This window comes from Schistocerca piceifrons, chromosome 3 (assembly GCF_021461385.2).
Source record: "Schistocerca piceifrons isolate TAMUIC-IGC-003096 chromosome 3, iqSchPice1.1, whole genome shotgun sequence".
Lineage (NCBI taxonomy): Eukaryota > Metazoa > Arthropoda > Insecta > Orthoptera > Acrididae > Schistocerca > Schistocerca piceifrons.
This window is the reverse complement of record NC_060140.1, coordinates 107,617,477-107,905,834: the sequence shown is the minus strand read 5'-3', so window position 1 is coordinate 107,905,834 and position 288,358 is coordinate 107,617,477. Positions and strand designations below refer to the sequence as shown.

The 288,358-nt window shown below is 43.3% G+C and overlaps 1 protein-coding gene across 2 annotated transcripts; it reads right to left on the bottom strand.

Moving 5' to 3' along the window:
- Nucleotides 1-106,245: 106,245 nt before the first annotated feature.
- LOC124789870 (15-hydroxyprostaglandin dehydrogenase [NAD(+)]-like) lies at nt 106,246-271,313 on the bottom strand. Of its 2 annotated transcripts, XM_047257383.1 has the most exons (8): nt 271,170-271,313; nt 188,427-188,560; nt 173,529-173,622; nt 159,952-160,075; nt 152,539-152,645; nt 143,207-143,365; nt 116,879-117,033; nt 106,246-106,905 (listed from the first exon to the last, which is right to left on the bottom strand). In XM_047257383.1, the coding sequence occupies exons 2-8, from the start codon at nt 188,519-188,521 to the stop codon at nt 106,791-106,793; spliced, it is 849 nt and encodes a 282-aa protein (XP_047113339.1). In that variant the 5' UTR covers nt 188,522-188,560; nt 271,170-271,313; the 3' UTR covers nt 106,246-106,790. The 2 variants fall into 2 exon arrangements, with proteins under 2 accessions (XP_047113339.1, XP_047113340.1); XM_047257384.1 differs by lacking the exon at nt 143,207-143,365.
- Between the last annotated feature and the right edge of the window lie 17,045 nt (nt 271,314-288,358).

The following is a 288,358-nucleotide window of genomic DNA, read 5'->3' as shown; positions in this document are numbered from 1 at the left end:
GACCACCAAAATCCCCAGATATGAACATTATTGAGCATATCTAGGGTGCCTAGCAACGTGCTGCTCCGAAGAGGTCCTCACCCCCTCTTACTCTTACGGATTTATGGGCAGCCCTGCAGGATTCATGGTGTCAGTTCCCTTTTGCACTACATCAGACATAAGTCGAGTCCACGCCACGTCGTGTTACAACACTTCTGCGTGTTCGCGGTGGCCTTACACGATATTAGGCAGGTGTACCAGTTTCTTTGGCTCTTCAGTGTAATTGTTTGGTTAACAAAGCTAATTAGCGATCGCAAATGTTGTAACAGTACTAGCTCTTTCTACTCCAATCTGCCTGATATCGGTGATTAATTAGCAAATGCCGAAAGTGGCAACGCCATAAGACACACTACAGACTTGGAAAAGTTTGAAACTGGGTCCACACATGCATACAATCAGGTAAAATGTAGTTATTACACTAACACATAACTTATAACATAAATAAAACAATTTAAATACAGCTGGAGGAATTTCATTTTAATAAAAATATATAACTAAGCTGATATCGGCCAATGATCCCTTGAGTGAAAATGCACACAAAACTGAGACTCTTACGGCAATCGGTGACATAACGTGTGCAATGGGCACTGGCAGCCCGCTGGCAGCGAATAACTTTAATTCTTTCGTCTCTTACAATGAATTCTATTCAGACGCTACTGTTTTAGAGAAGCTGAAACTCGTCAGATATTAGGACACTTGAGGAAATATTAACTGAATAATGTGATGTTTAAGCTGTCGCCTCGCTGGGCACAGGTGTGTTTCTTCCCAATCTGATGGCTGCTACTCGATTCCTGGCGGTATCGGTGACACAGCGCACTTGGTGACATCGACTACCGCATAGCGCAATCCCACAAACTCCTTGTATTCCGACGTCCATTTAATCTGCAAGCTGGAAAGGCACTTTAAGATGAGTTTGGAGGCAGATAACCAAAATAATCGAGAGCACATTGTTAATACTACTTATAAACAGTTCAAAAATTCAGTATTTCCCAGTCAACAATTGTATTAACTCATTTGGACACTCCACATGGATACATCAAATAATACGAGGGTAATCCCAAAAGTAACGTCTCCAATTTTTTTATAAGTACATAGACCTGTTTATTTCTACAATGATTTACATCAGTTTACAGCTTGAACATTTAGCTATTTATCGACATAATCACCATTTCTGTCGATGCATTTTTGCAGATGCTGTGGCAGTTTTTGTCTGCCCATGTCATACCAGCTAGTCGCCATGCTGTTCAGAAAGTTATGAACCCCTTCTTTCACCTCGTCGTCGGAGCTGAATCGCTTTCCGGTCAAATGTTTTTAACCTAGGGAACAGGTGATAGTCACATGCGCCAAGTCAGCAATATAGGGTGGGTGGGTGATTATGTTCCACTGAACCTGTTGCAGGAGAGCAACGGTTTGCCGAGCGATGTGTGGCCGAGCGTTGTCATGGAGAATGTGTACGCCCTTGCTCAACTTTCCTCTTCTCCGGTTCTGAATTGCCCGTTCGAGTTTTTTCACAGTCTTATAGTACCTGTCAGTGATAACTGTGGTCCCAGCGATTCAGCTCCGACGACGAGGTGAAAGAAGAGGTTCATAACTTTCTGAACAGCATAGCGTCGAGCTAGTATGACATGGGCATACAAAAACTGCCACAGCGTCTACAAAAATGCATCGACAGAAATGGTGATTATGTCGAAAAATAGCTATAAGTTCGAGCTGTAAACTGATGTAAGCCATTTTAGAAATAAACAGGTCTATGTACACTCTTTGACATAAAACTCGACCGGCGGCCGGCCGCTTCAGAGGCTAAGTCCGCGCCGATCGCGACATGGGACAAAAAAAGATATGCTCGGCTACCCAGTGCATACATTCGACTCTATTTTGTAATCACCGAAATAAAATCACGTAACTGCCACCTACACAGAACTGCCAACAGTGTAGGATGCAGGAGTTTAAATAGGAAGTGTTCCTTTCCACTTGAGCTATTCTATTGCGCTATCTGTTACTAGAAAACGTCGTTCAGTCCAAAAGAAAAGCTGTAACTGTTTGTCTCTCAGAAGTCAAGACCTGGCCATATGCATAATCTCACAGCGCTGTGGAATCCAAAAGTTCTGGAGGAATAGTTGTCGAGCTCTGGAGCTGTTGTAGCTACGTGTCAGCTTGTAGCATAGATAAGATGTCGCGAGATCGAATACATTCAGTGCTACATTTTTTTAAACGTAATTCTGCTGTCTGCTGAAGTTATCAATCTAATGGAACTTTGAGCATAATTCCCTTCACTTCTCAAACCAAAGTAGCCGCATGTGGAAAAAGGGCCAACTACTGTGACATTTTGTTCTGTTTAGGTTTAATAGACAGCAGGCAGCAGATGCATCTCGAAGATGTGAAGGGAGAGCGCATCGTGCCATAATATGTCAGAAAAATATTTCCTACATTAGCTGTCGTGTGGTAGTGAGATTTTATTCTTCTTCAAAGTTTGTTTGACAGCTTTAACTCAGAACAAGTTTTCTACATGCATGTAATCAATAAACTGCATGTGCATTGTCAGACTGTCATAGGTAACATCAAAGAATTCGCATATTTCGTTGATGATTACTTTCTCTCTCATGTTTACTATTGTTTTAACAACGCTAAAGGAAACCTTACGAAAATTGTGCACTGTATTATAAGAAATGAAATAAAACTAACCACGATAACCTTGCGACAAAAGTCTGTTTTAATAAAACCGAGTATCTGTACACAAGCATGCCTCTATCGACACGAATTAGTAAAATACTACTCACTTAGATTTTGATTGGGTCTGTGTTTAATTGGTATGCTGTGTCATACTCAAGAAGTAAGCAAATGTGGCATTTCATAAATTTAGTTACGTATTCCTAGAAACCCAAAATTCGCTTGTCAGCAACGGAAAGAGGCGTTACCTGTCGTGCAGCATTGTAAGTTTTTGAACATTGCACTATAAGCTGAAAGCATTTTCTTGCAATTTCCTTATTGATGTTTGATCCGACTGCTTGTGGCTCTTTCACAGAAGGGATAAAAACGTTGCAGTCACTGAGACTGGAGCTGCGAACCAAAACAGACGCTGTTTCACAGGTCAGCACGTTACCACAGAGCTAGCGAGGAGGTATAGGTCTCAGCTTCCTATTACGAGGACAATAGTAACTAGAACTCGTAAACCACTATTTCAAGGTCAAGATTAGTTGCGATTTCCACCTGCAACGACTTTCCTGGGCTGAAAACCGTAAATTTACAATCTTTTGTTACCCTTCAAGCGATAATAACTCAGATTATTCAATGGAAATGACAGGTAAAATCAAGTGAACTTTGAGGCTTAATTCCGTGCACACCAGGAAGTAACTCGTCGATCACAGCGTTGCCAAACATACGTTGCCTTGTTGCCAAATCTCAGTTACAGTACCAGCAGGAAGAAGACGAACCGATGTGATCCTACAGCGGGCTGGGAAGTGACCATAGCTGGTGTCTCCAAGTCGTGGCTGCTACGGTCTGGAATACGTAATGCGTCTGATTCGCTTTCTGTACCTAGGTTTAGGGACTGGAGCGTAGTAACTAATAATAATCAGAACTGACTACAAACTGATCATCATAAATCAGTAACTCTCATTGTTGTTTTTATATTTCTTTCGTAAGTGTACTCAAAACTAAGAAACTCATTCACAGGCGTTTTCGTGCCTCGCCGATAGTCGAGCACAACATACAAATAAAAATAAAAAAGAATGTGTATGTGTGTGTGTGTGTGTGTGTGTGAGAGAGAGAGAGAGAGAGAGAGAGAGAGAGAGAGAGAGAGAGAGAGAGAGAGAAATAAAAAGCAATGAGAGAGAGTGTAAAAAATTGTTGTAAAGAAATTGAATCATGGTATTTAAAGAAATCTTTCATTAAAATGACACGTTCCACATCATTACGAAATGTCGTATTCATGATCTATGGAACAAGAGTTAATCTAATGTAATCTAATCTAATCTAATCACATCATATTGATGATTAACCATGAAGAGTCATGAATTACCGAAATCTTTGCCAATACCAGTAACTAAATCTAAACTTGAAAATAAAAGACGACAATTTTTGTAATAACCCGTGACTCCTATCAAGACCCTTTTGTCCCTGTTATCTAACCACGAAAGATGTCTGATATACCTCCATTCTGAAGTAACAAAGTGTGCATGCATTTAAAGATGAAGTGCATGATGTGAAGTTCTGTGACGGAGATACGAACCCAACACGTAATCGGATTGTTAACTAAGAAAAATGAAATGTTACGTATCGGTTTTTCTTACGAGCCGCTAGGTGTCTGAATCTAAAATAAGGTTCAAATGACTCTGAGCGCTATGGGACCTAACATCTGAGGTCATCAGTCCCCTAGAACTTAGAACTAATTAAACCTAACTAACCTGAGGACATCACACACATCCATGCCCGAGGCAGGATTCGAACCTGCGACCGTAGCGGTCGCGTGGTTCCAGACTGAAGCGCCTTTAACCGCATGGCCACACTGGCCGGCCTAAAATAAGGATACAAACTTTTGTGCCTAAGCGACAATCGAACTGCACACCTACCGTGCATCCACGAATATAGCTTAAGTATCAGTTGCTTACTCATGAACAGTAAGATGTGTGCGTGTTTGACCAGAAATAACGACACATGTTGCGGTTGTTGGCAACACATGAACAGACATTGAAAATGCGTGTTAATTTTCACTAGCAGGTGGGTGTGCACTTGATAAAGCTTGAAATGAAATTATGAATATTTTTGTACTGGATCAGGTTTCAGACCCACATACTTACCTTTGGAGGAGACCTAGAGAAGATTGCAGTCTTGGGAAAAGGAACGAAATGACTGAACTATACTGTTCCGAGAGATTCAGATCCTCGAAAGAGGACATACGAATTCGAATCACAGTCCAGCACCAAATTTTTAAACGTCTCTAGTTCAATCAAGTACAAGTAAAATAAGAGCCCTGTCCCTTTAAATGGCTATCGGTTCATCAAATAAAATAAAATTTTCTAATGTAAGTAAGCTTACTGGCGACTGTATTTCTGTTTACCATGACTTCCGCTATGTCATTTCCCAACGTAAACCGGCTCTGCCCAGTTGGTAATAAAGGTACGTGATGTTTAATGCGGATTCTGGATTATAACGTCTTCCTCTTGAGGTTACCAGAGGTAAAATAGATCTGTTTGTGCCTCTTAAAAGTAAATGCCTGAACCCACGCATTGCACCCGTGATAGTTCGTTCCACCAGGCCATTGTGGCCACATTACCCAGCCCCAGGAGTGTGCTGTAACGGATGATGTGCTTAGCTTACAAAATTAGTCACGGTGGAAAAAATGCGAGTCTATTAAATGGTCAAGTAGAAGCAAGCTTCTGACGAAGAGATTATGCTATTCTCAAATCAGCAGGATGTAAAGACTCTTCTAGGCATCATAGGCTGGATGTGAAGCCATTTTGATTTTTCACAAATTCAGCAAATTTCTTAGTTCGAGAAAATCCACTGTGAAGTGTGAAGTTGCCGGATAATTCGATTATTACTGTCATTATTACTATCATTTTATTCATACCGCTGCTGGAACAAAAGTGCTTGAACATCATTTAATGCCTTTTGGTCACTATAGAACTAGTTTCCCAAGAACAGGTTCTTTCCCTGTCTACGGAATCCTTTTCATGATAATATCAAACATCAACAATTACTCGTAGATTACATTAAAGCTAAAGTAATTGACGAAGACGTTACTTGATAACAAAAACGCATTGCCTTTCTTCATTTACTTTCGCCTAGAAATGGCTATCGAGTACTGACAAACCAAAAGGCAAGAGATCTTACTGCCTTCCGATATACGTTGCTGTTAGTTCTTCCACATGATTTGGTCGACATGACCTGTATCAAGTTGTGTATGACAGACAATGTTTTAGAAAATCTATTGTTTCCCTTTGCACTGTGAGATTATGCATATGGCCCGGTCTTGACTTCTGAGAGACAAACAGTTACAGCTTTTCTTTTGGACTGAACGACGTTTTCTAGTAACAGATAGCGCAATAGAATAGCTCAAGTGGAAAGGAACACTTCCTATTTAAACTCCTGCATCCTACACTGTTGGCACTTCTGTGTAGGTGGCAGTTACGTGATTTTATTTCGGTGATTACAAAATAGAGTCGAATGTATGCACTGGGTAGCCGAGGCAGCTAGTTCATGGTGATTCGGTCAACCAATTAAATGAATTTACTGAACATGCTGCAAATTACTACAGGGAGCCTGTATGTCAGAATTCTCATCCAATGTGGCGCAACGGCGTTACGATAGAAAAATGAGTCACAGAGAAGAGGATTTCGTGGTCTGTAGGACGGATGGTATGTTGTTATACCTATGGTCTGGGTTCGATTCCGACTTCTGTCAATGATTTTAGATAGGGAGAGACAGATTCCATTCTCTCCTGGCTACACCAAGTGAAGAAGATATAATGGCAGCGTGGTCTGAAAATTCACATTAAAGATGATATTCCTTCTCTACCAAGTAGACGGTAGGTTGAACCACAATAAAGTCTGGAGTGGCGACATGTAGAAACTCTATCACCAGTAACCTTTCTTATACTAGTTATTTATTTCAAGTGACGAAACAAACGCTACGTATGGTCACGGGACACTTATTCCATCTTTTATCCGAGCTTCTGTATGTCGATAAAATTGGTTCTGAACTGGGAATGCAACTCAGACCGCCCTTAACACGGAATTTGATCCCTTCGTGGCAATACAGCTCGGCTACAATTTTTGTTTGTTCAAAACTGCAGATTACTCAACACCTTCACATATTACGCGTGAATGGGATCGAATCCTGGCACGGCACTAAAGATTTAATTATGTATTATCAAGCTCTAGCATGAGAACACCTCTCTGCTGGTGGATAGTAATTTTTATTTTTAATGTATTTTCAATCGTTGTCAACACTAACGATATCTGACGTTTTTAACTCCCAGTGAGACACAGAACTATTTGCGAGATGACTGTAAGTTCAAGATGCTATTCTGAGCAGCTGGTGGAGAAAAAGTCGGTAGCTGACGTCTCTGTGTGTAGTCAACAACGATATGTGTGGGACTCTATTCCCAGTGAGCGCTGAACTCTTCGTCATATTCTTTCTAGTTCAAACATGCTCACATGTCACTGCTGGTGCAACAAACCCATATTTAACGTTCGTTTTCTCTAGAATATAACAGCGATAGGTGCCGGGTTGGAGTCCTGGGAAGGAAAAAATTAATGTTTCGTCTCGTCATTTCAGTTAAAACATCTAGCTACTGCCGCGAAAATCCGATATGTCACATTTGACTGTGCTTCGATAGCAATCCGATTAGGTTCTGGGTTCGAATCCGTGTCCAACACAAAGCTTTACCTCACGGCATTTCAAGTAAGTTACTTGTGAAGAAGCAATATTTAACATCCCTCATAGTTCGTTAACAGGGACCTTAGATGCTGGGTAGGAATTCGCGTCTGTTAAAAATGTTTGCGTTATGCAATTTAAAGTTGATATTTGCTAACTGATACTGTCTAAAATCGAGGTATATCACTCTCTGTATGCCTAATCAGGAATGACTGTTAGTTTCCGTCAGTCACGAAATCTTTGCTTAGTCTGCATGAGCTGGGTTTGAATCCATATGCGGAACAAGACGGTTTGTCGTGTCATTTAAAGTTCATACACATTCTCAACTAGCTGCTCGTGAATAACTTAAATTTTTAATGTCATTTTGTGTTAAATAATAAGTACGGTATGTTACTTTGAAGAGGAAATCATGAATACGACGAACTTACTACGTGCATTACCAATCTGACGTAATAATGAGAGTGGTAACATTTCAGGTATGTCATTTATTGTAATAAATGTGAGCTTACAAGCCTTAAGGACAGTCTTATCTGTGATAAGGTGTTCCCTGATATTTGTAGTATCGTGGTATTACTTTACATCTTGAGTTATTGCGATACAGAGCAGTGTTTTCTAGTGGTGACTTATTGGAATCATTTTCAATAGTCAAACGACTGCACCAAGGAGCGATTAGAGGACCTGCTAGACAGCTGCGTTATGCCGGTTGCATGCGAATCAGGCGAAATGCAATTCAGGTCGTTCGGATACTTTTGAGCACGACTGTACATCTCGAGGTGAAAACGTACGAAAATGCACAACTGCACTTTTGCGAACTTCTGTTTTATTTTCGCATCAATACTGTTGTGAACCCACCATCTGGTTCAAATGGTTCAAATGGCTCTGAGCACTATGGGACTTAACATCTGTGGTCATCAGTCCCCTAGAACTTAGAACTACTTAAACCTAACTAACCTAAGGATATCACCCACATCCATGCCCGAGGCGGATTCGAACCTGCGACCGTAGCGGTCACGCGGTTCCAGACTGAAGCGCCTAGAACCGCACGGCCACACTGGCCGGCCCCCACCATCTGGTATCAATGCATTACATTATCATCCATTATATATAATCATTTTGATAGTACACTTGATATTATAGATGAGTAGGACACAAGACAGGACACAGATGATGTCCGTTTGACGTCAACAGTGTGTAACATTTTACTTTTTTTGAATAGGACAATGCTCCTCTGCAATAATTTTTAGATTAGTTACAATAAGCTTACGCTGCAAGAGAATTCGCTTGTATTTTTCAATATGTGGTCTGTTGTCGGTTTGAAGGCCTTCCATAACATCGGCAACGTAGTGCTACTCCACCGAGGGCTGTCTGGAGTAGGGTGGAGGTAGCAATATGAAAGTTGCGAGCTGTCGAAGACGATCTTCATATTCCTAATGCGATTAGGACATCGTATACTCTTGACGACGTTTAGCACCTGTGCGGTCAGTCACCCAATTTCAGAATTCATGTTGAGTAATCCTGCTAAATTCCCATAACATTGTCTTTTTATATTGATGAGTAATATGGATAGTCGTCACGTTTATGTGCCGTCTACAACGCAAATTTAATGTTACTATCCCAGGAACTAACCTGCAATACGTTTTGTATTTCATAATCGGAACTATCTGCATTAACCGTCATCAGAGCAATGTCAGGGAACAGAATGCAGCAGTGCCTTGGCACCTACTTGAGGACCTGCTTGAGTCGTGTTCTAAGGAAAGGGTAGTTGCTGGTTCACATTATATTACACTAGCGAGAAGTCCGACTTTTCCTTTTCTCTGCAAACATCCAGAACTAAATTCAGTAACTAAATGCTAAGAATATATTTGCATTGTGCCAACTCAAAGATCAATAGATATGGATATAGATACAGATTTTTATATTTAAAGCCATTCTCGTTCTGCGTTGGAAAAAACATCATTCATTATTTGCTTGTTCTTGTTACGATTGTTATTTTCATTCTCTCACTCGCAAGAGTTTTCACATTCCTATTTGGTATCGATGCACATGAAGAGTGGCTATGAAAGAAGGGAATACTGCATGTTACGTCATGCAGAATACACTCATTTACTTCGGCTCCTCGTGATCTACGCTACAGGAGAAGTGAGATACATAAAGTTGACAGTGTGAGGACAGACATGCTGGCACAACTCTGCAACTACACAGTGTTACCAGATAAAATGGTGCTGCGGAATCGAAAGTGTAGTACGGACTTTGCCACAGTAGCAGACAGCTGCTAATTTCGGACCATGACCGTGGATTACACTTCGGTCAGTGCTGGTTAGAGCGTTGCAACTGTAAATGGAAGGCTTTGTTGATAGTCTTGTGCTGATGCTGTCTGAATAAATTATGCCATTGGATAAAGAGCGGTTTAGTTTTGAGACCTAACCCACGAGGGGGGAAGGCACAGTGGTCTGCTTCAGGAATTCCAAGCAATAAAACACAAAAAACAACCCAGGAAGGGTTCGAACAGCTACTTTCATGCAGAGACATGCATTTGGAATCTGTTCATCGTTACGGGGTCAAACAAGAGGGTAACATTACTGAAACAATGATCGGGCTACTTAGTATATAATAGAGCATACAGATTTCAAGGAGGAAACGTATGAAGTCGCAGACTTCGTCGTTATCAATATGTGCGGCATATCTTTCGTGTTAACGAAATTAAATTCCCGCTTTACCTCTTCTTACGTCTCAAATGAAATGAATGCCATGAGGAATCGAATATTTGTTGACTGCGTCTCTTCTTGCTTCCATCCTTACCAACATATTTCTTCATTCTCGTGGTAATCATGACATTCTATGTGTATGCTGCAAAAGATTGCACGTGGACAAATTCGACATCGAGGTGCAAAGCGTTTGGTATCTTACATTATATTCAATTCGAATAAGCTTCCGATGTATTTTTACTTCGTTGTATTTTTAGATGATTATGAACGTTACGGAAAATTATCTCACATGCTTTATGTTGAATGAGAAACATTGAATGATCCGTTTTGCTTTCCGTACGTTGAAATGATATAATGTCGGCGTCAACAGCCTTCTTCCACGCCGGAAGCTGAAACTTGTATCATTCTGGATTAATGATAATTGAATGTCTCATATGTATACATAGCCCACAAGGCGACGTCAGAAACCATCAGGGGAGAACGGCGCATAAAAACCAAACGTGTGCGCGCGTCTCCACTCTGAAGAACCGTATCGGAGAATCACGTCACGCATTTCGCTGAAGAGCTGCCTCGTCAGAGAGCCGAGAAATGGCAGCGTCGTAGCAAGTATTTGTCAACACTCTGATAGTGCATTTACTTCCGGGTGTAGGTCGGCGTTACCTCGCTAAATTCACTTGACATTCGTTTTCCACATCGAAGACTCGTACGATATAATCCACTGCAAGATGACACAATTAGAAAGTATATTTAATTTCTGGACTCCAAGAACGACGTTCTTCACATAAGTAACACCTGTTTGTGTGTGCATTCGGGAGGACGACGGTGCAATCCCGCGCCCGGCCATCCTGATTTAGGTTTTCAATGATTTCCCTAAATCGCTTCAGGCAAATGCCGGGATGGTTCCTTAGGAAGGGCAAGGCCGATTTCCTTCCCCATCCTTCCCTAATCCGAGCTTGTGCTCCGTCTCTAATGACATCGTTGTCGACGGGACGTTAAAATCTCCTACTCCTCCTCTGTTTGTGTGTTTACGGTTGCGTTTTGAGGCTCAGGCAACATCGCAGTGACTATAGTCCGCCCCTTGCCCCCAGTGTGTCGTTAGCTCAGAGGTTCCCTTGTGCGTTGCAGTGCTCGTACTATATGACATAGCAGTTCGAATCACGGTAGAAGCCGCTGACTACAACCTTTTATTTTCCATTTTAATTAATGGAGTTGCAAACTGCTAGTAAAAATTCTTTATGCGAAATCTGAAGAATGCCTTTAAACATCAATCTTCGTCCGATTTCGACTTAGTAAATTAAGTTAATATCATGGATGTCTGCTTTGCAAATGCCAAGGTGCTTCACTGTAAAATAGGTCCTGAAAGGATTCAAACCGACTGTCAACGATATAAATTTGAGCTTTGTTCGTCATATAGGTCTAACATGTCAGAAGGTTGTTTATGAAGTGCACATGTTGATTAATATAGTTCCCTTCTTCTAAATTTTTGCAATAGCATTTAACTGTAGACGTTTTCTAACACCGGCGTTAGCAATCCCTTTCCGTTCTCTGAAACCTTCAAAACGACAAATTTTTCTGTTTTAAATATGATGACATTAACTATCACTTCCGATCAACAATAAATACTTCATGAACCCATACAAGGAACTCCAAATGTGCAGTGTTCCTGCACTGCTACAGAGCATGCATTGCAAGGTATTCACACAGTTTATCGCATAGACTTACCATAAGGAATGAAACAAGAACTGTAATACACTTTACACCACAGACGCTCACTCTGGCTTGACGAAAACATCCAAACAGTGACCAAAAGTTGCACAAATAATTGAGTTTGAAAGGAAAATAAACGAGGTATGAAGCATTTATAAATTCATGGAATGTAGTGAGGTGGTTTAATTTCGTCCCAGTCTATAAAATTAATTTCAGGCCATACTCAGCTCTTGCCGATTAATGTAATATAATACCAGCCTACTAATCAGGGCGTCTGTCTCCGTTTGCTTTTGAGCGTGAATGGAAATTGCACAAATTTTCTGTGGAGCAACATTTAATAATAAAGCGTTTTAAATCATCAAAAGCGATGAGCGGTAGCAGGCGCTTTCGATAAAGAACGGGGGAGTGCAGCGCCGCTGCTGTCACCACGGCCGCTGCCAGTAGCCAGCAAATGGATCCCGGAGCTTTGCCGCATACGGCGTCCAGAGCAGGACAGTCTGCAGGAAATCTGCCGCAAAATCGTTACTGGATAAAATTTTGATATCAGTGTGTCAGAAAGCGAAATAGGTTGAATCTGCGCTACCATTACATTCACGTCTTCAGCATTCAGACAGAAGAGGTTATAAAAATATTTTATGCCAGCTGCTCTCGATCCACTGACATTATGAACAGAAACAACGCACGCCACCGCTAGACCACAGGAGTAATCAGCCTAGGGTTTCTCTATCATGGGACAAGATTTCCTCCAGGAAGTGCCGCAGTCTACAGTGTTGCCAGATTGTGTAGATAACCGGACTTAGAGAATTAGCGAGTTGGCCAGTTTTTTTGTCCCATGTCACGAACGGCGCGGACTTAGCCTCTGAAGCGGCCGGCCGCCGGTCGAGTTTTATGTCAAAGAGTGTACTTATAAAGAAATAGGAGACCTTACTTTTGGGATCACCCTCGTACGTATTAAACGAGATGTTGAAGCCAACTGCGTGTACTTTTGATCGAGTTCCATAGCGTATTACAGTCTTCATACAATTGCCACGAGTTGGTTCACTGTGTTGTTTTACAAGTGCGTTAACAGCGTCCTTCACGTGAACGTCCCATCCGATGTATGAAGTCAGAAACTGATTTAGAAACTGCGCACAATTGAAACTCCGCTCTCACCCCTCAATCGAGACACGTACATCGTCTTGAATTGCTTAAAACGTTTGTCCTTCGACTCGCGCTCGTGACCCAACGCTTTTGCTGCCTAACACATCTTCCCCACATCCGGCATCCCAACGTGTGACGTTCTACCTGCCTTGCTAAGCCGTTGGTTGGTGGGTTTGGGAGAGGGGACCAAACAGCAAGGTCATCGGCCCCACCGGATTACGGAAGGATTGGGAAGGAATTCGGCCGTCCCCTTTTAAAGGAGCCATCCGTGCATTTGCCTGAAGCGATATATAGGGAAACCACGGAAAACTTAAATCAGGATGGCCGGACGCGGGTTTGAACCGCCGTCCTCCCGAATGCGAGTCCAGTGTGCTAACCACTCCGCCACACCGAAAGCCAGGTGTTGGCTGATTCATATACCTTGCCGGAATGGCTTCCACACATTTGCTTCCAACTGGTATTTTTCTGATAAACTATATAAATGTGATTTAGCTACAAGTCTTTACCGTCTTTTTATAATTTACCTTTTATATTCCTTAATTTTGTTCTCTTTTCATATATAACAGTAAGATAATTACTTCAGACAATCAAATGGCCTCCCTTTTCGTCTCCCCGAACCAGTGGGATCCCTGAAGCATTGTCTTATTAGGTCGTTTAGCCGAACGCTGTGACCGAACGGTTCTAGACGCTTCAGTCCGGAACCGCACGCCTGCTGCGGTCGCAGGTTAGAATCCTGCTTCGGGCATGGATGTGTGTGATGTCCTTAGGTTAGTAAGGTTTAAGTAGTTATAAGTCTAGGGGACTGATGACCTCAGATGTTAAGTCCCTTAGTGCTCAGAGCCATCTGTACCATTAGGTCGTTTCGCAGACAACACAGGACCGCCTGGCTTATGCACCACAATATTGCACAGCATATCACCGTCATAGATGAATCAGCTTCTTTCCTTCGTATAAAGAGACCACTGCTTGTCAGGAAATTCCATAATCACGATGAGATGATTTTCGAGGTGGAACGGTTTCTGTACAGTAAAATGCAGACTTCTAGAACCAAGGTCTCCGCCGAGTCACCTATCGTAGGGAATAACGAGTCCCAATGGAAGGTATAGCGTAGGACTGACACCTTCACCAACTTTCATAGTCGTAGTTTGGCTTTTAGAGTTGGTAACTGTAACTTTATGCCTGACTGTAGTACAGGAAGGTTCATAGAAGGGTGTTACCTTGACAATATTACGTAACACGAATTTATACGTTTGTTTCCCACTAACGTTGACAATTGTCACACCCTTTACACGCATGAAATACGGACTCATAAACATAAGATAAGGAGATGATGAAACGTAGCGCGAGAAATATGGCAGATGTTAAGAGCATTTGTTACAGACAACTATATGTGTTATCAACATCCAACAAACAGTATTAAAGTACTAGTGGCCCACCTGTTTAGAGACAGTCTCGTTATTGCCTTATCGGTTTAGACTGGTGACACTCTTTGCCCATTACACACGAGATAAGTGTCAGATAAGTACCGTGAAAGTGCAAATATACACATGATTTTCTGTCAGTAAAAACCTCTTTACAAGCGCTTCTAACGTTTCCTCTTCACTGTGAACTCGCATATATCTTGCGACAGTTGTAATGCCAACACATGTTTTTCTATGTCTTTCTTTCATTTCTCCAGGCAGAGAAGTGCAGTCACTATTTTCACATTTACTGTTGTTCAGTAGAGAATTATTACAAGCACAAAAGTTGACCTCAAAGTATGTAAAAGAAGAATAATTAAAAACAAACGCATTAGTTTAAAAATAGCTCTTGTCTGGTTCGTTGTTGCAACTGGTGTTCCAATCTGCTTTTTTGTCCTTGCTAACGTTGTGGTGAAGCACTTAGCAAATCTGCTAGAGAAAACCCATACACGGAGGTGACAAAAGTTATGGCATGTCTCCTAATGTCGTGTCGAGGCGCCTTCTGGCCGGCTCAGTGCAGCAACTCGACGTGGTGTGGTCTCGACAAGTCGTTGGAATACTGAACCGTACTGTTTCTATAGCCGCCCGTAATTCTGAATGTGCAGCCGTTGCAGAATTTCGTGCACGAACTGACCTCTCGATTACGTCCCATAAATGTTCGATGGGATTCGTGTTGAACGATCTGGGTGGCCGAATCATTCACTCGAATTGCCCAGAATGTTCTTCAAACCAATCGCAAACAAGTAGAGCCTTTTGATATGGCGCATTGTCATCCACAAAAAATACCATCGTTGTTTGGGAATACGAACCCCTTGAATGACTGAAAATTGCCTCCAAGTAACCGAACATAAGCATTTCCTGTCAATGATCGGTTCAGTTGGACCAGAGGACCCAGTCCATTTCATGTAAACACAGACGACCCCATTCTGGAGCGACCATCAGCTTTCACGGCGCCTTATTGACAAGTTGGGTCCATAGCGTCCTGGAGTCTGCGCCACATTCGAATCCTAACATCAGCCCACGAGAGGCGCTCCAAACGACGGCGTGCTATTTGCAAAGGAACTCGTCTACTGCCATAGCCCAATAACGTCAAATTTCGTCGTACTGTCCCAGTTGTAGGGCAACCATTAGCGGTCTGGCACAAAGCGCCCATTTCACTTCGATATAGCTGGTACTAAGACCAGCATACATGTCGCCAGGGCATCGCATTAATAACAGCGCTTTGCAGCAAACCTATACATTCAGTTAACAAATGAATATTGTTAACTTTTTCAAGATGTAAAAAGTGCTACAAAGTGTTACGATACAAGCAAGAGATTTCGGTTGCGCGCCAAGCATGTCAGTCACTGACAGGACGTACTCTGCGCCCGTTCAGATGCGAGAGTCGGCAATAGAATATATTGAGGTACTGTTCATATACACTGAAGAGCCAAATAAATTGATACATCTGCCTAATACCGTGTAGGGTTACCGCGAGCAAGCAGAAGTGCAGCACCATGACGTGGCATGAACTCGACTAATGTCTGAAGTAGTGCTAGAGGGAATTGACACTAGGAATGCTGCAGGGCTGTCCATAAATCCGTAAGAGTAAGAGGGGTTGGGGCTCTCTCCTGAACAGCACGTTGCAAGGCATCCCAGATGTGGTCAATAATGTTCATGCCTGGCGAGTTTGGTGGCCAGCGCAAGTGTTGAAACTGAGAAGAGTGTTCCTGGAACCAGTTTGCAGCAATTCTGGACGTGTGGAGTGTCGCATTGTCCTGCTGGAATTGCCCAAGTCCGTCGGAATGCACAATGGACATGAGTGGATGCAGGTGATCGGACAGGATGTTTACGTAAGTGTCACCTGTTAGGGTCGCATCTAGACGTATCAGGGGTTCCATATCGCTCCAGCTGCACACGCCCCACACCATTACAGAGCCTCCACCAGTTTGAACAGTCCCCTGCCGAAATGCAGGGTCCAAGGATTCATAAGGTTGTCTCCATACCCGTACACGTGCATCCGCCCGATACAGTTTGAAACGAAACTCGTCCGACCAGGCAACATGTTTCCAGTCAACAACTGTCCAATGTCGGTGTTAACTGGTCCAGGTGAGGCGTAAAGTTTGTGTAGTGCAGTCATCAGTGGTACACCTTTGGCTCCGAAAGCCCGTATCGCTGATGTTTCGTTGAATGGTTCGCACACAGAAACTTGCTGATGGCCCAGCATTGAAATCTGCAGCAAATTGCGGAAGATTTGCAGCTCTGTCACGTTGAATGATTCTCTTCCGTTGTCGTTGGCCCCGTTCTTGCAGGACCTTTTTCCGGTCGCAGTGGTGTCGGAGGCTTGATGTTTACCTGATTCCTGATATTCACGGTACACTCGTGAAATGGTCGTACGGGAAAATCCCCAATCCATCGCCACCTCGAAGTTGCTGTTGTAAGTGGGCTGTTTAGGTTTTTATGTTGGTAACGCCAAGTAGCGCTCTGTATGAAAATCACTGGCTGTGCTGTGTGCAATCTGTGGCTGGTTGGCATTGTTGGAATATTCACTTGTGTACTGTTGGACAGTTGGATGTGAACAGCGTGTAGCGTTGCGCAGTTGGAGGTGAGCCGCCAGCAGTGGGGAGAGAGATGCCAGAGTTTTGATAGCGGACGATCTGGATGTGTGTCCGTCAGAAAAAGGAAATTTGTAAGACCGGATGTCATGAACTGATATACATGTTCTGACTTTCGAACACTATTAAGGTAAATACATTGTTTGTTCTCCATCAAAATCTTTCATTTGCTAAGTATGCCTATCAGTAGTTAGTGCCTTCAGTAGTTAGAATCTTTTATTTAGCTGGCAGTATTGGCGCACGATGTATTGCAGTAGTTTGAGTAACGAAGATTTTTGTGAGGTAAGTGATTCATGAAAGATATAGGTTATTGTTAGTCAGGGCCATTCTTTTGTAGGGATTATTGAAAGTCAGATTGTGTTGCACTAAGAATATTGTGTGTCAGTTTAGTGATGATCAGAATACGTAAAGAGAAAACTGTTTGAGTACGGTGAGCTTCGCTCAGCTGTTCGAAAAACAAATAACGTAAGAGGTTTACCAGTACAGTCATTCATAATTTTTCTAAGGGGGCGTTTCACTGTGCCCCATCGCTCGTGCGCCGACTATAACATCACGTTCAAACTCACTCACATCTTGATAACCAGCCATTGTAGCAGCAGTAACCGGTCCAACAGATGCACAAGACGCTTGTTGTCTTATATAGGCATTGCCGATCGCAGCACCGTATTCTTCCTGTTTATGTATCCTCGTATTTGAATACCCATGCCTATACCAGTTTCTTTGGCACATCAGTGTACAATAGTTAGACCTACCATGCTCCAGAAACTTATTAATTTCGTGAAAGGAGTTATTTCACTATACTATACCAATCTGTTACTATTTTAGAGTTTTTGCAAATAAACACATTTTAATGGTATCACAGGTCTTATTTCATAGAAACTATTTACCTGCATCACTAATTATAATCACAGGTCACCTGCCACCATCTTCTGAAGAATCCAGTGCGATACCAAATCTTGTGAGGGGTCGTACATGGAGCCCGATTTTCTAATACACTACTGGCCATGAAAATTGCTACACCAAGAAGAAATGCAGATGATAAACGGGTATTCATTGGACAAATATATTATACTAGAACTGACATGTGATTACATTTTCACACAATTTGGGTCCATAGATCCTGCGCATTGAGTCAGACAGAGCTTGGATGGCGTGTACAGGTACAGCTGCCCATGCAGCTTCCAATAGTAGTGACTGGTGTATTGTGACGAGCCAGTTGCTCGGCCACCATTGACCAGACGTTTTCAATTGGTGAGAGATCTGGAGAACGTGCTGGCCAGGGTAGCAGTCGAACATTTCCTGTATCCAGAAAGGCCCTTACAGGACCTGCAATATGCGGTCGTGCATTATCCTGCTGAAATGTAGGGTTTCGCAGGGATCGAATGAAGGGTAGAGCCACGGCTCGTAACACATCTGAAATGTAACGTACACTGTTCAAAGTGCCGTCAATGCGAATAAGAGGTGACCGAGACGTGTAACCAATAGCACCCCATACCATCACGCCAGTATAGCGATGACGAATACACGCTTCCAATGTCCGTTCACCGCGACGTTGCCAAACACGGATGCGACCATCATGATGCTGTAAACAGAACCTGGATTCATCCGAAAAAATTACGTTTTGCCATTCGTGCACCCAGATTCGTCGCTGAGTACATCATCGCAGGCTCTTCCATCTGTGACTGAGTGTCAAGGGTAACGGCAGCCATGGTCTCCGAGCTGATAGTTCATGCTGCTGCAGAAGTCGTCGAATTGTTCATGCAGATGGTTGTTGTCTTGCGAACGTCCCCATCTGTTGACTCAGGGATCGAGACGTGGCTGCACGATCCGTTACAGCCACGCGGATAAGATACCTGTCATCTCGTCTGCTAGTGGTACGAGGCCGTTGGGATCCCGCACGGCGTTCCGTATTACCCTCCTGAACCCACAGACTCCATAGTCTGCTAACAGTCATTGGATTTCGACCAACGCGAGCAGCAAAGTCGCCATACGATAATCCGCAATCGCGATAGGCTACCATCCGACCTTTATCAAAGTCGGAAACGTTATGGTACACATTTTTCCTACTTATACGAGACATCACAACAACGTTTCACCAGGCAACGCCGGTCAACTGCTGTTTGTGGATGAGAAATCGGTTGGAAATTTTCCTCATGTCAGCCCGTTGTAGGTGTCGCCACCAGTGCCAACCATGTGTGAATGCTCTGAAAAGCTCATCATTTGCATATCACAGCATCTTCTTCCTGTCGGTCAAATTTCGCGTCTGTAGCACGTCATCTTCGTGGTGTAGCAATTTTAATGGACAGTAATGTATATTTGATGAAAAATGACATGTAATGATTATGACATGTAGAAGAGATTGTATCTTTGACGCTACTGAACCAAAGATGTTGCCCGAGGGGCAGAATTGATTGTAGGTAGGGGCACGCGGAGTGCAAAGTCAGTTACAGTTGCGTTCTGTTAAAGGTAGGATGTAAGACTTCAAGCTAGTGGGTAGCTACGAGAATTTAGCTGTTGCTGAATACACTAGTTGTCAAAATACTGTCTGTTGTTATCATGTCCATAAAATTCGTCTCGGAATCAAAAGTTTTATTTTTTTCGTTATGGAATGCGCGGGATTGCTCGTTGTAACAGAATGAGTTGTTACCCTGATTGCTCTTTTAAAGTTATTATTGACAAATGAGTAGTCCTATTGGTGAATTTCTAATAATTGTAATAAGTCCCCTGAAAGCTGAAATGCTTTCATTTTGCTGTCCAGTGAGAAGGGAAACTCGTAATGAGTGCGGAAGTTTTGAGATGCATAATTGTCTGAGTGCACATGGGCAATACGGTTCGGTCAGGTACTGGCTTTTTTGGACCATATACACAAAAAACTGGGTGATAGTGGGTGAAACGCCCGCTAAATGCGCTGGGCAGTACAGGTAATTAGGATCGTCGAAAGGGCCAAATAAGGTTGGGGTCAGTTTCAGCTTATAATTGTAATTTATTGTTATTTAATAACACATTTACAACCAAAGCGGCACATAGCTAAACCTTTACCAAATGTAACGCTTTCACGGCTGAAGGCCTCCAGACAAGAAATCTTAAAAATCAACAAGATAAAAATGCAGTTAAAATCCTAAATAAAATAATTAAAAGAAAATATATTACAGTTAGGTGGAAAGCCTCAAGGCAAAGTAGATAGAACAAACATATGCAAGGTGCAATACAAATGGCTCAAGGCCACAATTAAATTTCAAAAATTTAAATAGATTACCATGATCTTTTAAAGACAGAAGGCCGCAATGTTTAAGCTTGAAAGATAATTTTAAGAATAAGGTCGCAAAGCTGAAAGCCCACAATTAATTTTCAAAATTTTTTTTTGAAAAAATAACCATAAGGCTTAAAGTTTAAATCGCTGAAAACAGATAATTAAACATCGGTGGGAAAGACAATAAAGACAACTGCACTCAGAAGCCTCCAGGGAGGTCGGTCTGCCCTCGTTCACTCAGGTGAGACAGGTGGTGAGCCCAACTACACTATGATCAGTTGCAACCCAACCAGGGGACAGCCACGGACAGACCGACACAACGACTTGCTTGCCATCAGTCGGTACATTAGAACCCAAACACCAAAGGTTACGATCGTGATAATCCACAATGATGTATGTATTAGCTGTCAAAATTACACACCATGTTGGACAGCGACAACAGGTGCGGAAAGGACACTGCCTGAAATTACGTTAGTGGCCAGGGCAGGTAACCTAAATTTCAGCAATAGAAACACTCAGTGTTGCTCACTGCAAAACCTCCCCAACAGTGAACCACCGAAACGAACCACCACAACATGAATGGACGTGGCTTGGGTTGTTGAAACCACTACTCAACTTCGACGTTCTGGGTCGGTGAACCACGAAGCTCCTAGCGATTGAACAGCTCTACACACACACCGACACTGCGCAGGGACCTCCAGCGGACCCAGCCGACTGCACTGCATTGAGATAACTTCCCTGGTCCGCAGTAACCGACTGACTCCCTTCAGAATGCCGACAACATCTAAAATAGTCGTCAGAGGAAACAACGCCAACTACACCGAGGGAGATGGCGCAGTGGTTAGACACTGGACTCGCATTCGGGAGGACGACGGTTCAATCCCGCGTCCGGCCATCCTGATTTAGGTTTTCCGTGATTTCCCTAAATCGCTCCAGGCAAATGCCGGGATAGTTCCCTTCAAAGGGCACGGCCGACTTCCTTCCCCATCCTTCCCTAATCCGATGAGACCGATGACCTCGCTGTCTGGTCTCCTTCCCCAAAACAACCCAACCCAACTACACACACAACTTGACAAACACTTGCACGGAGACCTGACCAATACCCAACAGCAACTAAGCATGCACGAAGACAAGTCGGGAGTCGATGCACACACACACAGCCGACTCATGAACGATCTGCGAGCCCAAACGCGTCGTCCGGTTGGACGACCGACCGACGATCCACCAAGACCGTGGCTCAGTACAAGTGATGCGTGGCGGCAATGCTCAGGGGAGCCATGTCGACGCAGACCTCACTGCTCCAACCCGACTGCACCAGTGTCGCATTGCAACTCCCTGATTGGCAGGTCTGGACTGCGCTCCGGACGCGTTCTAACTGACTGGCAGAATCTCTTACGACAGACAACGACCAGGAAGTAATAGCAGTCAAGCAAAGATACTATGATAGGGGATATATCGATATGCGCTGCTAGCGCCACTGATGGTCAGCCAAAGCAGCAACTCAGTGACAGCAGTAATTTAAATTATCGTAGTGAGGTGGAAGTACGTTAAAAACAGGATGTAAAATACGTGATGGCGGGAATACGAGCTCTGCACGGATCAGTAGGAAAACTGGAGTGTTCCAAATTGGTTGAACTCATTAGCTGGTCTTTAATGAGTCGTATCTGATCAATACACAGATAGAAATGCATTTTGGAACTCTTCGACGGAGTGACATTGCCTTGCTATGGGTCTCATACGCATCGAAGGTTCTCCCTCAAAAAAGCTACAGTTGAGCTTGTGTGTCACTGGCCAGTTTGGTGGCAGCGAAAATGACAACTGGTGCACACTGTCAAGGGATGCAGATCTGTGAGGTTATTTCTAAATACCTTGAATTTCTTTACAGATAGGAAAGTGTTTATAGTTGAACCCTTTGGGTTGTAGATTTTGAGAGGGTTCAGTGGCATAGAAGAACTGATTGTGAGATGACTGGCTTGTATCAAATCACGCATTCTTTGTAGTTTGGTCATATTACTGTGAGGCTGAAAAGTAGGTGAGTGTTGCTGTTGCACGTTAGTTTGAAACATGGAGACAATTTTCTCATATTGTCTACTTCCTGACGTAAACTGTTGACTTTCCTATGCAGTGAACTGTTATGTGCACCAAGCTGGTTTAATGTTTGCTGCATGGACTGATTTAGTGAGCGGAATGGTAGCTGTGCTGTCAGATTTATTTTCGGTTTTATTTTCAAGTGTTTCTAATCTTGCTGATAGCTCATCACATCTTTCCGTGAATGTAAGCATGTTTTTGGAACTGTTTGAATCTAAAGCGTCTATTTGCTTCTGCAGTTTACATGTAGTTTTGTCAGGGTCCTGCACCAGCTCTAATTGTTCGAGACGGGAGTTTAATGACTTGATGTCATCTGTACACTATCCCTTAAAATTTCTGGATTCGTGTGTCAGCAGTGTTTTGAAATCAGTTACGTCTGCCTTTATTTGGTTCTGTGATTGTTTTACTCTGTTAACCTCGTCTGTAATGGAATTTATACTAGTGTCAACTAGTGTAAGACTAGTGAGCAACTGCTGTAGTTTTTTATTATTATTTATTGTTATTTCACTCCCCAAAATGGGGTGGGCTGGCAGTGGCACAATACGCCGCTCTTCAGCCAAGAGATTTACAGAAACAACATAGTCACATGAGAAAAGAACACATGGCAGAGAATGGTATAAAGTGATGAAAAAAAGCAAGAACAAAAAATAGAAAAGTATAAACTGTAGATTTAAAAACAACATAGACAAGAGCCACACATACATGCGAAGAATGAACAGTATGAGTCGACACACAAAACAAAGAAACACCAGTGGGAACAAAAACAAACGATGCTGGCGACACTGCTGGTGCTGGTGGAACGTAGCACTGCACACGGCACTGGAGTAACACTGACACCAAAACAAAATGTTAAAAATCACTAGACCGAAGGAAACCTACCACCGGTGAAGGGAGGAGGGGAGGAAGAAAAGGGAGGGGGGGAGAGAGACGGTAGGGGGAAAACCAGGAGGGGGTAGGAGGGTGTCACTGGAGGGGTGAAGCAAATGAGCTAGAAGCCGGGGGGGGGGGGGGGGGAGGTGAAAAGGAGAAAGAAGATGTTTGACAGGGGAGAAGGAGGAAGAAAGGAGATGGAGGGAGGCAACTGCTGTTCTACTTGCTGTATTTGTAGACCCTACTGCTAATTACTGTAACAACTGATTGTTTTCATCAGCGTGTTTACAGAGAAAGTCTTGGTATCGCTTTCCTGAGGTCTCAGTGTGAACTTTAAGACGTGCATCTAATCGAGTGTCTTGTTGATCTGTTCTTTCATTAACTGATTGGATTTCATCGATGCGTCGGGTGACACGTGTGTTTTGTGGTGTGGAGACTTAATCCACAACCATGGACGTCTCATTTGTTGCGTCATCTGCATAACTACCGTTTGCGGAATCTGCCGGATTTTTAAAAACAGTTTGAGTACTTTGCACTATTGTTTCCTCAGAGACGCTATTGGCAATCTCTAAATTGTGTGAAAAGTAGGTAAATCACTGGCGTCTTTCGGTAAGCAACCAAGCTTTGAATTGTGCACCTCAGCCATGCACATATCAGCGGCGTCCGCAATACCGGAATCTACCGTCTGATTGCTGGTCAAATTAGTGGGTGAAATTATAGTGTCAGGAATTTGTTCATTATTTGGAGAAGCGGAACTCACATTTCCTGTGGTGCTTTGCAGCTGTTCCCAATCCAATGAATATTTTTTAAAAGAAATTATTTTTGAATCTGAGCCGCGCCGAGCTGGCACCAGTGTTATTTTGTTCATGTATCATTGAGATCGATTGTGGTTGAGCTAAGCTATCTTTGCTTTTCGCATGTCTGATCTACCAGGTTGGCGGGCGAAGGGATTGAGTTATTAGCCTTCGACAGGTAACCCAGGAGATCTAGTGACATTCGCTGGAAGACGAGTGTCAACTGCTGCCGAACGAGCATGGTGTGAAATTTGTTGGGCGTTTTGGTGACTTGGGCAGCTCAGAGATACAAGTTCTGTGACTTCGCTGGGAACAAAATTTGAAGTGAAGCGGTGAAGCTGTGGAACCCGCTCTTTCATATTGTGTACGTGATATGAAGTAACTAGTAGTAATTGTGTTTTGTTGACTGACGCACTCAGAGGCACATAAATTTTATTATTATAGTGAGACTATCCCCCTCATGAACCATGGACTTTGCCATTGGTGGGGAGGCTTGCGTGCCTCAGCGATACAGATGGCCGTACCGTAGGTGCAACCACAACGGAGGGGTATCTGTTGAGAGGCGAGACAAACGTGTGGTACCTGCAGAGGGGCAGCAGCCTTTTCAGTAGTTGCAGGGGCAACAGTCTGGATGATTGACTGATCTGGCCTTGCAACACTAACCAAAACGGCCTTGCCGTGCTGGTACTGCAAACGGCTGAAGGCAAGGGGAAACTACAGCCGTAATTTTTCCTGAGGGCATGCAGCTTTACTATATGATTAAATGACGATGGCGTCCTCTTGGGTAAAATATTCCCGAAGTAAAATAGTCCCCCATTCGGATCTCCGGGTGGGGACTACTCAAGAGGACGTCGTTATCAAGAGAAAGAAAACTGGCGTTCTATGGATCGCAGCGTGGAATGTCAGACCCCTTAATCTATCAGGTAGGTTAGAAAATTTAAAAAGGGAAAACGGATCGCAGCGTGGAATGTCAGACCCCTTAATTTGGCAGGTAGGTTAGAAAATTTAAAAAAGGAAATGGAATGTCAGACCCCTTAATCTGGCAGGTAGGTTAGAAAATTTAAAAAGGGAAATAGGTTAAAGATATAGTGGGAGTTAGTGAAGTTCAGTGGCAGGAGGAACAAGACTTTTGGTCAGGCGAATACGGGGTTATAAATACAAAATCAAATAGGGGTAATGCAAGAGTAGGTTTCATAATGAATAAAAAAATAGGACTGCGGGTAAGCTACTACAAACAGCATAGTGAACGCATTATTGTGGCCAAAATAGACACGAAGCCCACACCTACTACTGTAGTACAAGTTTATATGCCAACTAGCTCTGCAGATGACGAAGAAATTGAAGAAATGTATAAGGAGATAAAAGAAATTATTCAGATAGTGAAGGGAGACGTAAATTTAATAGTCATAGGTGATTGGAATTCGATAGTAGGAAAAGGAAGAGATGGAAACGTAGTAGGTGAATATGGATTGGGGGGAAGAAATAAAAGAGGAAGCCCCCTGGTAGAATTTTGCACAGAGCATAACTTAATCATAGCTAACACTTGGTTTAAGAATCATAAAAGAAGGTTGTATACTTGGAAGAAGCGTGGAGATACTGACAGGTTTCAGATAGATTATATAATGGTAAGACAGAGATTTAGGAACCAGGTTTTAAATTGTAATATATTTCCAGGGGCAGATGTGGACTCTGACCACAATCTATTGGTTATGAACTGTAGATTAAAACTGAAGAAACTGCAAAAACGTGGGAATTTAAGGAGATGGGACCTGAATAAACTGACTAAACCAGAGGTTGTACAGAGTTTCAGGGAGACTATAAGGGCAAAATTGACAGGAATGGGGGAAAGAAATACAGTAGAAGAAGAATGGGTAGCTTTGAGGGATGAAGTAGTGAAGGTGGCAGAGGATCAAGTAGGTAAAAAGACGAGGGGTAGTAGAAACCCTTGGGTAATAGAAGAAATATTGAATTTAATTGATGAAAGAAAAAAAATGTATATAAATGCAATAAATGAAGCAGGCAAGAATGTGATGGACAGGAAGTGCAAAGGGGCTAAGCAGGGATGACTAGAGGACAAATGTAAGGATTTAGAGGCTTATCCCACTAAGTGTAAGATAGATACTGTCTACAGGAAAATTAAAGAGACCTTTGGAGAAAAGAGAACTACTTGCATGAGAATCAAGAGCTCAAATGGAAACACAGTTCTAAGCAAAGAAGGGAAAGCAGAAGGGTGGAAGGAGTATATAGAGGGTCTATAGCAGAGCGATGTACTTGAGGACAATATTATGGAAATGGAACAGGATGTAGATGAAGATGAAATGGGAGATACGATACTGCGTGAAGAGTTTGACAGAGCACTGAAAGACCTGAGTCGAAACAAGGCCCCGGGAGTAGATAACATTCCATTAGAACTACTGACAGCCTTGGGAGAGCCAGTCCTCACAAAACTCTACCATCTGGTGAACAAGATGTAAGAGACCGGCGAAATACCGCCAGACTTCAAGAAGAATATAATAATTCCAATCCCAAAGAAAGCAGGTGTTGACAGATGTGAAAATTACCGAACTATCAGTTTAATAAGTCACAGCTGCAAAATACTAACGTGAATTCTTTACAGACGAATGGAAAAACTGGTAGAAGCGGACCTCGGGGAAGATCAGTGTGAATTCCGTAGAACTATTGGAACACGTGAGGCAATATTGACCTTACGACTCACCTTAGAAGAAAGATTAAGGAAAGGCAAACCTACGTTCCTAACATTTGTAGACTTAGAGAAAGCTTTTGACAATGTTGACTGGAATACTCTCTTTGAAATTCTAAAGGTGGCAGGGGTAAAATACAGGGAGCGAAAGGCTATTTACAATTTGTACAGAAAGCAGATGGCAGTTATAAGAGTCGAGGGGCATGAAAGGCAAGCAGTGGTTGGGAAGGGAGTGAGACAGAGTTGTAGCCCCTCCCCGATGTTATTCAGTCTGTATATTGAGTAAGCAGTAAAGGGAACAAAAGAATAATTCGGAGTAGGTATTAAAATCCATGGAGAAGAATTAAAAACTTTGAGGTTCGCCGATGACATTGTAATTCTATCAGAGACAACAAAGGACTTGGAAGAGCGGTTGAACGGAATGGACAATGTCCTTGAAGGAGGATATAAGATGAACATCAACAAAAGCAAAACGAGGATAATGGAATGTAGTCGAATTAAGTCTGGTGTTGCTGAGGGAATTAGATTAGGAAATGAGACACTCAGAGTAGTAAAGGAGTTTTGCTATTTTGGGAGCAAAATAACTGATGATGGTCGAAGTAGAGAGGATGTAAAATGTAGACTGGCAATGGCAAGGAAAGCGTTTCTGAAGAAGAGGAATTTGTTAACATCGAGTACAGATTTAAGTGTCAGGAAGTCGTTTCTGAAAGTATTTGTATGGAGTGTAGCCATGTATGGAAGTGAAACGTGGACGATAAATAGTTTGGACAAGAAGAGAATAGGAGCTTTCGAAATGTGGTGCTACAGAAGAATGCTGAAGATTAGGTCGATAGATCACATAACTAATGTGGAGGTACTGAATAGGATTGGGGAGAAGAGGAGTTTGTGGCACAACTTGACTAGAAGAAGAGATCGGTTGGTAGGACATGTTCTGAGGCATCAAGGGATCACCAATTTAGTATAGGAGGCCAGCGTGGAGGGCAAAAATCGTAGAGGGAGACAAAGAGATGAATACACTAAGCAGATTCAGAAGGATGTAGGTTGCAGTAAGTACTGGGAGATGAAGAAGTTTGCACAGGATAGAGTAGCATGGAGAGCTGCATCAAACCAGTCTCAGGACTGAAGACCACAACAACAACAACAGTGAGCCTATTATTGTCGAACTTTAAGTTTGTGTGGAAGAGTTCAGTTGGCCTAGTTAAATGGTGGCCGTTGTTTGAAAGCTTTCTGAGAAGTTTTACTGGTGATCTGTGTTTCTTGTAATCAAATAATTTTATGCTGGCGTTTTCAAATCCTGCACTCTATTAATACAGTTTTCCATGTGTAAAATGCTGAAGGTTAAAGTTGCGAATTTGTCAGTAGTATAACGTGTTCTTTTACACTCTTACCCATATATCGAGTCAAAGGTTTTGCCGAGTGTTTCTATGTTTCAGAGTTCTTGGAATGTCTTTGTGATTCGCGCAAAAAACCTTGGCGGAGAGTGGAATGTCATCCGAGGTCTATGCCTGGCAGTGTTTAAGAACCTCGCCACTACCGGGAGTTGTTCACATACCGCCTTCCATAGTTTAGTATTTATCTTCCTTCCGCCAAGGCGGGTTAAGCTGATAGATATATAAATATATATTGTATGTAACCTGTTCTTATACGAACCTGTTTCCTTAAATATTAGCGACTCGCAACTGGCTAAACTTTAAATTGCATAGTACCTGCTGAGTCCCTTGCGCAGCTCTTTTCTTCTAGTAGTCTTTTATTAACACGTCTGAGCACGTGAACATTCATTTTTAAAGGTCAGTGTTTCTGCTATAGTTTTTTATGTAAGTGGTTCTATCATCTTATGTAATTGGATCTTAGCCTGGCACTAGTGTTGAAGTGTCATTAAGCCACCCTTTATTGGTAACTGTTATCATTATGCGTATTTTAAGGGAAATCCTATATGGGAGTTTGAATTTCTGAAGTTTGTCAGTAATTCTCTTTTCTTAATAAGGGAGAATAAAGTAAGAGGTATTAGCGCCATGCAACGTTAAGTTTGTAATTGACCTTTTAACGAATGCTTCTTTAACGGATTGAAATAGCTTAATTTTATAAGGGTATTTTAGTGAAGAATGTTAAGTGTGGCAATCCTAATGTAATAACTGGTTTTAAGGAGTTTGATGAAGTGTCTATGTGAAGTAATTGATAATTGCCATGCTTAAGGTTCCTATAAATTGAAAGGTGGCTACACTGAGCCACAGCGCCAGAGATTACGCCAAAGAGTATTACTCAGCCGCCTCCACTGGCAGTGCTTGCTGAGATGTCGTAGTGAAGAGTTCTTGTCGAGAAGTTGTGGTGGAGTGTGTTTGTTGAGATGTGGTAGTAGTGAGTCGGTGTTGAGATGTTGTAGTAGGGAGTGCTTGTTCCATGTTTTATGCAGTTGTTTGATGGGCTAGACAGCAGATGTTGTTCGAATGGAGATATTGTAATGATCAGAGCGCTTTTCATCAATATATATGAAGGTAAAAATATTCCCTTTTCTTTTTATTATTTCAATGTCTTCAATAATGCGTCATTACACGTTCAGTCAACAAAGCATCTGGCTTGTCTTCTTGTATTAGAGTGTAATTCTGGTTTTCTTGCGCAATTATAGAATTTCTATTTTTTTAATTACTTCAGTATAAATGGTATTTAAAATTTCTTGCCTTATTGAAAAAGAACCGTGCCAGATGTGTACGTTGAATCACACTTCCACACACAGAACAGTTACTCTTGTGCTTTGGTTTCGTACGTTTTATAGTTGCTGGGGACTTAATTAATTAATTGTGTTAACGGAAATTTTCTTTCATTCTTTGTTGTTATTCTATGCAGTCAGATTGCGTACTAAAACTAGTCAGGGCCATCCGCTTACGAGACTTCGTAATCGAACAGACAGCTACTAAATCAAAAAATTAAAATTATTTTCATAATAATAATTAAGCCCCCATGCACGCTACGGCACATATTCACTTAGTGTAGTGAATCCCCTGAGGATATTAATAGCGGCACATAATTTCCAGTTTGTGACTTAGTGGCCAATTTGGTGGAAGTGCGTACATAAATTGAACTAGCCATGAACTTGAATGTATGTCATTCTTAGAATTGCGAAAGATCTTAAATTTCCGAACAGTCAAAAAGTGTTTATAGTCAAAGTTTTCGCCTCGTGGCGACAAAGACCTACCGCGACTGTTCCAGTCCGAACGTCGATTATTGTCAAGTTCACGCGCCTGGCGCTCTCTTGTTGCATCCCGTAAATGAAACAAATTATTTTCTTCAAAGCCCTCTGCTATCCGTGATTCTAAATTTCTTCTGCTGTCTTTTCCTACGATTTCGCCTTCAGTTTGTTTGTCTTGCATTCGTAATGCCTCAAATTCCCTTTTGACGCGTTCATTAAATTTTCCCTGATTTTCAACATGCTTATTTATGTTCTGGTATTCTTCGGTTTCTGCAAATGGCAATGGTGCTGTATCATCTGAATCTCTGTCCCCATTTAAACTAAGACTTGTCAATTTATCTGAAATCTCCTCAACTCTTTCCGATAAGTCACCTAATTGTTCTTTCTGTTTATTTACGTCTTCCGTAAGTGTTGCGACTCGGGTTTCAGTATTGACACATTTGGTAGTTAACTGTTCATATTGTTGTGTTAGGTTATTTAATCTGTCATTTGGTATGGATTCCTCAATTCTCTCAAATATTTCTTCCTTATCGTGTGCACGTTGTAAATTTAACTCTGAAAATTTTTGTACTATCACACGATCTCTTTCTTCCTGTTCTCTATCCTGTTCCTTTTGTCTAATCTCTACTGCAATTAATCTATTATTGTGAGCATTCAAAATCGGTTGTACTTCTTCTCTGATTTCTTTCTTTAATTCAACATTCATATTTTTGAAACATGTCCTTATTTGTGAGCTTAACCGTGTTGCCATTGCTTCCATCTCAGTTTTTAATTCAGATCCTAAATTTAATATAGCACCCATCAACTGCTCCATATCTTCTGCCGTTAATCTCGTATTCTGAAAATTTTTTGATTGTGAAAAATTTTGAATCGGTTCCGGACTATTTTTCCGACTTATTCAATTGTTTTCAACTTCATTATTCATCATACTGTTGTCCTGTGTTGGCGAGTTCGCCATGTCAACAATTTCGTCATTCACACTAACCATCATTTCTGCCTTTTTCATCGATCGCGTAATCATTTACAAAACATACAAAACTCGTCACTAGACGAAAATTACACACAATGACTCTTTGTCTCCAACAATACCATTCACACGAAATGTTTCCCTCAAACATGATTAACGAACAATTGAAATCTTCATAATTGCACAAAATTGTCAAACGCATATACAAGACATCAAAAATTAAATTCTGCAAAAAAAAAAAAAAAAATACCATTAGAAGAATAACAATTACCAAATCTACACATGCAATATAGACTACAATTACTAAACTACAAATTACTACAACAATACTACTGTCTACTATTTTTACAATCAGAAGAATTCCAAGGGACGATCCGAAGCAGCGGTCGCCACGTGCATGGGGGCTTAATTAAATATATACGCAAATACTTTTAATTTTTTAGTAGTTGTGTGTCCGATTCCGAGGTCTCGTAAACGGTTGGCCCTGACTAGTTTTAGCACGCAATCTGACTGCATAGAATAACAACAAAGAATGAAAGAAAATTTCCGTTAACACAATTAATTAATTAATTCCCCAGCAACTATAAAACGTACGAAACCAAAGCACAAGTGTAACTGTTCTGTGTGTGGAGGTGTGATTCAACGTACACATCTGGCACGGTTCTTCTTCAATAAGACAAGAAATTTTAAATACCATTTATACTGAAGTAATTAAAAAAATAGAAATACTATAATTGCGCAAGAAAACCAGAATTACACTCTAATACAAGAAGACAAGCCAGATGCTTTGTTGACTGAACGTGTAATGACGCATTATTGAAGACATTGAAATAATAAAAAGAAAAGGGAATATTTTTACCTTCATATATATTGACGAAAAGCGCTCTGATCATTACAATATCTCCATTCGAACATCTGCTGTCTAGCCCATCAAACAACTGCATAAAACATGGAACAAGCACTCCCTACTACAACATCTCAACACCGACTCACTACTACCACATCTCAACAAGCACACTCCACCACGACTTCTCGACAAGAACTCTTCACTACGACATCTCAGCAAGCACTGCCAGTGGAGGCGGCTGAGTAATACTCTTTGGCGCAATCTCTGGTGCTGTGGCTCAGTGTAGCCACCTTTCAAAATGCCTGGCGCATTAAGTTTTTATAACTTTCTCTTAATGAGTACTGAGTACTTTGGGTTTCTAACTGTGTTTGCAAATCTTTATCTAGTGGTTCGTCCACAATTTGTAATTGCCAAATTCCCTAAAAGGCTTAATGTCAATAAACCGTCTTAATTATAAATTGCGACCATCAACCATGATTCCAACCCGCTTCCTCTTTTATGGTATCTAAGATAAGGTGGGTAAATGTGGAACGAAAAGGGATCCATGCACCACATTCAGAGTGAAAGAAGAATATTTAATGTGCCAGAATCAGAAAAGCATTAATGTTTGTAACAGCTTTAATGCAGGGAGCATTGCACAGCGCTGAGCCAATATCCAGTACATTCACTGAACATTTGCAGGGTTATTCATTTATCAACTAATCTACTAACATTATTTGTATGAAGCTATTTTACGGCCGGCATTGCACTTCGCTGTGCCAAGATTGAATATTTTGTATGCCTACTGTGGAGAAAACAGAATACCCAGATTACATCCGTTGCGACTCAAGAGCTAAGAAAAATGTATTTAATTGTTTATTTGTGTAGGGAATTTTATCAGTTTATTCTACAGGGCCATAGAACTCGGTGCTCACGAGACTGAGCAAACTTCAGAGGGACTGATTTCATTACAGGCATTACATACTGGTTTTCCAGATTAAGTTGTTTAAATTTTCTTTGCAGTAAAAGTGATCAAGCACACCATTTGCTCAACAACACATTACACAGTAACTTTCCGTAAGACAAACATTAAGCATTGTATACCCATTAACAAACACAAATAATATAACAAAAAAAGAACGTTACAGTCTGATTTTGAGGACATCATCTACGACAGCTTTACAGAGTACAGATATGAGGAAATTCACTAAGGTAATCCAAGAAAGGGTCATCTCCGGTGCAGTCTCCGGCTGTAAGCAACTATACCACTTTCTGAGGAATTGCTATCGAACTGAATAACTTGTATGGAACTTCAAACACGCAGAGGGGGTTTGCACCCTTTAAAGCGAAAAAAATTCAGAAAATGGTTGTAATTATGTTTGAAGATTGTTGAGAGTCGTTAACTGCTCTAATTGTCATGGATGACTGTAGTCTCTGTAACTGTGCTCTGTTTTAGGAAAAAATAATTCTTCACGCACCTCCTTGTCATATCACCTGAACTCTGTGTCGCACAACGATGTAATTTTACAGCTGCGTTCAGTTGGATATGTGGATACTGTCTGCAAAATGTTTTGCGAGGAGACTTAATAGTAAAGACGTAGTTAACTAAAACTTCATACCCGATTGCTGAAGATTTACAGCAAAAAGTAGCCAGCGATATTTTTTTCATCATTTTGTGGCAGGTGGTAGTGACAAATGTTTCGAAATGTTTGAAATTATGTGTAAATTTTGTTACAAGTCGCTAAGTACGCTCACTCTTAAATACTGGATGAATACACTCTGGGTAATTTGCGCGCTGCGAGGTACACTGCCTCAGGACGTATACGCAGTTTCTAGTATACTAGTATACATGACTTAACTGTGTAAAACCTTTAAAGTACTCATTATACTACACCTCTAAATGAGTGGGTTATGACAGCATATTAATTTTTTAAAATTCGGTCAATAATCGTATGACGGAATGAAAATCAAATTTTTAATGCCACTTGAAGCTCTTAGATAAGAAACCTTCATCTGAGACCAGGTTAGCTGGTGATTGTTCCAGCCATTTAGTAGCATAGCTATAGTGATTGTTAAATCGGTTTTCAAACGGTTATTATCAGCATATTTAAGAACATTGGTATTTGCGTCGACACGCCAGAGGGAAGATTGATTCAAAGACTGTCAGCAGATTACAAACTACATGTGCATTACTTCAAAAGGGAAACACCTGACCACGTGTGACAACGGATGTACAGGTCTGCTTGAAAGGGCGGGGGCCTAGAGTTGTTAAGAAGAGCATCAGCGTTCCTGGAAGGGATGACATCAGAATCAACTTTTCCTGGAATCGCTGACACTAGCATCTGGCGCTCAAGTGGTGACAAAATCTCTCCCCATCTCCCCTATTGCTGATTGTGTTAACGCTGAGACGTCCTCGGAGCATCAGTGACGTGGATGGCAGGCTTCCCATCCTTCGAGCAATTTTGATTTTTGTAGTTTGATCGCATGCATGCTGTCATTTACCAACTGTACGTCTGACCACCCTGTATGAAGTGACGCCAGCATCACAGCGTTCAGTTGGGAGGAAGAAGACTATCAGTAAGTATTCATCTGCCTCTAATTATTGTTATTATTTCTGAGAACGTGTTTCGCTAACTTAGGTCTTTGCTATTATTATTATTGTCATAGAAAAGGACCTGCAGATGTTCCTTCCTGAACCACAGTGACAGCAACAGTCATTGTTCACAGACAGGATGTCTACCCAATCTTACCGAGCGAGGTGGCGCAGTGGTTAGCACACTGGACGACGGTTCAATCCCGTCTCCAGCCATCCTGATTTAGGTTTTCCGTGATTTCCCTAAATCGTTTCAGGCAAATGCTGGGACGGTTCCTTTCAAAGGGCACGGCCGATTTCCTTCCCCATCCTTCCCTAACCCGAGCTAGCGCTCCGTCTCTAATGACCTCGTTGTCGACGGGACATTAAAAAACACTAACCTAACCTCTACCCAATCTTTCAAAGCTGGCGTCATTCGACTGTGTCTTAGCCCATCTATAGCCGGAACTTCAGTCTGATCTAAGCGCTGGCAGAATACTGCCATTCACCATTACGCATAGTTTGACTACAAGTGGAGCTAAGCATGTGGTCTAGGATGCCACAGAGAGTTCAGTGTGGTGACTGAGATAGAGAGCGTTCAGCGTCTTGGTTCTAGAGTGCAATATTCGTAGTGCCATTGGGACACTCTGTATAGTACGAGAGAGTTAATGTAGGTACGAAATGAGGGTTACTGTACCTTGGGCTACCAAGTCTCAACTACTTTTGAAGGCCACCCACCTACCAACTTCACATACATGTGGTTTTTGAAAACATCACTATTTGCGATTCACGTAAGAGTCTTGTTTCTGTTTTCTTTCTTGTTTTTTTTCTTTTTTTTTCTCGTAGTTGTACATGAATTTCTGGTCATATACGTAGCATAGTGTTTATTTTGTTCTGTAATGTAACGAGTAACTGTTTGTTGAAAATAATAATATGCAACTGATATTATTTTCCTTTTGGACATTAATAATTAGGTTTTCTTGTCTATTGAATATGTAAAATATTTTGATTCTTCGTTTAACATTTATTGCATTAGTTTTGATTGGAATGACTCTGCAAAGAAATATGTACTGAGATTTTGTACAAGCAGAGCGAGAGCGATCAGAATATCGATTGTGAGGTCGAACAGTGTGAGAAGGGCGTGCGTTGTTCTTATGTTTCGTACCGAGAAGGCGGAAGGAGGTTGACAGTGTGCTGACTATGTCGTGATGTGGAACAATGGGTGCGAACGAAACTGATTAACAATGAGATACATTTCTGCTCCTTCCTGTAATAGAATGTAAAAACGTTTAAAGTGGACAGAGAAGCTGGACTGTGTAAAACCGTCAAACGAAATGTGTCGCGTGACTACGACGATGTAGCTACTGTGTTCTGGAAAGTATTGTGCTCGCTGTGACTATGCCTTGTGCATTTTACAGACTTTATAATTTCAATGCATATTCGCGCCGTCGCTGATTACCGTGTGGATGAACCGTTAATTGTCTTACAGGCGTATAGTAACTGTTTATTATGAGTCAGCTCATTACCGCCAACAGTGACGAGGTAGCGGGCGCGTTATTCGCTTGGTAGACGAACACACCGTAATTACACGATCGAAATGAGTGGAAAGTAAAATTCCATGTGAGACAATTCATCTGCAGCATCTATACACGGCGGAACTGATTTCAACACGCCGTCTGCAACGATAACCTGCCGACGACATTGCACCTTACTGCCTGCATCGTAACAGATAAGGATAGCTGCACCGGCCGCTGTGGCTGAGCGGTTCTAGGCGCTTCAGTCTGGAACCGCGCGACCGCTACGGTCGCAGGTTCGAATCCTACCTCGGGCATAGATGTGCGTGATCTCCTTAGGTTAGTTAGGTTTAAGTAGTTCTAAGTTATAGGGGACTAATGACCTCAGATGTTAAGTCCCGTAGAGCTCAGAGCCATTTGAACCATTTGATAGCTGCTTTAGCTCTCGTCAAAGACTAAAACAACTATTCAAATTGTAAATTTTCTATTTGGAACTTCTTCAAAGAGACTAATCTTTAATTTGCTTCTTCTTTAAAATAAATGTTAGCGAAATTTCGTTGTTAATGCATACATTGTTGCCGGCCGCGGTGGAAGAGCGGTTCTAGGCGCTTCAGTCCGGAACCGCGCGACTGCTACGGTCGCAGGTTCGAATCCTGCCTCGGGCATGGATGTGTGTGATGTCCTTAGGTTGGTTACGTTTAAGTAGTTCTAAGTTCTAGGGGACTGATGACCTCAGATGTTAAGTCCCATAGCGCTCAGAGTCATTTGAACCATATAGATTGTTGACCTCCATTAATGTATTTATTTCCAATCTTATGCCTATTTCTTTCATTCATAATTTTAGCGCTGTTGTCATTGGCTGCTATTTTAAGTATCTTTTGAAAGTGTGAAACATGTGTGTACAATAATTTCTTATAGCGAATTTAATGTGCAATCATATAGGCATTGTATCTGTTCAGATTGTGGCGTCCGCCATTAAGCTGACTACGTCAGCCCACGACAACAAAGCTGCTTACACCTTACTGGTGCAATATACTCAGATGCGAGTGTCAGACTAAGCACTTTGTGTCACTTGGAAATAAATGCCTTTTGCCACATCATCATAGCCATATATCCATGCTGTTGTACCGTAGTTAACTGTGTGTGCAGAGATAAATATTAACAAAACGGTCAAACTTTTGTCAGTAGAAATCAGAGTGTGTTTCTTTTTGCACATCAGATTTGCAACGAGGATGGACTCAGTGTTTCATGGTAATTGGGCGAAAATTTACAAGTAGTGTTGAGTCACGATCACTACATATGGCTTGATTCATAACTGAACTAGATAACATAGCAGGTTAGATCTTAATTTTGTTAGCCGTGTCTAGCTGGATCACTACAAGTTTATCACAAATATGAGAATTTTCTTAGGCTTTTTGGCAGGTTAGAGAAAACAAAAACAAATATTTTTATACAAAATCTTTTTTTTCGAATGCCACACGCACTTTAACACACAGAAAACAAATTGGTTCAAATGGCTCTGAGCACTATGGGACTGAACATCTGTGGTCATCAGTCCCCTAGAACTTAGAACTAATTAAACCTAACTAACCTAAAGACATCAAACACATCCATGCCCGAGGCAGGATTCGAATCTGCGACCGTAGCGGTCACGCGGTTCCAGACTGAAGCGCCTAGAACCGCACGGACACCCCGGCCGGCCACACAGAAAACACTCCTTTCTTCATTTTTGCTGGGTATAGCTTGTTTTTTTAACTTGTCTGGACATTATTATATGTAAGCTGCAGTGCCGAAGCGCTATGTGGTATTTCACGAAGCAGAACACTACGTCACCAGCACATAAACGCAGGCATCTCGCCCTTCCTCGCGCTCCTAGCCTTGGTTAAGTGCGGTTACTTGCAAGTGATATATATTCGGAGAGAAGAAAAAACTGGCTCTGAGCACTATGGGACTTAACATCTGAGGTCATCAGTCCCCTAGAACTTAGATCAACTTAAACCTAACCAACCTAAGAACATCACACACATCCACGCCCGAGGCAGGATTCGAACCTGCGGCCGTAGCGGTCGCGTGGTTCCAAACTGAATTGGAGAGAAGACCACAGTATTTGGAATGCAGATTGGTATAGACGACTGTTACTTTTCGGATGTGAACATAACACTAGAGTTAGCTGGTATTTTTAATAAAATGATGATATGTGACTACCTAATATCAAGACACAGCTTCTGTATGCAAGGACACTGCCAGGGAAGCAGCAATGTGACTGTGGACCACAACCAGATCGTTGGGACTGGCTGCTTAATGTGGTTGACCTCCACCTGTCGAGTAAAGTATACAACTAATCTTGTACGTCACATGACAATCCTGACGGTGAACAAAGCTATTGGTAACTATCTTACAGATTTTCTAAAGTGTCCAAACATGTAACTATGAGAAACTTTCACGCCTTCCTTGGCTAAAGACCATTGTACGGAATGTGGTAACTACACAGGAATCAGCTTGTTGAATGTAACGTGGAAGGTGCTGTCCATCATTATCCTCAGAAAATTGCAACCATTCATAGAGAACAACACACAGGAGTACCAAGCTGGCTTTCAACCAAACCGATCGACAATTGATCACATTTTCACACTAAGACAATTGCTTGAAAAACACTGGGAATATGATAAAGATATCTACAGCCTGTTCGTCGATTTTCAACGTGCATATGACAGCATCCACAGGAATAGCCTATACAGTGCAATGTGTGACTTCAGAATCCCTAAGAAGGTAGTGAGAATGGTGCAAGCTTGTATGGAAGGGTCAAAGACAGCAGAAGTTTCCGAGGAGCCACATCAGAAACATTAGAGATTGAGGCAGGCCTCAGACAAGGGGATGATCTCTCACGTGTTCTGTTCTTAGAGAAAGTAATAAAAGAGTGTAGGCAGCAGGAGTGGGCTGGAGCAGAGATGGACAGTAACTTCTACTGTCTCGCATATGCAGATGGCGTAGTACTACTAAGTGAATCAAAGCATGAGTTGAAAGAAATGTACCAGAAAATGGACAATTATGCACAGAAGGTAGGGCTCAAAGTGAATCGAGACAAAACAGAGTTCATGCAATTAGGAAGAAGACAAGAGCAGGAAGAATTTCTTGAGATAGATGGCAAGAGGTTCAAGAGAGTACACCTGTTCAGATACTCAGGACCTTGGTTTAGCACGGAGAACAACATAAAAATGGACATCAAGGAAAGAATAGCAGTGGGAATGAAATGCATGCATTCCCTCAGAGAGACGCTCGCTGGCCGGTGTGGCTGACCTGTTCTTGGCGCTTCAGTCCGGAACTGCGCAACCGCTACGGTCGCAGGTTCGAATCCTGCCTCGCGCATGGATGTGTGTGATGTCCTTTGGTTAGTTAGGTTCAAGTAGTTCTAAGTTCTAGGGGACTGATGACCTCAGATGTTAACTCGCATAGTGCTCAGAGCCATTTGAACCATTTTTAGAGAGACGCTCGGCTCTACATCTATCTCAGTGAACACTAAGATGAAAATCTACAACACAGTGATATGGCCAGCAGTAATGTACGGTTGATAAACATGGAGCATGACTAAGCGAGAAAGGAAAAAGCTATTAATATTTGAAAGAAGAGTAATGAGGAAGATATTGGGACCAGTTTTAGATAACAGAGAATGGAGGAGGAGGAAAAACGAGGAACTCTACTTTCTGATGCGAGAACCAACTATCCTACAGAAGATAAAGAGCAAAAGAATACAATGGGTGGGCCATGTAGCCCGAATGCCAGATGGAAAACAGGCGAAGATGGCACTAGCGGGGAAACCAAACATTAAACGCCCCATTGGACGACCAAGGCAACGCTGGATGGACGACCTGGCGAAGGACCTAGCAGCCCTGGGAATTGAAGACACCTAGAGGACCCAGACACAAAACAGGAAGGAATTGAGGCAGTTTGTGGAAGCAGCGCGTGGTCTGCAGGGCCTGTGATCGCTGAATATCTATCTATCTATTACAAGGCTCGAGCTACAGAATGGATCATGTGTTTCATTCTGTTCAAGACCGTTTAAGTGTATCAGATACCAACAAAGAGTATTCACAATATGCTCCACTCTACTCTTTGCCAGTTGCTTCCATGTGGCATCAACTAACGAATAACTTACGGAACAGTTGCTATATGGCGTTTAAAAATATTCTGCAACTTTGTCTAGTGGGGTAATACACGAAAATTGACTGGCGTATAATTAAGTCTTGTAGGCACTCAAGAGCAAGAAAAACTTATAAACTATGTTCCGTCTGCATACAGTTTTAATTATCTACCTGTAAACTATGTGGAGATTCTTAACACGGGGTCCAACAAAGACAATATGAGTGTTGTACAGAAGTGCTATACTGAATCAGGAGAAACATATTTCTCTCAGTCTAGTACCGTGTTCTCCATAGTACCATCAATATAGATATTGCCAAGTTAGCATTGGTTGCTATCAAAATCGTTAAGAAAAAGAGTGAGTATATCACACAGACTTCAACGATTCCCCATTACAGAAATTACACCTCTAAGTGCAGTTAATGTGCGATGCACACGAAAATAACAACCGGACATCAAGGGTCAAAGTCAAAAAAGAAAAACTGGAGTATATGGCAAAAAACAGTTGCCATAAAGGAAAAATATAAACTGCAACTGGGAAAAGAAGTTACTACAGATTTGCAGACAAGGTTTACTAATGGCGTTAAGCACACTAAAGGAGAAATCTGGCTACAACTGGATATTGGCATTTACTGTAAACAGCAACAGTAAATGGTTGTATGTTAAGAGTTCTGGCTGAAAATGACGGACGAGAGTATGTTTACTACGTTAAGGGATACACGGAAAATCTGTTTATAAGACTCCATTACCACCTCCATAAAAGGGGTTGTTACATTGTATCTAAATGCAGTGGACTGGATATTGTGCACCTGCAACGGAACAACTGACTGCAGACTGGAAAACCAAGGGATTAACGGAATGACAGTTACTCGTTTGCTCAAGAATGTGGAGCAGAGGAGTTGGTAGCGTACACACAGGAAGACCGCGTGCTGTGACTATAGTGTTATGGAGGAAATAAGGGGTAAAATAAGACTCCTCTAATGCTCTCGGCTAGAAGACTTGCAGAAAGGAACGGAACTAATGGTTAAAGCCACAAAACTGATATTCTATAGGACAAAAATTAGATGCATATTAGAATTCGAAAACACAGACACCTTCTCTGTACTTGTCAAGTTACTGGCTGGAGAAAGAATTACAAGGTTCCAATGTAGATTTCAATTAATGGTTGATTAAAATTAAGTTGGATGTTATTAAAACTACACCAAGCAAGAATAAACAGTTGTTTTCTGTGTGTAAATGTATATGTAGAGTTTAATAAAGGTCTTTTACACACACACACACACACACACACACATATATATATATATATATATATATATATATATATATATATATATATATATTTAATAAAGGTCTTTTACACACACACACACACACACACACACACACACATATAAGTGTGTGTGTGTAAAAGACCTTCATTAAACTCTACATATACATTTACACACAGAAAATAACTGTTTATTCTTGCTTGGTGTAGTTTTAATAACATACAACTTAATTTTAATCAACATTTAATTGAAATCTACATTGGAACTTTGTAATTCTTTCTCGTTATATATATATATATATATATATATATATATATATATATATATATATATATATATACACAGAAAACAACTGTTTATTCTTGCTTGGTGTAGTTTTAATAACATCCAACTTAATTTTAATCAACAATTAATTGAAATCTACATTGGAACCTTGTAATTCTTTCTCGTTATATATATATATGTATATAATTCTGTATTCTTAATATACAAGGGTCACTCCAAAAGAAATGCACACTATTTTTTTTAAATCCATCTTTTATTCTACATATTTGAAAGCTATTCAGAGTGTAGATACATCCTTTAGGAACAATATTTTCATTTCTCCACATAATTTCCATCCCTCTCAACTACCTTACACCATCATGGAACCAGCGCCTGTATACCGGCACGGTAAAATTCTGGACGAGCCTGTTGGAGCCACTGTTTGGCAGTGTGCACAAGTTTGGCAGTGTGCACAAGGGAGTCATCATCTTCAAACCTTGTTCCACGAAGAGAGTCTTTCAGTTTCCCAAAGAGGTGATAGTCACATGGAGCCAGGTCAGAATTGTTAGGCGGGTGTTTCAGTGTTGTACATCCGAGTTTTGTGATCGCTTCCACGGTTTTTTGACTGACATGTGGCCGTCTATTGTCGTGCAACAGCAAAACATCCTGCTTTTGGCGATGTGGTCGAACACGACTCAGTCAAGGTTGAAGTTTCTTCAGTGTCGTCACATACACACCATAATTTACAGTCGTTCCACTTGGCATGATGTCCACAAGCAAGAGTCCTTCGAAATCGAAAAACATTGTAGCCATAACTTTTTCAGCAGAAGGTGTGGTTTTGAATTTTTTTTTCCTTGGGGTGAATTTGCATGATGCCACTCCACTGATTGCCTCTTCTTCTCTGGTGAAAAATGGTAGAGCCATGTTTCATAACCTGTCACAATTCTTCCAAGAAATTCATCTCCACCATTAGCGTACTGTTCCAAAAGATCACTGCATACCGTTTTTCTTGTTTCTTTGTGAGCCACTGTCAACATCCTGGGAACCCACCTGGTACAAACTTTTTTAACGCCAATGTAGTGTCGGTAGCTGGACCGACACCGTGATGTGGATTGCTGAAAAGGAATGCTAGACTAAAGCTGTGGCCGATAGTGCACGCACGGCATACAGCAGACGAGCGTGAAGTCTGGAACATGAGAACTTATGAATGAATAAGAAGAAAAGTATGTAGATGCTTTTTACTTAACTTTTATTGATTCCTTGGAATACATCTCTCTTGAATACTCGAAAGCTATAGGCACTGATACAAATGGCTCCTTGCTAGTTCGTAGCCATTAACTTAGCTGATGGCTATTCTGTCTCTCGGCTAATGAGAGAGAAAGGCTTCGTACAACTGGGCGATAGCTAGGTTCGCGTACAACTGGGCGGTAGCTTGGTTCTCGTACAACTGGGGCTGAGTCCACTCTCGTATCACGAGACCTGCCTTGGTGGTGGCGCTAGGTCTGCGATCACAGTGGCGACACGCGGGTCCGACATGTACTACATGGACCGCGGCCGATTTAAACTACCACCTAGCAAGTGTGGTGTCTGGCGGTGACACCACATTCCTCCCCCGCAAATCGGCGAACGGTCGTGTAATAAGGCTTCCGCCCGCCGTGGGGAGGACCACATGGTGACGTATGCGATGAGGTGGGGAGCCTAACAACAGGCGAGGCTGTGCCACCCGCACCCGGCCATCCGGTCCGAGGGGAGCTAGGAAACGCCTGCAAAACTAGTCCAGGGTGCACGTCAACATGCGGTGTATGCGCCCGTAAAGAGACAGGAGGGAGTGAAGGGTCGACCTCCATTGCGTCGGGGTAGCCGACGCGCGATGACGTCATGTGGTCCGGAGCGGGCGGGCGTTCCATGGCGGAGGACAGCTGGTCACGGGAAGCGATCGGCGGCGCGTGACCCTGGGAGGCGCTTGGCGGCTGCAACGAAGCGTCGAATGCGGTCGGCGGCGGCGGCGGCTGCTGCAGCTGCTGCTGCTGCGGCGGCGGCGGCGCGTCGCCATGGGGCAAAATGGAAGGCATCGTCGGTAACACCTGGGGATGAGGCGAGCCAGTAGATGGGTCCCCAGGGCGCTGACCGGACGGCACCGGCGCTGAAAGCAGACGGGGAGCGGCAGAACCCGAGCGACGACAGAGGCGCAGCTGATTGAGATGCCGACGCACCTCACCAGAGGCCCCCAAAACCAAATACATCGCGCGGCCGAGGCAGCGAAGAATGCGCCCTGCGAGCCAACGCCGTGAACCTCGATAGTTGCGATAAAATACAACGTCGCCTGGAGCAAAAGCAGGAGTCTGCCGCTGCGCAGGAACCTGATGCGGCGGGTGCAGCAAAGACATCAATGTGCGATGAGGACGACCGTGGAGCAACTCAGCCGGCGAGCGACCATCTCGGGGCTGAGAGCGATACGAAGACAAAAAGAGCAACAATGCGTCCTCCCGAGAATGCGACTCTTTCAATTTCAACATCTGTGACTTGAAAGTCCGGACCAATCGTTCAGAGGCACCGTTGGACTGAGGCGAAAACGGCGCGGATGTCAGATGTTGAATACCATTGGCCTGGCAGAATGACTGAAATTCTGCGGACATGAATTGTGGGCCATTGTCGGAAACAATAGTCTGCGGAAGACCTTCAATGCAAAAGATAGCAGACAACGCTTGGATGGTGGCGGAGGACGTCGTGGAAGACATCCGGACAACAAAAGGAAAATTACTGAAGGCGTCGACCAGAACCAACCATCGAGCATTCCAGCATGGACCAGCAAAATCAACGTGCAAGCGTTGCCAAGGGGAAGTGGCTTTTGGCCACGCAAAGACTTTCCGCGGCGGTGCGGACTGTTGTTCGGCACACGCCGGGCACGAAGAACACATATTCGTAATCGCAGCATCGATTCCGAACCAAGTACAGTGCTGACGAGCAAGTTGTTTCGTTCGCACTATACCCCAATGTCCTTGGTGAAGAAGCCGTAAAACAGAGGACTGCAACGCACGTGGGACCACAACTCTGGACTGATCATTATCAGAACGCAACAACAAAACACCACGTCGAACAAAAAGTCTCTCCTTGTGAGCAAAAAATCGGCGAACCAACGGATCCTCGATCCGAGACTTTGACAAAGGCCATTGCGTAGCAACAAAACGTAAAACAGTAGCAAGGACAGGGTCAGCAGCTGTGGCTGTAGCGACACGACGAAAATCAATCGGAAACGATTCGACCACTTCATCGGTTTCCGAATCAATGAACATGCAAGCAAGTTCGGAAGAATCGAATGCTTTATCCTCAGCAACAGGCAAACGGGACAACGCATCGGCGTTTCCGTGCTTAGCAGTGGACCGATACAAGATATCGTAGCGGTACTGCGAGAGGAAAATAGACCAGCGAATGAATTTCTGCGCTGTACGTGGAGGTACAGGCTTGGTCGGATGAAAAAGCGATGTCAAAGGTTTGTGGTCTGTGATGATGGTAAAGTGACGACCATACAAGAAATCATGGAACTTAGTAACACCAAACACGAGAGCCAAAGCTTCTTTCTCTATCTGTGAGTAATTTCTTTGCGCAGACGAGAGCAATTTGGACGCAAAGGCAATAGGGCGATCATGGGAGCCAACTTTGTGCGCAAGTACAGCACCGATCCCGAAATCCGATGCATCTACCATCAACAAAAGGGGTTTCTGGGGATCGAATGGCGTAAGGCAAGTATTAGAAAGCAACGCCGATTTCAACTGGCGAAAGGCGCGTTCACATTCCGTCGTCCAGACGAACGGAACACCTTTACGGCGTAAGCGATGAAGCGGAGCTGAAATGGAAGAGGCATTGCGCACATATTTATGGTAATAATTAATTTTACCCAACACACTCTGTAGCTGTTTCAGATTTTGAGGAGAAGGCAAATCGTGTATGGCACGGAGGTGCTCTGGACTTGGATGTATGCCTTGGGCATTAATGACATGTCCCAGGTATGGTAAGTCACGAGCAAAAAACACACATTTGTCCTTCCTCAAGCGAAGACCATTTTGCCGCAAGACCTGAAATAATGTTCGTAAATTCGCAAGATGATCTTCTTCTGTCTGTCCGGAGATCACTATATCGTCCAGATAGTTTGCTGCAGTAGGGACCGACGCACAAATAGTTTGTAAATATTGCTGAAACAAGGCAGGGGCGGATGCACACCCGAATGGCAGTCTTTTGAAGCGGTACAATCCAAGATGCGTGTTAACCACCAATACGCGCTGGGATTCGTCGTCCACCGGTATTTGCAAGTACGCATCGGCTAGGTCCAACTTTGAAAAATATTTTCCCGGGCACAGTTTAGCAAAAAGATCTTCCGGGCGGGGCAAAGGAAAAGTAGCAGTCACTAGCTGTGGATTCACTGTGGCCTTGAAGTCCACGCAAAGTCTCAATTTTCCGGAAGGTTTTGGCAAAATTACTAAGGGTGAGGCCCAGAGAGAAGCTTGCACACGTTCAATTACACCCTGTGATTCGAGATCGTGTAACGTTCTTGCGACCTCATCACGCAATGCGTGGGGAACATTGCGCGCCCTGAAAAATTTCGGTTGCGCGTTTACCTTCAGTTCTAAATGTGCTTCATAGTTTTTAGCGCAACCTAAGCCCGGTGCAAAAATGTCTGCAAATTCGTCACACAGCCGAGAAACACTGTCTGTAGGCACAGTCTGATTCACTGAGAGGACCTGATTTACAATAGACATGTTAAACAACTTAAATAAATCTAGACCAAACAAGTTCACTGCAGAAGAAGAACGAAGAACGTAAAATGACACAAGTTTCGTTTGTCCCTTGTATGTTGCAAGAAGGCTGCACTGTCCTAACACAGGAATTTTCTGTCCGGAATATGTAGTTAGCTTAACATTTGCGGCACGCAACGGAGGTGCGCCCAGTTGTTTGTATGTGTCGTGATTGAGAAATGAAACTGCAGCTCCGGTATCGAGCTGGAATGGGATCACTTTGCCTGCAAAGTCTAAGTCCACAAAAAGTTTATTGTCCTGCTGACGACAAGAGCGACTGTTTTGTGCAATTGGAACAGACACTGGTACAGAACCACTTGCTAATTGACGTGATTTCCGGCGACGTCGACGCACAGTTTTTGTGGGACGATCACAGTTTTTGTTAGAGAAAGTGTCACTGGACGAAGTGGAATTAACGACATGAATGTCCATAGGCGAAGGTCCACGAGCCTGAGTGTCCTTGGTTCGATTCCGGCGCGAAGCAAAGGGCCTGGAACGATTGTGATTGTCTGATCTGAGCTTTTTCTGGCAAACACTTTGAACATGTCCTTTCTTATTGCAGAAAAAGCAAATAGCTTGGCGTGACGGGCAATGTTCACGCGAATGTCTAGTAGCACACCGCGGGCATGATTTCACTGCATTTGCGGGCTGGCGCGGCACACCTGGCTTAGCACGCGGCGGCAGCTGTGCGGACGGCCGCGAGGGCAGTTGACCGGGCCGCGTTGCGCGAGCGCGCCCGGCGGGCCGGTTAATGTTACACACAGCTGGCGAAGTTTCAAAAGATTCCTGAGCACAGTCAAGTGTGTCCTGTCTATCCAATATGTCTATCACTTGTTGAAGGGAGGGATTAACTAGTTTCAAAATTTGCTCCCGTATGCGAACATCAGAAACGTTCTGTGCAATTGCATCACGCACCATTGTATCGGAATAAGAAAGACCACAGTCACATTCAAAGGCACAGTCTCTAGTAAGTCCTTGCAATGTTGCTACCCACTCCCTATTAGTTTGACCGGCCGTACGTTTTGTACGAAAAAACGTATACCGTTTTGCAACCACATTAACTGTTTCTTTGAAATAGGCATCTAATGCAGACAAAATTTCCTCGTAGGACAGAGTTGCTACGTCGCGTCGGGGAAACAATTTCACTATCACACGGTATGTGGACACACCGACACAAGAAAGCAAAAACGGCTGCCGCTCATTACCTTGAATTCTGTAGGCAGCGAGGTGGAAGGCAAACTGGCGGGACCACTCTTGCCAGGTCTCTTGGTTCGGGTCGTAGTGCCTAAAAGGCGGTGCAACGGCAGGTTGTGGCTGCGGTAGCGGTGAAGCGGCTGCGGCCGCATCGGTGTGCAGCGCACGTTGACCCTGGACGAGCTGTCCAAGGGCATCCAGTAACGCCTGCGTCTGCTGATTCTGCAAGCGATAAAATTCGGACAGTACATCTGGAGAATGTGGCGAAGCCATGACACAATTAAATGTAAGCAATCAGAACACTTTAAAACGTCGTCAATGTTACAAACGAAGTAATACAAACTCTTTTTCTCGTCGCCAATATATGTTGTGTCGGTAGCTGGACCGACACCGTGGAGTTGACTGCTGAAAAGGAATGCTAGACTAAAGCTGTGGCCGATAGTGCACGCACGGCATACAGCAGACGAGCGTGAAGTCTGGAACATGAGAACTTATGAATGAATAAGAAGAAAAGTATGTAGATGCTTTTTACTTAACTTTTATTGATTCCTTGGAATACATCTCTCTTGAATACTCGAAAGCTATAGGCACTGATACAAATGGCTCCTTGCTAGTTCGTAGCCATTAACTTAGCTGATGGCTATTCTGTCTCTCGGCTAATGAGAGAGAAAGGCTTCGTACAACTGGGCGATAGCTAGGTTCGCGTACAACTGGGCGGTAGCTTGGTTCTCGTACAACTGGGGCTGAGTCCACTCTCGTATCACGAGACCTGCCTTGGTGGTGGCGCTAGGTCTGCGATCACAGTGGCGACACGCGGGTCCGACATGTACTACATGGACCGCGGCCGATTTAAACTACCACCTAGCAAGTGTGGTGTCTGGCGGTGACACCACAGCCAACACTTTCAGTATTCTGCAAACACTTCCTTCCCCTATCCCAACGTAGCGTGACAATTTGTTCACTGTGATGCGTCTGTCAGCAGTCACCAATTCGTTAACTCTCTGCACATTGTCTGTAGTGTGCGCAGTACGAGACCTGCCGCTGCGAGGACAATCCTCAATATTGTCGTGCCCGTTTTCGTCACGTAACCTGATTGCCCACCGACTAACTGTACTGCAATCGACAGCAGCATCTCCATACACCTTTTTCAACCTCTTGTGGATGTTTCCCACTGTCTCGTTTTCACAGCACAGGAATTCTATGACAGCACATTGCTTCTGACGAACGTCAAGTGTAGCAGCCATGTTGAAGTCATGCTGTGACGGCGCCACTCACGGGAACAGGTTGAACTAAGTTTGAAAACAAGCGGGAAGGATGTATCTACACACTGTAAAACTTTCACACATGCAGAATGAAAACTGTATTTTTACAAAAATAGTGTGCATTTATTTTGGAGTGACCCTCATATATATATTCTGTATTCCTACCAAAACCCCTAAAAATCCTGGGAAGGAAGAAGTTATTGCAAATGCGCAAGCAAGGTTTACATATTGCTTTAAACACAGGGAGATATTAGCATTTACTGTAAGCAGCAATGGTAAGTCGCCATACATTGAAGCACTATTCGAAAATGTCCTAATCGCGATCGTTTACTGCATTCAGGTACGCACGAAGAAAATCTGTTGATAAAGCGCCATTCGCATCTTGGTCTGCTTGTACGTTGTACTCCTAGCAACATAACAGCCGTTTGCAGAGTTAAGAACCAAACGAATAACAGATTTTGACGGTAATTCGTATGCAAACAAAAAATTTGACCTAAAGTTCAATATTATTATGCAACGTTTGAAGTGGAAGAGGTCCACAGCAGCCTGCTTTCATATTAAAATGGGGGTCCTCTCTGCATACAGTAAAATGCCAATCTGTGTGTGATGTTTAACAGAGTTCTGCAGTTAGTCGACTTTGTAATAAAACGGTTATTGTCCTACAAATATGACAAAAACTGAAAATGGAGCACATCGAAGTGGAGAAACCAAAAACTAGAGTGTAAACCATAGTCAACTGCCATAAAGGAACGGAGAGTGGCCCTTAATATTAGGCTGATGCATAAGTTCGTAAGGTTTTTGTTTTGCAGCTTAGTATTCCGGTTGCTATGGGTTTATTTATCGATTGTTATTTTTTATTTGTAGTTCACTGTTGCTATTTGAGTTTAGACATTGTCGTTTTACCATCTGGGGATAGTGAGTAGAACTGTGGATGCTAGAAAATGGAGTGTTAAGTGGAGAAATCGGAACATTTCCGCCATATTCTTCCGTTTGAGTTCAACACGAGTGGCAGCAGCGAAGGCGGACAGAAACATTTTCGCCACGTATTGGAACACCACTGGGCAGAGCACGACGACAACTGTTTCTTTCGTTTTAAGGAGAATCGTTTTGACGTAAGTGATTCCCCATGTCAAGGAAGACCTTCGTGGTTTGATGGAGATCATATAAACGCAATAATCCACAATGATCAAAGTCCGTGTACTCGAGAACTGGCAAATGTGATTAACTGTGATCATAAACATAGCCAAAGCCTTGCAGACAAACAAAAATGACACGAAGCGAAATGTAGTGTGAAGAGGGCTACGTGCGAGGCGTTCAGTGAATTCGAAAGTAAAGTTCTATGTACTGATTTCGCAGAAAATCCTAAGAAATTTTGGTCTTATTTCAAAGCGGCAGGCGGATCAAAACAAAATGTCCAGACACTCTGTGACCAAAATGGTACTGAAACAGAGGATGACAGACTAAAGGCCGAAATACTAAATGTCTTTTTCCCAAGGTGTTTCACAGAGGAAGACTGCACTGTAGTTCCTTCTCTAGATTATCGCACAGATGACAAAATGGTAGATATCGAAATAGATGACAAAGGGATAGAAAAACAATTAAAATCGTTCAAAAGAGGAAAGGCCGCTGGACCTGAGGGGATACCAGTTCGATATTACACAGAGTACGCGAAGGAACTTGCCCCCCCCTTCTTAAAGCGGTGTACCGTAGGACTCTAGAAGAGCGTAGCGTTCCAAAAGATTGGAAAAGGGCACAAGTCATCCCCGTTTTCAAGAAGGGACGTCGAACAGATGTGCAGAACTATAGACCTATATCTCTAACGTCGATCAGTTGTAGAATTTTGGAACACGTATTACGTTCGAGTATAATTACTTTACTGGAGACTAGAAATCTACTCTGTAGGAATCAGCATGGGTTTCGAAAAAGACAATCGTGTGAAACCCAGCTCGTGCTATTCGTCCACGAGACTCAGAGGGCCATAGACACGGGTTCCCAGGTAGATGCTGTGTTTCTTGACTTCCGCAAGGCGTTCGATGCAGTTCCCCACAGTCGTTTAATGAACAAAGTAAGAGCATATGGACTATCAGACCAATTGTGTGATTGGATTGAAGAGTTCCTAGTAACAGAACGGAGCATGTCATTCTCAATGGAGAGAAGTCTTCCGAAGTAAGAGTCATTTCAGGTGTGCCGCAGGGGAGTGTTGTAGGACTGTTGCTATTCGCAATATATATATATATATATATATATATATATATATATATATATATATATATATATATATATATATATATGACCTTGGGGATAACATCGAAAGTTCACTGAGGCTTTTTGCGGATGATGCTGTAGTATATAGAGAGGTTGTAACACTGGAAAATTGTATTGAAATGCAGGAGGATCAGCAACGAATTGACGCTTGGCGCAGGGAATGGCAATTGAATCTCAATGTAGACAAGTGTAATGTGCTGCGAATACATAGAAAGAAATATCCTTTGTCATTTAGCTACAATATAGCAGGTCAGCAACTGGGAGCAGTTAATTCCATAAATTATCTTGGAGTAGGCATTAGTAGTGATTTAAAATGGAATGATCATATAAAGTTGATCGTCGGTAAAGCAGATGCCAGACTGAGATTCATTGGAAGAATCCTAAGGAAATGCAGTCCGAAAACAAAGGAAGTAGGTTACAGTACACTTGTTCGCCCACTGCTTGAATACTGCTCACCGGTGTGGGATCCGTACCACATAGAATTGATAGAAGAGATAGAGAAGACCCAACGGAGAACAGCGCGCTTCGTTACAGGATCATTTAGTAGTCGCGAAAGCGTTACGGAGATGATAGATACACTCCAGTGGAAGACTCTTCAAGAGAGACGCTCAGTAGCTCGGTACGGGCTTTTGTTGAATTTTCGAGAACATACCTTCACCGAGAAGTCAACCAGTATACTGCTCCCTCCTACGTATATCTCGCGAGGAGTCCATGAGGATAAAATCAGAGAGATTAGAGCCCACACAGAGGCATACCGACAATCTTTCTTCCCACGAACAATACGAGACTGGAATAGAAGGGAGAACCGATAGAGGTACTCAAGGTACCCTCCGCCACACACCGTCAGGTGGCTTGCGGAGTATGGATGTAGATGTAGATTCCACCATCGTGCGGCATTTGTATGCAATGGGGAAGGGTGAAAAATCAAGACAATCAGTGCGTGGCAATACGTGTACCTCTGCTTGCTCGTCTTAAATTGGCTCGTGATCAGCACCAACCACTCCTGTGCTGCATCGTTACCAGTTACGAGAAATGGTGCCTTTATGCTAACACAAGAAATAGAAATTAACGGTTGAGCTCAAAAAAAGGCACCAACTCCCCGTACAAAGATCTGCGCGCATCCACTATGCGTCTGGTTCAACAGCGACGGTGTGGCCTACCAGGATTTGCTTCCTCAAAGAGTAACCATCACTAACGACTTTTGCACTGTGGAGAAAAAAAGCGATGTGATAGCGATATGCACAGATAAAGATGGCGACAGTGTACTGGTACAGCTGTCATTTGTACGCTGGTGATGCGTATGAAAAGTTTTCCGACATCAACACGACCGCACAACGGAAGTTAACAGACTTTGAACGCTGAATGATAGTTGGAACTAGACGTATGTCAAGAATTAGCTCTCACCCCAGAAAATGCAGTGGCCGACGACCTTCACTTAACGACCGAGAGCAGCGGCGTTTGCATAGAATTGTCGGTGCTAACAGACAAGCAACCCTGCCAGAAATAACAGTAGAAATCAATGTGGGATGTATGAAGAAGTTGTGTTTCAAGTGTAGGGGTGCCATAACGATGCAACGTTCATCTCCCACAGTCTTATACACTTAAGCGCCAAAGAAACTGATATAGACATGCGATATTTAAACAGGCAGAAATACGGCGCTGCGATCGGCAGCGCCCATATAGGACAACAAGTGTTGTTAGATCGCTTATTGCTGCTACAGCGGGAGGTTATCAAGATGTGAGTTTGAACTTGCTGTTATTGTGGGCGCACGACCGATGGGACACAGCACCTCCGAGATGGCGATGAGGTAGGGATTTTCCTTTACTGCCATTTCACGAGTCTACCGTTAATTTCAGGAATCCAGTAAAACATCAAATCTCCGACATAGCTCCGGCCGGAAAAGGATCCTGCAAGAACGAGGCCAAGACTGAAGACAGTTGTTCAACGTGACAGAAGTGCAAATTGCTGCAGATTTCAATGCTGCAACATCAACAAGTTTCAGTATGCGCACCATTCAACAAAACATCATCGATATGGGCTTTCGGAGCCGAAGGTCCACTCTTGTGACCTCAGTGACTGTACGACACAAAGCTTTACGGCGCGCCTGGGCTTGTCAACACCGACACTGGACTGCTGATGACTGGAAACATGTTGCCTGGTCGGACGAGTCTCGTTTCAAATTGTATCGAGCGGATATACGTCCACGGACATGGAGACAACCTCATGAATCCATGGACCCTGCATGTCAGCAGGGGACTATTCATGCTGGAGGAGGCTCTGTAATGGTCTGGGGCATGCGCAGTTGGAGTAATATGGGACCCCTGATACGTATAGATACGACTCTGACAGGTGACACGTACATATGCATCCTGTCTGATCACCTGCATCCATTCATGTCTATTGTGCATTCCGACAGACTTGGGCAATCCCAGCAGGACAATGAGATGTCCAGAATTGTTTCAGAGTGGCTCCAGGAACACCCTTCTGAGTTTAAAAACTTCCGCTGGCTGCCAGAGTGCCCAGACATGAAAATTATTGTGCGTATCTGGGATGCCTTGCAACGTGGTATTCAGAAGAGATCTCCACCGCCTCGTACTTTTGCTGATTTATGGACAGTCCTGCAGGATTCATGCTGCCAGTTCCCTCTAACACTACTTCAGACATTAGTAGAGTCCATGCCACGTCGTGTTGCTGCACGTCTGCGTTCCTGCAAAGGGCCTCACACGATATTAGGTAGATGTAGCAGTTTCTTTGGCTCTTCAGTGTAAGAGTAACTAGAGTCATCATTTTTCTTATCTATGTAGATGAAAACATTACTCCTTAAATCTTGCGCAATACTGCCAGGTAAATGTAATGCGCCCAGGAATGTATGTGTGTACAGAAGTTCAAATGGAAAGTTACTCATCTTACCATTACGATTATGCCATTAATTTAATGCATAGGTAACGAAAACACGTCGACAATATTCGCAGTATCAGAACCTGTAAGAGAATTCCTCAAGTGAACAGAATTGTTTTGTCAGCTAATTCGGTTTTAAGTTAACAAACACGTCTCGAGTAGTTCAACTTCGTCGTTGCTTGTTTAGTACAACGAGAAGCCAACTATGGACTTACTCTGCACCACCAATTCACTGTCATTAAACTTTGAAAAAATCCACTATATGCAGTTCAGAATCCGTAAGAGATTTCCTTCCAGCATGCGTATAAAACATGAAGACGTACATGTCCCTGACGTTGACACTGCTAATCTCTGGAATTACAACTCGGTTATAAATTCAGTTGGGAAGGGCATACCACAGAATTGCTGGAGCGCCCAGTATGTCTGTATTTGCAGAGTGAATTATTCAGATGTAAGAGATATAAATACAAAAAAAAAACTTGCATACTGTGCTTATTTTCATTGGTGTGAGGCGTCGTGTCACGGTTGGCGCGGCTGCCCCGTCGGAGGTTCGAGTCCTCCCTCGAGCATGGGTGAGGGTGTTGTCCTTAGCACAAGTTAGTTTCAGTTAGATTAAGTAGTGTGTGAGCTTAGAGACGGATGACCTCAGCAGTTTGGTCCCATAAGATCTTACCACAAATTTCCAAATTATTATGTCATACGCGATCATATGACTCGTCAAACCGGGCAAAAGGTTTTAGATTTCAAAAGTGTGTAATAAGACTCATTTGTGGTGTAAGTTCAAGAATGTTATATAGAAACCTGATCAAGAAACTGGGTATTTTAACCACTGTTTCTCAGTATATTTACTGCTTAGTGAAATTTGTTGTAAGTAATACGTCTCTATTTCCACCCAGTGGTGTAGTACATAGTATCAGCACTAGGAATAAGAACAATCTACATGAAGATCTAAAATCACTAGCGCTGGTCCAAAAAGCGGTCCACTGTTCAAAAATACACATTTTCAAAAATTGTCAGCAACCATTAAAAACTTGGTTTCAGATAAAGCATAGTTTAACCAAAGTTTGATAGACTTTTGATAGGCAACTCTTTCTCCTCTATAGCTGAATATCTTAACAGGGGCCGTTCTGACAGCTTAAGTAAAAATGTCTGAAATGTCTGTTAGCTTTCAGTTTTGACAGCACTTGGTCACAACAGTATGTAAAAGTGTACAACTATGTTTCATTCTGACTGTATTAATTCTCTAAATATTAGTAGCTCCAGTTTACTGTAACGTATTCACGTAGTTTGACAATCTCCTGACTAATGGTCAGGGAAGTGAGTATTACATTCAAATGTTTTGTGTTATAGCTCTGACTTTTTCACACCAACGAGAATCTATCTCATTTTTGGGTCTGTGGAAAAAAAATGAATCTAATCAAATTTAATCAAGATTCTACACTAAGCACTATTTGCTGAGCCAAAAAATATCTGCAAATAAAAAAATGATAGCGCAGAAGAAACAATAGTGCTAACTTCATCGATGAATTTGTTGCATAACTCAGTTTGCGTGTTTAACACTCGTACAAGTATGCAACTGAGGAATCATTTGTAGGTTTTTTAAATGGTATAACTAATTATTTGCTGCATGCAGATGTTCGCTCGAAAGCTGGTAAGCAACTACACGTTAAGAGAAGCACACTCTTTCGAAGGATACTGTTTCGATTCTCCGCCGCCAGGTGGCAGCTGGAGTACTGTAGTACAGTGGTGGTAGAGAGCCTATACGCAGGAACCGTAAGCGGCGGGGCAGGAGAGCCGAATGATGTTTTTTTCCTTTCAATTTATTGTCTTTCAGGCAGTCCGCCTTCAACCATCTCAACAGTGTGATGTCAAGTTATGACGATACGAGCGTAAAGACAACACAGCACCCAGTCCCCGAGCGGAGAAAATCCTCGGCCCGGCCGGTAATCGAACCCGTGTCCGTTCGCTTAGCAATCTGCCGCTCTGACCGTGAAGCTAGCCTGGCGGACAGAAATGACGTTAACAAGTTGCTCGCTGCCAGTAGAGTGACGCGAGTGTGAAGCAAAAGTACTTCCGACAAGAAATACCACATGCATAATCGGTATGCATGCAACAGCATGTCTACATAATACGTTCCGAAACGCCGCACATAAAAAGGTGGTTTCCCGGTGCTCATGCCTCTATTGGTGATAAAAAGGGAGGGTCAAGTGTTTTGGATAGCCCTTTGGCTAAGGACGTTTCATCTATCCAGCAGAAGGATCGTCTTAGAGTTATTATACTACAGTATAGGGTCAAAGTACGAATATTACACAGTTCTTCCTGCTTAGGCAAATGGAGCAAAGCGGTTGGTTCGCATGCCAAAATTTTTTGGAATTTTTAAATTTGCTGAGGAAGGTCAAATGAGACAGCTGGTACACCACTTTTCAGTCAGTCTTTTAAATAAACAGGAACATATTAGCATTTCTTTTTTTTGTGCTCGATTGGACCATTTTTCCGCTGGTGGACTTATCCGCGGTTTCTGTTGGTTGGTTGGTTGTTTTGGGGAAGGAGACCAGACAGCGAGGTCATCGGTCTCATCGGATTAGAGAAGGACGGGGAAGGAAGTCGGCCGTGCCCTTTGAAAGGAATCATCCCGGCATTTGCTAGAGCGATTTAGGGAAATCACGGAAAACCTAAATCGGGATGGCCGGACGCGGGATTGATCCGTCGTCCTCCAGAATGCGAGTCCAGTGTCTAACCACTGCGCCACCTCGCTCGGTGCGGTTTCTGTCATAAGACTCTTGCCTGTCGTCACATCAAGAAACACGCATGCTACAGAATTGGAAGTTATGTTACATTTCACGTACTTGTAGACAAATGTTCAGGATTACAGAATAGACTTGATTATGATGTTGTACTCTGTCGATAATTTATACGACCACTCACTACAATACGGAACTTAGAATTCAAATTACATTTCTTCTACGAAACATTGGTTCGTTGCTGGCTATCTACAAAACTGGATTTTTACTCCAATCAATAAAAATTCAGTAAATGAATCCCAACCACAAATAGAAATTATCTATTACGAAATTCATCTAAAGAGTAGGAGCAGTTGATTATGAATTATTTCAATTTGTTTTTAAAATTTTAATTACTAACCAGCTATTTTAAAAGTGCAGGAGAACTGGTAGATTAATTGTGCTATGGGGTTGTTGTTAGCATGTCTGTTTTTTTCAGTAGTTGCCTGCATGGACATCAGATTTTTTTTTTTTTCCGTGAGTGCTGTCTACGTCTAGAGCTATAGCTACAACTACACTCTGCAAGCCACTTTCCGGTGTATAGCGGAGTGCATCTGTGGTATCTCTCACTCCTTCCCCTATCCCGTGTTACGTTCGGAAATGGTTCAAATGACTCTGAGCACTATGGGACTTAACATCTGAGGTCATCAGTCCCCTAGAACTTAGAACTATTTAAACCTAACTAACCTAAGGACATCACACATCCACGCCCGAGGCAGGATTCGAACCTGCGACCGTATTTTCGCAAATAATGCGTGGAGGAACGACAGTATGTAAGACTATGTGTAGAAGTATCCCACAATATTATTCCATACAACACTGGAAAAAATAAATGAATGGAAATTAACTCAACTTCCTGATGCTTGCATCCACAGAATTAACAGTTACAAGTGGAGCAAGTATTGCGGAAAATAAGCGACACAGAAGTTCTATAACGTGTGATTTCCAATTCTAGTTGTGATAAATATTCACACTTAGCAATTATGAACATTCAGTTTAAGTAACACACTCTGTTGTTCTTGTTGAGAACATAGTTTGCTTGCTACGTAACTGAACGAACTGAGTTTTTCTAAGTGACAGGCGATTTTTCAGGATATTTCATTTACTGTTGTATTGGCCTTGATCGTCATGCTAGATTCATCAGAGCAAAGCACTCTCTCTACTTTGGCCGATTAGAATGCAATGTCATTAATGTATAACAAGAACATGACGTTGATACGACATGGATAATGCTCTTTGGAATTTCCTTGTCGGCAGTTTGTCCGTAATTCTACAAAAAATCAACAATATCTGCTGGAGGATCGCGATGAACACTATACCGACTACTAGTATTCTAAATTTCGATGGACGACATGTCAGGCGAACCCGCAGGTCAGTGAAGCAGCATGGGTCGTTGTTCCTTGAAAAAGGACTGCACATTCCTTTCCGCTTGTGGCGCGCAGAGAAAAATCGATTACCTAGTAGCAAAAACTAGAAAAACTGGTTTTCTTGTGGCATGTCACATTGCGGAAGAGAGCAGTACGTTTGCCGACGCTGAGTTCTTCAAGAAACGTAGACTTGATGTTGATCCAGTCGTCTGTCAAGACAACGAAACAACTTTTCAAAGTATCAGGTTATTGCGAAGAATATCACACGCCGAAAAGAGGACATAGACCCCAACTTGTATTAACAGTTGCTGAGGAAATGTGATGAAAGTAGAAACATGGTTAGCACTAAACAACTTTATTTTTATCCATGATGTCAATCACGACTAAGGCACAACCCAGGAAATGCTTGCAGTAGAGCCAATGAAAGGTGCCGCAACAGAAGGTGTGCTTCTTTAAGTTTAGGGTTGCATCAACAACCCTGCCTTTCCACAGTTAAAGTTGAGGAGCGTTACCATTGGCAGGTCTTCGAATTTAATTGGTATGGATGATGGTATTCTGAGCAGAATTCAGCAAACTCCTTATAAATACACTCCTGGAAATGGAAAAAAGAACACATTGACACCGGTGTGTCAGACCCACCATACTTGCTCCGGACACTGCGAGAGGGCTGTACAAGCAATGATCACACGCACGGCACAGCGGACACACCAGGAACCGCGGTGTTGGCCGTCGAATGGCGCTAGCTGCGCAGCATTTGTGCACCGCCGCCGTCAGTGTCAGCCAGTTTGCCGTGGCATACTGAGCTCCATCGCAGTCTTTAACACTGGTAGCATGCCGCGACAGCGCGGATGTGAACCGTATGTGCAGTTGACGGACTTTGAGCGAGGGCGTATAGTGGGCATGCGGGAGGCCGGGTGGACGTACCGCCGAATTGCTCAACACGTGGGGCGTGAGGTCTCCACATTACATCGATGTTGTCGCCAGTGGTCGGCGGAAGGTGCACGTGCCCGTCGACCTGGGACCGGACCGCAGCGACGCACGGATGCACGCCAAGACCGTAGGATCCTAAGCAGTGCCGTAGGGGACCGCACCGCCACTTCCCAGCAAATTAGGGACACTGTTGCTCCTGGGGTATCGGCGAGGACCATTCGCAACCGTCTCCATGAAGCTGGGCTACGGTCCCGCACACCGTTAGGCCGTCTTCCGCTCACGCCCCAACATCGTGCAGCCCGCCTCCAGTGGTGTCGCGACAGGCGTGAATGGAGGGACGAATGGAGACGTGTCGTCTTCAGCGATGAGAGTCGCTTCTGCCTTGGTGCCAATGATGGTCGTATGCGTGTTTGGCGCCGTGCAGGTGAGCGCCACAATCAGGACTGCATACGACCGAGGCACACAGGGCCAACACCCGGCATCATGGTGTGGGGAGCGATCTCCTACACTGGCCGTACACCACTGGTGATCGTCGAGGGGACACTGAATAGTGCACGGTACATCCAAACCGTCATCGAACCCATCGTTCTACCATTCCTAGACCGGCAAGGGAACTTGCTGTTCCAACAGGACAATGCACGTCCGCATGTATCCCGTGCCACCCAACGTGCTCTAGAAGGTGTAAGTCAACTACCCTGGCCAGCAAGATCTCCGGATCTGTCCCCCATTGAGCATGTTTGGGACTGGATGAAGCGTCGTCTCACGCGGTCTGCACGTCCAGCACGAACGCTGGTCCAACTGAGGCGCCAGGTGGAAATGGCATGGCAAGCCGTTCCACAGGACTACATCCAGCATCTCTACGATCGTCTCCATGGGAGAATAGCAGCCTGCATTGCTGCGAAAGGTGGATATACACTGTACTAGTACCGACATTGTGCATGCTCTGTTGCCTCTGTCTATGTGCCTGTGGTTCTGTCAGTGTGATCATGTGATGTATCTGACCCCAGGAATGTGTCAATAAAGTTTCCCCTTCCTGGGACAATGAATTCACGGTGTTCTTATTTCAATTTCCAGGAGTGTATGTCACGATCAGGAATCCACGTTTATCCGCTGTATTATGTACCAGGAAGCACTGTCGTGGACTATGTTGTGGGTATTGTAATATAACTTATGGATGTTATTAAAGCAAGAGGGTTACACTATCGACATTTTTTCTTGTTTTTGGAAGAAACTGCAGCCGATCATAAAGGCTCATTTTCGTTGACTCATTTCGGGAAAAGTTGTCAAACGAGTGTAGAAAGTGCGATAATATATTGCTCCGTTTTTGAGAATGAAGGGGGAGAGAAATACTTTATCAGAATCTTTTGTTTTGTTTCTAACAGTGTACGTATTTTGCTTCGTCGATTTCATAGACCATTTGAGTAACCTGTATGTAATTATGGACGGCAAATACAACCACAATGAACAAAAAAATCAATCACCCTTAGAAGACATCAACCTAATACTGTGTAACTCTGCCTCCAGACATTGACAATGGCTCCAACTGGACGAAGAGAGTTGGCAAGTTTCTTCTGGTATGCCGTAACAAAGTGAAGCCATCGATGGTTAGACAACGTAGGGCCAGTACAGCTTAAGGAGTCTCCAGCGGGTGTCCGTAGTGTGAGCAGCTACGATGAGCAAAACTGTGTTTCATATTTTAAGTTATCTGGAGAAAATTGTGTTTCAATCAAAGAACAAATACAACAGAGGCCAACCGTATGAGGCAGTGCAGTTGCTAAAAAACGGACCTCATTTTCAGAAGCATCTGTGTTTGTGGAGCTATGCTCAGCAACTGCGAATTTTTCCAGTTATCGATTTTTAACGTTCCGTTGATGTTGTGCACAGCGGTCGGAAACGGTACCGATAGATTTTCCAATTTAATTGCTTCCGCACTCATAAGGGGTGTTATAAATCACAGGGATCCTGAGGCCGAGAATGTCCTTGACAGGGCGTAGCATACCCTTTAGCTTCTTAGGAGATCCGAAAATAGGTCTTCTACCCAGTATTCTTAGCACTTGGGTTATTTTGCTGGATGTAGCGACACAGAAAGGAAGGAATACAACTATTGGTTCATTACTTGAATGTTCAACATTTTCATGTCACCTTTTCTTAGATTACGCTGACATCACGTTATGTGAACCATAGGCGTTCTTTCGAAACACATACTTCAGTTGATTACTTTCGGGATCCAAGCGGTCCCCTGTCAGAGACAGTTTTTGCTCCGTGTACCAATGTATTTGAAACTGCTCTCCTCTGGACTGGATGATGAAAACTCCAGGTGCTTAGATATAAATCGGTGTGCGTCGGTTTGCGGTACAATGAGTGGCTGAGACATTCGTTCGACTTTAGTTGTACCAAAACATCTACAAACGACAGTCTTCCTTCATTGTCTCGGCAATGTAATGGATGTTCGGGTGCACGCTGCTCATACGTCCAAGGAAGTACTCAAGAGCTTCTAACCCGTGCTGGCAACGTGTCGCCAACAAAGCGATAAAACGAAGGTGGGCGAAAGGGAGCTAAATTAATTGCATGTCGCTCAAAATATACCGTAAAAAAATTGACCACTGCTGGAGACAACGGAGAACCCATAGCTCTTCCGTCGTCATTTCATAAACTTTACCTCTATGTAAGAACTAGGTGGTCGTCATAACACGTGGGAACAACTTCATCGTTTCAGGAGGAAAATGCTCTGCCAACAGTTTCAACGGGTCCTCCAGAGAAATTTCTGTAAATAGTGAGACCACATCCAAGCTGACTAAAATATAATGTAGGTCAACTGTAATCTTTTTAATTTTCTCAGTCATGTATTGCTTGCAGCGGCCAACAGAAGCTGTTTATGGACTATAAAGGGCCACAACGACAGATGTTTAGACACTCATTTGCTCCTGATGAAGACGATGGAGGTTATCGACGAAAGCTCGAGCTTTTACCCAGAACTGACACGGCAAGAATACAGAGACTAATGTTGATGGTGTTAGGACAGCAACCAGCCACAAATTTACTTTCAGTTCCTTTATTCAAAGGGTACCGTTACCGGTTTCGAATCGTTGTGATTCATCCTCAGACGGTTTGCATGCTTTCTTTATGACATGTGGTGTGTTTTTACGGATTAATTGTCCTAAAATATAAATAATACATAATTATAAACACGCCACATACAGGTGGTTGCGTTACAGATTTTCGTTGCATGTAACTTACGTGAAACGTCGGTTTCGAGTGTTTGTTTTCATAAAATTCGTCCAACAGATTTAAATGCATTCTCACTGCATTCTTATTGTTGCACACATAAATTGTTCTCACTGAACACTTAAGATTTGTCACTGAGAAGATTTCTACCACGCAGCACATGTTTTGATACATACAAAGAGCTTACAAACGTATGTGTATCACAGATGCTATGATATATCGAAACATTTGACGATGATGTCCTATGTTTGGAAAGGATCATATATTCATTTACACAACTGTAATGCCTTTTACACTAGTATAGAGACATTGAATTTTTGAGTTGATATTGCTAAATTAATTATAAAGTATATTATTTAATTACATTTAGCATCATGAGAATTATAGTAACATAAATTTGCTACTTGATCTGCAGATAGGTGTACTAATTTTATTTGCTTTGGAGGCTGGAAAGTAATTTTTGGAAATTTTTCAGGAAAGGGGTGTTAGCTAACTCTGTTTGTTCGTTAAGGATATAGTCTGGGGTGCTGTTTTTGTGTGTGTGTATTTCTAATTCTTCTAATATATTCATAGTGACTCCTTTTTCTGATAGATGCAAAATTTTTAAGTTGTCCTCAATGTTTCCCACTGATTTGTTCAAGTTACCAAGTCTGAGAGCATCAATATGTTCGTTGTATCTAATTTCAAAACTTCTGCCTGTCTGTCCAATGTAGAATTTTGGGCATGTATCACATTTGAATTTGTATATTCCTGATTTACGGTACGGTATTGTATGTGTCAAAACATGTGGTGCGTGGTAGAAATCTTCTCAGTGACAAATATTAAGTGTTCAGTGAGAACAATTTATGTGTGCAACAATAAGAATACAGTGGGAATGCATTTACATCTGATGGATGAATTTTACGAAAACAAACACTCGAAACCGACATTTTACGTAAGTCAAATGCAACAAAAATCTGTAACGCAACCATCTGTGTGTGGCGTGGGTATAATTATGTATTATTTATATTTTAGGACAATTAATCCGTAAAAAAAAACAGACCACATGTCATAAAGAAAGCATGCAAACCGTCTGAGGATGAATCACAACGATTCGAAACCGGTAACGGTACCCTTTGAATAAAGGAACTGAAAGTAAATTTGTGGCTGGTTGCTGTCCTAACACCATCAATATTTGTCTTCAAACAACAGCCACGGTCTCCATCATGTCATCATACGACAAAATTGCAATATAGAGACTGTTTTATACGATAGTAAAACACAATAAAATAGCTGTGTGTCATGCACTTTTTTGTTAAAATAACTAGTGTTGTTATTATGTTTTTATGCCACAGTTAATTCTTTTTAGTTTCAGCTCCCATGGAATGCAAGTCGACACGCGTTTGCAGATAAGCGGGTGTGTATAAATGATCGTGTATTCGCGGCTTGAGGTGTACCACGGGACAGGATACCGCAGCAAACCCTCCACCTTGCCGTGCCTCACCGCACTTCCCGCCAGTGGCTGCACTTCCTCTCCCCACAGACCGCACCTTCCGTAAACTGCGGTCCAGTCCAATGTCGCGCGCCAGATACGCTCGCTGTTTTGCGTGGCCCGTCGACTTGCTACAACTTTCATTTTACTGGACAACAGTGACCACTTGTGTTTCAGTATTATAAGATCAGTGGAAACTGGCCTGGTGTTCGGGAGGACGGCAGTTCGGACACCTGTCCGCCCATCCACATTTAGATTTTCCGCGGATTTCCTCTATCGCTAAAGAGAGCATCGGGACGGTTCCTTTGAAAGACAGTTAAAAAACATTTTTCTAGCAGACGTATCAAGTTGAAATTTATATCACATACAAAGGCGAATGGCCTCTTGACGGCATAATACGCGTTAGCTTCTAAGTCAATACAGTCAAAAGCTACAGCCATTTATGTCCCGCATTTTGACACTCGCAAAGTCACTCATAAAAAACTACAGGGTACTCCCCTTGACCCAGAATCATGAAATTCGGCCAGGATCGAGCTCTAACAGTACAGGAAAAGGAAAAATTCCGAGAATTGTTAATTTGAAATTTTTGTATGATTTGTTGTCCGACTGTCTGTCCGTCTGTTGAGACCCGCTTTTCTTAGCAACGGTGTAATATTAGTAATAGCTTAAATAAACTTACATTCGATGGCTCATAAAAGCCATACAATTTGTGGAAAAATTTCTTAGATCGTCGCTGAGCAGAGACCACCTGATATTTCAAAGAATATCTTACGCGCCACGCCGCAGAATACGAATTGTTCATAAATTATATCGATAGAGATATTTTGTGTTTCTTATTTTTTGACAGCTGAAGAATTGTAATCCTCTTCTGTTCCCACAGTTGCGATATTTTTTAAAGACGGCGGACGCGTATATGGCGTGGTCCGCAATCACTAATTAGCTATTATAATATATTACTATTGTGCACAGCTATGTAAGAATTTGTGTGTGCAGCTAAGATGAAATGTCGAAAATGTTAAAGGGCTTTATTTAAAGAAACAGCCAGCAAGATATAAAATTGAAATGTACGGAGCCTATTATTAGCAATACTGACTAAAGTAACTAAATTGGTTATTGTGCTCTCAAATGCTGTAGTGCCTGCTTGTTACTTGAAGTATTTCTATGCTATCCATCTCCTATTAATAGCAACAGAAATAACGGTGTTTCTATACAGAATGAGATTTTCACTCTGCAGCGGAGTGTGCGCTGATATAAAACTTCCTGGCAGATTAAAACTGTGTGTCGGACCGAGTCTCGAACTCGGGACCTTTGCCTTCCGCGGGCAAGTGCTCTACCAACTGAGCTCCCCAAGCACGACTCACGCCCCGTCCTCATAGCTTTACTTCTGCCAGTATCTCGTCTCCTACCTTCCCTACTTTACAGAAGCTCTCCTGCGAACCTTGCAGAACTAGCACTTCTATAGTTTTCATACAGCTACCAGGTACGGACTGCATGTCGGGAAACGTCGTAGTAAAGGCAGAAGGCGCATTGACATTTACCTTGTTTGTGATTTAAATCCAATTTCTTTTAATGTGTGCTGTAGTATAGCAAAGAAAATTTCCAGCTCTGTCTGGTCCCTTAGGTTTCTCTGTTCGTAGTTGCTATGTCTCATATCCGGTCGTGATTGAACATGATCACGACACAAATAAACTAAGTGGCAATGTGAACTCTGTTCTTAATCTTGAGAACGCTACGCCTTCTGCAAACGATTTCAGGTGACATATAAACTCACACATACAGTACTTAAGTTTTTTAAAAGTCTTTGCTCTTCCCGCCAAGAAGTGGTGCAAAACTCACAAGAGATTTCTGAATCTTCACAAGAGAATAATAAATTAATCAAAATATAAATATCTTTTAAAAAAGAAAAGAAAAAAACACCACAACGGGTAGACGTATCAACTTGAAATCTATGTCACATACCAAGGTCTACAGTCCCTTGGCAATGTAATAAATGTAAGCTAAGTCAGTATAGTCAAACGAAACAGCCATTTATTTCACGTATTTCGATACTCGCAAACTCACTCATCAAAACCGCAAGGGCACATGACAGTCCACATTTGACACGATGAAACCTATGAGCACAAAACGTTACAGAATGAACGCAATCTAAATTAAAACACAGCACGCGTTGTCGGTAGAGTATAAAAGGGGAGAAACCTACCACCGTCAAAATTCGCGGAGGAAACAAAGAAAAGACACGCAATCCTTGTGAGTCGTAGCATACTAAAATATATTCGCAGGCGTCAAATAGAACTAACTGTACGTCACAGCGCTAGCCACGCACTGAAAACTGTGAAGCCAAGCACACGCCAACTCATCGCGCGTTGAAGAACGGGACGTCTAGCGGGACAAACCAAATTAAACGACACGTAGACTGGACCTCGGTGTTAAATAACAATTCAATACAAGAGGCAGAAAATATTGTAAGTAGGCTGTTTATGTTTTCTTATTGGCAACGTTACGTAGCGCTCTGTATGAAAATCACTGGCTGTGCTGTGTGCAGTCTGTGGCTAGTTTGCATTGTTGTTGGCCATTGTAGTGTTGGGCAGCTGGATGTTACCAGCGCGTAGCGTTGCACAGTTAGAGGTGAGCCGCCAGCAGTGGTGGATGTGGGGAGAGAAATGGCGGAGTTTTGAAATTTGTAAGACTGGATGTCATGAACTGCTATGTATATTATGATTTTTCAACACTATTAAGACAAATACATTGTTCGTTCTCTATTAAAATCTTTCATTTGCTAACTATGCTTATCAGTAGTTAGTGCCTTCCGTAGTTTGAATCTTTTATTTAGCTGGCAGTAGTGGCGCTGGCTGTATTGCAGTAGTTCAAGTAACCAAGATTTTTGTGAGGTAAGTGATTTGTGAAACGTATGGGTTAATGTTAGTCAGGGCCATTCTTTTGTAGGGATTTTTGAAAGTCAGATTGCGCTGCGCTAAAAATATTGTGTATCAGTTTAAACACAGTCATGTATAATTTTTTGAAAGGGGACGTTTCATATGTCGACCCTTAGCCGAGGATACCTCACTGGAATCTACTGATTTTTTCCTGTAGTTTGTGTAATTAGTGTAGCTGTAGTTTATTGCTAGCGCGTAATTGTAGAGAGAATCTCCTTTGTAGTTGCAGTCTTTCATTGTTGTACAGTAAAACAGTTGTGGCATGCATGTAAATTTGCACCAAGTATTTCGCAGATGCGCTTGCAATTAACTAGATATTTTTTTCAGTGGTACGTTAATGTGTTCTCTTATTTTTGCTCTTCAAATTGTGCTTTTCTGTGTTATCGTGTGAAATATTGTGACAATAATGGCGTGTGAAAAACGTAACACTAGGCTCCAAAGTAAACAGAGAAATAATAGTGACGACGAGCGTAGCTTACCAGCACCGCTGTGTAATGAATTAACAGACATTCAAAGTAGTAATATGGTAACTGTGCATAGGGAAATGGAGCGGGCGTCAAATAATCGTGTAGACAGTGAAACAGGTAGTGAACAGGGAAGCATTATCGATCGATCGGTCGGCAACAGCTCGCCTCAGGAATCGGGAATGACAGAACACAATATTGCAAATACTGTAAACTCAGGTTTTGGGTTCTCACCGTATTCTCAAATGAGTCAAGACACATTTCCCGCTTGTCAAAATTTGAATGTTGCCGGTGCAAATTCACTGCTGAAAAGCACTCAGGAACATGTTTCAGACACCAGTGCATTGTTATTACAATTAATGCAACAAATGGAACAAAAGCTTCAAAAGTTAGACACAATGGAACAAAATCAGAGACAAACACAGCAAAAGCTTCAAAAGTTGGACACAATGGAACAAAATCTTCAAAAGTTAGACACAATGAAACAACACCAGAGACAAACACAGCAAAAGTTAAACGCAATGGATCAAAATCTTCACACCACGCTTGAACAAACACGTGAAGATTTAACTACTGAGTTACATAAAATCGAATCGAAATGTCAAAAAGTCTGTAACGACGTAAAAACACAAATTTTTGAGCATTTTCAACCTATTTCTTTGCGGCATGAAAATGCATTACAGAATCACGAAGCAGCCATAAAAGAACTGCAAATTATTGTTCATGAAAATCATGAGACCTTGCAAGCTAAAATTGACTCAGTTGCATCTACCGATTCAGTTACGCAACTTGCAAAAACCCAGGAAAACTTAAAAGACACAGTAGAAAGACACATGGAGGAAATTAGTTCATTATCAGAGAAAGTAGTTCAACTTTCGATCAGCTAAATAATTTATCTACGAAGGTAGATGATAATCTGAATGACACAAAACCGGTAGTCTTTAATGACACAGAAGAGTGCGAACAAATTAGGAAATTCAAACAAAATCAGAATCAAATTAATACGCAACACCAAAGAGAAATCCGGGAAGTACAAGATCAGCTGACACAGGTAATACGAGAATTACGTATTTCAGAGGCCACTCGCGCTCCAAAACGGGAAGAGGGACATAGAAATACGGAACAACCACAAAATAATAACACAGGACACTTCGGAAATTTTGAAAGAAATTGGCAAGGCACACCGAATTTTGAGATGGAACCGCCGAAACGACGTAGCAATGACCGACATGTGACTCGCCGACATGATGATTTTGAGTATAAGCTGTTCATTACTACACGTAAATTCAAAACATTTAAGAATTCTGGCAACGACATTCATCCACAAGCGTGGCTCCATCAATTCTCTCATTGTTTTCCTCCCAACTGGTCATTAGAGTACAGATTAGAATTTATGTGTGGCTATTTAGAGAATGAACAAGCTGTAAGAATGCGATCGGTCATTCACGATTGTCACAGTGAAGGAGAATTTTACCATGCCTTCCTCTCAGCATATTGGTCTCAAGCAACACAAGACCGAGTAAAACATAACATCATAATGATGAAACATTTCGAACAATCTGAATTTTCCAGTCTTGTGAAATATTTTGAAGACATGTTGCACAAGAATCAGTACCTGTCAAACCCATACAGCCCCTCAGAACTCATCCGCATTTGCTTAATCAAACTACCTGAACATTTACGACATATTATTTTGGCAGGACGTTGCAAAGATGACATTGAAGCTTTTCAGGGACTGTTACAAGAACTAGAAATTGACACTGACAATTGCGGGACGCGAAAACACGAGCACAACAATTACAGGTCACATCCGTCACAATTCCGCGATGAAAGAAATAATAACTGGACACGACAAGGCTATTCTCACAACACAAATCGTGACCAAAACAGACACCACCCATATGACAACCGTTGGCAGAGTAGTAACAATTACAAGGAAAGATTACCTCTCTGCGGTAGTGACTATCACAGAGACAATCAGAGAAACAGACAATTTGGGAACCAAAATAATTATTATCAAGGGAGACAGAATAACTTCAGATGCAACAGTTCAGATCGCAGTTACGATTCAGGAAGAAATTCCCCACCACGTGACCGGCAAGAAAGAAACTATGGAATCTACTGACATGACGACAGACGATATAATCATAACGACAGACGTGAATTTCATCAGAACTGGCGGGATCCTAACAGGGCTGGGCGCTCTCAGCAAGGCGAATTTGTAGAAGTTAGGTCTCCAAATCACAATAACGACGCGCGCCAACGAAGAGACAGACAATGACTCGCACCGCAGGCAGCCGCGTGCGCCGGTTGGCTCAGAGAAAAATAACATAGACGCTAACCTTGAGAAAAATTCCAGTATTCTTTACCGACGTATACCACATGATAATTGCGTCGAAGTTGAAAACACTGTGTACTAGGAAGAGTAAAGGTTTACACCACATTTCACATGTAAAACCGTTTATTGAGAGATAATCTGCTTTTTAACTTTGTCTTTGCCATAAAACTTTTCACTTCACATTTCTAGTATGCTTTGTCAGACTTAGAAACTGTTACCATACAACAATGTTTGAAGTTAAATATCCAATCAAGAACCAAGAGAACTTGTTTAAACAGAAATTACGAATGCATTGTTATAGTGAACAGACGTCACAGTGTTATTGTGTGTGTACATTCTTGCTTGTTAATTGCACTATCACGTAACGACTATAAGGCTCACATACTTAGAACATATACCGGCACTGCTAATGAGATTTTCATGCAACATTTTGGTTTACTTGAAAATACATTCTGGATTTAATGTACTTTCTGTGAGATACCAGATGACACAGTGGTTAGTTTATGTGACAGCTACACGATTTTATCACGACGCTACTAATGAGTGACAATTTACAATGTTGCTTTTGCAGTGTTTCTGTTTTGTATCTGCACAGTTTTTCTGAACTCTTCTGGAAAGTAAAACATGTTTTAATAGTAACTTTTGTGGTATAGCTACAATGAGACAGCCTTTTCTGTAGCACAGCAATACGTTATAGCACAGTACTTTCTTCATCACGGCAATAAGCGTAATAACTAAGATATCTATACGCAAAGCATTTCACTCTTGTGTATCATGAGGTAAGTACATTGACTTCTGCAGAACTTAGCTTTCGGAGGACGATAACTACGACACTTCCACAGAGATTATCTTACAACAAGACGCACAGTTTAGCGCTACAGTACACGTATTTGAGTGATTAATTTTGTACTTAAAACATTTATTTTTAAAGATATTTGAATTACAATGATACAAAGGGTTTCCGTGATACATTTCATTCTGTTGCTGTAATCTGTAACACCTGAGGGTATAATTACATTAATCCTCAGTGGGGTACACGCTTACTTTGTGTACCATGTGTGTGGCAAGAACAAGGATCCCTAGCTAATATGGTATTTGCTTATACAACTTTACACATCAGTACCATATTTCTCCAACACAGAATTACACAGCTATCTGATTATTTAACAGAGAAACAAAAATTTTTTTTATGTCAATGACACATGTTTACGCAATTACACAGTTGGATAATTTCACACTTATGAAATTGTATTTTGTCTGTACTTTGTGAACTGTTCATATTTTTTTGGAACCATTGTGATACTATGAGAGCTTTGAATGATGTATTTGGTATGGAATCATGATTTTAAAGTACGTTTGAGGTAGATGACACTATTGAAATGAGCAGAGAATTTTTTTTAGGTTTTGAAATTATTCGAGGAAGCTACGACGATTTTGAGAGTTGACTGAGGTGTTATGATGTTATTATTACGATGACTATGTGTATTATGCTGTTACGGTATGTTTATGATCAATAAGCTGATGCTATATGAGATATTTGAGTATGCTGCGTATCTGTTATGATGAAATATTGAAGAAGTGTTGACGAATAAGATAAGGAATAATGAGTAGTGGTTAGGGACTCTGGTTTGTGAAAAAGGTTGTTGGAAACCGAGAATCGTACTTTAAGACTTATGAAATGTATGTAAATGCGTGAATGTATTACAATGCCGACGAAAATTTTTTGGACTCTGTTATGTCAATACGATTTTGTTTCTACAGATTTGTAACGCAAATTCTTGACCTATGAAATATTTTTATATGAGACTGTCACTGTAGCGGAAACTGCTGTCGTAAATATTTCCGTAAGAAAGTTAAGTGACCACCTCCACGTAATGCGTCGTGGGCACCCAGCTGTGTCAGACACCTGGAGAAAAAGCCATTAGTGTGTGCCTTTTCAGAGGCACAGGTAGAAAAAAAAAGGGAGGCCATGATCCTCGCTATTGACATTCCTTTGTAGAAAGCATCGCAAATACAACACGCTCAAACTTGAAAACATATGATTATACCGTGGAGCTCTTAATTTATGATATTTACTAAAATGCCTAATGAAATGATGAGAAACGTTTCATGGTTATTGTCTTGCTAGTTGAGAGAAATGCCATATGGCTTGCTTTATGTATTTATTTACTCAATTTGTTTAATATCTAGTTTCTAGCTGCACTGCAGCATTGGTTAAAATAAAATTTAATAGATGTACTAATATAAATATTTTATGCCTACAGATCCAGTAAATAATTTTATGATCTATTAAAAAAAAACGAAAGAGCATAAAAAGACATTTCCCTTCACAGGAACTGCATACAGAATTTTCTTTTCAACTACTTGGTAACTTTTTTGGTAGAATAACTTCTTGTGGTGCACCACTTTAATTACATAGACATTAAGATGTGAATGTACATTTCTCTTGTCTGCATTGTTATCTTTAATGTAATATTTTTTCTGCTTGAGCTATGTCATGTTTAGATATAAGTTATTTCATTTGCTGCTGCTGTTTGCCAGGCATAATGTTACTGAATTTGACTTTGTGTTACTCTGCTAAGCCAGTTTACTACTGATTTATTTTCCTTGTTTGCTGCTCATTGCCTTATATTTGTTGTAATATTGTTGCTTATTTTGCCAATTTGTATTTTTTTGTCCTTGCTGTTTGTGTTAATTTGTTATGTGCTGCTGCATTGCCTTGTCCCTTGGTATATATATCTGAGCTCAGTAGATTTAAGTTAGCTTAAGAGGGGGTAGACTATATAAGAAACTAACTATGATGAATCGGAAGAAATGCATTGAGAAGCTATACGAAAATGGTTTGGCCAAAAAAGTAGTGCACAGTGGAGAAAAACTATTTTTGAAAGAGGATGTGAACAGAATACAGAAAGCATGCTTGGATAGGATTTTTTTTTTGGCTGGAGCAAATGTTGAAATAAGAGGGACGATATATGGAATGAAGTTTTGGGTTGGACTGCAGTACCAAATGTTACACTGAAAACGAACCCTGTCCTTTCCATTGTGTTATCCCCCTATGTGTTTGTGTACTCTTGTATATTTGTGTTTTTCCTGTCTTTATGTGTTTAGCTAATAAGAGTTATGTTGTAGAATTTTTCTAATAATATGTTATTTACTTTGTAAAGATGTTTAGACATTATTTATTCTGTTTTGTTTTAATGCTCATGTGTGAAGTTGATGTTTCGAAAGTTATTCTGATCTTTTATGTATGTACTCATGTCACAATTCCTGTAACACTGACGTATATGTTATTTCGATTCTTTTGTGAAGCCTGTACTACAAATGTTATCTGTATCGTTATGTTCTTTAATGATGTATTTTGTACCTTTGTAATTGTATTCTTATTTTATAAAATTGTAATTGACACCAGTTCATCATACTATTAACTTGTAAGTTCCATTTCACTGCACACGTTTCTGTTGGTCATAGTATATGGACAATATGTGAGAAGTAGGGACTGCCAGTGTTTACACGTGTGTTAATAATTCAGCAAGGGACTGGATGACAGCATTGCTGGTTCTAAGGACAATTCCAAAAACTTTGTCAGTGCACAAGTGGTGGTTATGGACTTGCCATATTGTCCGCAAGACTCTTCGATGGTGATTGTGCACCTCCACAGTCGCAGCAGATGGCTGCTGGCCATCTCTACAAGGACTACAGTTGGTCTACACCTTTGATGATTCATCAATACCATTATTTCTACAAGGGTTACAGGGGTCTGCACCTCTGGTAGACAACCAATACTATAATCTCTACCAGGACTACAGTGGATCTGCTCTGTGATTACCTACCAATACTCTTCAAAATTTCGACTGACTCTGCTGTGGGTTTGCTCTGTTGTGGAACAATACCTGTCTGCATGTCAAGAGTCAGCACTGTCTTTCCGTTGGAAGGACAACACTACTTCTTCGAGATTGCATGGAAATCCACTACTTCCGTGTGCATTTTCTTTTACTGCTCAGACTTTGAGAAAAAAAACCACTGCAATTTTACTGTGATGAATGATCAGGACTGTCTTTATGGACTGTGAGAAAATTTTAGCTTTTGACCAACATTGTATCAATAAGTGTGTGCATTTGATATCTTTGTTATTGTAATTATGAAAAATTTTATCAAATCACTATTGGCCACTGCCCAAAACAATTTGTAAAATTTTTTGTGGGGAGCATGGGACTATGTAAGTAGACTGTTTATGTTTTCTTATTGGCAACGTTACGTAGCGCTCTGTATGAAAATCACTGGCTGTGCTGTGTGCAGTCTGTGGCCAGTTTGCATTGTTGTTGGCCATTGTAGTGTTGGGCAGCTGGATGTTAACAGCGCGTAGCGTTGCGCAGTTAGAGGTGAGCCGCCAGCAGTGGTGGATGTGGGGAGAGAAATGGCGGAGTTTTGAAATTTGTAAGACTGGATGTCATGAACTGCTATGTATATTATGATTTTTCAACACTATTAAGGTAAATACATTGTTTGTTCTCTATTAAAATCTTTCATTTGCTAACTATGCTTATCAGTAGTTAGTGCCTTCCGTAGTTTGAATCTTTTATTTAGCTGGCAGTAGTGGCGCTCGCTGTATTTCAGTAGTTCAAGTAACCAAGATTTTTGTGAGGTAAGTGATTTGTGAAACGTATAGGTTAATGTTAGTCAGGGCCATTCTTTTGTAGGGATTTTTGAAAGTCAGATTGCGCTGCGCTAAAAATATTGTGTATCAGTTTAAACACAGTCATGTATAATTTTTTGAAAGGGGACGTTTCAATATTAACAATTACACTCGTGAAAAGCTTTAGTTACAGCTAAGGAAACTGAACTAGCTGTTTACACCCACTACAAGATAATAGAACCCAAGTGAAGTCCTAGTCCTTGATGGCAAAATGTATTAAACCAATAAAAAATATTAAAAAATGTATGCAAGAAATATAAAAATGAAAGAAGTATAAAAATAAATAATAATAACAGGTATAAAAATATAAAAAACAAAATATCTAAAAGACTGCTATGTAATATTATACCAAGTTAAAGAAAAAAATCCCTATCATTTTTTAAACAGTTCAAATGTGGAGATGAATCATGCATGGTTCGGACCGGATGCCCATCTGCCGTTTCATCCAAGATTTTACCGTGACATGTCTTTACGCGCACTTGCACCTTGGAATTCGTGGCACATCAAGTATTAATGTTGTGAGTACATCGCTTTACCGTCTACTTTGTTTGGCAGGTTATGTTGACTATTGGCGCATTTACTTACGTATTTTCGTTCTATATGCAGATCAGACATGAAGTTATACCTCCAAGGTATGAAATCGGTCGTCATACAGTGAAAACACAATAAAGAGCTATAGCGGATTTGGACTTTCACTCAGTTTAATATAGACTATTTCACCATCTATGATTTTAAATTATTTTATTGTCCTTCACATTATGTACAGACTAAATAGTGCCTTGAAACGGGTTACAAAATGACCATCATCGAAACGAAAACGAGGATAATGATATGTAGTCGAATTAAGTATGGCGATTGAGAAAGGAAGGACTAAAAGTAGTAAATAAGTTTTTATATTTAGGCAGCAACTAGAGAGCACTAAAAAGCTGTGTGGCCGTAGAATGGAAGACACTTCTATGAAAGAAAACAGTTTTTACCACCGAATAGAAATTTAAGTGCTAGGAAATTTCTCTAAAGATATCTGTCTGGAATGTAGATTTTTACGAAAGTGAAACGTAGACGATTAACAATTCAGACGAGACAAGAATAAAAGCGTTTGAAATGTGATGCTACAGGGCAATGATGAAGATTAGATGGGAAAATCAAGTAACTAGTAAGGAGGCACTGACTTGAATTGGGGAAAAAAGAAATTTATGAATGACTTGACAGAAAGAAGATACCAGTTGGTGGGACATATCGTAAGCCATTAACGTCTCTCCAGTTTGCAAATACAGGGAAGTGTGGAGGGTAAAAGCAGTAAGCAGGTTCAATCGGATATACGTTGCAGTAATTATGCGGAAATGAAGAGGCTTTCACAGAAGAGACAAGCATGATGAGCTGCGTCATAGCAGTCTTCGGACTGGAGACGTCGACGACAAGAACTATGATCCAGGGTATGTTGTTCACTCGAAAAAAAAAAAAAAAAGTTCAAATGTGTGTGAAATCTTATGGGACTTACCTACTAAGGTCATCAGTCCCTAAGCTTACGCACTACTTAAGCTAAATTGTCTTAAGGACAAACACACACACCCATGCCCGAGGGAGAACTCGAACCTCCGCCGGGACCAGCCGCACGGTCCATGTCTGCAGCGCCTCAGACCACTCGGCTAATCCCGCGCGGCGTTGTTCTTTCGACTTACTCAGTTTTACGCCTTTAACTACTTCGTTTTGCTCTCTAGAATTGTCTTTTACCTTCCAAACGTGAGTCAGGAAGATTTTTACCGTCGTGCTGCCTTTCGTATCAAGTACGTGGCCGAATACGTTCATTTGTTCCTGATGATACCTTTCCCATCTCGCTAAACCTTACATTATGCTCTCTGATCGTCCGTACTCATTATTTCTAAACGATTCCTAATAATTATCTTCTAATTCTGTATTTGAGATTGTTAAGTCCTGTGCTTGAATCTGATCGTTTCTGATGCGTACTCTAATCATCGCCTCTTTACCCCGTGTGCCAATGTTTTCTTATTATAAATTCCGAGTGTTTAAAAATTGTCACTTGTTTCTATAGGAGATAGTAATGGACAAAAATAGAAGAAAAGTTCCTATAATCATATGTTCGGCCACCAGTATCTGTTGAGATATGTGCCAATTTGTGTTCTCGTTCCCCTCTACCTGGTATGTAGAAGTAGACGCTGTAGGCGTAGCTGCATGTGGTTACCACGCATCCTGGTGCACACACTTTATCAACATGTAAACGTCACTACAGACGTTCGGATTTACGTTACGACATGTTTAATATCCATGCCATCATTAGCGATGACGTGGCGCAAACGAATAGCGAAATTCTACATGACACGCTGATGTATCGGAACATCGATGCTGACGGTGACCTCCTGAATGGCATGAACCACATCTTGTCGAAATCATCTTCCAAAGCCTTCGCGTACCGTTCGGTAGTCACCATGCCTTCAAGGAAAATCGCACCGATTATTCCATGACTGCACATTGCACACCACATGGTCACTCGTTGAGGATGAAGAGACTTCTCAAGCGCGAAACACGGATTCTCAGTCCCCCAAATGCGCCAATTTTGCTATTGACGAACCCGTCCAAATGAAAGTGGGCTTCGTCGCTAAACCAAACCATGCACGCGCATACTAATTCCCATCATGTCCCGCTGCCAACCGTGGAGTTTGAACGTCCTAAAGCAAACCGTTCAGAAGTTATGACGATTTCATTTCATATATGAGGGTTGCCCAGAAAGTAACGCACTGCATTTTTTTTCTTTATTGAACATAATGAGAATTACACACACGAAAGAATGGTGTTTTATCTGCACACCCTGTTTTCCACGTAATCTCCATCCCGTTCTATGGCCTCCCTCTAGCCCTAAACAAGGGCGTGTATGCCCTGTTGGCACCAATTCTTGTTCTGCTGATGGAGCCAGTGCTTCACTGTGTGAATCACCGCCTCTTCGTCCTGAAAATGTCTTCCACGAATTGCATCCTTTAATAGCCCAAAGAAGTAGAAGTCCGACGAGGCTAGGTCAGAGCTGCAGGGTGACAGCTATGGATGGTCTCCCAGACCACTGCAAATCGTGGAGCTCCGCCGAACCGCCTTCTGATGACCTCACCCTCCGTGCCCAGCGACTAACTGTACTTCTGCCGACAGCTGATGCTCCATAGACTTTGCCAAGCGTTTGTGAATATTGCCCACAGTTTCTTTCTCTGCAGTCAGAAATTCAATGACTGCACGTTGCTTGTAACAGGCATCACCTACAGACGCCATTTTGAAACTGTTCTGCAGCTACGCTATCTATCGGAAGTGACGGAAACTTGGCGCGCTCGCTCAGGAGACTTTAAATAATTCGTAAGTAACGTTTTGCATTCGTAGCATTGTTTTCGGCTGAGGAAAAAAAAAGCGGCACAATACTTTCTGGGCAACCCTCGTAGTTCAATAATTGTCACCATGTACATCCTTCAGCCCTTCTTCGTAATGAACCACGCACTCTTTCAGACACACCTGGCTCCATGCGAATTGCGTCACATACATTGGTCACACACTTCTGTAATTGTCAATAGATCGTGCATACTCCAATTCCTTAGTCTCCACAGCCAGAGGAATTCCACGGATGCAGGACCGGTGAAAGATGAGGCCACGCTACCGAACCTTTGCGACCAAAAGTAGCCCATGAGACGTTGTGGTGAGGTTCTGTTGCACGATCCGAAGGAAGTGGGATGGTACCCCAACGTGCGTAAACCACATTCGTTGCGTTTCTGCGAGACTGATGTTCTCCAAGTGCGCTGATAACTAATCGCACAGAAATCGGTTATACACAGCGCTTGCTAATCTGTTTTCTAAAGTTTATGCCCCTATTAGTCCATCACTAACAATTCCTGTCCGCAGTGAAGCGATCCTGATGCTTCAGTTCCATAGGTGCTAGAGGATTTGTATCTGCCTACATGTGTACGTTCTGGTAATTTACAGTACCACATCTTGTGAATCGTGCCTTATCTGTAAAAAAAAAAAAAAATGCATGATGTGAACTACGGATCACAAGAAGCACTGATTTCAGAAGATAAAGAAGAGCAACTTTTCTTCTAATTTTGACCAGTCGTACCTAAAGTAGCAATGTGAGACACTGTTTTTTTCTTTTTTTTTTTTTTTTAAAAAAAAACACATTATAGAGACAAATTCTGTGTGAGTGCTGTCCAAAGCACGCTTAGTTTCTGACTGCTCCTCATATGCAGCTAGTCCACAAAGTATTTGGTGTCTTTGAATATCGTCCAGCATTGTTTTCACATTGTTCGCGCTATATGATGGAGTTTATGCAGAATGGTGTCAGTCAGTTTTGCACATTCTGAGAAACTGAACATTTTCTGTAACATTAGACAGTGAAAATCGGAAAGCCTAAGAGAAGTTCGCATAGGGATACTGAGCGTAATAAGGGATACTATTAATAGTGGAGAAAAAATTAAGCCCAGTAATATTAATATTATCATCATAACTATTTATAAATTGCGTGAATTCAGTTTGAATTAACACAAAAATACAGCTTCAGATAATGAAAAAACAAGCGATGAACAGGAGGTATGTATGGTAACAATTCTTACACGTCCTTTTTCTGCAAATTACTGACTGTCGTATTTCGCCGTATAATGGTTCCTGCTTTATTCTGTTGAGCTTGGTGTTTGTCCAAGGTGAAGAACTCCATACCAGCAATCACAAGTTTCTTGTAATGTATCTTCATAGGTCAAATCTATACTGCAACCACTGAGTTTGTTGCCAAGATAATGGATAGTTTAATTCGTTACCTTTACCCTTAACTACTGCCTTCTTGAAAGCTACCGTCGATACAAATTCTCCTTGCTTCATCTGTAGTACGGTAAATGGCTGTTTTCTTCCTGACTAAGCAATGTTTTTATACCAGTCTGACTGTGTAGATAGTTCTTCCTTTTGGCTGGAGTTCCACACAACCAAAATCAGCATAGTTTGACAGATATGAGTGTCCACTTGTCATAAAGGTATGATGAAGAACATGCATTTGAAGTAGTGGATATCTCATAGGTCTCAAACAGAGAAGTACCATTTTAAAATATCTATTTTGTCCAGTGCAAGCATCATTGAACATTATTATGTCTTTTCTTATAGTAAGCGCTTCCTTTATGTTTCACCATGCATGATGACGTTTTCTGCGATTCTCTCAAGGCTACAGTTTCGCCCCGTACATACATGGCAGTAGAGTCAGTTGTGGGGTTGTGACAGCCAAGATTATAACGATATAAATTGTGTTTACAATGTGCTACTTGTTGAATCCTACCTCGTTGTCAAAGATGGGGTGTCTAGGAAACCTGCTTCTGGGATGGCTAGACAACAACTCAAGCAAATTGTATTAATGAGTTTTATTATTAAAAGTACATGACTTTGTGTTAAACAGGTGGGTCGCAAGCAAAGGGTGACAGACAAAGCAATCAATGTTCTTCAGTATATACCATTACTAAGTCGCTAGTCTTGTAGTGCTGTAAGTAGGCTACTTAGCTTTTTATGTTGGTAACGCCACGTAGTGCTCTGTATGAAAATCGCTGACTGCACTGTGTGCAGTCTGTGGCTGGTTGGACTCATTGTTGGAATATTCGCTTGTGTAGTGTTGGGTAGTTGGATGTGAACAACACGTAGCGTTGGGCAGTTGAAGGTGAGCCACCAGCAGTGGTGGATGTGGAGAGAGAGATGCCAGAGTTTTGAGAGCGGACGATCTGGACGTGTGTCCGTCAGAGAAAGGAAATTTGTAAGACTGGATGTCATGAACTGATATATATAATGACTTTTGAACATTATTAAGGTAAATACATTGTTTGTTGCCGGCCGAAGTGGCCGTGCGGTTAAAGGCTCTGCAGTCTGGAACCGCAAGACCACTACGGTCGCAGGTTCGAATCCTGCCTCGGGCATGGATGTTTGTGATGTCCTTAGGTTAGTTAGGTTTAACTAGTTCTAAGTTCTAGGGGACTAATGACCTCAGCAGTTGAGTCCCATAGTGCTCAGAGCCATTTGAACCATTTGAGCCATTGTTTGTTCTCTATCAAAATCTTTCATTTGATAACTATTCCTATCACTAGTTAGTGCCTTGAGTAGTTAGAACCTTTTATTCAGCTGGCAGTATAAGCGCTCACTGTATTGCAGTAGTTCGAGTAACGAAGATTTTTTTGGGGTAAGTGATTCATGAAAGGTATAGGTTATTGTTAGTCAGGGCCATTCTTTTGTAGGGATTATTGAAAGTCAGATTGCATTGCGCTAAAAAATATTGTGTGTCAGTTTAGTAATGATCAGAATAAGTAAACAGAGCACTGTCTGAGTACGTTCAGTTTTGCTCAGCTGTTTGAAAATCAAACACCGTAACGTAGAAGTTTACCAGCACAGTCATTCTTAATTTTTGAAGGGAAAGTTTCAGTGCTTAATCTTGATGCTACTGTAGAGGTGGGCCGCGACCAGTCGGCGCGGCGCTTATGTCCTCTTAAGCTTAGAGGTCGCTGCCGTCGCGCTATCGTCCAGGAGAGGGGTCGGTCAGCGTGCAATTGGCTGACGTCTTCTCACAGCCGTCTCTGCTCTCCCGTTTCCTACTGGCGTGCCGGCGCTTGACTTTACGCCATAATACTAATAAACGTGTTAACTTTGGAAATGCCAGGACTTTTTCCGTATCAACTGTAAAAGCATAAACATTTTTGAAGTTACAATTTAATAATTCCTTATACACTCTCATCGAATATCGTGCAGATTCAACTCTCCCAGGATGTAAATCATGTTACACTCTTAATTTTGTTTAACTGCATTGCACCGCAAGTCAGACTTACTTTGACATAACATGCATCTTACAATCCATTTCACAGTATAATTTGTGGTGCCATCTGTGATACTACTGTGCGTACAAAGATCATGGTTATGCCACCCAGAAGAGTACGGTTCATACTACACGACATAGAACGTAATTCATTTTCGTCCAAATCTGGTTTACACCATTACGCGATAAACTCTTCATAGCTAAATGAAGATTATGCAGTTTTTGTTGTTTTTTTTAAGTTGAAATTGTGAGTCCTATTATGCGAGGTGATTCCTGCAAATGTTCGGTCTGCAACTTAGGTGACCAATAAGACGTTTCATTACATAAATAATGTTCACTTGGCAGCGGAATGTGTGCTGATTTGAAACTTTCTGGTACATTAAAGCTGTGGCGGATCGGTGCTCGAGACCAGAACGTTTGCCTTTCGCCGACACTCGCTCAACCGACTGAGTTATGCAGCCACGTCTCAGGGCCCACCATCACAGTTATACTTCTGCCCGTACGTCTCTCCAAACTTCGCTGTAGAGTGAAAACTCGTTCTGGAAACAATCCCCCAGGCTGTGACCAAGCCACGTCTCCGCAGTAATCTTTCTTCCAGGAAAGTCCCGTATGGTATGAAGGAGAACTGTTATGTTTGGAAGGTATGACGCGAGATACTGGCGGAAGTAAAGCTGTGAGGGTGGGTCTTGAGTCATACTTGGATAGCTAAGTCGGCAAAGCATTTGCCTGCGATAAGGAAAAGTTCCAACAGAACTTCCAGAAAGTTTCAAGTCATTCCTTTGTCTGACAGGCAGCTTGATGTCGAATTGTTGCAAGAATTCTTATAGAAACCTGACCTGTAGGTTTGTGTTAGAGTATCTTTGATACTTTTCTAGATTTACAGTTTTTTCTACTAGGATGTTTATCATCGCTTGTCTGCTTCTCAGATCATCGACTTTTTTGGCCTAAGAAAGACGTTTTACCCCTTAGGTTTTCAAGTTTAATTAATCTTTTGATATTAGGGAGGCATTCAGGACTGAACCCCGCTTTTCTGTTTTCATCTTCGTAATCTACAAGTCTTGGATCGACTTGTGATTGAGCTCTGATCAACAGTGTTTTAAATCAGTACTGTGTATTACACACAACATGAATTATACGAAATAAAATCATCATCACTTCTGAACGGTTTGCGCTAGTATGCTGAAACTCCATGGCTGGCCGTGGGGCATGATGGGAATTAGTATGCACATGTGCATGCGCACGCGCCTTGTTATTGTCGGCCAGTCGCATGTGAAAATGTCACGGTACAGCATGCCTGTACCTGCTTATACCGCTTGTGAAGGCCTACTATGCGAGCGATAACAGCCTAACTGCGGCTCAAAGGAAGTGTGCGACCGGGTTCAAGCTGTAGATCCGATCCAAGTGCGCTAACAATCAAGAATTTGATTCACAAGTTTGAGAGAATGGGTAGCGTTCGTGATGACATTGTTGGCAATGACGGTCATCCAAAAAGGCTAAAAATACCTGAAAATATCAAGAAGACAGGCGCCGTGTTTCAAACCAGCCCAAGGAAATCGATCAAACGGGCTGCACAACAGGTGGGAATCAACCGGGAGACACTACGACAAACTGTTGTTGAAGACCTGCATCTCTTCCCATACAAAATTCAAACCCATCAGCCATTCAGCCCCAGGGCCATGGAACAGCGGTTGTGTTTCGCCAGCGCTATTGTCCACAGAACTGACGAACAGGACTTTGATGTCAATATGGTTTGGTGTAGCCATGAAGCCCACATTCATTTGAACAGATTCCTCAATACGCAAAATTGGCGCATTTGGGGGACTGACAATCCTCATTTCGCAATCGAGAAGTCTCTCCATCCTCAACGGGTGACTGTATGGAGTGTAATGTGCAATAAATAATTGGTACGATATTCCTTGATGCATGGTGACTACCGAATGGTAAGTGAAACTTTTGGAAGATGATTTCATCCCCATTATCTTAAGCGACACTGATTTCGACAAGATGTGGTTCATGCAAGCCGGAGCTCGACCCCGTCGAAACAGGAGAGTGCATGATATCCCGGAGGAGCACTTTGGGGGCCACATTCTGACTCTACGGTACCCAAAGGCTACTGGCATGGTCCTCGATTGGGCACCATATTTTCCAGGCCTGAAAACAATTGACTCATTTTTGTGGAGCTATTTAAAGACAAGGTGTACAGCAATAACCCCAAAACTATTACTAACCTGAAAAGAGCCATTCAGGAGGTCATCGACAGCGCAATGTTCCGACACTTTAGCGGGTCATAAAGAATTTTGCTACCGTCTGCGCCACATCGTCGCCAATGATGGCAGGCATATTGAACATTTCATAGCCTAAATCAGAATATCTGTAGTGACGATTACATGTTGAATAAAGTGTGTGATCGCCGTTATTCGTAACTAATTTATGTCTTCTTTCATATCGTTCAATAATTGAGCCGTGCGTGGCTCATGCTTGTGCCATCTATTATTGAACAACTTGTTTTTACCGTGCGGCCGCCTCACCATTTTAATTTCAATTACTGGTGTCACTGAATTGCTGTCTTGCCTGCCCGTGAGTGGCAGCAGCAGCGCGTGTCGATATTAGCCCTGCCGTATTATCTTTGCTGGACGGCTGTTGCTTCCCGGTCGTCGTGTGCCGTGGGAGGAGATCGCACTTGGCAGTCGTTGAGTTGGAACGCGGCAGAAGTGCAGTCGGGACGTAGCAGCAATCGGGGAAGGAGCGCTAGGGAGGCGCGGACAGCCAGTACTGCCGACAGCTCGCGACACAGGATGGACTGTCCGACGGACGGAGATGGCAGGGGGATCGACCGTTGGTCGGTCGTTCAGTTGGTCACCTCTTTCGGCGACGTGTGTTTGGTCTTTTAACCGTTTCTGGGCCTCGCCACTGGGTCATCTTGCTCGACGTGACTCGGTTCCTTCTTGTGCGGAGACGTCGTGGTCAATCGGCAATAGTTACCTCTGCATGATTAGGTCCGAGCCAGTGTGCGCGGTTACCCAAGACTCGCCAGACCGTTGCTGACACACATGGTTCGAGTGGCAACGACCTTGGTTGGTTGTTGGTCGGTCGTCTGGTCAGACGACGTGTTTTGTCACCGACCGTCTTTCGGTTTTGTGTGTGTGTCCGCCTGAGATTTGTTCTAGTTGTTCATCAGTGATTCGTTTTACGAGTGTTCAAGTTTCTAGTGGCAGTGTTTCGTGGAACACTGCGTACCCTGTGTCAGTTCCACTGAGCTATGCTTTAAATGCTGTAATGCTGTCTACGTACTGCAGTAGCCAGTTGGTCGGTTGCGACAGAGCAGCGAGTGAGTGTTTTCTCACCGCGTTCTTGCTGTCCGCCACGGCGTGTAGTTCCACAACCGTGGCGATGTTCATGTATCTCAGTAGTTATTGTGCCTTGGCTTCGTAGCACACCAATATTTAAAGACCCGTGTTACTGGTCTCTTTGCCTCGCTGGCATTTTGGTTGTAGTGCCGTTGGTCTGGTGACCGAAACCAGGTAATTGGTTGGTTCGTCGACATTCTGCCGGTTGGGTTGCCTTCCGATTAACAGATTGTCGGTCAGCCTGCCTGTCTCGCCTAAACTGGCGTTAGTGTTACAATTCCAGGCCGACCCTTGGAAACTTCTGAGCGTCGTCCCGTGAGTATTACATAGTAACTTCCCTGTTTGAGTTTTATTTATTTGATTGATATGTGGCATTCAGCCGACTTTTAATGTATCCTGAATTAATGTTTTGTCTTGTCCTTTAGGCATGAGATTGTTATTCTTTATTTTATATGAAATGTTTTATGGTACGAGCTCCTGCCTTCAAAATTGAAACCTTTCTCTTAGGGCTTGCTGATGTGCGGCCTTCAGCCAAATGTTGATATCTCTTAAATTAATTTTATTGTCTTGCCCTTAAGGCATAAGAATTGTGATGTTTTTGTATGGGACCTTCAGCCGAACTTGCTTCAATTGTTTTAAGATAAGGCCTTCTGCCATTTGATTGAAACACTGCTTATCGCTTAATATGCGGCCTCCAGCCGAGTTCCATTAAAATTAAGGTACTAAGGCCTTCAGCCTGTTTAGATTGAAGATTTAGAAATTATTGATGGGTCACACCTCCAGAAGAACCTTGTATGTCAATTCTTTCTTACTTAGGCCTTGTATCTTGGATTTTGAATGTGGCCTTCAGCCGATCTAAAGTTAATCAAAGAAGGTTGATAAAAACTTTGAGTGTTTTCCATTCTTGTTCTAATATTATATGTGTGGACAAATAAAGTTTGCATCTTGAGTGCAACTGACAGCAACCTTATTCTGGCCCTTTCCACACAATCTAACCCGCTTTGTCCTGCTAGCCCAGGCATTTCAATTGTCACCTTGTACAGGGTGATTCAAAAAGAATACCACAACTGTAGGAATTTAAAACTCTGCAACGACAAAAGGCAGAGCTAAGCAATATCTGTCGGCGAATTAAGGGAGCTATAAAGTTTCATTTAGTTGTACATTTGTTCGCTTGAGGCGCTGTTGACTAGGCGTCAGCGTCAGTTGGTGCTAAGTTGGCGACCGCTCAACAGAAAGCTTTTTGTGTTATTGAGTACGGCAGAAGTGAATCGACGACAGTTGTTCAGCGTGCATTTCGAACGACGTATGGTGTTAAACCTCCTGATAGGTGGTGTATTAAACGTTGGTATAAACAGTTTACAGAGAATGGGTGTTTGTGCAAAGGGAAAAGTTCTGGACGGCCGAGAACGAGTGATAAAAATGTAGCACGCATCCAGCAAGCATTTGTTCGCAGCCCAGGAAAATCGACTCGCAGAGCTAGCAGAGAGCTGCAAATTCCACTAACAACTGTATGGAGAGTCCACATTGGCACTTATCTGTCCGTAACTACCTGAACGTCAACTACCCGAGGCGATGGATCGGCCGCCAGGCAGCCCGTGACAGAGCACTTCATCACTGGCCTCCAAGAAGCCCTGATCTTACCCCCTGCGATTTTTTCTTATGGGGGTATGTTAAGGATATGGTGTTTCGGCCACCTCTCCCAGCCACCATTGATGATTTGAAACGAGAAAAACAGCAGCTATCCAAACTGTTCCTCCTGATATGCTAGGGAGAGTGTGGAACGAGTTGGAGTATCGGGTTGATATTGCTCGAGTGTCTGGAGGGGGCCATATTGAACATCTCTGAACTTGTTTTTGCGTGAAAAAAAACCTTTTTAAATACTCTTTGTAATGATGTATAACAGAAGGTTATATTATGTTTCTTTCATTAAATACACATTTTTAAAGATGTCGTATTCTTTTTGAATCACCCTGTATATCTATGTAATTAATGGCTTCAATGCAGACCAGCACGGATTACGAAAACGTAGATGAAGTGAAACTCAACTTGGACTTTTTTTCACAGAATATCCAGAAAGCCATGGATTGACACAATTGGGTAGATACAGCAGTTCTTGACCTCCGAAAAGAAACCAAGTATTGCTAACAAAAGTACGATTATATTGAGTTCGGGCAAAATTTGTGACTAGAGTGAAGATTCACTTGGTGGGGAGGCAGCACAAAGAATCAAGCAGAACAATAACGCCATGAAATTTCGATAGCCAAACCGTCATGCCAGAAGGTGAAGCGCCTTGTTGCGCTAGTACTTCGCCCTCAGTCGAGGATATCTTCCTCAGTCCATTGTGCAGGTGCGGGTTGGTGGGGAGGCTGTAAGATGTGATCATGGATGGAGAGTTATCGAAAAACGTGGAACTAAAGGCGTGCCCCAGGTAAGTGATCTTTATTATTCGTATTGTATATTAATGGACTGGTTGACAAAATTAATAGTAATCTCAGGAATTTTGCAGTCCATGCAGTTACCTATAATGAAGTACAACCTGAAAAATGCTGCACAAATATCAAGTCAGTTCTTGAAAAGATTTTAAAGTTGTTACCAAGACTGACGACCTGTTTTTAAACGTTCAGAAATGCAAAACGGTGCACTTAGAAAAATGCAGGAAAGTTGTGTTTGTTTTTGGTACAACATTATTTATTCACATTCCAATACCTTAATGAAACGATAGGTAGGGATATGAATTGCAACGATCACATAGGGTCAGTCGTAGGGAACGCAGGTAACAGGCTTCGGCTCGTTCGCAGGATGCTTGTAAAATTTGCGTCCCATGTTAGAATATTGATTAAGTGTGTGGAACCCATACCAAACACAACTAGCAGGGCACTTTCAATGTATCCAGAAAAGAGCGACACTAATGGTTACTTTTCTTGATGCAATAATTTACCAACAGCCGTATGTATTGTAGAAATTTATTTTATGAACTTCTTATGTGCTACCAATTTCGGCATTACATTGATACCATCTTCAAGGCCCCACACATCATAGTCGTAAAATCGCTATACACGGAAGGAGCCATATAACTAGATCCGTGAATGAAATCGCTATGCCGGCCGGGGTGGCCGAGCGGTTCTAGGCGATACAGTCTGGAACCGCGCGACCGCTACAGTCGCAGGTTCGAATCCTGCCTCGGGCATGGATGTGTGTGATGTCCTTAGGTTAGTTCGGTTTAAGTAGTTCTAAGTTCTAGGGGACTGATGACCTTAGAAGTTAAGTTCCATAGTGCTCAGAGCCATTTGAGCCAAATCGCTATGCCACCAAGAGCGGTTGCATAGCGATTTGATTCACGGATCCAGTTATATGTGGCTCCTTCCGTGTATACGGCTGTTGGTAAATTATTGCATCAAGAAGTACATGCCAGCCGTTGTCCCACGGTCCATAATGGATCGACAAAGACTAATGGTTACAGGTTTGTCCGACACGCTGAAGAGCGTCACGGAAATACTGAAAAATTGGCCGACTCTTGAAGATAGACAATTATTCGTCGGAAGCCTACTTACAAAGTGTCAAGAAAAGGATCTAAAGATTTCCTTCATGTTCCTACGCATTTCTCCAGTAGCGACCGTCAAGGTAAAATCAGACTAATCACAGCGCTCACAGAGGAATTTAAACAGTCATTGTTCCCGCGTTCCATACGCGTGCAGAACAGTAAGCAACCATAACATATGATACCATGTTACGTACGCTCTGCCGTGCTATCCACAGTAGTTTGCAAGGCGTGTATTTGGATGTAGATCTACTTGTAAATTAATTGCTTTTGAATACATTATGGGAGTGAACAGTCATCAATGTGTTACAAATATTTACTATCAAAAACAGTCTTGATCACAATTTATTTATTACGGTGACCGATTTCAACCACTACTGTGGTCATCTTCATACCAATGCGTAAGAACCACCTTCTGCTGGAGAATCACCTTTTCCGTCAGATGGAGGTTCTTACTCATTGGTCTGAAGATGACCACAGTAGTGGTCGAAACCGGTCACCGTAATAAATAAATTATGATCAAGACTGTTTTTGATAATAAACTACCTGTAAATGTTACTGCGGTTTTTTGGGCATTTGTATTAGTCTATTTCCTCTGAATTTCAGGGGTTTAAAAAGCAAGGTAGGGACTTCAGAAAGTACGAGGGACGCTCAATAAGCAATGCAACACTTTTTTTTAAGCGGGATTATTTTATTCAGGATTCCAGTACACCATATTATTCCCCATTCTTTTGGCTTCAAAACTCAGTTTTTCAACGTAATCTCTGTTCAATTCGATGACCGCGGGCCACATTACGGGGAGGGCAAGTATGCCATTATGGTACCATTCCACTAGTCGTTATCGGGACCAACGTATTGTTGCATAAATAACCTCGCCATCATGCACGTACTGCTTCCGCTGATTACATCCTTCATTGGGCCAAACAGATGGAAGTCGGAAGGGGCGAGATCCCGGTTGTAGTGTGGATTTGGAAAGACAGCGCAATAAAGTTATGAGCTCCTCTCGGATTTGCAGACTTGAGCGAGGCCTTCGGTTGTCATGGAGAAGGAGAGGTTCGTTTGGAATTTTGTGGCGACAAACACGCTGAACTCTTCGTTTCCCTGAGGGTAGCACAATACACTTCAGAGTTGATCGTTGCACCTGAGCCATAGTTGTGTCCAGCTCTTCGAAAAGCGCGCCAGGCGGAGTGCTTTCGCTTCGCGTCTAGTGTTTGCGGTGGCGCTTTCGGTTTGGCGCGCTGTTTGGATCGCTACCGCCCTCTGGCGGGAGGTGGAGCAAGTGTACGGTCACGTGACGATCGAGGAGTACGCACTGGGCGGTGACCGAGAGAGGTGGCCCTGCTGTTGGGGGCCGTCAACAGCTCGCCACGTGCTTTGGCCGACCTCTTGGCTGTCGGGGACTGAGTCTGCCTTACCCGCATGTACGTGGCTTATTAAGCTTAGAAGCCGTGGTGCGGGAGATGAGCGCGTGGGACCGTATGTCTTCTTATCGGCCGTTGAAACCACTGCCAGCGGTTGGCTCCGACGAGCATAAGGAAGTCCAACGTGTTTCCGGTGGAGTGTGAGAAGTTGAGTACTGTTTTTGCGTTGTATATATAGGGTTTTTCAAGTTCTAGTGAAGTGTATGAGTTTCTTCACCAGTGGTTTGTTGGGGTCTTCTCACCACAGTTTTCGTTTGCCTGTCCGTGGGAATGTGGTAATTGCTTCTTGGTCGGGCCGTTTTATTCACAACTCCATTGGGTGATTTAGGGTTGGTGTCGTGTGTCTCTGTGGTTCAGAGTCTGTAAAGGCACCGCCGTTGCTACATCTCCTGTTTCTGAGTAACTCGGGGAGGTGGCGGCTTGTAATGGAAGTTTTGGGGTTGATCTGCTATGGCCCTGTAGACCACCAGTAACTATTCCGCCTGTTGTGATTTGGGCCCCTTTACACGTGTCACTCCCTCACCGAGCTAACGAAATTTTTTTTTGGGAACTGCCTTTAATGTGAAGGTTTGTGTGCTGGCTTATTCACATTTATCTAGTAACAAATATAAGTTATGTAACTGGCGAGAGACAACTATTTTTGCTTAGTACAAGCTAGCTACTTAAAGTCTTTTTTGGAATTGTTCCCTTATTGATATAACAGGTTTAAAATTTTCTTATTGTTAACGTCAAACCTTGCAATATCCTTTATATAGGGCAATTTTTTGAAAGAGTTTTTTTACTGTTTTAAATTTCCTGCAGGGGAACACTTCACGTCTCAAAATATATGTACGAGGGGACTTCAAACGGACAAGTAACTGTTATTGAATGCTCTGCTACGCTTCAAAGTGACACAGAGACATGAAATAGTCAGCATCTCGGCAAACAACGATCCAAGCTCTGTACTAGTCGTTCCGTTCTTCGATGATGGAATTCCATTCCTTGGTCAAGAGGCCATTAGAGAAACGTTGTTCGGACGTCCTCATCGTCCAAAATCTGTGATTTCTGCACATCAATTCCTCAATTATCAACACATCCTCGTCTGTGGTGTACGTCTATGGAGTTCCTTCCCAATCAACGCCATACACAACTGCGGCCTTGGTCAAATTGTTGGCAACATCGCACTATACACCGTCAGAACTTCACGGCGAATCTGTGCGCAATTGAGACGTTTTGCGCACTTAGAATCTTATTATTGGGATGTTGTTAACGTCATACCTTGCAATCTCCTTTTCATAAAGAAAATATGTCAGCTATTGGAAATTGTTTTTTTAAAAAATGCCTGACTTAAAAATTTATTATTAAGTCTTTTAAAATAAAAAAAGGTATCTTTAGCAGTGTGTGTTATTTCACCAGCACCTCCTGACCCCTAATTCCACGATAATGTTTTTGGAATAAAAGGTGTACTTAAGTTGTTGTTTTTGAATCGCCCTAATTGACGGTTCAGCACCGTGAGGAAGAAGATCAAACAGAATAAGTTCTTCAGAATCCAAGTGGAGTTTTCGCCGTGACTTTACTTTGAACCTATTCCTTTGGAAAAGAAGTGGTGTGGCGCCACTCCATGTTTTGTTTTACGGTTCGAAGTGATGAACCCATGTTTCATCGCCTGTGACTATGTTCAACAAAGAATTGTCAGGATTAGCGTCGTAACGCTCAAGCAACTCCTTCGTTACTCCTTAAGATCTTCTGTTAGCCAGCGAGGAACGCAGCGGGCACGCACCTTTGAGTACCCCGACTGGTGGACGCGTGTGTCAGCACTGCCAACAGAGACATCCAGTTGAGCAGCGAGGTGTTTGGGATCCGCCCGTCACGTCGAGTGAGAGTGTCCACACGTTCCAACATTGCAGGATTCACAGCTGAGAGCGACCAGCCGACATGCTGGGGAACGGACAATATTGCGCGACCTTGCTGGGACGATGAGAGACACCTCGCCCAACGACTCACCGTGGTTTTGTTCACTGCCACGCTTCTGTAGACAATTTGCGAGCGCCTATGAATATTTGTGATGCTCTGGTTTTCCACCAACAGAAGCTTAGTGACAGCTCTCTGCTTGGAACGCACCTCCATTAAAGACGTCATTTTAAGCAGTACGCATAGCGCTGACACCTATCGGAACTTCATGAAACTCTAGTTCCTGAAGAGGGAATATTCCACGATGTCCCACAAGAAATTCCGTATTTTTAACCGATATTGCATTACTTATTGAACTCTCTTGTAACACACTTCGTCCCACGATAAGACAATTGCGCAACAATAGTGGCGCATTGTCAGAAGAGAGTACATGTCCTGGGTTTGCTGCAAAGACAGCTCTGTCGAGGTGCGGTCACCAGTACATCACCGTGGGAGAGCGACGTATTCCAGCGCCGGACAGTACCATTCTAGTGCGCAAAACGTGAAATTCTGACGCTGTATAGTGCGATATTGCCAACAATTAGACCAAAGCCGCTGACGTGCATGGCGTTGATTGGGAAGGAACGCCATAGACTTAGACCACAGACGATGATGTGTAGGCAATTGAGGAACTGATGCACAGAACTCACAGATTTTGGACGATGAGGGCGTTTAAACAATGGTTCTCTAATGGCCTCTTGACCAAGGAACGGAATTCCATCATCGAAGAACTGAACGACTAGTACATTGTTTGGACGGTTGTTTGAAGAGATGCTGACTATGTTAAAAACATTGTCATGTCTCTGTGTCACTTTGAAATGTAGTACCACGTTCAATAACAGTTGCTTGTCCGTTATGAAGTCCCCTCGTGTATACTGGGTGGTCCACTGATTGTGACCGGGCCAAATAAACGTCAAACGAAAAAACTACAAAGAACGAAACTTGTCTAGCTTGATGAAGGAAACCACATGGCGCTATGGTTGGCTTGCTAGATGGCGCTGCCATAGGTCAAACGGATATCAACTGCGTTTTTTAAAAATAGGAACCCCAATTTTTTATTACTTATTCGTGTAGTACATAAAGAAATATGAATGTTTTAATTGGACCACTTTTTCGCTGTAATAGTCACAAACATAAGGCTCACAATTTTACACGAACAGTTGGTAACAGGTAGGTTTCTTAAATCAAAATACAGAACGTAGGTACGTTTGAACATTTTATTTCGATTGTTCCAATGTGATACATGTACCTTTGTGAACTTATCATTTCTGAGAAAGCATGCTGTTACAGCGTGATTACCTATAATTACCACATTAATGCAATAAATTCTCAAAATTATGTCCGTCAACCTCAATGCATTTGGCAGTACGTGTAACGACATTCCTCTCAACAGCGAGTACTTCGCCTTCCGTAATGTTCGCACATGCATTGAAAATGCGCTGACACATGTTGTCAGGCATTGTCGATGGATCAAGATAGCAAATATCCTTCAACTTTCCCCACAGAAAGAAATCCGAGGACGTGAGATTCGGTGAACATTCGGGCCACGGTATGGTGCTTCGACGACCAATCCACCTGTCATGAAATATGCTATTCAATACCGCTTCAACCACACGCGAGCTATGTGCCAGCCATCCATCATGTTGGAAGTACATCGCCATTCTGTCATGCAGTGAAACATCTCGTAGTAACATCGGTAGAACATTACATAGGAAATGAGCATACATTGCACCATTTAGATTGCCATCGATAAAATGGGGGCCAATTATCCTTCCTCCCATAATGCTGCACCATACATTAACCCGCCAAGGTCGCTGATGTTCCACTTGTCGCAGCCATCGTGGATTTTCAGTTGCCCAGTAGTGCATGTTATGCCGGTTTACGTTACCGCTGTTGGTCGCTAAATAGAACGCGTGCAAAAAATCTGTCATGGTCCCGTAATTTCTCTTGTGTCCAGTGGTAGAACTGTACAAGACGTTCAAAGTCGTCACCATGCAATTCCTGGCGCATAGAAATATGGTACAGGTGCAATCGATGTTGATGTAGCATTCTCAACACCGACGTTTTTCAGATTTTCGATTCTCGCGCAGTTTGTCTGCTACTGATGTGCGGATTAGCCGCGACAGCAGCTAAAACACCCCACTTGGGCATCATCACTTGTTGCAGGTCGTGGTTGATGTTTCACATGTGGCTGAACACTTCCCTTTTCCTTAAGTAACGTAACTATCCGGCAAACGGTCCGGACACTTGTATGATGTCCAGGATACCGAGCAGCGTACATGGCACACGCCCGTTGGGCATTTTGATTACAATAGCCATTAATAAACACGATATCGACCTTTTCCGCAATTGGTAAACGGTCTATTTTAACACGTGTAATGTATGACGAAGCAAATACCGTCCGCAGTGGCGGAATGTTACGTGATACCATGTACTTATACGTTTGTGACTTTTAGAGCGCCATCTATCGCAAAGCGAAAAAAGTCGTCCAACTAAAACATTCATATTTCTTTACGTACTACATGAATAAGTAATAAAAATGGGGGTTCCTATTTAAAAAAAACGCAGTTGATATCCGTTTGACCTAAGGCAGCGCCATCTAGCGGGCCAACCATAGCGCCATCTGGTTTCCCCCTTCAAGCTAGACGATCTTCGTTCTTTGATGTTTTTTCGTTTGATGCTTATTTCGTGAGATTTTTGGCCCGGTCACTATCAATGGACGACCCTGTGTATTTTTAACACATGAAGTTGTTCCCCTGCAGCACATTTAAATTAACTTAGTACTTACAGTTGTTGGGTTATGATTTATCAAATACTTTTATGTTTGCAATAAGTTTCAGGAGCCCATCGGCTCTTGTGCGGGCACTATGTGTACGCAGTACAGGTTTTCAATTGATTGCATGTCCCAATAATGCAATTCACTGTAACTAACCCTTCCTCCTGCTCGCTGCACATGGCTTTGCTATAGAGTTGACCGAAGGACCAGAGGATCTGTAGAGGGTGACACTGGAGGGGGAGTTGGGGTGAGTAAGGCTAGAGGGTGTGAAGTCGCTGTGGCGCTGTCGTAGTGGCGAGTTGGCGACACTCTGCCACATATCGCTCAGAACAGTCCTTTGGGTACTTTCGCCAGTTCCCTGTAAAATTTACATCAGGCTGGGTGCATAGCAGTCGAAAAACCTGGTGTCCAAATTTCAATAAATTGCTTCCGAGTGTGTGACCTCGTCGTATGTGAAAAACTACCAACGCTTCGGACCCTGTTCCAGGTAGTCTTCATAAGTCACCCTGATGAATTGTGCATCTAATAACAGCTGCAACGTTAACGGTTTTATCACTTACAATACTTTACATTGGGGGCAGCCGCCCACAAATTTCCACTTTTTGAATGAAAAGATCCGCAGTGGCCGTAAAATACTCTTATTCAAAGTCACAGCCAGTTTCTCTTCAACTGAAGACGCATCCTCAAGCTATCTGTACAAAAATTAATAAAGCAAAACATTTTTGCAAATAGTTCTTAACAACAGTGTGAAGAATAAAGGGATACTGAAGAGTTGTATCGTATAGCAGTACCTGATAAATACTTACAGGATCCTGTTTAATAACCAGTGCAGGTCATTTCATTCAACTTATAACAGGGTCACACATCCAGAAGCATGTTATTTGAAACGGATTCCGGTTGCGGAAGTCTACGTCCTGAACTCAAAGTCTAAACTTCAATTATTCCTTTTTTATTGTATGTGCTGTCTATATTTCTTGTTTGTATTTGATAAGGTTCTAGAAGTACACTTTATTTCACATCTTCCCAGGGCATTAAAAGCTGAATAACAATAGATGCCGCTTATACAACGCCACTAAATATCGTACAAGAGGTGTTGAAGGAAGCTGCAGCAAAGCAAATGTATCTTATCTGAAACATCACCTTTCAACTAGGCCACAGTCTGATCTTCGATTGATAAATGATATCGCAAAGTTTGAGATAGTCGTCAAGTGTTTTTGTTCAACTCATCGGCGTTTTCGTTTAATCTGCGATGCATTTAGTCACAAGGGGCTAATTTGTCACTTTTAATTTTCTTCATAAACTGTTCCATCTTACGGAATTATCACAAACGGGCCAATTAGACAAAGGAATGGTATCTTTCCAACTTCTTTTCTTAATTGTTATTTTAATGTCGTGCTCCCTTGTCGGTAGGGGTGGATTGACAGCGGTGAAATATCACTCTCTTCAGGTAATTCAGACGTGTCCTTTCATATCATCCTCCAGCCAGCAATCTTCACGAAGTGATTCAGATGGCCAGAAATTCTTCAGGGTGACATTCAGAGGCTGTTTGTTTGCTTCTATCCCTCGACAAATACCGGGTGGTTGTAATGAAACTGCCGGCCGGGGTGGCCGAGCGGTTCTAGGCGCTACAGTTTGGAACCGCGCAACCACTACGGTCGCAGGTTCGAATCCTGCCTCGGCCATGGATGTGTGTGATGTCCTTAGGTTAGTTAGGTTTAAGTAGTTCTAAGTTCTAGGGGACTGATGACCTGAGAAGTTAAGTCCCATAGTGCTCAGAGCCATATGAAATTTTTGTAATGAAATTGACGGTGTTCTGAGTGCTCCATTGCAGGCTGTATACATCACAGAACGCTGAAACATCGTACCTTACATCATTAACTGCTGCGCCGGTATTCTACAGTTTTACTAAAAAGAAAAATCTTTCGCTTTCTGCCAATAGGTGAAAATACGTTTTGACCTCAGTATGATGTTTGTACACTACTGGCCATTAAAACTGCTACACCAGCAAGAAATTCAGATGATAAACGGGTATTCATTGGACAAATTTATTATACTTGAACTCAAATGTGGTTATATTTTCACGCAATTTGGGTGCATAGATCCTGAGAAATCAGTACCCAGAACAACCACCTCTGGCCATAATAACGGCCTTGATACGCCTGGGCATTGAGTCAAACAGAGCTTGGATGGCGTGTACAGGTACAGCTGCCCATGCAGCTCCAACACGATACCACAATTCATCAACAGTAGTGACTGGCGTATTGTGACGAGCCAGTTGCACGGCCACCATTGACCAGACCTTTTCAATTGGTGAGAGATCTGGAGAATGTGCTGGCCAGGGCAGCAGTCGAACATTTTCTGTATCCAGAAAGGCCCGTACAGGACCTGCAACATGCGGTCGTGCATTATCCTGCTGAAATGTAGGGTTTAGCAGGGATCGAATGAAGGGAAAAGCCAAGGGTCGTAACACATCTGAAATGTAACGTCCACTGTTCAAAGTGCCGTCAATGCGAACAAGAGGTCACCGAGACGTGTAACCAATGGCACCCCATACCATCACGCCGGGTGATAAGCCAGTTCGGCGATGAGGAATACACGCTTCCAATGTGCGTTCACCGCGATGTCGCCAAACACGGATGCGACCATAATGATGCTGTAAACAGAACCTGAATTCATCCGAAAAAATGACGTTTTGTCATTCGTGCACCCAGAGTACACCATCGCAGGCGCTCCTGTCTGTGATGCAGTGTCAAGGGTATCCGCAGCCATGGTTTCCGAGCTGATAGTCCATGCTGCTGCAAACGTCGTCGAAATGTTCGTGCAGACGGTTGTTGTCTTGCAAACGTACCCATCTGTTGACTCGGGGATAGAGACGTGGCTGCACGATCCGTTACAGCCATGCGGATAAGATGCCTGTCATCTCGACTGCTAGTGATACGAGGCCGTTGGGATCCAGCACGGCGTTCCGTATTACCCTCCTGAACCCACCGATTCCATATTCTGCTAACAGTCATTGGATCTCGACCAACGCGAGTAGCAATGTCGAGATACGATAAACCGCAATCGCGATAGGGTACAATCCGACCTTTATCAAAGTCGGAAACGTGATGGTAGGCATTTATCCTCTTTACTCGAGGCATCACAACAACGTTTCACCAGGCAACGCCGATCAACTGCTGTTTGGTAATGAGAAATCGGTTTGAAACTTTCCTCATGTCAGCACGTTGGTAGGTGTCGCCACCGGCGCCAACCTTGTGTGAATGCTCTGAAAAGCTAATCATTTGCATATCACGACATCTTCTTCCTGTCGGTTAAATTTCGTGTCTGTAGCACGTCATCTTCGTGGTGTAGCTATTTTAATGGCCAGTAGTGTAGCTAGGCAAATCATGCTGATTTCTTTTGAAGTGACATTTGGTGTAAAAGTTTAAGAAGATTGGAGTTTTCCGTCTGAAAAGTAAGGATTATTGAGGGGAAAGACCGTGTTCTGCTGGTTAAGTTCTTTTATCAGAACGGCAATAATAGCAGCGCTGTATTCCGGGAACTTCGCCGGCAGAAACAGCTGCAAAGGGGACCCATGCCAATAAACGGGTCAATGATCAAGAAAGTTGGAGAAACAGATCAGTTAGATGGTACAGCAGGGACAGGGAGGCGGCTCATTCCCATGCCAGTTGTTGATGAAATTGCTGTAGCCGACCGTGCAACACATGCCTCACATTCTGCAGCCAGTGTTCGAGCTCTTCGTAGTCAAGAGCTCAAAAGATTTTGCGACGCATATTACACTGGTATCCCTGCAAGATTCAGAATGTGCACCAGATGAAGCCCCAGGATAGGCTACAACGCCGTGACTTTGCCTTTACACTTCCTTTTTTTCCACGAATGGAAATGGATGCCCGCAGCTCGTGGTCGTGCGGTAGCGTTCTCGCTTCCCACGCCCGGGTTGCCGGGTTCGATTCCCAGCAGGGTCAGGGACTTTCTCTGCCTCGTGATGACTGGGTGTTGTGTGATGTCCTTAGGTTAGTTAGGTTTAAGTAGTTTTAAGTTCTAGGGGACTGATGACCATAGATGTTAAGTCCCATAGTGCTCAGAGCCATTTGAACCTTTTTCCTCTTTTTTTTTGTTTTTTTTTTGAAATGGATGACCTGTGGTTGGGGAATATTGTTTGGATGGATAGGGCACATTTTACTGGGCATAGTGCCATGAAAGCACAGAATTGTCGCACATGGGAATCTACTCCGTCACATGTTGTGCAGGAACACCTACTGCACACAGCTTATGTGAGGTTTCACAAGTTCCTTCATTCTCGGTCCATTTTTCTTCGAGGAGATGACACCACGAGGGCCTGTTGTGTGTACGGTGATACCTGCACGTTATAAGGACCCCCTCGCACAAAACGTGACTCCAGCTTTGCAAAACCGCAACTATGTCCACACCACTATTTTCGTGCAGGAAGGGCGACACCACATTTCATTTGCCAGGTAACGACGTAATCATCTCTAGGCAATTTCAAGATGTGTGACGTTCAAATTTCCCGATCTAAATCCGTCTGGTTTGTGGCTGTCAGGATATCTGAAAGGTCGTGTCTATGAGGGATATATCCGGATTCTTATTGGTCTGAAATTTTCCTGCATCCACACCATACTTAGAGAGCCTGTATACAGAGAGAGTGGCCATAGGTGAAGTTGCCCGTGGTTGGTTGATTAGCTTTGGCAGAAAAATGGCGCCAAACGTCTCTCGCGCTTCCTATGTTCGCCGTGTTTTTGAGTTGAATTGAAGTTCAGAGGACTTTTGGAAACGATTAGAAGGTATTTGAATTATTGAGACACTTGTTATGCGTTGTGCATGCATAGTAGATTTAGTTGTATATCGTTTTTAGTACGTAATTTAGCGTTTGCGATCTTAAATACGAGTTGAAATAATGAAGCGTCTTGTGGTGAAGTCGGTAGGCCTACACGTTCGAAGTAAACACGTTAGTAATTGTACAGTACTGTTTTTGACATCTGTAATTCGTTCTCCAGACGTTCGTAAACGATGCCAGGTTGTGCTGCATTTGGTTGTTCCAATAGAGGCGAAGGTAGATTTCGCATGTTAGCATTTCCACGCAATGAAGAAAGACGAAAGCAGTGGGCAGTCGCAGTCAACAGGGCTGACATAAATCAAACAGGAGCCTTGTGGAAACCAACCAAGTACTCTTATCTATGCGAAGTAAGTCGTTTTTGCTTTTTACTACATATAAAACAACTTGCAATGTACATAGTTAAATTTGAAAAGAAACCTATAAACTGGCTGTGTGAAAATTATTATAACACATTATTCTTGTAAACAAAGGCATTTAACGAATGATTTCGCCATATTGTCTTGTGCTTTTGATTCGGTGAGTGTGTACTCCACTACTCCACTACTGGCCATTCAAAAGTCCCGCCCGCAGTTTGGCAGAAAAATGGCCGCCGTATCGTCCGGTTGGCCACTCTCTCCCTGTACACCCTCTCTAACCATACTCTGTTTATAGCGCTGTAGTCTCGCCTGGTGGCAGAAAGTGGAACTACTACTTTCTTTCAGCACACTGATCCAGCGGACTGATTAATGAACGCAACTATGAGGTTTCAGCGTGCTGCAGTGTATACCGCCTGCACTGCTGCATCCAGGACTCTCTCAGCTTACGTATAACCACTTGGCACAGGGCTGTGTGTTTGTTCCATCAAACTGATGACGATCGATATCGGTACCGAATGGAATAAGAGTTTAATTAGTTAGTACATATTATGTGATGAACCTCTGCATCAATGTTGTGGCTCGCAACTGGGTGTCTAGATTTCGATAGCCAGTCGGTCCTTGGACTGTCCTCTGTCACTTATCACTTCTTTCAAGTATGGCAATAATTTTTATATGTGAAAATCGTCCGATTCGTATTGTTTCGACTGACATATTATACTGTAAGTTTCTCTAAAACTGCTGATTGAATCAGTTCAAAAGCTGGAGGAATAGAAGAGTCCAATAGGGGCACGTCAAGGAAAGCACTGCAGCTTCCAAACAGGGCACAGCTTGTAGACAGCTTTATAATATGTGCTACTGAAGACCAGAAAGGTGTTCCTCAACTAATTTCACGATGTGCACTCCACTTAAGACGAAACTTTCTGTTCACTTGCCAGTTAGCAGAATAAAATTATGAGCAGATATCAACGTGATTTTGTGCAGAGACAATACACAATATCTTACTTAGCTCGCAAATCCGAGGTAACATACAGCGTCTTCTCTTCATGATTGGTTAAAGATATAACAGTATTGGTTGAGGATAACGCAATTTATAATTATTTCATGAGACAACCAATACCACGCTAGGCCGTTTTGTTGTTCGTTTTGCGCCCATAATTCGGTAACTTGCACTAGAGCTGCTTGCACTCCCCTATTCAGGAGACACCGGCTTGCGCTCTTGATTGTACTCTTCATTTTCACCGTTGGTCCGTATCTTCTCGTGGAATAAATCTGCGTCACAAATCTCTACGTTTTATTGTAAATTTATTTGTCGGATAACTTCTAGTTGATGCCTTTTTTGTAACAAGAGTCTAGAAATCACGTAATGACTGAGGGTAATTTTCTCTCTAGTTCTGCCAAGGCTTCCTTCAATGATGAACCTGCCGTGATTTCTACTGTACTCCTTTACATTTTACATTGCGCCTTTTCTCTCTTAAAACTGGTTATTTTAGAAGTGACGATTAAACTGATTTCACTGTGTGTGTGTGTGTGTGTGTGTGTGTGTGTGTGTGATAGAGGAAAGAGAAAGAGGGAGACTCATCTTGATGTGTATATGATAGAGACAGAGAGAGAGAGAGAGAGAGAGGAAGATTCATCTTGATTTTGTAAGGTACTGATAAGCTTTAACTCGTGCTGAATTTATTTGAACCACACTCGTCTCGATCTTCGTAAGAGTGCTTAAGACCAACGTTCACCATCATCATCTTCGAAGACTTACTCACATTCAGTGTCAGAATTACAAATAAAAACTCGTACAAAACTAATCTCTGTACACAGCGTGATTTTTTTCCACCGTGTACAAACTCTTGAGCATGATCGACGAGAGGATGCGGAACAAAAAAGTTCTAATGAACTTATGTCCGGAAATGCCTGCTTTTCATGCTAGAGACCATTTATTCATTCATACTTTGCTACAGAGACTGCGGTCTAGTACGCACTATACGATGCTGCCACAGTTACAGTATGCATGGTTTCCTCCTAGAGGATGTTACTGTTCCTCGTGCTCTAACGACCTCTCCAGCCATAGTAATTGGTAATGTTTGTCCGATTCACTTCTTTTGCTGACTCACCTTGTAGTGGATGTAATCCAGCGTTGTACACAATGGCTCCGTATTCGAATCGAGAGCTTGAGGACATGCTGTTTACCTACGGAAAGGCAAATGGCAACGAGCGGCGGGCAGCTTTAACTCGTGCTGAATTTATCAGAAGACCTCTCCTGGCCGACAACAACAATAGCATTCAATGTTTGCAAAAATGTTTCGCCGGTTGTTTGAGACAGGGTCGTCTCAGGAATCAGGGAATCACGGAGGACGTACGTGACATGTTCGGTCAGCAGACCAGGAGGAAAATGTGGCACTGTGAAAGGCGACCGCCGTGTCAGTACCAGGCAGCTGGCCCGCCAGTACAGGGTAAGCCACACGACCATGTGGAACATTCCCCTTGCCAATTGCTACTACCTTTATCACTTACAGTGTGTGCAGGGCTTACTAGCGACAGACTTTCCACGTCGGGAGCAGTTTTGCCACTGGTTTCTTCTCTAACCAAACATGATTCCGGGATTTCTATCATTCATCCTATTCACAGATAAGGCCATCTTTATGCGGAGTGGTATCTTCGATTTCCTGAACAATCGTCTGTGGGATAGTATGCAGAACCCCTTGGTATGGTGACAGCGAATCATCAGCACCGGTGCAGATGGAATGTGTGGTTCAAATTGGTTCAAATGGCTCTGAGCACTACGGGACTCAGCATCTGAGGTCATCAGTCCCCTAGAACTTAGAACTACTTAAACCTAACTAACCTAAGGACAGCACACACATCCGTGCCCGAGGTAGGATTAGAACCTGCTACCGTAGAGGTCGCGCGGTTCCAGACTGAAGCGCCTAGAACCGCTCGGCCACACCGGCCGGCGGAATGTGTGGGCTGGGAGAACTGGTGGCCGTATTTTGGGGTCTCCTAACAGGCCGGAACTATCGACGTTTCTTGCTGGTGATTTTGCGTCCCTTGCTGGAAGAAGTGCTATTGATGATTCTAAGGGCTATGTGGCTGCCACATTGTGGTGCTCCAGCCCACTTCGCCGTTAACGGTTGGGCGCATCTCAATCGTGTCTTCCCTGGTCGATGCATCGGACGAGGGGGTTCGGCTGCATGGCCTGCTCGTTCACCGGATCTCAACCCCGTGTGATTTATGGTTATGGGGCCATACCAAAAGTACTGCGTACGCAGAGCCCATTTCGGATGTGGAGACACTGGAGCAGCGTTATTCGTGCTGCCTTTGACACTGTTCGGATGCAGCCTGGCCGATGTGAACGTGTGAGACGGGACGTGTTACGGCGCGTAAACGTATGTGTTGAGGCGCAAGGAAACCATTATCAACACATACCGTAACTGTGGCTGCCTCCGTACAACGCGTATTAGACCGCAATCTCTGTAACAATGATGGCTGAATAAATGGTCTCTTAGCATGGAAGCCATGCATTTCCGGACGTAAGTTAATTAGACCTTTTCTCTTCCGTATCCTCTCAGAGATTGTACACAGTGGAAAAAAATCACCCTCTATAGGAGGCAATGTCCCGATTGACTTAGTCACTGTCTCATTATCACCCAGCCCAAGCCACTAAGGATACAAATTTAAAATTTGTAAAGGATGTTGATCTTATACTGTAGGCGTCGTTTAAGAAAGGAGTTTCGCAAATTCCACCCCTAAGAGGGTGAAATAGGGCATGAAACGTTTTTTTGAAAATATATCGTTCGTAAGGCAATCTTGAAACTAGACCTACGAATATTGGTATTTGGTTTCTCAGTCAGAAACAAAGAAATATGTGTTTCAGCATTTTGGCAAATTTACCCTTACGGGGCTGAAATAGTGAAGGTTTTTTTGAAAAGTAAATCATTATTAAAGAACCGCTAAAATATTTTGAAGCTACAGCTATAAAATTGGTATCTGATTTCTCGCACACAAAATTTAAAAAAAATGTGTTTCACTGTTTTTTGAGATTCAATTCCTATGGGGGTGAAATAGGAATTTTCTTGGAAATATTTCATTATGCTACCTGTTCTGAAGCTAAATCTATGAGAATTTGTATTTGGCTTCACTGTTAGAAGTAAAAAAACCGCGTTTGGTTGTTTTTGGAAACTGAACCCCTTAAGGGGGTGAAATGGGGGGGGGGTTAAACGTTTTATGGAAATATTTTATTGTGAAAGATTTTTAAAGCTAAATGTTAGAAAACTGTGATTTTGCTTCTTGCTTAGAAACGAAAAGAATTTGTTTCAATGTTTTTGGAAATGCAACTCGTAAGAATGTCAAATATTTTCTTATATTAAAAAAAATTGTAAAACTAAATCTGTGAAAATTGGTGTTTCTCTTTATGATGAGATAAAAAGAAATATATGTTAGGGGATGAAAGTCTCTACGGAAATATCATCACAGGAATGTAAAGAGCATGCTTAATAAAATCCGTGGCCTCCAGCTTCCAGAATCTCTTTTTGGTAAGAAGTACATTCCCAAAAGACCATACTTGAACGGCCTTAATTAGTGTGAACGGTTTGGAAGGTGTTGCAATTTGTGAAAAACATAAAAATTCGATTAAAGAACAGAAAAAAGTGCAGACTATAGGGTTGTCGCAGCGAAACTGCAGGTGCTAAGCTTGTGGAGTTAAAGATTTTTGTAATGGTGTTTCTGGGAACATCATTTTTGTCACACAGGGTGGGTAAAATTAAACTGGCCAGGAGAATATTTCATGCAGTTGGGCAACCTACCTAAATCGTCCATACTTGGCTGTGAATGTTGTATTTTGGGTTGCCTGTCTTAAAGTGCATCAAATAGTTTATTTTATTTTGGCTTCACCGTACATCACTCTTGAGTTACTGTATGCTGTTGTGAAGGAGAGTATTTCGGTATTTCGAATTACGGTGATTAATCCATAATCTTCTTCTAATAAAGTTCTTTCAGTTGATTCAGGAATCCATGTGTGTCTTAAACCAGGAAATATTCAGTTAATTTTCTCTTTTCTGTTATTTAATCTTCTTCGATTCACAAGAGCGGTTGAGCTGTGTGCAGTCACACTTATATCTAATCTCTAACCATAGAATTAAAAACTATATAAATGTAAAAGTTATTTGATTGCATTAAAACTATGTTATGTTACAATAGTTTATGAGTGAACATATTAATGATCTCCTCTGAGTAATTCTCAAAAGATAAACGCCACTTTTCTTAATTGATTACGTAAATAACACTGACATCTTCCTCGGGTGACTGGTGTGATAAACGCCACTTTCCTTACTTGATTACGTAAATAACGCTGATGTCATCCACGGATGACTGGCGTTATTTGCGATAAAGGTAGGGCACGAGCTGACTGTCAGGAAATGCGGATGGATGAGCAATGAGTTTTATAAATTTTGAGAGTGAAATAATCAGGATATCACGAGTGTTTTTTGTGGTAGAGTTTTGGGAAAGAATGTAGAATAAAAATGACGAGGATGAGGAGCCTAGAGCAAGAAGATCCGCAAGAAGGATAGGCAGAAATTTCGGGGATCCAAACAAAATGTCCAGATACTCTGTGACCAAAATGGTACTGAAACAGAGGATGACAGACTAAAGGCCGAAATACTAAATGTCTTTCTCCAAAGCTGTTTCACAGAGGAAGACAGCACTGTAGTTCCTTCTCTAGGTTGTCGCACAGATGACACAATGGTAGATATCGAAATACACGACAGAGGGATAGAGAAACAATTAAAATCGCTCAAAAGAGGCCGCTGGACCTGAAGGGATAGCAGTTCGATTTTACACATACGCGAAGGAACTTGACCCCCCCCCCCCCCCATCTTGCAGCGATGTACAGTAGGTCTCTAGAAGAGCGTAGCGTTCCAAAGGATTGGAAAAGGGCACAGGTCATCCCCGTTTTCAAGAAGGGACGTCGAACAGATGTGCAGAACTATAGACCTATATCCCTAATGTCGATCAGTTGTAGAATTTTGGAACACGTATTATTTTCGAGTATAATAACTTTTCTGGAGACTAGAAATCTACTCTGTAGGAATCAACGTGGGTTTCAAAAAAGACGATCGTGTGAAACCCAGCTCGCGCTATTCGTCCACGAGACTCAGAGGGCCATAGACACGGGTTCACAGGTAGATGCCGTGTATCTTGACTTCCGCAAGACGTTCGATACAGTTCCCCACAGTCGTTTAATGAACAAAGTAAGAGCATATGGACTATCAGACCAATTGTGTGATTGAAGAGTTCCTAGATAACAGAACGCAGCATGTCATTCTCAATGGAGAGAAGCCTTCCGAAGTAAGAGTGATTTCAGGTGTGCCACAGGGGAGTGTTGTAGGACTGTTGCTATTCACAATATACATAAATGACCTCGTGGATAACATCGGAAGTTCACTGAGGCGTTTTGCGGATGATGCTGTAGTATATTGAGAGGTTGTAACAATGGAAAATTGAAATGCAGGAGGATCTGCTACGAACTGACGCATGGTGTAGGGATGGCAATTGAATCTCAATGTAGACAAGTGTAATGTGCTGCGAATACATAAAAAGAAAGATCCTTTATCATTTAGCTATAGTATAGCAGGTCAGCAACTGGGAGCAGTTAATTCCATAAATTATCTGGGAGTACGCATTAGGAGTGGTTTAAAATGGAACGACCATATAAAATTAATCATCGGTAAAGCAGATGCCAGACTGAGATTCATTGGAAGAATCCTAAGCAAATGCCATCCGAAAACAAAGGACGTAGGTTACAGTACACTTGTTCGCCAACTGCTTGAATATTGATCACCGGTGTGGGATGCGTACCAGATAGGGTTGATAGAATACATAGAGAAGATCCGACGGAGAACAGCGTGCTTCGTTACAGGATCATTTAGTAATCGCGAAAGCGTTACGGAGATGATAGATAAACTACAGTGGAAGACTCTGCAAGAGCGACGCTCAGTAGCTCGGTACGAGCTTTTGTTAAAGTTTCGAGAACATACCTTCACCGAAGAGTCAAGCAGTATATTGCTCCCTCCTACGTATATCTTGCGAAGAGACCTTGAGGATAAAATCAGAGAGATTGGAGCCCACACTGAGGCATACCGACAATCTTTCTTTCCACGAACAATACGAGACTGGAATAGAAGGGAGAACCGATAGAGGTACTCAAAGTACCCTCCGCCACACACCGTCAGGTGGCTTGCGGAGTATGGATGTAGATGTAGATGTAGATGTAGTGTCGTTGTCATAGAATATGGTGAGGGTGTATGCGTAAGTTTCTGGGGATGTGCTGCTACGAGCGCGGCGTGCAGGGAAGAAACGATTAGGTAGTTGGTGTCGAGTTTCTGTCAAGTGTAGGGAATTCAAAAGTGGTTAGTGTGCAAGTGGAGAGGGAAACGAGCTACTAAGCTGATAAGTACATGCCTACGGAAGGTGAAGCGAGTTTGTGGTATTAGAGAATTAGGAGGGAGCGAAACACTCCAGCGAAACCGGCTAGGAGTGGAGAAGTCGGATCAGGGCTTTGTAGGTGTTTAGTACGGCAGACAAAAGCCTCTCTCCATGTTCTGCCGGTTGTGCAACGAAGCGTGGTATGACAGCAAGTCTTATATAGCTCATTCACGAAGCCTCCTGGAGAGCAGAGGGCAGAGAGCCCCTCTAGAGGAGCTCTGGGAACTCCACGGGCGAGGCTCGGCCCTCGTGGCAAACCCACACCGAGCCGGAGGTGGCGTCTCGCAGAACGTGCATCACACCCTCCGCCATCTGCTCAGGGCTGCAACAGACAGAATAGCTCTGGAACATTCTCACACGTGACCGAAGTATTGTTACAGTTTCTTGTCCATTCATTTCTTTCGATTTTCTGACAAGGGAACCTCCCCATCACACCCCCCTCAGATTTAGTTATAAGTTGGCACAGTGGATACGCCTTGAAAAACTCAACACAGATCAATCGAGAAAACAAGAAGAAGTTGTATGGAACTATGAAAAAAATCAGCAAAATATACAAACAAGTTGAATATGAGCTCAGGAGCGCCGTGGTCCCGTGGTTAGCGTGAGCAGCTGCGGAACGAGAGGTCCTTGGTTCAGGTCTTCCCTCGAGTGAAAAGTATAATTTTTTTTTATTTTCAGCCAATTATCGAAGTTCAGGCACTCACACATAATCAACTTCGCTCTCCAAAATTCCAGGACATGTTCAGATTTGCTTGGACATATGCAGGATTTGACGGTCTACGCAAGCAAAAATTTGAAAACATTAAAAACATATCTTCTGGTAAACATATGTTTTGACAGAGCACAGGGAAAAGTGTGTGACTGTCAAACTGTTACATTCATTTGTTGCAGTTTATGCGGCAAACTCTTATGTTTTCATCACTTTTTTGGGAGTGATTATCACATCACAAGAAAACTTAAATCGGGCAAGGTAGAAGAATCTTTTTACCCATTCGCCAAGTGTACAAGTTAGGTGGCTCGACAACATATTCCTGTCATGTGACGCACATGCCGTCACCAGTGTCGTACAGAATATATCAGACGTGTTTTCCTGTGGAGGAATCGGTTGACCTATGACCTTGCGATCAAATGTTTTCGGTTCCCATTCGAGAGGCACGTCCTTTCGTCTACTAATCGCACGATTTTGGGGTGCGGTCGCAAAACACATACACTGAACTTATTACAGTGAACAGAGACATCAGTGAACGAACAGACAGATCATAACTTCGCGAAAATAAAGAAAGTAAACTTTTCAGTCGAGGGAAGACTTGAACCAAGGACCTCTCGTTCCGCAGCTGCTCACGCTAACCACGGGACCACGGCGCTCCTAAGCTCACACTATCCTTGATGTTGCCTGTCTTACGCATGGACTACTCAGTTTGTATATTTTGCTTATATTTTTCATAGTTCCATATAACTTCTTCCTGTTTTCTCGATTGATCTGTGTTCAGTTTTTCAAGGCCTATCCACTGTGCCAACTTATAACTAAATCTGAGGGGGGTGCGATGGGGAGGTTCCCTTCTCAGTAACACTTTGTAAAATCACAATAGGTGTCGTTACATGATTACAAAAATGAGTGATCCAACTAATTAATCTCGGCCCTAACAACCGCATGCCTGTAGAAGCAATATGGGTCTACACTTTTTTTAAATTCTTATGTGCACGTCCTGTGTCCTGCTTTCCGTTTTTCACCTTTCCTGAAATCGTGTGATCAAGTGTGATTGATTTGAATGCAGTAGCAGACGAACCAGAGAAGTGGTGGATATCTTACTCTTCTACCAACCTAAACGGTGCCGCTGGAAGGCAGACAGCAGGAACAGGAGGGTTCGGCCAAAGATGAGTAAAGCAAAACGTATTCCTAGCAGAGGCTGGTCATGGGCCTCCACTACCACTTCGGGCGTTTCGGAGAGAGCTCCGCGCGACGGTTACAGGTTGAGAGTTGTTCTGAAGGCAGGTAAGCGACTAGACGTTCCCCAGAATGTCTGTGTCGAACAAGGGTCTAAAGGTATTTGAATCTGTTAATAATAATTTGTTAATCTCAACAATTTCTTCTCCTAGCCATTTTTTGAAATACCATTTAGGTTCTGGTTACAATTTTTGGTTCAGTTAATCAGGGTCATGATAGTGTGGTTTCCGTTAGGCGCGACCACGCGGTCTATAGATTCAAAGCGCAGCCCAAGCCTTAAAAATTACTGTGTGCCATATTATTTTATTTGTGCAGGACATTTTAAATTATCAACAAAATTGTACCGAGCGTATATTTGGCAAGATGAATCGATTCGATTCCAAGCGCTTCACGCAAAGATGTGCAACCACCAAAATCCTGCTCGATGCCAGCCACGAGGTGCATACAATTCTTCCCACTAATAAATGCTGTCGGGATTTTGTTTGCCGTGTGAATTAGTGCTGGTGAATGTCTGTGTTACGCCGGGCGGGGTGGCCGAGTGGTTCTAGGCGCTACAGTCTGGAACCGCGCGGCCGCTACGGTCGCAGGTACGAATCCTGCCTCGGGCATGGATGTGTGTGATGTCCTTTGGTGAGTTAGGTTTAACTAATTCTACGTTCTAGGGGACTGATGACCTTAGGAGTTAAGTCCCATAGTGCTCAGAGCCATTTATTTGTCTCTGTTACAAACTTGAGCAGTGACCACGTGCTCCCCAGATTTTCCCACCCCACAGGACTCTGCAGATTAAGGGCAACGTGGCTTGTTTTTCTCGTATGAGAAAGCCATAGGATCGTATGTAAATGTACCAGGAATGTTTTGTCCATCTATTAAATACAAAAAGATTACTTTTAACATGTGAAATGTTACTCAAAAATAAATATTTTATCATTTGAAGCTATTTCAGTGATCTTTAATTAATTTTCAACACATCTGAAAATAGTGTCGCATTTGTAGTATTGACGATTACGCTCCTACAATCTAAAGTGCTTGGCTCAACTTTAGCTAACGGTACGTAACTTTCTCTGACTGCCCCATAGAATACCACTGCGTTATCCGTTGCGACGTTAATAAATTCAATCAGTGAAGGAATTGTTCCTAAAATTTACATGGGCTTAAATCTATTTCAAATAACGGGCGCCGACCGCGGTGGTCTAGCGGTTCTGGGCGCGCAGTCCGGAACCGCGCGACTGCTACGGTCGCAGGTTCGAATCCTGCCTCGGGCATGGATGTGTGTGATGTCCTTAGGTTAGTTAGGTTTAAGTAGTTCTAAGTTCTAGGGGACTGATGACCACAGTAGTTAAGTCCCATAGTGCTCAGAGCCAGCCAATAATGGGCAAAACTATTCGGAGAAGGTTACTCGCTAAAGAAAAATAAGGGCGAATGTGGACAGGATATGCCATCATAGCAGGCTGGAACAAAAGAAATAATAATAATAATCAAAAGAAGCTCCTGTTAGTGAAAGTAAGTAATCCTCCTCAGGCCGCCACTCAATGAATAGTAAGATGCCAGTGATGAGTTACTACTTGCTCCCAGGACTTCACAATCTTTTGATAAATTCAAAAATGCCGAAAGTCATGGGAAACCTAACAATCTACCAATATCGTGTTGGACCTCCTTTTGCCCAGCGTAGTGCAGCAACTAGGGTGCTATGGACTCAACAAGTCGTTGGGAAGTCCCCTGCAGAAATATTGAGCAATGCTGCCTCTATAGCCGTCCATAATTGCGAAGGTGTTACCGGCGCAGGATTTTGTGCGCTAACTAACTTCTCGATTACGTCCCATAAATGTTCGATTGGATCCATGTCGGGCGCTCTGGCTGGCCAAATTAATCGCTCTAACTGTCCAGAATCCAGTCTCGAACAGTTGTGCCCAGTTGACATGCCACATTGCCACCCACAAAAATTCCATCGTTGTTTGAATTAGGGGCTGCAAATGGTTTGCAAGTGGCTGAACTATTTCTAGTCAATGATCGGTTCAGCTGGACCAGAGGACACAGTCCATTCCATATAAAAATAGCTCACACCACCACAGTGCCTTGTTGCCAACTTGCGTCCATGCCTTCGTGGTGTCTGCGCTACAACTGATCCCTGCCATCAGCTCTTATCAAAGGAAATCGGGACTCACCTGACCAAGCCACGGTTTTACAGTCGTCTACACGAGCCTGGGAGAAGCACTGCAGGCGGTGTACTGCTGTTAGCAAAGGCGCTCAAGTCGATTATCTGCTGCCATAGCATGTCTGCTGCCATAGCCCGTTGACGCCAAATTTTGCCGCAACATCCTAACGGATATGTTCGTCGTAAGTCCTACATGATTTTTTCACGCAGTGCTGCTTGTCTGTTAGCACTGACAACTCTACGCAAACGCCGCTGCTCTCGGCCGTTAACTGAAGGCCGTCGGCAACTACGTTGTCCGTGGTGAGAAGTAATTCTTGAAATATGGTGTTCTTGGCCCATTCTTCACTCTGTGGATCTCGGCATATTGAACGTCCCATGCGTCTAGAACCAACTACCACTCCGTGTTTAAAGTCTCTTCAAAAAAATGGCTCTGAGCACTTCGGGACTTAACATCTGAGGTCATCAGACCCCTAGAACTTAGAACTACTTCAACCAATCTAGCCTAAGGACATCACACACATCCATGCCCGAGGCAGGATTCGAACCTGCGGCCGTAGCAGTCGCGCGGTTCCAGACTGAAGCGCCTAGAACCGCTCGGCCAGACCGATCGTTCACACCCCGTCATGACGATCATGTTCCCTTACGGACAAAGGAATTTTCAGTAAGATAATACGCCGTATCACATGCCAAGAGTGTGATGGAGTGTTATGAGGAACACACTGCCGAGTTCCAATCGATGTTCTGGTTCCCCAACTCGCCAGATTTGAAACTGGTAGAACGCATCTCGGATCCCTCCCCGGAATGCACGGGAATTAGGTGTGTGTACAGACTCAGATCACAATATAGTAGTGATGAAGACTAGGCTGAAGTTCAAGACATTAGTAAGGAAGAATCAATACGCAAAGAAGTGGGATACGGAAGTACTAAGGAATGACGAGATACGTTTGAAGTTCTCTAACGCTATAGATACAGCAATAAGGAATAGCGCATTAGGCAGTACAGTTGAAGAGGAATGGACATCTCTAAAAAGGGCCATCACAAAAGTTGGGAAGGAAAACATAGGTACAAAGAAGGTAGCTGCGAAGAAACCATGGGTAACAGAAGAAATACTTCAGTTGATTGATGAAAGGAGGAAGTACAAACATGTTCCGGGAAAATCAGGAATACAGAAATACAAGTCGCTGAGGAATGAAATAAATAGGAAGTGCAGGGAAGCTAAGACGAAATGGCTGCAGGAAAAATGTGAAGACATCGAAAAAGATATGATTGTCGGAAGGACAGACTCAGCATACAGGAAAGTCAAAACAACCTTTGGTGACGTTAAAAGCAACGGTGGTAACATTAAGAGTGCAACGGGAATTCCACTGTTAAATGCAGAGGAGAGAGCAGATAGGTGGAAAGAATACACTGAAAGCCTCTATGAGGGTGAAGATTTGTCTGATGTGATAGAAGAAGAAACAGGAGTCGATTTAGAAGAGATAGGGGATCCAGTATTAGAATCGGAATTTAAAAGAGCTTTGGAGGACTTACGGTCAAATAAGGCAGAAGGGATAGATAACATTCCATCAGAATTTCTAAAATCATTGGGGGAAGTGGCAACAAAACGACTATTGATGATGATGATGATGTTTGGTTGGTGGGGCGCTCAACTGCGTGGTTATCAGCGCCCGTACAATTACCCAATCTTTGCTCAGTCCAATTTCGCCACTTTCCTGGATGATGATGAAATGATGAGGACAACACAAACACCCAGTCATCTCGAGGCAGGTGAAAATCCCTGACCCCGCCGGGAATCGAACCCGGGACCCCGTGCTCGGGAAGAAAACGACTATTCACGTTGGTGTGTAGAATATATGAGTCTGGCGATGTACCATCTGACTTTCGGAAAAGCATTATCCACACAATTCTGAAGACGGTAAGAGCTGACAAGTGCGAGAATTATCGCACAATCAGCTTAACAGCTCATGCATCGAAGCTGCTTACAAGAATAATATACAGAAGAATGGAAAAGAAAATTGAGAATGCGCTAGGTGACGATCAGTTTGGCTTTAGGAAAAGTAAAGGGACGAGAGAGGCAATTCTGACGTTACGGCTAATAATGGAAGCAAGGCTAAAGAAAAATCAAGACACTTTCATAGGATTTGCCGACCTGGAAAAAAGCGTTCGACAATATAAAATGGTGCAAGCTGTTCGAGATTCTGAAAAAAGTAGGGGTAAGCTATAGGGAGAGACGGGTCATATACAATATGTACAACAACCAAGAGGGAATAATAAGAGTGGACGATCAGGAACGAAGTGCTCGTATTAAGAAGGGTGTAAGACAAGGCTGTAGCCTTTCGCCCCTACTCTTCAATCTGTACATCGAGGAAGCAATGATGGAAATGAAAGAAAGGTTCAGGAGTGGAATTAAAATACAAGGTGAAAGGGTATCAATGATACGATTCGCTGATGACATTGCTATCCTGAGTGAAAGTGAAGAAGAATTAAATGATCTGCTGAACAGAATGAACAGTCTGATGAGTACACAGTATGGTTTGAGAGTAAATCGGAGAAAGACTAAGGTAATGAGAAGTAGTAGAAATGAGAACAGCGAGAAACTTAACATCAGGATTGATGGTCACGAAGTCAATGAAGTTAAGCAATTCTGCTACCTAGGCAGTAAAATAACCAATGACGGACGGAGCAAGGAGGACATCAAAAGCAGGCTCGCTATGGCAAAAAAGGCATTTCTGGCCAAGAGAAGTCTACTAATATAAAATACCAGCCTTAATTTGAGGAAGAAATTTCTGAGGATGTACGTCTGGAGTACAGCATTGTATGGCAGTGAAACATGGACTGTGGGAAAACCGGAACAGAAGAGAATCGAAGCATGTGGTGCTATAGACGAATGTTGAAAATTAGGTGGACTGATAAGGTAAGGAATGATGAGGTTCTACGCAGAATCGGAGAGGAAAGGAATATGTGGAAAACACTGATAAGCAGAAGGGACAGGATGACAGGACATCTGCTAAGACATGAGGGAATGACTTCCATGGTACTAGAGGGAGCTGTAGAGGGCAAAAACTGTAGAGGAAGACAGAGATTGGAATACGTGAAGCAAATAATTGAGGACGTAGGTTGCAAGTGCTACTCTGAGGTGAAGAAGATAGGACAGGAAAGGAATTCGTGGTGGGCCGCATCAAACCAGTCAGTAGACAAAAAAAAAAAAAAAAGAAAAAAAGAATGTGGTGCCAGCTCCCTCCAGTGAAGAGTGAAGTACCGGTGCCTCGTAGCTCCCATGCCACGAGGCGTCGCAACTGTTATCCATGCTAAGGGTGGACACGCCGGTTATTAGGTAGGTGAGGATACTGTTCTGGCTGATCAGTGTGCATGAGTGTTAACTTTAAGATGTTCTTGGCCTTTTCATCTCAGATCTCGTATTGTACGAAGTTGCAACTAAGAGATACAGAACATTCAAGCGTATAAGACTTAAACTGATCATTTAAGTGCTGCTGACTAATGTTCATTATAAAAGTTTATCTCACGCATATTTTGTTTTACATCTCACTAAGATTAAACTGTCTAAAGTTCAAATGTTTCTTTATTTCCGGCATATTTGGTCACGAAAATTGCCTTCAGGCTGTTCCTTTCGGTCTGTTACGAGCATCGTCAGATCTGTTTGAACATATCCTAATACAACAAAGCCAGAGTGGCATCGTCAATAAATACAAAACAAAATTATTTCGGATATTGTCGAACAGAACATAGTGTAAGTAGGCTGTTTATGTTTTCTTTATGTAAGTAGGCTGTTTAGGTTCTTATAATGGTAACGCCGCCGCCAAGTAGCGCTCTCTGTATAAAAATCACTGGCTGTGCTGTGTGCAGTCTGTGGCTGCTTTGCATTGTTGTAATACTCGCCATTGTAGTGTTGGGCAGAGGCAGCTGGCTGTGAACAGCGCGTAGCGTTGCGCAGTTGGAGGTGAGCCGCCAGCAGTGGTGGATGTGGGGAGAGAGATGGCGGAGATTTGTAATTTGTCATGAACTGCTATATTTATATATGATGATACCAAGGTAAATACATTGTTTGTTCTCTATTAATATCTTTCATTTGCTAACTATCCCTATCAGTAGTTAGTGCCTTCCATAGTTTGAATCTTTTATTTAGCTGGCAGTAGTGGCGCTCGCTGTATTGCAGTAGCTTGAGCAGCGAAGATTTTTGTGAGGTAAGTGATTTGTGAAAGTTATAGTTTAATGTTAGTCAGGGCCATTCTTTTGCAGGGAATTTTTAAAGTCAGATTGCGTTGCGCTAACAAAATATTGTGTGTCAGGTTAAGCACAGCCATATATAAATTGTTCAAAGGGGACGTTTCAATAGTTTGCAGTGAACAGTACCGCCGGTCGCATTAAGTGGCTAATTCACACAGCACTATTAGTGTGGTGTCACCGCAAAGCACGACACTGGCTACTTTGTAGGCTTCAAATCGGCCGCGGTCCGTCAGTACGCATAGGATCCGCGAGTCGCCAATGTCGACGCTAGCAGTCCGAGCGCCGCCACTCGGCTGGTCTTGCGAGACAAGCTAGCGCACTGGCCAGTTCTATAGTCGACTTGAATAGGAATGGTTCACTTGTTATAGCTTCAGAGATCTCATTTGCGGAGACGCTAGTTAGCATAGCCTTCAGCTAAGTCAGTAGCTACGACCTAGCCAGGCGCCACATACAGTTTATGCATTGCCAATTGATCTATAAGTGTGAAGCAATCAGAATTGTAAAGCAGTATTCGCAGTTCAGTCTATAACTGCACTCCTAAATATTATTGTACAAAGTCAAGATCGACGTTCGTCGCTGATGCTGAATTAAAGCTGAGTATTTAATTGTATTCCTGTCTACTAACTTTCTAATCACCTAAGATGTACCAGATACAACCCCTCAAGTATAGTTCATTGATCCTCACGTCAGCCTACGTGATCAACGCGTGCAATTTAATGGCCACCCCTCGTGATCAGATCAAGAGTCAAATTGCGTGACTCAGCCGGGCCACCCTTTTTCCATGAGGCCTATAGTTCCGCCTTATACATAAACATTAGTTCTGTTCGACGATGGGCATGCCAATTTTGATTGGCGGCCTCTGCTGCCGTGCACTTCCAGGCTCCGCACTGCCCCTTATGAAGGCGGCTGATATATTCCATTTGCATATCGCTTTCCGCTGATGGGAAATCGTCGTCGCTAACTGGACAACCTGACGGGCTAGGAAACAACTGGTGTACTGAGAAGCAGAACAGACAAGAAGGAGGTGCACAGGTAAATTCACTGGGCAGGATAGGTGGGCACTTTAAAGATGAACAATTTTTGAGCACGTTACTAAATTCCGTGACTGCTACTTTGCATCTTCAAATTCTTCTGCCTGATGATTAAAAATGGACGGCCAGATGATGAATCTGTGACTCACGAAATGCCTGACTGTTGCATAGTTTGTACTGTGTGCTGAACAAATACAGGTCGTTCCAGAAATTTTGCGTAAAACTTCGAATGGCTGTAGAAGGTGTCATGAGGAACAAATCGAGAATAGGAACCCGTGTCTGGGAACGTCATCCAACAACACTACAGAGCTTCGAAGTTATAGGCGCCGGCCCCTGACTGTAGGTCACCCCTTCGGCAGCAAAAGAGACTTTGCAGGCAGAACGTCTCGCAATATTGTTTGTTTTTCAGTGGTCACGACTGATTGCCACCACCGCCAGTGGAGGAGATGAAGTTAGCTGCTACGATGACAGGCCTTGTCTCCTGTGAATGAGATGCTCTGTTGCGTCTGTGGATCACCACTTTGGACACAGGTTTCCATCTGCAGTTTATTTTTCTCCTGGAAGCCTGTAAAACTTCCAGAGTTTCTCGGCATACAGGAGAAAAATAAACTGCTGGTAGAAACCAGTGGTCGAAGATGTCATCCACCAAGGCAACAAAGCATCGCATTCGTAAGAGACAAGACCTGTCTATACAGAAGCTGGCTACATCTTTCCCACTGGCGATCGTGGCAATCATTCTCGACCACTGAGTAACAAACAACCTTCCGAGATGTTCCGTCTACCAATCGTCAGCGTAAAAACTCACGTTTGATGCGGGAAGAGTGGCCTAGTGGCGCGCGCCGGTGATTATAACTTGAGCCCTCTGTACTCACTGGCCGTACCCTCTGGATGGGGCAAAGAGAACAGAGAAGAGGCTGCTCACCTGGAGACTCCGAACTGCTGGACCAGGGAGTAGAACTGCTCCGCCTGCCAAGCCTCGGGCAAGTGCCTGCCCACGTTCTTCAGCAGCGTCGTATCACAGGGCCCGGGGCACACCGCCACCACCGACACACCTGTCTTCTCCGTGTGCTCTGCTGCCTGCAATACACCAGTGAAACTGAGTATGGACAGTTTGGCACCATGTGAGGGAGTTTGTTAGGTGGAGTAAGCGAAACGATATCCGGAAACCAGATTATACACCACCTGTAAGAAAAAAAATAAACTCACGAAAAACATGGTGGGACGTCAATGTACACTATGTGATCAAAAGTATCCTGACACCACCAAAAAATATGTTTTTCATATTAGGTGTTTTGTGCTGCCATCTACTGCCAGGTACTCCGTATCAGCGACGTCAGTAGTCATTAGACATCGTGAGGGAGCAGAATGGGACGCTCCGTGGAACTCACGGACTTCGAACATGGTCAGATGATTTGGTGTCACTTGTGACATACATCTGTACGCGAGATTTCCACACCCATAAACATCCCTGGGTCCACTGTTTCCGATGTGATAGTGAAGTGGAAACGTACAGCACAAGAGCGTACAGTCCGACTCGTTTGTTGACTGACGGAGACCGCCGACAGTTGAAGAGGGTTGTAACGGGCAATAGGCAGACATCTACCCCGATCATCACACAGGAATTCCAAACTGCATCAAGATCCACTGCAAGTACTATGACAGTTAGGCGGAAGGTGAGAAAACTTGGATTTCATGGTCGAGCGGCTGCTCATAAGCCACACATGACGCCAGTAAATGCCAAACGACGCCTCGCGTGGTGCAAGAGGCGTAAACATTGGACGGTTGAACAGTGGAAAAACGTTGTGTGGAGTGACGAATCACGGTACAGAAGGTGGCGATCGGATGGCAGGGTGTGGGTATGGTGAATGCCCGGTGAACGTTATCTGCCAGCGTGTGTAGTGCCAACAGTAAAATTCGGAAGCGGTGGTGCTACGGTGTGGTCGTGATTTTCATCGAGGGGGCTTGCACCCCATGTTGTCGTGCATGAAACTATCACAGCACAGGCCTCCATTGATGTTTTAAGCGCCTTCTTGCTTCCCACTGTTGAAGAGCAGTTCGGGGATGGCGATTGCATGCTTCAACACGATCGAGCACTTGTTCATAATGCACGGCCTGTGGCGGAGTGGTTACTTGACAATAACATCCCTGTAATGGACTGGCCTGCACAGAGTCCTGACCTGAATCCTATAGAACACCGCTGGGATGTTTTGGAACGCCGACTTCGTGCCAGGTCTCACCGACCAACATCGACACCTGTCCTCAGCGCGGCACTCAGTGAACAATGGGCAGCCATTCCAAAAGGAAACCTTCCAGCTCCTGATTAAACGTATGCCTGTGAGAGCGGAAGCTGTCATCAAGGCTAAGGGTAGGCCAACACCATACTGAATTCCAGCATTACCAATGGAGGGAGCCACGAACTTGTATGTCATTTTCAGCCAGGTGTCCAGATACTTTTGATCAAACAGTGTATCTTATTGTCGTCCTAGGGAGGAGTTCGTCAACGTGCTATAGGCTGACGTCGTGTCGCAGCCCTCTCTGCTCTTCCATTCTTGATGGTCGTGAAGGCCCTTGTCATTACGCCGGAACATGTAGAGTGATCACTGTGAAGGACATGGAATGCCATGTACTCGTACGAGACAGCGCTGACAGCACCTGACACAGTTTGATACGGGCCTCACAGTGGGTCTTCGTTTGGCCGCTTTGTCGAATCGTGCAATATTGAGATATGTGGTGGATTTGGAAGTGGTAGTTGCCAGATTCTGGACTGCATTGGAACGTGACAGCAAGCAGTCTGGTGATGAAGGATCCGATCGATCACATCTGTCGGTCATAAGGGAGGATCGTCTTAATGTGCTTCAAGCACGTAGTAAGCCCTTCACACCTGTGACATTAGTTCACTTCTGAAGACCAAAGCTATAAACAAATCGGCGGTACTGACATCGGTACACCCATGGCACCATGCTGTGCAACTTATGCATGGGCCCTCTGGAGGAACCTTTCCTATCCATCCATTCAACACCATACGAGAACAAGCAATGGACTCCCTGTAACAATCTATGTCATCCCGCACAATTGATAGGAAATAAGCAGCAGCTGGACCAGGGAATTACCGCCCCATGCTACCATTAACACAACAACAGAAACAGCTACATCTGTAGAAGTGCTGTAAGAGGGAAGTATGGACTATTGATGAATGGCACTGCATTGTGTTTGACGATGAATCACGGTTGTGTAGTACTCTGAATGACCAACGAAGGTTAGCAGGGCGGCGACCTTGGAAGTGATTCCATTCTTTCAATGTTTTCGAGAGACACAGTGGTGTTATTCCTGCCAACATGGGGTTTGCAGCCATCGGGAATTGACGTCCCAGATGATCCCACATCTTTCGAAGAGGGGCAGATCTATAGATCTTTCTGTCCACAGCATTACCTCAACATCACGCAGACAGTTTGTAGAGATAGGTACTGTGTTTGACATTGTTCTGTTGATAAATGGCGCCACAATACAGTCGCATTAGAGGTAACACATGAGGACGAAGGATGTCCACAATGCACTGTTGTGCTGTCAGAGTTCCCTCAATCGCTAGCAGCAATGACCAGAAGTTATGCTGGTAGTGATAGAGGGAACTGACAGCACAACAGTGCATTGTGGACATCCTTCGTCCTCACGTGTTACGCCATTTATCTGTATTGCCATTTATCTGTATCGTGGTGCCATTTATCAAACTTCCTGGCAGATTTGTGTGCCGGACCGACGCTCGAACTAGGGACCTTTGCCTTTCGCGGACAAGTGCTCTACCATCTGAGCTACCCAAGCACGACTCACGACCCGTCCTCACAGCTTTACTTCCGCCAGTACCTCGTCTCCTACCTTCCAAACTTTACAGAAGCTCTCCTGCGAACCTTGCAGGGCCAGCGGAAGTGAAGCTGTGAGGACGGGTCGTAAGTCGTACTTGGGTAGCTCAGATGGTAGAGCACTTTCCTGCGAAAGGCAAAGGTCCCGAGTTCGAGTCTCGGTCCGGCACACAGTTTTAATCTGCCAAGAAGTTTCAAAAATTTTGAAGCTTGCCAATGACAAGGGATGGATAGTGTCATGAAAACAGATTATAAGACATACCTCCATGATATATAGTTACTGTGCAGAAGCTTCGAAAGAAAGAGGCACTAGCGCACTACAGGTGTAAAACAAAACGTGAGACTATAGATAGCGGAATAATGAATGAAACGCGTTTGGCTGTCAAGAGCGAAATGCGAAAAAACTTCATGACGATTTTACCTTTCACAAAATAAGAAAAAATTTTGGTCATATGTAAAGACTACTACTGTCACCAAAATTACTGTCCAAACACTCATGGACTAGACAGGAAATGAAATTGAGGTTAAAAAAGCAAAAGTAGAAACATCGAACCCTGCTTTCAAATGTTCCTTTACAACGCAAAATGCACTGTTATAATGCCAATTTAATTCTCGAACTACTACAAAGATTAGTAACATAGATAATAGCGTTTGTGGTGTTGAGAAACAGTTGAAATCGCTAAAATTTAGCAAAGTTCCATGGTCCGTTCGGATGGCTTTAATACTCTATGTCGAATTTGTGGCTGAGTTTCCTCTTTTAACGTTAATCTATCACAGATATTCGAACAAAGAACTATGTTCAGTAGCTGGAAGAAAGCGCAGCTCAACCTCCCTACAAGAACGGTAGCTGAAGTGAAACACAAAGCTGTTATCCAGTATCACTGACATTCATTTTTGAAGAATCTTAGGACGTATTCTGGACTCTAACGTAATGAAGTATCTCGAAGAGAATCACCTGCTCCACGCAAAGCAGCATGGATTACGAAAGTATCGGTCACGTGAAACCCAACACGCTACTGACCAAGTGAGTCACATTTATGTTGTGTTTCTTGATTCCCAAAAGGGATTTGACTCAGTACGACACATATGCTTATCGAAAGCACAGCCATATGGATAATGAAGTGAGATTTGTGACTGGATTGAGGATTTCTGGTGGGAAACAGCACCTTATTTTGGAGAGACAGTTATCGACATACGCGGAAACAGCTTCGGGCGTGTCCCTGGGAAGTGCGTTGTGACCCTAGCTTTTCGTACTTTATGTTAATGACATTAAACACAGTATTAATAATACCCTCAGACTATTCGCCGGCGCTCGACCGCTACGGTCTCAGGTTCGAATCCTGCCTCGGGCATGGATGTGTGTGATGTCCTTAGGTTAGTTAGGTTTAAGTAGTTCTAAGTTCTAGGGGACTGATGACCTCAGATGTTGTCCCATAGTGCTCAGAGCCATTTGAACCATTTGAACTATTCGCCGGTGGTGCAACTATCTGCCGGACGCTGTGGCCGAGCGGTTGTAGGCGCTTCAGTCCTGAACCGCGCTGCTACTACGGTCGGAGGTTCGAATCCTGCCGTGGGCATGGATGTGTGTGATATCCTTAAGTTAGTTAGCTTTAAGTAGTTCTAAATCTAGGGGACCTCAGTTGTTAAGTCCCGTAGTGCTTAGAGGCATTTGAACCATTTTTGCAACTATCTATAATGAAGTACAGACTGAAAACAGCTGCACAAATATACTTTCAGATCTTCATAAGATTCCAATGCGGTGCAAAAATGCCTACTAGCATAAAATGTTCGTAAATGTAAAATTTTGCACTTCACAAATAAAGAAACGTGGTACCCAAAGGCTGCAAAGTCAATTAATCCCAGGGATGATAGTACACTACTGGCCATTAAAATTGCTACACCCAGAAGAAATGCAGATGATAAACGGGTATTCATTGGACAAATATATATTACACTATAACTGACATGTGATTACAGTTTCATGCAATTTGGCTGCATAGATCCTGAGAAATCAGTACCCAGAACAACCACCTCTGGCCATAATAACGGCCTCGATACGCCTGGGCATTGAGTCAAACAGAGCTTGGATGGCGTGTACAGGTACAGCTGCCCATGCAGCTTCAACACAATACCACATTTCATCAAGAACAGTGATTGGCGTATGGCGTATTGTGACAAGCCAGTTGCTCGGCCACCATTGATCAGACGTTTTCAGTTGGCGAGGGCACCAGTCGAACATTTTCTGTATCCAGAAAGGCCCGTACAGGACCTGCAACATGCGGTCGTGCATTATCCTGCTGAAATGTAGGGTTTTGCAGGGATCCCCTCCGCCACACACTGTCAGGTGGCTTGCGGAGTATGGATGTAGATGTAGATGTAGATCGAATGAAGGGTAGAGATACGGGTCGTAATACTTCTGAAATGTAACTTTCACTGTTCAAAGTGCTGTCAGTGTGAACAAGAGGTGACCGAGACGTGTAACCAATGGCACCCCATACCATCACGCCGGGTGATACGCCGTACGGCGATGACGAATACACGCTTCCAATGTGTGTTCACCGCGATGTCGCCAAACACGGATGCGACCATCATGAACCATCATGATGCTGTAAACAGAACCTGGATTCATCCGATAAAATGACGTTTTGCCATTCGTGGGCACAGGTTCGTCGTTGAGTACACCATCTCACGCGCTCCTGTCTGTGACGCAGCGTCAAGAGTAACCACAGCCACGGTCTCCGAGCTGATAGTCCATGCTGCTGCAAACGTCGTCGAACTGTTCGTGCAGATGGTCGTTGTCTTGCAAACGTCCCCATCTGTTGACTCAGGGATCGAGACTTGGCTGCACGATCCGTTACAGCCATGTGGATAAGATGCCTGTCATCTAGACTGCTAGTGATACGAGGCCGTTGGGATCCAGCACGAATTTCCGTATTACCCCCCTGAGCCCACTGATTCCAAACTCTGCTGACAGTCATTGGATCTCGACCAATGCGAGCAGCAATGTCGCGATACGATAAACCGCAATCGCGATAGACTACAATCCAACCTTTATCAAAGTCAGAAACGTGATGGTACGCGTTTCTCCTTCTTACACGAGGCATCACAAAAACGTTTCACCAGGCAACGCCGGTCAACTGCTGTTCGTGTATGAGAAATCGGTTGGAAACTTTCCTCATATCAGCACATTGTAGCTGTTGCCACCGGCGCCAATCTTGTGTGAATGCTCTGAAAAGCTAATCATTTGCATATCACAGCATCTTCTTCCCGTCGGTTAAATTTCGCGTCTGTAGTACGTCATCTTCGTGGTGTAGCAATTTTAACGGCCGCACAACCTAAAATCGGTATGCCAACCAAGCAAACTCGCCGTGAGCATTGGGTCAATCATTCTATCGATACACCAGGTTGAAGATATACCTCCGGTAAAACTCTGCATCCTGCTGCGTGGAGGAGTCAGGAACTGCCGCGTGCACATCCTCGTCCGACAGGAATAGTCGATTCTTCAGGGACTTTTTTAGGGTCCCAGAGGCGTGATAATCGCATACGGGGGTGCCATGACTATAGGGCAGGTACTCAAGTGTCTCCCATTTGAGTTGCCGTAGCTTCTGCATTACGACATTTGCGACATGGGGAAATTCAACAAAATACTTAGGGATTACAATTACAAATAACCTAAATTGGAACGATCACATAGATAATATTGTGGTTAGAGCAAACCAAAGACTGCGATTCATTGGCAGAACACTTAGAAGGTGCAACAGGTCTACCTAAAAGTCTGCTTACACTACGCTTGTCCGCCCTATTCTGGAGTACTGCTGTGCGGTGTGGGATCCGCATTGGGTGGGGCTGACGGATGACACCGAAAAAGTACAAAGAAGGGCAGCTCGTTTTGTATTATCGCGAAATAGAGGAGATAGTGTCACAGCCATGATACGTGAATTGGAGTGGCAATCATTAAAACAAAGGCGTTTTTCGTTGCGACGGGAGCTTCTCATGAAAATTCAATCATCAGCTTTCTCCTTTGATTGCGAAAACATTCTGTTGGCACCCACCAACATAGAGAGATATGATCATCACGATAAAATAAGAGAATTCAGGGCTTGCACGGAAAAATTTAAGTGCTCGTTTTTCCCGTATGCCGTTCGAGAGTGGAACGGTAGAGAGACAGCATGAAGGTGGTTCATTGAACCCTCTGCCAGGCACTTTGTTGTGAATAGCTGAGTAATCACGTAGATGTAGAGGCACGAAACTTGGCGCACCATTCCACAGCAGCGTGCTGCCCCATACATGTTGTTCACTTTCCGATGGATGTCTACCGATATTTGTCCTTCGGAAACCAAGAAAAGGATAACAGCCCGTTGGTCCTGTTTGGACGCATTTGCTAATAACGTCAACGTAGTTCAATTTACCGCCTTTACTGCACCCACGACGGAAAGACGCGAATGCCACATTAATTCCTTACCTGCATCGCAGTCGCGCTACGTTGCTTACGCGCTGCAGCAGCCCTTCAAAGGAAACTTTTTGGTTATTTTGTGACAAGACGTTGTATTTCATTCTACTGGAATTTCTGCTTTACTGAAACGACGCGTAGGTCGGAAACAGGCGGATGAATCGGTACCACAAACGAAACTACGAATTTTAATACAGCGAAATGGGTAGGTGTTCAAGTACACCTGTCCCACTAGTCTGAGCTAGAAGACAGCTTCCGTTGAGATGTGTCTTCGCCAGCTCATGAAACCTTCTTTTTGTCATCAGTCTTCTGACTGACATAATGCGACCCGTCACGAAATTCTCTCCTGTGCCAGTCTCATCATCTCAAAGTAGCATTGGCAAGCTACGTCCTGAATTATTCGCTCGATGTACTCCAATTTTTGTCTTCCTCTACAGTTTTTGCTCTCTCAGCTCCCTCTAGCACCACGAAAGTTATTCCCTGATGTTTTAATAGATGAGTTACCATCCTGTCCCTTCTCCTTGTCATTGTCTTCCATACATTCCTTCCCGCTCCGATTCTACGCTGAACCTCCTCATTCCTTACCTTATCAGTCCACGTTATTTTCAACATTCGTCTTTAGCACCACATCTCAAATGCTTCTATTTTCTTCTGTTCCGGTTCTATCACAGCCCATGTTTCGCTGCCATACAAGTAAGGCCTACACTAGTAGATTTCCCTTTCCAGGAATGTTCTTTTTGCCAGTGCTAGTCTGCTTCTTATGCCTTCTTCCTCCGTCTGTCGTGGGTTATTTCGCTGCCTAAGTAGCAGAATTCTTTAACTTCTTTAACTTAATAGAATTCTTTAACTTCATCAAACAGGAATGCGGGTAAGCTACTATGAACAACATAGTGAACGGATTATTGTAGCCAAGATAGACAGGAAGCCTATAGCCACGACAGTAGTACAAGTTTATATGCCAACTAGCTCCGCAGATGATGAAGAGATTGAAGTAACTGTACGAGGTGCATTCAAGTTCTAAGGCCTCCAATTTTTTTTCTCCAGACTGGAAAGAGATAGAAACATGCGCATTGTTTTAAAATGTGGCTGCGTTCATTGTTAATACGTCCCAGTGATGACAGCACCGTACGGCAGATGGAATTTTACCGCCTGCGGCGAGAATGAGAACTGTTTTAAATACTTAAAATGGCGACGTTTTCCTTATTTGAACAGCGTGCAATCATTCGTTTTCTGAATTTTCGTGGTGTGAAACCAATTGAAATTCGTCGACAGTTGAAGGAGACATGTGGTGATGGAGTTATGGATGTGTCGAAAGTGTGTTCATGGGTGCCACAGTTTAATGAAGGCAGAACATCGTGTGACAACAAACCGAAACAACCTCGGGCTCGCACAAGCCGGTCTGACGACATGATCGAGAAAGTGGAGAGAATTGTTTTGGGGGATCGCCGAATGACTGTTGAACAGATCGCCTCCAGAGTTGGCATTTCTGTGGGTTCTGTGCACACAATCCTGCATGACGACCTGAAAATACGAAAAGTGTCATCCAGATGGGTGCCACGAATGCTGACGGACGACCACACGGCTGCCCGTGTGGCATGTTGTCAAGCAATGTTGACGCGTAACGACAGCATGAATGGGACTTTCTTTTCGTCGGTTGTGACAATGGATGAGACGTGGATGCCATTTTTCAATCCAGAAACAAAGCGCCAGTCAGCTCAATGGAAGCACACAGATTCACCGCCACCAAAAAAATTTCGGGTAACCGCCAGTGCTGAAAAAATGAAGGTGTCCATGTTCTGGAACAGCGAGGGCGTAATCCTTACCCATTGCGTTCCAAAGGGCACTACGGTAACAGGTGCATCCTACGAAAATGTTTTGAAGAACAAATTCCTTCCTGCACTGCAACAAAAACGTCCGGGAAGGGCTGCGCATGTGCTGTTTCACCAAGACAACGCACCCGCACATCGAGCTAACGTTATGCAATAGTTTCTTCGTGATAACAACTTTGAAGTGATTCCTCATACTCCCTACTCACCTGACCTGGCTCCTAGTGACTTTTGGCTTTTTCCAACAATGAAAGACACTCTCCGTGGCCGCACATTCACCAGCCGTGCTGCTATTGCCTCAGCGATTTTCCAGTGGTCAAAACAGACTCCTAAAGAAGCCTTCGCCGCTGCCATGGAATCATGGCGTCAGCGTTGTGAAAAATGTGTACGTCTGCAGGTCGATTACGTCGAGAAGTAACGCCAGTTTCATCGATTTCGGGTGAGTAGTTAATTAGAAAAAAAACCGGAGGCCTTAGAACTTGAATGCACTTCGTATGACGAGATGAAAGAAATTACTCAGGTAGTTAAGGGAGACGATAATTTAGTTGTGATGGGAGACTGGAATTCGATATTAGGAAAGGAAGTGAAGGAAAAATAGTAAGTGAATATGGTCTGGGGGAAAGGAATAAAAGAGGAAGCCGCCTGCTAGAGTTTTGCACAGAGAGTAATTTAATAATCGCTGACACGTGGTTGAAGTATCCTAAAAGAAGGTTGTATGCGTGGAAGAGACCTGGAGAAAGTTTCAGACTGATTATATAACGGTAGTACAGAGATTGAGGAACGAGATTTTAAATTCTACGACATTTCCAGTTGCAGATGTGGACACTGACCACAATTTATTCGGTATGAATTGTAGACTTAAACTGGAAAAATTGGAAAAGGGTAGATGTTGCTGAAAATTTCAGAGAGAGCAACGGTTGACTAGCACAGGGGAAAGAAATAGAGTAGAATACGAATGGGTAGCTTCAAGAGATGAACGGTGAAGGCAGCCGAGGATCAGATAGGTAAAAAGGCAAGGCCTGGTAGATATCCTTGGATAACACAAGAGATATTAAAATTAATTGATGAAAAGAGAAAATAGAGAAATGCAGCAAGCAAATCAGGTGAAGCATATTTCTCGAGGGGAAAGACATATACCGCCTACAGGAAAATTAAAGAGCCCTTTGGAGAAAAGAGAAGCGACTATTTGAATAACAAGAGTTCAGATGGAAAACCAGTCCTAAGCAAAGAAGGGAAAGCTGAAAGGTGGAAGGAGTATTAGAGGGTCCATCAAAGGAGGATGTTCTTGGAGGCAATATTATAGAAATGAAAGTGGACGTAGATGGAGATGAGATACGAGAAGAAATTGACAGATCGCTGAAAGACCTAAGTCGAAACAACGCCCTGGCTGTGGACGATATTCCGTCAGAACTACTGATAGCCTTGGGAGAGCCATCCGTGACAAAACTCTTCCATCTAGTGTGCAAGATGTTACGAGACAAGCGGAATACCCTCTCACTTCAAGAAGAATATAATAATTCTAATTCTAATGAAAGAAGTTGATGGCAAGTGTAAAAATTACCGAACTATCAGTTTAATAAGTCACAGCTGCAAAATACTAACACGAATCCTGTACAGAAGAATGGAAAAACCCGTAGGAGCCGACACTGGCGAAGATCAGTTTGGATTCCGGAGAAATGTAATAACACCGACCCTACCACTTATCTTAGAATTTAAGTTCAGCAAAGACAAACCTACATTTATCGCATTTGTAGACTTGGTGAAGGCTTTTGATGGTGTAGTCTGGAATGCTCTCTTTGAAGTTCTGAAGGCAGCAGGGGTAAAACAAAGGGAGCGAAAGGCTATTTATAAGTGGTGTAGAAACCAGACGGCCGTTATAGTAGTCAACGGGCATGAAAGGGAAGCAGCGGTTGAGAAGGGAGTGAGACAGGGTTGTACCCTATCCCTGATGTTATTCAATCAGTACACTGAACAAGCAGTGAAGGAAATCAGAGAAAAATTTGGAGTAGGAATGAAAGTTCAAGGAAAAGAAATAAAAACTTTTAGGTTTGTCGATGACACTGTAATTCTGTCAGAAACAGCACAGGACTTCGAAGAGCAGTTGAACGGAATGGACATTGTCTTGAAAGGAGGATATAAAATGAACAGCAAAAAAAGCATACCAAGAGTAGTGGAATGTAGTAGAACTATGTCAGGCGATGCTGGGGAAATTAGATTTGGAAACGACACTAGGTGCGTTTTGCTATTTGGGCAGCAAACTAACTACTGATGGCCGAAGTAGAGAGGATGTAAAAAGTAGACTGCCAATGGCAAGAAAAGCATTTCTGAAGAAGGCAAATTTATTAACATCGAATATAGATATAAGTGTTAGGAATTATTTTCTGAAAGTATTTGTCTGGAGTGTATGGAAGTGAAACAGTTTAGACAAGAAGAGAGTAGAAGCTTTTGAAATGTGATGCTACAAAAGTACGTTGAAGATTAGATGGGTAGATCAGCAACTAATAAGGAGGTACTGAATAGAAGTGGGAAGAAAGGAAGTTTGTGGCACAAATTGACCAAAAGAAGGGATCAGTGGATAGGACACGTTTCGAGGTATCAAATGTTCACCAATTTAGTACTCGAGGGAAGTGTGTGTGTGTAGGGGAGGGGGTGGGGGTGAAAACCGTAGAGGGAGAGCAAGAGATGAATACAGTAACAACATCTACATTATGATCACCAATCCTGATGTTAAGTTTCTTATTACATTTCTGCTACTTCTCATTATTTTCGTCTTTCTTCGATTTACTCTCTGTCCGTATTCTGTACTCTTTAGATCATTTCATTCAGTAGATCCTGTAATTCTTCTTCACTTTCATCGACGAGAACAATGTAATCAGCGAATCGTATTAGTGATATCCTTTCACCTTGAATTTTAATTCCACTCCTGAATCTCTCTTTTATTTTCGTCATTGCTTCTTCGATGTACAGATTGAACAGTAGGGGCGAACGACTACATCCCCGTCTTACACCCTTTTTAATCACTTCGTTCTTGGTCTTCTACTATTACTGTTATTCCCTCTTGGTTCTTGTCCATGTTGTATATTATACTTCTCTCCATATAGCTAACCCCAATTTTCCTCAGAATTTCGAACATCTTCCACCATTCATTATTGTCGAACGCTTTCCCCAAGTCGACAAATCCTATGAACGTGTCCTGATTTTTCTTTAGTCTTGCTTCCAGTATCAATAGCAACGCCAGAACTGCCTCTCTAGTGCCTTTACCTTTCCTAAAGCCAAACTGATCGTCATCTAACACATCTTCAGTTTTCTTTTCCATTCTTGTGTATGTTATTGTTGTCATCAACTTGTGGATGCATGAGCTGTTAAGTTCATTGTGCGATAATCCTCGCACTTGTCAGTTCTTGCAGCCTTCGTAATTGTGTAGACGATAGTCAGTCAGTCATCCCGACAATCATTTCTTCTCCGCTTTCTTCACATTTTTAATGCAGTCATTTCGTCTTAGCTTCCCTGCACTTTCTGTTTATTTCATTCCTCAGCGACTTATATTTCTGTATTCATGAATTTCCCTGGACATTTTGGTACTTCTTTCATTCATCGATCGTCTGAAGCATTTCTTCTTTTACCCATGGTTTCTTTGCAGTTACCTTCTTTGTACCTATGATCTTATTGCCAACTTCTGTGAAAGCTCGTATTAGAGATGCCCATTTCTCTTCAACTGAGCAGCGTACTGAGCTATTCCTTATTGCAGTATCTATAGCCTCCGAGAACTTCAAAACTGTCTTTTCATCCCTTAGTACTCCCATATCCCACTTCTTCTCACTTGATTCGTCCTGACTAGTCACCTAAACTTCAGCTTACTGTTCATCACTACTACATTGTGACCTGAGTCTATATCTTCTCCTAGGTACGTCTCACAGTGCAGTATCAGATAACAGAATCTTTGACCATGATGTAATGTAACTGAAACCTTCCAGTATCTCCCGGCCTTTTCCAGTATACCTCCTCGTCTTGTTATTCTTTAACGGAGTATTCGGTATTACTGGCTCACATTTATTGGAGAACTCAATTAGCCTCTCTCCTGTCTCATTCTTAGTACCAAGCCCATTAAACGCTCTGACTCGTAGAACGGTATCTTTTCGTTGATTATTCAATCTTTTTCTCATGGTCACCTCCGCCTTGGCAGTCCCCTCCCGGAGATCCGAATGGTGGACTATTCCGGAGGCTCTTGCCAAGGAAGAGATGATCATCATGATACTTTTTTCAGTTACAGGCCACATGTCCTGTGGATACACATTATGTGTCTTAAATGCAGTGGTTTCCATTGCCTTCTGCATCCTCATGCCGTTGTTCATTGCTGATTCTTCTGCCTTTAGGAGCAGTTTCCCACCGCAAGGGTAACAGAGTGCCCTGACCCTCTGTCTGCTCCTCCGCCCCCTTGGCAGGGCTGTTGACAGAATGAGGGTGATTTCTCCGGCCGGAAGTCTTCGGCCGTCAATGCTGATGATTTTTATTCAAGATTTACGCGGTGCCGGCCGCTGGTGGCCGAGCGGTTCTAGGCGCTTCAGTCTGGAACAGCGCGACCGCTACGGTCGCAGGTTCGAATCCTGCCTCGGGGATGGATGTGTCTAATGTCCTGAGGTTAGTTAGGTTTAAGTAGTTCTAAGTTCTAGGCGACTGATGACCTGAGATGTAAGTCCCATAGTGCTCACAGCCATTTGAACCATTTACGCAGTGATGGCGTTCGAACCAAAGACGCTACCCCTAGAGAACGGGTGCATGAAATCGACAACCACCGTGACACACCAAGAAGATGTGAAAAAGCGTTAAAGTTCATCAGAGATACTGGTTGATTACTGTATCAACGAGCCAAAGTTGGAATACAAATTAATTCAAAATAAACAAAACCATACAAAACCTAATTTTTTAAAAAAAACTTTTAATTTATATTTTTGATTCAAATTCCTGGATATACAATTTGTTGAGATGTGAAATGGATTACGTAGATTGAGTAGTAGGTAAAACGGGTGGTAGATTTTGTTTCACTGGTAGAATACTGGGGAAATGCAATCGGTCTGCTAATGAAATTGAACACAAAACACTCGTGCAAAACACCGTAGAATATTGCTCAAGTGTGTAGCACCTGTATCGCATAGTAGTAACAGAGGATATTAAAAGTGTACAATGAAGGGCAGGCACGAATGATCTCAAGTTTTTTTTGAGCCATAGGAGAGTGTTACGTGGATGCTGAAAGAAATGAACTGGCAAATGATTGGTGGTAGATGCAACTATCCAATGAAATTTTGTTTCTGTGTGGATTCATAGCCTCTAAATAATTTACAAGCGAAAACATGGTGCATGGCAGGCTGTATACTAATGTTCCTTATTTAATTTGTGTCATAACTAATTTCGACTTTACGTCATTTTCGAGTACATGCCTGACATCATTTTCCGTACATCACATTTTACATTGTGTAAGTGTCGGATTCATTTTACAAATGTGTGTCCACACGCCATAATCCAAAATGAATCCAGATCATGATGATACATCATCACATGTCACGTCACAGAATCCCTCTCACACTGGGTGACGTCAGGAGGGCCGAGGCTGAAACGTGTGACCTATCTCAGCAGTGACATTTCGACCAAACATGCCAACGAGTATCCAAGAATATTACAGCGGCCAGGGTGGAGCAAAAGGTTTTTTACCCAAGAACAGATTCTGATTTCACAGGTGTGTAACGATATCCACTTTAGAATAAACTACGTCTGTTTTTGTCATCTGTTTTATTTTTGTTTCATACCTTTTTTAAAGTTTTATGAAGTATATTCCTTCGTTCCCTATTCCCCTTGAATGTAAGCCCAAATAAACTGCCTGACAAAAAAAAGTGATCCTGTCAGAAGATATAGCCGGACGTCAATATAACTTTGTAGATGCACACACACCATCGACGGATATGCAAATGATTAAGAGTTGTAGCTCTTTGTGTCAGGTGGAACGGCCACCAGAGTGCATTAGCGTTGTTCGTGTTTAGTGCTGTTACTAGACCTGGCAGGGCATGTAAGGGGCGTAAACAGCATGGTATTTTCAATTCCGGTGTTTCTTGTTTGGGAAAGCAAATAAAAGTGTCATTAATGAATAACTTCATAGCTCCAAGCATTCACCGCGGGACACAAAGATATTGAGCATCTTTGGTCGGAATTTAAAGGTATTGTCCACCATGTGCTAGAGGAGTATGTGCCTAGCAAAAGTATAGGGGAGGGAAAGGATCCACCTTGGTACAACAAACATATTAGGAAGTTTCTGAGAAAGCACAGAATTTTGCACAGTCGTTTTAAACGTAGTCACCGCCCCCGCTGACAAACAGAAATTATGCGAAATGAAAGCAGCTGTCAGAAGGACAATGAGAGACTCTTTTAACGAATCTGAAAGTAATATTTTATCTGCAGATTCTAAAAATAACCCCAAAAAATTTTGGTCGTACGTAAAATCTATGAACGCTACAAATAATTCAATACCTTCACTTGCTGACAGTATGGGTAATGTAACTGATGATGATAAACAGAAGGCCGAAATTCTAAACCTAGCTTTCAAAAACTCGTTTACGATAGAGTACTGCAGCACCATTCCCCCTTACAATCATCGAACAAACGAAAGGATGGTTGACATAGTGTTTAGTGTATCTGGAATTGTAAAAAAGTTAAGATCCTTAGACACCAGAAAGGCATCTGGCTCAGACGGTATCCCCGTGAGATTTTATGTTGACTATGCTACAAATATAGCACCATTCTTATCCATCATCTATCAGAGATCACTGGAACGGCGGAAAGTTCCACTGGATTGGAAGAAGGTCCAGGCCACAGCAATCTACAAAAAGAGTAGAAAATCGGATGCGCATAATTACCGGCCAATTTCACTGACATCGATTTGTTGTATAATCATGGAACATATTTTGTGTTCAGACATAATGACCTTTCTAGACTCTGAGAAGCTCATCTGCAGAAACCAGCACGGTTTTAGGAAACAGCGGTCATGCGAGACACAGCTGGCCCTCTTTCTGCATGATATACAACAGGCTCTAGATACCGGCTCCCAGGTTGATGCCATATTTCTTGACTTTCGAAACGCGTTCGACTCAGTTCCGCACTGTCGCCTGCTACAAAAAGTGCGCGCTTACGGTCTATCCAATGACAGATGCGGTTGGATAGAAAGTTTTCTAACAGACAGGGAGCAGTATGTCGTCCTGAACGGCGTAACTTCAACAGAAACAAGAGTAACTTCAGGTGTGCCCCAGGGTAGCGTAATAGGTCCTCTGCTTTTTACGTGTTACATAAACGATCTGGTTGATGGTATTGACAGCGGCCTTAGACTGTTTGCCGATGATACTGTAGTCTAAAGGAAAGTAGTATCACATGAAAGTTGTGAACAAATCAATGAGGATTTGCAGAAAATAAATGCGCGGTGTAATGACTGGCAGTTATCTCTCAATATTAGTAAGTGTAACCTACTGCGTATAACAAGGCGAAAATCCCCACTAATATATGAGTACAAAATAAATGATCAGTCTTTGGAAGCGGTAACATCGGTCGTGTATCTGGGTGTGACTATTCGAAGTGATCTCAAATGGAATGATCAGATTACACAAGTAACGGGTAAGGCGAATTCTAGATTGCGGTTTACTGGTAGAATCCAGAAGCGATGCAGTCCTTCAACAAAGGAAATAGCTTACAATACGTTAGTTCGTCCAGTCTTAGAGTATTGTTCGTCTGTATGGGACCCTTACCAGTTGGATCTGATTCAAGAGATTGAGAAGGTCCAAAGAAGAGCGGCAAGATTCGTGACTGGTACATTTAGCCATCACGGAAGTTTGAAGTGGGACACACTTGCAGATAGACGACGCGCTAAACACAAGGGGCTGCTCACTAAATTCCGAAATCCAATCTTCACCGAGGATGTAGAGCATATACAGGGTGATTCAAAAAGAATACCACAACTTTAAAAATGTGTATTTAATGAAAGAAACATAATATAGCCTTCTGTTATACATCATTACAAAGAGCATTTAAAAAGGTTTTTTTTCACTCAGAAACAAGTTCAGAGATGTTCAATATGGCCCCCTCCAGACACACGAGCAATATCAACCCGATACTCCAACTCGTTCCACACTCTCTGTAGCATATCAGGCGTAACAGTTTGGATAGCTGCTGTTATTTCTCGTTTCAAATCATCAATGGTGGCTGGGAGAGGTGGCCGAAACACCATATCCTTAACATACCCCCATAAGAAAAAATCGCAGGGGGTAAGATCAGGGCTTCTTGGAGGCCAGTGATGAAGTGCTCTGTCACGGGCTGCCTGGCGGCCGATCCATCGCCTCGGGTAGTTGACGTTCAGGTAGTTACGGACAGATAAGTGCCATCCTGCTGAAATATGAATTGTTGTGCTTCTTGTTCGAGCTGAGGGAACAGCCAATTCTCTAACATCTCCAGATACTGTAGTCCAGTTACAGTAGCACCATCGAAGAAAAAGGGACCAAAAACTTTATTGGCTGAAATGGCACAGAAAACGTTCACCTTAGGCGAGTCACGTTCATACTGAGTTGTTTCCCGCGGATTCTCAGTGCCCCATATACAGACATTGTGACGGTTGAGTTTCCCGTTAGTGTGGAAAGTTGCTTCATCACTAAACACAATCTTTGAAATGAAAGATTCATCTGTTTCCATTTGAGCAAGGATAAAATCACAGAAATCGATTCTTTTAATCTTATCAGCTGCAGACAGTGCTTGAACCAATTTCAGACGATAAGGTTTCATAACTAACCTTTTTCGTAGGACTCTCCATACAGTTGATTGTGGAATTTGCAGCTCTCTGCTAGCTCTGCGAGTCGATTTTCCTGGGCTGCGAACAAATGCTTGCTGGATGCGTGCTACATTTTCATCACTCGTTCTCAGCCGTCCAGAACTTTTCCCTTTGCACAAACACCCATTCTCTGTAAACTGTTTATACCAACGTTTAATACACCACCTATTAGGAGGTTTAACACCATACTTCGTTCGAAATGCACGCTGAACAACTGTCGTCGATTCACTTCTGCCGTACTCAATAACACAAAAAGCTTCTGTTGAGCGGTCGCCATCTTAGCATCAACTGACGCTGACGCCTAGTCAACAGCGCCTCAAGCGAACAAATATACAACTAAATGAAACTTTATAGCTCCCTTAATTCGCCGACAGATAGTGCTTAGCTCTGCCTTTTGTCGTTGCAGAGTTTTAAATTCCTAAAGTTGTGGTATTCTTTTTGAATCACCCCGTATTATTACCACCAACTTTCAGATCGCGTAATGATCATCATTCAAAGATAAGGGAAATAAGAGCTCGCACTGAGGCGTTCAGACAGTCGTTTATCCATCGCGCGATCCGCGAGTGGAACAGAGGGGGGGGGGGGGGAGGGGGGGAATATGACTATGGCGCGAATTGTGCCCTCCACCACACACCGCTTGGTGGCTAGCGGAGTATATATGTAGATATGTAGAAGTAGATGTAGACTGCATGGAAACTTGAGGGTCGACCGTGGCTGAACACTGCATGGGACGATCGCTCTATTGTGCACCAGTCGCATCGTAATCCCTCACACTTCCGCCTGCTATCCGAGGACAAGTAATGAGAACTCTGCAACATCTGTGTCATAACATACCACTGGCCAGAGATAGCAGAGATAGCAGTAGCCGGACCGGGGAATCACAGTCCCTTGAGTACTCTGCCGTCAACACCTCAACACAAATAGCTGCGTTTGGAGAGGCGCCGTAACTGGGATACATGGACTGCTGATGAATGGCGTCGCATTTTTTTAAGCGGTGAATCGCAGTGCTGCTCCGCCCCGGATGACCATCGTCAGCTTGTATGATGGGTATCTGAGGAGAAGACCCACTCTCCAGCGTTCTGAACAGAGACAGCGTTGGTACTCCAGGCGTTATGGTGTAGGGAACCGTGTGGTATGACCTCTGGTCAAGACTGAACTCTGATGGCATAACGGTACCTCATGGGGATCCTACCTCGTCATGTGTTATCTGTCCTATAACCATATCGTGTGCCATTTTCCAACAAAACAGTGCTTATTCACACACGGGACGTATCTCTGTGAACTAGCTGTGTGAAGCTTAGGTGCCCCCATGGCCAGCAAGATCCACAGATCCGTCACCAATAGAACATGTGTGAGATCAGCTCGGATGTAATATACATCCCAATGCCACACTCCAGATTATAAAGGACCATTTACAACATTTACAACAGTCGTGGACCAGCTTGCACCAGGTGAGGGTGCAAACGCTTTATGGCACCCTTCCCGACTGGATCAGTCCAAGCAATTAGGCCAACGTCGTACCGATCTGTGGGTTCGCACTGGCAAGTTCTTTGTGCAAGTGGCTCAATTTTGTAACGACGTAAGTAGCGCCAATATCATCTCGACCCGTGAAGTTTCTTTTCATTTCCTCGCCCGCCCCCCGCTCTCCCTCCCCCTCCTGGGTGCTTCATTTTTCTTTGGCAGTGTACGTCCGCAGACGTACAAGTAGGACAAAACTACTTTTATTTACAATGGTGTCCAGAAGTTAAAGACGAAAGTAACTTCGCATGATGTGTCATTGCCAAGTAACATAGCTCGATGAAGTTTGGACCATATACAGAAGTATGTGATAAAGATGTGATAGACAATGATTACACAGAAGTCGTCGCGATTCATGATGGTCCGCTGGGCATTACAAAAGGTGATACATGGTCCTCAATATTCTGTGTGATGACTGAGGACGGCAGGGCATGTTCGATTATATTCGACGATGTTCCTGGATTCATTAGGTGTTCCCACCTCTCTCTATATGGGGATACGTACAGCCTTCTCGAATATGGTAGTTTTGAGGGTCTAGGTGTTGCGCTGTGGGGAGGCATAATGTTGCAAGGGCTTACTGATCACCAGATCTTTGAGCAGATCAGTCACCGTTATTGTGAGACTGTCCTCTTTCCCCGTGAGAGCCTTTTTAGAGTTCATCCGGCCCTGGCTTCATTTTTATGAATGACAATGCGCGGTCGCTTCGAACTGTGTCGGTGGAGGAGCTGTTGGAACGAGAGTATATTCGGCGAATGGATTGGACTAGCCGTTCCCCCGACTTGAATCCCATTAAGCACTTGTCGGATGCGATGGGGAGATCTAAGGCAGCAATTCTGCATGCACCAAGGTCAATCCAGTTGTTGTCAATCGTGCTGTTCGAGGAATGGAACGAGTTACACTGAAGAGCCAAAGAAACTGGTACACTTGCCTAATATCGCGTAGGGTCCCCGCGAACATGCAGAAGTGCCGCTGCAGGACGTGGCATGTACTAGACTATTGTCTGAAATGGTGCTGGAGGGAACTGACACCATGAATCCTGCAGGGCTGCCCATAAATCCGTAAAAGTAGGAGGGGGTGGAGATCTCTTCTGAAGAGCACGTTGCAAGGCATCCCAGACATGCTCAATACGCTCAATACGCTCAGACGCTCCTTCCCACTCCGGAAAGCCGTGCGTTAGACCGCACGGATAACCAGGCGGGCCCTGTTGCGTTGACTCACTGGTGTACGCAGCAATGGACGCCTTGCGGACAGTCCATTTAGCTGCAAACGACGTCGAATAGTAGGCGTGGACACTGCTTGTTACGTAACAGACCAAGCTTGTTGTGACATAGTTCGTGGCGTGGCAGACCAATCCACCACTTCCATGCGCACAATATGCCTGTTATCGTGGCCCGCATCTCGTGGTCGTGCGGTATCGTTCTCGCTTCCCACGCCCGGGTTCCCGGGTTCGATTCCCGGCGGGGTCAGGGATTTTCTCTGCCTCATGATGGCTGGGTGTTGTGTGCTGTCCTTAGGTTAGGTAGGTTTAAGTAGTTCTAAGTTCTAGGGGACTGATGACCGCAGATGTTAAGTCCCATAGTGCTCAGAGCCATTTGAACCATTTTGAGCCTGTTATCGTGCGTAGCGGTGCCGCGAGGTGTGTGTTGTTGGTCCCGTCGGTCCGTCGTTCCCTCCTGCATCCAGCGATTACAGATCCGGATCACAGTTGCTCGGTTCCGTCCGACACGATCACCGGTTTCTCTGCAAGATAATCCGCAATCTCTATAGGCAACTATTCTTTCTCGGTCGAATTCCGAAACATACTCGAAAGACGCTCGCTGTCTTCTAAGACGCATGCTGGAACTGTTTACGCAAAACAAAAGCGCGAAGAAACAATTCCAGTACGTTCCCCATAAATATAGCGCTTGCAGGTGGCGCTATTGGCGCCAGTTATGTGCGCCAGCGCCGAAATGCTAATCGTGTGCGTCTCTGGTCACAGCAAACGCATGCTGTGAATTTCACCTGATACAATATGCGTTAGATGAGTATGTGCCAAACAAGATGGTAAGAGATGGAAAAGAGCCACGGAGATGATAGTGGAAGACTCTGCAGGAGAGACGCTCAATAGCTCGGTACGGGCTTTTGTTGAAGTTTCGAGAGCATACCCTCACCGAGGAGTCAAGCAGTATATTGCTCCCTCCTACGTATATCTCGCGAAGAGACCATGAGGATAAAATCAGAGAGATTAGAGCCCACACAGAGGCATACCGACAATCTTTCTTTCCACGGACAATACGAGACTGGAATAGAAGGGAGAACCGATAGAGGTACTCAAGGTACCCTCCGCCACACACCGTCAGGTGGATTGCGGAGTATGGATGTAGATGTAGATGTAGATTTGAATGCTTGCTTCAAGGTGTTACATTTTGGGTACACAGCAGTGCAATATTACACTGATCAGCCAGCACATTACAATCAGTTACCTGATAGCCAGTATCCGCACCATTGGCACAGACGACAGCGGTGATGCATCATGGCAAGGAAGCAATGAAGCTTTGGTCGGCCGCGCGCGGTTAGCCGAGCGGTCTCAGGAGCTTTAGTCATGGACGGTGCGGCTGGTCCCGGCGGAGGTTCGAGTCCTCCTTCGGGCATGGGTGTGTGTGTTTGTCCTTAGGATAATTTAGGTTAAGCAGTGTGTAAGCTTAGGGACTGAGGACCGTAGCAGTTAAGTCCCATAAGATTTCACACACATTTGAACAACAATTTTAAATCTTGGTCGCCGGATGGAGTTGGCACCACACCTGCATACACAAGCTACCTAATTCCCGTAAATTCCGGAGAGGGAGAGGACGAGCTCTGACGATACATTTCATCACATCCTAGATGTGTTTGACAGGATGCGGATCAGGCGAGTTGGGGGCCCTAACATCAGCTGGATCTCGCCAGCCGGCCGAAGTGGCCGTGCGGTTAAAGGCGCTGCAGTCTGGAACCGCAAGACCGCTACGGTCGCAGGTTCGAATCCTGCCTCGGGCATGGATGTTTGTGATGTACTTAGGTTAGTTAGGTTTAACTAGTTCTAAGTTCTAGGGGACTAATGACCTCAGCAGTTGAGTCCCATAGTGCTCAGAGCCATTTGATCTCGCCACTCCATCACACTTCTGGCCTTGTGACATGGCCTATAATTTTGTGAAAAAATTCCATTGTCGTCAGGAAACATGGTCGTCGTGAAACGGGTGTACGTGATCAGCAACCAGTCTACAATACTCCTTGGCCGTCAGGGTGCCATGGATGAGCTCCACTGGACCTATGGATGCCCACGTGAATGTTCCACAGAGCATAATGGAGCTGCCGCCAGTCTGTCTCCATCCTGCAGTACATGTGTCAGGGAGGTTTTCCCCTGGAAGACGACTGATTTGCGCCCTCCCATTAGCACGATGAAGAAGGTGTCAGGATTCATCAGACCCTGCAGCGCTCTGCCACTGCGCCAATGTCCAGTGCCGATGGTTACATGCTCATTACAGTCGTAGCTACGATTTTGTGGTGTTAACATTGGTACATGCATGGTTCATCTGCTGCAGTGGCCCATCATTGGGGGTGTTCGGAGCAGTGTGAGTTCAGACACGTTTGTACTCCACCCAGCTTTAAAGTCTGATGTTAGTACTGCCACAGTTCGCAACCTGTCCTGTTTTATCAGTCTGCCCAGCCTACAATGTGCGACATCTGTAATAAGGGTTGGCCATCCAACTCCATGATGTTTGGACTTGGTATTCACCTTGGTTTCTCCATGTGTTGAAGACGCTCACCACAGCACTGATCGAACACCTGATAAGTCGTACGGTTTCCTAAATGCTTATCCCGAGTCTCTATAGTGTCCCCGCTGAAATAATAAGAAAAGACTTAAAAAACAGCATTTTTAAAGAAGAGACATTTAAAAATTGAATAATAAGTGGACACCAGCCGCTCAGGCGAACATACATTTTTCTCATGTATCCGTATTATAATAATTTCTCTGTGTAAGTTTCGAGGGCAAAGAAATATAACAAAATGATCTAAAGAGACGACAAGATACGCTCTTTTGTTAATTTTTTAGTCGTCTTTACTTCTTCTCTTGTCTTGGTTGCGTGTAGACGGACATCTTGCGAGTGCTGGCAAATGTAAGCATATTTGTACTAATTAAGCAGATAATATATTGATTTAATATTATTGTTCACTTTTAATTTGTAAGAGGTGATCCCGATTTCATGTCCACTTTCCTGGAATTAAGCTGCATTCGAGTAATTTACAGTGCAACAATCGCAGCGGGCCAAGCAGCCAACCACGTCATTACGTGGCGATATTAACTTATAAAAATCAGCGGAAGCGAAAAACTCGCTCGCTATTAACATAATATACATTTTTCTCCACAGCCGCCCGACGTTGCAGAAAATACTTAGCTTTAAGATTCTTATTTTCAGTGTCACAGCCGAGAGTCAGAGCCAGGACTCCGACTACAATGCAATGGTGAACGGAGGTAAGAAAAAATACTCTCGGGCGAGTGTGGGCCGCAATTGTAATTAATAATTTAAGTTTTTTGCTTTAAAATGAACTGACTAGCCGAGGAAATTAATATGAAAAGTTTATTCCCTTGTTCAACTTATGTGCTCATGTTTTAAGGTTCAGCGAGTCTAACGTTCATTAACGTAACAAATAATTTCCACTGAAGATTAATATTGTTAAAAAAGAGAACTTCACAAAAGCATGTAATTTAAATCAAAATTGGATGAAATATCATTTTGATTAAGGCAACAATCACCATTACCAATCAATTTCTGTACTAAATAATAAATTAAATTACGACGGCCGACGGACGCGAGATCTCCACGCTATCACAATCTGCCCTCGGTCAGTCAGACAGATTACGCACCTTCCTCATTCTACACATTGAGAGCATGCCCACTTATCCTACCTGCACAGTCAGTGTGTCTGTCTAGCAGTCATTCCTCGCCAGCTGATGCTGCTATCGCTTGGCCGGCCTTATATCGATAGTAGGTAAGTGCCCATAACGTTCTGGCTGATTAGTATATATGGGTTGGACGATACGAGAGGCCAAGGAATGCAAGTATTCTTTTGTTTTACAGTGGACCTAAAGATGGCGTTAGTGTTGCGTCGAAAGTAGTCCTCTGAAACATTTTTCTTTGACGGTATGGCTGTGGCGTTTCATTTCTTTTACTGATGGTTGATGTTTGTTACACGAGAGCCTCGTCCATTCAGCATGCCTCCTTCCTACGTCACTCTGGTAAGATAGCACTTGTAACGTAGTCTAACAGACCATCTGCCGCAGGAACATACACTACTGGCCACTAAAATTGCTACACCAAGAAGAAATGCAGATGATAAACGGGTATTTATTGGACAAATATATTATACTAGAACTGACACGTGATTACATTTTCACGCAATTTGGGTGCATAGATCCTAAGAAATCAGTACCTAGAACAACCACCTCTGGCCGTAATAGCGGCCTTGATACACCTGGGCATTGAGTCAAACAGAGCTTGGATGGCGTGTACAGGTGCAGCTGCCCATGCAGCTTCAACACGATACCACAGTTCATCAAGAGTAGTCACTGCCGTATTGTGACAACCCAGTTGCTCGGCCACCATTGACCAGACGTTTGCAATTGGTGAGAGATCTGGAGAATGTGCTGGCCAGGGCAGCAGTCGAACATTTTCTGTATCTAGAAAGGCCCGTACAGGACCTGCAAATATGCGGTCGTGCATTATCCTGCTGAAATGTAGGGTTTCGCAGAGATGGAATGAAGCGTAGAGCCACGGGACGTAACACATCTAAAATGTAACGTCCACTGTTCAAAGTGCCGTCAATGAGAAGAAGAGGTGACCGAGACGTGTAACCAATGGCACCCCATATCATCACGCTGGGTGATACGCCAGTATGGCGATGGCGAATACACGCTTCGAATGTGCGTTCACCGCGATGTCGCCAAACACGGATGCGACCATCATGCTGCTGTAAACAGAACCTGGATTCATCCGGAAAAATGACGTTTTGCCATTCGTGCACCCAGGCTCGTCGTTGAGTACGCAATCACAGGCGCTCCAGTCTGTGATGCAGCGTCAAGGGTAACCGCAGCCACAGACTCCGAGCTGATAGCCCATGCTGCTTCAAACGTCGTCGAACTGTTCGTGCAGATGGTTGTTGTCTTGCAAACGTCCCCATCTGTTGACTCAGGGATCGAGACGTGGCTGCACGATCCGTTACAGGCATGCGGATAAGATGCCTGTCATCTCGACTGCTAGTGATACGAGGCCACTGGGATCCAGCACGGCGTTCCGTATTACCCTGCTGAACCCACCGATTCCATATTCTTCTAACAGTCATTGGATCTCGACCAACGCGAGCAGCAATGTCTGCGATACGATAAACCGCAATAGCGATAGGCTACAATCCGACCTTTATCAAAGTGGGAAGCGTGATGGTACGCATTTCTCCTCCTTACACAAGGCATCACAACAACGTTTCACCAGGCAACGCCGGTCAACTGCTGTTTGTGTATGAGAAGTCAGTTGGGAACTTTCCTCACGTCGGCACGTTGTAGGTGTCGCTACCGGCGCCAGCGTTGGGTGAATGCTGTTAGAAGGTAATCATTTGCATATCACACCATCTTCTTCCCGTCGGTTAAATTTCGCGTCTGTAGCACATCTTCGTGGTGTAGCAATTTTAATGGCCGGTAGTGTAGTTAGACTGCCGTGGCGGCCACTGAGTCACTGACCCCGTAGCAGCGGGTGAGCGCGACGACGGCGTGCTTGGTGGCGGTGTAGACGGGGGCGCAGCTGAAGGCGCCCAGCGCGGCCACCGACGCCACGTTGAGCACACGCGCGCCCCTGGTGGCCAGCCGCAGACCCAGCAGCGTGCCGCCCACCACGCCCTTCTGCAACACACCGCACGGCACTTTGTTTCACTCTTACCCGTACATCGTGGATAATATTACGGTACTTCCAAATGGCGGCATTTACCAGGCCGTCCACAGAAGAGAACGGGTGTCACTAACCAGGTTTCTCGGAAAGAATATTGATGTGATAGGGGCGGTGGTGGTGCTGGTGGTTGGGCGGGGAGAGGGGTGATCGGAGAGAGGATGGAATGGTGACATCGCTGCATTAACAAACATTTGACAAATTCGCACGATCCTATATTCTTGGGGCTGACGCTACAGTTCACGAAACGCCAATCGGCTTTAGAAAACGCTGCAAGTTCAAAATGTATACTACATCTAAACCGGCGAAGTTGGGCCTGAAACTTCACTGTCCCACCGATTCCAGGAGTAATTATGCCTTCAACACCTATCTCTACTGTGGAAAAGGTAGCGAGCGAGACTTTCCACAGACAAGAAGAAATACCCCGTCCCCACCCAGAGCTCAGATGGAAACCCAGTTCTAAGCAAAGAAGGGAAAGCAGAAAGGTGGAAGGAGTATATAGAGGGTCTATACAAGGGCGACGTACTTGAGTACAATATTCTGGAAATGGAAGAGAATTTAGATGAAGACGAAATGGGAGATACAATACAGCGTCAAGAGTTTGACAGAGCACTGAAAGACCTGAGTCCAAACAAGGCCCCGGGAGTTGACAACATTTCTTTAGAACTGCTAACGGCCTTGAGAGAACCAGTCCTGACAAAACTCTACCATCTGGCGAGCAACATGTATGAGACGGGTGAAATACCCTCAGAATTCAAGAAGAATATAATAATTCCAATCCCAAAGAAAGCAGGTGTTGACAGATGTGAAAACTACCAAACAATCAGTTTAATAAGCCACAGCTGCAAAATACTAACGCGAATTCTTTACAGACCAATGGAAAAACTAGTAGAAGCCAACCTTGGGAAAGATCAGTTTGGATTCCGTAGAAATATTCGAACACGTGAGGCAATACTGACCTTACGACTTATCTTAGAAGAAAGATTAAGGAAAGGCAAACCTACGTTTCTAGTATTTGTAGACTTCGAGAAAGCTTTTGACAATGTTGACTGGAATATTCTCTTTCAAATTCTGAAGGTGGCAGGGGTAAAATATAGGGAACAAAAGGCTATTTACAAATTGTACAGAAACCAGATGGCAGTTATAAGAGTCGAGGGGCGTGAAAGGGAAGCAGCGGTTGGGAAGGGAGTGAGACAGGGTTGTAGCCTGTCCCCAATGTTACTCAATCTGCATATTGAGCAAGCAGTAAAGGAAACAAAAGAAAAGTTCGGAGTGGGTATTAAAATCCATGGAGAAGAAATAAAAACTTAATGGCTCGCCGATGACATTGTGATTCTGTCAGAGACAGCAAAGTACTTGGAAGAGCAGTTGAACGGAATGGACAGTGTCTTGAAAGCAGGATATAAGATGAACATCAACAAAAGCAAAATGAGGATAATGGAATGTAGTCGAATTAAGTCAGGTGATGCTGAGGGAATTAGATTAGGAAATGAGACGCTTAATGTAGTAAAGGAGTTTTGCTATCTGGGGAGTAAAATAACTGATGATGGTCGAAGTAGAGAGGATATAAAATGTCGACTGGCAATGGCAAGGAAAGCGTTTATGAAGAAGAGAAATTTGTTAGCATCGAGTATAGATTTAAGTGTCAGGAAGTCGTTTCTGAAAGTATTTGTATGGAGTGTAGCCATGTATGGACGTGAAACGTGGACGATAAATAGTTTGGACAAGAAGAGAATAGAAGATTTCGAAATGTGGTGCTACAGAAGAATGCTGAAGATTAGATGGGTAGATCACATAACTAATGAGGAGGTATTGAATAGAATTGGGGAGAAGAGGAGTTTGTGGCACTACTTGACAAGAAGAAGGGACCGGTTGGTAGGACATGTTCTGAGGCATCAAGGGATCACAAATTTAGCATTGGAGGGCAGCGTGGAGGGTAAAAATCGTAGAGGGAGACCAAGAGATGAATACATTAAGCAGATTCAGAAGGATGTAGGTTGCGGTAAGTACTGGGAGATGAAAAAGCTTGCACAGGATAGAGTAGCACGGAGAGCTGCAGCAAACCAGTCTCAGGACTGAAGACCACAACAACAACAACCCAGGCTGTCCTCAGATCGTGCAAACCAATAGCACATAGTAACCGAAACATTACCGCTGGTAACTGGTATTTGACAATCGAACTTGCAGACGTGCTGCGGAAAAATGGTTTGACCGTAATGGGAACAATGCGAAAGAACCGAAAAGACACTCCAGTTTCTTTCTAGCCTTCCCGTGGACGTGAAGTTGAATCAACGCTGTAAGAATTTATCAAACCCATCACCCTGAATTCCCACGTGCCTAAGAAAGGAAGAGCAGTAATGCTTATAGTAAAAATGCATCACTCCATAGAAAGTGATGTGGAAAGTCAAAAAGCTGTAATTATAGCCCACTATCATAACACAAAGGGTGGTATTGATACTGCAGATGGGAAGAGTGCTAAATATTGTTGAAGTCACAGTACCGCATGGCTGTGTATTCCCGTATTCTTGATATGAGTGTTATCTATGATACACTGTTCATCAGTCATTCAAGGAAAGAACTGTACTTATCAGGATGAACTTCATAAAAGCTCTTTGAAAAGAACTGATCGAATCAATAATCAACAAACACCTTCCACGAGAATTGAGATTTTCTATCGCTCGAGTTCTAGGAGCTGAGGTACGTCTCAACGAAGATCTGGAAAAGGACTAACTACTAAGGGAAGGAAGGGAAACATGTCGCATTTGTCCACCAAAAAAGAAGAGGAGGACAAGCTATTTGTGTCGCAAGTGCAAGGTCCCAATTTGATTGGAATTCTCAAGTAAGATGTGTCCGCAGTGCGTGTAACGTGACGCGAAATGTGGCCACTTTCAATAGTGTAGATTTTTTATGTGTAATTCACTGTCAAGAATACTCATTAATTTTAGCACTGATGGTACCTTTTCAACATTAACCTGCAACAACCAAGTTTCAAGTAAGGAACTACACTTAAATATTTTGATATGTGTCCATCACTGGAATTTTCCATGAGAATTTAGAGCGCAATAAGAATAGGATTTTTCCATAGCACCGAAACAGTATGTTACTATTTATACGAGATCCACTCCAAAAGAAATGCACACTATTTTTTTTAAATCCATCTTTTATTCTACATATTTGAAAGTTTTACAGTGTGTAGACACATCCTTTAGGAACAATATTTTCATTTCTCCACGTAATTTCCATCCCTCTCAACTGCCATACGCCATCTTGGGACCAGCGCCTGTATACTCGCACGGTAAAATTCTGCACCAACCTGTTGGAGCCACTGTTTAGCAGCGTGCACAAGGAAGCCATCACCTTCAAACCTTGTTCCACGAAGAGAGTCTTTCAGTTTCACAAAGAGATGACAGTCACATGGAGCCAGGTCAGGACTGTAAGGCGGGTTTTTCAGTGTTGTCCATCCGAGTTTTGTGATCGCTTCCATGGTTTTTTGACTGACATGTGGCCGTGCATTGTTGTGCAACAACACAACATCCCTGCATGATGTGGTCGAACACGACTCAGTCGAGCTTGAAGTTTCTTCATTGTCGTCACATATGCATCAGAGTTTATGGTGGTTCCTTGGTTTTTTAATTTTTTTTCTTGGGTAAGTTTGCATGGTGCCACTCCATTGATTGCCTCTTCGTATCAGGTGAAAAATGATGGAGCCATGTTTCATCACCCGTCACAATTCTTCCAAGACATTCTTCACCACCATTCTCGTACTGTTCCAAAAGTTCGCTGCATACCGTTTTTCTTGTTTCTTTGTGAGCCACTGTCAACATCCTGGGAACCCACCTGGCACAAACCTTTTTTAACGCCAACACTTTTCAGTATTCTGCAAACACTTCTTTCCCCTATCCCAATGTAGCATGACAATTCGTTCACTGTGATGCGTCTGTCAGCAGTCACCAATTCGTTAACTCTCTGCACATTGTCTGGAGTGTGTGCGGCCTGCCGCTGCGAGGACAATCCTCAATATTGCTGTGCCCGCTTTCGTCACGTAACCTGCTTGCCCACCGACTAACTGTACTGAGATCGACAGCAACATCTCCATACACCTTTTTCAACGTCTTATGGATGTTTCCCACTGTCTCGTTTTCACAGTACAGGAATTCTGTGACAGCACATTGCTTCTGACGAACGTCAAGTGTAGCAGCCATCTTGAAGACATGCTGTTACGGCGCCACTCACGGGAAAAGGTTGAAATAAGTTTGAAAACAAGCGGGAAGGATGTATCTACTCACTGCAAAACTTTCACATATGCAGAATGAAAACTGTATTTTTACAAAAATAGTGTGCATATCTTTTGGAGTGACCCTCGTATGCCGGCCGAATTGGCCGGGCGGTTCTAGGCGCTGCAGTCTGGAACTTCGAGACCACTACGGTCGCAGGTTCGAATCCTGCCTCGGGCATGGATGTGTGTGATGTCCTTAGGTTAGTTAGGTTTAACTAGTTCTACGTTCTAGGGGACTAATGACCTCAGAAGTTGAGTCCCATAGTGCTCAGAGCCATTTGAACCATTTTTTTTTACCCTCGTACATAATTGAAGAAAAAGTATGTAGTACTAAATGCAAAAAGTAGCGATAGATGGTGGTCTTGAAGTATTTTTCCCGCCGCCTGACCGCACGATTCTAGCTGCGTGACAAGTACTCACGACTGTGGTTGCGGATTGAGCAAGTCAGTAACACGTTGGTCTCTCTCTGCAGGCAGTTATTCGGCTTGGTCATGATTCATACAGTTGTTGGATGTCCTGAGGGATATCGAGCCAAATTCTGCCAGACTGGCACGTTAAAGCATCAAAGTCCCGAGCTAGTTGGAGTGTTCTGCCGATAACGCTCCAAAGATTCTCAACGGGAAGAGTTCCAGCGAACTTACTGGTCACGGCAGGGTTTTACAGGCACGAGCACCAGCAGGAGAAACACTCGTCACGCGCGGTCATTACCTTGCTGAGATACAGAGGGGTCCAAAAAGTGTATCCACTGTTTAAAAGTCCATAAGTGGTAAACTAATTGACGCAGTTGTCGCATCTTTGGTAGTGTAATGGTTTGTAGTTCCGGCAATCGCCACACAAGCGTTGTATTGCGTTGTTTTGTTTTGTCAGATGACAGTCACCAGATAGTCAGTGTTATGTTATTAGTTGCACCTAGTTACTCGAGTAAATATGGCTGGCGCAAGGCTTACATTCGATGAAAGGAAGTCAGTTTTGAAGTGGTATTTTAAGTACGAAAACATTAATGTGGTTCACCGGCAATGGCGAAATGAGCATCAAACAGAGCCACCGGCATCATTAACGATTTGTCGCATTCGAGACAAATTTGAAGCCGAAGGCTGTGTTAAAGATGTACACAAACAATGATCTGGACTACCTGTAACAGTAACAAGTCCCGCTAACTCTCGTCGTGTGTTACAATTCACTCGTTCACCACAGAAGTCTGTGAGACAGTGTGCCCGTGAAACTAGTGTGAGTCGGCGAATTTTGAAGACAGCAAAGTGGAAGTTGTAGGGGGTCCATAGGCCCTTACTATAACTTTGCACTTGGCACAGGTCGATAGGACGAACAATCGATTGTGACGTGTTGAGAGAGCGAGTGTCGAGATGCGCCAGTGTCGTTGGCGGGTATGTGTGTGTGAAGGTCATTGTTGAAATACAGGGCTTTAACGGAGAAGGGTGTCGCCATCGCCGTGGTTAGACCCCTATGTAATAGATTAATACCGGGAAAGTGATGAAGTATCATTACGAAAGTGATCAGTGACGTTACTAGTGCCGATATTTGGTTTCGCGTCTACCGCGCCGGCCTAACTTTGGATTGCAGTGTTGGATGCAGTGATGGATTAGCGTGTGACGATGATGGAAAATGAAGAAAGCCTGTGCTGAGATTAGCCGCAATTAGATATGTATGGCGAAGGCAGTGGCTGTCTCCTTTTTTTGTGTTTTGAGAAGAATATAAGTTCGTAATTAGTAAAACTGTGTTGGTGTTCCTCATTACCAGACATTCAGTATTATAGTATTGAACAGGACGAACTGGAAAGTAACAACTTCCGTAGCAGTCCATTCCGATTGCCAGCCCCATTAGGTTCACGGTCATGTTAATAATAAATATTGGGCTGCTATTCGATCAGATCAGGTCGGGATAATAAACGTAGGTGTTGCAAAGTGTTACATCTACACGCAATGAACGAGGACGACCAAGATCGTAGACTGGAGTACTGCGCGTGGTTTACTAACATGGTGCGCAACGATGAAGAATTTGCAGAGATGATCGTGTCGCCTGATGAGGCACAGTTCAAACCCAATGCTACAGTAAATCGCCACAATTGCGTCTACTGGGCCGCCGAAAATCCGAACATCCATGTAGACAAAGCCTTGAATTTGCCAGGAGTAAATGTGTGGTGTGGGTTGTCTTACCGGGGCTTGATTGGGCCATTCTTCTTTGATGGCACAGTTACCGGTGAGTCGTACCTTCAGAAGCTTCAGACATCCATTTTACCTGCCGTCCGAGACTTGTATGGAGACGGAAGAGTTTACTTTCAACAAGATGGATCCCCAGCCCACTACCAAAATCGTGTTATGGCGTATCTCGACGAAAATCTACCAAGAAGATGGATAGGCCGTAGAGGTGCTGTGGAACATTCACCAGGTTCCCCAGACCTAACTCCTCTGGACTTTTCTCTGTGGGGAACACTAAAGGACATCGTTTATCGACAAAAGCCACGCACATTGGATGAACTTCGAGAATCCATCGTACATTTACGTGCAAATATCCAGCTGAACACGTTGCAGTCAGTAGTTCGTGCTGCAGTCCGGCCGCATCGTTTGTGTGTGGATGTTAATGGTGACAATTTCGAACACCTACAGTGATATCTCTAAGTTGGACTTTAAGCTACACTTTCACCAAAAATGAGACATCTCTGTCAATTAGTTTGCAAGTTATGGACTTTTAAACAGTGAATACATTTTTTGGACCTCCTCAGTGTAAGCTTAGGATGGCTTGCCATGAAGGACAACAAAACGGGGCGTAGAATATCGTCGACGTACCGCTGTACTGTAAGGGTGCCGCGGATGACAACCAGGGCGATCATGCTTTGAAAAGAAATGGCGCCCAAGCCCATCACTCCTCGATGTCGGCTAGGCGACATTCAGGTTGGTATCCGACCACTGTCCGGGACGCCCCCAGACTCGTCTTCGGCCTGGAATCTCATTGGCTGGAATAGAATTGTCTTCAGTGATGAGCCCCACCTCGAACTGAGCTCCGATGACCAGCAAAGACCTCTCCAGAGGCGCGTTGGACAACGGTGGAACACGTTTCAGTACGAACTATCAGGCCAATCCATTCGCCGAACATCCTCTTGTTCCAAGGGTTCCACCACCAGGTTGCTCGATGCAGTCGCGCACTATCATCCATAAAAATGAAGTTAGGGCCGAATGCACCCCAGAAAAGACGCACATTGGGGAGTAGTAGTACGGTGTCACAATAACGTTTACCAGTGAGTGTACCATGTTCAAAAATTTGTGGGTCAATATGCCCAGGTAAAATGATGCCACCCCACACCTGGACTACCAAAAAGATGATATTCGGCAATGTTCTTGGGTGCATCGCCGTATGTTGACACTTCCAGGATTATTGAACAGGATCGTTTTGGTGGTCGAGGTGTTATGGTGAGCCTGTGGGTGGGGGGTGGGGGTGGAGGGGAGGGGGAATGACATACTCTTGCATGGGCGTAATTGGACAACAAACTTTAGATCATGACACAGCCATCGGTCAACGTTTTTGTGACACTGTATTCCTTCTGGATAGCGTCTTTTCAGGGGTGCATTTGACCCTAAACTCATTTCTTCAACTGCGCTGGTGGAGAAACCACCGATACACCTGTCTTCTGCGTGTGCTCTGCTGCCTGCAATACACCAGTGCAGCTGATTATGGACAATTTGGCACCATGTGTCCTACCATAGGAGCTCCTTACCATTTCAGCATGGGAACAATGTTATCGCTAGTGATAGCACATCCTGGTGTTAAGAACCATCACACACCCTAGTAAGCCGGCCGGAGTGGTCGTGCGGTTCTAGGCGCTACAGTCTGGAGCCGAGCGACCGCTACGGTCGCAGGTTCGTATCCTGCCTCGGGCATGGATGTGTGTGATGTCCTTAGCTTAGTTAGGTTTAATTAGTTCTAAGTTCTAGGCGACTGATGACCTCAGAAGTTAAGTCGCATAGTGCTCAGACCCATTTGAACGCTCTAGTATTAAGAATCATGTCCCGCCTTTGGTAATGTCCTGCGAACCTTCACAAATCGCGATGACTACAACGTAATAATTGACTTTTAACAAAAGTGTCATTTTGTTGCACTATACCGTAGCAGTTCTTCGTATGTATGCTCCAAATTTCATCGAGCCATGTTACTTGGCAGTGACACATTATGGGAAAGTTATTTTCCTCCTTAAGTGTATAGTCACTGTCACATAACACAAAATTCTAAATTAATTCTAGTTGCGATGTCACCCGTGGTCTAGGGGTTAAAAAAGAGAAGGTGCGTGATCGCACAGGAGAGGAATTCGTGGGGGCCGCATTAAACCAATCAGAAGACTGACGTCAAAAAAAAAAAGCATGAGTCTGGAAGGAATTAGTCTCCAGTCAAAGTAATTCCATTATATACTTATTGATACTTTGTTTTGTGGCATTACATCTCCTAAATTGGTTGAGTGAATGATATCTTTAAATACATTTTGTGTAGACGCCAAACGTCACATGAGAAAGAGTTAATTTTTATTTTTGTGAAATCCAACGACATGTAAGTTTACAACAGTGTGTAATCAAGCTGGATGACAAGTGCCACTTCGTTTGGTTGTTCCCAAAATAAATGTTAAACTATGAAGAAATGTTTATATAGCTAGGAAACCTGACAACTCCAGTGAACTTCGAGATCAAAGACCTGGAATCAGCTGCAGTCATCAAAGTCATCATATCTCACAGATGACGTCCACAAGGTGGATTTTTGCAGTACATGTGCTACACTAAACGTCGACTCAAACTTATTAATCGGTCCCAAGCGTAGGTAACAATGCAAGGGCGGAAATAGAAAACGACCACTCACCAAATTAATATCGATCTCTCGTTGCCACTCGACATCATTTCCGACACCGGCGTTATTTATGACGATGTCCAATCCATTGAAAGTCCTCTTCGCCATCTCAAATGCGTCTGTAACAGAAGAAATAACAATTAAAAATAGCTGACGAAAAGAGAGAATTTGCGTCACTGTTGTGGTATCACAGCGGGAATGAAAGTTTGCTTGTAGTAATGATGGAGAAGAAGTCGGGCACCAAAGAAAGCTGCTTCATGCAAGTGAAATGAATCTTAACACTCTCAGAGAATTAACCTTATAGATGCCTACATCTATGTTTAGATGTTTTTCAGTTACTGGGCACAAACCTGAGGAAGGTGGGAGACATAAAATGTAGACTGATAATAGCAACATAAGATTATCTAAGAAAGAGAAACATGATAACATGGAATGTAAATCTAAATATTAGGAAGTAATACAGAATTGCCTATATTTTACCGGCTCCTAATTTGTACCAATGCTATAAAATTACTGATGTCAGAGTGAGCTTCTCGGAGCTCCATGCGCTTAGCGGTCAGCATTGATTACGTTTTAGTTTTGAGAGTTACTGTTATAAGGTAAGTGGCAACATAATGTCTCATTTATGGGTGAAAATACAGGAGCTAATATTAGTTTTTAGACAGTCATGAATGTACGCTGAAGAGTCAAAGAAACTGACCTAATATCGTGTAGGGCCCCTGCGAGCGGGCAGAAGTGCCGCAACACGACGTGGCGTGGACTCGTTTAATGCCTGAAGCAGTGATGGAGGAAACTGAGATCATGAATCCTGCAGTACTGTCCATAAATTAAATCCGTAAGAGTACGAGGGGGGCGGGAGAGGGGGGCGGTGAGAGATCTGTTCTAAACGGCACGTTGCAAGGCATCCCATATATGCTCAATAATGTTCGTGTTTGGGGAGTTTGGTGGCCAGCGGAAGTGTTGAAACTCAGAAGAATGTTCGTGGCACCACTCTGTAGCAATTCTGTACGTATGGAGTGTCGCATTGTCCTGCTAGAATTGTCCAAGTTCTTCGGAATGCACAATGGACATGAGTGGATGCAGGTGATCAGACAGGATGCTTATGTACGTGTCTCATGTCAGAGTCGCATCTATACCCTATCAGGGATTCCATATCACTCCTACTGCACACGTCCCACGCCGTTATAGAGAGCCTCTCCCAGTTTGAATAGCCCCTGCTGACATGCAGGGTCCATGGATTCATGAGGTTTCCATATCCGTACACGTCCATCCGCTCGATACAATCTGAAACAAGACTAGTCCGACCAGGCAACACGTTTCCAGTCATCAACAATCCATTGTCGGTGTCGACGGGTCCAGGCGATGCTTAGTGCAGTCATCAAGGTTACACTAGTGGACCTTCGGCCCATATCGATGATGTTTCGTCTAATGGTTCGCACCCTGACACTTGTTGACGGCCCAGCAGTTGCAATTCCGTCACGTTGAACGATTCTCTTCAGTCGTCGTTGGTCCCGTTCTTGCAGGATCTTTTTCCGGCCGCAGCGATGTCAGAGATTTGATGTTTTATCGGACTGCTGATATTCAGGGTGCGCTCGTGAAATGGTCGTAGGGAAAATCCTCACTTCATCGCTACCTCGGAGTGCTGTGTCCCATCGCTCGTGCACCGACTATAATACGACGTTCAAACTCACTGGAAACTTGATAACCTGCCAGACCTAACAACTGCACAAGACACTTGTAGTCTCACATAGGCGTTGCCAACCACAGCGCCGTATTCTGCCTGTTTACCTATCTCTGTATTTGAATGCGCATGCGTATACCAGTTTTACGAGGGCAGTTCAATAAGTAATGCAACACATTTTTTTTCTGAAACAGGGGTTGTTTTATTCAGCATTGAAATACACCAGGTTATTCCCCAATCTTTTAGCTACACAACACTATTTTTCAACGTAATCTCCATTCAATGCTACGGCCTTACGCCACCTTGAAATGAGGGCCTATATGCCTGCACGGTACCATTCCACTGGTCGATGTCGGAGCCAACGTCGTACTGCATCAATAACTTCTTCATCATCCGCGTAGTGCCTCCCACGGATTGCGTCCTTCATTGGGCCAAACATATGGAAATCCGACGGTGCGAGATCGTGGCTGTAGGGTGCATGAGGAAGAACAGTCCACTGAAGTTTTGTGAGCTCCTCTCGGGTGCGGAGACTTGTGTGACGTCTTGCGTTGTCATGAAGAAGGGGAAGTTCGTTCAGATTTTTGTGCCTACGAACACGCTGAAGTCGTTTCTTCAATTTCTGAAGAGTAGCACAATACACTTCAGAGTTGATCGTTTGACCATGGGGAAGGACATCGAACAGAATAACCCCTTCAGCGTCCCAGAAGACTGTAACCATGACTTTACCGGCTGAGGGTATGGCTTTAAACTTTTTCTTGGTAGGGGAGTGGGTGTGGCGCCACTCCATTGATTGCCGTTTTGTTTCAGGTTCGAAGTGATGAACCCATGTTTCATCGCCTGTAACAATCTTTGACAAGAAATTGTCACCCTCAGCCACATGACGAGCAAGCAATTCCGCACAGATGGTTCTCCTTTGCTCTTTATGGTGTTCGGTTAGACAACGAGGGACCCAGCGGGAACAAACCTTTGAATATCCCAACTGGTGAACAATTGTGACAGCACTACCAACAGAGATGTCAAGTTGAGCACTGAGTTGTTTGATGGTGATCCGTCGATCATCTCGAACAAGTGTGTTCGCACGCTCCGCCATTGCAGGAGTCACAGCTGTGCACGGCCAGCCCGCACGCGGGAGATCGGACAGTCTTGCTTGACCTTGCGGCGATGATGACACACGCTTTGCCCAACGACTCACCGTGCTTTTGTCCACTGTCAGATCACCGTAGACATTCTGCAAGCGCCTGTGAATATCTGAGATGCCCTGGTTTTCCGCTAAAAGAAACTCGATCACTGCCCGTTGTTTGCAACGCACATCCGTTACAGACGCCATTTTAACAGCTCCGTACAGCGCTGCCACCTGTCGGAAGTCAATGAACCTATACGAGACGAAGCGGGAATGTTTGAAAATATTCCACAAGAAATTTCCGGTTTTTTCAACCAAAATTGGCCGAGAAAAAAAATGTGTTGCATTACTTATTGAACTGCCCTCGTATTAGCGCTTCAGCGTATTTTCCTTGTGGTTAGTTTGTAGAAAATTTAGAAAGATGAACTTGCGGCGTAGCCTGTAAAGTATGGCTATAAGTTTCTGATATTGTACTTGTGCAATTTGAAGAACTTGGTCGAATATGGTAGCTTTGAGATTAAAAAAAAATGGATTTAGCTTTATTAGTGCGGCATAATATTTAGAAATGATGTGTTGAATTTTTTGGTGTGTTCTTTTCCTAAGTTATGAATTCAAAATAATTATTTTGTGTATTATGGCAACAACAAGATGTTATGGAATGTGGACCACAGACGAAATGCATTTAGCTGTAAGGGTATTTCTAAGAGGGAATCAGAGATTAAATATAAAATGTGCATAAGCCAACAGTTAAGATATATGCTGAAAATGAAAACGAAAACTCAAACTGCGATGTAAAAACTTTTGAACGCAATGAATTGTTTTACAACACAGCTGAAAACCAATTGGAAGATCATATTCTTAAATTGGAAGAGATGATGTTCGGTTTAAACATGTCGAAGTTGAATGGAATGAATGATGAGGTTCATAAAATGCAAAATGTGGACTCATACAAGGTGTGCAGGGATGGGAAAAGGAGAGAAAAAGTTGCAATGATCTCAAATAGTGGTGTGAGAATTAAAGTAAGGAATATTTCCTTAAAATTAAACTAGTACATTTCTTCAATCTGAGGGACATAGTTAATGATGTTGGCACAATTTATGCACATACCGGTACCAATTAGAAAGCCAGATTCCTAATTTGTACGAAGAGCAGATGATTAGAAGTTAAGTGTAGTGTGTTTTTGTTTTCCTCAGAATTTCCAGTTTTTAAATCAGATACCAAGAACAACATTTGCGGTTTAGGGTGGCATTGTTTAAACAATTTTGCAACTTACTGTTTAGGCTGTAATAAATAAGATATGAAAAGTTGTATAATTTAGGGATGTCTGCCCCCTTGGAAGTTTTTGGCTAGAGTGCAGTCATACACTGATGGCCAGAAAAATTGCAACACGATGAAGGTGGCATGCAATTAACATCATATTGGCTCAAATGTGTTGTAATATATATATATATATATATATATATATATATATATATGCTGTGTATAAATATTACACAGTACCTTAGTACCTTTCAAATTAAGGTATCGCATTTAACTGGTGTTTGTTGAAAGAACACCGTGTTATGGTTCTCATTTGAAGGAGAAGCACCATTCAGCGACAGGATAGTTGCTTATCGAGAGTGTGGTTTATTGTTTCACATGAAAGCATCTCTGTTTGGAGGCTCAGAGGAGAACAAACGATGCTGTATTCCATTCCTCATCGTCAGCTGGGCTTAGCTCTCTGTATGATTATGTGGGATGCTACTGGGTACTCAAGATAGTCATCTTTATGCCATTTATGTCAAAATGGGTATCACGTTTGTGTCATGTGGAGCAATATCTATAGTCTGGGCAGAGAGTCGTGGACGTTCCAGTATGGCACTTTGCTGGCATGGCGTGGAGCGTCAGCCACAATGTCCTCACTTGCTATTGGCCAAGCAAGTCTCCACTGTATGCTGTGTGAGGTATTGTCCAGAGATCACGAGGCCACACCAAAGTCGGCAACACATATTGATGACAGAGATGTTATAGATGTCTCGCTGTCGTCTGCAAGGACATAAGGGGGGTGCTCCTGACATCCACCCGTCCCCTTTCAGCACAGTAGCGCACTCGCACCAGATATCACCATAGAGCCGAGCATGGAAGCGCTCTGCCCCAGTCGTTGAGGCCAGCAGAAGCAGTCAGCATCGTCAAGTACGACAGCGACAGTTGTTAAAGTTTCAGATGGACTTGTATTTTCGTAAATGTGGAACATTGTACTTCAAGAGAAAAGTTTGTTAATTAGTGCATCAAGTGATGCATTGCTACTCAGTGGCACTTAAAAATTATCTGGTACCCCTGTCAAGTGTGTCAAGTTGAGTAAATCTTTTTATCCATTTACGTAAGAAACTGAACTAATATTTTATGAGTTACAGTTCCTATGTGCCACTTCAGCAAGCAACCAAAGAACCCACCTTTTTGGCGAAACTACTGTAATTTCGTCTGGTCACAACACAGGATGTCCCAGAAATGTTGCGGCGAACTTTTAGGGAAGGTGGGGCACTTTGCAGAGATGGGCTAAACTAGTCGAGCATAAGCTCTCTTGTGATGACAGGAACTCCGAGGTCAGGGCTGGTAGGGTCAGAATAATGGAGGTGGCCAAAGTGTAAAGTTCTGTTGGTTGAGGCTCTTGTGGCTCCCATGGCTCCGCCAGTTATTTGCTAAAACATGTTAATCACTGAATTAAAGTCACAGGACGCTGATTAATGCTATCACATACGTGGGCCAGAACTAGTTAAAGATTGAATCTGAGAGTGTTTTCAAATTTTACGATTAAATGATATGTTGTGCACCCACGGGGTGTAGTGTTGACTGTGCTGTGATCAAAAACCACAGGAATTAATAATAGACATTCTTGAAAAAGGACTGCTGTGTATTCTTTACTGCAAATTAATTAAGGATATCTTCCAATTATCACCAATTACAGCACCACTTCTGTACAAGGCCATGAACGAGCGCCTCCTCTGTATCGAAGGGACATCTTTAGGACAATCAAGGTGAGTTGTTTTCAGAGAACAATCTCGACATGTGATGGACTTGCACATTTCCAGTTGTACAAGGCCATGAGTGAGCGCCTCCACTGTAACGAAGGGACATCTTTAGAATAATCAAGGTAAGTTGTTTACAGAGAACAATCTCGACATGTGATGGACATGCACATTTCCAGCGACAAACCTCGCTTGTACAAATACTCTGTTACAACCAAAGACTGGAGCACATCTTGTCAAAAAAAAAGGAATATTGTAACCTCTACTTCACACAGCGGATGACTGGGACAGCAAGGGACACATTTCTAACGAGTTAAGGCTAGTGGCTGCGCCCTCTAATGTTGCCGTTGAATGAGGTAAGGCAGTACCTCGTTTTCCTGTGTCACCCTGCTATATCTCGATTCTGTGGTTTTTCGACTGTTGCTCTGGACTGTGTTTTCTGTGATGTCTCTCCCAATGGAAACATGTGAGCATGTTCTGCCGAGAGACTGTCTGTTACCAGCCACTACAACCGATGACTCTTGGCACAGAGCTGAAGCAGCGTGAAATGATATACGCTTATCTCTCATCCGAATCCAGCTTAAGTTGATGCCTTGCCAGTCTGGAATCATCGTTGCTGCCAGATGCCAGAGCTATGAGTACTGCAGTCCTCACACAAATCCCCTACAGGATTCCTGCTTATGACAAAAAATGTTCAAATGTGTGTGAAATCTTATGGGACTTAACTGCTAAGGTCATCAGTCCCTAAGCTTACACACTACTTAACCTAAATTATGCTAGGGACAAACACACACACCCATGCCCGAGGGAGGACTCGAACCTCCGCTGGGACCAGTCGCACCGTCCATGACTGCAGCGTCTTAGACCGCTCGGCTAATCCCGCGTGGCCTGCCTATGACGTATGTGCAGAATAAGTAAAATTCGTCATTAATCTGATGCCGCAATTTGAATGGCCACTGGTGTACGCTATCCCCAACTGTATTATTTTTGAAACGCCATTACTCACGTAATGTATACTTGTGAGGAAACAGAAAAAAAGCTGATTCCTGAATGAACTAGAAACATGCTATCCAAATTAATGAGGGGAACATCTGTATCAAAGTCCGGTATGTTAAATCTGTGTCGGTACATACGCTACCTGTGGTCTTATTGCATGGGTTGAGATCTTCGCTTTCAGTGTAGGAAGCCATTAAAATCATTCGCCATCGATTGGTTGTGTTATGCATTAGTGTCAGGTGACCCCTCATACAAAAACTCTGGAGGGAAAGCAAGTCTTGAATATACTAAGCAGGTTGGAATGGATGCAACTGCAGAGATGAAGAAGCTTCCACAGGTTATATTAAACAGCATATGGAGGAAGTGTGCGTGCAACAGCATCAACACATTACAAAAGAAAGTAAAAGCTTCTGCAGTGGGCTGTTACGCAAAGAGATGAACCCCAGAGTCGTGTGAAAGTATAGGGTCACAGAGTCTGAGAGGTTACACGGTCGCCAAATCGACAAAGATTTTCTTTCCCAGCATACAATGGCTCGCTACGTCACGATGTACGAAACTGCGTCTTCGGCATATGTGTTGTGTGTGGGTGAGTGCAGTGGGAAGGCCAGAAGAGGACAACTCACCCTGGAGGCGCGCGAAGTCTGTGACGTCAGCGTGCAGGAAGATGGCGCTCCCGTCGCCTGCTGCGGCCCTCAGCCCCTGCACGAGGCGGCTAGCTGCAGCAGCATCCACGTCCACCACCGCCACCTGTTCACAGCGGCCACTTTCAGCTCCGACTCTTCCCTACCTCCCAGAAGCACCTGCCTTCCCGTACGCATTGCCAAAAAAATTTCAAATACCCAGAAAAGCTACTTACAGCTAGTGTCATAATCATTAGCACTCCATTCTGAGCTACATAAAACGATACATTACATGCCAATGCTCAGTAGAATGGAAAGAATTCCATTTAAAAGATGTTAAGTCATATGCCACCGTTGTATGAGAGATCCCAAGAGGTTGGTTCAGCTACCTAGTCAAAAAGGATTCCTTCCCTTGCAGATATGTAAAAGTTTTCCTATATGTGTGGCTGTTATAGACAGGTAATTGTAGTGGATTTGTGTGTAGTGTTGTCTTACATTTGGGTCTGTTGTGACTTGGCAAGACAGCCAAGCCACTATGATTGGTAGCCGAAAAGCACGCATTTAAGCTCACGCAGGCTGGCGTGAGGTCTGGAACAGGACAATGTAATTAATATAGCCAATAAGGTACGTTGCTGCTGGAATACTTAACTTTAATTCATAATTGATGAACATCGGTCTGACGGTACATGCATCACAAGATAAATAGCAAGTGATAATGGCGCCTTGCTAGGTCGTAGCAAATGACGTAGCTGAAGGCTATCCTAACTATCGTCTCGGCAAATGAGAGCGTAATTTGTCAGTGAACCATCTCTAGCAAAGTCGGCTGTACAACTGGGGCGAATGCTAGGAAGTGTCTCTAGACCTGCCGTGTGGCGGCGCTCGGTCTGCAATCACTGGCAGTGGCGACACGCGGGTCCGACGTATACTACCGGACCGCGGCCGATTTAAAGGCTACCACCTAGCAAGTGTGGTGTCTGACAGTTCAGAGTTCCCATCCAGCTGATGAATCACCATAAAAAATGTCACATGTCCTTACTAAAAGGTGGGAGAACTGAGAGGTTTGGAATTTAATCCATTGGCGCAAAGTCTGGTGATCAGGAGCGTTACACCACCATTTTTTCTCCCCTTGTCAGCCAAATACTAGCAGTGAAAATTTCATCCATCGTCCACCAGCAGGATTCAAACTAGGGCATCTCCCGGTTGAGCGTCACCATGCGTTAGTGACTTATGACATGGAAGTGGGACACTGTGGTACTGACTACCTACGATAAAAATATTTTTGTATAGACGTTTGTACACAAAGAAAAGAAAACTAAAATAATAGTTTTTGCAGTAGGTGGAAACACAGGATGGATAAATACTAAACGTGCACAAGCGAGACATCTAGGAATGAACGAATTTTGCTATTTTGTAAATAACGTGAATAAAGAATGAAAAAGCAAGAATGACATATTGGCAAAACTTGCAGAAAGACATGCAAAAATGTAAACATTGAGACTAAAAACATATCCGTACAAAATTATGTTTGAAGCACATCACTCTGGATAAGTGCGAAATATGCATAAAGGAGTAGACAGAAAAGAAACGATGAGACGCTTTTGAAACGTGATGGTACAGCGGACTGTAGAAGGGCATATGGACTGACCTACCAAGGAATAAAGATGCAACAATCAATGACAAAAAAAGTCTAGTAAAGCACACAAGTAGATGAAGAGAGAGAATGGATCGCTTATTATAAATGACTTTGTAAGCCTTATCACACACCTTTGTGAAATTATCGTCAGAGTCAGGTATTCGCAGTACCGTGTCACAACCTGTATCCTTAGTGACATAACCCGCTGGAGCCCCTCCTGCATGACCATCTCACATTAGGTGCAATGTACACAATTTTACAAGCGGCTATCTGCTTCTCGTACCACAGGAATCATGAATATGTAACAGATAATGCCGCGTTGTTCTAGCGCTCAACTCTATTTCTCAATCTCACTTGACAGCTTCATTGAACGTTCTATTGCAATGTGTCAATAAATAGGTCCTAAGATGGAGCCCTGTGGGCATCTCTTTTGGATAGAAAAGCTTAAATGACGGTAAGAACCGCAAGGCAGGTCTAGATACTAGTACGTATGGCAGATCGTCGATGACGTGAGAACCAAGGGTTACGCTTAATTGAAGAAGATAATTGGCAAACGACAGGTACGCAGAGTTACATCAGATTGGCAACACTAGTAGCTGGGTAACATGCCGTCACGTTCCGCGATCACTTCTCACGCTTCACAGTTATACACCTTGCTCGTCTCAAGCCCATAGTGACTTTCTAAATATCAGAAGATATGTAATTCTTCCTCACTTGTACATTTGTTAGCCTGTGAAGCCTGATCGTCAATAGTAGTACACTCCTGTCCAATTATTTACGTTGAAAAACATTTGTTTCTTTAAGTATGTGTAAGTAAACGATGCACAATGATATTTCAGCTATGGTGGCAATTTTGGACTCTTCGCAGTGATCTGACTGTGGCGCTGACTTCCTGTTACACGCATAATTAATCTCGATGAATGAATGTAGCATTCACTGTTATCCATCCCTGCCAGTCGGACACTGGATGGCATTCTGCACCGTTTCATTTGCTATCACTGGTCCTCATTCATGCAGGATTATCCCATTTTTGCGCAAATCAGCTGCGTAGGCATTGCGGTTTATATTTTTAGTAGATACCTAAATAGTATTTCGGAAAGTGTCTGCTATTCACAATAAATTGCCTGGCAAAGAGTTCAATGAACCACCTTCAAACCATCTCTCTACCGTTTCACACTCGAACGGCGCACGGGAAAAACGAGCATTTAAATTTTTCTGTGCGAACCCTGATGTATCTTATTTTATCGTGATGATCATTTCTCCCTATGTAGGTGGGTGCCAACAGAATGGTTTCGCAATCGGAGGAGAACACTGGTGATTGAAATTTCATAAGAAGATCCCGTCGCAACGATATCTCCTTTGTTTTAATGATTGCCACTCCAATTCACGTATCCTGTCTGTGGCACTGTCGTCTCTATTTCGCGATAATAAAAGACGAGCTGCCATTCTTTGAACTTTTTCGATGTCATCCGTCAGTCCCACCTGATGCGGATCTCACACCGCACAGCAATACTCTAGAATAGGTTGTTCTGCCAATGAATCGCAGCCTTTGGTTTGCTCTACCCACAACATTATCTACGTGATCGTTCCAGTTTAGGTTATTTGTAATTGTAATCCCTAGGTGTTTAGTTGAATTTGTAGCCTTCAGGTTTGTGTGACTTACAGCGTAATCGAAATTTAGCGGATATATTTTAGTACTCACATGAATAACTTCACAATTTTCTTTGTTCATGGTCGACTGCCACTTTTCGCAACATAGGAATATCTTATCTAACGCATTTTGCAATTCGTTTTGGTCATTTAATGACTCTACAAGACGGTAAATGACAGCATCATCTGAAAAATAACCTCGAAGGCCATACAGATTGTCTCGAATGTCATTAATATAGATCAAGAACAATAGAGAGTCTATAACACTTCCTTGGGGATCGCCAAATGTTACTTCCCTTTTTTTCGATGACTTTCCGTCTATTATTACGAACTGTGATCTTTCTGGCAGGAAATCACGGATCCAGTCGCACAACTGAGGCGTTATTCCATAGGCACGCAGTTTGGGTAGAAGGTACTTGCAAGGAACGGTGTCGAAAGCCTTCTGGAAATCTAAAAATATGGAATCAATTTGACATCCCGTCGATAGCACTCATTACTTCAGGAGTATAAAGAGCTAGTTGTGTTTCGCAAGAACGATATTTTCTGAATCTGTGATGATTATGTGTCACCAAATCGTTTTCTTCGAGGTAATTCATAATGTTCGAATACAGTATGTGTTCCAAAACAACACTGCAAATACGCTAGTGATATGAGCCTGTAATTCAGCGGATTACTCCTTTTTCCCTTTTTGGGTATTGGTGTGATTTGAGAAATTTTCCAGTATTTAGGTACGGATCTTTCTATGAGCGATCGGTGTAATTGCTAAATATGGAGCTTTTTTATCAGCATTCTCTCAAAGGAACCTGATTGCTATACAACATGGACCGGAGGCCTTGCCTTTATTAAGAGATTTAAGCTGCGTTGCTACACCAACGATATCTGCTTCTATGTTTCCCATCTTGGCAGTTGTTATTGATTGGAGTTCAGGAATATTTACTTCGTCTTCTTTGGTGAAGGAGTTTCGGAAAACCGCGTTTAATAACTCAGCTTTAGTGGCATTGTCATCAGTGACTTCACCGTTGTTATCGCGCACTGAAGGTATTGATAGCGTCTTGCCACTGGTTTGCTTCATATATGACCAGAACCTCTTTGGGTTTACTGCCAGATTCCGAGACAGAGTTTCATTGTGGAAATTATTAAAAGCATCTCGCATTGAAGTGTGCGCTATATTTCGAACTTCCTCAAAACTTTGCAAATCTTGGGGTTTTGAAATTTGGCATGCTTTTTTCGTTGCTTCTGCAACAGCGATCTGACCCGTTTTGTGTACCATGGGGGATCAGTACCGTCACTTATTAATTTATGTGGTATATATATCTAAACTACCGTCGATACTATCTCTTTGAAATCATTCCACATCTTTTCTGCTCTTACATGATCAGAACGGAAGGAGTGGAGACTGTCTCTTAAAAAGGTGTTAAGCTAATTTTTATCGGTTTTTTTTAAATAGATGTACTTTGCGTTTCTTTTTGATGACTCAGGGTGTTACGGTATTCAGCCTAGCAGCAACTGCCTTGTCGTCTCTAATCCCTGTATCCGTCATGATACTGCCTATTTGTCTAGGATTATTTCTTGGTAAGAGGTCAAGTATGCTTTGAGTGGGCTCATGAACTAATTGTTCGAAACAATTTTCTGAGGAAACATTTAATACAATTTTGGATGACGTTTTATGCCTGCCGCCGGCATAAAGTGAGTACTTAGTGACTTCCACCAAACTTTAAACGTAAATTCAAACACCGCCTAGACGTTTCCTCGCTTGCATGCTTAAGGTCAAATATTTGACACATTTATAGTCGTAGGCTTCTGCTGCCATTGTCACATTCAATAAATTTTTTCTGGGTTTGTGATCGCTTTGTCAATATACGAGGGCAGTTCAATAAGTAATGCAACACATTTTTTTTCTCGGCCAATTTTGGTTGAAAAAACCGGAAATTTCTTGTGGAATATTTTCAAACGTTCCCGCTTCGTCTCGTATAGTTTCATTGACTTCCGACAGGTGGCAGCGCTGTACGGAGCTGTTAAAATGGCGTCTGTAACGGATGTGCGTTGCAAACAACGGGCAGTGATCGAGTTTCTTTTGGCGGATAACCAGGGCATCTCAGATATTCATAGGCGCTTGCAGAATGTCTACGGTGATCTGGCAGTCGACAAAAGCACGGTGAGTCGTTGGGCAAAGCGTGTGTCATCATCGCCGCAAGGTCAAGCAAGACTGTCCGATCTCCCGCGTGCGGGCCGGCCGTGCACAGATGTGACTCCTGCAATGGCGGAGCGTGCGAACACACTCGTTCGAGATGATCGACGGATCACCATCAAACAACTCAGTGCTCAACTTGACATCTCTGTTGGTAGTGCTGTCACAATTGTTCACCAGTTGGGATATTCAAAGGTTTGTTCCCGCTGTGTCCCTCGTTGTCTAACCGAACACCATAAAGAGCAAAGGAGAACCATCTGTGCGGAATTGCTTGCTCGTCATGTGGCTGAGGGTGACAATTTCTTGTCAAAGATTGTTACAGGCGATGAAACATGGGTTCATCACTTCGAACCTGAAACAAAACGGCAATCAATGGAGTGGCGCCACACCCACTCCCCTACCAAGAAAAAGTTTAAAGCCATACCCTCAGCCGGTAAAGTCATGGTTACAGTCTTCTGGGACGCTGAAGGGGTTATTCTGTTCGATGTCCTTCCCCATGGTCAAACGATCAACTCTGAAGTGTATTGTGCTACTCTTCAGAAATTGAAGAAACGACTTCAGCGTGTTCGTAGGCACAAAAATCTGAACGAACTTCTCCTTCTTCATGACAACGCAAGACCTCACACAAGTCTTCGCACCCGAGAGGAGCTCACAAAACTTCAGTGGACTGTTCTTCCTCATGCACCCTACAGCCCCGATCTCGCACCGTCGGATTTCCATATGTTTGGCCCAATGAAGGACGCAATCCGTGGGAGGCACTATGCGGATGATGAAGAAGTTATTGATGCAGTACGACGTTGGCTCCGACATCGACCAGTGGAATGGTACCGTGCAGGCATACAGGCCCTCATTTCAAGGTGGCGTAAGGCCGTAGCATTGAATGGAGATTACGTTGAAAAATAGTGTTGTGTAGCTAAAAGATTGGGGAGTAACCTGGTGTATTTCAATGCTGAATAAAACAACCCCTGTTTCAGAAAAAAAATGTGTTGCATTACTTATTGAACTGCCCTCGTATACAAGGTGAGTCACTAACTATTGCCATCTAGGATAACTCCAAAAATATGATAGTAGCTGAAAAGTTTATGGGACAAATGTTGCATGGGACAACGGGGGCCATAATGCGACCTTGGTTTTTTGGTGCAAGGTGGGGTCGCTTCAGAGATATGACGGTCGACTTTTTTTTAAATGAGATGCTACAGTTTGGTACTTATTTTTTGGTGGGGCTATCGAGGCGAATCCAATGATGTGTAACAGTAAAGTCTTTGAAGCTCAACGAAGGTCACAAAGGTGGCATGAACGTCCATTTACATAAGGTGCTCGAAGTGATGACCATTGGTATCAATGCAGTGTTGCAATCTTCTTTTCGTGGATTGAGTGGTATTCCTTATCACTTCGGCACTTATCGAAGCACAAGCTTCGTGTAATCATGTTTCCAAACACAAGCCGTAACATTTCGTTTGCAACAGAAGCAGTGAAAGTGGATATTGCAGTTTTCAATTCATCGATGGATTTTGGACTGTTTTTATAGACAATTGCTTTCGCTGCACCCCAGAAAAAAAAGTCAGGTGGTGTTAGATCAGGCGATCGTGGAGGGCAAAGTCCCTGTGAACTTATGCGATCACCAAAAACATCACCAAGCAGTGACAATGAAACGCGAGCTATAGGCATGGTTGCACCATCTTGTTGAAAATAACCGTTCAGTATTTCACTTAACACAAGTTCTCCTATGAATGGGTACAGAATATCACTGCAGTATCGTTGTGCGTTTATTGTTTCGTTGAAAAATATGGGATCCACAATCCGACGTCTAGAAGTTGCAATCCAAACTCCTATATTTTCACAGAATGAAGTGGTTCCTCATGAATACACAATAGACTTGCAGTACTCCACATACGAGAATTTTGCGAGTTCATGTATCCGGATAAATGAAACCACGCCTCATCAGTGAAAAACGTTTCATTAAGAATATCCCTTCCATTTTGTTGAACGAAATTTTTGAACCATTGACAATAATGCAATCTCTTGCCACGATCAGTATTTTTCAGTTCTTGCACGACTGTCACTTTGTACCGGAAAAGTTCTATTTTTTCCTTACAGCTGTGTGGGCCGTTCCGACACTAACATCGATTTCCTGGGCGAGTTTCCTTACTGACTTGTTTGGACTTATGGACATTTTATTGGAAATATCGAGTAGTTTATCCTCAGACAAAACCCTAGGACGACCACTTCTCGGTGCATCTGTCACTGAACCCGCACATAGAAATTTGTTAATCAAATCTCGCACAGGATCTCGATGTGGGAGTGTTGTCTCCGGGAAAACTGAATTAAATGTTTGACGAACTGAAACTGTGTATTTACCGCCAGCTATGAACACTTGTTCGACTAAAAACACACGTTCTTCAATGATTAGCATTTTAATAGTGACAAAAAGGAAACAAACGAACAAAGGAACTAAACTTAAACGTTAACGTCAACACGTAACGACACGCACCAACGATACTACTGACGTTGGCTGAGATAAACGAAACAGTGGAATGTTGGAAGAGTCCACTTGAAGGTAAATAACCCAGGCAGGCGAACAACCATACGGCACTGCGGACTTTTTGAACACCCGTATGTTCTGAGCTCTCCAGTCTTCTTAATCTTTTTTACTCAGGATGCCTCACATTGTAAAGCGACTCATCAGCTTCATACATTTCTATTAATTTTGAAGTTGTGGGACACAAAATGTAATTATTACTTCGATCTACAATAAAAATAGTTCTCAATGCACATACAGTGTATTGAACATTTATTTACTTTCAGATATTGGTCCTTTAGTGCTTTATAATTTGCTTCCCACGTTTCAGGTATTATTTTAGTTAATGCGCACTGTGGTATTGGAGTGCTGTACTGTAAGCTAGAATAACTCTCTCCTGTAGCAAGAAACCAGAGTGTTATGGTGAGGCTGTCTTCCGCAGATACAGCAGTTCTTAAGTGAGTATTGTGCTTTGTTGCATGACGAGATACTTGACTGAGCAAATACTGAAGTGTATGCTCATCCAGTCTTAAGTAATTTCTGTAGGACTTGACGTCCTCTACTAGAAGCTCACGTAACAAATTTTGTGTAAGGCTCTTACCGTCCCGTCGTAAAATCCACGGCTTCACCCACGTACATTTCTATTTTTCCCCCGCTTCTCTCCCAAATGCGCAGACAGTGCAATTGTGGTACATGCAACTGCTGCGCATAATAACAAGTTGTTGTCAGCCATCTTGAACTTTGACGAAAAATATGACAATAGTGTAGTAACCCTGTTTAGCGCCACATCAAATATCTTTGTCAAACAAATTTGAAGAATATTTGATCATATACTTGGTCAAATCTTTGTGAAAGGTGTATGGTAGTACCTGGTGAACGAATCATACACGTGACGACCACACCCTGACTCAAGGAGGATGGTAGACGCAGAATGCCAGCTAGATGTGTTGGACGACATTTCTTACAGTTAAGCCAGTTTTGGAGGGGGCAACCATCGGCATGAGAATCGCACGCTGGTCGACACGGCGAATGGCTCGCCAGTTCGATCGTTCGGACGATGTGGGAGCAGTGGACACTGAGATGGCATCCACGTGCGACGCACCACGTCTTTAGCGATTAGAAAGACGATAAGGCGAGAGGACCGAAGAGTCTTGTGGCAAGCGATCAGGGATCTTACAGTGAGTGGCATCATCATACAAGCAGATGTACGAGTGCCAGTTGTTCCGCAAACCGTTTCCAGACCCGTTGCGAATTTGCAGTACAATCGCTCTTGCTGTGCACTGCCGTTAACACTCAGACATCGAAGACTCCGCCTGCAGTGGTGCCAAACCGGAATGGCGTAGATTGCCATAGACTGGCAAAACGTGGTGTTTAGCCATCAACCCCCATTCGTTTTGGGGATGGATGACAACAATATACGGGAGTTCAGGCCGCCTGGTTCCACCCACTCTGTCGCGCGCTAAATTGCCCACTAGGAAACGATACCCGAACCTCTCAAGCTGCAGTACGTGGAACCTCAACGGGTCAGCGTTATGCTGATACCGTTCTTCGACCCCATGTGGGATCTTGATTTTGGGGTTAATTGAATCTCTATATGGTACGTTCAATGAATTTCATTTCGATTCGATGCTCCCCTCTATTTTACATGTTCCTGAGTGTTCCGGATATATTTGGATTGGCCTATCTTAACTACCTCGCCCTATATACAGGGTAGCCCATTTATCTTGACATTTTTGCCACAAGCGAAATAAAAAGTGTCAAGTAAATGTTGTTAGTTGCCAGGGGACTATAGCCAGCATGTAACTTCGTCTGTTACGAAGATCTGAATAGCGAACTACAGTTTTATTCGCCTACGCACTTCCTCTTCTCAAGCCCTGTTCAAAACCTTATCACAGTGCACCATTCACGTAGACATGACGTTGTTAGAAATGTACGAGGGTGGTTTGAAAAGTTCTCGGAATCACCACGAGAGGTCAGCGCTAGCGCAACGAGTTGTTCACTTGATATTCATGGGACTGTTGCCAGTAAGCACGTGCCACGTCAGTGCTCTTGGAAGTAGCTGTGGCGCTGACGTGGCTCTGTTGTTCCCGCGTAGTGATTTGCCAAGATGGAAAAGATCGAGATCCGAGCAGTGATTAAGTACTCCGTAAAGAAAGATATGAAAGCAAAGGACATTCATGACGATCTCCGGGGGGACTCTGTTCCTTTATATTCAACTGTTGCCAAGTGGACAAATGAATTTAAATTTGGTCGAGAGAGCTTAGATGATGATCCGCACAGTGGTGGGCCAAGATGTGTCACTACTCCAGAAATCATTGCAACATTGCCAAAAATGGTCATGGAGGATCGCCGATTCAAAGTGCGTGAAATTGCTCAGCTTGCCATCTGAAAGGGTATATGACATTTTAACTGAAGAATTAGAAATGAAAAAATTATCTGCAAGATGGGTGCCGTGACTCTTGACGCTGGATCAAAAACGCCTGAGAATGGACATATTGGAACAATGTTTGGCCCGTTTTAGGAGAAACGAACACGATTTTTTGTGCCGGTTTGTGACCACACATGAATCTTGGGTGCACTACTATACCCCAGAGACAAAACAACAGTCAAAGCAGTGAAAACATGAAACTTCCTGGCAGATTAAAACTGTGTGCCCGACCGAGACTCGAACTCGGGACCTTGCCTTTCGCGGGCAAGTGCTCTACCAACTGAGCTACCGAAGCACGACTCACGCCCGGTACTCACAGCTTTACTTCTGCCAGTACCTCGTCTCCTACCTTCCAAACTTTACAGAAGCTCTCGGTCGGGCACACAGTTTTAATCTGCCAGGAAGTTTCATATCAGCGCACACTCCGCTGCAGAGTGAAAATCTCATTCTGCAGTGGAAACATGCTGATTCTCCGCCACCAAAGAAAACAAAGACAATTCCTTCGGCGGGAAAGTGTTCTGGGATGCAAAGCGGATTCTGTTTGTAGATTATCTCCCCACTGGGCAAACAATTACTGGAGAATACTATGCTAACCTCCTGGACAAATACCAACAAAAGATACGCGAAAAAAGGCCAGGTTTAGCAAAGAAGGAAGTCATCTTCCATGACAATGCGCGCCCGCACACATGCGCCTTCGCCATGGCAAAATTACACGAACTAAAGTATGAATTGTCGCCACAACCGCCTTATTCACCTGCTATGACTCCGTCAGACTTCCAACTCTTCCCAAAATTAAAAGTTTTTCTTGGTGGACGAAGATTCACTTCAAACGAAGAATGGATAGTTGGAGTTGACAACCATTTTGCAGGCCTCGAGGGAGCTCACTCCCGAGATGAGATCAAAGCACTGGAACATCGTTAGACCAAGTGAATTAATCTACGAGGTGACTACATTCAAAAATAAAAGTTTCAGTAATGTAAGTACTTTTTTTCTAGTCCGTTCCGAGAACTTTTCAAACCACCATCGTAGCATAAAATTTGACTTTGACTCTCGTGTACTAGCGAACAGTGCAGGCACCTGGCGTAACTTAACTCGTCCACCTGACGTAGTTCACAGCAAAACAAATGAAAACATAAGGAAGCATCATATCGAGCGTTCAACGGACCCTCTTCAGTTGAATGGTTGTATGAGTACAGTATACATACACCAACAGAGAAAAATTGAAAATGCTAGTCATCTACGGAGAATGTAAGTTACCAGAACAGTAATTGCTGTCATGCTTTCTTATTTACAATACGGGTGCATCTAAAACAGTACTGTAGCACTTTTAAATGATATGTTGAGTATTATATAGTCCTTATTTATTTACATAAACCTTAAAACGAAGACGATTGACTGACTGGTGTGCAATTTTCTTGTGTTTGTATTTATTTACCGTGAACTCCAGCAAGTGGGCGTGTTACGTTACCCCGGGACGCCTACACCTTAATTGTGTGCTAGTACAAGAGAGTCAAAATCAAATGCAGTGCTACTTTTTAATAACGTAGTGTTTCCGTGAACGGTTCACTGTGATAAGTTTTTGAACAGATCGTGACGAGATGAAGTGACTTACCAAATAAAAATTATAGGGTGCTATTTGAAAAATACGTACCGCTGTTCGTTTTTTAGTAACGAACCAAGTTAGAAGAGAAGCAACCGTGCTGGTTAATGTCCTTCCGGTACCTAAACATTTGCGTCATATAAGATTAATAGCTCATCAGAAATTAGTAAGTTCAGATTTATGCGAACGGCTGCCTGCCATTCTGCTCGACGGTATTCTAATACCATATCAGGAAACAGTTAAGAACTTGGATGTTACTTTGGATGAGAATCTCAACAGGGCAGAGAATACAGTCGTAGTGTGCCAGAAGACGTCCGCTTGTCTCTATGCTCTCAAAAGTTTCGGAGCGTGTTTCCACAGGACGTGAGACGCAAGCACTCGTTCTACCGAACCTCCACTATTGTGATGTAATTCAACATGGCATGAGGAGTGAAAACAACCATGAATGCCTGTGTGCGTTACACCTGCAACATTCGCCGATGTGCTCATGTTAGTGCTTCTTACTCCCAATTAGGGTGGCTGTGGCCGGACAAATTTACGTCACTACCACACTGTGTCTACTTCTCCAGCTCCTCGTCGCGCAAGCACCCCAGTACATTGTTTCAGAGATTAAGCACCTTTGATGCCATCATAATAGAAACACGGGGTCACTGGTATCCTAACTGTGCCCACTCACAAAACAAAAACTTTTTCAAACTCCTTCTCAGTTGCCGCTGTTCGTCTCGGGAACAATCTGCCCCTTACCTTGTGCGAAATTCAATCCCCTGCTGCTTTTAAGAAGAAGTTGAAACATTTCCTACTATCATCCTCGAAACGTTTCCCACAAAATTAATGTACAAGGCTACTCCTCCCATCTGTCAAATAGCAAAGCTAGCGTCTCCTATCTTGCTCCTTTCTCTTCTTCCTCTTCATCTATCTCCATTAGCCACACAATCGTCTTTTCCCTTATATTTCCTTAACTGTGTTTCATCATGTCCCTATTCTTCTCCTCCCTTCACCATCAGTTTCCCTCATACCCACTGCTGCTAGCACTCCTATCTAAAATCTGTCTTCATCATAATGTCTAATTATAGCAGTACTTATCATCTACGAATATAAACTGTATGTGTACGTATTTTTCCAAGTTTACCTTTGTAATTGTTTATTTCACTTCACTAGATGTAGTTTAACACGCCCATTAAAACGCATGAAAGCAAAATATGCAGAATGCGTGGTTAGATGTAAGAGAGGGCCTGATGGCCCTAATATTACCAAGTTAAATAAATCAATAATAAATAAAAAAATGAAAATAATTTTTTTTTTTGCTTTTGGTAAAAAAAGTTATTTGGTGTGGTCAGCATAAAAGGGACATCCTGTATTTACGTTAAATAGAGCTGTTAACAAATGACATCTTTGTCTAACTCCTCGATTTATGTCAGCAAGTCGTTTACCAGGAATAACGTACTTTAAATAATTTATTGCGTCACTGACCACATGGCACACCGAATATGAATACGGTAAGAGAGAGATATCCTGGCTGCTGCCATGGAGAATGAAAACCAGAGACGCTGGTTGGTGCCGTACCTTGGCCCCTGCCGAGACCAGCGCCTTGGAGACGGCAGCACCCAGGCCGGCTGCACCGCCTGTAACCAGCGCCGCCTTGCCGCGTGGCTCCAGCCTGTAACACCGGCAATCAGCAGACTGTAACAGCAACCACGCTACCTGCTGTCGACATCACATATTAACTACTAGCAACAGCATGACTAGTGGTATCGGCAATGTTTGTGAAGGAAGAAACGAAGATTTGGGTTTAACGAACACCACCTAGATACAAAACCAAACAGGCCGGCTGAGAGCCAAGACACGGCCCACGGCAAGATGCGTGATTGGGCCCCATCTAAAAGTATAGCAACCAATTTCATTGTTATTTTAAAGAAGGTTTGACATTATTTACAGACAACACAGTTCAGGGAATGTTGGAGATACACAAAGAACATTCACTGATTTTAATTTTAAAAACCAACAGCCTCAGTTGCAAAGTTTATCTAGATTTACCTTGGTTTCAGTCGGGATAACCCAACCTTCTTCAGAATAAAAGTAACTACCGTTTGTCCATAGTGGACATCGTCAAGCTAAAACTAAATACCCATAAATTATCGTCAAACTGTAAAAACTTACCCGGCCGGTGTGGCCGAGCGGTTCTAGGCGCTTCAGTCTGGAACCACACGACCGCTACGGTCGCAGGTTCGAATCCTGCCTCGGGCATGGATGTGTGTGATGTCCTTAGGTTAGTTAGGTTTAAGTAGTTCTAAGTTCTAGGGGACTGATGACCTCAGATGTTAAGTCCCATAGTGCTCAGAGCCATTTGAACCATTTTTTGTAAAAACTTATCTGAAACTGTCTCGGCCCCACTTCACGACCGCGATGCGGCAGCCACGAGCGCTGTACTGGAACTGACCGTAGCGTCATGAGGCCCGCCTAGCCGAACACAATACCTTGCGCCTGCGCAGAAACTGTATGATAGTTACTTGGTGCGACAAGACGTGAACTTAACTCCTGACCTTGGATTTATTAGTAAAGTGAAATAAAAGGTATAGCTAAGGAAAAGGGCGTATATGTTATCCTGTGCAGAACGTACTTATAGCGACTGTCTTAACATTTATGAAGTATTTGTTGATCATGCTACGAGGAAGACATCACGTGCTTACAACGTATGGCCTGTATAGGAAAATTTTGTGCTTAAGCACGAAGTTTAACCACCTAAATAGAACTTAGGAGTGGGAAGAATAATATAAAGCCAACATCGTCATCATGAAGACTAGGTCTAAAAATTTTTTTAAGACGTAAATGTTAAGCATTTACTTGGCTATGGTTGCAACGTATGAACATACTAGTCACTTAGCACACAAACGGAAATGAATGTACTTATGAACACGTCTACATCTAATCTGTAACATCTGGCAATACGGGCCATATAAAATGGATGGTCATTATTCAAGATTAGTATATTTGACCTGAAATTCTCTAGAATCGAATCAAAATAAACTAATTCACGTGCCTGATTGAGCTTCATGACGAAGTTATGGTTATGAGTTACAGAAAACACTAAAGTAGGGGATAATGGGCGGCGATGGGGTACTCAATTTGCCTCCATGGAGGTGATCCACACACATACTGTAGAAACTGTGTGTGGAACACTGCCATCATAATTCGGGCCTGGTGACCATTGCCATTGGACTTAGGGAATAACAGCGGAATTATATTTAAAGCTAAAGTGTGACTTGGCGGACATCGCTCCCGTCAACACACTTAAAACTATTGACCGACAGAAGTCAATTATGCTCTAAGCTAAAGTGTGACTTGGTCTGAATGACATTAAATGCTTCCTGTATTCGTCTGCCGAGAATGTCGCGGTGTTCTACACGGCGTAGTATAAAGGTTACTTTCACGTGACCCAAAAGGAAGAAATCGACCGGCCTGAGAGCGGGTGATCGTGGTGGTCACGGCAACCACCCACTTATCCCAAACGCAATTCACACCAAACGTGCCAGTGGGGTGTTTTCGCACACGACAGTTAAAATGAGGTGATGCGCCATCATCTTCCAACCACAGTTTCACTGATAAGTTCATCGGACTGCCTCTTAGCAGCTTGGACATTGCCCAGAAAGTTGTGGCACATTCGGTTTATTTGTAGACATACTGGAAAAATAGCGGATACACTAATATGTTCGACGACGACATCAGCCCATACGTTTACTAAAAATTGTGTTGGTGGCGCATGGCAGCAGTTGAACGAGGTTTTCTTCTGCCCACACGTGACTGCTCTGGATATTTATTCGACCATCTCTCGTAACACACGCATCGTTTGTAAACAAGACGCACGATGCACACTATGCCTCCGCAATGCATTACTGCATCAACCACTGTGAAAACCGCATAGGGGTCCAAGGGCTTGTACCTCCTGTGAAAGGAATGTGCGAAACTAGTGCTGATGGAGCCACACTTCACACGGTGGTGTGAGTGACACCCACATCTTTCGTGATCGCTCATGTTCTTGTTGAGGGGTTCGCTTGAATCCTATATACTATTTTCTCTCCAAATTGCAGCGCACAAACACCTCTCGTGTTGAAACTTCCTGGCAGATTAAAACTGTGTGCCCGACCGAGACTCGAACTCGGGACCTTTGCCTTTCGCGGGCAAGTGCTCTACCATCTGAGCTACCGAAGCACGACTCACGCCCGGTACTCACAGCTTTACTTCTGCCAGTACCTCGTCTCCTACCTTCCAAACTTTACAGGCTGTGGCTAAGCCATGTCTCCGCAATATCCTTTCTTTCGGGAGTGCTGGTTCTGCAAGGTTCGCAGGAGAGCTTCTGTTAAGTTTGGAAGGTAGGAGACGAGGTACTGGCTGTGAGTACCGGGCGTGAGTCGTGCTTCGGTAGCTCAGATGGTAGAGCACTTGCCCGCGAAAGGCAAAGGTCCCGAGTTCGAGTCTCGGTCGGGCACACAGTTTTAATCTGCCAGGAAGTTTCATGTCAGCGCACACTCCGCTGCAGAGTGAAAATCTCATTCTGGACCTCTCGTGTTGACGCCCTATTGTCGTGGATGGGAAGTACTATAGCTGCACAGTCTCCGATGTAGCCTCTGGAGCACTGCGTCATATTGCTGTCTCTGTTGGTAGCATTCCTCATACACACGTTTTACTAAGCGTCCACAACCTGTAGCTCCCCCGTATAGCAAATGCATATGTCCCAGTTCCGCCGAGAAAAAAACGTTCGTGACTGGTGTGGGGTACGACGTACAGTGACCATCAACACACCACTGTTTCGCCATAGGCGGTGGCAACACGCAGCTGTTTGCTGGGAGAGGTACTACGGACAAGAGACACAATGAACTGCTGTTCTTGTTGTTGTGATGCTACCTCTTGGAGAGCTGCAGGGCTATGTCGCACCTAATCAAGCAGATAATATGGCTAGACTGTAGGCAACACACATTACTTGTACACGGCACAGAATGCCTACGCCCTGACACATCTCAGGGAAAAATCGATAGTAAAAAAGTCAGAAAGTAGCCTAGTGTCACCGGGAAGCACCAGCGAAGTTTTCCCTGTTGCGCATGACGTAGTATATCACCTCCAGATTTTTGGTGAAAAGATATATATTTCCAAGCCTGGAGAGTCGCCTCGCAAGAGATGAGGAAGGAGGAACGGGAGGAGTAACATCATTAAAATTTATTGGGTCCATCTGGCTCTGGATGGTAGCACCCAGTGACGGCCCCTGCCTAGCGTTACAGGTGAAACTTCAAAATCCAAACATGTCTGTAAGGTCGACGCCTGTATTCTGGTCAGCCTCTGTTGGCTCTGTGAGCTCGGCTGTGATTGAATCTTCTGGAACTCAAAACTTCAGTAGAAATTACGTGAGATCCTTTGTGATTTCACCACCAAAATCTCTACACAAACCAGTAATCATTACAGAACAATGGGAAAAAATCCTCTAGCCGGGGCTCCAGTCAATAAGTCTGGGTAGTAGACCTGACTGTAGGATTCCAGGGGATCAGACATGTCATGAAGAGAAGAGTCAGACCTTCTCAAAAACCTTCAAAACTGAGAGAATATCTTACATGGGAACGCTCAACACGAGCAGTCTGCTGAAACCAGGTAAATTGAAACAAATGACAAACACAATGGATAAATTCAATATTAAAATTCTGGGAATACAGGAAACACGATTCTCAGATGAGACCCACATTGACGCGGCAAACTCCTGAATAAACAAGGAGAAACCAGCCATAACTGTTCCAAGAAGAAATCTAAAACACTTCGGAACGGGATATGTATGTAGTACACAAATCGATACTGGACTGTAATAGATTCCACTTCAAAATCAGACAAAATATCACCAGTCACGATACGATCTGGAAACAAAGCTTATACACTAATCAATGTACGTGCCCCCACAAACAATTACAACAAGAAAATCCACAGAAAATATCAGATTTCTGAGAAGGTCTGGATGAAACCACCAACAAAATCCGCACGAGTCACGCGAAAGTTTTCCGAGGAGATTTTAACGCCCAGCCAGGCAGGGAAAGAAAATTCAAAGACGCAACAGGAAAAGACACAGCCCACAAAGGGACAAAAATAAATGGGGAGAACCTGATAAACTTTTGCAGGAATTTCGACCTCAAAATCATGTCCACGCAGTTCCAGAAACCACACAAAAAACTCAGGACTTGGAAATCCCAGAGGAACGAGTTAGGAGAGTTTCACATAGATCACATTGCGATATCCATGAAAAACACCAGAGTAATTATGAATCTAACAACAAGGAAAGAATTTTTCGAATACGACTACCACCTACTCCAAATTAAAGCGACGTGTATACCCAGGAGACAAATCAAGAGAACCAACAGAAATTTCGGAACAGACACGGAGTTCCTGCAACTAATCAAGAAAGAAATAATAGAAAAAATTAAGAAAATTGGCGGTAGCGACTGCACAGAACTGTAAGAAAAAGTTAAAGAATTGATAAAACGGGGCAACCACCGAAGAAAAGGGAACACAAACGCTGAAACACGACATGTGACAGAGCCATAGAAGTCAGAATACAAGCCTGGAAAAAGTTTAACAGTCATAGAATTCAACAGGATACAGAGACTACTTCGAAAATAATCCGTAGAGAAAAAAGAAATTATCAAAACGACAAACTGAAAGAGATAGAAGAGGACTTTAACGAAAACAACACACGAAACTTTTACAGAACATTCAAAGAAAATGTGAGAGGATACCAACCATCGAGCCCATGCTTCAAAAGACAAGATGGAACACTGGAGACAAGCCCGAAAAACAATTGTGAAATATAAGCGCAGTACTTCGACACACTACCAAACTGTGATAAAGCGTTGCAGATCCTACAGTTCGAGAAACGAGAACCCAACCTCGATTGCAAACCTCTAACACACGAGGAGACCGCGAAAATAATAAAATCACTGAAAAATATCAGTGGACCTAGAGAAGATGGACTCACTGCGGAAATCTGGAAATTAGACCATGACCACATCACAGCCAAAATACACAGAATCAACAAAAACCTCTAGGAAACGGAAAATATACCAGAAGAATGGAAGTCAGCCATAATACAACCCTTCCATAGGAAAGGATACAAAACACACCCTATAACTACAGAGGAATTTCACTGCTGCCTGTGACATACAAAATTCTATCAAAAGCCCTGTTAAGTCGGCTAGAGCCTTAAATATATCCGCAGATAGGAGAATACCAAGGAGGTTTCAGAAACTGAAGATCTTACAATGAACATCTCTCATGCCCTAGAACAATACTGACAACAAGAAAGTCCAGTAACAGCACAATAACATTCTTTTCGACTTCAAGAAGGCCTACGATTCCATAGACAGAGGAACACTCTCCCACACACAGGAAGAAATCAAGGTGGACAACAAAATCAGGAAGCTAATCCAGGAAACGTTAACAAACGCAACATCCAAAGTAAAGTTTAAGGGAGAGATCTCGGAACCGTTCGAAATCAAGACAGGAATGAGGCATGGAGATAGGCTTTATCCATTCTATTTAATTTGGATCTGGCTCTGAGCACTATGGGACTTAACATCTCAGGTCATCAGTCCCCTAGAACTTAGAACTACGTAAACGTAACTAACCTAAGGACATCACACACATCCATGCCCGAGGCAGGATTCGAACCTGCGACTGTAGCAGTCGCGCGGTTCCGCCTGAAGCGCCTAGAACGGCTCGGCCACCGCGGCCGGCCATTTAATTCGATTTTAAAGAAAATAATGAGGACATGGCACAAAGAAGTCATTGGGGTAAAGATGAGGGAGAGACAAGGATAGAACAGTCAACATAAAATGTCTGGCCTTTGCCAATATATAGCCATCATAAGAAATAACAGGAAAGAAGCCAAGGAAGCTCTAGGGGCAGTACACGAAATGTCAGTCAAAATAGGACTACAAACCTCATATGAAAAAACGCAATACATGGACACAAAATCCACAGACAGACACCCACTGGCAACGAAATTTGGAAAGATAGCACAAGTAAATAGTTTCAAATACCGGAGAGAGATTAAACAGAAAAGAGGACTGAACACAATATCCAATGAGGGAAGGATCACAAAATTACAAAAATGGAACAATTACAACAAAAGAAATATTTCCATCAATGCCAAATTACGACACTGCAGTACAGTAGTCTTACCAGAGGCCTGCTATGCCTCAGAAACAACAATAATCAAGGGAAGAACGAAAATGAAGGAGATGGAAAAACAAGTGAAGAAAATACTGAAAGATCTACAGGTCAGTTCAGAAAGAGAGGATCTGGATAAAGAGACCGACAAAAGAACTGTACAGACATAGACGATTACAAACAACATCAGGAAAGGAAGGACGAAGTTCTACGGACGTACACATAGGACGTACGAAAATAGATTGATCAAGAACATTTTTAACATAGTGGCAACTAACACAGTGAAAAACAATTGGGTGAAGGAAACCATGGAAGACCTCAAGAAACTGAACATCTCCGCAGAAGACATGACAGACAGGAAGAAATACAGAGGAAAAAGAATCAGAAAACAGAAATTTCAGCAATCGCCCAAAGAGAAGAAAACAAGAAAGAAGTGAACAGAAGAGTGGAAGAAGAAACAAAGCGAATATGAGTGGTTTTTGGGAAGAAAAGAGATAGAAAAAAAAGTCATGAAAATTGATTGTGTGTTGGCGCTCTCCTTAACGGGGAATCAACGTTAATAATAATAATGATAATAATAACAACAATAGAGAGAGAGAGAGAGAGAGAGAGGAGTGACGTTATACATTCGTGTCATACGTCATATCTCTATTTTTAAAATGAATAACACACACATCAAAAAACGTTTTGCATCACCTCGGTTCAGAGAGGTCCGGAACCTCTACAGAAATTTGGAATAGAAATCTACATAAACATCATTTCGGCCTTTTTATTGCTCATGAAAACCACACATTGCATGTTGTACCACCATACAGCGAGATCTTCAGAGGTAGTGATCTACATTGCTGTACACACCGGTACCTCTAATACCACTAGTACGTCCTCTTGCATTGATGCATGCTTGTATTCGTCATGGCATACTATCCACTATCCACTGGCGATTTAGTGGTGTCGTCCATAGACAGGCCTTTTCAATCTATCTCAGGCATCTTCGATAGGGTTCATGTCTGGAGAACATGCTGGCCACTCTAGTCGAGCGATGTCGTTATCCTGAAGGAAGTCATTCACAACATGTGCACGATGGGGGCGCTAATTGTCGTCCATGAAGACAAATGCCTCGCCAATATGCTGCCGATATCGTTGCACTATCTGTCGGAGGATGGCAGTCACGTATCGCACAGCCGTTACAGCGCCTTCCATGACCACCTGCGGCGTACGTCGGCCCCAAAACAGCAGGCAACCTCCACCTTGCTGCACTCGCTGGACAGTGTGTCTAAAGTGTTCAGCCTGACCGGGTTGCCTCCAAACACGTCTCCGGCGATTGTCTGGTTGAAGGCATATGTGACACTCATCGGTGAAGAGAACGTGATGCCAATTTTGAGCGGTCCATTCGGCATGTTGTTGGGCCCATCTGTACCGTGCTGCATGGTGTCGTGGTTGCAAAGATGGACCTCCCCATGGACGCTGGGAGTGAAGTTGCGAATCATGCAGCCTATTGCGCACAGTTTGAGTCGTAACACGACGTACTGTGGCTGTACGAAAAGCATTATTCAACATGGTGGCGTTGCGGTCAGTGTTCCTCCGAACCATAATCCGTAGGTAGCGGTCATCGACTGCAGTAGTAGGCCTTGCGCGGCCTGAGCGAGGCATGTCATCGACAGTTCCTTTCTCTCTGTATCTCCTCCGTGGCCGAACGACATCGCTTTGGTTCACTCAGAGACGCCTGGACACTGCCCCTGTTGACACTAAGTAACAATGCGGACGCGACCGAACAGCAGTATTGACCGTCTAGGCGTGGTTGAACTACAGACAATACGAGCAGTGTAACTCCGTCCTGATGAAATGACTGGAACTGATCGGCTGTCGGACCCCCTCCGCTGCTCATGCATCGTTGTTTACATCTTTGGACGGGTTTAGTGACGTCTCTGAACAGTCAAAGGGACTGTGTCTGTGATACAATATCCACAGTCAACGTCTAGCTTTAGAAGTTCTGGGAATCGGGGTGATGCAAAGCTTTTTTTGATGTGTGTAAAACGAATGTGTGAGAAAGCCAGTTTCTACTCTGCTTAGGTAGAAACACAGTCGCACTGGTGGCAACGTGGAGACCGGCGGAAGGAAGACAGAAGGATCCGTAGGTGAATGACGGTTAAGATCACGAGGGCAATGAATAACCAACAGAAGTCCAAGGCGTAGCCAACTCTTCTAAACATATATCACAGACCAAGCTATAATCCAGATCTCAGAACATAACCAGGCAAAACACTCTGATACTCAGTGGAACGATACTCAAGCTTCAGAAGCTAGCGAGAAACTACTATACTGCAGTGTTGGTGGTTTGTGGGATTGAAGGGACCAGACTGTTAAGGTCATCGGTCCCTATACTGCAGTGCCTGCGTTGTTAAGAAGAAGGATGCGTGTCCGAAGAAACATTGCATCGTTCTTCTTAACAACGCATGCACTGCAGTATCGTATTTATCCGCCGATACCATGCAACGACATCCAATAAAAATGTGTTCTCCTGTACGGGAATTACATAATGTGTGTACTAGAACAGGTTATAATGTAGGAACGAAGACATGTGGGAGTTTGGGTCTGGCCGTGAGTCGTGCACCGATAGCCAAAGTGGTTAACGTGAGCGCTACCGTAAAGCGGGAAAGCCCGTCTCGAGCCCCGGTCGGCACAAATCTTCATTTTCGTCATTCCCTTCTACAGATGATGGTCGTTCGTATTCACGTCTGTAAACACATTTCATGTATATCGAGAAGCTGTGCAATCGCTGGGCTGCAGTGTAATGGCGAACAGTTGTCAGATGGAGGCGCCACCTGTTGTGCTCGCCGCAGTGCCTGTAGTCTGGAGCAGAGAATCTCAGTATCTCTGACGTTATATCTGTGTCGTTGCTCGGGCTGCGCGGAGAATCCAAATCACTCTCAGATACTAAAAGCCATTATCGACTCTTTTCAAATGTAATCCGAGAATGTAATGTATAATGCAAGATAAAAGTATAAAAACAATTTGGAATGAGCTTAAGGCAGTATTTATAGATTTGGATCTTAAATGCATTATACGAAAACCTTATGTAACATGCAACAGGAAAATGATCATATGACGACATGGCGTCGTTATTACACTGATGGAAGTGGGACGTGTAAAACCATGCAGCAACAGCCCGATATATATCAAACTTTGTGGAGTTGTCAATACCGCAATTTAATGCGATTCTGTCTGTTTTAATTATTCGGGAGTTGACCGTCTGGTTTAAAACTTTCTTTGCTTTTTGAGTTTAATTTGATTGGGAAACCGTTAATACTGAACTTAACATATACATGGATGGACATGAGAAATGAAGGGTTGCAATAAATCGCATTTCCTAATCTTATTTCCTCAGCATCACCCGACTTAATTCGACTACATTCCATTATCCTCGTTTTGCATTTGTTCATGTTCATCTTATATCCTCCTTTCAAGACACTGTTCTTTTCGTTCAGCTGCTCTTCCAGGTCCGTTGCTGTCTCTGACAGAATTACAATGTCATCGGCGGACCTCAAAGTTTTTATTTCTTCTCCACCGACTTTAATTCCTACTCCGAATTTTTCTTTTGTTTACTGTACTGCTTGCTCAATATACAGATTGAATAACATCGGGCATAGGCTACAACCCTGTCTCACTCCCTTCCCAACTACTGCTTCCCTTTCATGCCCATCGATTCTTATAACTGACATCTGGTTTCTGTACAAATTGTAAATAGCCTTTCGCTCCCGGTATTGCCGGCCGGAGTGGCCGAGCGGTTAAGGGCGCTACAGTCTGGAACTGCACGACCGCTACGGTCGCAGGTTCGAATCCTGCCTCGGGCATGGATGTGTGTGATGTCCTTAGGTTAGTTAGGTTAAAGTAGTTCTAAGTTCTAGGGGACTTATGACCACAGCAGTTGAGTCCCATAGTGCTCAGAGCCATTTGCTCCCGGTATTTTACCCCTGCCACCTTCAGAATTTGAAAGAGAGTATTCCAGTCAACATTGTCAAAAGCTTTCTCTAAGTCTACAAATGCTAGAAAATTAGGTTTCCCTTTCCTTAATCTATTATCTAAGATAAGTCGTAGGGTCAGTATTGCCTCACGTGTTCCAGTATTTCTACGGAATCCAAACTGATCTTACCCGAGGTCGGCTTCTACCAGTTTATCCATTCGTCTGTAAAGAATTCGTGTTAGTATTTTGCAGCCGTGGCTTATTGAACTGATAGTTCGGTAATTTTCATATCTGTCAACACCTGCTTTCTTTGGGATTGGTATTATTATATTCTTCTTGAAGTCTGAGGGTATTTCGCCTGTCTCATACATCTTGCTCACCAGATGGTATACTTTTGTCAGGACTGGCTCTCCCAAGGCTGTCAGTAGTTCTAATGGAATGTTGTTTACTCCGGGGGCCTTGTTTCGACTTAGATCTTCAGTGTTTTGTCAAACTCTTCATGCAGTAAAATATCTCCCATTTCATCTTCATCTACATTCTCTTCCATTTCCATAATATTGTCCTCAAGAACATAGCCCTTGCATAGACCCTCTTATACTCCTTGCACCTTTCTGCTTTCCCTTCTTTGCTTAGAACTGGGTTTCCATCTGAGCTCTTGATATTCATGCAAGTGGTTCTCTTTTCTCCAAAGGTCTCTTTAATTTTCCTGTAGGCAGCATCCATCTTACCCCCCCTGATAAAAGCCTCTACATCCTTACATTTGTCCTATAGCCATCCCTGTTTAGCCATTTTGGACTTCCTGTCAATCTCATTTTTGAGACGTTGTTTGTATTCCTTTTTTTCCTGCTTCATTTATTGCATGTTTATATTTTCTCCTTTTATCAATTAAGTTCAATATCTCTTCTGTTACCCAAGTATTTCTATTAGCCGTCGTCTTTTTACCTACTTGATCCTCTGCTACCTTCACTAATTCATCTCTGTTCCACTGTTCTACTGTTCTGTTCCCCATTCTTGTCAATCGCTCCCTAATGCTCCCCTTGAAACTTTCTACAACCTCTGGCTCTTTCAGTTTATCCAGGTCCCATCTCCTTAAGTTCCCACCTTTTTGCAGTTTCTTCAGTTTTAATCTACAGGTCATAACCAATAGATTGTGGTCAGAGTCCACATCTGCCCCTGGAAGTGTCTTACAATTTAAAACCTGGTTCCTAAATCTCTGTCTTACCACTATATAATCTATCTGATACCTTCCAGTATCTCCAGGCCTCATCCATGTATACAACCTTCTTTTATGATTCTTGAACCAAGTGTTAGCTATGATTAAGCTATGCTCTGTGCAAAATTCTACCAGGCGGCTTCCTCTTTCATTCATTACTCCCATTCCGTATTCACCTACTACGTTTCCTTCCCTTCCATTTCCTACTATCGAATTCCAGTCACCCATGACTATTAAATTTTCGTCTCCCTTCACTATTTGAATAATTTCTTTTATCTCATCATACATTTAATCAATCTCTTCGGGTAATGTTACCGTATGGGAGTGTTTTTTCTTGTTTAGCGTGTCGTCCCGTTATTGTGCTTAAGAAAAGGCTAAATGCGGAAGTATAGGAACACATTTTATAGGATCGTGTACTGCGTGCAGTAGAGGGACTTTTGGGAACCGACGATTATATCAGCATGACGACGCAGCCTGTCATAATGCAGTGTCTGTGAGGCACTGGTTTGTGGACAATAGCTTTCCTGAAATGGATTGGCCTGCCTTGAGGCTGACATGAAACCATTGAGACGCCTTTGGGATGAGTTCGGACGTCGACTTTGCTGCACAACTCAAAGTTTATCATCACTAGCTTCTCTGGTTACGGCTTTTGAGGAATAATGGGCTTCCATTCCTCCAGACTTTCAGACACCTCAAAGGGAGTGCAGCCAAGAGTTCAAACCGTCATACGCGCGAAGGGTGTTCACACACCATACCAATGGCTACTAATAGGAGTCCAGATACTACTGGTGTGATAATGTAGCTAACTATGACACCTTGCAGATTTCTGACCTCTGTAGTATGGCGTCAACAGAAAATTATGCATGGCAATTGGAGATGCCAACCTAGCTTCCAGTAATGTGTACCAAGTGGTTCGTGGTGATAGACTACCGGAGTTTCACCTTTTAATTGGCATATTCTACAGGAATGGAAATACCAGAGTTGAGCCGTGCATTGCACGCCGTCCCACTATTTGGTATTTTATACCCCGTTTTAACATTTCTCCATCTCACCACGTTGATTTAAATTACTGGCGTTACTGAGTTGCTGTTTTGCCTGACCGTCATCGGCGCTAGTAGCGCGTATCGATATATCCCCGTGTGATAGGATCTTTGCTCCACTGCTATTACTTCCCGGTTGTCATCAGTCGTGGAGTCAGTCGGAAAGTGCGAGGAGGAGAGTTCACGGCGGCAGTTCGGGTCGTGAGTTGGGCCCAGTCAGTCAGTTGCAACGCATCTGGAGCGCAGCCCGGGCCAGCCAGTCGCCGGCTTGCAGCAGCAGTGAGCCCTGCGTGGACGTCGCCCGCCAGACCGTTGCTGCCACGCATCACTTAAGCCTGGCCTGACTTGGTGGATTGTTGGTCGGTCGGTTGGTCTGAGGACGCCTCTGTGCAGCGTGGTCGACTGGGCCCGCTGGCGATCTCTCTGTAGTGTCAGAGTCTGTCTGGAGCTGTCCGATTGGTACGAGCATCGTCGGTCGCCGACCCAGGACGTGAAGGTTGAGTGGTTTTGAGCATTACGTTGTTGGTTCTGGCGTTGTTGTTGTGGAGGTTTTCCTGTGAGCAACAACGAGTGAAGTGTTCGAGATAGCCGCTGTCAGGTGGAACTGATCACATTAATTCATCCATAGTCAAGTGAACCAGTGGAATTTTCTGCAGTGTGGCCGTTCTGGTTACCTGCCCTGGTCGCTAACGTAAATTCAGGCAGTGTTCATTTTGGGTGAAGTTAACCGTATTATCTTGTTTCGTAGTTAAGTGAACCAGCGGAATTTTCTGCCTTGTGGCCATTAGTGTTCTGGCTGCCTGCCTGGCCGCTAACGTAGTTTTTAGGCAGTGTCTTTTTCTCACCTGTTGCGTGCCATGTCTTTTCAAAATTAAACTTGTTCTAAAGCATCTGTTTGGAGACGTTGCATGGGGGCTTAATTATATAGATATGAAATGCAAATACTTTTAATTTTTTTTTAGTAGTTGTCTGTCCGGTTACGCTGTCTCGTAAACGGTTGGCCCTGACTAGTTTTAGTACGCAATCTGACTGCATAGAATAACAACAAAGAATGAAATGAAATTTCCGTTAACACAATTAATTAATTAAGTCCCCAGCAACTATAAAACCTACGAAACAACAAGCACAAATGTAGCTGTTCTGTGTGTGGAAGTGTGATTCAACGTACACATCTAGCACGGTTCTTCTTCAATAAGACAAGAAATTTTAAATACCATTTATACTGAAGTAATTAAAAAAATATAAATACTATAATTGCGTTAGGAAACCAGAATTACACTCTAATACAAGAACACAAGCCAGATGCTTTGTTGACTGAACCTGTAATGACGCATTATTTAAGACATTGAAATAATAAAAAGAAAAGGGAATTTTTTTTACCTTCATATATATTGACAAAAACCACTCTGATCATTACAATATCTCCATTCGAACAACATCTGCTGTCTAACCCATCAAACAACTGCATAAAACATGGAACAAGCACTCCCTACTACAACATCTCAACACCGACTCACTCCTACTATTCCACAAGCACTGACTACTGCCACATCTCGATAAGCACTCTCCACCACGACTTCTCGACAAGAACTTTTCACTACGACATCTCAGCAAGCACTGACTACTACCACATCTCGACCAGAACTGTCAGTGGAGGCGGCTGAATAATTAATACTCTTTGGCGCAATCTCTGGCGCTGTGGCTCAGTGTAGCCACCTTTCAACGTTCAGCCGCGAAGCAAATTTCTTTCTTTCAAAAGCGTATTTGTGAACTAAATGATAATAAATTACAATTGTGAAATGAATCCGACCGCAACTCTCTTGGCCCTTTCCACCATCCTAATTACCTGTTAGCCATGCGTGATTTAGCAGGCGTTTCAAGAGTATCCGTCGAGGTAACGTTCTGTCATGGTGTTCACGATGTAATGGTTTACGTTTCCATCAGTGTTTTATGGCATTATGAATGTGTAAATGGAGAGAGGAACGGATCCAACTCTGTAACAGTCGACCATATACTACGGAGAAATAAACAACAGAGCTGACGGGACTCACGGGGGCGTGGTCGCCTGTGCTGGTGTGGCGCTGTGGTGGGCGTGGCGCGCTGCCCTGACTAGCAGCCGCAGCGTGGTCGCCGCTCTGAACAGCATGGCCGGCTCGTGCGTCCTCTGTCAGGCTCCTCCACAAATCTGTAACAAGGGGCAGCCGTCTGGACGAAAGCCGACTTAAAGACCCAAGCGATACAAGGCGGTCACGTGAGCTGCCAGGCTGAGAGGAGCGCCAACTGCAAAATTTGTGTACAGGCTTAGTAGTGAAACCTAACGTGGGTGAGAGTATACAACACCTGTCGAAGCAAAAAGCTTCTAACAAGCATATTGCCGCAAACAAGCCGTTTCGGATCTATTTGTGAATATCTTGTTCAGATCTCCCACTGACTTTACTTTCAAGTGCCCTACTCAGTAAAACTGCATCTGAAACGTAAACTCTTCGAAGTCCCCATATAATTCTGCTGAAATTTCACCCAAGGCGTACCGCAACAAGAGATACACTACTGGCCATTAAAAATGCTACACCAAGAAGAAATGCAGATGATAAACGGGTATTCATTGGACAAATATATTATACTAGAACTGACATGTGATTACGTTTTCAGGCAATTTGGGTGCATATATCCTGAGAAATCAGTACCCAGAACAACCACCTCTGGTCCTAATAACGGCCTTGATACGCCTGGGCATTGAGTCAAACAGAGCTTGGATGGCGTGTTCAGGTACAGTTGCCCACGCAGCTTCAACGCGATACCACAGTTCATCAAGAGTAGTGACTGGCGTATTGTGACGAGCCAGTTGCTAGGCCACCATTCACCAGACGTTTTCAATTGGTGAGAGATCTGGAGAATGTGCTGGCCAGGGCATCAGTCGAACATTTTCTGTATTCAGAAAGGCCCGTACAGGACCTGCAACATGCGGTCGTGCATTATCCTGCTGAAATGTTGGGTTTCGCAGGGATCGAATAAAGGGTAGAGCCACGGGTCGTAACACATCTGAAATGTAACGTCCACTGTTCAAAGTGCCGTCAATGCGAACAAGAGGTGACCGAGACGTGTAACTAATGGCACCCCATACCATCATGCCGGGTGATATGCCAGTATGGCGATGACGAATACACGCTTCCAATGTGCGTTCACCGCGATGTCGCCAAACACGGATGTGACCATCATGATACTGTAAACAGAACCAGGATTCATCCGAAAAAATGACGTTTTGCCATTCGTGCACCCAGGTTCGTCGTTGAGTACACCATCGCAGGCGCTCCTGTCTGTGATGCAGCGTCAAGGGTAACCATAGCCATGCTCTCCCAGATGATAGTCCATGCTGCTGCAAACGTCGTCGAACTGTTCGTGCAGATGGTGGTCGTCTTGCAAATGTCTCCATCTGTTGACTCAGGGATCGAGACGTGGCTGCACTATCCGTTACAGCCATGCGGATAAGATGTCTGTCATCTCGACTGCTAGTGATACGAGGCCGTTGGGATCCAGCACGGCGTTCCGTATTACCCTCCTGAGCCCACCTATTCCACATTCTGCTAACAGTCATTGGATCTCGACCAACGGGAGGAGCAATGTCGCGATACGATAAATCGGAGTCGCGATAGGCTACAATCCGACCTTTATCAAAGTCGGTAACGTGATGGTACGCATTTCTCCTCCTTACACTAGGCATGACAACAACGTTTCACCTGGCAACGCCGGTCAACTGCTGTTTGTGTATGAGAAATCGGTTGGAAACTTTCCTCATGTCAGCACGTTGTAGGTGTCGCCACCGGCGCCAACCTTGTGTGAATGCTCTGAAAAGCTAATCATTTGCATATGACAGCATCCTCTTCCTGTCGGTTAAATTTCGCTTCTGTAGCCCGTCATCTTCGTGGTGTAGCAATTTTAATGGCCAGTAGTGTACAATATTGCCTCGGCACGTTAGATGTTACAATCTACCTCTTAAAGCAGGTGTTCCATGTATCGTCCTCATATTTGGATGCAGTGCTGCCCACGCCTCTGAAGTAGTGAGGAATTATTTCACTTCTCCCCTCCATCCGTCTCCCTAACCCTCTCGCAAACCCTGTCAAGACTATAAAATTCGCTGCTCCAGTTCTTCAACTGCATCAGCGCCAATGTTGTACTGTTTTGAGATGAACCCAGAGTGTAAAATCCAGAGGTCAGATGGCCTTAGAGGCTCACGTTCAGGCGAAACGCAACCTACCTATCTCTGACTGCACTGCTGCCTTACCTGTCGTCTTACACCAGCCAGTAAAATGTGCCTGTGACCCATTATGCATGCACCATATTCTTCAGCGTTCCACGAAATAAGGTAGGTCGTGGGTGCAATCTGAACCCAGCTGTAAGCGCTAGTTTCAGGGCTGTCCGTAAATCCGGAAGAGTACGAGGGGGTGGAAATCTCTTCTGAACAGCACGTCGCAAGGCATCCCATATGTGCTAAATAACATTCGTGTCTGTAGAGCTTGGTGGCCAGCGGAATGTTTACACTCAGAACAGTGTTCCTGGAGCTACTCTGTAGCAATTCTGGACTTTGAGGTGTCGCACTGTCCTGCTGAAATTGGCCAAGTCTGTCGGAATGCACAATGGGCATGAATGGATGCAGGTCACCAGGCAGTGTGTCACCTGTCAGCGTCGTATCAAGACGTATCAGGGGTCCCACATCACTCCACCTGCACATGCCCCACACCATTACAGAGCCTCCACCAGCTTGAAAGTTCCAAAAGCCCACATCGATTACGTTTCGTTGAATGGTTCGCACGCTGAGACTTTTAGATGCCCCAGCATTGAAATCTGCAGCACTTTGCGGAAGGGTTTCACTTCTGTCGTGTTGAACGATTTTCTTCAGTAGTCGTTGGTCCCGTTCTTGTAGGATCTTTTTCCGGCCGCAGCGCTGTCGGAGATTTGATGTTTTACCGGATTCCTGATATTCACGCTACATTCGTGAAATAGTCGTACGGGAAAATCCACACTTCATTGCTATCTCGGAGTGCTGTGTTCCATCGCTCGTGCGCCGACAATAACACCACGTTCAAACTCACTTAAATATTGATAAACTACGGGTTTAGTAGCAGTAACCGATCTAACAACCGCAACAGACACTTGTTATCTTATATAGGTGTTGCCGACCGCAGTGCATTATCCTGCCTGTTTATAAATCTCTTTATTCGAATACGCATGCCTATACCAGTTTCTTTGGCGCTTCATTGTATATTCCAGATTTACAAGACATAGTTGCACATAAGATGCATCGTTGATTGACAAGTGTTTTGATGACACTAGGCAGAGAAGGAAAACATGAATAAGAAAACCATTAATCAAAATATAGATAAATTTTGTGGTAAAATGAGTATTTTTGTGAACAATTAGCGACTAATAAATGTTTACTTCCTTTTTGTATTTTAGCAATTGTTAATTTCCTTGCCATGGCTAAGGTTAGTATTGTGAAATGTTCATAATATTGTTGCATGACATGACTTGCTTAAAATAGCGTTCCTCTCTTTTAGACTCATCCGTTACACATTACCGATGCACCAACACACCTTTTGACACTGACTTCTTATTGTCATTTTGTGATGACAGCTGGTACCTTGTATTTTTGTGATGACATAGTTGACTTTAGTTACTGTATTGCTTTTACGATGAAACTTTTGTGTGTGTTTCGTCTTAGACTAAGAATATGTTCTTCATTTTTGTTTACTGAATTTGCATAATGATTTTTACTGAATATGGGCAAGATAAAATATTTCCCTGCATTGGCTTTTTGACGAAAAACTTGTCATATTCACGATAATGGCTTTCACTGCATTTCTTTTCTGATGGACTATCTTTACGATTATATGTATATCATGATACCTATAATTTTATGAGAGCTCACTTAGGAAAACATTTACTATTAGAGGCTGTAAATAAGGTAAATGTCATGACATAACAGAATAATGAAAAACGAGTATAGGAAGAGAGTAAGTTGAAAACGTAACAGATATACCTAGAAATGAGACACAAATGAGAATAAAAAAATGGTGTAAGTAGGCTGTTTATGTTTTCTCTATGTAAGTAGGCTGTTTATGTTTTCTCTATGTAAGTAGGCTGTTTATGTTTTCTTATTGGCAACGTTACGTAGCGCTCAATATGAAAATCACTGGCTGTGCTGTGTGCAGTCTGTGGCTAGTTTGCATTGTTGTCTGCCATTGTAGTGTTGGCCAGCGGCAGCTGGATGTGAACAGCGCGTAGCGTTGCGCAGTTGGAGGTGAGCCGCCAGCAGTGGTGGATGTGGGGAGAGAGATGGCGGAGTTTTGAAATTTGTCATGAACTGCTATATTTATATATGATGATATCAAGGTAAATACATTGTTTGTTCTCTATTAATATCTTTCATTTGCTAACTATCCCTATCAGTAGTTAGTGCCTTCCATAGTTTGAATCTTTTATTTAGCTGGCAGTAGTCGCGCTCGCTGTATTGCAGTAGCTTGAGCAGCGAAGATTTTTGTGAGGTAAGTGATTTGTGAAAGGTATAGTTTAATGTTAGTCAGGGCCATTCTTTTGTAGGGAATTTTGAAAGTCAGATTGCGTTGCGCTAACAAAATATTGTGTGTCAATTTAAGCACAGTCATGTATAATTGTTTAAAGGGGACGTTTCATATGTCGACCCTTAGCCGAGGATACCTCACTGGAATCTTCTGATTTTTTTTTTTCTTGTAGTTTGTGTAATTAGTGTAGCTTTTGTTTATTGCTAGCGCGTAATTGTAGAGAAAATCTCCTTTGTAGTTGCAGTCTTTCATTGTTGTACAGTAAAACAGTTGTGGCATGCATGTAGATTTGCACCAAGTATTTCGCAGCTGCAATTAACTAGATATTATTTTCAGTGTTATGTTAATGTGTTCTCTTATTTTTGCTCTTCAAATTGTGCTTTTCTGTGTTATTGTGAAATATTGTGACAATAATGGCGTGTGAAAAACGTAATACTAGGCTCCAAAGTAAATTGAGAAATGACAGTGAAGACGAAAGCAGTGTGTTAGCGCCGCAGAGTAATGAATTAACTAATGTTCAAAGTAGTAATTTGGTAATTGTGCACAGGCAAATGGAGCGGGCGTCAAACAATGGCGTGGACAGTGAAACAATTAGTGAAGAGGGAAGCATTATCGATCGATCGGTCGGCAATAGCTCGCCTCAGGAAGCCGAAATGACACGACACGATCTCGCAAATACTGTAGATTCAGGTTTTGGATCCTCACCGTTTTCTCAAATAAGTCAAGACACATTTTCTGCTTGTCAAAATGTGAATGTTTCCGGTGTAAATTCACTGCCGAAAAGCACTGAGGAACATGTTTCAGACACCAATGCATTGTTATTACAATTAATACAGCAAATGGGACAAACACAGCAAAAGCTTCAAAAGTTAGACACAATGGAACAAAATCTTCGAAAGTTAGATACAGTGGAACAAAATCTTAAAAAGTTAGACACAGTGGAACAAAATCTTAAAAAGTTAGACACCACACTTGAACAAACACGTGAAGATTTAACTACTGAGTTACATAACATTGAATCGAAATGTCAAAAAGTCTGTAATGACGTAAAAACACAAATTTGTGAACATTTTCAACCTATTTTTTCGCGGCATGAAAATGCATTACAGAATCACGAAGCAGCCATAAAAGAACTGCAAGCCATTGTTCATGAAAATCATGAGACCTTGTGGGCTAAAATTGACTCAGTTGCATCTACCGATTCGGTTACGCAACTTGCAATAACTCAGGAAAACTTAAAGGACACAGTAGATTCGATTTCAACACAAATGGACACTCTGAAACTTGGTTCAGAAAAACACACTGAGGAAATGTGTTCACTATCGGAGAAAGTAGTCGAACTTTCGGATCAGGTCACTAACTTATCTACAAAGGTAGATGATAATCCATTAAATTTCGGGCATGCAGCCGCGCAAATAAAATTTCTTCTACTGATATTTCGGCCGCGTATCGTCCGGCCATCTTCAGAGCGAGTCACAAGACTGATGACAAGGTGCCAAGCGCGGCCTTATATGCTCCACCGCGGCGGTACTGCGCATGCGGGTCACAGATGCTGCGCCGCCTGTGGCGAAAGCGTACGGACGTTCGATGTGCTTATCGATGTTTTATCGGCGGCGATGACACGGTGACGACTTCTCTGCAATTTAATTAGTCCAAGAGCCGGATTCCATGCTTTGTCCAAATTGAAACCTTTATCTCTGTTTATTAAATTGTTGGCTAATCGAATTTCTATGGCTTCCTTGAATACAGAATCCCAAAAAGAAGAGGTGGATGTTAAAATCTTCACATCACTGTAATTCATCGAATGACCCGTATCAATACAATGTTCGGCCACAGCTGACTTGTCTGGTTGTAATAGGCGTGTGTATCTTCGGTGCTCCACACACCTTTCATGAACGGTGCGTGTTGTTTGACCTATGTATGACTGCTCACAATTTCCGCAAGGAATCTGGTACACACCCGCCTTACGAAGCAATAAATCGTCCTTTACAGAGCCGAGTAAAGCCGCAATCTTCGTGGGGGGCCGGAAGATCACCTTAACACTGTGTTTTTCTAGAATACGGCCTATCTTTGAAGAAAGAGCACCCACATAAGGCAGAAACGCCCTAGATCTGAAGAAATTACTATCTTCTTCCGCATCGTATACCTTCTTTTTAGGTTTTACATCGAATGCTCTACGAATTTGTTGCGGAGAATATCCATTCGATTTAAAAATACTCTTGAGGTATGTTAGCTCTCCTTGTAAATTGTCTTCATTGGATACACAGTGCGCCCGATGCACTAAGGTCTTAAGGACACCCATGCTCTGAGAAGGGTGATGGCAGCTACTGGCATGAAGGTATAGATTTGTATGCGTTGGTTTCCGATGTACGGCATGTCCTAATGTGCCATCACTTTTACGGCGAACGACAACATCCAGAAAGGGGAGGCACCCGTCTTTTTCTATTTCCATGGTAAATTTAATGCTAGCATGGATAGAATTCAAATGCTGAAGAAATCGATGTAATTCATCCATACCATGGGGCCATACCACGAATGTGTCGTCCACGTACCTCCAGAAGACCGTGGGTTTAAAACATGCTGAGTCCAGTGCCTTGTCCTCGAAGTCTTCCATGAATAAATTAGCTACCAGAGGGGAGAGGGGGTTTCCCATGGCAACACCGTCAATTTGCTCATAAAATTCACCATCAAACTGAAAATAAGATGATAAAAGCACATGTTCAAATAAGGCCGTAATGTTCTTATCAAAATGTTGGTTGATAAGAGCTAAAGAGTCCTTTAAAGGTACCTTGGTGTATAATGATACTACGTCAAAACTAACAAGAACATCCATACTATTTAGCCTGACATTGCTAAGACTTAGCAATGTCAGGCTAAATAGTATGGATGTTCTTGTTAGTTTTGACGTAGTATCATTATACACCAAGGTACCTTTAAAGGACTCTTTAGCTCTTATCAACCAACATTTTGATAAGAACATTACGGCCTTATTTGAACATGTGCTTTTATCATCTTATTTTCAGTTTGATGGTGAATTTTATGAGCAAATTGACGGTGTTGCCATGGGAAACCCCCTCTCCCCTCTGGTAGCTAATTTATTCATGGAAGACTTCGAGGACAAGGCACTGGACTCAGCATGTTTTAAACCCACGGTCTTCTGGAGGTACGTGGACGACACATTCGTGGTATGGCCCCATGGTATGGATGAATTACATCGATTTCTTCAGCATTTGAATTCTATCCATGCTAGCATTAAATTTACCATGGAAATAGAAAAAGACGGGTGCCTCCCCTTTCTGGATGTTGTCGTTCGCCGTAAAAGTGATGGCACATTAGGACATGCCGTACATCGGAAACCAACGCATACAAATCTATACCTTCATGCCAGTAGCTGCCATCACCCTTCTCAGAGCATGGGTGTCCTTAAGACCTTAGTGCATCGGGCGCACTGTGTATCCGATGAAGACAATTTACAAGGAGAGCTAACATACCTCAAGAGTATTTTTAAATCGAATGGATATTCTCCGCAACAAATTCGCAGAGCATTCGATGTAAAACCTAAAAAGAAGGTATACGATGCGGAAGAAGATAGTAATTTCTTCAGATCTAGGGCGTTTCTGCCTTATGTGGGTGCTCTTTCTTCAAAGATAGGCCGTATTCTAGAAAAACACAGTGTTAAGGTGATCTTCCGGCCCCCCACGAAGATTGCGGCTTTACTCGGCTCTGTAAAGGACGATTTATTGCTTCGTAAGGCGGGTGTGTACCAGATTCCTTGCGGAAATTGTGAGCAGTCATACATAGGTCAAACAACACGCACCGTTCATGAAAGGTGTGTGGAGCACCGAAGATACACACGCCTATTACAACCAGACAAGTCAGCTGTGGCCGAACATTGTATTGATACGGGTCATTCGATGAATTACAGTGATGTGAAGATTTTAACATCCACCTCTTCTTTTTGGGATTCTGTATTCAAGGAAGCCATAGAAATTCGATTAGCCAACAATTTAATAAACAGAGATAAAGGTTTCAATTTGGACAAAGCATGGAATCCGGCTCTTGGACTAATTAAATTGCAGAGAAGTCGTCACCGTGTGATCGCCGCCGATAAAACATCGATAAGCACATCGAACGTCCGTACGCTTTCGCCACAGGCGGCGCAGCATCTGTGACCCGCATGCGCAGTACCGCCGCGGTGGAGCATATAAGGCCGCGCTTGGCACCTTGTCATCAGTCTTGTGACTCGCTCTGAAGATGGCCGGACGATACGCGGCCGAAATATCAGTAGAAGAAATTTTATTTGCGCGGCTGCATGCCCGAAATTTAATGGATTATTCATTACGCCGCGAGAAGTTGAAAATGCACAAAGGTAGATGATGATCTGAATGACACAAGACCTGTAGCCTTCACTGACACAGAAGAGTATGAACAAATTAGAAAATTCAAACAGAATCAAAATCAAATCAATACACAGTACAAAAGAGAAATCCGGGAAGTACAAGATCAGCTGACACAGGTAATACAAGAATTACGTATTTCAGAGGATACTCGCGCCCCAATACGGGAAGAGGGACACAGAAATACGGAACAGCCACAAAATAATAACACAGGGCATTTCGGAAGTTATGAAAGAAATTGGCAATGTGCACCGAATTTTGAGATGGAACGGCCGACACGACCTAACAATGACCGATATGCGACTCGCTGACATGATGATTTTGACTATAAGCTGTCCATTACTACACGTAAATTCAAAACATTTAAGAATTCTGGCAACGACATTCATCCACAAGCATGGCTCCATCAATTCTCGCATTGTTTTCCTCCCAACTAGTCGTTAGAACACAGATTAGAATTTATGTGTGGCTACTTGGAGAATGAACCAGCTGTAAGAATGCGATCGGTAATTCACGATTGCCACAGTGAAGGAGAGTTTTACCATGCCTTCCTCTCAGCATATTGGTTTCAAGCCACACAAGACCGAGTAAAACATAGCATCATAATGATGAAACGTTTCGAACAATCTGAATTTTCCAGTCTTATGAAATATTTTGAAGACATGTTGCATAAGAATCAGTATCTTTCAAACCCATACAGCCCCTCAGAACTCATCCGCATTTGCTTAATCAAACTGCCTGAACATTTACGACATATTATTTTGGCAGGACGTTGCAAAGACGACATTGAAGCATTTCAGGGACTTTTACAAGAATTAGAAATTGACACTGACAATCGCGGAACGCGAAACCAGGAACACAACAATTACAGGTCACATCCGTCGCAATTCCGTGACGACAGAAGCAATAACTGGACACGACAAGCCTATTCTCACAACACAAATCGTGACCAAAACAGACACCACCCGTATGACAACCGTTGGCAGAGTAGTAATAACTACAGGGAAAGATCACCTCTCCGTGGTAATGACTATCACAGAGACAATAAGAGAAACAGACAATATGGGAACCAAAATAAATACTATCAAGGGAGACAGAATAACTTTAGACGCAACGGACCAGCGCGCAGTTACGATTCAGGGAGAAATTCTCCACCACTTAACCGACAAGAAAGAAACTACAGGAACTACCGACATGACGACAGACGATATGATCGTAACGACAGACCTGAATTGCATCGGAACTGGCAGGATCCAAACAGAGCAGGGCACTTTCGACAACGTGAATTTGTAGAAGTTAGGTCTCCTAATCCCAATAACGGCGCGCGCCAACAAAGAGACAGACAATGACTCGCACAGCAGGCAGCCGCGTGTGCCCGCTGGCTCCGAGAAAAATAACATAAGACGCTAGCCTTGAGAAAAGTTTTAGCATTCTTTACCGATGTATACAACATGACAATTGCTTTGAAGTTGAAACTCTATGCATTAGGAAGAGTAAAGGTTTACACCACATTTCACATGTAAAACCGTTTATTGAAAGATAATCTGCTTTTTAACTTTGTCATTGCCATAAAACTTTTCACTTTACATTACTAGTATGCTTGTCAGACTTAGAATCTGTTAACATGCAACAATGTTTGAAGTTAAATATCCAGTCAAGAACCAAGAGAACTTATTGAAACAGAAATGACGAATGCATTGTTATAGTGTACAGATGTCACAGTGTTATTGTGTATGTACGTTCTTGCTTGTTAGTTGCACGATTATGGAACGACTATAAGGCTTACATACTTAGAACATTTACCAGTACTGCTAATGAGATTTTAATGCAACATTTTGGTTTACTTGAAAATATATTCTGGATTTAAAGTACTTTCAGTGAGATACCAGATGGCACAGTGGTTAGTTTATGTGACAGCTACACGATTTTATCACGACGCTACTAATGAGTGACAATTTACAATGTTGCTTTGCAGTGTTTCTGTTTTATATCTGCAGAGTTTTCTGTTTTATTCTGGAAAGTAAAACAGGTTTTAGTAGTAACTTTTGTGGTATAGCTACAATGAGACTGCCTTTTCCGTAGCACAACAATACGTTACAGCACAGTACTTTCCTCATCACGGCAATAAGTGTAATAACTAAGACATTTATACGCAAAGCATTTCACTCTTGTGTATTATGAGGTAAGTACATTGACGTCTGCAGAACTTAGCTTTCGGAGGACGATAACTACGACACTTCCACACAGATTATGTTGCAACAAGACGCACATTTAGCGCTACAGTACACGTATTTGAGTGATTAATTTTGTACTTAAACCATTTATTTTTCAAGAGTTTCGAATTACAAAGAAAGTTTTCCATGATACATTTCATTCCATTGCTGTAATCTGTAACACCTGAGGGTATAATTACATTAATCCTCAGGGGGGTACACGCTTACTTTGTGTACCATGTGTGTGGCAACCACAAGGAACCCTAGCTAATATGGTATTTGCTTATACAACTTTACACATCGGTACCATATTTCTCTAACACACAAATTACACAGCTATCTGATCATGTAACTGAGAGATAAAATTTTTTTATTACATCAGTGACAGATGTTTACGCAATTACACAGTTGGATAACTTCACACTTATGAAATTGTATTTTGTCTGTACTTTGTAAACTGTTCATATTTTTTCGGAATCATTGTGATACTATGAGAGCTTTGAATGATGTATTTGGTAAGGGAGCATGATTTTAAAGTACGTTTGAGGTAGATGACACTATTGAAATGAGCAGAGAATTTTTTTTAGGTTTTGAAATTATTGGAGGAAGCTACGACGATTTTGAGAATTGACTGAGATGTTATGATATTATTACAACGACAATGTGTACTATGCTGTTGAGATATGTTTATGATCAATAAGATGATGCTACCGTATATGAGGAATAAGAAGTATGTTGGAAACCAAGAAGCGTACTTTAAGAGTTGTGAAATGTATGTAAATGCATGAATGTATCACAATGCCGGCGAAAATTTTTTGGACACTGTTATATTCATAAGTTTTTGTATCTACACATTTGCAACGCAAATTCTTGACCTCTGAAATTTTTTATATGAGACTGCCACTGTAGCGGAAACTGCTGTCGTAAATATTTCCGTAAGAAAATTAAGTGACCACCTGCACGTAATGCGTTGTGGGCACCCAGCTGTGTCAGACGCCTGGAGAAAAAGCCATTAGCGCGTGCCTTTTCAGAGCACAAGAAAAAAAAAAAAAAGGGAGGCCATTATCCTCGCTATCGACATTCCTTTGTAGAAAGCACCGCAAATACGACACGCTAATTACTTGGAAAGATACTTACATCTGCACACCTGATTATGACAAGCGTTTTTCTCGAGAATTGAGAGAATTTTTACTGCCTTATGAAATGCCATATGGTTAATGAATGATGTTTCATGCCGTCCTTTGTACATATTTGCTCATTTTCTTTAATGTCTAGTTTCTAGCTGCACTGCAGCATTGGTTAAAATAAAATTTAATATATGTACTAATATAGTTATTTTATGCCTACAGATCCAGTCAATAAGAAATTTATGATCTACTTCCAAGAAAATGAGGGCACATAGACATTTCCCTTCACAGGAATTGCATAAATAATTTTTTTACGATTTGGTAACATATCTGCTAGTGTAAGTTCTTGTGATGCATCACTCTAGTATTAAGATGTGACATAGGTATTAGACATGGCCATTTTTAGTGTACTATTTTTTCTGCTTGAGCTATGTCATGTTTAGATATAAGCTGCTGTTTGCCAGGCATAGTGCTACTGAACTTTAATTTGTGTTACTCTGCTAAGCCAGATTTATTTTTTTGTTTGCTGCGCATTGCCTCATATTAGTTGTAATGTTGAATTGCTTGGTAATTTTGATTTACTGTAGCTTGCTTTGCGATTTTCCATTTTTTATTGCTGTTTATATTAATTGTTTTATGTGCTGCTGCATTTCCTCGTCCCTTAGTTTAGCATCTGACCTCAGTAGATTTAAGTTAGCTTAAGAGGGGGTAGACTATATAAGAAACTGACTATGGAGAATAGGTAAAGAATGCATTGCGAAGTTATATGAAAAAGATTTGGGCCCAAATGAGTATTGTACAATCAGAAATAATTATTTTGATAGAAATATGAACAGAATACAGAAAGCAGGCTTAGATAGGACTTTTTGGGAATAATGATGAACAAAGGGAGATCTCCATGCAAAATACTGCAGTAAAACAAACCCTGTCCTTTCTCTTTTGTGTTATCCCACTATATGTTTGTGTACCCTTGTGTATTTGTTTTCTTCCTGTCTCTGTGTAGTTTCATAGAATTTTTTCTTCTTTTAATATTAAGCTACATTCACTATGATGAGGAATGCTGTTATCCTCGAATATAATTGGCATTAATAATATGTTATTTACTTTGTAAAGATGTTAGACATTATTAATTCTGTTCTGTTTAATGCTCATGTGTGAAGTTGATGTTTCAATAATTATTCTGATCTTTTATGTATGTACTTATGTCATAATTCCTGTAACACTGATGTATATGTTTATTTCTATTCTTTTGTAAAGCCTGTGTTACTACAATTGTTATCTATATTGCTATGTTCGTTAATGATGTATTTTGTACCTTTGTTATTGTATTCTCATGTTATAAAATTGTAATTGACACCAGTTCATCTCATTATTAACTTGTTAGTTACATTTCACTGCACACATTTCTGTTGGCCATAGTATATGGACAATATGTGAGAAGTTGGGACTGTTAGTGTTTGCATGTGTGTTACTAATTCAGCAAGGGACTGGATAATAGCATTGCTGGTTCTAAGGACAATTTCAAAAACTTTGTGAGTGCACAAGTGGTGGTTATGGACTTGCTATATTCTCCGCAAGAATCTTCGATGGTGATTGTGCACCTGCACAGTCGCAACGGATGGCTGCTAGCCATCTCTACAAGGACTACAGTGGGTCTGCACCTCTGGTGGCCCACCAATACTACAATCTCTACCAGGACTCCAGTGGGTCTGCTCTGTGATGACCTATCTACCAATATTCTTCAAAACTTCGAATGACTCTGCTGTGGGTTTGCTCCATTGTGGCCCATTACCTGTATGCATGTCAAGAGTCAGCACTGTCTTTCCGTTGGAAGGACAACACTACTTCTTCAAGACTGCATGGAAATCCACTACTTCTGTGTGCATTTTCTTTTACTGTTCAGACTTTGAAAAAAAAAGAAAAACACTGTAATTTTACTGTGATGAATCAGGACTGTCTTTATAGACTGTGAGAAAATTTTAGCTTTTGACCAACATTGTATCAATAAGTGTGTGCATTTTATATCTTTGTTATTGTAATTATGAAAAATTTTATCAAATCATTATTTGCCACTGCCCAAAAAAAATTTGTAAAATTTTTGTGGGGAGCATGGGGGCTATGTAAGTAGGCTGTTTATGTTTTCTCTATGTAAGTAGGCTGTTTATGTTTTCTCTATGTAAGTAGGCTGTTTATGTTTTCTTATTGGCAACGTTACGTAGTGCTCAATATGAAAATCACTGGCTGTGCTGTGTGCAGTCTGTGGCTAGTTTGCATTGTTGTCTGCCATTGTAGTGTTGGGCAGCGGCAGCTGGATGTGAACAGAGCGTAGCGTTGCGCAGTTGGAGGTGAGCCGCCAGCAGTGGTGGATGTGGGGAGAGAGGTGGCGGAGTTTTGAAATTTGTCATGAACTGCTATATTTATATATGATGATATCAAGGTAAATACATTGTTTGTTCTCTATTAATATCTTTCATTTGCTAACTATCCCTATCAGTAGTTAGTGCCTTCCATAGTTTGAATCTTTTATTTAGCTAGCAGTAGTGGCGCTCGCTGTATTGCAGTAGCTTGAGCAGCGAAGATTTTTGTGAGGTAAGTGATTTGTGAAAGGTATAGTTTAATGTTAGTCAGGGCCATTCTTTTGTAGGGAATTTTGAAAGTCAGATTGCGTTGCGCTAACAAAATATTGTGTGTCAGTTTAAGCACAGTCATGTATAATTGTTTAAAGGGGACGTTTCAATGGAAGCAGTAAAATGTGTGAGTAGGCAGGTCAAATCAAATTGCATGTATGGTATGGGTGATGAAAAATGTTGATTGCAGCCTGGAAATATAAATGAGTAGGCAGGTTGAATGATCATTATGTGGTTATGATTATGTGGTAATGAAATGCAGACAAACTGACTGGCAGGTAAATTGACATGAAAGGCATTATTATGTGAAAATGATTTTTTGGAAGGTAAATTAAAGCAAAACATATGAGACAAGTACGACGTTTCAGTAAAGGTATAGTGTGCATATAGTACAGAAGCTGAACGATACATAACACTAGGGTAAAATATTATACAGGCTGACTGAGATTTTGATTTTGAAATACACTCAATTTCCTTTCATTTGCCTTCACATGACCCATGGTACATCTTTGTTTGTTCCTTGTTTTCTGATTTATATACCTCCTTGCTCTTACATTGTGTATGTTTTTCATGCATGTATTTTTGTTACCACTGTTCCTATTTTTGTCATGTTAGATCTGAGTAAGTAAGCATTTTCTGTAAAGTATGATCTATCATTGTGTGCACACTAGATTTTCTTTTAGATTTTACGGCCATCTGTCAATATTGGACAATATTGATCTTTTGTCAGCTGCTCCTCTTATTAACGTTGTATCTGGCACAGAATATTCCATAATTCTGTTTGTATGTATATGATTTTTATTCACACTGACTATTGTACTCTACAAATATTCATGTTACGTACATAAGTTTCATCTTACATTTTCCTGCAATGCTCTTGTACAATTCCACATATTTGTTAGCAATAAGAACATTTTTTAGACATACAACACTAAACAGGATATTCCATTGATAGTGACCGCACCAGATATCTCACGAAATAAGCATTACATATTCGTGTAGTACGTAAAGAAATACGAAAGTTTTAGTTGGACCACATTTTTCGCTTTGTGATATATAGCGCTGTAATAATCACAAACATATGGCTCACAATTTTAGACGAACAGTTGGTAACAGGTAGGTTTTTTAAATTAAAATCAAAACGTAGGTACGTTTGAACCTTTTATTTCGGTTGTTCCAAAGTGATACATGTACCTTTGTGAACTCATTGTTTCTGAGAACGCATGTTGTTGCAGCGTAATTACCTGTAAATACCACATTAATGCAATAAATGCTCAAAATGATGTCCGTCAACCACAATGCATTTGGCAATGCGTGTAATGACATTCCTCTTAACAGCGAGTAGTTCGCCTTCCGTAATGTTCGCACATGCATTGACAATGTGCTGACGCATGTTGTCAGGCGTTGTCGGCGGATCACGATAGCAAATATCCTTCAACTTTCCCCACAGAAAGATATCCGGGGACGTCAGATCCGGTGAACGTGCGAGCCATGGTATGGTGCTTCGACGACCAATCCACCTGTCATGAAATATGCTATTCAGTACCGCTTCAACCGAACGCGAGCTATGTGCCGCACATCCATCATGTTGGAAGTACATCGGCATTCTGTCATGGAGTGAAACATCTTGCAGTAACATCGGTAGAACATTACGTAGGAAATCAGCATATATTGCACCATTTAGATTGCCATCGATAAAATGGGGGCCAGTTATCCTTCCTCCCATAATGCCGCACCATACATTAACCCGCCAAGGTCGCTGATGTTCCTCTTGTTGCAGCCATCCTGGATTTTCAGTTGCCCAGTAGTGCATATTATGCCGGTTTACGTTACCGCTGTTGGTGAATGACGCTTCGTCGCTAAATAGAACGCGTGCAAAAAATCTGTCATGGTCCCGTAATTTCTCTTGTGCCTAGTGGCAGAACTATACACGAAGTACAATGTCGTCGCCACGCAATTTCTGGTGCATAGAAATATGGTACGGGTGCAGTCGATGTTCATGTAGCATTCTCAACACCGACGTTTTTGAGATTGCCGATTCTCTCGCAATTTGTCTGCTACTGATATGCGGATTAGCCGCGACAGCAGCTAAAACACCTACTTGGGCATCATCATTTGTTGCAGGTCGTGGTTGACGTCTCACATCTGGCTGAACACTTCCTGTTTCCTTAAATAACCTAACTATCCGGCGAACGGTCCGGATACTTGGATGATGTCGTCCAGAATACCGAGCAGCATACATAGCACACGCCCGTTGGGCATTTTGATCATAATAGCCATACATCAACACGATATCGACCTTTTCCGCAATTGGTAAACGGTCCATTTTAACACGGGTAATGTGTCACGAAAAACTATCGTCCGCACTGGCGGAATGTCACGTGATACCACGTACTTACACGTTTGTGACTATTACATCTCCATCTGTTACAAAGCGAGAAAAGTGGTCCAACTAAAACATTCATATTTCTTTACGTATTACACGAATATGTAATAAAAAAATGGGGGTTCCTATTTAAAAAAACGCAGTTGATATCTGTTTGACCTATGGCAGCGCCATCTAGCGGGCCAACCATAGCTTCATCTGGTTTCCCTCTTCAAACTAGACGAGTATCGCTCTTTGTAGATTTTTCGTTTGATGCTTATTTCGTGGCGCGGCCACTACCAATGGACCACCCTGTATATGCAGTTCAGACAACTATGTGATCAAAAGTATCCGGACACTCCCAAAAACATATGTGTTTCATATTAGGTGCATTGTGCTGCCACCTACTGCCAGGTACTCCATATCAGCGACCTCAGTAGTCATTAGACATCGTCATAGAGCAGAATAGGGAACTCACGGACTTCGAACGTGGTCAGGTGATTTGGTGTCACTTGTGTCATACGTCTGTACGCGAGATTTCGACACTCCTTAACATCCCTAGGCCTAATGTTTCCGATGTGATAGTGAAGTGGAAACGTGAAGGTACACGTACAGCACAAAAGCGTGCGGGCCGACCTCGTCTGTTGACTGACAGAGATCGCCGACGGTTGAAGAGGGTCGTAATGTATAATAGGCAGACATCTATCCAGAAGATCACACAGGAATTCCAAACTGCATCAGGATCCACTGCAAGTATTATGACAGTTAGGCGGGAGGTGAGAAAACTTGCATTTCATGGTCGAGCGGCTGCTCATAAGCAACACATCACACCGGTAAAAGCCAAACGACGCCTCGCTTGCTGTAAGGAGCGTAAACGTTGGACGACTGAAGAGTGAAGAAACGTTGTGTGGAGTGATGAATCACGGTACACAATGTGACGATCCGATGGCAGGGTGTGGGTATGGCGAATGCCTTGTGAACGTCATCTGCCAGCGTGTCTGGTGCCAACAGTAAAATTCGGAGGCAGCACTGGTGTTATGGTGTGGTCGTGTTTTTTATGGAGGGGGCTTGCACACCTTGTTGTTTTGCGTGGGACTGCCACAGCACAGGCCTACAATGATGTTTTAAGCACCTTCTTACTTCCCACTGTTGAAGAGCAATTCGTGGATGGCGACTGCGTCTTTCAACACTATCAAGCACCTGTTCATAATGCACGGCCTCTGGCAGAGTGGTTACCCGACAATAACATCCCTGAAATGGTCTGCACAGAATCCTGACCTGAATCCTATAGAACACATTTGGGATGTTTTGGAACGCCGACTTCGTGCCAAGCCTCACCGACGGACATAAGTACCTCTCCTCAGTGCAGCACTCCGTGAAGAATGGGCTGCCATTCCCCAAGAAACCTTCCAGCACCTATTGAACATATGCCTGCGAGAGTGTCAGCTGTGATCAAGGCTAAGGGTGGGCCAATACCCTATTGAATTCCAGCATTACTGATGTCCGGATACTTTTGATCACATAGTGTATTTGTTAAGTATTGTATAATCACAAAGTCAATGAAGTCCCCGAGGACATAGCTAAGTTTTGCACTCACATAACGGAACAGCAGTACTGAGAGCAAAGATATCTATAAGACTTCAAATGAGTATAAGAGTCATCCGTGGAAAATTTCTTCCCTGAGTCTGTGCATATTTGATTCTACATTTATTCCCAATCTTCAGAGTGTGGTCAGTGATGGAAAGTCTGCCTCTGATATAACTTCATCAATGATTCGAGAAATGTGTTAATATTGCACTAGTTCCATTCCTTTTCTTAGCCACAAAATTAACGACAAAGACACATCAATAGTATCTTCGTTGGTGCTAAGTAATGCAACATTTTACTTTGAATTGTATTCTCATACTGGCTTCAAGATTAATGACGTGAGACATTACAGCCAATATGCGATAATTGTAAGTGATGCAATATTTACCTACAGTCTACAGAACTTGGCAAATACACTCCTGGAAATGGAAAAAAGAACAAATTGACACCGGTGTGTCAGACCCACCATACTTGCTCCGGACACTGCGAGAGGGCTGTACAAGCAATGATCACACGCACGGCACAGCGGACACACCAGGAACCGCGGTGTTGGCCGTCGAATGGCGCTAGCTGCGCAGCATTCGTACACCGCCGCCGTCAGTGTCAGCCAGTTTGCCGTGGCATACGGAGCTCCATCGCAGTCTTTAACACTGGTAGCATGCCGCGACAGCGTGGACGTGAACTGTATGTGCAGTTGACGGACTTTGAGCGAGGGCGTATAGTGGGCATGCGGGAGGCCGGGTGGACGTACCGCCGAATTGCTCAACACGTGGGGCGTGAGGTCTCCACAGTACATCGATGTTGTCGCCAGTGGTCGGCGGAAGGTGCACGTGCCCGTCGACCTGGGACCGGACCGCAGCGACGCACGGATGCACGTCAAGACCGTAGGATCCTACGCAGTGCCGTAGGGGACCGCACCGCCACTTCCCAGCAAATTAGGGACACTGTTGCTCCTGGGGTATCGGGGAGGACCATTCGCAACCGTCTCCATGAAGCTGGGCTACGGTCCCGCACACCGTTAGGCCGTCTTCCGCTCACGCCCCAACATCGTGCAGCCCGCCTCCAGTGGTGTCGCGACAGGCGTGAATGGAGGGACGAATGGAGACGTGTCTTCTTCAGCGATGAGAGTCGCTTCTGCCTTGGTGCCAATGATGGTCGTATGCGTGTTTGGCGCCGTGCAGGTGAGCGCCACAATGAGGACTGCATACGACCGAGGCACACAGGGCCAACACCCGGCATCATGGTGTGGGGAGCGATCTCCTACACTGGCCGTACACCACTGGTGATCGTCGAGGGGACACTGAATAGTGCACGGTACATCCAAACCGTCATCGAACCCATCGTTCTACCATTCCTAGACCGGCAAGGGAACTTGCTGTTCCAGTAGGACAATGCACGTCCGCATGTATCCCGTGCCACCCAACGTGCTCTAGAAGGTGTAAGTCAACTACCCTGGCCAGCAAGATCTCCGGATCTGTCCCCCATTGTGCATGTTTGGGACTGGATGAAGCGTCGTCTCACGCGGTCTGCACGTCCAGCACGAACGCTGGTCCCACTGAGGCGCCAGGTGGAAATGGCATGGCAAGCCGTTCCACAGGACTACATCCAGCATCTCTACGATCGTCTCCATGGGAGAATAGCAGCCTGCATTGCTGCGAAAGGTGGATGTACACTGTACTAGTGCCGACATTGTGCATGCTCTGTTGCCTGTGTCTATGTGCCTGTGGTTCTGTCAGTGTGATCATGTGATGTATCTGACCCCAGGAATGTGTCAATAAAGTTTCCCCTTCCTGGGACAATGAATTCACGGTGTTCTTATTTCCATTTCCAGGAGTGTAGTACGCGTGCTTCCTCCCTGAGCAAAGACAATCTGCACGTGTAAAAGAGCACTTTCTTGCACCTGTCTTACCATAGCTACGACAATCCGTGTAAAACTTTTTCTTGGGGGGGGGGGGGGGGGAGGGGGAGGGGTGAGATAGGAGAGGATAATGTAAGATTCCCATATGTTTTCTGCTTTTGTAAACTACTCACCTTTAATGCACTGGGACAAAGATGAATGAGCGCAATGCATGAGCAGTGAATAAGATCCTTGACTGTGTTTAGTTTTGTCTGTGGTTGACTTGCTAGTCAGTCAGTTGTGCAGCGGTGGGACATTCTTATTTTTGCTTTTGTGGCTAGCAGTTTAGTTTTTCAGAGAACGAGATCTGCTTTTTGTGAATATGGGAGAAGCTATCTAGAATACTTTATTGTGGAGATAAAGACTCATTTACGTATAATACTTTCTCTTTCTTTATATCGATGGAGAAGATTCTGGCGAAATTATAGAGGTAACGAAGGAATTTACAAGAATGAAATGTTTGTTTCTCATAATTATTAACTGAAGGGAATCTTTGTCCCTCAGATAACTAATAACTTTCATGATTAGTGTTAATTTGATCTCTTTGTTTTTCATTATGACATGTATAACCCAACTGATTGAAATGTTTGAAGGTTTTTGTAATGAGATCATTTTTCAATTAATTCGTCAGTAATCACAGATTAATTTGTCAAGGATGATTTTCTTCAAAGTAAAGCCCACATCCACGGTTCATAGTAAAGTTTTGAATATTTTGTCGTGTGTATGCATTGCACCTTGCGCTACACGAAGTCACAGATTGTTTCTGACAAGGAAAAAGAAACAAATTGGTAGTGAGTAGTTTATTTCGCTTTAGGTGCTGCATCTGCTGAGTTGTACTTGCTTTCGAGCACGTCACTACTCCAGAGACAAAAACAGCATGCAGAGTAAGAGGTGAGTCACTTTTAATTCAGGGCAGACCTCACCTTGCATTCTCGAGCAAACTGTGTGTTGTCAGGATTGTCAGGTGTCGTGCTAGCAAGCAGATTAATTTCCAGTGAACAGTGTTCCTAATTTCAATAATTTTCTTCCGAACAGAGCAATAATTTATTTTCGTGAATATTCTTAGTCTCACATTGCACTTCACATCACAGAACGTTCATAACGTACTTTGGTCTTGAATTTTAGTTACATAGTTTTCACTGAACACATAATTAGGTTATTTATTTTGTCATTTAATTAGATTCATTTTCTTTATTTAAAGTTTTGCATTTCATGAAATTTAAAGTTTTATTTCACGACACGGTTCACGTACGCAACATAGAGCCAACCAACAGCCAGTTCTGTTCAATAATTGAATGTGATATCTAAAGCATGCGTTACATGAGGAGAAAGTTTTTGAAATCAGTTTTCTTACATGGAGGCAGTCTTCTAAAGGAAGTTTATACGTTTATACAATTTGCTACACAACTGCATCTTACTGCTAGGAGGAATAGGCATTCATTGGCCTGAAAGTAAATAAATGTAACGTATTACGAATAAAGAGGTGTAGAGATTATACTACTGGCGACAAATCACTGCAAATACGAGGGCTATTCAGAAAGTAGGGAACGTTTCCGTCTGACGCCGCTAGGCGCGCCGATCGCGTATATTTTGGTATGTGCGTGCGTGCTCGGCAGCTCAATCGGCATCCATTCGTGACAGCGGGAACGTCTCTGCGCGTCTGGTTATTTCGATATTCCAATTTGAAATGTGCGCTACAATCGAAAATCCCGCCAGTTGTGAGGTGCGGCCAGTGATACGGTTTTTGTTGGCGAAAAACCTAAAACCTATAGAAATTTATCATGAACCGTGCGAAGTCTACGGAAACAACGTAACGAGTGAATGTTCCGTCCAGAAATGGTGCATTCGGTTTAAAAATGACCGAAGATGATGAAGAGAAGAGTTAAGCCCGAGAATTGTGACTGACGTTCTTGTCGCTAAAGTTGATGAAACGGTTTGTGAAAACCGTCGCTTCACAATAACGGAGCTTTCGCTTCCTGTTCCACAAGTTGTACGGACTTTGTTTGAAACTGTCACTCAAAAGCTAGCCTACCACAAATTTTGTGGACGATGGGTGCCCAAAATGCTTACAGAGCACCATAAAGATCAGTGAATGGGTGCAATGTTGACATTTCTGGAGTCCGTCCACATACATGGTGATTCATTATTGGATCGAATCGTAACCGATGACGAGACTTGAGTGAAACACGTCAATTGCGAAACAAAATTACAGTCCATGGAGTAGGAGCACACAGGGTCCCGCCCCCCCCCCCCCCAAAAAAAAAAAATGTTTGCAGACGTTGTCAGCAAGGAAGCTGATGGGGACAGTGTTTTGGGATAGGCAAGGTGTGCTTCTTATTGATTTTACCGAACGTGAACAACCGTAAATTCTGCGTGGTACTGTCAAACTTTGCACAGCCTTAGAAGAGCAGTTCAAAACAAACGCCGAGGGAAGCTGACGTCCAAAATTTTGTTTTTGCACGACAATGTCCGACCTCACACGGCAAACCGCACTAAAGAACGCCTTAATTCATTCAAATGGGAAATTTTCCTTCATCCGCTCTACAGCCCCGATCTTGCGCCAAGCGACTTTCACTTGTTTCCCAAGATGATGAACTGGCTTGCAACGCAGCGCTTTGATGACGACGCGGAACTCCTGGCTGAAGTCTCAGGCGGCAGAGTTTTGCGACGAAGGTCATTCAAAGCTTGTCCACCGCTACTATAAGTGCCTCAATGTGTTTGGTGACGATGTGGAAAAGTAGTATGTCAGTCGCTCTTTCAGATGTATATAATGAAATGTATTTCTTGTACTTAGTTTTCTTTAATGCCAAAACGTTCCCTACTGTCTGAATAGGCCTCGTAGTAACAACCATAAAATACCTCGCTGTAACTGTCTGGAGAGGCCTAAATTAGAACTTCCGTATAAAACTGAATGTATGATAAGCAGATGTCAGGCTCACATTTATTGGAAGGATCTTAAGGAAACGTTATCATCTGCTTAAGCAGTGGCTTGAGAAACACATATATTGTGACCACCACGTTCTCATTCCTTTTCTGTTGCAGATGAAGCGTGTGGAGTACGACACACCGACAGACACTTCAGAAGAGATGTTTACTCGTTTGGCTGAAGCTGCAGCCTTTATTCGTGAAACAGTTGATTGTTTGGGACATGTTAGATAATCATTTGCACGCAAATGCCTGTTGTGCATAGTGTTAAGGGACGACGTTTCAGCAACATCTCTAAAACAATACTCATCACACGGTAGTTCGAACATGAAACCACTAGTGTCAAAATCTTCATGGACCTCCGATGTGAAAATGGTGTACTTCTGACATTTTTCTCACATAAAACTGTTTCTCATTATCATCTCTAAATACTCTAAAGCCTTGTACACGTATCTTTTTTACACTCTATACACTCTAAGACGTAAAGAATAAAAAACAAAAAACACGCACCACGAAGACATTATCCGAATGGGACTGAAATCGGCAGATGTGAAGTACATATACAGACAAACAAACGATTAGAGTTTCAGAAAAATCTGATGACTTTTTCAAAAGAAAGAGCTTCACAAATTGAGCAAGTCAGTAATGCTTTGGTCCACCTCTGGCTCTTGTGAAAGCAGTTATTCAGCTTGGCATTGATTCAGAGATTTTGTATGTGTTCCTGAGTGATATCGTGCCAAATTCTGTCCAATTGATGCGTTCAGTCGTCAAGAACCTGAGCTGGTTCAAATGGCTCTGAGCACTATGGGACTTAACTTCTGAAGTCATCAGTCCCCTAGAACGTAGAACTACTTAAACCTAACTAACCTAAGGACATCACACACATCCATGCCCGAGGCAGGATTCGAACCTGCGACCGTAGCGGTCACGCGGTTCCAAACTGAAGCGCTTAGAACCGCACGGCCACACCGGCCGGCGAACCTGAGCTGGTTGGAGAGCCCTACCCATAATGCCCTCGACATTTTCAACTGGGAGGAAAACGTGCCCCTTGCTCGCCGACGTAGGGTTTCGCATGTATGAAGACAAGCAGTAGAAACTCTCGCCGTCTGCGGGCAGCATTATCTTGCTGAAATGTAGGCCCAGGATGGCTTGCTATCAAGAGAAACAAAGCGGGGCGTAGAGTACTGTGGACTGCTATGCTGTAAGGGCGGCGCGGATCACAACCAGAAGGTCCTGCTATGAGATGGAACGGCACGCCAGGCCGTCACTCCTGGTTGTCGAGCCGAATCACGGGTGATAGATTGGTAACCTACCACGATCCGGGGCGTTTCCAGACACCATTGGTCATCGTAGCTCAGTTCGAAGTGGGACTCATCGCTGAAGACAACTGTACTCCAGTCAATGTGATTCCAGGCCGAATGGGCCAGACATCACTGGGAATGGGCAGGTTGAGGCGCAGAGGGCAATGGCAGTCGGTGCAAGGGGCGCTGAGCTCAGCCCCCTTTTCGTGAATCGCCTATTAGTGGCCCTTGTGGTCACTGAAGCGCTAGTTGCACGTCGGATCGACGATAATCGTGAATTTGGGGCTCTGGGATTCTCTGACGATTGCTCGGTTCTCTCATTGTGTCTTCTGGTAAGATTAAATTCAATAACAGAAAGACGCAAGGAGCAGCACAGCAGCATACGTGTCTGGAGAGTGCAGGGCTGAGCGAAGTTAACACACAAGGGCAGCAGCATTCATAGTCAAACACACAGTCCTTCACTGCTGAGACTAAACAACATTTCAATGACTGAAAATTTTTAAATCAGCTTCAGTTACAAAATTGACTTATACAAGTAGCTCTCATGTAAACCCGTAATTCATAAAATTTAAATGTCTGAAAATTTTAAATCAACTTCAGCTATGAAAAAAATCAGATGCCAATAGCAAAATAATTAACCTTTGGGAGCAAAAACATATTACGCCCAAATGGTGATAATAGTAAGAAACAACCTCTCTCTTTGAACGGTAATAATTAATCATCGGTTATACCGTCAGTAACAGAGCACCTCGAGCTCCTGCTGCTAATAACGTGTGGGCACCGTTCGTTTATTATATATTTTTACAAGATTCAAACAGAAGCGACTTATTCTCAGTTATCTGCGTAGTTACCAGTTTACTTTTGTAACTTCTTGGGTGTTTTTAGTGGTTACTAGGAACAACCTTTTATTTTAACAATAGTCTCACATACAGTACCGCCGTTGCTATTGACCCTTGTATCGACCCTCGTATCGTACAGGCTTTTGTTTGTTTTGGTTACACAGCTCAGTGTTGGTTAGACCGTCAGTGACAGAGCACCTCGCGTTCCTGCTACTAATTAGGCGAGTACACCATTCATTTATTACATATTTTTACGAGCTTCAAACGGGAGCGGCTTCAGTGATGGATATGAACTGTGATTCCTGTGTACAGATGCGAGCTGAGTTGGTGACCCTTCGCTCACAGCTCCAGGCAGTGTTGGCTTCCATCACACAGCTTGAGGCTGCTGCCAAGGGGTATCACTGGGGCAGGTCGGACGCTGGGATGCGAGGGACTTCGAGCACGTCCCACGTGTCCGCCGATCTGTTCACTGCTGTGGCCGCCCCGGGTACCACCTGCACTGAGGTTGACCCCTGTGGTCGAGTGGGAGATCATTCCAAAGTCTGGCAGGCAGTGAAAGACTGTCTGCCAACGGGGCCGATCGTAGGGCCTCCCCAGTTCGTTTGACGAACAGGTTTCGGGCATTATCTGTGGCTGACGAAGACTCTGAGCCGGATGCAGTCGTCCACCCTGTTCCAGAGGAAGCTTCTCGGCCCACGAGGTCTGGGCATTCACAGAGGGTGGGTTTGCTGGTAGTTGGGAGCTTCAATGTTAGGCGCGTAATGAGACCCCTTAGGAACATGGCTGCAAGGAGGGGAAGGGAGCCAGTGTGCACTCTGTGTGTATACAGGGGGAGTCATTCCGGATGTGGAAAGGGTGCTTCCGGATGCCATGAAGAGTACACAGTGCAGAAAACTGCAGGTGGTGCCCCACGTCGGTATCAGTGACGTGTGTCGCTTTGGATTGAAGGAGATTCTCTCTTGTTCTGGACAGCTAGTGGAAATGGTAAAGACTGCCAGTCTTGCGAGATTAAGGCGGAGCTCACCCTCTGCAGCGTTGTCTACACAACCGACTGTGCTCCTTTGGTGCAGAGCTTAGAAGGTGCAACAGGCCTACTAAAGAGACTGCTTACACCACGCTTGTCCACCCTATTCTGGAGTACTGCTGTGCGGTGTGGGATTCGCATCAGGTGGATCTGACGGATGACATCGAAAAAGCTCAAAGAAGGGCGGCTCGTTTTGTATTATCGCGAAATAGGGGAGATAGTGCCACACACACGATACATGAATTGGAGTGGCAATCATTGAAACAAAGGCGTTTTTCGTTGCGACAGGATCTTCTCATGAAATTTCAATCACCAGTTTTCTCCTCCGATTGCGAAAACATTCTGTTGGCACCCACGTACATAGGGAGAAATGATCAGCACGATAAAATAAGAGAAATCAGGGCTCGCCCAGAAAAATTTAAGTGTTTTCCCGCACGCCGTTCAAGAGTACAACGGCAGAGAGACAGCTCGAAGGTGGTCCATTGAACCCTCTGCCAGGCACTTCATTGTGTACAGCAGAGTAATCAAGTAGATGTAGAAAATTCTGGGCGCTCTCCAACTTGCATGTACTTATTTTTATTTGTCTGACAAACCCTATTCTCAGGGCTGTATTTTATTTGGACTAATGGAGCTATGCAGATGTTTTTAAAAACGACAATGACATATCACTCCATGTTAATGTAATACTGCCGCCTTCTCAAGAAGATAGATTTAAATCTATCGAAACCTAGGTAAAGATTACTTTATCCTTGGCAACTGGTCGGCTGTTTTTAATCTTATTACGTGGAACCGTTGCTGTTGCGCAGCTATGTTTAAAATACCAAAAATTTAAAAGATATTAGAATAAGCTCGCGATCGAGCAGACACCCACCTAGATGATGTAGCCAAACGCTTTGACAGCAGGACGATGCGTCGTCGCTAACTCCTGGTTACAAAGGCCAGACACATGCAGAGTACCTCTACAACACAATAAGGTTCCGCATTAACGACCAGTTATAGCCAGAATACCACAGCGAGCTACACTTCCTTGTAAGAACAAATTATTGCATGAGCTGTTTTAAGATGTACAACAAATTAACAAGCCCAGTAACGACTCGCACACAAGCGCCAGTAGCTGCGGCTGCGTGACACGGAGGCCCAACACAGCTAGCTAGCCCGGCCCGTAACACGAGAGCGCGCGAGAAGCGACAAAAGGTAACGAATCTCCCACGACAGACCGATCTCTTCATTATCTGCAAACAGAGCGGCCCAGCCAAACGGTACAGTGGCCAGCAAACTAACGATTATGTGCAACCAGTCCTGGCCGAAATAAAACTGGCGCCAAGTTTAAAAAATCTCATTAAAATCATACTAAATAAGAGAAATAATATTACACTTGATTTAAGACGTTACGTGAGTCCCTCTACTGTACCCATGCATGACATGATTGAATTAATCACCGATAAATGCTGCAGACCGATACAGGCCACTATATAGTACAATTTACTGTCACCAGGCCTTTTAAGGACTCAACGGGCATTCAGTGCTCACTTTTGCGTCACCCGTAATCATTAAGTTGTGTGCAAGGCCATGTCATAAAACCTATTTTCAATTTAGGCTGAACGGGAACGGCCGACAGAGGGCCAAAGATTCGTACTACCAGTCCCCTATTCCATCGTCAAAACACTTCCGCTAACCGTGGCAGGTGAACGACAGGCTGCCACCAGGAGGAGGACAGGTCTGCTCTCGGGCGGCGTCAGATGTCAACTCCACTCGTCGGCTCCGAGACAACGCACCGCTGCACGAGAAAGCCGGCAGACGGCGCTACACACATAGCGCGCAACCGAGAGATACCACTAAGCCGAACTGATACATCACGGCGAGCCACACGACTCGTCTTCGCCCTGGGGTGACCGCTCCCTTTTGACCTTGTGATCAGCTATGTTTTATCCATTCCTGCCAACATCGCTGAGTCGTGGCACCGCTTCACTCCAAACGTCGGGCTATTCGCCGATTACTAGAACCGGGTTCTTTCGACCCAGCTGCACGTCCTCTTTCAAATGCTGACGTCTGCGTATGTTGTTCATGCTCCTGACTGCGAGGCATTGTTCCTGTCCAACTGAGTACTTACTTTACTTTAATTTACGCTACTTTGAGAGATTGCCTCCACTTCAGCCTGTCTTCGGCTCCTTTCTGCCATCCTTCCAGCAGTCCCACTCTCTGAAGGTCTTTGGATACTGTGGTATACACCACTTATAACAAACACCGAACAACGCGCTCCAGTACGCGGCCGCCAAATAAATCGCTGGCCGCACTTTTCTGGGCGGCCCGCTGCTTCCATCGCTGGCCGTCTTCACACGCACGCTCCCTTACGTGGCCAAGAAATACACTCCTGGAAATTGAAATAAGAACACCGTGAATTCATTGTCCCAGGAAGGGGAAACTTTATTGACACATTCCTGGGGACAGATACATCACATGATCACACTGACAGAACCACAGGCACATAGACACAGGCAACAGAGCATGCACAATGTCGGCACTAGTACAGTGTATATCCACCTTTCGCAGCAATGCACGCTGCTATTCTCCCATGGAGACGATCGTAGAGATGCTGGATGTAGTCCTGTGGAACGGCTTGCCATGCCATTTCCACCTGGCGCCTCAGTTGGACCAGCGTTCGTGCTGGACGTGCAGACCGCGTGAGACGACGCTTCATCCAGTCCCAAACATGCTCAATGGGGGACAGATCCGGAGATCTTGCTGGCCAGGGTAGTTGACTTACACCTTCTAGAGCACGTTGGGTGGCACGGGATAACATGCGGACGTGCATTGTCCTGTTGGAACAGCAAGTTCCCTTGCCGGTCTAGGAATGGTAGAACGATGGGTTCGATGACGGTTTGGATGTACCGTGCACTATTCAGTGTCCCCTCGACGATCACCAGTGGTGTACGGCCAGTGTAGGAGATCGCTCCCCACACCATGATGCCGGGTGTTGGCCCTGTGTGTCTCGGTCGTATGCAGTCCTGATTGTGGCGCTCACCTGCACGGCGCCAAACACGCATACGACCATCATTGGCACCAAGGCAGAAGCGACTCTCATCGCTGAAGACGACACGTCTCCATTCGTCCCTCCATTCACGCCTGTCGCGACACCACTGGAGGCGGGCTGCACAATGTTGGGGCGTGAGCGGAAGACGGCCTAACGGTGTGCGGGACCGTAGCCCAGCTTCATGGAGACGGTTGCGAATGGTCCTCGCCGATACCCCAGGAGCAACAGTGTCCCTAATTTGCTGGGAAGTGGCGGTGCGGTCCCCTACGGCACTGCGTAGGATCCTACGGTCTTGGCGTGCATCCGTGCGTCGCTGCGGTCCGGTCCCAGGTCGACGGGCACGTGCACCTTCCGCCGACCACTGGCGACAACATCGATGTACTGTGGAGACCTCACGCCCCACGTGTTGAGCAATTCGGCGGTACGTCCACCCGGCCTCCCGCATGCCCACTATACGCCCTCGCTCAAAGTCCGTCAACTGCACATACGGTTCACGTCCACGCTGTCGCGGTATGCTACCAGTGTTAAAGACTGCGATGGAGCTCCGTATGCCACGGCAAACTGGCTGACACTGACGGCGGCGGTGCACAAATGCTGCGCAGCTAGCGCCATTCGACGGCCAACACCGCGGTTCCTGGTGTGTCCGCTGTGCCGTGCGTGTGATCATTGCTTGTACAGCCCTCTCGCAGTGTCCGGAGCAAGTATGGTGGGTCTGACACACCGGTGTCAATGTGTTCTTTTTTCCATTTCCAGGAGTGTACATCGCTGGCCGCACTTCTCCGGGCGGCTCGCGGCTACCATCGCTGGCCGCCTTCGCGCGCGCGCGTTTGTCACCACACAGCAATTGGCTACGCCAGGAAACATTGCGATTGGTTTTCCCTGGAAAACAGCGACCCCAGCCGACAGCTCCATTAACTAGCAAGCTTTATATAAACCCGGCCGCCGCCGCAAACGACAGTTCTCATCGGGAAGTGCAGTACGCCGTGTTCCAGCTGCTTGTGGATGACTCCACGCACCACTCGAGGTTACCTGTCTGCTCGGCGGAAATCTAGCGACTTCACTTGGAGAGACTGAACTTCACTGGGGTTGGGAATAATTACGGGACGTGCACCCCACTCTGCACAGTTGGACATTGGTATAACCAAACTTTAATTATGCATTACTTCTGAGTGTGAGCCTAGGTAGACGCTTGGCTAACATAATTGTTAAAAAGTGATTTATGATTTGATAAACCAGACTGACGAGGTTATTGTGTTATTCCTGGTTATAACAGATATGCAGTCACTCCATCGAGTTCTAGGTCTTGCTACGGGCATTCTGCCGGTTGGCTTGGTGCTGAGTACAATTTTCGGCCATCGGTTGTCCCGCATTCGAGCAACATGGCCTGCCCACTGTAGTCGTCGTGTCTGCATTAAAGCCATGATGTTCGGCTCTTTCTAAATGTCATACAACTCTGTGTTGTTACGAATCCTCGATTTCTTCAAATGGTTCAAATGGCTCTAAGCACTATAGGACTTAACATCTGAGGTCATCAGTCCCCTAGACTTAGAACTACTTAAACCAAACTAACCTAAGGACATCACACACATACATGCCTGAGGCAGGATTCGAACCTGCGACCGTAGCAGCAGCGCAGTTCCGGACTGAAGAGCCTAGAACCGCTTGGCCACAGCGGCTGTCCCTCGATTTATCACTCTCATTATCGTAAACTGGTCCAAAAATCTTCCGAAGGACTTTCCTTTCAAATATCATCAGTCTGTTCAGATCTTGCTTGGTTGTACTCCAGGTGGCACATCCATATAGTACTGCTGGCTGTAGAAGTGTTTTGTAGATGTTTATTTTGAAATGTCTTGAGAAACTTGTGATTGTGAGGAGAGCATTAAAGACGTGGTAACAGCGATTGCCTGCCTGTAGTCTTGCCTGTATTTCCATTTTACTGGATGGTTCATCTCTGAATACTGCGCCCAGATAAGAACCTTCAGTAGTCTGTAAGGGTGGAAGTGGTTCTTGAGTTTCATTATGTCTACGGTGTAGATCCAGGTATTCCATCTTGTCACGATTGATTTGAAGTCCATTTTTCCTCGCTGTTGTTTCTACAATGTCAGCCATTTCCCCTAATTCTTCTTGCGACCCAGATAGTAGCACTATATCATCGGCATATTCGAGGTTTTGACTCCTGTGAGTTCATTAGAGACATCTCTCACATTACCTTCCCTAATGCGAGATTGAAAAGAACATGTGATAGCCCATCGCCCTGCCGTAGTTTTTATTTTGAATGTTTCAGTCACCTTATTTCCAATTTTTACCTTTGCTGTAGTATCCAGTAGGCAGGCGTTCGTGAGGCTTACTAGTTACTTGGCAAAACCGAACTCTTCCACACACCTCAGCATACTTTCCCGATGAATGCTTTTCTGAAGTCGACAAACAGCATGTGTAGTTATGCCCTGGTATCGGCATGTCCTCTTTTCACTATCCTTGCCAGGTGCACGGTGATTTGGGCTGCAGCATCACACATTCATCCACCGACAACCAAGTTTATCCGTCGATACCTGTGTGAATATCAATTTGTGACCAAGTTTCATAACTCTTCGTGGTGCGTCCTCTCTCTGTCTCTCTCTGTCTCTCTCTCTCTCTCTCCCTCTCTCTCTCCCTTCTCTCCACCCCGTTTCTCTCTATTTTTTTCTTTTTTCTTCATCAGCGACGTCCCTATCTCACCACTTTCAGCTACCCTACTATTCCCTTCCAGTCAAAGAAATCTGTATGATAAAAAACAGTCACTGAATGACAATTTCCTACTATTATTCCCACACTTGCCACAAATCCCAAAATACAATATTGCCCAAGTCTTCTGGACACAAAACTGAAAACTTACCATGTGGTGGCTTCTCACTTAACTAAGCACTTTGCGTACATTCACGTATTTTTAAGGACAGCTAATCTGCCCGTGCGGCACAACACGCAGCGTGTTATTTTATGACAGGGAAGTGAGTCTAGATATGATCAAAATCTCGCATCAGACTAAAATACGCGAACCTGGTACAGCGGCTGTACTAAGAGTGGTTTTGGTCCTTTCCCACACTTTTTCTAAGCGAACTCTAAACTGCTTCCTAATATCCGTCTCAAAAACTCAGTACACAATACGTTATAACCACGAGAGGCGTTCAATGCGTAATCCAACACATTTTTTTCTCAAAGCACGTTCTTTAGTTCAGAATTTCAACACACTATTTATTCAGCACTCTTTTGGATGCAAAACTGTTTTTCCAACTCCTTTCAATACGATGGCCTTACGCCACCTTAGTGAGAGGGCGTGTATGCACAAATTATATGTCTCTACTGATCGACATCGGAGCTAAAGTCTTGCTGCATCAGTAATGTTCCATCATAGAGATATTGCTCCCCACAGTTCTGCACGGATGATACTTCGTTGCTTCTTCTGGTCTTCAGTTAGGCGGGCGGAAGGACCCAGCGAGCACGCACCCGAGTACCCATACTGGTGTACGAGTGTGTCAGGCAGGTGTCTGGCCATGAGTTATCCATCACTTCAAATGAGAGTGTCCGCACGTCCCAACACTGCAAGAGTGACAGCTGTGTACGACCAGCCAGAGCGTAGAACAGATCTGTGCGACCTTGTTGGGATAGTGACAGACGCCTCGACCAACAACTCACCGTGCTTTTGTTCACTGCCACGTCTTTGTAGACATTCTCCTATCGCCTATGAATGTCTGCGATGCTCTGGCTTCTTGTCAAAGTAAAGTCAGTGACAGCCCTCTGCTTGTAACTTACCTCCGCTATACACGCCGTTTCAAAGGCTATGTACAGCTCCGCCACCTGTCGGAAGTTGGTAAAGCTATAGGGGCTGATGCGAGAATATTCTACGATGTCCCACAACAAATTCCGCATTTTTTCAACCGAAACTGGCTGAGAAAAACAATGTGTTGCATTACTTACTGAACAGCTGTCATAAAATAGGACTACAACACATAGTATGCGCTTTTGTCTAATAGCCAAAATGCTCGCATACAGAATATCCCGGCAGACTGCGAGAACAGTGAAGACTTCCTAACGGAACTTCTCGTTAAAATTGTGTTCTTAACCGGAGAGGCGAAGTTAGCTTCTGCATAAGTCCCTCCAGATCCCTGAGTGTCATGCACTCTGCCTCGCCTTCCCTATATGCCTCCCGTTCCCCACGCGGATCCTCTATGACCTCATTCCTTTCCCCCATCTGCTCCTGTTCCTCGAACATATCCGCATACTCTACACCTCCCGTCGCCGTGATACCCCTCACCCCCTGGTTGCTCGTCTCCTCTCCCATCCCCGCCCGTTGCCATGTCTTCACTGTTGTGTCCCCCCTACCCTCCATCTCTACACCCTTCATCTCCTTTCCCAAGGTGGCTCCCATCAACTCCCCCTCCCGGATGATGCCCTCTCTCCCTCATTTATCCCTCCTATCAACTCTGATCCTCACCCCCCCCCCCCCGCCTTTCCTCCGTCATTTCCTGGGCTCCCTCTCCACCCCCCCTTCCATCCTCTTTTTTCCCCACGTACCCTCTCTCTGCTCCCCTTCTCTCCCCTGAGTCCTTTTGCATTTCCCTCCTCTGCCTTTTCCCATTCCCTCTCGCATCTGCCCTGCCCCTCCCCCCCCTTATGAGTCCTCTCCCTCCTTTGGTTCCCCCCCTTTCGTTTTTCCTCTCCTCCCTCCATGTTTTCTCCCCCATCTGCCGAGCCCCCCCCCCCCCCCATCTGCCCTCGGCTATGGTGTGTTATCTTTGTGCCGACATTTTAGTACAGTGTTTACAGTGAGTGTTCAGTGTTGTGTGTCTTCTCCGAAGTGTTGCGAACGGACATCATACTGTCGCTGGGTGTGATTTTTATATTTCTTGTGAACAGCAACCAGACTGTTGCCATGTTTTTTTTTTTTTTTAATTGTCTGTCTACTATATTCCCTGTCTGCATCCTGTGTATTATATTAGCTTTGCCACCCCTTTGCTTTATGTTTTAATTTTCCACAATTTTCCGCCGTTTTACAATTACAGTCACCGTTTTATCGCCTGCTTTTATTGTTTCTTATCTTCTTTTTTACATTTTAAAAAGTCTGTAGGCTGCAGAGCGGCGTAATTAGCTGCTGCCAGCCCGCCCCCTTCGGGGGAAATCGAAATACAATAAAGAAAAAAAAGTTAGCATCTGGCATACATCAAGGTAGTGTTCTAGGATCGCTGATCTTGACGCTATGAAGATTGTACCATAATTAACTGAGAAAAATGACACGTACGGAAGTATATTAGAATAGAAGCAAAAACATTCCGGTAACTGTGGGTACGCAAGAGAGCTGTTTGCCAGACAATTGGGAATACTTTGTTCTTTGTTAGTGCAAATGTACACTGATGAACCAAAATATTATGATCACGTGCTTAATGGCTTGTTTGTCTGTCCGACTTTGGAACGAAATACATCACAGATTCTGCGTATAAGGAATCCGACAGTTTTTTGGTAGCTTTGTGGAGGTATGTGTCATTAGATGTCTACGCACAGGTCATGTAATTGGCGTAAACAAAGGGTCGCTGATTTTCGTACGTGGCGATGGCGCCAGACGGTGATCCAGATGGGCTTCATAATACTTACAACACGCGAGTTTGGTCGCCGAGACATCAACGTGACTACATGGTTCCGGCTCCGAGACACGGACAGTTATACTGCTCAAAGGTGACCTCGCCGTCGGGGAAGACAGCGGCCATGAAGGGATGCAGATGGTTTGCAGCTGTCAGCGTGTCTTCAATTGCTACCACAGGTCTCACGCAAGCACAGGAGGGTGTCTCCCACAGCATAATACTGCTACCACTAGATTGGTCCGTAGCGCGCTGCAAGTTTCGAGCCACCGTTCACCTCAATGACGTCGTTTGTGGAGAAGAGCATCGACGTAATGTGGCAAAAAATGTAACTCACCCGAAGAGCCGGCATGCTTCCATTGATCAACGGTCGAATCCCAATGGTCCCGTGGCCACTATAATCGTAATGGACTATGTTGTTGGCTGAACATGTGAACACGTAGAAGTAGTCTGTTGTGGACGTCCGTCGGCCGGAGTGGCCGTGCGGGTCTAGGCGCTGCAGTCTGGAACCGAGCGACCGCTACGGTCGCAGGTTCGAATCTTGCCTCGGGCATGGATGTGTGTGATGTCCTTAGGCTAGTTAGGTTTAATTAGTTCTAAGTTCTAGGCGACTGATGACCTCATATGTTAAGTCGCATAGTGCTCAGAGCCATTTTTGTTGTGGACGTCCATGTTCAACAATGTACCATGAACGGTGTGCTCCGAAACACTTGTGCGTCAACCAGGACTGCGCTCTTTCAGAAAAGATGCCATAGATCACCATCAACCCTAATTTACAAACAGACAAGTCTCCGAACCCACATTGTGTGAAGAGTCGTGGACGTCCAACCATTCAGCGCACAGTGGCAGTTTCACTGTTCTTCTACCTCTTTTCGTAGATACTCGCGACAATAGCACGTCAACATCCGACCAGCTTCGTCGTTTTCGAGATACGCGTTCACAGACTGTGCTAATAATAATCTGTCCTTAGTCAATGGATTTCCCCATTTGCAACTAATATCTTCGCTAGGGGGATCCACCGTCCGTGTGTACTACGCTTACATACTTTTGTTACCGCGTCACGTGCCCGCAACGTCACCAGGCGGCATCCAAAGTCGCGTTGGGCAGTCGCCATAATTTTTTGGCTCATCAGTGTATTTGAAAGCCACCAGGCAACTGGCCTCAAATTTCACGCATAACTCGTGGTTGCGTATGTGGTAGATGCATGATGGGGCACTGGCACATTTTGCTACTGGTGTAAGAAGAAATATGATGCTTCAGTATGGTTTGTAGTGTAACGGCGCGTATGGCTCAATGAGTTTTGTTTGAAATACGACCATGTGCAGACTTCGTCACCTACGTCGTTTACAAAACACTTCAAAAAAATTATTTAAATTCTTTTAAAGTTCTCTATAAAAGATTCTTGAACGAAACTGTAATTAAAACTCCTTCAGTTGAGTCGTTTGTGCAAAATCACGTCACTCAGTCCAACTGGTTTGCGCAAACTTTTGAAATTTAGATGTCGTTTGTTTCTTCTTGGAAATTATATTCTTGCAAGTTATCTTATTTTTCCCGTATTAAAATCAGACTGTAAAACCTTTAAGATTCAAAAATCGAAATCAAACTCTTCTGAAAATTAATATCTTGGAAAAATTCAGTAATAATTCTTCCTCAATATAACTCTTCATAAATAATTCTCGAACACGTATTTAAGCTTTAGAGCATATACTGTTTTATTGTCTTCGTATATGCTACATACAGATGTGAACATCAGACTCGACAAAACAGAACTGAACAAAATACAACATGAACTAAACATTCTGTGCCGTCATTACAATGGAAAATCACAAATTTTTATTTATTTGAATGTTGGAGGCTCGACGCAACAAGCCGGTCACAGGATCTTCTGCTGCTCTTTGGCCGTTGACCCGCGACGTCTAGTGGTCAGCAATTTTCTTTCTGTTTCCGGCAGTGAAGATGCTGTTTCCGCGAGTTGCCCTGCTCTCTCCAAACATGAAACATGCAAAACAAAAATACAAAACTTTAAATATTTTACAAACATAACAAAACATTACAAATACATAAACAAAACACCAAATTAAACTTATATTTACCTGCAAACTGAGCTGATCCTTGTGGATGGGTGACGCTTTAATTTCGCGTCCCATTACAGGTTCCAACATGGAATGGTCCAGAAAGACCTGTATTTTCGGCTCCAACATCCCCTGACTTCAAATCTTAGGATTATTCTCAGGTTTTTTTCAAAAGTGTAGAGAACTGCAGTTAATACGATGCAGTAACAGAGCCAGCGAACTGTTCATTCTTCTCAAGATATAGAAGATGCTGCGGAGGAGTTTGATAGAATTCGTAACTCCTTGCAAAGGCGTGTGCAATACCGCATCCAAAGGCGAGGTCGACATATTACTGGTACTGGTATAGATTAAACTGTAACGTGTAAAACGCTGTATTCTTAGTTAATGTTGGACAAGGATGAGATTTGAACACTGTTAGATGGGAATCTCATTGAAAAATTTATACTCCAAATACATTTGTACAAAGTAGGTCAATACTTAATACTGAAACCAGTAGCAGCTAGTAACTACACACTCGCAGTTATCTCGCAAATGCTTCTTATCGTAAACCGTTGTCGCCACTTTTGTAAAGGCCGCGTGACGACTGCTGTTGAGGCCGAGTTGCCAGTGTTGTTGCGGTAGCCCGAGTTCGTGAGTTCGTCCAAAGGCTTCTGGCGCAGTACACCGCTAAGACGATTTCTCCCTGATACTATTACACAGTTATACCCCAGGGTCAGGTAACAGGATAGGAGAACGAAGGTTCCACGACACTCCAACAAATTAGTAACAAAGTCACACAAACAAGCTAAAATGTTTCCTTATCTTTATGACTAGTTGAAATGATTAAGTATGCAATACTGAATGTAATGTAACACCAAAAAGGCCCTCAATTGCTAAGCGTAAATACACTACTGGCCATTAAAATTGCTACATCACGAAGATGACGTGCTACAGACGCGAAATTTAACCGACAGGAAGAAGATGTTGTGATATGCAAATGGTTAGCTTTTCAGAGCATTCACACAATGTTGGCGCCGGTGGAGACACCTACAACGTGCTGACATGAGGAAAGTTTCCAACCGATTTCTCATACATGAACAGCAGTTGACCGGCGTTGCCTGGTGAAACGTTGTTGTGATGCCTAGTGTAAGGAGGAGAAATGCGTACCATCTCGTTTCCGACTTTGATAAAGGTCGGATTGTAGCCTATCGCGATTGCGGATTATCGTATCGCGACATTGCTGCTCGCGTTGGTCGAGATCCAATGACTGTTAGCAGAATATGGAATCGGTGGGTTCAGGAGGGTAATACGGAACGCCGTGCTGGATCCCAACGGCCTCGTAGCAGTCGAGATGACAGGCATCTTATCCGAATGGCTGTAACGGATCGTGCAGCCACGTCCCGATCCCTGAGCCAACAGATCGGGACGTTTGCATACGACAACCATCTGCACGAACAGTTCGACGACGTTTGCAGCAGCATGGACTATCAGCCCAGAGACCATGGCAGCGGCTACCCTTGACGCTGCATCACAGACAGGAGCGCCTGCGATGGTGTACTCAACGAGAACCTGGGTGCACGAATGGTAAAACATCATTTTTTCGGATGAATCCAGGTTCTGTTTACAGCATCATGATGGTCGCATCCGTGTTTGGCTACAGCGCGGTGAACGCACATTGGAAGCATGTATTCGTCATCGCCATACTGGCGTATCACCCGCCGTAATGTTATTATTGACGGCACGCTGAACAGTGGACGTTACATTTCAGATGTGTTACAACCCGTGGTTCTACCCTTCATTCGATCCCTGCAAAACCCTACATTTCAGCAGGATAGTGCACGACCGCGTGTTGCAGGTCCTGTACGGGCCTTTCCGGATACAGAAAATGTTCGACTGCTGCCCTGGCCTGCACATTCTCCAGATCTCTCACCAATTGAAAACGTCTGGTCAATGGTGGCCGAGCAACTGGCTCGTCACAGTACGTGAGTCACTACTCCTGATGAACTGTGGTATCGTGTCGAAGCTGCATGGGCAGCTGTACCTGTACACGCCATCCAAGCTCTGTTTGACTCAATGCCCAGGAGTATCAAGGCCGTTATTAGGGCCAGAGGTGGTTGTTCTGGGTACTGATATCTCAGGATCTATGCTCCCAAATTGTGTGACAATGTAATCACATGTCAGTTCTAGTATAATATATTTGTCCAATGAATAGCCGTTTATCTTCTGCATTTCTTCTTGGTGTAGCAATTTTAATGGCCAGTAGTGTAATTATAGGTAGACTCCACAGTACATAGCAAATTCAATCTACAACTGCCCGTTCACTTCTAAGTGTCCGCTATGCAACGTTCCCTGTCTAAGTCAGCTCTGGACGCGCTGCGTGGGATTAGTCGAGCGGTCTGGGGCACTACAGTCACGGACTGTGCGGCTGGTCCCGGAGGAGGTTAGAGTCCTCCCTCAGGCATGGGTGTGTGTGTTTGTCCTTAGGATAATTTAGGTTAAGTAGTGTGTAAGCTTAGGGACTGATGACCTTAGCAGTTAGGTCCCATGAGATTTCACACACATTTGAACATTTTTAAGCTCTGGACGATGATCTACAACCAAGTGGGCGACAATTGCTCTTCTGTCTCCAGAGTAGGCTTCTGTCTGTTGTCTTCGGGTCATTTGCGGATTGTACTCGGCCGGCGATTGGCAGAGGCGAAGCCGATATCTTCATCCTCAGCGCCGCCCTGGCGCTGGTGGAACTGGCGCAAGTGGCGCCAGCTCGCATCTTTGCTCCTGTGGTGCTTTTGCCCTAGCTGTGTCTTGTCCGGACGACACAGCACTTCGTACGTGAACCCACTCACCCGCGTCAATTTTTGTTACTAATTGTAGTGCATCCTGTAAAGAGGGTGCTTGGTTATTGCAGGCACAAAGGAAAGGGGTGAGCAGAGGATCATGAAACATGAAAAGAATCCTAATAAACATAGATCTGGAAACCAATGGCTTCCCTGATACGACATATCACGACTGAGTACGTGAACATATTACACAAGAGCCTCCAAGGGTCCAAACTGCAGAGACCGAGCGGGGTGGCGCAGTGGTTAGACACTGGACTCGCATTCGGGAGGACGACGGTTCAATCCCGCGTCCTGCCATCCTGATTTAGGTTTTCCGTGATTTCCCTAAATCACTCCAGGCAAATGCCGGGATGGTTCCTCTGAAAGGACACGGCCGACTTCCTTCCCAATCCTTCCCTAAACCGATGAGACCGATGACCACGCTGTCTGGTCTCCTTCCCCAAACCAACCAACCAACCATCCAAACTGCAGATAAGCACTTGAGGAGACACACATGACAACGACTGTTCCACATGGCCGTCGTTCATGTGAAGGCAGGATTCAGCACTTCTCCTCATCGATGCCCGTACACGTTCAGAAACCCCAGGAGTATTTCGAATACATTGAGAACAATCCGCATTGTGTTCCCATTCATCGACAGTATTAGCAGTGCTGGAATATACCGAAACTTTTAAATATCCCCCACAAAAAACCAGCAGTTTCAAGTTGGGTGCCCTGGAGGCCATGAAACTGGGAAACAACGACTGATGCGCTTGTTTTCACAAATTTTGTGCTACGTATTCCCGAACAGCCATGGTTTCGTTTAGCCTGAAAGGGGTCTACTGGGGCATAATTGTATGTGGCACCCGAACATGACAATAATATTATTAATGTAAATTAAAATGAAACTAGTATATTATAAACGACGTATGTCTCTGATAGGCTGTATAATGCGGATCGCTGACTGAGTACGACCGCAGAGCCAAAGTTAATGCTTCTGGTCTGAGTCTGTAGCGTTGGTGTAAGAGAGCGCTAGGCACACAGCTGTAATTTGCTGTCTGTGAGTGAAAGAGGATGGTGTAGGTAGTTTTTGTGGTGTGCTCTGTGAAGCCACCAAGTGTTAGATTAATATAGGAATTACGAGAACATGGACGCAGAAGTCTTCTCATAGGAAAGTTAAAGATGTTAAACAATTAGGACTATCGTTTTGCCAGCGCGTTAGTATAGATGAATTGGCTGGTAATTTGTAATTGTTGAATAACACCAGATTGGTAAAAAGGCTAGTTAGATATTTCACTTTTGTAATGTTTCTAAGATTAGTGAACACAGCTATATGTAATTTGGTTATTTTTATTTTTGCTGGCTTAGTGAGATTGGATAATACTTGCTGTTTAAAAATCCCATTGTTTGTGGATCAATTAGTAAATATGATGTATTTTTCTGACGAATGTAACTTCAATTGTCAGATGTTTTTGAAAATCCAGACTTATCTTGCAATATAATTTTGCTAAAATAAAATCAGTGTTAGTAATTCACCACAATCAGTACCACCTCCCTCTCCATGTCACATGTTTTTAAAGTAGTTGGAATTTTCTTAAATGTTTTCATTTATCAGCCAAAACAATTTCGTGTGCATTTCAAAGTATTATGGCCAGCATTGTACACTGCTGAGCCTGTAGCTAGCACACTTTTTTTCATGAGAGACGAGAATATATCGCGTTCCACCGTTGCTGCTTTAGAGATAAGACAATTTAATTTATTTGTTATGTGCACAAGAACCAAGATTATCACTTTTAAACAGGGCCAGAGGATTCAGCGCCCAAGGGGCTGAAAGTATTTTGCAGTGGCTATTTCTTTATTGGTGTTGGGAGTTGCATTCCCCAATCAGTTCGCATAAAGTTTTGCTAACAATAACACAGAGTAAGCACAGCACTTGCCGTTACAACACGCTACACTGGACTTCAGTATCCATTCCACAGTTCAGACATTCATTCAACGTTATCATAAAGCTTTTTTATTTTAAAAGAACTTTACAAGCCAACCTTAGATTGAAACAAATATTAAAAAATCTGTAGTGAAAGAAGTTACTATGAAGGCGTTTTTCATCTCGGAGAGCCTAACTTCCAATTTCCAAATCGAAGCAAGAAACGACTTTCAACAAACTTTTCGTGTAATGATGTCCCCGCTAATACTACAGAAACTTCGGATCTTACTGAGGATGCAGAATGTCAGACATTTGAGCGTGGTCGGAAAGCTAGAAAATCTGAAAAGGGAAATTTAAAAGGTCGCTCTAGATGCAGTGGGGGTCAGTGAAAAGCTCAGATGAATATGGGGTAATATCAACAGCAGCAGAAAACTGTATAAGGGGTGTAGGATTCGTTATGATTAGGTAGGTAACACAGGGAGTGATTAACAGTGATAGGGTTGTTTTCATCAGAATCAACAAAAACCAACGCGAACAAGAATACTTAAGATATAAATGCCGACGTCACGAATAGAGGATACAGAAACAGAGAAGGTATACGAGGATATTGGGCGGGTAGGTGACTATGAAAAGGAAATAACAATCTAGTAATCAAGGAGGGTTCAAAAATGGTTCAAATGGCTCTAAGCACTATGGGACTTAACATCTGAGGTCATCAGTCCACTAGACTTAGAACTACTTAAACCTAACTAAGGACATCACACACATCCATTCCCGAGGCGGGATTCGAACCTGCGACCGTAGCAGCAGTGCGGATCCGGACTGAGGCACCTGGAACCGCTCGGCCAGAGCTGCCGGCGTAAGGAAGGTTGGAACACAGTTGTAGAGGAAGGAACAGGTGTGTGCGTGTTTGTGTACGTTTTGTAGCCGTGCATTACAAGATGGACGTTTACCTTGCTAGTCATAAATACGCATGGCACCCAATTTTATAACAAGACGAGGGCAATGTATCCACATCAGCTGTTATAGACGGACTTTATACTGAGCAGCGCCCGAAATTGCAAAATAAAGAAATTTCAAATATAGCCCAGTGGAATAACGTCCTTCGAATTTATCGGGACTGTGGTGCCCATCGAGAAGAAAATGATAGAAGACAGAGTTATGAGTGAATATGGATTTGGTAGTAGGCACAAGAGAGTAATAGCAAAACCACCTTTCAAAAATCCCAAAAGGAGGAGGTATATGTGGAAAACGTCTGCAAATACATGAAAAGTCCACCTGCATTACATCATGGTCAGACAGATTCCGAAATCAGATATTTGATTTTAAGGTGAACTTGCAAGCAGGTATAGAGTCGTATCATAAGGCTGAAGTTTAAGAGACTGGTCTGGAAGAATTATTGTGCAAAGAAGTGAAACACTGAGGAATGATGAATTTCTCTAAGGCTATAAATACTGCGATAATGAATATCACAGTAGCCAGTTCAAATGAAGAGTAATGAATATTACTAAAAAATGTAATTACGGAAGTTGAGTAAACAAATGTAGGTACAAGGAAGATAACTGCGAAGAAATCTACGTTAAGTGCAAAGGAGAGTGTGGACAGGTGGAAACGGCACATATAGGATCTCCAAGAGAGGAGTTATCGGACGATGTGACAGAAGAAGAAATGGTAGTCGATCTGGAAGACATAGGGAATCCAGTATTACAGTCAGACTTTAATAGCGACTATTCAGGTAGATGTGTAGAGATTGTAGACATGCCATTAGATTTTCCACACAATCCAAAGATAGTAAAAGCAAGAATGGAATTAAAAAGTGAGTACCAGTTTGCCTTTCGGAAAGGAAGGGGCACCAGGGAAGTAGTTCTGACATTGCACTTGACAATACAGTGAAGACTTACGAAAAATCAGGATACGTAACAGGATCTGACCTGGAAAAAGCGTTCGACAATGTAAAATGGTGCAAGATATTCGAAATTCTGAGAAAAATAGAAGTAAGCTGTAGGGCAAGAAGGATGACATATAATACCAAAAGGGAACAATATGAATGGAAGACCAAACACGAAATGATCGGATTACAGGGGGAGTAAGGCCGGGATGTAGTCTTTCGCTTCTACTGTACAATCTGCTAAATGAAGGAGCAATGACGGAAATAAAGGAAGGTTCAAGAGGGGGATTTCTATTTAGAGTGAAAGGTCACCAGTGATAAGATTCGCTTATGGCGCTGCTGTCCTGAGTGAAAGTGAAGAAGAGTTACAGGGCCAGTTGAAAGGAATGAATAGTCTAACGACGCAGAATATGGATCAACAGCAAACTGAGGAAAGACGAAAGCAATGAGATTAAAAAAAATGGTTCAAATGGCTCCAAGTGCTATGGGACTTAACAGCAGAGGTCATCAATCCGCTAGACTTAGAACTACTTAAACCTAACTAACCTAAGGACATCACACACATCCATGCCCGAGGCAGGATTCGAAATTGCGACAGTAGCAGCAGCGCGGAAAGCAATGAGAAATGGCAGTCACAAGTTTAGCGATAAACTTAGCATCAAAACATTGCAAGTTAAGGAATTCTACTGAAACGGTAGCAAAATAACATATGGAAGACGAAACAATGACGACACAAAAAGCAGATTAGCAAATGCACAGAGGGCGTTGATAGCAAATTTCTGAGAATGTGTATTTGGAGCAGAGAATTGTATGGTAGTGAACCTTAGATAGTGAACCTTAGACTATGGATAAACTGTAAAATAGGAGTATCGAGGCATTTGACATGTGGCGCTAGAGAAGGATGTTGAAAATCAGCTGGAGTGATAAGATAAGGATTGAGGAGATGCTCGCAGAATCGGCGAAGAAAGGAACGTGCGGAAAATATTGACAAGAAGAAGGACAGATGGCACGAAACGTGTTAAGGTATCAGGGACTAACTTCCATGGTACTAGAGGGAGCCGTATAAGGTAAAAACTGTACAGAAATTGGAATACATCGAACAAATAATTGAGGATGTCGGATGCAAGTGCTACTATGGTATGAAGAGGTTGGCACATGAGAGAAATTCGTGGCCTGTCGCATTAAAACAATTCAGAATTGATGACTCGAAGCTTTCCGCTTACCATTCGCAGGTGAAGTGGGGAGGCAGATAGGTGATTGAGATACTCCGTGTATATTCCACAAGACACCGTAATCACTGAGTACAGACGTAGATTTGGACACATTTTACGCCATTTAGAGTCGAATGAGGCAAACTGTTATCACGCGTCGGGCTAACTATGGCCCTCGTCAAAAACGCATCAGGTCGCTAAGAAGCGGCCATTTCCGTAACAACACAGGGGAAACAACACAGTCGTTGGCCACCTTTTGATATCTCATACGAGTCATCTGATTTGTGCACAGGGGACATCCATAGGCTCTTCTTGTACAAGCAATTCAAAAGTATATGTTTAGTTTGTAGCACTGCAGAACAATAGCTGAAAATCCCTTTTATGGTGTTATGTTATCATACCATATGGGACAGCCTTACGAATTTTTAGGGGTTACAGTTCTAGGTACCTTTTCCACGTATCACATAAATTTAAAACTAGAAATATAAACTTTGTAAATGTACCGTCAAGCGCCGGCACATCGGCCCGGAGCGCAACCGCAGAGAAGGCTGTGAGACGACGCCAGCCAATAGCACGCTGACTAGGACGTCGCCACGACAGGAGCGGCCCCTACTCGGAGAGAATATAGGCGCCGCTCCAGCTAGCCTCGGCCGCACTAGAAGAGCCGCACTGGAAGACGAGCCGTCATCCTAACTCTCTAGTCGTGACTTGCAATCTGTATTATTTACTTGCATGGAAATTGTATGTATCAAAGGACACTGATTATTTGCATGTCGCCAATTGCTTGCGACACCTGTTTGTGAAAAGGCAAAGTTAAGTAATGTCAATTCAATTTCTGCAATAAACTCCGTTAATAAGATTTGCTTGAATGTTGTCGAGCTATCCGAGAAAACAGATTCCTAGGCTTCTATATTAGACTAGTGGACAGGATCCCACAGATTCGTATGTGACGAAAGAACGTGATTCACGTGTTTTTTGAACTATAACAGAAAATATCCTCCTGCTATACCGATACATTTTTTCAATGATTGGCAACCCCGGCAATCATTGAAACATGAAGTGTCCAATTACATAACAATAATTATCCTTCACAGATACGTTACCTGTATTATTATTTGGCACTTTGGCACTACACATTATCGTTAAGAGAAACAACAGACAAAAGTCATCCGGCCCGCTGAAAAGACCACCCTGACTTCTGGATTTTAGTAGTGCCCACTTTGTAAACAGTGGGCCAATTCACGATGGTTCTCCAACAACATCAAAGTCTTATAAGAGGGTTGTTAAGTATGACTATGCGGAAGAATACCTCGTGTGACAGGGCCGCCTAAGCGAACGGGCAGCCGTCAAACAGAGAGGCAAACGGGCAGCCTTGTGGAATCACTTCAGAGGTATAGAAAAATACTTGTTTTGTAAATAAAACTGGCTTTCCTGCTGCTAGTTACTTTATTTATCCCATAGGCGTTTCGCCTTCTCCTGTTCTAAGGCATCATCAGTGGGATCTATAACGATACAGTTTTGTTAGTTTTAGATTATTAAACAGTCCACTTCGCGACAGTCCACTTCGCGATTTTTTTTGTAAAAAAGTAATTGCTTACGATTTTCTGATCTCCGTTTCCTCACATCGGGTCTGGAGGTCGCACTACTACTTTTATCACTGCCATAGAATCACAACTTTGTGTTCTAGCCTTCCTCACACTTTTCAACATGTTTCTCACTATTTTTTGTGGTGTACTATTGTTCTTTTGTCACTCGATACAACTATTTCGTCAGACACTGTTTTTCACAACGTAGATATTGCGACTCAATTACGTGTTTCATCCTCTTTGGTATGTTTACCTATTTGCTGCCAACCTAACGAAGTATACGTTCGAGACTAACTTCTACTTATGATGATAGAGCCGACATTTTTTTTTTGGGGGGGGGGGGGTGTAATAGCTGTTAGCGAGTGGTTGAAAACTTTAGTGACAGCTAGTACACCACTCCCTCCCCCCCCAAAAAAGGAAAACAAATTACGAATAGGCCTATAGCGTAAGAACCGTATTCCAAAGCCACACCAGTACAATATGCGTAAAAGTGCTACTTGTGGCCAATAACTATTTTATGGACAGTGACTGTATGGAAATACAAATTTCATTCTATCTTCGAATACAAGCGACACAGGCCTAATATAAAAGTAAATGGTTATTTTAATTGAGATAGAGACAAAGGCTTTTTGCTGAGTTGCTGAAATTAAAGAATCGGTTTTCTAACAGTAATTCTTTTGCACAAGTTCCTCAGAAGACACCTATCCTTATGTGGCCATCACTACACCGCTTCCCCTACGCTACGTACTACACGGACGAGTGAAACAGTACGAAAAACGTTAAGCAAGCCAGATGAGCCACGTGACGTATCTGTGGCTTCTGGGTGTGGAAAAAAAGAGAGAGATTCCGTGCTCTTAGTCTCAAGCAACATGCAAAGGCCAAGGGCGGATTAAGGTTCAAATGGCTTTGAGCACTATGGGACTTAACATCTTAGGTCATCAGTCCCCTAGAACTTAGAACTACTTAAACCTAACTAACATAAGGACATCACACAACACCCAGTCATCACGAGGCAGAGAAAATCCCTGACCCCGCCGGGAATCGAACCCGGGAACCCGTGCGTGGGAAGCGAGAACGCTACCGCACGACCACGAGATGCGGGCGGCGGATTAAGGGGTTGGGGGTGAGGTGGAGAGGCCGATCGCCGCCGTCCTCTCCCCCCCCCCCCCCCCCCCCCCATGTGAGTTGAAACTAAATTAAAATCAAATGACAATTTTTGTAATCTGCGCCAAAGTTAAGCACGCGAATTTAGAGTCTTGGACAGTGCATTGAGTCATTTACTCCCCAAGCCACCTTAACTGGCGTGGCAGTGACTTGTGATGCCCCTCCTGTTCGAATAGTGGGCGCCAAACCGTAGCAGGGCTTTCCGATCTGCCACATTAGCACGCTCTTCGCGTTTCCCTTAGGGCACTACCTGTTTTGCCCCCATTGTTGCCGTTGCTACAATGTTCCGCCAGCGGTAGCTCAATGTGAAGCATTCACGCGCTTAGATTGCTATTTTGTATAAAAACTGAAAAAAGTGCGGGTCGACGAATATTATTCTGAACTGTATTGAAAACAAAAATTAGAAAAAAAAGATATTTAAGTACCTATTCAAGACTTTACAATTATGATTATCAAAATATAAGCCTAAATATGAACCAAACTGGCAAAAATATAACTATCAACACACTACAGTTTTTAAAGTATTTTAATGTAATTTCAGTTTATTTACTTTTAATTTGCATATGAACTCTGTTAATATAAGGTTTATGAGCTTGTTGCTGTATGTTAACAATTATATAAATTATATAAAAGAAGTTATACAGAAAAAGGTTGTGAATACTTTCACAAGAAATATTAAATTTTTTCGTCAAAGAAGAATTGTTTGATGTTTTTAAGTACCCAAACAGCTTAAAACAGTGGTTTTTGAAGGTTTTTTTCCCTTAACTGTGGAGGGGATGACACCTGGGTCTTCTTTCTCTTCTAGGCAACCGCCCCACCGACAAACATAATAGCCCGCCCCTGGCATAGCCACCAGCTTAGGGAAGCGAGAGGCGTGGCGTTGCGACTTACCGCCGGCTGTGTGGTACGCGCAGCGCGGACGTCGCCGACTCGTGTGGCTGAGTGAGATCCGCTGCTAGAGGCGCAGTGAGCCCATCGGCTGCCACCAAACTTTCTCAGCCAGTCTGTGTGGGCCACGGCCACCTAGTTTCGTCACTCGCCGGCGTCCACCGGGACTATCTTCCGACTGCTAATGTGCTCGCCAGTCTTAAATGTATCCGTCCAGAACTGATTCAATCGGGCTCCGAAAGTTTCGTACATCTTGTAGTGCTTGTGGGGGAAAGGAATGAAAGAGGAAGCTGCCTGGCAGAATTCTGCACAGAATATAATCATCTCTTTAACACTTGGTTTAAGAATCATGACAGAAAGCTGTAAGCGAGGAGCCGCGCGGGATTAGCCGAGCGGTCTCAGGCGCTGCAGTCATGGACTGTGCGGCTAGTCCCGGCGGAGGTTCGAGTCCTCCCTCGGGCATTGGTGTGTGTGTTTGTCCTTAGGATAGGTTAAGTAGTGTGTAAGCTTAGGGACTGATGACCTTAGCAGTTAAGTCCCATAAGATTTCACACAGATTTGTAAGCGAGGAAGAGACCTGGAGACATTGGCAGGTATCAGTTTGATTATATAATGATTGGACAGAAGTTTAGGATTCAGATTTTAAATTGTAAAACATTTCCAAGAGCAGATGTGGATACTGAACGCAATTTATTGATTTGAGCTGTAGATTAAAACTAAATAAATTGCAAAATGGTAAGATATTAACGAGATGGGATCAGGATAGGCTAAAAGAACCACAGGCTGTTGAGAGTTTCAGAGGGAACATTAGGCAACGATTGAGTAGAACGGGGGAAAGGAATACAGTAGAAGACGATTGGGTAGCTTTGAGAGATGACTTGAAGATCAAGTAGGTAAAAAGGCAAGAGCTAGTAGAAATACTTGAATAACACAGGAGATATTGAATCTAACTGATGAAAGGAGAAAATAAAAAAAAATGCAGCAAATGAAGCAGGCGTAAGAGAATATAAAAACCTAAAAATGTGATTGACAGGAACGGCTAGAGGGAAAATGTGAGGATTCATATTTCACTAGGGGAAAGACATATACCAACTATAGGAAAATTAAAGAGCCCTTTGGAGAAAAGAGAAATAAGTATGTGAGTATCAAGCACTCAGATGGAAAACAAGTCTGAATGTGGTAGGCGTATGTAGAGGATCTATACAAGGGAGATGGACTAGAAGGCAATATCACAGTAATGGAAGAGGGGGTAGATGAAGATAAGATGGGAAATATCGTACTGCGAGAATAATTTGACAGAGTACCGGCAGATCTGGCGTGCAAGACGCATGAGATAGGCGAAATATCCTCAGACTTCAAGAAGAATGTAATAATTCCAATTCCAAAGTAAGCAGTTGAAGACAGGTGTGAAAATTACCGAAATATCAGAGTAATAAATTATCGTTGCAAAATAGTAACACGAATTCTTTACAGAAGAATGGAAAAACTGGTAGAAGCCGACCACGGGGAAGATCAGTTTGGACTCCCGAAAACTGCAGGAACATGCGAGGCAATACTGAGCCTACAAGATGTCTAGGAAGACAGGTTCAGGAGAGGAAAACCTACGTTTATAGCATTTCTAGACGTAAAGAAAGCTTTCGACAATGTCGACGGGAAAACTGTCTTTGAAGTCTTGAAGGCAGCAGAGGTGAAATACAGGGAGCCAAAGGTTATTTACAACTTGTACCAACTTGTATATAAAGCATGTGGCAGTTATAAGAACCGAGGGGCGTGAAAGGGAAGCAGTAGTTGAGAAGGGAGTGGGAAAGAGTTGCAGCCTATCGCCCATATTGTTCAATCTGTACATTGAGTAAGCAGTGAAAGGAAACAAGAGAAAAATGTGGAGCACGAATTATAGTTCGGGCAGACGAAATAAAAACTGAGTTTGTCAATGACATTGTAATTCTATTAGAGACAGCAAAGGACTTGGAAGAGGAGTTGTACGGAAAGGTTAGTTTTTTGTTGACATCGAATATATATTTAAGTGTTAGGAATTCTTTCCTAAAAGTATTTCTCTGGAGTGTAGTCATGTGAGGAGGTTAAACATGGACAATACACTAGCAGAGAATAGAAGCTTTTGAAATGTGGTTCTGCAGAAGAACGCAGAAGGTTAGATGTGTAGATCACGAGACTAATGAGGAGATGCTGAATAGAATTGGGGAGAAAATATTATGGCACAACCTGACTAGAGGAACTTGTCGGCCTGATAGGACGCGTTGTGTGACACCAAGCGGTCACCAATTTAGTATTGAAGGGAAGAGTGCGGGGTAAAAATTTTAGAGGGAGAGCAAGAGGGGAATACAGTCTTGCACAGGGTAACGTGGAGAGCTGCATCAAACCAGTCTGAAGACAACAACAACAACAACAACATAGTTCTTCCACAGTCGGCACAGTTCACGACTCGTGAAGGATCAGTAAACTCGGAAGAAATAGCTGTTGCAACCATATTCTCATTTTACAACGCCCAAATAATACTAGTAGTTGTATTGCAGGACCCAAGTCCGAAGATTACGCGGTTGATTGATTCCTTCCGAGTGGCCACCACAATCTCTATAAATTCAAATCCATGAGTCGAGTTTGTTAAAACAAGTACATCATTTGTGTGTCCAAATCCCTTTGTGCGCTTAAAAATGAGCTGACTCGAAACCGGACAATGTATGTATAATATTGTATGGTAACCGGGGACCCAGAAACGACGGAGAGGCTCCGTCTCCGCCGCAGCCGCAGTGGTCCGCAACCCCACGACGACTACCGCAGTCCACTTCACTCCTCCGCCGCCCCACACCGAACCCAGGGTTACTGTGCGGTTTGGCCCCCGGTGGACCCCCCAGGGAATGTCTCTCACCAGACGAGTGTAACCCCTATGTTTGCGTGGTAGAGTAATGGTGGTGTACGCGTACGTGGAGAATTTGTTTGCGCAGCAATCGCCGACATAGTGTAACTGAACCGGAATAAGGGGAACCAGCCCGCATTCACCGAGGCAGATGGAAAACCGCCTAAAAACCATCCACAGACTGGCCGGTTCACCGGACCTCGACACAAATTCGGGCCGGGGACCAGGCGCTCCTTCCCGCTCGGAAAGCCGTGCGTTAGACCGCTGGCAAACCGGACATTAGCGCAAAATAAAGTACTTGTTTTAAATAAACTACCTGGTCAAAATGTCCTGTTTCTTTGGACTAATCGGTTGCCAGAGCTATGTTACCGATCAGTGCAACCCAAACAAACAGGTATGGAAACTTTCAATAGAAGTAAAATCATCCAGTGGACTCTACCATTCGGTAAAAATATTGCATGAAAAGAAAGCAATGTGTGAAAAAGACTATTTTAAATTCTTGGTCGTTTGTGCCGACAAGAGTGAAAACTGTCTTGAAGTGGAGGATGCTTTTGGATTGCCTTTAAATATGAAAATTTATGAGTCTGAGATCTCTAATTCTGAAACGAATTGCATTAGTGGAAGTTAAAGTTTCTAAAAGCCCTGGACTGTTTTAAATCAACGTTATAATCTGAAAGTATTGAACTGCCTAATGATGTTTAACGATTTTATATCATGCGCTGAAATGTGGCTATTTGCATGGCTTTACCTGTGAAACTGTGCACCTCGAAATCTCTGTGTGAACCTGCCCTGCGTCTCGTGGATTCATACTGAGGCGAACTCATAAGTTGAAATAAATACTTTTATGTTCCTGTCTGTGTACTATCTACGCAGCTCAACATGTTGCAGAAGAGTGTGATTCTGACCTTGGAGAACGATAAGGTGGTTGTTGTTGTTGTTGTTGTGGTCTTCAGTCCCGAGACTGGTTTGATGCAGCTCTCCATGCTACTCTATCCTGTGCAAGCTTTTTCATCTCCCAGTACCTACTGCAACCTACATCCTTCAGAATCTGCTTAGTGTATTCATCTCTTGGTCTCCCTCTACGATTTTTACCCTCCACGCTGCCCTCCAGTACTAAATTGGTGACGCGTTGATGCCTCAGAATATGTCCTACCAAGCGATCGCTTCTTCTAGTCAAGTTGTGCCACAAATTTCTCTTCCCCCCAATTCTATTCAATACCTCCTCATTAGTTATGTGATCTACCCATCTAATCTTCAGCATTCTTCTGTAGCACCACATTTCGAGAGCTTCTATTCTCTTCTAGTCTAAACTATTTATCGTCCATGTTTCACTTCCATACATGGCTACACTCCATACAAATACTTTCAGAAACGACTTCCTGACACTTAAATCTATACTCGATGTTAACAAATTTCTCTTCTTCAGAAACGCTTTCCTTACCATTGCCAGTCTACATTTTATATCCTCTCTACTTCGACCATCATCAGTTATTTTGCTCCCCAAATAGCAAAACTCCTTCACTACTTTAAGTGTCTCATTTCCTAATCTAATTCCCTCAGCATCACCCGACTTAGATTCCATTCCATTATCCTCGTTTTGCTTTTGTTGATGTTCATCTTATATCCTCCTTTCAAGACACTGTCAATTCCATTCAACTGCTCTCCAAGTCCTTTGCTGTCTCTGACAGAATTACAATGTCATCGGCGAACCTCAAAGTTTTTATTTCTTCTCCATGAATTTTAATACCTACTCTGAACTCTTCTTTTGTTTCCTTTACTGCTTGCTCAATATACAGATTGAATAACATCGGGGAGAGGCTACAACCCTGTCTCACTCCCTTCCCAACCACTGCTTCCCTTTCATGTCCCTCGACTCTTATAACTGCCATCTGGTTTCTGTACGAGGGATAAGGAGGGAAGTACGAAAAATTATGCAAAAATATTACCGACCACCTTGACTGAATATATGTTAAAGTTCGTCACAGAGGTGGCAAGAGTACCGTGTGATGACTGTGGCACACCCAGCACACTGGATATTATGAATTTGCATTAACTCCATTTCAGTGAATTTAATTCACATAATGTATGTTCCCATGCCATGGCGACGATCCTGTCCTAAATCTATTCCCCCAACTGCGTTATTTCCACACACCCAATTGAAGATCCTGTGCTTGTAATGTTCAGCACTAACGAGTGGCACAGTCTCACCAGTGGCACAAAAAATTTATGTTGGTACTGGAAGCGTGCTCGCAATAAGCAAGATAACCAGTGTCGCGTTGTGGCACAGATATTCATTCTTCACGGAGTTGGGTGTGTTCTGGCCGAACCACTAAGGGGCTTAGAAAGCAGGAAGCCTGTAGTACACACGCCAGTCCGACAGATGGCACAACTGGCCAGAGTCGCCCTAAGCTCTCTTACACAGAGCTTTACGGTCGACAACGCCGAACGTTGGCCGCCTGCGAGACGTGACGCGGAATCAGTGCTTGGGGATGTGTGAAGAAATGGAAACGCGAGGGAAAGCTGTAAGACTCATAGCAGATGGTACCTCGTACCGATATTAATGACCACTAGTCCTTTCGGATGAGGGAGGGGGGTAAGGAGGTGTGTCTTGAGTGTCAGAACCCTACCAACTACTTCCCCTCTATCCCAACAAACAACATTTTCTGACCTGTGTTTATGATTTTACACATATTTCCACATTTTTCAGCTAACTTTCAGATAACGTACACTATGTGATCAAAAGTATCCGGACACCTGGCTGAAAATGATTTACAAGTTCTTGGTGACCTCCATCGGTAATGCTGGAATTCAGTATGGTGTTGGCCTACCCGTAACCTTAATGACAGCTTCCACTATCGCAGGCATACGTTCAATCAGGTGCTGGAAGGTTTCTTGGGGAAAAGCAGCCCATTCTTCACGGAATGCTGCACTGAGGAGAAGTATCGATGTCGGTCAGTGAGGCCTGGCACGAAGTCAACGTTACAAAACATCCCAGAGGTGTCCCATAGGATTCATGACAGGACTCTGTGCAGGCCAGTCCCACACAGGGATGTTGTTGTCGAGTAACCACTCCGCCACAGGCCGTGCATTACGAACAGGTGCTCGATCGTGTTGAAAGATGCAATCGCCATCCCCGAATTGCTCATCAAGAATGGGAAGCAAGAATGTGCTTAAAACATCAATGTAGGCCTGTGTTGTGATAGTGCCACGCAAAACAACATGGGGTGCAAGCCTCCTCCACACCATAATACCACCACCTCCGAATTTTACTGTTGGCACTACAGTCGCTGGCAGATGACATTTACCGGGGATTCGCCATACCCACACCCTGCCATCGGATCGCCACACTGTGTGCCATGATTCGTCACTCCACACAACGTCTTTCTACTGTTCAATCGTCCAATGTTTACGCTCCTTACACCAAGCGAGGCGTCGTTTGGCATTTACCAGCGTGATGTGTGGTTTATGAGTAGCCGCTCGACAATGAAATCCAAGTTTTCTCACCTCCCGCCTAACTGTCATAGTACTTGCAGTGGATCCTGATGCAGTTTGGAATTCCTGTGTGATGGTCTGGATAGATGTCTCCCTACTACACATTACGACCCTCTTCAATTGTCAGCGGTCTCTGTCAGTCAACAGACGAGGTCGATCTGTACGCTTTTGTGCCGTACGTGTGCCTTCACGTTTCCACTTCACTATCAAATGGAAAACAGTGGACCTAGGGATGTTTAGGAGTGTCGAAATCTCGCGTATGGACCTATGGCACAAGTGACGCCCGATCACCTGACCACGTTCGAAGTCCGCGAGTTCCGCGGGGCGCCCCATTCTACTCTCTCACGATGTCTCATAACTTAATGAGGTCGTTGATATGGAGTAGCTGGCAGTAGGTGGTAGCACAATGCTCCTAATATGAAAAATATATGTTTTTCGGGGTGCCCGGATGCTTTTGGTCACATAGTGTAGCAGCATGAAAACTAAGAAAGTCTAAAACTGTATGAGGTTCTAAAAAATTAGAAGCTTCGTTTAACATGGGATGGTTTCCAGGTGCTTCCGTGAGGGTTAGCCTACGTCGACTGGTTTGTGGCCTGAATGACTGCAGAGAAGATTCCAGTCAGCTGAAGGCATCCAGCCACAGGATGACCACGCCGGCTGGTAGCAGCTATGGTTCACGAGTCCACAGGTGGAACTACCAAATCATAGGAATTAAAGACGTAAGCTGCTCCACAAAATTACAGTAAGACTGACTTTACCGAGCGTACGCCCTTCGTCCATTGATGTTTTCGTGTATCCAAAGTTTGAAAAACTGTGTTTACAGTCTTAGTGACAAGTGAAATACTGAAAATGCAGAGGGCATATCCCAGTTTTATATTTTATATTGAAAGTGATGTGTAAAAGTTGAACTCGTGTTTTTAAGTGTCACGATGGTATCTGAGAAACTCATTTTGATATCGAAATGAGTAAATTTCGATGCATGGCAACAGAACTATGTGAAAATATAGTTTTGAACGGAATTATGTGGAGTTCACGATACGTGATGCGAAATCCACTCCAGCCAATATATCAAACAATTCGTCTGCGAGAAAGCAATCCGTTTTCAGTGAAATTTACATATGCCACCTGACTGCAAAACAAACAACTCACATTAAAATGTTCGCCCTGAATATTTCTAATCTATCTTTAGTCCTGTGCCGGCCGCTGTGGCTGAGCGGCTCTAGACGCTTCAGTCCGGAACCGTGCTGCTGCTACAGTCGCAGGTTCGAATCCTGCCTCGGGCTTGGTTGTGTGTGATATCCTCAGGGGAATTGTACCTGTGGTCTAGGGGTAGCGTCTTTGATTCATAATCAAAACGTCTTCGGTCCCAGGTTCGATCCCCGCCACTGCTTAAATTTTGATAAATAATTAGCATTGGCGGCCGAAGACTTCCGGCATAAGAAGTCAGCGTCATTCTGCCAACGGCCTTGTGAAAGAGGACGGAGGAGCGGATAGAGGTTCAGAGCACTCTCTTGTCCTAGGGGTGGGAAATTGCTCCTAAAGGCGGAAGAATCAGCAATGATCAACGACATGGGAATGCAGAAGGCAATGGAAACCACTGCATTAAAGACACGTAACGTGTATCCACAGGACATGTGGCCTGTAATTGAAGAAGTGTCATGATGATCTCTCCATTGGCAAAAGATTCCGAAATAGTCACCCATTCGGATCTCCGGGAGGGGACTGCCAAGGGGGAGGTTACCATTAGAAAAAGATTGAATAATCAACGAAAGTATAACGTTCTACGAGTCGGGGCGTGGAATGTCAGAAGCTTGAACGTGGTACGGAAACTAGAAAATCTGAAAAGGGAAATGCAAAGGCTCAATCTAGATATAGTAAGGGTCAGTGAAGTGAAGTGGAAGGAAGACAAGGATTTCTGGTCAGATGAGTATCGGGTAATATCAACAGCAGCAGAAAATGGTATAACAGGTGTAGGATTCGTTATGAATAGGAAGGTAGGGCAGAGGGTGTGTTACTGTGAACAGTTCAGTGACCGGGTTGTTCTAATCAGAATCGACAGCAGACCAACACCGACAACGATAGTTCAGGTATACATGTCGACGTCGCAGGCTGAAGATGAACAGATAGAGAAAGTGTATGAGGATATTGAAAGGGTAATGCAGTATGTAAAGGGGGACGAAAATCTAATAGTCATGGGCGACTGGAATGCAGTTGTAGGGGAAGGAGTAGAAGAAAAGGTTACAGGAGAATATGGGCTTGGGACAAGGAATCAAAGAGGAGAAGGACTAATTGAGTTCTGTAACAAGTTTCAGCTAGTAATAGCGAATACCCTGTTCAAGAATCACAAGAGGAGGAGGTATACTTGGAAAAGGCCGGGAGATACGGGAAGATTTCAATTAGATTACATCATGGTCAGAGATTCCGAAATCAGATACTGGATTGTAAGGCGTACCCAGGAGCAGATATAGACTCAGATCACAATATAATAGTGATGAAGAATAGGCTGAAGTTAAAGACATTAGTCAGGAAGAATCAATACGCAAAGAAGTGCGATACGGAAGTACTAAGAAATGACGAGATACGTTTGAAGTTCTCTATCGCTATAGATACAGCAATAAGGAATAGCGCAGTAGGCAGTACAGTTGAAGAGGAATGGACATCTCTAAAAAGGGCCATCACAGAAGTTGGGAAGGAAAACATAGGTACAAAGAAGGTAGCTGCGAAGAAACCATGGGTAACAGAAGAAATACTTCAGTTGATTGATGAAAGGAGGAAGTACAAACATGTTCCGGGAAAATCAGGAATACAGAAATACAAGTCGCTGAGGAATGAAATAAATAGGAAGTGCAGGGAACCTAAGACGAAATGGCTGCAGGAAAAATGTGAAGACATCGAAAAAGATATGATTGTCGGAAGGACAGACTTAGCATACAGGAAAATCAAAACAAACTTTGGTGACATTAAAAGCAACGGTGGTAACATTAAGAGTGCAACGGGAATTCCACTGTTAAATGCAGAGGAGAGAGCAGATAGGTGGAAAGAATACATTGAAAGCCTCTATGAGGGTGAAGATTTGTCTGATGTGATAGAAGAAGAAACAGGGAGTCGATTTAGAAGAGATAGGGGATCCAGTATTAGAATCGGAATTTAAAAGAGCTTTGGAGGACTTACGGTCAATTAAGGCAAAAGGGATAGATAACATTCCATCAGAATTTCTAAAATCATTGGGGGAAGTGGCAACAAAACGACTATTCACGTTGGTGTGTAGAATATATGAGTCTGGCGATAAACCATCTGACTTTCGGAAAAGCATCATCCACACAATACCGAAGACGACAGCTGACAAGTGCGAGAATTATCGCACAATCAGCTTAACAGCTCATGCATCGAAGCTGCTTACAAGAATAATATACAGAAGAATGGAAAAGAAAATTGAGAATGCGCTAGGTGACGATCAGTTTGGCTTTAGGAAAAGTAAAGGGACGAGAGAGGCAATTCTGACGTTACGGCTAGTAATGGAAGCAAGGCTAAAGAAAAATCAAGACACTTTCATAGAATTTGTCGACATCGAGAAAGCGGTCGACAATATAAAATGGTGCAAGCTGTTCGAGATTCTGAAAAAAGTAGGGGTAAGCTATAGGGATAGACGGGTCATATACAATATGTACAACAACCAAGAGGGAATAATAAGAGTGGACGATCAAGAACGAAGTGCTCGTATTAAGAAGGGTGTAAGACAAGGCTGTAGCCTTTCGCCCCTACTCTTAAATCTGTACATCGCGGAAGCAATGATGGAAATAAAAGAAAGGTTCAGGAGTGGAATCAAAATACAAGGTGAAAGGATATCAATTATACGAGTCGCTGATGACATTGCTACCCTGAGTGAAAGTGAAGAAGAATTAAATGATCTGCTGAACGGAATGATCAGTCTAATGAGTACACACTATGGTTTGAGAGTAAATCGGAGAAAGACGAAGGTAATGAGAAGTAGTAGAAATGAGAACAGCGAGAAACTTAACATCAGGATTGATGGTCACGAAGTCAATGAAGTTAAAGAATTCTGCTACCTAGGCAGTAAAATAACCAATGACGGACGGAGCAAGGAGGACATCAACAGCAGACTCGCTATGGCAAAAAAGGCATTTCTGGCCAAGAGAAGTCTACTAATATCAAATACCGGCCTTAATTTGAGGAAGAAATTTCCGAGGATGTACGTCTGGAGTACAGCATTGTATGGTAGTGAAACATGGACTGTGGGAAAACCGGAATAGAGGAGAATCGAAGCATTTGAGATGTGGTGCTATAGACGGATGCTGAAAATTAAGTGGACTGATAAGGTAAGGAATGAGGAGGTTCTACGCAGAATCGGAGAGGAATGGAATATGTGGAAAACACTGATAAGGAGAAGGGACAGGATGATAGGACATCTGCTAAGACATGAGGGAATGACTTCCATGGTACTAGAGGGAGCTGTAGAGGTCAAAAACTGTAGAGGAAGACAGGGATTGGAATACGTCAAGCAAATAATTGAGGACGTAGGTTGCAAGTGCTACTCTGAGATGAAGAGGTTAGCACAGGAAAGGAATTCGTGGCGGGCCGCATCAAACCAGTCAGTAGACTGATGACAAAAAAAAAAGTCTAGGGGACTGATGACCTCAGGTGCTAAGTCCCATAGTGCTTAGAGCCATTTGAACCATTTAGTCCTGTAAACAATCACTGTACCAGAATTGTTGTTGTAATTACAGAGCAAAGGAACAAAACAATAAACGCATCTGACTTTGCTAAAATTGCTTGAAAATTCACAAGATGACGCTTCACCGAACTCTTCTAGTTCCGACATGATATTATTTTCACAGGTACGCTCTGACAGTCACTGTGCCTTACGGTGGAAGTGAGCTTTGATTGTAATTAAATTTGTTGGCTTACCTGTGCGCACGGAACGCTCGTCTGTTCTGCAACCTGTCACTGTTTGGATAATGATGACATTGTGAAAAATAAAGTTTCATCTACCGTACTTGCAGTGTGCAATGCAAGAAAGTACGAGTATATTACCAGTTTTCATAGAAATGCTTCTTAGTACACAACTCGCAATGTGCAATGCGAGTATGCAAACACTGTTATGGAAGTAAAGAATGAAAAATGAGGAACTAAACAACTGATAAATGAGAAGAAAGACGGCAAGTTTCACTATGCTTCATTAATCTATAACAATAATACACCGTTTCATAAAGTTCTCACACCTAGACAAATTAGCAAAATATTTCTTAGCAACTCGTTTGTGTATAATTGCCTTCCTTGACACTTATTTCAACTATCAGACAGGTCCACATGCTTCACCTTAAAATTTCTGCCGCTGACTTTCACCATACACAACGTCTTAACAGTAAGAAACTATACACTTATAAATTATACCAAAAAAAACTGGATTACGTTAACTGTTGGTTTTACCATTCTTACTAATATACTCTCCTCAAAAACTTCTTAAAATATATTCTTACAGAATCCCTTTCTAAATAACGCTGTCTCCACTACACGACGGGTGAGCTTCCATCCTTTTCAAATAAAGTATGTAGCCAGACTGTGCAACACACTCTGCCTGCTACTGCCTTAAAAAGAAGTAACGTCTCTGACCAACATCTATGGTCTCAAGAACGGACTTACAAAGAACATGGTTATGTCGATATTACAGAGGTTGAGTACATTCATCAAATTCGCAATTTGATTCACATTTATGGGCAAAACCTCTTGAAAATCGTGATGGCAAATAAGACAGCCCCTTTCCCAAGTCTACGACGTTCGCTAACAAGGGGACCGTGCAGGACTTTTTCTCGCCGATTCGATTCATATTGACAAGCTGTGTAGGGCACGAATATAACCTCAGCGTACGTAAACAGCAAGACGTAAATCTCAACTGTTTTCGAGAAGATCGAGTTACATTCACCGTATGTTCCACAGTAATCACGGATTGTCCAGCCAAGCAGTAAGCTCTTAGTCCCATAAGCGCGAAATTTCTGGATCAAATCTCTCTCTCTATGTCATTCCCATGCAATTCTAACAAGAGATATGCGCTGTACACCGCGAAATTTGCATCATGACTAACCGGCCACTGTGGCCGAGCGGTTCTAGGCGCTTCAGTCCGGAACCGAGCGACTGCTACGATCGCAGGTTCGAATCCTGCCTCGGGCATGGACGTGTGTGACGTCCTTAGATTAGTTAGGTTTAAGTAGTTCTAAGTTCTAGGGGACTGACGACCTCAGATGTTAAGTTCCATAGTGCTCAGAGCCATTTGAAACTTTTTTTTTTTTTTGTCATGACTTCTTAGTAATCAGGCTCGCCCTACTTGTTTCCCTGCAAGAAATAAAGAATGTACACGTAAATAAGCAGCACAGTTCGTGTAAACGTTTACGCATATTAGTTGTCAATAGGCTGGGAAAGAATAATGCTAGACGAGGCGGTGGAGAAGTTTACTTCTGTATCTCCTTAAGCTGACTTCTCCGACCCCCAATTGTTCAGTGGAGCATTCTCTATGTCCTGTGACATTTTCGCACACTCTTACCGAAACACCCTGTAGAATATGGAGTGGTCTCTCCTTTATCGCGCGACTGCAGTGTAGGCCTAGTAGGAAATGAGATCTGCGAGAGCAATATGAGGGCTGAGCCGATAGTTGGGAGTAACGGCTGCAGTGTGGGCCATTGCGCTATCTGGTGCGTGAGTGTGTGCGTGTGAGAGAGAGACTGTGTGCACGCACACGCATCCTGCCTCGGCGTCGCTCCTAGCTGTACCTGCGTATCGGCCGCTAAGGCGCCGAGCTGCCAGATAAGATTGCTTATCGGTTCCCACAGTCGCCCCTTCCGGCCCGCCTAACGCTGTCGAAAGCGGCCGGCCTCCGTCTTAGCGAGACGTTTCCTCGTTCAAGTATTACAGCACTGGGGCTGGTATTTCTAATTTCCTCGTTCCGGGCTCTGTCTTGGCAAAACTTTCCCCGTTCAGAATGTTGTAGCCCTGCCGTCAATCTTTCCTGCTTCCTTGTTCTGCCGGTCACTATTAAGCGTGCGGTGAGAAATTTTTACCGAAGTAGGTACAGGACTTCTGTCCTACTTAACAGATGGTTCTTCGCAAGTACTCAAGTTATGAACATACCCCACTAAAGTTATGAATGCAATAAACGAATAGCATACGTTTTTGGAACTACAGACTGATCACAAACTCAACTGGAAAACCCACGTCCTAAAATAAAGGGATCGAAAAATATAGCTACACTACCAGTGTAAAACGTGTATATTTCTATTGTCTATTTTCAAACCACAATTTATGAAAGATGTTTTTATTTTATTAATAGCATTAAGTAGGAATAATTAATATTTGTCATTTTGGAAATAACTGTGGTAGCAGGTAATGTCTGCACCAAAGTATTGTTGGCGGGAGAGACCGCACATTGTTATAATTTAAAAAAGAGCGGGAGAGACGGCGTATGGATACATTTTAAGACAGGAGCGGGAAAGACCGCGCATTGACACATTTTGTAATGGTAGCATGGATTGTCTGCACCAGTAAGCATTGTTGGCGGGAGAGACCGCACTTTAACGTTCGTAGAAAGTCTAGTAAGTGAGATGTGAAGCGAGTCGGTAGCAGGTCTGAAGCGAGAGGTTGAGAGGAGCGGTGTGCCTGCCAGCCATCAGCTATGTTTTACAAGAGATTATAAACGGATGTACAGAGACATCAGCTAACTATTATCATAAGAGGAACTAATATTATAGAATTATATTTTTCGAGAAACTCAAGACTACTGAAGGTATGTTTGCGCAATGCTAGTTGTAAGATTATTGTAAAAAGAAAGTCTCATTTGAACGTTTGTAAAATCATTTCATTACCAACAGTAAATATTTGAAGAACCATTTTCAGAATATAATTAATTTTTGCCAGCAATATTGATTTACTGATTATAATCCATCCCAAAAATCATCAACGTAAAACTTTGCAAAATTTTGTTTTTGTCCAGAAAAAGTTTAACTATGAATTACGTAACTTCAGTCAAATTAATTAAAGAGTAAAGTCAGCTTTGCTATTAAAGAATAACGTCAGCTTTGGTAATAAATACAGCCACTTATTATGACAGCCCACCAGCGGCTAATAGAGTATAGTAAAACAGAGTAAGTATATTCATGTCGCAGTTCGATGTAGCAGTCAGATGGCGATCCAGTAACAGTAAAAAAGGTAAGGAACGGTTTTGGGTTCTTGCAGATAACGATTGAGGGTCACGACGACGACACATTCTATGTTTCGTCGAAATAATCAGCAAATCACTTTTAATAAGCAGCATTTAAATTTGTATGCAAAGATTGAGAAAGAGAATAAATTTCAAAGGGAAGATTTCATTTGTTATTATTAAGCAAGAGATAGATATCCTAAGGGAAGGTTTCGTAGGTTATTGTAGAAGGGAAGGTTGCGTAACAAAAGAGATATAGAGGAGACGGGAAGGTTTCACCAGTGAGCGTGATTTTTCTATAGATGATTTAAAAATTCCCAGGGAATAGTAAATGCCATGTAGACGAAGTGTACTGGAATTTAAGAATATATTAAATAACTTTCTGTTGAGCAAACTTCTTCTGCTCCATTGAAGAGTATCTTCACAAGAAATCTTCATATTAACGAATTAGGATATTTTTATTGTTATTCGGTAAGCACACGACGGCATGTGCTACCAATATGCTCTAAAACGTCAAGCATAAAAACGGGATTTATGCGGGGCTCATGCCTCGGGTTCTATTGGTGATAGAATGGTAGAGTCAAGTGCTTTGGGTAGTCCTTCTTACTAACTACCCTCCAGTGCTGGGTCAAAGTTTGAATATTACACACTTCCTCCAGCTTAGACTATTGGAGCAAATCGGTTGCTTCTTTTTGCATTAGATGTGGTCTACGGTGCGCTCTTAAGGGGCTTATGGAGGCACCATATAGTTCGTGGGTGGTTTCCGAGAAAACCCGAAAAAAGCGTTTTTCATCACTTCTTCACCTTCAACAGCGGATACATAAATAACTAACACAGCAGTTTGTTCAAATTTTAAGTGCATATTCTCTATGCCAGGGGTTCCCAACAAAATTTTCTCGAGGATGATTCGTACCTTGTCATATCACAGTACCAAGTACCTAAAAAAGCCAAATTAACAGTCTTTTTATACGTTTTCTATCTTTGGTACTTAGAAAAACCATTGACATATTCGTTATTGAAAAATCAGCTGCAAAGAGGCAGCGCGCGCAGTCTAACGGCATACAGCAGAACTATTTGCCTCTGTCTAATTCTAGTTTTTCGCTAGAGTGTGCTAGTGTCAGTTGGCTAGGAGGACGCTAGACGTAGAAGTTAGCGTTCGCTAAAGCTCTGCTCGTGCAGGAAGCGGCCAAAACAAAAAATCTGTTATCACACGAAATATATTTAAAATATTTTTTATTCTAATAGCATCTTGCGGACCCCTCTGGCATAGCTCGCGGCCCCCTGCGGGTCCGCGGACCACCTATTGGGAAGCACTGCTCTAGGCATTTATCTAGAAGTTCCATCTTCACATTTTTTAAAGTTTTTATACGTTGTTGAGAAACACATTAAAAATATGGTGTTTGGATACCAAAATCAAGCCGCTGATTCCAAGTCGTCTATGCTGAGAAAATGGCTGTAATTTTTACAATAAACTGTATTTGTAATATCCGTATCTTGAACAACCTTGAAATCTTTTTTTTGGTATCCGTTTTCGAGATTCGAAGACTCAAAGGTTACCTTATATGTGCACGTAAAATCCAGTGCGAGGCGTAAAAGTAGTTTATAAAGTGGCGTAGCACGAAAAAATATGCTACTAGTACTGAAGCACATGCAACATTTTTGTGCACGTAAAATCCGGTCTGAGATGTAAAATTAGTTTTGCGTTATTTCAGTTTCACTTAAGTAAACTATCAAAGTTTTACTGACTCGTTAAGTTACTTTCGTATAAGTCACGTGCCTTTCTGTGACAGGGAAAAAAAGGGAAGCAGCTGAAAAACGCTCCTATCGGCGCACAAAAAAGGCGAATATACTCCTGTTTAAAAGAATCTATCTGAAAAGTGGGTACCAGCTGCCTCATTCTATCTTCATAAGCACTATTAAAATTTTTTCAAATAAATTTGGCATGCGAACATACTCGCGCTTTTTCATGCTGCGAGAGAAGGAGACAGTGGAAGTGGGAGTGGACGAAAAAGTAATAAATGTTGGAAGACAGTAGACAGTGGTTACGGTACAGAAAGAGCGAAGGGAACAATGGCACTGTTGCAGAAAGATAGTGACACAGTGGCAGTGGAACAAAATTGACAGTGACAGAACAGTGCTAGAAAAATTTGGAAAAGACCAGGGGGCATGGGAAGATTCTAGCTGGATTACATCATAGTCCAACAGAGATTTCAAAGTTAGATATTGAATTGTAAGGAATACCTAAGTGCAGATATAGATCCAGATCAAACTTTAGTAATGGTGAAGAGCAGATTGAGGTTTAAGAGAGTCGTCTGAAAGAATCTGTGTGGAAGGAAGTGGGATACTGAAGTACTGAGGAATGATGAGAAACCTTGGAAGTTCGGTAAGGATGTGGATACTGCGATAAGGGGTACCAGAGTAGGCAATTCAGTGGACGGTTATAAAAGGACAATCACAGATGTTGCACAGGCAAACATAGGTACTGGGAAGATAACTGTGAAAAACGTGGGTAACAAAAGACACTTTAACTGATCGTCGAAAGAAGAAAGTTCAAAAATGTTCAGGCAAAGATAGGAATACTACAACATAAATACCCTAGGAATGAAATAAACTGAAATTGCAGGGCACCCAAGGAGAAATGGCTGTAGGGAAGGTGTGAAGACATCGTAAAAGAAACGATTGTCAGAAGGACTGGCTCAGGAAATAGAAAAGTCAAAACAATCTTCAGTGAAATTGAAAGCAAGGGTGGTAACATTAACAGTGCAAGGCGAATTCCACTTAAGCAGGGGAGAGTGCACTGAATGCCTCTGTGACATAGAGGACTTCTCCGATGACGTGATAGAAAAAGAAATGGGAGTCGATATGGAATTTGAAAGAGTTCTGTGAGACTTGATATCAAACACGAGTAAGGCAGAAAGAATGGATGACATTACACCCGAATTTCTAAAATTAAAGGGAGAAGCGATGATCAAACGACTATTCAAGTTGGTGGTTAGAATCTCTGAAGCTGCCAGTGTACAATCAGACTTTCGGAAAAATATCATCCACACAATTCCGAAGATAGAAAGAGCATTAATCGCACAATCAGCTTAACAGCTCATGCATCAAAACTGCTGACAAGAATAATGTACAGCAGAATGGAAAATAAAATTGACGATCTGTTAGATGACTATCCGTTTGGTTTTAGGAAATGTAGAGGCACCAGAGAGGTGGTTCTGACGTTGCGCTTGATAGTGGGAGCTACACTGAAGAAAAATGAAGACATGCTCATAGGATATGTCGACCTAGAAAAACTGTTCGACATTGTAAAATTGTGCAATATGTTCGAAATTATGAGAAATCCATTCTTTTGCCCCAGCTGTTCAGTCTATACGTCGAAGATGCAGTGACGGAAAGAAAAGAAAGATTCAAGAGCTGGATTAAATTTAAAAGCGAATGGATATCAGTGATAAGCTTTGCTGATATTGCTATCCTCAGGGCAAGTGAAGAAGAATTACAGGATATGTTTTATGGAATGAACACTCTAATGAGTACAGAATGCGGAATGATAGTAAACCGGACAAAAACAAAAGTAATGAGAAGCAGCAGAAATAAGAGTAGTCTGAAACTTAATACCAAAATCTGTGACTACATAGTAGACGAAGTTAAGGAACTCTGCTACCTTGGAAGCAAAATAGCCCATGACGGATAAATTAAGAACAGAAAAAGCAGACTAGCACAGTCAAAAAGGGCATTCCTGGCCAAGAGAAGTCTACTAGTATCAAACATACGCCTTAATTTGAAGAAGAAATTTCTGAGAATGGATGTTTGGGGCACAGCATTGTATGGCAGTGAATCGTGGACTGCGGAAAAACCGAAACAGAAGAGAATCGAAGCGTTTGAGATGTGATGCTACAGAAGAATGTTGAAAATTAGGTGGACTGATAGATAAGGAATGAGTAGATTCTCCGCAGAATCGGCGTAAGGGAATATACGGAAAACATTAACAAGTAGAACTGACAAAAATAAATAATGAGAGTACCTAGCGACTTTACACTGTGCATGAATTGCCGCCTGTAAGTTCATGTGACCAAACTTGTTGCGCACTAGCAAACACAACCCAGCCCCAGTAAGAGATGAAATTGAGAAAAAAGAAAAAAAATTACGTAGTCTTCAGAATTATGATTTATAAAGCGTAACACTCACAGGGTCTAGTGCAGCAGGGGATACAACCCGTCGGCTTTGAACAATGACGTCATTCCTTAGTCATAGATCGTAATGTCTTCACTTCGAGGAATAGATAATAAAGCAGTTCTGTGTTCTGATAAGCACTATCATTAAAATAATTGAATGTAAATCTAAAAGCGATCGCTTGATATTGGGTGCATCATTAAACGTGTGACTTAATTAACTTAATTATTTGTTTTTTATTCGGCCGGTACTTAATATTTTTCGTAATGATATTAAGGTAATGTGGATTATTAATTTTTTGTTGTAGAAAATTTGTAGTGTCTTATTTTCGTTTAGCTTTTGCTGTTATGTTTCAGTTTCGTTTCTTTACTGATTGCTTAATGAAGTAGGATCAGTTTATTCTATCTCGTGAGATTTTTTTTTTTAAAAAGCCAAAAAACTCTTATTACGTACTGAAGGGAGCTAGAACACTAAGAAGAATCGCTTCTCGGCTTTTCACAAGATATTGCTTAATAAAGTAGGATCAGTTTATTCTATCTCGTGAGATTTTTTTTTAAAAAAAGCCAAAAAACTCTTATTACGTACTGAAGGGAGCTAGAACACTAAGAAGAATCGCTTCTCGGCTTTTGACAAGATATTGCTTAATAAAGTAGGATCAGTTTATTCTATCTCGTGAGATTTTTTTTTAAAAAGGCCAAAAAACTCTTATTACGTACTGAAGGGAGCTAGAACACTAAGAAGAATCGCTTCTCGGCTTTTCACAAGATATTGCTTAATAAAGTAGGATCAGTTTATTCTATCTCGTGAGATTTTTTTTTAAAAAAAGCCAAAAAACTCTTATTACGTACTGAAGGGAGCTAGAACACTAAGAAGAATCGCTTCTCGGCTTTTCACAAGATATTGCTTAATAAAGTAGGATCAGTTTATTCTATCTCGTGAGATTTTTTTTTAAAGCCAAAAAACACTTATTAGGTACTGAAGGGAGCTGCTTAATAAAGTAGGATCAGTTTATTCTATCTCGTGAGATTTTTTTTTAAGTCAAAAAAACACTTATTACGTACTGAAGGGAGCTAGAACATTAAGAACAATCGCTTCTCGGCTTTTGACAAGATATTGCTTAATAAAGTAGGATCAGTTTATTCTATCTCGTGAGATTTTTTTTTAAAGTCGAAAAACACTTATGCTTTTGACAAGATCAATGTTTATCTCTCTCGCATTCCTTTGTTTCTCAACATTCTCCTCAGCTCTTTCATCTCTGTAATACATGCTCTCTGGCGACTTGTGACGTCATTGTTCAAAGCCGACGGGTTGTATCCCCTGCTGCACTAGTCCCCACTCACAGAAGTTCATGTTCTGGAGAATTTCGATTGAGCACAGAAACGGCGGCTATTTGCGTAGATTGTTATGAATATAGTTCTTAAATGCCTTTCCGTTACGTATTATTATTATATTAAGGTCAATAGCAGTGACTTGTAAGAGGTAGTTCCTCCTATATTGACGTCAACACACTAACGGAAAAATGCAATTGCGTATTGTACACAGTCCAGCAATACCAAAGATTAAATACTATAAACTGATCGAAATTAATCTGAAATTATTTTGCTAAGCAAGAATGGAAGTGGTAACGCTCTAGAACTGTTCCTATAACGGAAATAATTTAATTTTCTTACTCGTAACCTTTCAGAGTAGCCAAAAATCACTACTAGCGGTACACACGCCAGGCAGCTCTTTAACATAACTCACAGACCTCAAATGACCTCACTTCTCTCTTCAGCTTTTAGTACAATCACAGTAAAGTTTGTAATATCTTGCTACCTTTTTACTTACGCGTAGCTTCACCAAAAGTCAAAACTGTTTCGAATGTATGAATTTTGACAGATACAGTCAGCGATATGTTTTGTTGCTACAGCAACGCTCGTCAATAATATAGATAATGTCTCTGTCTTTATTTTAGGAAACGACGTTCGTAAAATTTCAACTTTAGAACAAAAATAAACAAATCCTTCATATTTTTCTGTACTTTTAATAGACGACTCCCTTTACATCCTTTTAAACACAATCTATAGCCCTAATTATTTTATTATGATTTTGTCAATTAAATGATCTTGAAGTGAAAATTCGTTAACATGTAAATACTTTGTATTACCTGTCTTGCATTCATTTGTCACTCAGGTATCCCGCAGTTTAAGATCTCGCTTGTTTCCGCCATAAGGAATGATTTGTCTCAAACAGCAATTATTTAGTAACTTCGGGTTAAATGAGAACTCGGGGACTAGGTTTTGACTTTTAAACAAAATAACGGTTTATTTCCTTCTCTTTACAAACTACGTACAGAGACAAACGCCCACGAGTGCTCGAGTGACAAATAAAACTAAATTCCCACTCTAAACGAAATGAAAAAAAAAAATCCTAGGTGCTACCACCGATTTTTAATTCAATTTAAAACACAAATTGCAAAGTTCTCAGCCACATCAGGTGTTAGCGATCCTCGATCCCACTAACAAACACTGAGTGAAAATGGCACTTGTCACTGTTAACTACATGAATAATGATTTGCAATGGAATTCCGCTGAAATATGGTTCAGCCAGGATCTGGATCAACACGAAACGCTAGTATCACAAATCTGAGTAGGGTAACCTTTGTCAAAGTAATAATAATAATAAAAAAACACCGGTCTGGATGTTCGGTTACAATCTTCAAATCTCTTCAACAATCGAGAACTACGCTCGACAATAAAGTAATTAATTATCCACAAAATCCTACTCACATATCATCTCAAATACCAAACCCATCCAACATATTCAATGCCTTACTCTATGTCTTAGATAATATAAACCTACAAAAAATCGAAGTTTATATCTGTGCATATTGATCACTTTTATAATTAATCACAGCATTCATATTATAGGCATGCTACAAATACACCATAACCAGAACTCCGGCTCAGATACCTTCAGTCAGATCGCTGATATCAAACAATGCTTTTTCGAGACACGATTCACAATCCGAAGAAAACTCGTAACCGCGTTACAAGTACAAAACTTAAACCCCCACTCAGCTAATTGAAGAATGCCTCATTGCGGTAATTCTTCAATTCAAATCGAGGAGGGCAATAGCATTAAATTATTTCCAGTCTTTAATATCCAGTCTTATACCTGTTGCCGGCCGCTGGTGGCCGAGCGGTTCTGGCGCTACAGTCTGGAACCGCGCGACCGCTACGGTCGCAGGTTCGAATCCTGCCTCGGGCATGGATGTGTGTGTTGTCCTTAGGTTAGTTAGGTTTAAGTAGTTCTAAGTTCTAGGGGACTTATGACCTCAGCAGTTGAGTCCCATAGTGCTCAGAGCCATTTGAACCAACCTGTTGTCGCAATCTTTCGCCGAAATACACTTTCAGTCATACTTGTAACATTGCGGAAGCTTCCCACTGCACCATAAATCGATACAACCGCCCGATTAATTAATGTCGATAGCGTCAGCTACAGTTAGCAAACAAACAGCAACTACATATCCGGTCCTTAGTTTCTCTTAAGCGTTCTCACTTCTCCCCGACAGTAACTGTCTTTCCTCAGGCTTAAGCCCATAGCTGAACCATTTCGTTGACAAATGTACGGCGCTACCATTATTCTTTAAGAATTAGCAATAAGCAACGTGTAGCTGTCGGCCGTTCTAGTGGCCAGCTGGTGCACGATGATCACTGGCTCTAGAGCTCTGCGGTTATCTCTCGGCTGACTGATGGTCTTTGGCACCACCTCCCGAACACGCTGTACAAGGTACTGATGTGTCTGCACGAATAGGTAAGACATGCATTACATACAGAAAGTTACAAATGATTACATGCTCCTTTTCCCATATTTTATTTGCCTCGTGCTGTTTCAGTAGAGCGAAACGAACCCTACAAAATTTACATCGCCAAAACGTGCGAAATCGTTCTGTGCCAGCACAACTTCCTACAAACTCTTCATATAATTTCAAAGCTTTGCGAAACTTGACAACGCCCGCAAAATGTTGAAAGGCGAAAAGTTTATCACAGTGAAACTTCAGCATCAGACGTGACGTTTTAATTTATTACTTCTTTACTGTAGCTCTATTCGCAACACACTTTGCAGACGAAATCTATGTATATCACTGAATGTACCTGCAAGGATCTGTCATTGCACTACACATAGTTCAAGAGATATGATGACATAAACATTGAAATGCTTAAAATGGAGCGCATTATAATTTCCCAGAAAATATTCGTCCAGTGTTTCGTAATGAGAGCACTTAGCTGCGTCAAACGAACTAAAATATATATATATATATATATATATATATATATATATATATAGATCTTTGCTAAGGTTTATCGGCTACATTCCTTAAGTAAAATATTTAGCATATTAACTCATTTGTAAAGTAACCAGACGTCTAAAGCTGTTGTAGACATTGGAATTCTATTCTTTGGCTCTGAGCACTATGGGACTCAACAGCTGTGGTCATTAGTCCCCTAGAACTTAGAACTAGTTAAACCTAACTAACCTAAGGACATCACAAACATCCATGCCCGAGGCAGGATTCGAACCTGCGACCGTAGCGGTCTTGCGGTTCCAGACTGCAGCGCCTTTAACCGCACGGCCACTTCGGCCGGCGAATTCTGTTCTTTAAAGAATATGAAAGCGATGGAGCCATTATTGGCTTCTACAGAAAACCTGAGAATGAATTAGCTTCATACTTGGCCATAGTCGACCGCTGTGGCCGAGCGGTTCTAGGCCCATCAGTCCAGAACCGCGATGCTGCCACGGTCGCAGGTTCGAATCCTGCCACGGGCATGGATGTGTGTAATGTCCTTAGGTTAGTTACGTTTAAGTAGTTCTAAATCTAGGGGAGTGATGGCCTCAGTTGTTAAATCCGATAGTGCTTAGAGCCATTTGAACCATTTTGAACTCGGCCATAATATACCGCAGACCCCATCGCCAGAGAGATGGGCCGCGTGGTGTGAAAAAAGCGCAGATAATATCCACCTACAAAAAACTGAATTTATTGTCTGTGCGTATTGCTCACTTGATAATGGCAACAAGCCGAGGTCATAATCACCTGGCTGTCATAAACGTATGGACTAGTGCCTAATACGTAAATAACAAAAAAATTACAGATAATAGCTGTGCAGACTGAAATTAATAGGGTATAATGCGACCGACCAAGAAGGGCTTTCTAATACATCTCGATCGGACAATGCATTCTTATTTAACTAATTTACGACTGGGGAGTCCAGTAGAAGATGTTGCAACAAAGAGTATACTTACATCAGTCAGGAATTTTATGATTCGGGATGGGGAATCACGTGTTTGCAAATGTTACAACGGGATTTTTTTGTATTTGTAATGCAATTTCTTATAACAAGAATATAATCAAACACACACCTTGTATGTATGTGTGCGTGTCTGTGTATTTCCACATCTCCTCCTAAACCACTGTGTCGATTTCGGAGCTGCCCTAACGAACGAGACTCTTGAAAAACTGTCGCACCATGCAGGACGCCGAAATTTATTACTTCTGTGCTATTAATTTCAATCGCAACAAATTTCACAGGCCGCTAAATACACCTACAAAATTATATCATTGTACAAAACATAGTTCAGGAGATTTGATATTATAAACTGAGGTGGAAAATGTCTTGGTATATTTTGCAATATCGTGTTGGACTTCATTTTTCCCGCAGTAGCGGAGCAGCTCGAGATGGCAAGAACTCAACAAGTGGCTGGAAGTCCCCTGGAGAAATTTTGAGCCTCGCTGCCTTTATAGAAATCCATAAATGCGAAAGTATTCCCGTTGCAGGATTTTGTGCACGAACTGGCCTCTCGATTATATGGCATAAATGTTCGATGGGATTCATGTCGGAAGATCTGAGTGGTCAAATCATTCGCTGGAATTGACAAGAACGTTCTTCAAACCAATCGCGAACAACTGCGGCCCAGTAACATGGCGCATTCAAAAAATGGTTCAAATGGCTCTGAGCACTATGGGACTTAACAGCCGAAGTCATCAGTCCCCTAGAACTTAGAACTACTTAAACCTAACTAACCCAAGGACATCACACACATCCATGCCCGAGGGAGGATTCGAACCTGCGATCATAGCGGTAGCGCGGTTCCAGACTGAAGCGCCTAGATCCGCTCGGCCACCCTGGCCGGCAAAATATGGCGCATTGTCATCCATAAAAATTCCAGCGTTATTTGGGAACATGGAGTCCATGAATGACTGCAAAAGGTCTCCAAGTAGCCGAACATAACCATTTCCAGTCAATGATCGGTTTCGTTGGACCAGAGGACCCAGCCTATTCCATGTAAACACAGCCCACACCATTATGGAGCCACCAACAGCTTCCACAGTGTCTTGTTGACAACTTGGGTCCATGGCATCGTAGAGTCCGCTCCACACTCGAGCCCCACCATCAACTCTTCCCAACTGAAATCGGGACTCATCAGACTAGGCCACGATTTTCCGGTCGTCTGGGGTCCAACCGATATGGTCACGAGTCCAGGAGAAGTGCTGGAGGCCTTATCGTGCTGTTAGCAAAGGCACTGGCGTCAGTCGTCTGTTGCTGTAGCACATTAAAAGAAAAGGAAGGAAGACTGGGTTAAACGTCCCGTCGACATCAAGGTCATTAGAGACGGGGTACAGCTTCGGATTACGTCAAGGAAGGGGAAGGAATTCGGCGGTGCCCGTCCAAGGAACTATGCCGGCATTTGCCTAGAGCGATTTAGGTAAATCACGGAAAATCTCAATCTGGGTTGCTAGACGCGGGCTTGAACTGACGTCCTCCCGAATGCGAGTCGAGTGTGCTAACCATTGCGCCATCTCGCTCGGTCGTAGCACATTACCGCCAAATTTCGCGTTACTGGCTCACCGTACGTCCCACATTCAGTTCTGGGGTTATTTCACGCAGTGTTGCTTGTCTGTTAGCACCGACAACTACGCAAACGCCTCTGCTCTCAGTCGTTAAGTGAAGGCTGTCGACCTCTGCGTTATCCGTGGTGAGCGGCAACGCATGAAATCTGGTATTTCCGGCACACTCTTGCTATTGTGGATCGCGGAATACTAGATTCCCTAATGACCTCCGAAGTGGAATGTCCCATGCGCCTAGCTCCTGTTACCATTCCGTGCTCAAATTCTGTTAAATCCCGACGTGTTGGCATAATTACGGCGAAAACCTTTGTAAATGAATCATCTGAGTACAAAAGACAGCTCCGCCAATGCATTGCCCTTTTACATCGGGTCTACGCGATTCTGCATATGTGCATGTCACCTCAATTTAAATACTGAGATGTGTGAATAAACTTCTTATAATGCACGACGCTTAAATTTATTACTTCTTTGCTACTAACTCCATTCGCAACATATTTCGTAGACAGTATCCACATATGCTGCTAAATGTACCGACTCAAATACATCATTGCACGACCTGTAGTTGAAGAGGTATGACGTCATAAACACTGAGATGCGTGAAAAAATGCCGAATCATGCGTGAAGTTTTAATACATTTATTCTTTTTAATACTAAGACACTCCTACTGTCGCGTCAACTTAATGAAATCCCTGACACCTGGTAGCGCTTTTGACAAAATGGTTCAAATGGCTCTGAGCACTATGGGTCTTATCATCTATGGTCATCAGTCCCCTAGAACTTAGAACTACTTAAACCTAACTAACCTAAGGACATCACACAACACCCAGTCATCACGAGGCAGAGAAAATCCCTGACCCCGCCAGGAATCGAACCCGGGAACCTGGGCGCAGGAAGCGAGAAGGCTACCGCACGACCACGTTATTGACAACTTTCAACTGCGAAACGCAAATGGTTACAGGCGAAGTTGGCGTCTATGAACTATGAAGAGACGTTGCCATAGAGAAGTTTACAAAATCAAGTTGTAGACACATGAATAGCTGCACTTATACAGGGTGTTTCAAAAATGACCGGTATATTTGAAACGGCAATAAAAACTAAACGAGCAGCGATAGCAATACACCGTTTGTTGCAATATGCTTGGGACAACAGTACATTTTCAGGCGGACAAACTTTCGAAATTACAGTAGTTACAATTTTCAACAACAGATGGTGCTGCAAGTGATGTGAAAGATATAGAGGACAACGCAGTCTGTGGGTGCGCCATTCTGTACGTCGTCTTTCTGCTGTAAGCGTGTGCTGTTCACAACGTGCAAGTGTGCTGCAGACAACATGGTTTATTCCTTAGAACAGAGGATTTTTCTGGTGTTGGAATTCCACCGCCTAGAACACAGTGTTGTTGCAACAAGACGAAGTTTTCAACGGAAGTTTAATGTAACCAAAGGACCGAAAAGCGATACAATAAAGGATCTGTTTGAAAAATTTCAACGGACTGGGAACGTGACAGATGAACATGCTGGAAAGGTGGGGCGACCGCGTACGGCAACCACAGATGGCAACGCGCAGCTAGTGCAGCATGTGATCCAACAGCGGCCTCGGGTTTCCGTTCGCCGTGTTGCAGCTGCGGTCCAAATTACGCCAACGTCCACGTATCGTCTCATGCGCCAGAGTTTACGCCTCTATCCATACAAAATTCAAACGCGGCAACCCCTCAGTGCCGCTACCATTGCTGCACGAGAGACATTCGCTAACGATATAGTGCACAGGATTGATGACGGCGATATGCGTGTGGGCAGCATTTGGTTTACTGACGAAGCTTATTTTTACCTGGACGGCTTCGTCAATGAACAGAACTGGCGCATATGGGGAACCGAAAAGCCCCATGTTGCAGTCCCATCGTCCCTGCATCCTCAAAAAGTACTGGTCTGGGCCGCCATTTCTTCCAAAGGAATCATTGGCCCATTTTTCAGATCCGAAACGATTACTGCATCACGCTATCTGGACATTCTTCGTGAATTCGTGGCGGTACAAACTGCCTTAGACGACACTGCGAACACCTCGTGGTTTATGCAAGATGGTGCTCGGCCACATCGCACGGCCGACGTCTTTAATTTCCTGAATGAATATTTCGATGATCGTGTGATTGCTTTGGGCTATCCGAAACATAGAGGAGGCGGCGTGGATTGGCCTCCCTATTCGCCAGACATGAACCCCTGTGACTTCTTTCTGTGGGGACACAGACAGGTGTACCGCCAGAATCCAGAAACAATTGAACAGCTGAAGCAGTACATCTCATCTGCATGTGAAGCCATTCCGCCAGACACGTTGTCAAAGGTTTCGGGTAATTTCATTCAGAGACTACGCCATATTATTGCTACGCATGGTGGATATGTGGAAAATATCGTACTATAGAGTTTCCCAGACCGCAGCGCCATCTGTTTTTGAAAATTGTAACTACTGTAATTTCTAAAGTTTGTCTGCCTGAAAATGTACTGTTGTCCCAAGCATATTGCAACAAACGGTGTATTTCTATCGCTGCTCGTTTAGTTTTTATTGCCGTTTCAAATATACCGGTCATTTTTGAAACACCCTGTATATTTGTACGTTACGCATATGTTTTGTACTATTTAGAAATTTCTAAGGTGTTTTCACGAATACATGGAAATAAAATTTTCTCAATGTTACAGTACCAACACAGTGCGTTTTTTTGTTTCCGTTTCTAATAGAAAACAGGCAAAATGAACACTCTGGCATGTCGTGTTTGTCAGCTGATAGTTATAATAAAATGCAGTCGCAAAAGAAACAACAAATAATTTAATCTTTATTGAGAATCGAGTCTGTTCAGTGCATTTTCCAGCGATGTACGTTGATCATTACCTCATTAGCCCTATAAGGGCGGTGCCTACGCCTCGGTCTTCACGTGCACTCCGCAAATTACTGGGCAGTGCGTGACGAAGAGTACTTTGTTTCATCACTAGCATCTTTCTGCCCTCTTCTGTTCACGTAATGGGGAAGGAAAAAATTCTAGTCTATACAGATCGATATACGCCATGACCTCTTTTTTCTTACGCTCATAATCTCTACGCGATATATATGATAGCTACAGCAGAATTCTCTAACTTTACTTATCTACCCGGAGAGTTTCGCTACAACAACGTCCCTTTCTTCCAAAGTCGTTTAAGTTCTCTGGGCGTAGTCTGCACCGACGTGTTATGTTCGATGTGTGCGGTCAGGCCTAGTTGATAAAGAGTCACATTGCCGGAACGATTCTCTAAAATCAGTTGCACCAGCGTCTTTTTTGTGGTTTACTTAACAGGTGGGCTGTATTTTCCCACAACCAATCCGACAAATACAAGTCTACCTTTCGCCTTCCCTGTGAGGAGTTCATGCCACCTCTTAGTATCACGACTAAGTGCTTAAATAATACGGTGGGCTGCAGAAGTTCTTCAATGATCGTGTAATGGGGTACTAACAAGTTCTTTCTCTCTGTTATGGGTGTTGTCTTGCATTTATCCATATTTGCAGACAGCTCTATACATTATATAAAATGAAAACTATGTCAGATTGTTTTTATTATACCTGTAGACAACAGTGTCATCAAGAATCAATATAACAGAATCTTTGATCCTGTGTGATAAGTCGTTATGTACACTGCCGGAAAAAAATGAATGCAACACGCTCAAGGGCTTTGTAGAGGGACACCAGGGATTCATCTGCCCCGGTCATCGGCGCTCAGGAGGCCTTTCTGTGCGCCATTTGTTGTTGCTTTTCAGACAGTAGCAGTGCTGAATTTAGAGGTGAACAGTGCTTGCAGCATTCATTCTAGGGTACATCCATGCCTCGCCGATGAGTTCATACTCCTGTTGAAGAGCTTCAGCCATTTGAACAGGGTCACACTGTGGACCTGTGTGAAGCTGGAGGGACGTGTCGGCTGACTGCTGCACATTGTAAAGTGGCAGGTTAAATGAAGGTCACATTTACACCTTACATGAGTGCTTTATACATCGCAACGAGAAGGTGAATATGACACCTAACGTAATTTAGTGGTTATGAGCAAATTTGCCTATCAGTATGTAATGCAAAAAGGGATGACTGTCAATCGACGGTAATTAACACACCATTCCTAAATAATGCATGTCTTTGAGCCGAAGGTGGAACAAGCAGCGTGGGTCGTTTTAGTTTGAAAGCCAGAGGGACAAGAGCAGAAGCGTAGGTGCACCACAGGTGTTACCACAGAAACCACTCAAAGTGGTGGCAGCGGAAATTCAACGACCCGACCAGATGAGGTAGGTGGGAGAAACATGTATAGTGGCACATCTGCAGAGGGACAGAGAAAGAGCTCTAGAAAGCTGCATTTCGGAATCCCAAAGGGATACGAACAAAAACAAGCGACGCATTTCGATCACGTATCTAGCGAGTGCGGCGCACATGAAGGTCTATGTGCTTTAGACATCTAGAATGGGCGCAAAACGTCCGATTGGCGGAAATGCGCTGGGAAGGAGAAAAATACTTTAAGTTTCGACGCAGTTTGATACTAGGGACATTGCGATTGGTAGAGAGAGTCTGCACAAAATAAGAGAAACGCTCCTATTGGTCGAAAAAGGCCGTGATGTGAAGAACGAATGAACCCAGGTGGGGAGACAGTTCGACCATGAGTAGGATGAGAGAGAAATTTTTGAAGTGGCGCCAAGTGCAGAACAGAGCACTTAACGCTCTGTACGACGCAGAGAAGAAATGTCTGCGAACACTGCGTTCACAGCGGCTGAAATGCAGCCGGAAATTATCTGTAGCAACGTTTAACTCCAACTGTGGAGAAACAAACTAGCTAAAAAATGGCTCTGAGCACAATGGGACTTAACATCACCCTCCGTCTAATAGGCGCTCCTCATGCATCGTTGTTTACATCTTTGGGTGGGTTTAGTAACATCTGTGAACAGTCAAAGGGACTGTTTTACAATATCCACAGTCAACGCCTATCTTCAGGAGTTCTGGGAACCGGGGTGATGCAAAACCTTTTTTGATTGTATTATGCTGCCACCAAGGTTGCTAAGGATTTTGTGGCAGGGTGTTTCATTCTTCCACGAGCACGGATGACAAATGCTGGGCGGTCGTTGGTGTATGTGGCCCTCTTGCAATACGTAACCCCAACGCACCCCACACGTACTCAATGAGCTTTTAGTCGGGAGAACGGGCAGGCCAATCCATTCACCGAACAGACTTTCCTTCCACAAAGTTCCCCAACCTGCTCGGTTCGATGCTTTCGCGCACTAGCATCCACAAAAATGAAATCGGGGCCGAATGCACTCCCCAAACGATGCACATGGGAACAGAATACAGTGTCACAATGTCGTTGACCAGTCAGAGTAGCAAGTTCTAAGATATGTAGGTCAGCAACACGTAGTTCACCCAAGAACTTCTTAGAATATGATCGTTTTGGTGTTCCAGGTGTTATGGGGTGGGAGGCGTAATGTTGCGTGAGTGGACTGATCCCCAAGTCTTTGGACACCGTTCACTCTCTGGTCAATGTTGTTATGTTACTGTACATTCCTCGAGCAGACTGGCCCGCGCGTAACCCCCCCCCCCCCCCCCCGACTTCAATCCCTTCGAGCACTTGTGTGTGCGTTGCAGCATGTCCACGTGCACCATCGGCCATTCAGAAGATGTCAATCGCGGTGGTGGAGACATAGAACCCCCCAAGTGGTGGAGAAATAGAACACCCTACCACAAGAACTCGCAACCAAGTCAGTGACCAGTATTGGAGCTCGTTGCAGGGCATGCATTCATGTCCGCAGTGATCATACACCCTATCAAGAACCATGTCCCGCCTTTTATAATGTCCAGGAGACCATCAAGAATCGAATCATGATGACTTCAGTGTATTGATTGCCTTTGAGTAAAATGGAATTTCTGTTCATCTCATCGCGTATCTTTTTCAGTTATCTTCCGCGGTATATTTCGCAGTTCTTTCAGTGTATTGTCCTAGTTTCATCTATGTTACTTGGCAGTGACATATCATGCAAAAGTTATTTTCCTCCTAAAGTACTGAAATTAAACCGGTCAACAGTACTAGTCTGCTGGGTTTCTTGTCTTTAGTATAACATCTCAGCCGGCCGAAGTGGCCGTGCGGTTCTGGGCGCTGCAGTCCGGAACCGCGAGACCGCTACGCTCGCAGGTTCGAATCCTGCCTCGGGCATGGATGTTTGTGATGTCCTTAGGTTAGTTAGGTTTAACTAGTTCTAAGTTCTAGGGGACTAATGACCTCAGCAGTTGAGTCCCATAGTGCTCAGAGCCATTTGAATTTTTATAACATCTCACGAGCGTTTCCATGGTTGAGACTGACACCACAAACAGCAAGCATTCCCGGACCGCGTTTACTGTACGTTTCTTAGTAACCCTATAAAGACTAATGTAGATCGTATTCTTGTATGACGCCAACCAAACTTCATTCTCCACCTCTGCAGCCGGCCGCTGTAGCCGAGCGGTTCTATGAGCTTCAGTCTGGAACCGCGCGACTGCTACGGTCGCAGGTTCGAATCCTGCCGCGGGCACGAATGTCCGTGATGTCCTTACATTAGTTAGGTTTAAGTCTTTCTAAGTTCTAGGGGACTGATGACCTCAGATGCTAAGTCCCATAGTGCTCAGAGCCATTTGAACCACCCCTGCACAAAATATTGACTAACGAGGATGATAACGCACTAGTAGTGTGATTCCGCAGTGCTCCGTAGCCTACGTTCAAACTGGAACTTCAGTTCTTCGATACTGCTTTGAGATCAAGCGTTCTCATTTCCTGCTGTATATTCGTGGAGAGCACAGATTAAAATTACGTGCCCCGGAGTGCAACATGTGGATTGGAATTTTAATGCGAAGGTTGTTTCGATTATGCTGCAAAAGTTTCTCTGGGAAGCTCTTACACATCCTACATACAATCTCGCTTTCTCCCCACGCTATTTCCGTGTTTATGGAGACCTCCAGAAAAACATTTGGGGCCGTCCATTTGCTTCGACAAACAGGTGCAGGCCTGGAGTACAGTCATGGTTCCGTACGCAACCACAAACACCTTTCCGTGAAGGCACTGACCGTCTTGTCTCACAGTGGGGTAAATGTATTCATAATCATGCCGATTACTTCTTAAATAAAAAGCGGTTGACTTACTTTTTTCCATCTGTCTCGTTTTCATTTGACTCTCTGTTACAGTAACACCTTGGAGATTTATGAACGATTTTATGTAAATTATGACACATGAATATAAAACTTGTTCCATAACAGCTCACTGCAGCCCTTAATACTTGTCATTAGCATGTTCCAGAACGTTTTTAACAGCCCCTTAACACTGTAGACTAATCACAAATCGACAGGATAAGCCATGTTCGCTGTTTCAGACCGCTACTGGCTGACAATAAGAACTGTCGAAATATATCGCACATAATGTATTTCATAGATTATAAGGAACAGGACAGGAATTTGGAATTACCTCTAATCGGAATTCTTTTTTTTTTTTAATGTTGGTTGCAGCTGTACGCCACTTGTGCTGTTGAGTGTGTAAATATGCTAACGAAATGAGATAAGCGGGACGTACTTCATCTCCTGTCCACTCTAATACCAGCGGTGCGGAGTCGAGTGATTGACGTTACAATGGCATAAACCTCGTTACTGGAAGAGAATGAGGAACAAGACGTGGTGGCATTTCATAAGCGACAAAAAGGCGATATAGTGAATAATTAGATCCATCTGAAGGCAGAAACAAAATTCAAACAAAAACATTTCTTATATTGTAACAAATAACCCCTCGGTCACAAATATTAAGTCAAAAATTGATCTGGTTTCGACGCTATTATGAGCGTCGTCTTCAGAATTAGACTAACTGTAGTAAAACATTAGGTATATAGTACATTAATAAAATTAAAGTTTGTACTGACTCGAAAAGATGCAGTACTTACAAGTCACATATTAAAAAAGATCTCAGCCGCAAAGGCGACGTCATGAACACTTGTCAGACGGCGAGCCGCTAAGGGCTGCTCGTACTGTGGACAAGGGTTGCAACAAGACTGAACCTTAGCAGCTATGCTCAAAGTTTTAAAAACATTTCTATTCGTATATATTATCGCAGCTGCGCAGCCGAAACAACGTACCTTCTTGTCGGGTATACACCACCAAGCCGCTCCGCTGTATTAATCTGCGCAGCCTGTTTGAACTGCAGTAGCTACACAACTCGAATGGCTGCAGGACGCTGACTTCCAATATAGACACCTGCGTTGCAGCTGAAACAAGCCTTATTGCCTGTCTCGTAGAGACTGCTGCGATTCACATCCTCTGATAAGCCCCCGACGTAAATAAAATGGCTCCTGACAGCTTCAACAAGCGGTGTCAACAGAGTGATTGAACTGGGAGTGCTATTGAGGTTAACCAAACTTGTGAACTGTATTCAATTTCGTATTTGTGAAGGGTATGACGTTCTAAGTAGCTTTTGGTTCTGCTCATTGTAAGGCTCCTTGATTTCATTCGTGATATAGTCCACCTAATAGGACTAGAATAAAAAATATTGTCTATACTGTTCAGACCATAATGTCTGATGTTTTGAAAATAATTACAATTGTTAGAATTAGTGCGATTTCTACATCAAAGTTTAGAAAAATTACTGAGATTATGAAGAGTGTTTGGAAATATTTTTGTATTTTCACTTAAAGACTTTTCTCCTTGTTGTTCAACTTGGTCGCACATGATGTAAAATTAAAAGAACTTAAAAAGTACCGTATTGTACCAAAATCTGTATTAATTTGCTGCATAGTGAGAGTCTAGAATTCCCTCCCGCCGGAGGTTCGAGTCCTCCCTCGGGCATTTGTGTGTGTGTGTTGTTCTTAGTCTAAGTAGTGTGTAAGTCTAGGGACCGATGATCTAAGCAGTTTGGTTCCTTAGGAATTCACACACATAAGCAGGTCTTGGGTTGAGATCTGTAAGAGTGTTTAATTTACCGTTCGAAGTGTAGCTGGAAAAGATTATAGAAGACCTTAGTTTACTTGGGACAGTTTACAGTAGAGTTGTCAAAAAGCTTTTGGCTTGGCAAGCTCATCAGCAGTCGAATAGCTGAAGTAGGATTACAATAGCACATACTCTTCTATGTGGGTGTATGCGGCCATAGGGCGTATGTTGTGTACGAAAACTTGCCTCACACATGTTGCGTATGCAGTTCCACTGAACATCTGAGGGAAAATAGTGACTGCAGACACCCTGTACAGTTGCCTTTTGAAAAATAACAACCAGAGGCAGTGACATATGTAGTTTTTCTGACCCCACTATGGGTACACCAGGGCCTGGAAGTGGGAGAAATGTGAATGAGAAAGCTACAGAATCCAACCCTGACCAGCAATAAAACCAAATGGAGTGCGATAAAACTGACAGTTCAAGTAAATCAATCGGTAAAGATGCTATCTGCGTCACTGATGACACACTTGATAATCAACAACAGAATGAGCCTATGGAAGTGGAAGAACATGTGGAGACGGCGCCGAGTGTTAGAGAAACTACCACCGCAGAGCAATGGGACGCAATGGAGAGCGGCTCAGCAGACAACCGTGGTAAATTAATAGACCAAGCTGCCAACGTACAGGGTGACGAACATCAGAGTGCGACTATGGAAGTGGACGTGAAGATGGCAGCAAGCGTTAGTAAAAGCGAAGAACAACTCAAAAACTGTGAAAATAGCTATTCTACATACGCAGAAAACAAAGTCGATGGCGAATCTATGACCGATGAGACTACCATCTTGGAAAAATTCGTGAAAAATAGATGCGATAAAAATAACCTTCTTCTAATCTGTGACATTCAAAATCTTCATCGCGAAACACAAACGAACAGCAGTAACTTGTTCAAAGCAAATAAGGCAGGCAGTGAAGATTCTGAAAGAGCAATCCAATCTCCATTCCCGAATACCATAAAAGGGAAGAGCAGGACAATGAGATCACGGCAATCTCTGTGCCGCAACTCAAAGTAATCCATGAGCTACAAGAATGGACTGGGGAGTGAAAAACAGCATCGGGGCATATCACCCAACGGACTGTCCAGCGGCGAGTAAACAATAAAGTCCCGATACCTTGAGTAATCGAATCGCCACGTATAAAACTGTTTCAAATTTTTGATTTCTCTAAAAATGAGTGAACTTGCTAAATAATTGTTAAGCATGTAAATGTGAAAAAATTTATAGAAGGTTTGGAACTTCGTTAAATATTTGTTGGATGTCGTTAAGTGCTCTCATTATCAAACACCGGATGAGTATAGTCAGCGTAGTTGGCGCTCCTTTTTAAACAAAAGCTGGTTTTTCACGCATCTCAATGCTTATAACGCCATATCTTCCGAAATGTGTGTCGTACAGTTACATAATTTTGCAGGTACATTCAATGGTATATGTCGATGCTGATGTGGTAGCTTTACTACAAAAATGTAAAATCCGAAATTTTTTTTCCATTCATCATTTTACGGGAGATGTCAGCGAGGAAAACTTTCATAATAGTTTGAAATTACGTGTAAAGTTTGTTGTAAGCCACTAAGGCCTCTTATTCTCAATATTTATTGAATACAATCTGTGAGTTGCGCTGTCTCAATAATTTACACACATCACCACATTTATGACGTGTCTCTTCAAATGGCTCTAAGTATTATGGGGCTTAACATCTGAGGTCATCAGTCCCCGACGCTTAGAACTGCCCGAGGCAGGATTCGATCCTGCGACCGTAGCAGCAGCGCGGTTCTGGGCTGAAGCGCCTACAACCGCTCGGTCACAACGGCCGGCGTATTTCCTCAACTATGTGTCGCACAATGATGTCATTTTGCAGATGCGTTCATTGTTATGTGTAGATATTGTCTGCAAAATGTAGTAAATAAGTATTAGGTTAAAACGTCTTGCCTAATGAGGCAGTCTTTTGATATAATCAGCGAAAATGTAGTATGTGAAGTTTTTCCTTTCGGCACTTTGTCTGGGGTGTCAGAGAGAAAAAGTTCCGTCATGTTTGTGTAAGGTTTGTTGGAGATCGCTAGGTCCTCTCATTTTCAAGTACTGGATGAATAAAGTCCGCCGGCCGACGTGGCCGTGCGGTTAAAGGCGCTGCAGTCTGGAACCGCAACACCGCTACGGTCGCAGGTTCGAATCCTGCCTCGGGCATGGATGTTTGTGATGTCCTTAGGTTAGTTAGGTTTAACTAGTTCTAAGTTATAGGGGACTAATGACCTCAGCAGTTGAGTCTCATAGTGCTCAGAGCCATTTGAACCATTTTGAACCAATAAAGTCCGGGAATCTGTGCGCTGTCAGTTACACTGCCTAAAGACAAACACAAAGGTTTTTACTGTAATACTTGCCCTATTGTCTTAAACTTTTAACAATGTTATACTTCTCAATGAGTACATTCTGGAAGCATTTAATTTTTTTTATATGGTCAATAATTATGCGGAATATTGAAAATCAAATTATTGATGAGGCCGGCCTCTGTGGCCGAGCGATTCTAAGCGCTTCAGTCTGGAACCGCGTTCTGCTCCGGTCGCAGGTTCGAGTCCTGCCTCGGGCATGGACGTGTGTGATGTCCTTAGGTTAGTTAGGTTTAAGTAGTACTAAGTTCTAGAGGACTGATGACATAGTGCTCAGAGCCATTTGAACCAAATTACTAATGCGCCTAGAAACCACTAGGTATGCGCGTTTAGCGAGGTAGATGATCATCTCACGTAGCCTGCTACAGTAAATGCAGAAAGAAGCGCTAAACTAAATGAAACCACAGGCGCTGGTTCCCAAGGTCACTTGACAAAAGAAAGATTGAAAGTACTCACAAGTCTTAATATGAGAAAAAAGAAAAAGAAATCCTAACTAAATCAATGTTAAAACGTCGGTTCACACTCATTTTAATATCGATTTTTAGAGTCAAGAAATCATATACGTCATGCGCTTCATAAGAACAGCTTTCCACATACGCGGTAGTCCTAAAGTTCGCCAGCCGCTGTGGCCGAGCGGTTCTAGGCACTTTAGTCTGGAACCGCACTGCTGCTACGGTCGCAAGTTCGAGTCCTGCCTCGGGCATGGATGTGTGTGATGTCCTTAGGTTAGTTAGGTGTAAGTAGTTCTTAGTCTAGGGGACTGATGACATCAGATCTTAAGTTCCATTGTGCTTAGAGCCATTTGAACCATCCTAAAGTTCTAAAGAAATTTTATTTCAATTAATTTCTAAAATGTGGGAGTTTCTCCTTAACTATATACATAAAGCTCACATAACCCGAAAAGATATTTAAGATTAACAATCTACAAACACAAAAAGCGCTACCGGTAATTTGGATTTATACTTACACTGGAAGACTCACAATCATTTTTGAAATTTTTAATCAGTTGGACTAAGTTTCTAACAGAAAGTTGAGTCTAAAACTCAGCTCATCAAAAGAATGTTAACTTTACAATTTCTTTCGTTTTCCACATTTCTCCACTTTAGAACGTGTTATTTGTGTAAATGGGAGAGAAAATCTTTTTAATTTATTCGCTATGGAGGACTTAATTGTAAGAAGAAAGGTCATAATTTTGAGAGGATATGTTACATTTACATTATTTCACCAAGAAGTACCTGTTTTTTTTATTACTCTAATTTATAAAGGAGAAACAACTGAAAGAAAAAATGCTGACAGTACATAGAAAAATTGAGCAGAAAAGTGGTAAAACTGGACAGGAAAAAGACTGGGAACTTGTAAGGACGCAGATAACCGCGACGATGAGCGCCCCACAAACCAAACAGCATCATCAACATCATCATCATTACACAACCACATATATTTTGTGTAGTGAAGACGTGCCTATACAGAGTGGCTTTTTGACTTGTATCGGCTGGTCCCGGCGGAGGTTCGAGTCCTCCCTCGGCCATGGGTGTGTGTGTTTGTTCTTAGGATAATTTAGGTTAAGTTGTGTGTAAGCTTAGGGACTGATGACCTTAGCAGTTAAGTCCCATAAGATTTTACACACATTTGGACATTTGACTTGTACAGAAAAACAAACGACGTACAGGTAATGCTGAAAGGATCTGCAAAGTCATGTACTGTTTTTCACGCAAATCAACATTTACGGAGCTTTCGTTACATTTTCGTAGCTCGTAAACCACAAGTCGGAGGAACATAAAATTAACTCATAAGTAAAATGATCACATTATAAAACTTGCACGGAGATGATTCGTGTAAAAGAAACTCGTCGGCCGCAAGAAGGACGAAAAGTTTCAGTAGTGAACCAAGCGAAGCTGTGAAAACATTGCGCTCGCAAGTTACAATTGGCGAATGTCGTCGAGTCAGTGTGGTTGTGTTTATCGTCGTACGTACAGTATATCTGCTGTGCAGTGTCATCAAAACAGGAAGCCTCTAGCGTGACTGCTTGTTCCAACATCCGCATGCAGCTGCCTGTTCCGGCCACAGGCTGATTCCAAAGGTCGTTCCTATAAGAAAGTAAAAATAAAACAAAACAAAAGCTTTTGCCTTTATGTGTATTACTAAACGGCTAAAACGGCAACCGGTCACCAAATGCTGTTGCAGGTTGCCTATCTGACGGCTTCCAAATGCAACAACTACTTGAGTTACACAATTTGACCGAATTGAAATATTTAAAATGGAGTCGTAATCTACTTATTGAGAGGTGCAATTTTACGCTAAAGGTTTAGCACACTAAGGAAAGTATTAAAGTTAGAAACTGTATATACGTCTTGCACCATAACTCACAGAGCGCAAATTACCAACAGTATATTCATCCAGTGTTTGAGAAAGAGAGGGTTTAGTGATTTCGAACAAACTTCGCACTTAATTTCAATCCCATTCGAAATGGTTTCTCGCTGACATCCCCGCAAAATAATGACACGAATAATGTTTATCGCCTACTATATTTTAGCGTTTTATGCAGTACATCTTCAGCGTCAGGCAGGACATTTTAGTTTATTACTTCGTTACTACCAATTCATACCTACATATAATAAATCAACTCCTAAAAAATTTTCTCCAGTCTCAGATTTCCGCAGAACAAGAAGGTTTCTTGTCAGGTAAAGGTACTCGAGAGGCAGTCTTGAATTTAAGGCAGATAACTGAAAAACGTTATGAGTTCTGTGTCCCTGCCTACATCTTCTTCATAGATTATAAAAAAAAAGCCTTTGACTGTGTCGTGTGGGACAAGTTGTGGCATGTGCTCAACGAGTCTGGGCTTCCAAAACACCTGATATCGTTATTAAAAGGTCTTAGTAATAGCCATACCGCAACCATAAAAGTAGATGGTGAATACTCGTAATTTTTCAATGTGACAAATGGCGTTGCATACTGACACCTCAGCTCTACGATATCTATGCAGAGTGTGTAATCAGGAAAGCGCTGGATGGCTGGGACGGTGGGTTATCAATTGGCGGCAGGAAAATCAACCATTTAGGCTTCGCAGATGATACTACACTCATAGCAGGAATTTAGAAAGAACTTGGTAATCTGTTCTCAATAGTTAAAGATGTTAGTCTAAGCCTTGGCCTACAGATAAACATAAAGAAACCAAACTAATGGTTGTACACAACTGGCAGTTAAAATTGCTACACCACGAAGATGACGTCCTACAGACGCGAAATGTAAACGACAGGAAGAAGATGCTGTGTATGCAAATGATTAGCTTTTCAGAGCATTCACACAAGGTTGACGCCAGTGGTGACACCTACAACGTCCTGACATGATAAAGTTTCCAACCCATTTCTCATACACAAACAACAGTTGACCGGCGTTGCCTGGTGAAACGTTGTTGTGATGCCTCGTGTAAGGAGGAGAAATGCGTACCATCACGTTTCCGACTTTGATAAACGTCGGATTGTAGCCTATCGCGATTGCATTTTTTCGTATCGCGACATTGCTGCTCGCATTGGTCGAGATCCAATGACTGTTAGCAGAATATGGAATCGGTGGGTTCAGGAGGGTAACACGGAACGCCGTGCTGGATCCCAACGGCCTCGTATCACTAGCAGTCGACATGACAGGCATCTTATCCGCATGGCTGTAACGGATCGTGCAGCCACGTCTCCATCCCTGAGTCAACAGATGGGGACGTTTGCAAGACAACAACCATCTGCCCAAACAGTTCGACGACGTTTGCAGCAGCATGGACTATCAGCTCGGAGACCATGGCTGCGGTTACCCTTGACGCTGCATCACAGACAGGAGCGCCTGCGATGGTGTACTCATCGATGGTGTACTCAGCGACGAACCTGGGTTAACGAATGCAAAATGTCATTTTTTCGGATGAATCCAGATTCTGTTTACAGCATCATGATGGTCGCATCCGTGTTTGGCGACATCCCCTGTATTCGTCATCGCGATACTGGCGTATCACCCGGCGTGATGGTAAGGGGTGTCATTGGTTACACTTCTCGGTCACCTATTATTCGCATTGACGGCACTTTGAACAGTGGACGTTACATTTCAGATGTGTTACGACCCATGGCTCTACCCTTCGTTTTATCCCTGTGAAACCCTACATTTCAGCAGGATAATCCACGACCGCAGGTTGCAGGTCCTGTACGGGTTTTTCTGGATACAGAAAATGTTCGACTGCTGCCCTGGTCAGCACGTTCTCCAGATGTCTCACCAATTGAAAACGTCTGGTCAATGGTGGTCGAGCAACTGGCTCATCACAAAACGCCAGTCAGTACTCTTGATGAACTGTGGTATCGTGTTGAAGCTGCGTGGGCAGCTGTACCTGTACACGCCATCGAAGCCCTCTTTGACTCAATGCCCAGGGGTATCGAGGCCGTTATTACGGCCAGAGGTGGTTGTTCTGGGTACTGATTTCTCAGGATCTATTCACCCAAATTGCGTGAAAATGTAATCACATGTCAGTTATAGTATAATATATTTGTTCAATGAATACCCGTTTATCATCTGCATTTCTTCTTGGTGTAGCAATTTTAATGGCCAGCAGTGTAAATTGCCAAGGAATCGATAAAAACCAACTTACAGGGTGTTTAAGGAATCTGAAGATAGTGGGTCATTATGTATATCTAGGCTGTCTGATCAATTGCAAACGAAAGTGTGATGAAGAGATAGACGACGAGTCATTCTTGCCCGAGCCGCAACGGTCAAACTTACTAAGATATGGCAGAATGGGTCAATATACAAGACAACGAACATGCGATTGGTAGAAGCATTGCTGTTTCCTGTACTGTTATGCGAATGCTAGACCTGGACCGTGAAAGGTAGTCATGAGAACCGCATAGCTGCCTTCAAGATGTGGTGTTGGCGGAGGATGCTACGTGCATCGTGGACACAAAAACGAACAGATGTTTCACTAATAGAAGAACTTAAAATTACAAGGAGGTTATCTTCTCCTGCCAGCCAAAGATACCTTTAGTTCCTTGGGCAGATATTGAGAAGGAAAGGGGATAATTTAGAGTAGACCATCGTGCAGGGAAAAATTGGGGGCAGAAGACCAAGTGGGAGAGCAGCAAATAGATGGTTGGCTCAAGCGAAAAAGATTACCAGCCTGCCTCTTCAAATCATATTAAGAAAGGCCGAAGATCGCTGTGGATGAGACATGTGTCTGAAGTTTCAACTACGAACAAATGAATAACGAAATGTGGTCACGACACTCAGCAATGAGTAAAACGACTAATGATGATGACTACCAACTCCATTCGCAACACATTTTGGAGACGACATCCACAGACACTACTAAATGTCCCTGCAAAATTATATCACTGTACGATACGTACTTCACGAGATACGACGTCGTAAACATGGGGATACATGAAAAATGTTATTTTCTTAAAACTGAGCTGTTTTATACCTGATAATTCGGTTCTTCATAGAATTATGGATGGGGGAAAGGGTTACTGGTTGGAGAAGAAATTATCGACAGCAAATTACTTATACTTTCTGCAATTGGCGTTTTCGAAAGCGTCAAAAGTCACTTTTAGATCAGGAGCGGCCATCCTGCGGCTCGCAGGCCACAAGCGGCCGGCGAGACACTAATTTTTGGCCCTGTGACGTAAAACCCACAAAAGAGCATTCCATCAAGCGTCTTTTGCATCATAGCCAATTACGATAGGAATATCTCAGTCCATTGATTCAGCTATCATTAGATTTCGCCTATATTCTTGTTCCAAAAAATAACTGTGTTAGATATGATTTGGAAAGCCCCGGACGGCCGGAGTGGTCGTGCGGTTCTAGGCGCTACAGTCTGGGACCCAGCGACCGCTGCGGTCGCAGGTTCGAATCCTGCCTCGTGCATGGATGTGTATGATGCCCTTAGGTTAGTTAGGTTTAATTAGTTCTAAGTTCTAGGCGACTGATGACCTCAGAAGTTAAGTTGCATAGTGCTCAGAGCCATTTGAACCATTTGGAAAGCCCGGGCGCCATCTCGAAGAAACTGTAGTTCGCCTTGACGATGTGCAACCAACAATCAACGATAGTACGGATTCCACAATCGGATATGTTTTTAGCGCCAATACATTCCACATTTAATTTTACTGCAAACTCATAACACTATCAGGCGAATAATTACGTGTATACGTGGCGCACATTCGATCGCGATAGGCCTATTATTACTTCAGGTAAGTAAAGCGAGCTTTTATCTTTTTACAATTAATCTGTGATGCTTGTTTTTAATTTTAGTGGACTTGCATTTTTTTCATGTATTCAGTTACGGTGTGCAGGTACACCAATCGACATTAGCAATGGTATATACATCAGTACCTCCTTTAAATTTTAGCAGGACAAAATAAATAAACACGTAAGTGTAATAACGTGTTTTTATTGATTACGTTTAAGGGTTCCGCATTACAGAGGCAGAAAAGGAACCCTCCTAGTGCAACTTCATCCATTGTCTTTCCCTCTTATTCACAGTAACTAATAATGTTATCAATCTGAGATGTAGAATAATTACAAAAGAAGTCGAAATTTTAAGGTAAGGCTGTTGGGATAAGTTATATTTATGACACATGATGTTCAGAACTAAAATATCAACTTTCTAAAGCAGTTGAATATTACCCTCAAAAATTCTCCAGAGAACAGACTATAAAGTTTCTCAAGTGCGTATAATACTCAAGTGTAAGACCGGTAACTCGACAAGCAGAGTAGCCTTGTGGTACGAGGCTAGCGTTCCATGTGGAGGGCCAAGGTCCGATTCCCAGGTGAGTTGCATTTTTAAACATAAGTGCATAATTTATATATGTATATATAGTCGCATGCTCTATTCCGTGAAGCATAAAATACACAAAGATTGACAAAGAGAAAAAGTGCCCGAGGCTGGTAATTGGTGGATTGCTGTTTCGAGTCTAGTTTCGGTCATTACTTCTTTAGTTTTTTTCTGTTCAGTTCAGATACCTACGACATATAAATATATGCAAAGTAGCACACTTTTCTCATCTTTATGAAAAATGCAGGTCTTCTAATTTTATTTCACACACAAAAATCCAGCTTTCATTGCAGATATACGTCCCTATCATCGATCCTTTATATATAAGGTTGTTTCAATGAGCGAAAAACATTTCAAATTATTTTTTCGATCTTCTTGTACCCTACGGTTCACAGAGATGTCCGTGGAACATGAACCTTTCTTTAAAAGCTTATCGCAACTGGGAATCGAAGGCCTCTCACGTGCCAGTTAGGCATCCCACGACAGAGCCACACAGTCCATCAAAACAGTCACTTCGCTTTACGGTGTTAAACAACTCCGGGGAATTTTAAAGTAGATTTTGTAGGGAATTTTTGAAACTTGCATCGAACTACTTTAGGTAACTGGTATTTGATTCCGAACTTCACGCACCACATATATAAAAAATTATTAAACTTCGATTACCGTCTGATCTCTTTGTCAGTTTCCAACTTGTGGTAAAATAATTTCTGTTTCAGATCAAGACATAAACTTATTACGGCGTCAACTAGTAAAAAAATAGGACCTAAGAAGAGGAAAGTTACAGAGGAGATGCAAACTTTTCAAGTAAGTGGACTCTAAACCGTTTTTTGTGGAATATAAAACAAAACCCATATGTCTGATAGGCAATGAATCTGTCTCGGTCCCAAAATAATGTCACATCAAACGGCATTATGATACTCAACATGCAGTTATGTTTGATAAGTACAAAGGACAGTTTCTATAAGAGCAGGTAACCGACTTAAGATGAAAACTTTCTTCTCAACATGAGATATTTACAAGGGCGAATTCAGTGTCAACATGCTATGTGAAAGCGAGTTCTGCAGTATCTCTGATAGCGCCAAAAAAATGAAATCCATATTCACATGACGAAATGGTTAAGGAATTCTGTCTCCAGAAAAGGAAAAGAATTTCTCAAAAATAAGCCTGTCTCGTCAAACTGTTACTAAACCTGACGATGGAAGACAAATTGAAGATGCTTCAAAAAATCGTGCATCTGAGTTTGTATTTCATTCTCTAGCTTCGGATGAATGCACAGATACGGTGTATACCGCCCAAGTGGCCATTTATGTCAGAGGTGTTGATGCCCATTTTAATATAACAGAAAAATTAGCGGCATTGTATCCACATATGGATACCACGAAGTCACGCGATTTGTTGGAAGCAGTTATGTCGGCATGAAGTCGCTTTTCGTTAAACTTTAAGGTCAGCCGCTGTGGCCGAGCGTTTCTAGCCGCTTCAGTCCGGAACCGCGCTGCTGCTACGGTCGCAGGTTCGAATCCTGCCTTGGACATGGATGTGTGTGATGTCCTTAGGTTAGTTAAGTTTAAGCAGTTCTAAGTCTAGGGGACTGATCACCTCAGATGTTAAGTCCCATAGTGCTTAGAGCCATTTGAAGCATTTTAAACCTTAACGACCTATCAAGGATAACAATGGACGGTGCTCCTGCAATGGCTGGGAAACAAGAAGGTTTAGTTCAGTTGGTTGAAAACGAGTCCCCCAAAGTTGGTAATACGTCGATGCTAAACTTTCATTGCATTATCTATTTAGAGAAATTATGTGCCAAGTCCCTCAAAATGGACCATGTCAGGAAGGTGATTGTCAAAACAGTGAACTTTATTAAGTCGAAATGATTGACTCGTCCTCAGTTCCAAGAATGATGACTAATAGTGGGAAAACGTGGAAAAAGAGTGTTTGATTTGAAGCAAGAAATACAATCATTCTTTGCAAGCAAGTCAAAGAGACTCTCGTGGTTCGAAGATAAAGAATGGTTTGCCGATTTTGCGTTCCTGGTCGATATAACTAATCACCTAATTGATACTAATACTCGACTCTAACGAAAAGATTAGCTGATCGATGCTATGCATGATGTCATTACCGCATTCGAAATGAAACTTGGGCTTTGGGAACAACAGTTACGAACAAAAAAACTTCGCACATTTCCTACATTGTCAAATCAATCGGACGTCACACAAACAGAAGCGATTAAATACGTTTCTTTGATATCTCATTTTTTATGGTTTTAGGGCGCAAAACTGCTACGGTCATTAGCGCCCGGATATCTGAGACACAAATTCGAAAACCGATTTCAAGATTTTAACAAACACGTCTGCTTTTTTTTGTATTTGCTATGTCATTCTCCTTGGACGTGAGTTCAGTACCGTGACATTTACAAACAGAATACTGAGAAATGCAATGTGATGCACAGTTAAAAGAGAAATTTAATCATGTTGGTTTTGAAGAGTTCTATAAAATATATTGAGACAAGAAGAAATATCCTTCGTTTCAGAAACATGCTTTAAAAATGATTTCATTATCTGGTAACACTCACGTATGTGAACAGCTTTTTAGTCGGGTGAATTACATCAAATCACAAATGAGAACTCGAATTACTGATGTTCACCTGGAAAACCTTTGCATGTAGCAGCAACTTCAGTTGACATCAGCATTGACTCACTTAGTTCAGTCAAACAAAGCCAGACATCCCGCTAACATGATATTTCATTACGCTGTATAATAAAAATTCTTTCGTCTTTAAAAAATAAATATTTATTGCTTGTTTTGGTTCACAAAACAAAAATTTGTAATTCGGTCCGTGAGGTAATTTCCTCTCAAAAATTTGGCCCGCCTGCCGAAGACGCTGACCACCCCTGCTTTAGATGATCCATAGTTACATGCATATTGCGGCAAATAAATTATTTTCGTCTTTTTTCTAAATTTTCTTGGTAGTGTTTCGCGAAAAGAACATCCTCATCCTTCCAGGGATTCCCATTTACGTCACGAAGAATCTTCCTAATGCTCTCGTACTGTCCGTACCTACCGGAAACAAATCACGCATCACGCCTTTGAATTGCTTCGACGTGTTCCTTTCACCCGATCTGGTGGGTATCCCAAACTCTCTAGCAGTACTCGGATTTCTTTTCGCGAAACACTATCGAGAAAATTTAAAACTTGCATTAGTGAGTGACTGCAGACCGATTCTACTGCTGCTGAGAAACACGCAGAGAAGATTAGAGTAATCGCGGTTCGTACGGAGGGATATGGACAGTCGTTTTCGCTCGCTCGGTTCGCGAGTGGAAAAAAAATGGTTCAAATGGCTCTGAGCACTATGGGACTTAACTTCTGAGGTCACCAGTTCCCTAAAAATTAGAACTACTTAAACCTAACTAACCTAAGGACATCACACACATCCATGCCCGAGGTAGGATTCGAACCTGCGACCGTAGCGGTCGCGCGGTTCCAGAGTGTAGCGCCTAGAACCGATCGGCCACCCCGTCCGGCGGTGTGCAGTGTTCCTTTGGCGTAAAACCTATGACAAGAATGAAGTGTGAAGGCCGCGGTTCGAGAATTTCGGCGTCGTTACAACATTGGCCGGCATGCAGTCAACACTTGCGTTCGCAGTTTTGAAGCAACGGTTCTGAATTGGAAAAGCAATATGCAAGAAGACCCGATCTCGCTCGTACGAGAGAAAAGTTAAACTGCTTTCGTAAACTGCTTAGTTCGTCACGCAGAGTCTCTACACTTGCATCGAATATCGAAAGAGGATTTAAAGTTCCATCTGTACTGGGTGCAGATCGTTCAGCAACTTCAATCTAATTATCTGCTAATGCATGGACAATATGCTGAACGCATGTTAGCCAACATGCACGACGAGGACAGTTTTATTAAGAACCTGTGGATGTCGGACGAAGCTCATTTCCACCTGTACAATTTTCAATAGACAGAATTTTCACTGTAGGTCTCAGCAAAATCCACGTCAGCTACACGAACCTCCATCGCACAGCGGCAAGGTTACTGCATTGTGCGCCGTGTCATCGACTGTTGTTATACGCCCCTACTTTTTTGAAGATGGTCACGGTAACAGACATTGTATGTAATTATCAGCATGTTGCCATAACGAAAAGTTTTGTTGCGCATTTCCGGGTTCGATTCCCGGCGGGGTCAGGGATTTTCTCTGCCTCGTGATGGCTGGGTGTTGTGTGATGTCCTTAGGTTAGTTAGGTTTAAGTAGTTCTAAGTTCTAGGGGACTGATGACCATAGATGTTAAGTCCCATAGTGCTCAGAGCCATTTGAACCATTTTTTTTTTTTTTTGTTGCGCATGCGCTGCCCCATTTTCCTGCCAGCTGTTGCCTTCAACATCACGGAGCAACGGCACGTACGGTACGGATATCAACGGGAGCTGTGCGACGATTGTTTGGTAACCGTGTTATTTCTAGGCACGATGACACTGTATGATCCCCAAGATCGCCTGACCTGACAGCATAATGTTTTTTTCTTGTGGGGTCACCTTAACATCGCGATTTACCGTACTCGATCTGCTACCAGATGGCAAAATCATCTTGGTGGTTGGTCAGTGCATCCCCACCAAGACTGTCAGAGGCGAGGCAGTTTACATTCGAGACAGAATCTTACCAGGGCACGGAGGAGTCCAGCCGCAGAAAGCGGTCGCTGCTCAGCGGCCAAGTAAGTGTGACATGCTGTTTCTGTACGCAGTTGAAAATGTATTTTGAGTGGGAGTTAGCTCGATTTTGAGTTAGAGCGAGTAAACTAAACCGTTAGGAGCAGTGCGGAATTCTCGCGAGTGACGTTTTACGTAAATTTATATAGAATTGAAATCGGCCTTCAATCGAATACAATCCACATCATGCATCGTCTGTCCACTTACCTCTCGTGATTCTGTTCGCTGTGAGTCACGAGTAAGCTTTGATGATTCATATACTACTATATGTGTGTGAGTAATAGCGCATCCATAATGCTTTCCTTGGTCCACAAATTCCTGCTAAAAATGATCGGTACGTTAGTATCGTTCGCTCGTATCAAACAAAAATATTTGTGCTTTAATGTGTGTTCCACGTGAGATCAGTTTCAGGAATATGCTCCAACTATTTACTACACTACTGGTCATTAAAATTGCTACAGCAAGAAGAAATGCAGATGATAAATGGGTATTCATTGGACAAATATATTATACTAGAACTGACATGTGATTATTTCACGCAATTTGGGTGCATAGATCCTGAGAAATCAGTACCCAGAACAACCACCTCTGGCCGTAATAACGGCCTTGATACGCCTGGGCATTGAGTCAAACAGAGCTTGGATGGCGTGTACAGGTACCGCTGCCCATGCAGGTTCAACACTATACCGCAGTTCATCAAGAGTAGTGACTGGCGTATTGTGACGAGCCAGTTGCTCGGCCACCATTGACCAGACGTTTTTAATTGGTGAGAGATCTGGAGAATGTGCTGGCCAGGACAGCAGTCGAACATTTTCTGTATCCAGAAAGGCCCCGTACAGGACCTGCAACATCCGGTCGTGCATTATCCTGCTGAAATGTAGGGTTTCGCAGGGATCGAATGAAGGGTAGAGGAGCCGGCCGCGGTGGTCTTGCGGTTCTAGGCGCTCAGTCAGAAACCGCGCGACTGCTACGGTCGCAGATTCGAATCCTGCCTCGGGCATGGATGTGTGTGATGTCCTTAGGTTAGTTAGGTTTAAGTAGTTCTAAGTTCTAGGGGACTTATGACCACAGATGTTGAGTCCCATTGTGCTCAGAGCCATTTGAACCATTTTTGAAGGGTAGAGCCACGGATCGTAGCACATCTGAAAGGTAACTTCCACTGTTCAAAGTGCCGTCAATGCGAACAAGAGGTGACCGAGACGTGTAACCAATGGCACCCCATACCATCCCGCCGGGTGATACGCCAGTATGGCGATGACGAATACGCGCTTCCAATGTGCGTTATCCTCGATGTCGCCAAACACGGATGCGGCCATCATGATGCTGTAAACGGAACCTGGATTCATCTGAAAAAACGACGTTGTGCCATTCGTGCACCCAGGTTCGTCATTGAGTACACCATCGCAGGCGCTCCTGTCTGTGATGCAGCGTCAAGGGTAACCGCAGCCACGGTCTCCGAGCTGATAGTCCATGCTACTGCAAACGTCGTCGAACTGTTGTGCAGATGGTTGTTTTCTTGCAAACGTCCCCATCTGTTGACTCAGGGACCGAGACGTGGCTGCACGATCCGTTACAGCCATGCGGATAAGACGCCTGTCATCTCGACCGCTAGTGATACGAGGCCGTTGGAATGCAGCACGGCGTTCCGTATTACCCTCCTGAACCCACCGATTCCATATTCCGCTGACAGTTATTGGATCTCGACCAACGCGAGCAGCAATGTCGCGATACGATAAACCGCAATCGCGATAGGCTACAATCCGACCTTTATCAAGGTCGGGAACGTGATGGTACGCATTCCTCCTCCGTACACGAGGCATCACAACAACGTTTCACCAGGCAACGCCGGTCAACTGCTGTTTGTGTATGAGAAATGGGTTGGAAACTTTCCTCATGTCAGCACGTTGTAGGTGTCGCCACCGGCGCCAACCTTGTGTGAATGCTTGAAAAGCTAATCATTTGCATATCACAGCATCTTCTTCCTGTCGGTTAAATTTCGCGTCTGTAGCACGTCATCTTCGTGGTGTAGCAGTTTTAATGGCCAGTAGTGTAATTGTTTGTTATGCTGCTGCTTACCTTCGACATGCCATCACATTTTCCCTCTTCAACCACATTCTGCAGCACAGTGGTTTCATCTTTTCTAGAATAGTTACGCACCAACAGGGGTGATTGTGCGGGCGCGTTATCGTGATACAAGAGCCATGATTGGATCGCTACATTTCGGGCCGTTTCCTTCTCACATTATCTCGCAGGCGTCGCAACACGTTCCGATATTACTATCGATTAACAGTTTGTCCCTGTGGCACGAATTCATGATTAATTAATCCCTCAAAGTCAAAGAAAACTATAGCATGGTATTGACATTTTACCTGACCTCTCCCGACCTAATGTGAAGATTGAACCTCAGTATCGCATTTCTCATTTCTCATTGTCAGTTTTGGTTCTCTTAAAGAACCTCTCGTTCTCTTT

Excerpts from the sequence above, each read along its gene's own strand:
- LOC124789870 (XM_047257383.1), bottom strand. The coding sequence starts at position 188,521 with ATGCTGTTCAGAGCGGCGACCACGCTGCGGCTGCTAGTCAGGGCAGCG. Across the intron at positions 117,034-143,206 it reads CGCTCACCCGCTGCTACGGG|GCAGCAGAGCACACGGAGAA; the intron begins GTCAGTGACTCA and ends GGTGTATTGCAG. Across the intron at positions 106,906-116,878 it reads CAGCAGTTCGGAGTCTCCAG|CCCTGAGCAGATGGCGGAGG; the intron begins GTGAGCAGCCTC and ends TGTCTGTTGCAG.